The sequence below is a fragment of the Scyliorhinus torazame genome, chromosome 1 (assembly GCF_047496885.1).
Source record: "Scyliorhinus torazame isolate Kashiwa2021f chromosome 1, sScyTor2.1, whole genome shotgun sequence".
In the NCBI taxonomy this organism is placed as follows: Eukaryota; Metazoa; Chordata; class Chondrichthyes; order Carcharhiniformes; family Scyliorhinidae; genus Scyliorhinus; species Scyliorhinus torazame.
In genome coordinates this window covers 8,972,443-9,260,800 of record NC_092707.1, presented here as the reverse complement: position 1 = coordinate 9,260,800, position 288,358 = coordinate 8,972,443, and the positions used below count along the sequence as shown (strand labels likewise).

Below are 288,358 nucleotides of genomic sequence, written 5' to 3'. Positions count from 1 at the left end.
AATGTCGATTTACCCTTAAAGATCTCATCCCAATCCAAATTCCCTAGCTCCTGCCGAATTTTGTTATACTTGGCCTTTCCCCAATTTAGCACTCTTCCTTTAGGACCACACTCGTCTTTGTCCATGAGTATTCCAAAACTTATGGAATTGTGATCGCTATTCCCAAAGTAATCACCGACTGAAACTTTAACCACCTGGCCGGGATCATTCCCCAATACCAGGTCACAGTATGGCCCCTTCCCGAGTTGGACTATTTACATACTGCTCTAAAAAACTCTCCTGGATGCTCCTTACAAATTCTGCTCCATCTACGCCTCCAACACTACATGAGTCCCATTCAATGTAGGGGCAGTTGAAATCTCCCATCACGACCACCCTATTGCTCCTACATTTTTCTATAATCTGTCTACATATTTGTACCTCTACTTCACGCTCGCTTTTGGGAGGCCTGTAGTAAAGTCCCAACAATGTTACTGCACCCTTCCTATTTCTTAGCTCTACCCATATTGCCTCAGTGCTCTAATCCTCCATCGTGCCCTCCTTAATCATAGCTGTGATGTCATCTCTGACCAGTACTGCAACTCCTCCACCCCTTTTACCTCCCTCTCTATCCCTCCTGAAGCATCTATACCCTGGGATATTTAGTTGCCAGTCTTGCCCTTCCCTCAACCAAGTCTCAGTAATACCAATAACATCATATTCCCAGGTACTAATCCAAGCCCTAAGTTAATCTGCTTACCTGCTACACTTCTCGCATTAAAACAAATGCACCTCAGACCACCTGCCCCTTTGCGTTCATCATCTCTTCCCTGTCTACTCGTCCCCTTAGTCACATTGAGTTTATTATCTAGTACCTTATTGGCTTTAGTTGCTGCCTCTTTACTGACCTCTAACTTCCTAATCTGGTTCCCATCCCCCTGCCACATTAGTTTAAAACCTCCCCAACAGTGTTAGCAAAAGCAACCCCTAGGACATTGATTCCAGTCCTGCCCGGGTGTAGACCATCCGATTTGTAATGGTCCCACTGCCCCCAGAACCGGTTCCAATGTCCCAAAAATCTGAACCCCTCCCTCCTGCACCATCTCTCAAGCCACGTATTCATTCTGACTATTCTTGAATTTCTACTCTGACTGTCTCGTGGCACTGGTAGCAATCCTGAGATTACTACCTTTGAGGTCCCACTTGTTAACTTATCTCCTAACTCCCTAAATTCTGATTGTAGGACCTCATCCCATTTTTACCTATATAGTTGGTGCCTATATGCACCACGACAACTGGCTGTTAACCCTCCCCCTTCAGTATGTCCTGCAGCCGATCTGAGACATCCCTGACCCGTGCACCCGGGTAGGCAACATACCATTCGGGAGTCTCGTTTTCGACCACAGAAACGCCTGTCTACACCCCTTACGACTGAATCCCCTATGACTATAGCCCTGCCAGTCTTTTTCCCGCCCTTCTGTGCAGCAGAGCCAGCCACGGTGCCATGAGCCTGGCTACTACTGCCTTCCCCTGGTGAGTCATCTCCCCCAACAGTATCCAAAACGGTATACCTGTTTTGGAGGGAGATGACCGCAGGGGACATCTGCACTGCCTTCCTGCTCTTTCTATGCCTTTTGGTCACCCATTCCCTGTCTCCCTCACCAATCCTAATCTGCGGTGTGACCAACTCACTGAACGTGCTATCCACGACCTCCTCAGCATCGCGGATGCTCCAACGTGAGTCCATCCGCAGCTCCAGAGCCGCCATGCGGTCTAACAGGAGCTGCAGCTGGACACACTTCCCGCACATGAAGGAGTCAAGGGCACTGAACTCCCACATTGAGCACGAGGAGCATTACACGGGTCTGGGATCTCCTGCCATTACTGGTTACAATATATAATTTAAAATAATGAATAAGTGAAAGGAATAAGGATTTTACTTACCAATCACAATACTACCAACCCACAAAGAGTTAAATCTCTCCCAGCTACTTACCTTCCCGACAGACCCCTGGCCACTGCTCCCGCCGGAAATCTGAAGCTATAACTTGCAGATAAAAGAAAAAGAAAAGAGAGCTTACCTGATATTCACGCACCCCCTTAGCTTAGAGGAGGTGGAAGGGTGGGGGACACTACAAGTGTAGTGGCTCGGGTTAAGCAACTGCCCAAATTAAATAGAGGTAAAAATCAAACACTTAAGCACCTACCTGATTTCCAAGCTGCACTCGCTGCGCTCCGGCTCCCTCTCTCTCTCCCGCTCCCGGAAATAAAGGCCGCTGGAACCTGGGGGAAGTTTAAACACCTACCTGAATCCCAAGCTGCACTCCGGCTCCCTCTCCCGCTCCCGGAAATGAAGACCGCTGGAACCTGGGGGTAAGTTTAAGCACCTACCTGTATCCCAAGCTGCACTCCGGCTCCCTCCCGGAAATGAAAGCCGCTGAAACCTGGGGGCAAGTTTAAACACCTACCTGAATCCCAAGCTGCACTCGCTGCGCTCTGGCTCCCTCTCTCCCTCCCGCTCCCGGAAATGAAGGCCGCTAGAACCTGGGGGCAAGTTTAAACACCTACATGAATCCCAAGCTGCACTCGCTGCACTCCGGCTCCCTCTCCCTCTCCCGCTCCCGGAAATGAAGGCCGCTGGAACCCGGGGGCAAGTTTAAACATGTACCTGAATCCCAAGCTGCATTCGATGCGCTCCGGCTCCCTCCCTCTCTCTCCCGCTCCCGGAAATGAAGGCCGCTGGAACCTGGGGGCAAGTTTAAACACCTACCTGATTCCCAAGCTGCACTCCGGCTCCCTCTCTCTCTCCCGCTCCCGGAAATGAAGGCCACTGGAACCCGGGGGCAAGTTTAAACACCTACCTGAATCCCAAGCTGCACTCGCTGCGCTCCGGCTCCCTCTCTCTCTCCCGCTCCTGAAATGAAGGCTGCTGGAACCCGGGGGCAAGTTTAAACACCTACCTGAATCCCAAGCTGCATTCGCTGCGCTCCGGCTCCCTCTCTCTCTCCCGTTCCCGGAAATGAAGGCCGCTTTAACCTGGGGGCAAGTTTAAACATCTATCTGAATCCCAAGCTGCACTCGTTGCGCTCTGGCACCCTCTCTCTCTCCCGCTCACGGAAATGACGGCCGCTGGAACCTGGGGGCAAGTTTAAACATCTACCTGAAACCCAAGTTGCACTCGCTGCACTCCGGCTCCCTCTCTCTCTCCCGCTCCTGGAAATGAAGGCCAATGGAACCTGGGGGCAAGTTTAAACAAGTACCTGAATCCCAAGCTGCACCGCTGTACTCCGGCTCCCTCTCTCTCTCCCGCTCCCGGAAATGAAGGCCGCTGGAACCCGGGGGCAAGTTTAAACACCTACCTGAATCCCAAGCTGCACTCGCTGCGCTCCGGCTCCCTCTCACTCTCCCGCTCCCGGAAATAAAGGCCGCTGGAACCTGGGGGAAGTTTAAACACCTACCTGAATCCCAAGCTGCACTCCGGCTCCCTCTCCCGCTCCCGGAAATGAAGACCGCTGGAACCTGGGGGTAAGTTTAAGCACCTACCTGTATCCCAAGCTGCACTCCGGCTCCCTCTCTCTCTCCCGCTCCCGAAAATGAAAGCCGCTGAAACCTGGGGGCAAGTTTAAACACCTACCTGAATCCCAAGCTGCACTCGCTGCGCTCTGGCTCCCTCTCTCCCTCCCGCTCCCGGAAATGAAGGCCGCTGGAACCCGGGGGCAAGTTTAAACATGTACCTGAATCCCAAGCTGCATTCGCTGCGCTCCGGCTCCCTCTCTCTCTCCCGTTCCCGGAAATGAAGGCCGCTTTAACCTGGGGGCAAGTTTAAACATCTATCTGAATCCCAAGCTGCACTCGTTGCGCTCTGGCACCCTCTCTCTCTCCCGCTCCCGGAAATGACGGCCGCTGGAACCTGGGGGCAAGTTTAAACATCTACCTGAAACCCAAGTTGCACTCGCTGCACTCCGGCTCCCTCTCTCTCTCCCGCTCCTGGAAATGAAGGCCGATGGAACCTGGGGGCAAGTTTAAACAAGTACCTGAATCCCAAGCTGCACCGCTGTACTCCGGCTCCCTCTCTCTCTCCCGCTCCCGGAAATGAAGGCCGCTGGAACCCGGGGGCAAGTTTAAACACCTACCTGAATCCCAAGCTGCACTCGCTGCACTCCAGCTCCCTCTCTCTCTCCCGCTCCCGGAAATGAAGGCCGCTAGAACCTGGGGGCAAGTTTAAACACCTACCTGAATCCCAAGCTGCACTCGCTGCACTCCGGCTCCCTCTCCCTCTCCCGCTCCCGGAAATGAAGGCCGCTGGAACCCGGGGGCAAGTTTAAACATGTACCTGAATCCCAAGCTACATTCGATGCGCTCCGGCTCCCTCCCTCTCTCTCCCGCTCCCGGAAATGAAGGCCGCTGGAACCTGGGGGCAAGTTTAAACACCTACCTGATTCCCAAGCTGCACTCCGGCTCCCTCTCTCTCTCCCGCTCCCGGACATGAAGGCCACTGGAACCCGGGGGCAAGTTTAAACACCTACCTGAATCCCAAGCTGCATTCGCTGTGCTCCGGCTCCCTCTCTCTCTCCCGCTCCGGAAATGAAGGCTGCTGGAACCCGGGGGCAAGTTTAAACAAGTACCTGAATCCCAAGCTACATTCGCTGCGCTCCGGCTCCCTCTCTCTCTCCCGTTCCCGGAAATGAAGGCCGCTTTAACCTGGGGGCAAGTTTAAACACCTACCTGAATCCCAAGCTGCACTCGCTGCGCTCCGGCTCCCTCTCACTCTCCCGCTCCTGGAAAAGCTGGCTCAATGTGGTGGTTTAATAAGTATTTTAGTGGGGCAGGGCAATGAGTGGGCAGGGGGTAAGGGTTCAGAGCGGAAATCCAGAGCTGGTGACCCAGGAAGCTGAAGGTGCGGCTGTCAATGCAAGAGAGTAAAATCAGGCATGCGGAAGGGGCCAGAACTGGAGGATGACTGAGCCCTCAGAGCGGGGGGGGGGGATGTGGAGCTGGAGGAGGCGAGGTGGTGGTGTGACCGCGTGGAGGGGCTTGAATATCAGGATACGAATTCTAAAGTTCCGGTATTGCTGCAGTGAATCCCAGAATTGTTACAGTGCTGAATGAGGCCATTCAGCCCATTCTGTCTGCACCGGCTCTCTGAATGAGCATTATGAATAAGTTTGATTGTTGGTTTGTTTTGTTGTCACGTGTACCGAGGTACAGTGAACAAAGTATTGTTCTGCGTACAGTCCAGACGGATCATTCCGTACATGAAAAAAACAGACATAAATAATAATAATCTTTACTAGTGTCACAAGTATGCTTATATTAACACTGTAATGAAGTTTCTGTGGAAATACACTGTGATGAACGGTTACTGTAACACTGTACCCTTGTCGTCATGTAAGGTGATGTCCCCTTTAAGACCGGGCTTGGAACCCTGGGGGACTCCGCCTCCGGCTCCGCCCACCTGGGAGCCGTATATAAGGGGCCGCCTTGTGGGCGGCACCCAGTAAGCACCCGTCTCGACACCAGGCTAGTTCTTAGCTTATTAAAGCCTTCTTTACCGTGTACTCTCTCAGCGTCGTTATTGAGGGTGCCACAATTTAATCAGCTAAACTACATCAGGATGGACGCAGGCCTAAAACCAGAGAAGCTCAATCTGGAAGCGCGGACACCGGAGGCAAAATAAATTTTTAAATACTGGCTCCGATGTTTCGAGGCCTATCTGGACTCCTCAGAGACCGCCATCCTGGGGCCACGCAAGCTGCGTCTACTCCACGCCCGGGTGAGTCACAGAATCTCCGCCACGCTCGAAAAGGCGACTACTTATGAAGAGGCGGTCGAGTTACTCCGCAAGCGGTTCATCAAACCCATCAACGTGGTACACGCCAGGCATCTGCTCTCTACCTGCCGGCAACGCTCGGGGGAATCGCAAGACAAATTCGTTGAAAAACTCACCGCGCTTGCCAGAGACTGTGACCATCAGGATATGACATGGTAAACCCATATGAACCTGCACATCAGAGACGCGTTCGTGTCCGGCATCTGCTCGACCCACCTGCCGGCAGCGGCTACTCGAAAACGGGGCAAAAGACCTCCAGGACACGCTAACGCTCGCCGCCTCGCTGGAGGTGGCCCGACATAATTTGGGTACGTACCCCGCGGACTCTGTGAGCCCCCCTCGGACTTCCTCAGACTCAGCCATGTTACAGACCTGCGCCACGCGGCGACGCACCCATCACGGGGGCACACCATGCTACTTCTGCGGGCAGGGCCAGCACCCACGCTCACGCTGCCCAGCCCGCTCCGCGATCTGCAGCGACTGCGGGAAGAAGGGGCTTTTTGCGAGGGTCTGCCTGGCCAGACCCAGGGGCCAGAAAAACTAAGAACAGCCGGCCCGAAAATCAGGCTCTCAGGCCCGCAGGCCTCGCGATGCGGCTGCGCACCGACCCGACACACCCTCTTCTGGCGCGTCATCCGCCTCGTGCGAATCATGGGAGCGGCCATCTTGCCGGCAGCCATCTTCTCGACGAGCAACCGACGGCGGTGGCCATTTTACGAGTTTGACTCGGCTGAGGACTCGGACTACCCGCGAGTGGGTACGATCACCCTCGACCAAACTCGGCCAAAACATCTGCAGAACTCAATGATGAAGGTCCAAGTCAGCGGGCAAGACACTGCTTGCCTCTTCGACTCCGGGAGCACGGAGAGCTTTATCCACCCTGAAACGGTAAGGCGCTGCTCCCTATGCACCCATCCTGCATCCCAAACCATAGCCCTCGCTTCCGGGCCCCACTCCGTACAAATCAAGGGGTACTGTATCGCGGATCTCTCAATCCAGGGCGCCAAATACACCCATTTCAAACTTTATATCCTCCCCACCTCTGCGCCCCCCTGCTGCTCGGACTGGATTTCCAGTGCAGCCACCGAAGCCTGACACTGAAGTTCGGAGGACCCTTGCCCCCCCTCACGGTATGCAGCCTTGCGACACTGAAAGTCGCACCCCCCTCGCTATTCGCGAACCTCACTCCCGACTGTAAGCCCGTCGCCACCAGGAGCCGGCGCTACAGTGCCCAAGATATGGCTTTTATCAAGCCAGAGGTCCAGCGTTTACTGGGAGAGGGGGTCATCGAGGGTAGCAACAGCCCTTGGAGAGCACAAGTGGAGGTAGTCCGGTCCGGGGAGAAGAAACGGATGGTCGTGGATTCTAGCCAGATCATAAACCGATTCACGCAGCTTGATGCGTACCCCCTTCCTCGCGTCGCTGAAATGGTAAATCGGATCGCCCAATACCTAGTATTTTCCACGGTCGACCTCAAATCCGCCTACCACCAGCTCCCCATCCGACCAAAAGACCGCCCCTATACGGCCTTCGAAGCAGCCGGCCGGCTTTCCACTTCCTCAGGGTCCCCTTCGGCGTCACAAATAGGGTCTCTGTCTTTCAAAGGGCGATGGACCAAATGGTGGACCAGTACGGTTCGCGGGCTACACACCCGTACTTGGACAATGTCACCATCTGCGGCCATGACCAGCAGGACCATGACGCTAACCTCGAAAAGTTCCTCCAGACCGCCCGAGCCCTTAACCTGACCTATAATGAGGAAAAATGCGTTTTCCACACAACCCGGCTAGCCATCCTCGGCTATGTCGTGGAAAACGGGGTCCGAGGTCCCGACCCCGACCGCATGCGCCCCCTAAAGGAACTCCCCCTTCCCTGCAGCCTCAAGGCCCTCAAACGGTGCTTGGGGCTCTTCTCCTATTACGCCCAATGGGTCCCCAAATATGCGGACAAAGCCCGCCCACTCATAAAGACCACGATATTTCCCCCCTCGGCTGAGGCTCGATTGGCCTTCAACCGCATCAATATCAACCGCTGATATCACCAAGGCCGCTATGCGCGCGGTGGACAAAACTATCCCCTTCCAGGTAGAGAGCAATGCGTCAGACATCGCCCTGGCTGTTACCCTTAACCAGGCAGGCAGGCCAGTAGCGTTCTTCTCCCGAACCCTCACCGCCTCCGAAATTCGACACTCTGTCGTCAAGAAGGAGGCACAAGCCACTGTGGAGGCTGTACGGCACTGGAGGCACTACCTAGCCGGTAGGAGGTTCACCCTCGTCACTGACCAACGGTCGGTCGCCTATATGTTCGATAACACGCAACGGGGCAAAATTTAAAAAACGATAAAATTTTGAGGTGGAGGATCGAACTCTCCACCGACACGTACAATATCAAGTATCGTCCAGGGAAGCTCAACGAGCCCCCAGATGCCAACGCGCAGGAGGACCGCCTGCAAGCCATCCACAATGACCTCTGCCACCCGGGGGTTACCTGGCCCGTCCACTTTATCAAGTCCCGCAACCTACCTTAGAACATAGAACATAGAACGATACAGCGCAGTACAGGCCCTTCGGCCCACGATGTTGCACCGAAACAAAAGCCATCTAACCTACACTATGCCATTATCATCCATATGCTTATCCATTAACTTTTAAATGCCCTCAATGTTGGCGAGTTCACTACTGTTGCAGGTAGGGCATTCCACGGCCTCACTACTCTTTGCGTAAAGAACCTACCTCTGACCTCTGTCCTATATCTATTACCCCTCAGTTTAAAGCTATGTCCCCTCGTGCTAGCCATTTCCATCCGCGGGAGAAGGCTCTCACTGTCCACCCTATCTAACCCCCTGATCATTTTGTATGCCTCTATTAAGTCTCCTCTTAACCTTCTTCTCTCCAACGAAAACAACCTCAAGTCCTTACTCAACCAAGGAGGTCAAGGCCATGGTCAGGGCCTGCCAAGTCTGTGCGGAGTGCAAACTGCACTTCTACCGGCCAGACAAGGCTCGGCTTCTGAAGGCCTCGGGGCCCTTTGAGCGACTGAGCGTGGACTTCAAGGGGCCCCTCCCGTCCACCAACCACAATGCCTATTTCCTCACCGTGATCGATGAGTTCTCCCGCTTCCCATTCGCCATTCCCTGCCCCGACATGACCTCAGCCACACACAATGTAAATATAGACACAGGCATTGGGTGAAGCATACGGAGTTTAGTACTACACAGGAGAGAAAATGTGTGGAGAGATCCGTTTGGTTCATCAGATGTTTGTTCAGGAGTCTGGTGACAGTGGGGAAGAAGCTGATTTTGAGTCTGTTCGTGCGTGTTCTCAGACTTTTGTATCTCCTGCCCGATGGAAGAAGTTGGAAGAGTGAGTAAGCCGGGTGGGAGGGGTCTTTGATTATGCTGCCCGCTTTCCCCAGGCAGCGGGAGGTGTAGATGGAGTCAATGGATGGGAGGAAGGTTCGTGTGATGGACTGGGCGGTGTTCACGACTCTCTGAAGTTTCTTGCGGTCCTGGGCCGAGCAGTTGCCATACCAGGCTGTGATGCAGCCAGATAGGATGCTTTCTATGGTGCGTCTGTAAAAGTTGGTAAGGGTTAATGTGGACATTCCCCCTGCCTTTTCCCCGTAACCCTGCATATTGTTTTTATTCAAATAACCATCTGATGCCCTCTTGAATGCATCAATTGAACCTGCCTCTACCACACTTACAGGCAGCGCGTTCCAGACCCAAACCGCTCGCTGTGTGAAGAAGGCTTTTTCTCACATCACATTCGCTTCTTTCGTGAATCACTTTAAGTCTGCGTCCCCTTTATCCTTTTACGAGCGGGGACAGTTTCACCCTATCTAGTCTCCCTCAACCTCTCACACTTTTGAATGCTTAATGGGAGCCACTGTAGCACAGAGGAGATGGGGGAATGGGATCTTACCGTGCACAAATTATCTACTATGTTTCCTGCACGGCCACAGTGATTACACTTCAGAAGGACTCCGTTAGTTTTGAAGCAGCCAGGGCAGTGTAGGGTTGGGAAAGGTTCTTTAAATACAAGTTTGTTGCTTTACATTAATTTCTGATATAGACTTGAAAGTATTAATAGCCAGAAAGGAGATTTAAAAAGAAATGGGTTGATTGCAATTTGGTGATGGTTAGGATTCAGACAGGATGAGACAGTCAATTTTAGGCGAGTCCGTTACAGACCCATAAGAAGCAGATCTCACCGTACGGCCTGGTTGCAAGAATTATTGCTACAGAACAGCTCAGCAGGCAATCAAAGGCAGAGAGCACATAAATCTCAACGTTTACCCACCCGCTCCCTCCCCAACATTCCCCAACCCTCCCACCATTCCCCAACCCTCCCACCATTCCCCAACCCTCCCACCATTCCCCACCCCCTCCCCACCATTCCCCACCCCCTCCCACCATTTCCCACCCCCTCCCCACCATTCCCCACCCCTTCCCTACCATTCGCAACCCCCTACTACCATTCCCCACCCCCTCCCACCATTCCCCACCCCCTCCCCACCATTCCACACCCCCTCCCACCATTCCCCACCCCCTCCCCACCATTCCCCACCCCTTCCCTACCATTCCGTACCCCCTCCAACCATTCCCCACCCCCTCCCCACCATTCCCCACCCACTCCCCACCATTCTGCACCCCCTCCCCACCATTCCCAACCCTCTCCCACAATTCCCCACCCTCACTCACCATTCCACACACCCTCACACCATTCCCCAACCCCCTCCCCACCATTCCCCACCCCTTCCCGACCATTCCCCCCCTCCCCACCATTTCCCACCCCCTCCCCACCATTCCCCACCCCCACCCACCATTCCCCACCCTCTGCCAACATTCCGCACCCTCTCGCACCATTCCCCACCCCCTCCCACCAGTCCCCACCCCCTCCACACCATTCCCCACCCCTTCCCTACCATTCCATACTCCCTCCTACCATTCCCCGCCCCCACCCAACATTCCACACCCCCTCCCACCATTCCCCACCACCTCCCACCATTCCCCACCCCCTGCCCACCATTCCCCACTCCCTCGCCACTATTCCACAGCCCCTCCCACCATTCCCCACCCCCTCCCACCATTCCCCACCCCCTCCCCACCATTCCCCACCTCCTCCCACCATTCCCCACCCCCTCCCCACCATTCCACCCCCCCCCCCACCATTCCACACCCCCTCCCCACCATTCCCCACCCCCTCCCAACCATTCCCAACATCCACCCACCATTCCCCACCCTCTACAACCATTCCCCACCGCCTCCCACCATTCCCCACCCCTTCCCTACCGTTCCGTACCCCCTCCCACCATTGCCCACCCCCACCCACCATTCCCCACCCTCTCCCACAATTCCCCACCCCCACCCACCATTCCCCACCTTCTTCCACCATTCCACACCCCCTCCCACCATTCCCCACCCCCTCCCCACCATTCCCCACCCCCACCCACCATTCCCCACCCCCTCCCCACCATTCCACACCCCCTCCCACCATTCCACACCCCCTCCCCACCGTTCCCCACCCCCTCCCAACCATTCCCAACACCCACCCACCATTCCCCACCCTCTACCACCATTCCCCACCGCCTCCCACCATTCCCCACCCTCTCCACCATTCCCCACCCCCTCCCACCATTCTCCACCCCCTCCCCACCATTCCACACCCCTTCCCAACCATTCCGTACCCTCTCCCACCATTCCCCACCCCCTCCCCACCACTCCCCACTCCTTCCCTACCATTCCCAACCCCCACCCACCATTCCACACCCCCTCCCACCATTCCCCACCCCCATCCACCATTCCCCACCCTCTCCCACCATTCCACACCCCCTCCCACCATTCCCCACCCCCTCCCCACTATTCCACAGCCCCTCTCCACATTCCCCACCCCTTCCCTACCATTCCGTACCCCCTCCCATCATTCCCCACCCCCACCCACCATTCCCCACCCTCTCCCACCATTCCCCACCCTCTCCCACCATTCCCCACCCCCTCCTACGATTCCCCACCCCCTCCCACCATTCCCCACCCCTGCCCTACCATTCCGTACCCCCTCCCACCATTCCCCACCCCCACCCACCATTCCACACCACCTCCCACCATTCCCCACCCCCTCCCACCATTCCCCACCCCCACCCACCATTCCACACCCCCTCCCACCAGTCCTCACCCTCTCCCACCATTCCCCACCCCCTCCCACCATTCCCCACCCCCTCCCCACCATACCCCACCCCCTCCCACCATTCCCCACCCCCTCCCCACCATATCCCACCCCCTCCCACCATTCCACACCCCCTCCCACCATTCCCCACCCCATCCCCACCATTCCCCATTCCTTCCCTACCATTCCCAACCCCCTCCCACCATTCCACAACCCCTCCCACCATTCCCCTCCCCCTCCCCACCATTCCCCACCCCCTCCCCACCATTCCCCACCCCCTCCCCACCATTCCCAACCCACTCCCACAATTCCCCACCCCCTCCCCACCATTCCCCACCCCTTCCCCACCATTCCCCACTCCCTCCCCACCATTCCCCATCCCTTCCCTACCATTCCGTACCCCCTCCCACCATTCCCCACCCCCTCCCACCATTCCCCATCCCCTCCCACCATTCCCCACCCCCACCCACCATTCCCCACCCTCTACCACCATTCCCCACCGCCTCCCACTATTCCCCACCCCCTCCCCACCATTCCCCACCCCTTCCCTACCGTTCCGTACCCCCTCCCACCATTGCCCACCCCCACCCACCATTCCCCACCCTCTCCCACAATTCCCCACCCCCACCCACCATTCCCCACCTTCTCCCACCATTCCACACCCCCTCCCACCATTCCCCACCCCCTCCCCACCATTCCCCACCCCTTCCCAACCATTCCGTACCCTCTCCCACCATTCCCCACCCCCATCCACCATTCCCCACCCTCACCCACCATTCCACACCCCCTCCCACCATTCCCCACCCCCTCCCCACTATTCCACAGCCCCTCTCCACATTCCCCACCCCTTCCCTACCATTCCGTACCCCCTCCCATCATTCCCCACCCCCACCCACCATTCCCCGCCCTCTCCCACCATTCCCCACCCTCTCCCACCATTCCCCACCCCCTCCCACGATTCCCCACCCCCTCCCACCATTCCCCACCCCTGCCCTACCATTCCGTACCCCCTCCCACCATTCCCCACCCCCACCCACCATTCCACACCACCTCCCACCATTCCCCACCCCCTCCCACCATTCCCCACCCCCACCCACAATTCCACACCCCCTCCCACCAGTCCTCACCCTCTCCCACCATTCCCCACCCCCTCCCACCATTCCCCACCCCCTCCCCACCATTCTCCACCCCCTCCCACCATTCCCCACCCCCTCCCACCATTCCCCACCCCCTCCCCACTATTCCACACCCCGTCCCACCATTCCCCACCCCCTCCCCACCATTCCCCATTCCGTCCCTACCATTCCCAACCCCCTCCCACCATTCCACAACCCCTCCCACCATTCCCCACCCCCTCCCCACCATTCCCCACCCCCTCCCCACCATTCTCCACCCCCTCCCCACCATTCCCAACCCACTCCCACAATTCCCCACCCCCTCCCCACCATTCCCCACCCCTTCCCCACCATTCCCCACTCCCTCCCCACCATTCCCCACCCCCACCCCACCATTCTCCACCCCCTCCCCACCATTCCCAACCCACTCCCACAATTCCCCACCCCCTCCCCACCATTCCCCACCCCTTCCCCACCATTCCCCACTCCCTCCCCACCATTCCCCATCCCTTCCCTACCATTCCGTACCCCCTCCCACCATTCCCCACCCCCTCCCACCATTCCCATCCCCTCCCACCATTCCCCACCCCCTCCCACCATTCCCCCCCCCTCCCACCATTCCCCACACCCTCCCACCATTCCCCACTCCCTCTCACCATTCCCCACCACCTCCCACCATTCCCCACCCCCTCCCCACCATTGCCCACCCCCTCCCACCATTCCCCACTCCCTCCCACCATTCCCCACCCCTTCCCTGCCATTCCCCACACAGAATCACAGAATACTACATTTCTGCAGAGACCCTTTGGCCCATCGAGCCTGCACCGCCACATGAAAGACACCTGACCTGCCCACTTAATCCCATTTGCCAGTCCATAGTCCATGATCCATAGCCTTGAATGTTAAGACGGCCAAGTACTCATCCAGGTACTTTTTAAAGGATGTGAGGCAACCCACCTCTACCCCCCCTCCCAGGCAGTGCATTCCAGACCCTCACCACTCTCCCAGGCAGTGCATTCCAGACCCTCACCACCCTCCCAGGCAGCGCGTTCCAGACCCTCACCCCCCTCCCAGACAGTGCGTTCCAGACCCTCACCACCCTCCCAGGCAGTGAGTTCCAGACCCTCACCACCCTCCTAGGCAGCGCGTTCCAGACCCTCACCACCCTCCCAGACAGTGCGTTCCAGAACCTCACCACCTTCCCAGGCAGCGCGTTCCAGACCCTCAACCCCCTCCCAGGCCGTGCGTTCCAGACCCTCCCCACCCTCCCAGGCCGTGCGTTCCAGACCCTCCCCACCCTCCCAGGCAGCGCGTTCCAGACCCTCACCACCCTCCCAGACAGTGCGTTCCAGACCCTCCCCACCCTCCCAGGCAGCGAGTTCCAGACCCTCACCACCCTCCCAGGCAGCGCGTTCCAGACCGTCACCACCCTCCCAGGCAGCGCGTTCCAGACCGTCACCACCCTCCCAGGCAGTGCGTTCCAGACCCTCACCACCCTCCCAGGCAGCGCGTTCCAGACACTCACCACCCTCCCAGCCAGCGAGTTCCAGACCCTCACCACCCTCCCAGGCAGTGCGTTCCAGACCCTCACCACCCTCTGGGTAAAAGGTTTTCCCCAAATCCCCCCTGAACCTCCCGCCCCTCATCTTGAACTTGTGGCCCCCTCGTAACCGACCCTTCAACTAAGGGGAACAGCTGCTCCCTATCCGCCCTCCCAGGGGGGCTGGTTTAGCACAGTGGGCTCAATAGCTGGCTTGTAAAGCAGACCAAGGCCAGCAGCGCGGGTTCAATTCCCGTACCAGCCTCCCCGAACAGGTGCCGGAATGTGGCGACTAGGGGCTTTTCACAGTAACTTCATTTGAAGCCTACTTGTGACAATAAACGATTTTCATTTTCATTTCATTTCACCCTGACCATGCCCCTCATAATCTTGTCCACCTCGATCAGGCCGCCCCTCAGTCTTCTCTGTTCCAGCGAAAACAACACAAGCCTATCCAACCTCTCTTCATAACTTAAATGTTCCATCCCAGCAACATCCTGGTGAATCTCCTCTGCACCCGCTCCAGCACAATCACATCCTTCCTATAATGTGGTGACCAGAATTGCACACAGTACTCCAGCTGTGGCCTCACCAAAGTTCTATACAACCCCAACATGACCGCCCTGCTTCTGTAATCGATGCCCCGATTGATAATGGCAAGTGTCCCATATGCCTTTTTCACCGCCCGATTAACCTGCCCCTCTGCCGTCAGAGATCTGAGGACAAACACACCAGGGCCCCTTGGAACTTCCCAGTGTCAGACCTTTCACAGTATATTTCCCTGTCAAATTACTCCTTCCAAAGTGTATAACCTCACACTTTTCAGGGTTAAATTCTATCTGCCACTTACCCACCCATTTGACCAACCCGCCTATATCCTCCTGTAACCCAAGACTCTCGACCTCACTGTTAACCACCCCTCCAATCTTTGTGTCATCCGCAAACTTACTGATCCTACCCCCACATAGTCATCTATGTCATTTATATAAATGACAAACAATAGGGGGCCCAGCACAGATCCCTGTGGTACGTCACTGCTCACTGGCTCCCAGATACTAAAGCAGCCGTTTGTCATCACCCTCTGTCTCCTACAGCTAAGCCAATTATGAGTCCACCTTATCAAATCACCCTGTACCCCATGTGCATTTGCCTTCTTAATAAGTCTCCCATGTGGGACCCTGTCTATTAGGCTTTGCTAAAATCCATGTAAACTACATCAACTGCACTACCCTCATCTATGCAATTGGTTACATGCTCAAAACATTCAATCAAATTTGTTAGGCATAACCTCCCTCTGACAAAGCCATGCTGACTATCCCTGATCAAACCTTGCCTCCCCAAGTGGAGATAGATTCTCACCTTCAGAATCTTCTCCAGTAGTTTCCCTACCACTGACGTGAGACTCACTGGTCTATAGTTCCCTGCTTGTCTCTACAACCTTTCTGAAATAGTGGGACCACATTAGCTGTTCTCCAGTCCTCTGGTCAGAGAGGAATTAAAAATTTGGGTCAGAGCCCCTGCAGTCTCCTCCCTCGCCTCCCGCAGCATCCTGGGACAGAGTTCATCCGGACCTGGAGATCTGTCCACTTTTGAGCCTGCCAACACCTCCAATACCTTGTTATTCCCTATGACAATTTGTTCACGAACCTCACAAGCTCACTCGGTCAAATGTTGTCTTGATGTCAAGGGCAGTGGGTCTCACCTCACCTCTGGCATTCAGCACTTTTGGACCACGGCTGTAATGAGGTCAGGAGCTGAGTGACTCTGGATCCAAAACTGGGCAGCAGGGAGCAGGTTATTGCTGAGTAAGTACCGCCAGGGAGCTGGCATGGAAGGATGTAAGTTTTCTTTCTGAGGCAGCCACTTTCCCTGATTGGGCTTGAGTTATTTTCCACGCTCCCTCACTGCGGAGAAAAAGCACACATTCCAGTTGGCACACACTCCCTTTCTGAAATTACGTGACCAAATTGCCGAACTGACCGATAATGAATTGAAAAAACAGTCCAAAATACGCATGAAGATTGAACCATTCCTTTTGGTAAACACAAGCAGCTTGTGCGTTGCAAAAAACAATTATATTCTGGATGTTGCAAACAGGACTTTCATTAACATTTCAAAATCAATAAATTTAAATTTTTTCCTCATTTGGCCGAGGATTAATGCAGAGTTATAGAATCCAATCAATTTTGGAATGTGAAGTGATAAAGTGAAATATTAGTTTTCAATTATTTCAAATGAAGGTAATAAATGTATCTCAATAGAGAGGGTAACTGCCTGGGCCAATACTCAAAACCTTGGTAGATGCTGGTGGCTAATTGTCACTTTCAGGTCTGAGATTGATGGACTTTTGAGAGGATCCATTTCCATTCTATGAGCACTCTGCTTAAAAACAAGTCAGCGGCTCATTGTTTGAAGACCAGAAGGCCTTTGACAAGGTGCTGCATAGGAGACTGTTAAATAAGTTAAAAGCCCATGGTGTTCAGGGTAAGATAGAACATAGAACATAGAAAAATACAGCACAGAACAGGCCCTTCGGCCCACGATGCTGTGCCGAACCTTTGTCCTAGATTAATCATAGATTATCATTGACATGGATAGAGGATTGGCTGACTGGCAGAAGGCAGAGAGTGGGGATAAAGGGGTCTTTTTCAGGATGGCAGCCGGTGACTAGTGGTGTGCCTCAGGGGTCGGCGTTGGGACCACAACTTTTCACAATATACATTAATGATCTGGAAGAAGGAACTGAAGGCACTGTTGCTAAGTTTGCAGATGATACAAAGATCTGTAGAGGGACAGGTAGTATTGAGGAAGCAAGGGGGCTGCAGAAGGGATTTGGACAGGCTAGGAGAGTGGGCAATGAAGTGGCAGATGAAATACAATGTGGAGAAGTGTGAGTTTATGCACTTTGGAAGGAGGAATCTGTCGTGTTATTCACCCTGCGGTAACACAGACTGCAACTGGAAGCAGTTGTACTGTAAAGTAGACTCCAAACTTAGACATTAGTTCAATACATTTTATTGAACTTCTGGAGCAGTGCATACAGCTTGCTATGGGTTGACACTCTACTAATCTAAGTGTATTAACTATAACTAACTAGACCAGACTAGCTCTGAGCCACATGTAGAAGGTGCTAACTGATATATACACCCTGACTGTCACTACAGTTGTCACCAGTGGAAAGAGGCAGAGTGCTGATGCCTCGTGTGTTTTATAGTGGGACACCCCCTCTAGTGTTCTGCCTGGTGATTGGTTGTGTTCTGTCCTGTGTGTTGATTGGCTGTACTGGGGGTCTGTCACTGCCTGTCTGTATCTCATTATGTGCATGAGTGCATATCATGACAGAATCTAGGCATAGACTATTTTCTAAATGGGGAAATGCTTTGGAAAGCAGAAGTACAAAGCGACGTGGGAGTCCTTGTTCACGATTCTCTTAAGGTAAACATGCAGGTTCAGTCGGCAGTTAAGAAGGCAAATGCAATGTTAGCATTCATGTCAAGAGGGTTAGAATACAAGACCAGGGATGTACTTTCTGAGGCTGTATAATGCTCTGGTCAGACCCCATTTGGAGCATTGTGAGCAGTTTTGGGCCCCATATCTAAAGAAGGATGTGCTGGCCTTAGAAAGGGTCCAGAGGAGGTTCACAAGAATGATCCCTGGAATGAAGAACTTGTTGTATGAGGAACGGTTGAGGACTCTGGGCCTGTACTCGTTGGAGTTTACAAGGATGAGAGGGGATCTTATTGAAACGTACAAGATACTGCGAGGCCTGGATAGAGTGGATGTGGAGAGGATGTTTCCACTTGTAGGAAAAACTAGACCCAGAGGACATGATCTCAGGCGAAAGGGACGATCCTTTAAAACAGAGATGAGGAGGAATTTCTTCAGCTAGAGGGTGGTGAATCTGTGGAACTCTTTGCTGCAGAAGGCTGCGGAGGCCAAATCACTGAGTGTCTTTCAGACAGAGATAGATAGGTTCTTGATTAATAAGGGGATCAGGGGTTATGGGGAGAAGACAGGAGAATGGGGATGAGAAAATATCAGTCATGATTGAATGGCGGAGCAGACTCGATGGGCCGAGTGGCTTAATTCTGCTCCTCTCATAGAATTTACAACGCAGAAGGAGGCCATTTGGCCCATCGAGTCTGCATCGGCTCTTTGAAAGAGCACCCTACCCAAGCCCACACCTCCACCCCATCCCCATAACCCAGTAACCCCACCCAACACTAAGGGCAATTTTGGACACGAAGGGCAATTTAGCATGGCCAATCCACCTAACCTGCACATCTTTGGACTGTGGGAGGAAACCGGAGCACCCGGAGGAAACCCACGCAGACACGGGGAGAGCGTGCAAACTCCGCACAGACAGTGACCCAAGCCGGGAATCGAACCTGGGACCCTGGAGCTGTGAAGCAATTGTGAAGCAATTGTGCTAACCACCATGCTACCTTTGTCCTATCTCCTATGTCTTTGCTGATTGATCAATCCTGAGCTATTCTCCTGTCATTTTTTTGTTAGCGATTGTTTACCACTGCCTTCCCCTCTCCAGGGACGTGCCCAGCTCTACTCCAGCTGGAGTGGGAATCAGGCCGAGCTATTGGCATTATTCTGAACCTCGTGCTCGCCATCCGAGCTAAGCGGGCAGCTGGGTCGGGGAGCAATCAAGGGCAGGTTAATGGGGCTGACGTTCAGATTGACCACGGTCAAATTGAATTACAGAACAGTTTCGAGGGGCTGAATGGCCTGATCCTGTCCCCATCTTCTACACCTAAGCTTTACCCCTCCGTCTTCTCCACCAATCCAAAACACCAACTGTCAGTCACACCTGGTTCGGGCTCTAACCGCCACTCCAAATCTGTGCCGGCAAATAGGGCCTCCTCTGGCAACTGATACCCCATACTGCCTGGCTGCCCCAATCTGCCCTCCCCACCCTCTATATTTAAGGCCCCCCCCATTTTGCACCATCCCTCACCCCACCCTCAACCTTGGGGATGACCCGGAAACCCCCCCCCTCACACACACCCCTCTCTCCCTAACTGCTCGGCCCCACCCCAGGCCCAATCCCTGGTAGTGACAACCTGGCACTCAGGAGTGACAGGGGATATTCGCGGCCGCCCTGGCTGATGACACCTGCCTGGCGGCCTCAGAGCGACGCGGAGAACCGCCGCAGTGACGCCCATGCAGCGACCAGGAGTGTCATCGAGTGGTGCACCGGTGTGCTGGAGGCGTGGTTCAGGTACCTGAACCGTTCTGGGGGGCCCTCCAATACAGCCTGAATAACAATAGGAGGGTCTCCTGCATCATGGTGGCCTGCTGCGCCCTCCACCACATCGTGGCAGAGGGGTGCAGTGGGGGAGGAAGGGGATGAACTGCAGGCCACGTCCGACAAGGAGGGTGATTTGATTTGATTTATTATTGTCACATGTATCAGTATACAGTGAAGTATTGTTACTTGCATGCTGTACAAACAATGCGTACCGTACATAGGGAAGGAAGGAGAGACTGCAGAATATAATGTTACAGTTATAGCAAGGTGTAGAGAAAAGGTCAACTTAGTACGAGGTAGGTCCATTCAAAAGTCTGATGGCAGTAGGGAAGAAGCTGTTCTCGAGTCGGTTGGTACGTGACCTCAAACTTTGGTATCTTTTTCCTGACGGAAGAAGGTGGAAGAGAGTATGTCCGGGGTGCGTGGGGTCCTTAATTATGCTGGCAGCCTTTCCGAGGCAGCGGGAATTGTAGACAGAGTCGATGGATGGGAGGCTGGTTTGTGTGATGGACTGGGCTACATTCACGACCTTTTGTAGTTTCCTGCGGTCTTGGGCAGAGCAGGCTCCATACCAAGCTGTGATACAACCAGAAAGAATGCTTTCTATGGTGCATCTGTAGAAGTTGGTGAGGGTGCAGAGGGGGGCCATGGTGGGCAGGGCATCGGGCCCGGCCAGGCACAGGAGGCCAGACCACGTGTCCGCCAGGGCCATCGGGCAGAGGGTAACTTGATCGCCTCCAGGTTCGCCGACTGGGTGCCTGGCCAACAGCAGCTGAACTGTCCAGTCCTAGCCCCACAACCCCGCATCCCCCCTCCCATGGACACCCCCTCCCCACCTCCCTGCACACTATCCCTCCCCCCCCAGGCTAAAGTCTGCCCTCTGTTGGCTCAAATGATTCCAATTCATTCACTAATGGGAGGGTAATAACGACCATTTAGAGGAGAACAGGGACGTGGGGCGAAATTCTCCCGAAACAGCGCGATGTCCGCTGACTGGCGCTCAAAACGGCGCCAATCAGACGGGCATCGCGCCGCCCCAAAGGTGCGGAATGCTCCGCATCTTTGGGGGCCGAGCCCCAACATTGAGGGGCTAGGCTGACGCCGGAGGAATTTCCGCCCCACCAACTGGCGGAAACGGCCTTTGTTGCCCCGCCAGCTGGCGCGGAAATGACATCTCGGGGTGGCGCATGCGCGGGAGCGTCAGCGGCCGCTGACAGTTTCCCACGCATGCGCAGTGGAGGGAGTCTCTTCCGCCTCCGCCATGGTGGAGACCGTGGCGGAGGTGGAAGGGGAAGAGTGCCCCCACGGCACAGGCCCGCCCGCGGATCGGTTGGCCCCGATCGCGGGCCAGGCCACCATGGGGGCACCCCCCGGGGCCAGATCGCCCCGCGCCCCCCCCAGGACCCTGGAGCCCGCCCGCACTGCCTTGTCCCGCCAATAAGGTAGGTGATTTAATTTACGCCGGCGGGACAGGCAATTTATCGGCGGGACTTCGGCCCATCCGGGCCGGAGAATCGAGCGGGGGGGCCAGCCAACCGGCGCGGCGCGATTCCCGCCCCCGCCGAATCTCTGGTGCCGGAGACTTCGGCAACCGGCGGGGGTGGGATTCACGCCAGCCCCCGGCGATTCTCCGACCCGGTGGGGGGTCGGAGAATGTCGCCCATGAACAGTGAAACTGAACGCTCCCAATCACCTACCCATTAAATCATCCTTAATGTACCCCTTGTGAATCAAACAGAGAATAATGAGGAAGGCGTTGTCAGAATGGGAGCCTTGTTACTATAAATTAGACAGCTTTGCTCCCGGCTCTGTGAATTTCTGATATTAGAATCTAAATCATAAGAACTCATTTATTTCAGTGATAAGCTAGTGGCTGAAATTTTGTTCTGTCAGGATCTTCACCCAGATCCACCTGTGTTGATTCATTGTCCTTACTGTCAGATGAATATCGGTGATTAATCCCCTCCTCACTCAGGGTGTTTTGCAGGACCTGTTTCCAGTCAGTTTCGTAGAGAAATTGAGGCTAATGAGTGTTTGGTTCACCCCCCTCGATATCCGATCCTGATGAACTCTCTCACCGGGATGAGGTTGGCGTTACGAATGCCTTGGCTTCGCTCCTCACTGCGTGCTGAGTGAGTGCATCTCCGCCAAGGTGCTGGTGGGAACACTGACTAGTTTTTTTTAAAAAAATAATTTTTATTGAGGTTTTCACAAAATATCAACAACAGAATGAAAAAGGAACCCAATAGAATTAAATACAGAACAAAGTAAAACCACCCCCGTGCCCCCCTCCCCCTATACATAAATAATAAATTAACACCCCGAATTAACACAAAGGTCCCCCAGGGTGAACAAACAAAAGTAAAATAGAACCCCCCCTCTCCCCCCCCCCCCCGGTATGCTGCTGCTGACCATTGTCTACCGTTCTGCCAGGAAGTCCAAGAACGGTTGCCACCGCCTGAAGAACCCTTGCACCGATCCCCTTAAGGCAAATTTCACCTCCTCCAATTTAATAAACCCCGCCATATCATTGATACAGGATTCCACACTTGGGGCCTCACATCCCTCCACTGAAGAAGAATCCTTCGCCGGGCTACCAGGAACGCAAAGGCCAGAATACCGGCCTCTTCCGCCTCCTACACTCCCAGTTGAACACTGACTAGTTAACATAGAATTCCTACAGAAGGAGGCTATTCTGCCCATCGAGTCTGCATCGGTCTTCCGAAAAATCAGCCTTCCTAGACCCACTCCCCTGCTCTAGCCCGTAACCCAACCTAACATGCACATCCCTGGACACCAAGGGCCAATTGATCATGGCCAATCCACCAAACCGGCACATCTTTGGACTGCGGGAGGAAACCGGAGCACCCGGAGGAAACCCACGCAGACACGGGGAGAAAGTGCAGACTCCGCACAGAGAGTGATCCGATGCCCGAATCGAGTCCCTGGTGCCGTGAAGCAGCACTGTGCCTACCCTCCTAGAATTGAGAATTAATGTGCAGGAGAAAAATCATTTAAAAGGTTGCGTTTCTGTAATTTTCTTGAACACTTATTGCTTGTAGTCATAGAAACATGGAAGGTATGGGGGAATACTGACTGGCAGCCTTACTCATGTAGTCAAGTCATAGAGAGCCTGTTGGCTTTCTGATTGGCTGCGGCAATGTGGGGAACTTCAACGATGGACATGTTGGACAGCCAATGGCTGGAATGTATGGAATGTGTGGGTCGGAGGTCATCTAATGCAACCTCCAGGAATGCATTCAACTCAACCTGGCAACTCCACTGGAGACAGATGTTTTCCGGGTGCCCTTGCAGTGAGGAGCCAAGGACAATTGTTCACTTTGTTTTGTTGTCATTGGTTTCCATCCAGACAAGGATCTCCTGAAGGGAAGAACCGGAATTTTGCAGGGCCAATAATTCCGTGCTGCTTTATTATGATAACTGGGAGTTTGACCATCGACGGTAAAGGATTAGAGAATTAGAGACTCCCGGTTGAACACTGAAAGGATTAGAGACTCGCCTGTCCTATTCGTCATCGTTTGGGCCCTGAAGTGGCAGCCATGCTGAAAGGCAGGGGAGAAATAATCAAAAGGCCAAGGCATTTAGAAAACAAATCCCTTCTGTTCATAACTTGTGAAGACCATCTGGCTATTGACCTTTTAATGACTTTGGCCTCTTATTCAATGATTAAAACCTCTTCCTCTTGGCTTGTGGTACTGAAAGTGCAAAGCGGTGATGCTGCTGTTTGACTAAATTCCCTCAGGCTCCTCTCTGGAATTATCCTATCATCTATCGCAGCGAAAAGAAATACTCGCTGGTAAAGGTGGGAACTGGGTGGATTGAGATTCGTTTGTGATGCTTTCACAGAAAGGATTTCAGATTAACTTTCAGCTTGCTAGAACAATCTCGCTGATAAAGAAAGCAACGCTCCCCCCGCCCCCCCCCCCCCCCCCCCGATAAGACAATTCTATAGTTTCATTGTTCAGTCTCAAACTGAACTCTCAGCTTTTGCTTCAATCATGAGACCTTCCTGGCTAACGGATTGGGGATTGCAGTCCAACATCCAAAGTCGTCTCAAATTTCTATCTGAATTGGCTCCCGATCTCCCCCACAATCTGAGGAAATAATGAGGAGGCTGCGTGTTGTTTTGAGTTGGGGGGCTCCACGCTGAGCGATCCAGGTCAACTTACGTCAATGCCCAATGTCTCCGCTTTTAATTGGAAATCTGTTTCTTCCAATCAACTCTAATGAATCCGATCTGTTCCTTCGCTCGAGGGGCCGGAGGGGGATGGGCTGCAGATAAACTTCTTCACGGTTTTTCAATGTCCAGTGGCTGTGTCGCTGCTGCAAGTATAATTCACTTTGAAAGGCAAAAAGCCAGACCATAATATCCCCTAGGTCTCTCGCCCCTGTTACGACTAAGCCCTCAGGTTTTGCTTCACCCGAGCACTACAAGAATCCCCCCCCTTTCCACCCTTTCACATTGCCAATGTTCACAGGATAAAGGCCGCAGAAACAGGAGATTTGACCAGATCAGTCCCATAAGAGAGAGGAGCAGAAGTCGACCATTTGACCCATCGAGGCTGCTCCGCTATTCAGTGAGATTATGACTGATCTGATGTGGTAATCCTCAACACTTTCCCGCCTTATCCCCATAACCCTCGATTCCCTCACAGATTAAAAACCTGTCTCTCTCGCCTTGAACATACTGAACGACCCAGCCTCTACAGCACCCCTGCGGTAAAGAATTCCGCAGATTCACTCCCTCCGAGAGAAGAAATTCCTCCTCATCTCTGTCTGAAATGGGCGACCGCTTACTCTGAGATTGTGCCCTCTGGTCCTAGACTCTCCCACAAGGGAAACAACCTCTCAGCATCGACCCTGAGAATCCGATATGTCTCAATAAGGTCGCCTCTCATTCTTCTAAACTCCAATGAGTACAGACCCAACCTACTCAACCTCTCCCTGATAAGAAAATACCCCAAACCCGGGATCAATCTAGTGAACCTTCTCTGGACAGCCTCCACTGCCAGTCTATCTTTTCTTAGATAAGGGGACCAAAACTGTTCACAGTATTCCAGGTGTAAGTACTGCCTTCGACAGTTTTAGCAAGACTGCCCTATTTTTATACTTCCATTTCTTAGAATGAAAGGTCACCATTCCATTTGCTTCCCTATTACCTGCTGAACTTGCCTTGCGAGCTTTTTGTGTTTTATGCACCAGGACCCCTAAACCCCTCTGAGCTGCAGCTTTCTACAGTCTTTCTCTGTTTGAATAATATTCAGCTTCTTTATTCTTCCTACCAAAGTGCATCATTTCACATCTTCCTACATTATATTCCAGCTGCCAAGTTTTTGTCCACTCACTGAACCGGTCTATAATCCCTCTGTCGACTCTTTGTGACATTCCTCACTGCTATTTTTGGGTCATCTACGAACTTGGCAATAGTGCATTCACTTCTCTCATTCAAGTCATTAATATATATTGTAAATAATTGTGGTCCCAGCACTGATCCCTGTGGCACTCCACTAGCTACAGGTTGCCATCCTGAAAATGCCCCTCTTATCCCAACTCTCTGCCTTCTATTATTTAGCCAATCCCCTATTCACGCTAATATACCACCCCCAACACCATGAGCTGTTATCTCATTAAGTAGCATTTTGTGCGGTACCGTATCGTTTTGGACATTCAATTATATTACATCTACTGGTTCTCCTTTATCTATCCTGTCTTACGACACACTGGGTTAGTGCGTGGTCAATTCCAGCCCCACTCGTCCCAGAGTCACAACTCATGTGAATTAACCAACCATTCTTAGAAAAATACCCAACGCCGTTGGCCCTTGGCTGCCCAATAATTACAGTCACCAGGTTTGCAAATTTAAACATGATTACTATTTTTTTTTAAAAGACATTTTAATAAGGCATTTATAATTTTATAATTATAACAGTAAACAGTACAAATATAAACATTGCGCAAAGACCACCTCCCTCAAAGTCCCACCTCCTCTAAACAATAATCTAACTCCCCCGCCACCTCTGCTGACAGTTAGTTTTCCCCAAAGAAGTTGACAAACGGCTGCCACCTCCGGACGAACCCTAGCATTGACCCTCTTAGGGCGCATTTTATTTTCTCAAGTCTGAGAAACCCGGCCATGTCAGTAAAGCCAGATCTCTGAATTCGGGGGCTTTGAGACTCTCCGCGCTAACAATATCCATCTCCGGGCTACCAAGGAGGTAAAGGCCAAGACGTCAGCCTCTCTCACCCCCTGGGCTCCCGGATCTTCTGACACTCCGAAAATCGCCACCTCCGGACTCGGCACCACCCGTGTTTTTAACACCATGGACATGACATCTGCAAACCCCTGCCAGAATCCCCTAAGCTTCGGACATGCCCAAAACATATGGACATTTTTTGCTGGCCCTCCCGTACATCTCGCATACCTGTCCTCTACCCCCAAAAACTTGCTCATCCGGGCCACCGTCATGTGTGCCCGGTGGGCCACCTTAAACTGAATCAGGCTGAGCCTGGCACATGATGAGGACGTGTTGACTCTGCTTAACGTATCCTCCCAAAGACCTGCCTCAAACTCCGCCCCGCCCTAGCTCATCTTCCCGTTTGCCCTTTAGTTCCTCTGTCAGCATTCCCTCCGACTCCATGAATTCTTTATAAATATCTGCAACCTTCCCCTCTCCCACCCCCGTTCTGGAAACTACCCTGTCCTGTATCCCCCATGGCGGTAGGAGCGGAGAGATCGAAACTGGCCTTCGCAGAAAATCCCTGCAGATATCGGAATCCATTTCCTGCTGGCAGTTCAAATTTCTCCTCTAAATCCTTCAAACAGCGGAAGCTCCCATCTATAAATAGATTCCCCCATCCTCTCAATTCCTGCTCTCTGCCATCTCCGAAACCCCCCATCCAGCCTTCCTGGTACAAACCGATGGTTACTGCAAATCGGAGCCCAAACTGGTGCTCCCTCCACTCCCACATGCTTCCTCCACTGCCCCCAGACTCTGAGGGCCGCCACTACCACCGGGCTGGTGGAGTACCGGGCCGGCGAGAACGGCAGAGGAGCCGTTACCACTGCCCCCAAACCTGTGACATTGCATGATGCCGCCTCTACTCACTCACATACCGACCACCCCCCCCCCCCCCCCCCGCCCACCCCCACTACCCACTTCCTAATCATGGCTATATTTGCCGCCCAGTGATAGTTGCTAAAGTTCGGCAGCGCCAACCCTCCCTCCCCTCGGCCACCTTCCAGCAACACTTTCTTCACTCGCGGGGTTTTACCCCCCCCCCCAAAACCCCAAATCACCTTGTTTACCTGTTAAAAAAAGGCACTCGGGATGAAGATGGGGAGGCACTGAAAAACAAACAGAAACCTCGGGAGGACAGTCAATTTCACGGTCTGCACTCTCCCTGCCAGTGACAGCGGGAGCACGTCCCACCTTCGAAAGTCCTCCTTCATCTGTTCCACTAACCGGGTCAAGTTTAGTTTATGTAACAGCCCCCAGTCCCGTGCCACCTGCATTCCCCGATATCAAAAGCTCCCTCCCACCACTCTGAACGGCAGCTCGCCCAATCTCCTCTCCTGCCCCCTGGCCTGGATCGCAAACATCTCGCTTTTCCCCATATTCAATTTGTACCCCGAAAACCGGCCAAATTCCCCTAAAATCCTCATAATCTCCCCCATCCCCCCATATGGGTGGGAAATATACAGGAGCAGGTCGTCGGCCTTTAGTGAGACCCTGTGTTCTACCCCCCTTCAGACCAGCCCCTTCCAGTCCTTTGAAGCTCTTAACGCCATAGCCAGTAGCTCTATGGCCAAAGAGAACAGCAGTGGGGAGCGGGGGCATCCCTGCCTCGTCCCCCAGTGGGGAGAGGGGGCATCCCTGCCTCGTCCGCAGGTGCAATTTAAAATAGTCCGACCTCAACAATTCGTTCGGACACTCACCACCGGTGCCTAGTACAACAACCGGACCCAACCAATAAAGCCCCGCCTAAACCCCGAACCGCCCCAACACCTCCCATAAATAGTTCCATTACACCCGCTCGAAGGCCTTTTCTGCGTCATCGCGACCACTATTTCAACCTCCCTCCCCTCTGGGGGTATCGTGATCACGTTTAAGAGCCTTCTAACATTGGCCGTTAGCTGTCTGCCCTTAACAAACCCCGTCTGGCCCTCCCCTATCACCTCTGGGACATAATCTTCTATCCTTGAGGCCAAGGTTTTAGCCAACAGTTTGGCATCAACATTCAGTAGGGAGATTGGCCTGTCTGACCCGCATAGCTCGGGGTCCTTCTCCCGCTTCAGGATCAGTGAGATCGAGGCCTGTGACATTGTCGGGGGAAGAACCCCCTGCTCCTTTGCCTCATTAAATGTCCTCACCAGCAGTGGGCCCAGCATCTCAGAGAACCTTTTGTTAAATTCCACTGGGTACCCGTCCGGTCCCGGGGCCTTACCCGACTGCATGGCCTCCAGCCCCTCTGCTATTTCCTCAATCCCGATCGGGGCTCCCAACCCCTCCACCTTCGGAAACTTCAACTCACCCAGGAACTGTCTCATCCCCCTTCCCCAGCTGGGGGTTCCGACTCATACAACCGACTGTAAAACTCCTTAAACGCCCCGTTCACCCCTGCTGGGTCCAAGACCGTGTTCCCAGCTCTGTCTGACACCCAACCTATCTCCCTGGCTGCCTCATTTTTCTTTAGCTGGTGTGCAAGCCTTCTGCTGGCCTTCTCTCATATATCGCCCCCCTCGCCTTCCTCAGCTGCTCCACCGCCTTCCCTGCAGACAACAGACCAAACTCCATCTGTAGCTTCCGCCGCTCCTTCAATGACCCTGCCTCCAGGGCCTCCGCGTATCTCCTGTCTACCTGGATTACTTCCCCAACCAACCTATCTTTGCTCCCTCCACCTTCCTCCTGTGGGCCTGTATCGAAATTAGCTTCCCTCTAACCACTGCCTTCAGTGCTTCCCAAACCATTACTGCTGAAACATCCCCGTGTATGGACTCCCTCACATGGCCGCACCCCCCCTCATCTGCTAACAGTCCAATGTCCAATCTCCATTGCGGCCACTGGCCCCCCTCCTTGCACACCTGTAGATCCACCCAATGTGGGGCATGGTCCGACACAGCAATCTCCGAATACTTGGTATCTACCACCCCCGCCAGGAGAACCCTGCTCAGAATTAAGAAATCGATCCGGGAGTATATGTTATGTACATGTAAGAAGAAGGAGAGCTCCTTTGCTCTTGGCCGACCAAACCTTCATGGGTCTACCCCACCCATCTGCTCCATGAACCCCTTTAGTTCCTTCACCATTGCTGGCACCTTCCCTGTCTTTGAGCTCGACTGAGCCAACCTTGGGTCAATGACTGTATTAAAGTCCCTCCCCCAATGATCACGCACCTGTTCGGGGTGGGGGGGGGGGGGAGTGGGGGGGGGGGGGGAGTGGGGGGGGGCTTGTTTCGGGAAATAATAAAGTCCACCGCCTCATCCGGCGACTCGAAATAGAGTTCCTGATCTTCAAAAGTGACCCATAAACGAGCTGGATAAAGCAGCCCAAACTTCACATTCTTCTTGAAAAGGGCCGGTTTTACTCGGTTCAATCCAGCTCTTCTGGTCCTTGTCCAGGAACCGGTCCATTCGCACCACCATCGCTCTCGGCGGCTCGTTCACACGCAGTCTCCTCACAAGCGTTCTGTGCGCTCTATCCACTTCCAAGGGTCGAGCAAACGCCCCATCATTCATTAACGTCTCGAGCATATTCGCCACATAGGCCCTTGCGTCCGTTCCCTCGCAACCCTCAGGGAGGCCGACGATCCTCAAGTTCTGTCGCTGGGACCTGTTCTCCAGGTCCTCCACCTTCTCCTGCAGCCTTTTCAGCTGATCCCTCATCAGCCCCACCTGTAACTCCAGCGCAGTTAGCTGTTCCTCGTGCTCGACCACCTTCTCCTCAACCTTCTGGATCGCCCTACCTTGGGCTTCCAGCCCCTGCTCCACCCGCTCGGTCGGTGCCTTGATCGGGTCTAGACCATCCTCCTTTTGCTTGGCGAAACCCTCCTGAATACATTTCACCCGCTGCTCCGTTGACCGCTGGGTCGCTGAGCCGGTACCCTGCGCCTCCGCCATGTTTTCTGTGCTGTGGGTTTTGCACATGCCTTCTCGACTCAATTTTTCTTTCTTATATGACCACTTCTGGTCCATGTCGCCATATACTGGTTTGGGATTCCTCCTCACTGTCCCATCCACTCCCGATTTTTCAAATAAAATTCGAAAAAAGTTGAGGGAAAGGGTCCAAAAAGTCCGTCAAGAGCAGGAGCAACCAAATGTGCGGGCCCCCTACTCCATGGCCACCACCGGGAGTCATTCCTGTTTATTTAAATCAAGAACTAGAATGAAATATGCAGCAAATACAACTTGTAAACTATTGACTCATACCTAACTCCCACCCGCTACACAAGGCAAACAAACACAGAGGGGTGGAAAGGGGTAAAAATAATCAGGAGGAAAAAGTGTCGCTGATGGTTTTTAGCTCACCTTCCTTCACAACAAGCTTGCAAATTAAAGTCTCTGTCCGCAGCCTAATGTAATGGTCTCCTCTGTATGCTTATTTATCCAGGTTCTCTGCAACTTCAGAATAATAATCTTTTATTGTCACAAGCAGGCTTATATTAACAGTGCAATGAAGATACTGTGAAAAGCCCCTAGTCGCCACATCCCGGCACCTGTTCGGGTACACAGAGGGAGAATTCAGAATTCTCAGCTGGTGTGGAAATTGAACCTGGGCTGCTGGCCTTGTTCTGCATCACAGACCAGCTGTCTAGCCCACTGAGCTAAACCAGCTCTCTGGTACAGCAAGTACAGCAGTAACAGCACTCACAGCCTTTCCAGGGAGAGAGTATTAAGGTTTGGTCTTTATTTGCGGCCTGTACTGGTACTCCAGGTTCATTCAGATACTCTGCAGGTTCAGAAATACAGCATCCACAAGTGTTGTGGCGGGAAACATGGTGGGAAGAGAGTAGGGTCTTCTCTCTGAGCTGCCTGGAGTCTAAGTGAAACTCCTCGGGACTCTGAAAGGCATCCCACTGGGATAGGATCCAATCACTACTCGTTACCGGGCAGAGTACGGTCTTTTGGGCCCATTCATTGGCCACCATCCGATCAATCAAACTGAGGCCCAGGCCATCTCTTTCTCTGGTGCCGACAAGTCTGAGCCTCCTGGTCAAACCAGCAGGAACTAGTATTCTCTCCTGTAATTTCTGGATTCTGCTGCTTGCCCTAAAGGGACATGTCCATTAATCATCCATGGATCAAAAATCATAACGGCAAGATAAAAGAAAGGGGAAATAACGGAAAAAGCAGGAAGGACACTTACGCCTGCTTGTACCACCTGAAAGAATTCTAATACATGTTTCAGGCACAATTTCCCCTCCATGAAGCCACACTGGCTCTGCCTGATTATATTGTGTATTTCTAAATGCTCTGCTACTACATCCTTTACAATGGACTCTAACATGTTCCCAATGACAAAAGTTAGGTTAACTTGCCGGTAGTTTTTTCTCCCTTTTTGAATAAAGATGTCACCTTGGCAGTTTTCCAATCCTTTGGAACGTTCTCAGGATTCGTGGAAGATTACTACCTGGGCACCCATTATCTCTGTAGCTACCTCCTTTAGTATCCTCGGATGCAAACCATCAGGGGCAGGGGATATATCGTCCTTCAATCCCAGTAGTTTCACTAGTTCTAATTTTTAGTGATAGTTTGTACTTATATTGTTTCCCCCCCCCCCCCCCCGCCCGCCCCTCATTTCATTTTTCCCTGGATTATTTAGTATTTTTGGAATGTTATTTGACCGTGAAGACTGACACAAAGTTTTTATTTAACCTCCTCTGCCATTTCCTGGTTCCCCATTATTATTTCCCCAGTCTCATTCTCTGAAGGGCCTATGATCAGTTTGACCTCTCTCTTCCATTTGTTATTTAATGTGCCTGGTGTTTATATTTCATGCGAAGCTCCTCACCTTATTTCTCATGAAACTCAATCAGTCACGCCATCTATTTCCTTCACATTCATAGATTTCATAGAATTTACAGTGTAGAAGGAGGCCATTCGGCCCATCGAGTCTTCACCAGCCCTTGGAAAGAGCGCCCTACTTAAGCCCACACATCCACCCTGTCCCCATAACCCAGTAACCCCACCTAACCTTTCGGACACTGAGGGGAAATTTGGCGTGGCCAATCCACCTAAACCTGCACACCTTTGGACTGTGGGAGGAAACCGGGGCACCCGGAGGAAACCCACGCACACACACGGGGAGGATGTGCAAACTCCACATAGACAGTCACCCGAGGCCAGAATTGAACTGCTGGAGCTGTGAGGCAGCAGTGCTAACCACTGTGCTACCATGCCACCTCATCTGTTTATCCAACTTGCCCAAAAATTCATCAAGGCTATTTGCAGATTCCCAGACTTTCGGAGGCTCACCAGGTTGAACAGTGTGAAAGGGCCAAGGTAATAGTCAGGGTTGCGCAATGGACAGGCAAGAGAGGCTTTAATGCTGAGACCTGACAGTGGCTTCCTCGCCCAAGTACAAGATGTTTGCTGACGGGACTTTTTCAGAGAGAGCTTTCATGACTCGGCACGTCATTTCCAATACTTCAGAGGACTTTTCAGATCCAGGGGCAGATCTGGGAGCAGTTCCAGGAGTAGATACATGAGCAGATCCAGGAACAGATCCAGGAGCAGATCCAGGGACAGATCCAGGAACAGATCCAGGAGCAGATCCAGGAACAGATCCAGGAACAGATCCAGGATCAGATCCAGCAGCAGATCCAGGAACAGATCCAGGAACAGATCCAGGAATATATCCAGCAACTGATCCAGGAGCAGATCCAGGAACAGATCCTGGAGCAGATCCAGGAACAGATCCAGGAACAGACCCAGAAACAGATCCAGGAGCAGATCCAGGAACAGATCCAGCAGCAGATCCAGGAACAGATCCAGGAACAGGTCCAGGAGCAGATCCAGGAGCAGATCGAGGAACTGATCCAGGAACAGATCCAGGAGCAGATCCAGGAGCAGGTCCAGGAACAGATCCAGGAACAGATCCAGGAACAGATCCAGGAACAGGTCCAGGAGCAGATCCAGGAACAGATCCAGGAACAGATCCAGGAGCATATCCAGGAATAGATCCAGGAACAGATCCAGGAGCAGATCCAGGAGCAAATCCATGAACAGATCCAGGAACAGATGCAGGAAAAGATCCAGGAACAGATCCAGGAGAAGATCCAGGAGCCGATACAGGAACAGACCCAGGAACAGATCCAGGAACAGAGACAGGAACAGATCCAGGAGCAGATCCAGGAACAGATCCAGGAACAGAGACAGGAACAGATCCAGGAGCAGACCCAGGAACCGATCCAGCAGCAGAAACATTAACTGATCCAGGGGCAGATACAAGAGCAGATCCAGGAGCAGATCCAGGAAAGATCCACGAACAAATCCTGGAGAAGATCTATGAACAGATCCAGGAACAGATCCAGGAGCAGATCCAGGAGAAGATCCAGGAGCAGATCCAGGAACAGATCCAGGAACAGATCCAGGAACAGATCCAGGAGCAGATCCCGGAATAGATCCAGGAACAGATCCAGGAACAGATCCAGGAGCAGATCCAGGAATAGATCCAGGAACAGATCCAGGAACTGGTCCATGAACAGATCCAGGAACAGATCCAGGAACAGATCCAGGAGCAGATCCAGGAATAGATCCAGGAACAGATCCAGGAACAGATCCAGGAGCAGATCCAGGAATAGATCCAGGAACAGATCCAGGAACAGATCCAGGAGCAGATCCAGGAATAGATCTATGAACCGATCCAGGAACAGATCCAGGAGCAGATCCAGGTAGAGATCCAGGAACATATCTATGAACAGATCCAGGAGCAGATGCATGAACAGATCCAGGGCAGATCCAGGAGTAGATCCAGGAGCAGATCCAGGAACAGATCCAGGGCAGATCCAGGAGTAGGTCCAGAAACATATCCAGGAGCAGATCCAGGAACTGATCCATGAGCTGATCCAGGAGCAGATCCAGGAACAGATCCAGGAACAGATCCAGGATCAGATCCAGGTACAGATCCAGGAGCCGATCCAGGAACAGATCCAGGAACAGATCCAGGAACAGATCCAGGAACAGATCCAGGAGCAGATCCAGGAGCAGATCCAAGAACAGATCCAGGAGCAAATCCAGGATCAGATCCAGGAACAGATCTATGAACAGATCCAGGAGCAGATCCATGAACAGATCCAGGGCAGATCCAGGTGTAGATCCAGGAGCAGATCCAGGAACAGATCCAGTGCAGATCCAGGAGTAGGTCCAGGAACATATCCAGGAGCAGGTCCATGAACAGATCCAGGAACAGATCCAGGAGCAGATCCAGGAATAGATCCAGGAACAGATCCAGGAACAGATCCAGGAACAGATCCAGGAGCAGATCCAGGAATAGATCTATGAACCGATCCAGGAACAGATCCAGGAGCAGATCCAGGTAGAGATCCAGGAACATATCTATGAACAGATCCAAGAGCAGATCCATGAACAGATCCAGGGCAGATCCAGGAGTAGATCCAGGAGCAGATCCAGGAACAGATCCAGGGCAGATCCAGGAGTAGGTCCAGAAACATATCCAGGAGCAGATCCAGGAACTGATCCATGAGCAGATCCAGGAGCAGATCCAGGAACAGATCCAGGAACAGATCCAGGATCAGATCCAGGTACAGATCCAGGAGCCGATCCAGGAACAGATCCAGGAACAGATCCAGGAACAGATCCAGGAACAGATCCAGGAGCAGATCCAGGAACAGATCCAGGAGCAAATCCAGTATCAGATCCAGGAACAGATCTATGAACAGATCCAGGAGCAGATCCATGAACAGATCCAGGGCAGATCCAGGAGTAGATCCAGGAGCAGATCCAGGAACAGATCCAGGGCAGATCCAGGAGTAGGTCCAGGAACATATCCAGGAGCAGATCCAGGAACTGATCCATGAGCAGATCCAGGAGCAGATCCAGGAACAGATCCAGGAACAGATCCAGGATCAGATCCAGGTGCAGATCCAGGAGCCGATCCAGGAACAGATCCAGGAACAGATCCAGGAACAGATCCAGGAACAGATCCAGGAGCAGATCCAGGAGCAAATCCAGGATCAGATCCAGGAACAGATCTATGAACAGATCCAGGAGCAGATCCAGGAACAGATCCAGGGCAGATCCAGGAGTAGATCCAGGAGCAGATCCAGGAACAGATCCAGGCCAGATCCAGGAGTAGGTCCAGGAACATATCCAGGAGCAGATCCAGGAACTGATCCTTGAGCAGATCCAGGAGCAGATCCAGGAACAGATCCAGGAGCAGATCCAGGGACAGATCCAGGAACAGATCCAGGAGCAGATCCAGGACCAGATCCAGGAACAGATCCAGGAACAGATCCAGGATCAGATCCAGCAGCAGATCCAGGAACAGATCCAGGAACAGATCCAGGAATATATCCAGCAACTGATCCAGGAGCAGATCCAGGAACAGATCTAAAAGCAGATCAAGGAACAGACCCGGGAACAGATCCAGGAGCAGATCCAGGAACAGATCCAGCAACAGATCCAGGAGCAGATCAAGGAACAGACCCGGGAACAGATACAGGAACAGATCCAGCAAAAGATCCAGGAGCAGATCCAGGAACAGATCCAGCAACTGATCCAGGAGCAGATCCAGGAAAAGATCTAAAAGTAGATCAAGGAACAGACCTGGGAACAGATCCAGGAGCAGATCCAGGAACAGATCCAGGAACAGATCCAAGAGAAGATCCAGGAGCAGATCCAGGAACAGATCCAGAAACTGATCCAGGAGCAGATCCAGGAACAGATCTAAAAGCAGATCAACGAACAGACCCGGGAATAGATCCAGGAACAGATCCAGGAACAGATCCATGAGTAGATCCAGGAGCAGATCCAGGAACAGATCCAACAATAGATCCAGGAGGAGATGCAGGAGCAGATCCAGGAACAGATCCAACAATAGATCCAGGAGGAGATGCAGGAGCAGATCCACAAACAGATCCACGAGTAGATCCAGGAACAGATCCAGGAACAGATCCAGGAACAGATCCAGGAGCAGATCCAGGAACAGATCCAGGAACAGACCCAGAAACAGATCCAGGAGCAGATCCAGGAACAGATCCAGCAGCAGATCCAGGAACAGATCGAGGAACAGGTCCAGGAGCAGATCCAGGAGCAGATCCACAAACAGATCCACGAGTAGATCCAGGAACAGATCCAGGAACAGATCCAGGAACAGATCCAGGAACAGACCCAGAAACAGATCCAGGAGCAGATCCAGGAACAGATCCAGCAGCAGATCCAGGAACAGATCCAGGAACAGGTCCAGGAGCAGATCCAGGAGCAGATCGAGGAACAGATCCAGGAACAGATCCAGGAGCAGATCCAGGAGCAGGTCCCGGAACAGGTCCAGGAACAGATCCAGGAACAGATCCAGGAACAGGTCCAGGAGCAGATCCAGGAACAGATCCAGGAACAGATCCAGGAGCATATCCAGGAATAGATCCAGGAACAGATCCAGGAGCAGATCCAGGAGCAAATCCATGAACAGATCCAGGAACAGATGCAGCTAAAGATCCAGGAACAGATCCAGGAGAAGATCCAGGAGCCGATACAGGAACAGACCCAGGAACAGATCCAGGAACAGAGACAGGAACAGATCCAGGAGCAGATCCAGGAACAGATCCAGGAACAGAGACAGGAACAGATCCAGGAGCAGACCCAGGAACCGATCCAGCAGCAGAAACATTAACTGATCCAGGGGCAGATACAAGAGCAGATCAAGGAGGAGATCCAGGAAAGATCCACGAACAAATCCTGGAGAAGATCTATGAACAGATCCAGGAACAGATCCAGGAGCAGATCCAGGAGAAGATCCAGGAGCAGATCCAGGAACAGATCCAGGAACAGATCCAGGAACAGATCCAGGAGCAGATCCAGGAATAGATCCAGGAACAGATCCAGGAACAGATCCAGGAGCAGATCCAGGAATAGATCCAGGAACAGATCCAGGAACAGGTCTATGAACAGATCCAGGAACAGATCCAGGAACAGATCCAGGAGCAGATCCAGGAATAGATCCAGGAACAGATCCAGGAACAGATCCAGGAGCAGATCCAGGAATAGATCCAGGAACAGATCCAGGAACAGATCCAGGAGCAGATCCAGGAGCAGATCCAGGAATAGATCTATGAACCGATCCAGGAACAGATCCAGGAGCAGATCCAGGTAGAGATCCAGGAACATATCTATGAACAGATCCAGGAGCAGATCCATGAACAGATCCAGGGCAGATCCAGGAGTAGATCCAGGAGCAGATCCAGGAACAGATCCAGGGCAGATCCAGGAGTAGGTCCAGAAACATATCCAGGAGCAGATCCAGGAATTGATCCATGAGCAGATCCAGGAGCAGATCCAGGAACAGATCCAGGAACAGATCCTGGATCAGATCCAGGTACAGATCCAGGAGCCGATCCAGGAACAGATCCAGGAACAGATCCAGGAACAGATCCAGGAATAGATCCAGGAGCAGATCCAGGAGCAGATCCAGGAACAGATCCAGGAGCAAATCCAGGATCAGATCCAGGAACAGATCTATGAACTGATCCAGGAGCAGATCCATGAACAGATCCAGGGCAGATCCAGGAGTAGATCCAGGAGCAGATCCAGGAACAGATCCAGGGCAGATCCAGGAGTAGGTCCAGGAACATATCCAGGAGCAGATCCAGGAACTGATCCATGAGCAGATCCAGGAGCAGATCCAGGAACAGATCCAGGTGCAGATCCAGGAGCCGATCCAGGAACAGACGCAGGAACAGATCCAGGAACAGAACCAGGAACAGATCCAGGAGCAGATCCAGGAGCAGATCCAGGAACAGATCCAGGAGCAAATCCAGGAGTAGATCCAGGAGCAGATCCAGGAACAGATCCAGGCCAGATCCAGGAGTAGGTCCAGTAACATATCCAGGAGCAGATCCAGGAACAGATCCAGGGCAGATCCAGGAGTAGATCCAGGAGCAGATCCAGGAACAGATCCAGGCCAGATCCAGGAGTAGGTCCAGGAACATATCCAGGAGCAGATCCAGGAACTGATCCTTGAGCAGATCCAGGAGCAGATGAAGGAACAGATCCAAGAACAGATCCAGGATCAGATCCAGGTACAGATCCAGGAGCCGATCCAGGAACAGATCCAGGAACAGATCCAGGAACAGATCCAGGAGCAGATCCAGGAGCAGATCCAGGAACAGATCCAGGTACAGATCCAGGTGCAGATCCAGGAACAGATCCAGGAACATATCCAGGATCAGATCCAGCAGCAGATCCAGGAACAGATCCAGTAACAGATCCAGGAACAGAACCAGGAAGTGATCCAGGAACAGATCCAGGATCAGATCCAGGTACAGATCCAGGAGCCGATCCAGGAACAGATCCAGGAACAGATCCAGGAACAGATCCAGGAACAGATCCAGGATCAGATCCAGGTGCAGATCCAGGAGCCGATCCAGGAACAGACCCAGGAACAGATCCAGGAACAGATCCAGGAACAGATCCAGGAGCAGATCCAGGAGCAGATCCAGGAACAGATCCAGGAGCAGATCCAGGAGCAGATCCAGGAACAGATCCAGGAACAGATCCAGGATCAGATCCAGGTGCAGATCCAGGAGCCGATCCAGGAACAGACCCAGGAACAGATCCAGGAACAGATCCATTAACAGATCCAGGAGCAGATCCAGGAGCAGATCCAGGAACAGATCCAGGAGCAAATCCAGGATCAGATCCAGGAACAGATCTATGAACAGATCCAGGAGCAGATCCAGGAACAGACCCAGGGCAGATCCAGGAGTAGATCCAGGAGCAGATCCAGGAACAGATCCAGGCCAGATCCAGGAGTAGGTCCAGGAACATATCCAGGAGCAGATCCAGGAACTGATCCTTGAGCAGATCCAGGAACAGATGAAGGAACAGTTCCAAGAACAGATCCAGGATCAGATCCAGGTACAGATCCAGGAGCCGATCCAGGAACAGATCCAGGAGCAGATCCAGGAGCAGATCCAGGAACAGATCCAGGTACAGATCCAGGTGCAGATCCAGGAACAGATCCAGGAACATATCCAGGATCAGATCCAGCAGCAGATCCAGGAACAGATCCAGGAACAGATCCAGGAACAGATCCAGGAACAGATCCAGGATCAGATCCAGGTGCAGATCCAGGAGCCGATCCAGGAACAGACCCAGGAACAGATCCAGGAACAGATCCAGGAACAGATCCAGGAGCAGATCCAGGAGCAGATCCAGGAACAGATCCAGGAGCAGATCCAGGAGCAGATCCAGGAACAGATCCAGGAGCAGATCCAGGATCAGATCCAGGTGCAGATCCAGGAGCCGATCCAGGAACAGACCCAGGAACAGATCCAGGAACAGATCCATTAACAGATCCAGGAGCAGATCCAGGAACAGATCCAGGAGCAAATCCAGGATCAGATCCAGGAACAGATCTATGAACAGATCCAGGAGCAGATCCAGGAACAGATCCAGGGCAGATCCAGGAGTAGATCCAGGAGCAGATCCAGGAACAGATCCAGGCCAGATCCAGGAGTAGGCCAGGAACATATCCAGGAGTAGGTCCAGGAACATATCCAGGAGCAGATCCAGGAACTGATCCTTGAGCAGATCCAGGAGCAGATGAAGGAACAGTTCCAAGAACAGATCCAGGATCAGATCCAGGTACAGATCCAGGAGCCGATCCAGGAACAGATCCAGGAGCAGATCCAGGAGCATATCCAGGAACAGATCCAGGTACAGATCCAGGTGCAGATCCAGGAACAGATCCAGGAACATATCCAGGATCAGATCCATCAGCAGATCCAGGAACAGATCCAGTAACAGATCCAGGAACAGAACCAGGAAGTGATCCAGGAACAGATCCAGGATCAGATCCAGGTACAGATCCAGGAGCCGATCCAGGAACAGATCCAGGAACAGATCCAGGAACAGATCCAGGAACAGATCCAGGAGCAGATCCAGGAGCAGATCCAGGAACAGATCCAGGAGCAGATCCAGGTACAGATCCAGGTGCAGATCCAGGAACAGATCCAGGAACATATTCAGGATCAGATACAGCAGCAGATCCAGGAACAGATCCAGTAACAGATCCAGGAACAGATGCAGGAACAGATCCAGTAACAGATCCAGGATCAGATCCAGCAGCAGATCCAGGAACAGATCCAGGATCAGATCCAGCAGCAGATCCACGAACAGATCCAGGATCAGATCCAGCAGCAGATCCAGGAACAGATCCAGGAACAGATCCAGGAGCAGATCCAGCAGCAGATCCATGAACAGATCCAGGAACAGATCCAGGAACAGATCCAGGAGAAGATCCAGGAACAGATCCAGCAGCAGATCCAGGAACAGATCCAGGAGCAGATCCAGGAGCAGATCCAGGATCAGATCCAGCAGCAGATCCAGGAGCAGATCCAGGAACAGATCCAGGAATAGATCCAAGAACAGATCCAGGATCAGATCCAGCAGCAGGTCTCGGAACAGATCCAGGAGCAGATCCAGGAGCAGAAACAGGAAAAGATTCAGATACAGATCCAGGAGCAGATCCAGGAACAGATCCAGGAGCAGATCCAGGAACAGATTCAGGAGCAGATCCAGAAACAGATCCAGGAGCAGATCCATCAACAGATCCAGGAGCAGATCCAGGAACAGATCCTGGAATAGATCCTGGAGCAGATCCAGGAGCAGATACAGGAACAGGCCCAGGAGTAGATCCAGGAGCAGATCCAGGAATAGATCCAGGAACAGATGCAGGATCAGATCCAGCAGCAGATCTAGGATCAGATCCAGGTGCAGATCCAGGAGCCGATCCAGGAACAGACCCAGGAACAGATCCAGGAACAGATCCAGGAACAGATCCAGGAGCAGATCCAGGAGCAGATCCAGGAAGAGATCCAGGAGCAGATCCAGGAGCAGATCCAGGAACAGATCCAGGAACAGATCCAGGATCAGATCCAGGTGCAGATCCAGGAGCCGATCCAGGAACAGACCCAGGAACAGATCCAGGAACAGATCCAGGAACAGATCCAGGAGCAGATCCAGGAGCAGATCCAGGAACAGATCCAGGAGCAAATCCAGGATCAGATCCAGGAACAGATCTATGAACAGATCCAGGAGAAGATCCAGGAACAGATCCAGGGCAGATCCAGGAGTAGATCCAGGAGCAGATCCAGGAACAGATCCAGGCCAGATCCAGGAGTAGGTCCAGGAACATATCCAGGGGCAGATCCAGGAACTGATCCTTGAGCAGATCCAGGAGCAGATGAAGGAACAGATCCAAGAACAGATCCAGGATCAGATCCAGGTACAGATCCAGGAGCCGATCCAGGAACAGATCCAGGAACAGATCCAGGAACAGATCCAGGAGCAGATCCAGGAGCAGATCCAGGAACAGATCCAGGTACAGATCCAGGTGCAGACCCAGGAACAGATCCAGGAACATATCCAGGATCAGATCCAGCAGCAGATCCAGGAACAGATCCAGTAACAGATCCAGGAACAGAACCAGGAAGTGATCCAGGAACAGATCCAGGATCAGATCCAGGTACAGATCCAGGAGCCGATCCAGGAACAGATCCAGGAACAGATCCAGGAACAGATCCAGGAACAGATCCAGGAGCAGATCCAGGAGCAGATCCAGGAACAGATCCAGGAGCAGATCCAGGTACAGATCCAGGTGCAGATCCAGGAACAGATCCAGGAACATATTCAGGATCAGATACAGCAGCAGATCCAGGAACAGATCCAGTAACAGATCCAGAAACAGATGCAGGAACAGATCCAGTAACAGATCCAGGATCAGATCCAGCAGCAGATCCAGGAACAGATCCAGGATCAGATCCAGCAGCAGATCCACGAACAGATCCAGGATCAGATCCAGCAGCAGATCCAGGAACAGATCCAGGAACAGATCCAGGAGCAGATCCAGCAGCAGATCCATGAACAGATCCAGGAACAGATCCAGGAACAGATCCAGGAGAAGATCCAGGAACAGATCCAGCAGCAGATCCAGGAACAGATCCAGGAGCAGATCCAGGAGCAGATCCAGGATCAGATCCAGCAGCAGATCCAGGAGCAGATCCAGGAACAGATCCAGGAATAGATCCAAGAACAGATCCAGGATCAGATCCAGCAGCAGGTCTCGGAACAGATCCAGGAGCAGATCCAGGAGCAGAACCAGGAAAAGATTCAGATACAGATCCAGGAGCAGATCCAGGAACAGATCCAGGAGCAGATCCAGGAACAGATTCAGGAGCAGATCCAGAAACAGATCCAGGAGCAGATCCATCAACAGATCCAGGAGCAGATCCAGGAACAGATCCTGGAATAGATCCTGGAGCAGATCCAGGAGCAGATACAGGAACAGGCCCAGGAGTAGATCCAGGAGCAGATCCAGGAATAGATCCAGGTGCAGATCCAGGAGTAGAACCAGGAGCAGATCAAGGAGCAGATCCAGGAACAGATCCAGGAATAGATCCTGGAGCAGATACAGGAGCAGATACAGGAACAGGCCCAGGAGTAGATCCAGGAGCAGATCCAGGAATAGATCCAGGAGCAGATACAGCAGCAGATCCAGGAACTGATCCAGGATCAGATCCAGGTACAGATCCAGGAGCCGATCCAGGAACAGATCCAGGAACAGATCCAGGAACAGATCCAGGAACAGATCCAGGAGCAGATCCAGGAGCAGATCCAGGAACAGATCCAGGAGCAAATCCAGGATCAGATCCAGGAACAGATCTATGAACAGATCCAGGAGCAGATCCATGAACAGATCCAGGGCAGATCCAGGAGTAGATCCAGGAGCAGATCCAGGAACAGATCCAGGGCAGATCCAGGAGTAGGTCCAGGAACATATCCAGGAGCAGATCCAGGAACTGATCCATGAGCAGATCCAGGAGCAGATCCAGGAACAGATCCAGGAACAGATCCAGGATCAGATCCAGGTGCAGATCCAGGAGCCGATCCAGGAACAGATCCAGGAACAGATCCAGGAACAGATCCAGGAACAGATCCAGGAGCAGATCCAGGAGCAGATCCAGGAACAGATCCAGGAGCAAATCCAGGATCAGATCCAGGAACAGATCTATGAACAGATCCAGGAGCAGATCCAGGAACAGATCCAGGGCAGATCCAGGAGTAGATCCAGGAGCAGATCCAGGAACAGATCCAGGAACAGATCCAGGATCAGATCCAGGTACAGATCCAGGAGCCGATCCAGGAACAGATCCAGGAACAGATCCAGGAACAGATCCAGGAGCAGATCCAGGAGCAGATCCAGGAACAGATCCAGGTACAGATCCAGGTGCAGATCCAGGAGCAGATCCAGGAACAGATCCAGGAGCAGATCCAGGAACAGATCCAGGAACAGACCCAGAAACAGATCCAGGAGCAGATCCAGGAACAGATCCAGGAGCAGATCCAGGAGCAGATCCAGGAACAGATCCAGGAACAGATCCAGGATCAGATCCAGGTACAGATCCAGGAGCCGATCCAGGAACAGATCCAGGAACAGATCCAGGAACAGATCCAGGAGCAGATCCAGGAGCAGATCCAGGATCAGATCCAGCAGCAGATCCAGGAGCAGATCCAGGAACAGATCCAGGAATAGATCCAAGAACAGATCCAGGATCAGATCCAGCAGCAGGTCTCGGAACAGATCCAGGAGCAGAACCAGGAAAAGATTCAGACACAGATCCAGGAGCAGATCCAGGAACAGATCCAGGAGCAGATCCAGGAACAGATCCAGGAACAGACCCAGAAACAGATCCAGGAGCAGATCCAGGAACAGATCCAGGAGCAGATCCAGGAGCAGATCCAGGATCAGATCCAGCAGCAGATCCAGGAGCAGATCCAGGAACAGATCCAGGAACAGATCCAGGAACAGATCCAGGAACAGATCCAGGATCAGATCCAGCAGCAGATCCAGGAACAGATCCAGGATCAGATCCAGGATCAGATCCAGCAGCAGATCCACGAACAGATCCAGCAGCAGATCCAGGAACAGATCCAGGAGCAGATCCAGGAGCAGATCCAGGATCAGATCCAGCAGCAGATCCAGGAGCAGATCCAGGAACAGATCCAGGAATAGATCCAAGAACAGATCCAGGATCAGATCCAGCAGCAGGTCTCGGAACAGATCCAGGAGCAGATCCAGGAGCAGAACCAGGAAAAGATTCAGATACAGATCCAGGAGCAGATCCAGGAACAGATCCAGGAGCAGATCCAGGAACAGATTCAGGAGCAGATCCAGAAACAGATCCAGGAGCAGATCCATCAACAGATCCAGGAGCAGATCCAGGAACAGATCCTGGAATAGATCCTGGAGCAGATCCAGGAGCAGATACAGGAACAGGCCCAGGAGTAGATCCAGGAGCAGATCCAGGAATAGATCCAGGTGCAGATCCAGGAGTAGAACCAGGAGCAGATCAAGGAGCAGATCCAGGAGCAGATCCAGGAATAGATCCTGGAGCAGATACAGGAGCAGATACAGGAACAGGCCCAGGAGTAGATCCAGGAGCAGATCCAGGAATAGATCCAGGAGCAGATACAGCAGCACATCCAGGAACTGATCCAGGAGCAGATCCAGGAAAAGATCCAACAAGAGATCCAGGAGCAGATCCAGGAGCAGATCCAGGAGTAGATCCAGGAACAGATCCAGGAACTGATCCAGGAACAGATCCAGGAGCAGATCCAGGGACTGATCCAGGAACAGACCCAGAAACAGATCCAGGAGCAGATCCAGGAACAGATCCAGTAGCAGATCCAGGAACAGGTCCAGGAGCAGATCCAGGAGCAGATCGAGGAACAGATCCAGGAACAGATCCAGGAGCTGATCCAGGAACAGATCCAGGAGCATTTCCAGGAATAGATCCAGGAACAGATCCAGGAGCAGATCCAGGAGCAAATCCATGTACAGATCCAGGAACAGATGCAGGAAAAGATCCAGGAACAGATCCAGGAGAAGATCCAGGAACAGATCCAGGAGCTGATCCAGGAACAGATCCAGGAGCATATCCAGGAATAGATCCAGGAACAGATCCAGGAGCAGATCCAGGAGCAAATCCATGTACAGATCCAGGAACAGATGCAGGAAAAGATCCAGGAACAGATGCAGGAAAAGATCCAGGAACAGATTCAGGAACAGATCCAGGAACAGAGACAGGAACAGATCCCGGAGCAGACCCAGGAACAGATCCAGCAGCAGAAACATTAACTGATCCAGGGGCAGATCCAAGAGCAGATCAAGGAAAGATCCAGGAAAGATCCACGAACAAATCCTGGAGTAGATCTTTGAATAGATCCAGGAACAGATCGAGGAGCAGATCCAGGAGAAGATCCAGGAGCAGATCCAGGAACAGATGCATGAACAGATCCAGGAACAGATCCAGGAGCAGATCCAGGAATAGATCCAGGAACAGATCCAGGAACAGATCCAGGAGCAGATACAGGGATAAATCCAGGAACAGATCTATGAACTGATCCAGGAACAGATCCAGGAGCAGATCCAGGTATAGATCCAGGAACATAACTATGAACAGATCAAGGAGCAGATCCAGGAATAGATCCAGGGCAGATCCAGGAGTAGGTCCAAGAGCAGATCCAGGAAAATTTCTAGGTGCAGATCTAGGAACAGATCCAGGAGCAGATCCAGGAGCAGATCCAGGAACATATCCAGGAGCAGATCCAGGAACTGATCCTTGAGCAGATCCAGGAGCAGATCCAGGAACAGATCCAGGAACAGATCCAGGATCAGATCCAGGTACAGATCCAGGAGCCGATCCAGGAACAGATCCAGGAACAGATCCAGGAACAGATCCAGGAGCAGATCCAGGAGCAGATCCAGGAAGTGATCCAGGATCAGATCCAGGTACAGATCCAGGAGCCGATCCAGGAACAGATCCAGGAACAGATCCAGGAACAGATCCAGGAACAGGTCCAGGAGCAGATCCAGGAGCAGATCCAGGAACAGATCCAGGAGCAGATCCAGGTACAGATCCAGGTGCAGATCCAGGAACAGATCCAGGAACATATTCAGGATCAGATCCAGCAGCAGATCCAGGAACAGATCCAGTAACAGATCCAGGAACAGATCCAGGAACAGATCCAGGAACAGATCCAGCAGCAGATCCAGCAGCAGATCCAGGAACAGATCCAGGATCAGATCCAGGATCAGATCCAGCAGCAGATCCACGAACAGATCCAGCAGCAGATCCAGGAACAGATCCAGGAGCAGATCCAGGAGCAGATCCAGGATCAGATCCAGCAGCAGATCCAGGAGCAGATCCAGGAACAGATCCAGGAATAGATCCAAGAACAGATCCAGGATCAGATCCAGCAGCAGGTCTCGGAACAGATCCAGGAGCAGATCCAGGAGCAGAACCAGGAAAAGATTCAGATACAGATCCAGGAGCAGATCCAGGAACAGATTCAGGAGCAGATCCAGGAACAGATTCAGGAGCAGATCCAGAAACAGATACAGGAGCAGATCCATCAACAGATCCAGGAGCAGATCCAGGAACAGATCCTGGAATAGATCCTGGAGCAGATCCAGGAGCAGATACAGGAACAGGCCCAGGAGTAGATCCAGGAGCAGATCCAGGAATAGATCCAGGTGCAGATCCAGGAGTAGAACCAGGAGCAGATCAAGGAGCAGATCCAGGAGCAGATCGAGGAATAGATCCTGGAGCAGATACAGGAGCAGATACAGGAACAGGCCCAGGAGTAGATCCAGGAGCAGATCCAGGAATAGATCCAGGAGCAGATACAGCAGCACATCCAGGAACTGATCCAGGAGCAGATCCAGGAAAAGATCCAACAAGAGATCCAGGAGCAGATCCAGGAGCAGATCCAGGAGTAGATCCAGGAACAGATCCAGGAACTGATCCAGGAACAGATCCAGGAGCAGATCCAGGGACTGATCCAGGAACAGACCCAGAAACAGATCCAGGAGCAGATCCAGGAACAGATCCAGTAGCAGATCCAGGAACAGGTCCAGGAGCAGATCCAGGAGCAGATCGAGGAACAGATCCAGGAACAGATCCAGGAGCTGATCCAGGAACAGATCCAGGAGCATATCCAGGAATAGATCCAGGAACAGATCCAGGAGCAGATCCAGGAGCAAATCCATGTACAGATCCAGGAACAGATGCAGGAAAAGATCCAGGAACAGATCCAGGAGAAGATCCAGGAACAGATCCAGGAGCTGATCCAGGAACAGATCCAGGAGCATATCCAGGAATAGATCCAGGAACAGATCCAGGAGCAGATCCAGGAGCAAATCCATGTACAGATCCAGGAACAGATGCAGGAAAAGATCCAGGAACAGATGCAGGAAAAGATCCAGGAACAGATTCAGGAACAGATCCAGGAACAGAGACAGGAACAGATCCCGGAGCATACCCAGGAACAGATCCAGCAGCAGAAACATTAACTGATCCAGGGGCAGATCCAAGAGCAGATCCAGGAAAGATCCAGGAAAGATCCACGAACAAATCCTGGAGAAGATCTTTGAATAGATCCAGGAACAGATCGAGGAGCAGATCCAGGAGAAGATCCAGGAGCAGTTCCAGGAACAGATGCATGAACAGATCCAGGAACAGATCCAGGAGCAGATCCAGGAATAGATCCAGGAACAGATCCAGGAACAGATACAGGAATAAATCCAGGAACAGATCTATGAACTGATCCAGGAACAGATCCAGGAGCAGATCCAGGTATAGATCCAGGAACATAACTATGAACAGATCAAGGAGCAGATCCAGGAATAGATCCAGGACAGATCCAGGAGTAGGTCCAAGAGCAGATCCAGGAAAATTTCTAGGTGCAGATCTAGGAACAGATCCAGGAGCAGATCCAGGAACTGATCCATGAGCAGATCCAGGAGCAGATCCAGGAACAGATCCAGGAGCAGATCCAGGTGCAGATCCAGGAGCCGATCCAGGAAAAGATCCAGGAATAGATCCAGGAACAGATCCACGAACAGATCCACGAACAGATCCAGGATCAGATCCAGGAGCAGATCCAGGAACAGATCTAGAAGCAGATCCAGGTACAGATCCAGGTGCAGATCCAGGAACAGATCCAGGAACAGATCCAGGAGCAAATCCAGGATCAGATCCAGGAACAGATCTATGAACAGATCCAGGAGCAGATCCATGAACAGATCCAGGGCAGATCCAGGAGTAGATCCAGGAGCAGATCCAGGAACAGATCCAGGGCAGATCCAGGATTAGGTCCAGGAACATATCCAGGAGCAGATCCAGGAACTGATCCATGAGCAGATCCAGGAGCAGATCCAGGAACAGATCCAGGAACAGATCCAGGATCAGATCCAGGTGCAGATCCAGGAGCCGATCCAGGAACAGATCCAGGAACAGATCCAGGAACAGATCCAGGAACAGATCCAGGAGCAGATCCAGGAGCAGATCCAGGAACAGATCCAGGAGCAAATCCAGGATCAGATCCAGGAACAGATCTATGAACAGATCCAGGAGCAGATCCAGGAACAGATCCAGGGCAGATCCAGGAGTAGATCCAGGAGCAGATCCAGGAACAGATCCAGGCCAGATCCAGGAGTAGGTCCAGGAACATATCCAGGAGCAGATCCAGGAACTGATCCTTGAGCAGATCCAGGAGCCGATCCAGGAACAGATCCAGGAACAGATCCAGGAACAGATCCAGGAGCAGATCCAGGAGCAGATCCAGGAACAGATCCAGGTACAGATCCAGGTGCAGATCCAGGAACAGATCCAGGAACATATCCAGGATCAGATCCAGCAGCAGATCCAGGAACAGATCCAGTAACAGATCCAGGAACAGAACCAGGAAGTGATCCAGGAACAGATCCAGGATCAGATCCAGGTACAGATCCAGGAGCCGATCCAGGAACAGATCCAGGAACAGATCCAGGAACAGATCCAGGAACAGATCCAGGAACAGATCCAGGAGCAGATCCAGGAGCAGATCCAGGAACAGATCCAGGAGCAGATCCAGGTACAGATCCAGGTGCAGATCCAGGAACAGATCCAGGAACATATTCAGGATCAGATCCAGCAGCAGATCCAGGAACAGATCCAGTAACAGATCCAGGAACAGATCCAGTAACAGATCCAGGAACAGATCCAGGAACAGATCCAGGAACAGATCCAGGATCAGATCCAGCAGCAGATCCAGGAACAGATCCAGAATCAGATCCAGGATCAGATCCAGCAGCAAATCCACGAACAGTTCCAGCAGCAGATCCAGGAACAGATCCAGGAGCAGATCCAGGAGCAGATCCAGGATCAGATCCAGGAGCAGATCCAGGAACAGATTCAGGAGCAGATCCAGGAATAGATCCAAGAACAGATCCAGGATCAGATCCAGCAGCAGGTCTCGGAACAGATCCAGGAGCAGATCCAGGAGCAGAACCAGGAAAAGATTCAGATACAGATCCAGGAGCAGATCCAGGAACAGATCCAGGAGCAGATCCAGGAACAGATTCAGGAGCAGATCCAGAAACAGATCCAGGAGCAGATCCATCAACAGATCCAGGAGCAGATCCAGGAACAGATCCTGGAATAGATCCTGGAGCAGATCCAGGAGCAGATACAGGAACAGGCCCAGGAGTAGATCCAGGAGCAAATCCAGGAATAGATCCAGGTGCAGATCCAGGAGTAGAACCAGGAGCAGATCAAGGAACAGATCCAGGAGCAGATCCAGGAATAGATCCTGGAGCAGATACAGGAGCAGATACAGGAACAGGCCCAGGAGTAGATCCAGGAGCAGATCCAGGAATAGATCCAGGAGCAGATACAGCAGCAGATCCAGGAACTGATCCAGGAGCAGATCCAGGAAAAGATCCAACAAGAGATCCAGGAGCAGATCCAGGAGCAGATCCAGGAGTAGATCCAGGAACAGATCCAGGAACTGATCCAGGAACAGATCCAGGAGCAGATCCAGGGACTGATCCAGGAACAGACCCAGAAACAGATCCAGGAGCAGATCCAGGAACAGATCCAGTAGCAGATCCAGGAACAGGTCCAGGAGCAGATCCAGGAGCAGATCGAGGAACAGATCCAGGAACAGATCCAGGAGCTGATCCAGGAACAGATCCAGGAGCATATCCAGGAATAGATCCAGGAACAGATCCAGGAGCAGATCCAGGAGCAAATCCATGTACAGATCCAGGAACAGATGCAGGAAAAGATCCAGGAACTGATCCAGGAGAAGATCCAGGAACAGATCCAGGAGCTGATCCAGGAACAGATCCAGGAGCATATCCAGGAATAGATCCAGGAACAGATCCAGGAGCAGATCCAGGAGCAAATCCATGTACAGATCCAGGAACAGGTGCAGGAAAAGATCCAGGAACAGATGCAGGAAAAGATCCAGGAACAGATTCAGGAACAGATCCAGGCCAGATCCAGGAGTAGGTCCAGGAACATATCCAGGAGCAGATCCAGGAACTGATCCTTGAGCAGATCCAGGAGCAGATCCAGGAACAGATCCAGGAACAGATCCAGGATCAGATCCAGGTACAGATCCAGGAGCCGATCCAGGAACAGATCCAGGAACAGATCCAGGAACAGATCCAGGAGCAGATCCAGGAGCAGATCCAGGAACAGATCCAGGTACAGATCCAGGTGCAGATCCAGGAACAGATCCAGGAACATATCCAGGATCAGATCCAGCAGCAGATCCAGGAACAGATCCAGTAACAGATCCAGGAACAGAACCAGGAAGTGATCCAGGAACAGATCCAGGATCAGATCCAGGTACAGATCCAGGAGCCGATCCAGGAACAGATCCAGGAACAGATCCAGGAACAGATCCAGGAACAGATCCAGGAGCAGATCCAGGAGCAGATCCAGGAACAGATCCAGGAGCAGATCCAGGTACAGATCCAGGTGCAGATCCAGGAACAGATCCAGGAACATATTCAGGATCAGATCCAGCAGCAGATCCAGGAACAGATCCAGTAACAGATCCAGGAACAGATCCAGGAACAGATCCAGGAACAGATCCAGGATCAGATCCAGCAGCAGATCCAGGAACAGATCCAGGATCAGATCCAGGATCAGATCCAGCAGCAGATCCACGAACAGATCCAGCAGCAGATCCAGGAACAGATCCAGGAGCAGATCCAGGAGCAGATCCAGGATCAGATCCAGCAGCAGATCCAGGAGCAGATCCAGGAACAGATCCAGGAATAGATCCAAGAACAGATCCAGGATCAGATCCAGCAGCAGGTCTCGGAACAGATCCAGGAGCAGATCCAGGAGCAGAACCAGGAAAAGATTCAGATACAGATCCAGGAGCAGATCCAGGAACAGATCCAGGAGCAGATCCAGGAACAGATTCAGGAGCAGATCCAGAAACAGATCCAGGAGCAGATCCATCAACAGATCCAGGAGCAGATCCAGGAACAGATCCTGGAATAGATCCTGGAGCAGATCCAGGAGCAGATACAGGAACAGATCCAGTAACAGATCCAGGAACAGATCCAGGAACAGATCCAGGAACAGATCCAGGATCAGATCCAGCAGCAGATCCAGGAACAGATCCAGGATCAGATCCAGGATCAGATCCAGCAGCAAATCCACGAACAGATCCAGCAGCAGATCCAGGAACAGATCCAGGAGCAGATCCAGGAGCAGATCCAGGATCAGATCCAGCAGCAGATCCAGGAGCAGATCCAGGAACAGATCCAGGAATAGATCCAAGAACAGATCCAGGATCAGATCCAGCAGCAGGTCTCGGAACAGATCCAGGAGCAGATCCAGGAGCAGAACCAGGAAAAGATTCAGATACAGATCCAGGAGCAGATCCAGGAACAGATCCAGGAGCAGATCCAGGAACAGATTCAGGAGCAGATCCAGAAACAGATCCAGGAGCAGATCCATCAACAGATCCAGGAGCAGATCCAGGAACAGATCCTGGAATAGATCCTGGAGCAGATCCAGGAGCAGATACAGGAACAGGCCCAGGAGTAGATCCAGGAGCAAATCCAGGAATAGATCCAGGTGCAGATCCAGGAGTAGAACCAGGAGCAGATCAAGGAACAGATCCAGGAGCAGATCCAGGAATAGATCCTGGAGCAGATACAGGAGCAGATACAGGAACAGGCCCAAGAGTAGATCCAGGAGCAGATCCAGGAATAGATCCAGGAGCAGATACAGCAGCAGATCCAGGAACTGATCCAGGAGCAGATCCAGGAAAAGATCCAACAAGAGATCCAGGAGCAGATCCAGGAGCAGATCCAGGAGTAGATCCAGGAACAGATCCAGGAACTGATCCAGGAACAGATCCAGGAGCAGATCCAGGGACTGATCCAGGAACAGACCCAGAAACAGATCCAGGAGCAGATCCAGGAACAGATCCAGTAGCAGATCCAGGAACAGGTCCAGGAGCAGATCCAGGAGCAGATCGAGGAACAGATCCAGGAACAGATCCAGGAGCTGATCCAGGAACAGATCCAGGAGCATATCCAGGAATAGATCCAGGAACAGATCCAGGAGCAGATCCAGGAGCAAATCCATGTACAGATCCAGGAACAGATGCAGGAAAAGATCCAGGAACTGATCCAGGAGAAGATCCAGGAACAGATCCAGGAGCTGATCCAGGAACAGATCCAGGAGCATATCCAGGAATAGATCCAGGAACAGATCCAGGAGCAGATCCAGGAGCAAATCCATGTACAGATCCAGGAACAGGTGCAGGAAAAGATCCAGGAACAGATGCAGGAAAAGATCCAGGAACAGATTCAGGAACAGATCCAGGCCAGATCCAGGAGTAGGTCCAGGAACATATCCAGGAGCAGATCCAGGAACTGATCCTTGAGCAGATCCAGGAGCAGATCCAGGAACAGATCCAGGAACAGATCCAGGATCAGATCCAGGTACAGATCCAGGAGCCGATCCAGGAACAGATCCAGGAACAGATCCAGGAACAGATCCAGGAGCAGATCCAGGAGCAGATCCAGGAACAGATCCAGGTACAGATCCAGGTGCAGATCCAGGAACAGATCCAGGAACATATCCAGGATCAGATCCAGCAGCAGATCCAGGAACAGATCCAGTAACAGATCCAGGAACAGAACCAGGAAGTGATCCAGGAACAGATCCAGGATCAGATCCAGGTACAGATCCAGGAGCCGATCCAGGAACAGATCCAGGAACAGATCCAGGAACAGATCCAGGAACAGATCCAGGAGCAGATCCAGGAGCAGATCCAGGAACAGATCCAGGAGCAGATCCAGGTACAGATCCAGGTGCAGATCCAGGAACAGATCCAGGAACATATTCAGGATCAGATCCAGCAGCAGATCCAGGAACAGATCCAGTAACAGATCCAGGAACAGATCCAGGAACAGATCCAGGAACAGATCCAGGATCAGATCCAGCAGCAGATCCAGGAACAGATCCAGGATCAGATCCAGGATCAGATCCAGCAGCAGATCCACGAACAGATCCAGCAGCAGATCCAGGAACAGATCCAGGAGCAGATCCAGGAGCAGATCCAGGATCAGATCCAGCAGCAGATCCAGGAGCAGATCCAGGAACAGATCCAGGAATAGATCCAGGAACTGATCCAGGAACAGATCCAGGAGCAGATCCAGGGACTGATCCAGGAACAGACCCAGAAACAGATCCAGGAGCAGATCCAGGAACAGATCCAGTAGCAGATCCAGGAACAGGTCCAGGAGCAGATCCAGGAGCAGATCGAGGAACAGATCCAGGAACAGATCCAGGAGCTGATCCAGGAACAGATCCAGGAGCATATCCAGGAATAGATCCAGGAACAGATCCAGGAGCAGATCCAGGAGCAAATCCATGTACAGATCCAGGAACAGATGCAGGAAAAGATCCAGGAACAGATCCAGGAGAAGATCCAGGAACAGATCCAGGAGCTGATCCAGGAACAGATCCAGGAGCATATCCAGGAATAGATCCAGGAACAGATCCAGGAGCAGATCCAGGAGCAAATCCATGTACAGATCCAGGAACAGATGCAGGAAAAGATCCAGGAACAGATGCAGGAAAAGATCCAGGAACAGATTCAGGAACAGATCCAGGAACAGAGACAGGAACAGATCCCGGAGCATACCCAGGAACAGATCCAGCAGCAGAAACATTAACTGATCCAGGGGCAGATCCAAGAGCAGATCCAGGAAAGATCCAGGAAAGATCCACGAACAAATCCTGGAGAAGATCTTTGAATAGATCCAGGAACAGATCGAGGAGCAGATCCAGGAGAAGATCCAGGAGCAGTTCCAGGAACAGATGCATGAACAGATCCAGGAACAGATCCAGGAGCAGATCCAGGAATAGATCCAGGAACAGATCCAGGAACAGATCCAGGAACAGATACAGGAATAAATCCAGGAACAGATCTATGAACTGATCCAGGAACAGATCCAGGAGCAGATCCAGGTATAGATCCAGGAACATAACTATGAACAGATCAAGGAGCAGATCCAGGAATAGATCCAGGACAGATCCAGGAGTAGGTCCAAGAGCAGATCCAGGAAAATTTCTAGGTGCAGATCTAGGAACAGATCCAGGAGCAGATCCAGGAACTGATCCATGAGCAGATCCAGGAGCAGATCCAGGAACAGATCCAGGAGCAGATCCAGGTGCAGATCCAGGAGCCGATCCAGGAAAAGATCCAGGAACAGATCCAGGAACAGATCCACGAACAGATCCACGAACAGATCCAGGATCAGATCCAGGAGCAGATCCAGGAACAGATCTAGAAGCAGATCCAGGTACAGATCCAGGTGCAGATCCAGGAACAGATCCAGGAACAGATCCAGGAGCAAATCCAGGATCAGATCCAGGAACAGATCTATGAACAGATCCAGGAGCAGATCCATGAACAGATCCAGGGCAGATCCAGGAGTAGATCCAGGAGCAGATCCAGGAACAGATCCAGGGCAGATCCAGGATTAGGTCCAGGAACATATCCAGGAGCAGATCCAGGAACTGATCCATGAGCAGATCCAGGAGCAGATCCAGGAACAGATCCAGGAACAGATCCAGGATCAGATCCAGGTGCAGATCCAGGAGCCGATCCAGGAACAGATCCAGGAACAGATCCAGGAACAGATCCAGGAACAGATCCAGGAGCAGATCCAGGAGCAGATCCAGGAACAGATCCAGGAGCAAATCCAGGATCAGATCCAGGAACAGATCTATGAACAGATCCAGGAGCAGATCCAGGAACAGATCCAGGGCAGATCCAGGAGTAGATCCAGGAGCAGATCCAGGAACAGATCCAGGCCAGATCCAGGAGTAGGTCCAGGAACATATCCAGGAGCAGATCCAGGAACTGATCCTTGAGCAGATCCAGGAGCAGATCCAGGAACAGATCCAGGAACAGATCCAGGATCAGATCCAGGTACAGATCCAGGAGCCGATCCAGGAACAGATCCAGGAACAGATCCAGGAACAGATCCAGGAGCAGATCCAGGAGCAGATCCAGGAACAGATCCAGGTACAGATCCAGGTGCAGATCCAGGAACAGATCCAGGAACATATCCAGGATCAGATCCAGCAGCAGATCCAGGAACAGATCCAGTAACAGATCCAGGAACAGAACCAGGAAGTGATCCAGGAACAGATCCAGGATCAGATCCAGGTACAGATCCAGGAGCCGATCCAGGAACAGATCCAGGAACAGATCCAGGAACAGATCCAGGAACAGATCCAGGAGCAGATCCAGGAGCAGATCCAGGAACAGATCCAGGAGCAGATCCAGGTACAGATCCAGGTGCAGATCCAGGAACAGATCCAGGAACATATTCAGGATCAGATCCAGCAGCAGATCCAGGAACAGATCCAGTAACAGATCCAGGAACAGATCCAGTAACAGATCCAGGAACAGATCCAGGAACAGATCCAGGAACAGATCCAGGATCAGATCCAGCAGCAGATCCAGGAACAGATCCAGGATCAGATCCAGGATCAGATCCAGCAGCAAATCCACGAACAGATCCAGCAGCAGATCCAGGAACAGATCCAGGAGCAGATCCAGGAGCAGATCCAGGATCAGATCCAGCAGCAGATCCAGGAGCAGATCCAGGAACAGATCCAGGAATAGATCCAAGAACAGATCCAGGATCAGATCCAGCAGCAGGTCTCGGAACAGATCCAGGAGCAGATCCAGGAGCAGAACCAGGAAAAGATTCAGATACAGATCCAGGAGCAGATCCAGGAACAGATCCAGGAGCAGATCCAGGAACAGATTCAGGAGCAGATCCAGAAACAGATCCAGGAGCAGATCCATCAACAGATCCAGGAGCAGATCCAGGAACAGATCCTGGAATAGATCCTGGAGCAGATCCAGGAGCAGATACAGGAACAGGCCCAGGAGTAGATCCAGGAGCAAATCCAGGAATAGATCCAGGTGCAGATCCAGGAGTAGAACCAGGAGCAGATCAAGGAACAGATCCAGGAGCAGATCCAGGAATAGATCCTGGAGCAGATACAGGAGCAGATACAGGAACAGGCCCAGGAGTAGATCCAGGAGCAGATCCAGGAATAGATCCAGGAGCAGATACAGCAGCAGATCCAGGAACTGATCCAGGAGCAGATCCAGGAAAAGATCCAACAAGAGATCCAGGAGCAGATCCAGGAGCAGATCCAGGAGTAGATCCAGGAACAGATCCAGGAACTGATCCAGGAACAGATCCAGGAGCAGATCCAGGGACTGATCCAGGAACAGACCCAGAAACAGATCCAGGAGCAGATCCAGGAACAGATCCAGTAGCAGATCCAGGAACAGGTCCAGGAGCAGATCCAGGAGCAGATCGAGGAACAGATCCAGGAACAGATCCAGGAGCTGATCCAGGAACAGATCCAGGAGCATATCCAGGAATAGATCCAGGAACAGATCCAGGAGCAGATCCAGGAGCAAATCCATGTACAGATCCAGGAACAGATGCAGGAAAAGATCCAGGAACTGATCCAGGAGAAGATCCAGGAACAGATCCAGGAGCTGATCCAGGAACAGATCCAGGAGCATATCCAGGAATAGATCCAGGAACAGATCCAGGAGCAGATCCAGGAGCAAATCCATGTACAGATCCAGGAACAGGTGCAGGAAAAGATCCAGGAACAGATGCAGGAAAAGATCCAGGAACAGATTCAGGAACAGATCCAGGCCAGATCCAGGAGTAGGTCCAGGAACATATCCAGGAGCAGATCCAGGAACTGATCCTTGAGCAGATCCAGGAGCAGATCCAGGAACAGATCCAGGAACAGATCCAGGATCAGATCCAGGTACAGATCCAGGAGCCGATCCAGGAACAGATCCAGGAACAGATCCAGGAACAGATCCAGGAGCAGATCCAGGAGCAGATCCAGGAACAGATCCAGGTACAGATCCAGGTGCAGATCCAGGAACAGATCCAGGAACATATCCAGGATCAGATCCAGCAGCAGATCCAGGAACAGATCCAGTAACAGATCCAGGAACAGAACCAGGAAGTGATCCAGGAACAGATCCAGGATCAGATCCAGGTACAGATCCAGGAGCCGATCCAGGAACAGATCCAGGAACAGATCCAGGAACAGATCCAGGAACAGATCCAGGAGCAGATCCAGGAGCAGATCCAGGAACAGATCCAGGAGCAGATCCAGGTACAGATCCAGGTGCAGATCCAGGAACAGATCCAGGAACATATTCAGGATCAGATCCAGCAGCAGATCCAGGAACAGATCCAGTAACAGATCCAGGAACAGATCCAGGAACAGATCCAGGAACAGATCCAGGATCAGATCCAGCAGCAGATCCAGGAACAGATCCAGGATCAGATCCAGGATCAGATCCAGCAGCAGATCCACGAACAGATCCAGCAGCAGATCCAGGAACAGATCCAGGAGCAGATCCAGGAGCAGATCCAGGATCAGATCCAGCAGCAGATCCAGGAGCAGATCCAGGAACAGATCCAGGAATAGATCCAAGAACAGATCCAGGATCAGATCCAGCAGCAGGTCTCGGAACAGATCCAGGAGCAGATCCAGGAGCAGAACCAGGAAAAGATTCAGATACAGATCCAGGAGCAGATCCAGGAACAGATCCAGGAGCAGATCCAGGAACAGATTCAGGAGCAGATCCAGAAACAGATCCAGGAGCAGATCCATCAACAGATCCAGGAGCAGATCCAGGAACAGATCCTGGAATAGATCCTGGAGCAGATCCAGGAGCAGATACAGGAACAGGCCCAGGAATAGATCCAGGAGCAGATCCAGGAATAGATCCAGGAGTAGAACCAGGAGCAGATCAAGGAGTAGATCCAGGAGCAGATCCAGGAATAGATCCTGGAGCAGATACAGGAGCAGATACAGGAACAGGCCCAGGAGTAGATCCAGGAGCAGATCCAGGAATAGATCCAGGAGAAGATACAGCAGCAGATCCAGGAACTGATCCAGGAGCAGATCCAGGAAAAGATCCAACAAGAGATCCAGGAGCAGATCCAGGAGCAGATCCAGGAGTAGATCCAGGAACAGATCCAGGAACTGATCCAGGAACAGATCCAGGAGCAGATCCAGGGACTGATCCGGGAACAGACCCAGAAACAGATCCAGGAGCAGATCCAGGAACAGATCCAGTAGCAGATCCAGGAACAGGTCCAGGAGCAGATCCAGGAGCAGATCGAGGAACAGATCCAGGAACAGATCCAGGAGCTGATCCAGGAACAGATCCAGGAGCATATCCAGGAATAGATCCAGGAACAGATCCAGGAGCAGATCCAGGAGCAAATCCATGTACAGATCCAGGAACAGATGCAGGAAAAGATCCAGGAACAGATCCAGGAGAAGATCCAGGAACAGATCCTGGAGCTGATCCAGGAACAGATCCAGGAGCATATCCAGGAATAGATCCAGGAACAGATCCAGGAGCAGATCCAGGAGCAAATCCATGTACAGATCCAGGAACAGGTGCAGGAAAAGATCCAGGACCAGATGCAGGAAAAGATCCAGGAACAGATTCAGGAACAGATCCAGGAACAGAGACAGGAACAGATCCCGGAGCAGACCCAGGAACAGATCCAGCAGCAGAAACATTAACTGATCCAGGGGCAGATCCAAGAGCAGATCCAGGAAAGATCCAGGAAAGATCCACGAACAAATCCTGGAGAAGATCTTTGAATAGATCCAGGAACAGGTCGAGGAGCAGATCCAGGAGAAGATCCAGGAGCAGATCCAGGAACAGATGCATGAACAGATCCAGGAACAGATCCAGGAGCAGATCCAGGAATAGATCCAGGAACAGATCCAGGAACAGATCCAGGAGCAGATACAGGAATAAATCCAGGAACAGATCTATGAACTGATCCAGGAACAGATCCAGGAGCAGATCCAGGTATAGATCCAGGAACATAACTATGAACAGATCAAGGAGCAGATCCAGGAATAGATCCAGGGCAGATCCAGGAGTAGGTCCAAGAGCAGATCCAGGAAAATTTCTAGGTGCAGATCTAGGAACAGATCCAGGAGCAGATCCAGGAACTGATCCATGAGCAGATCCAGGAGCAGATCCAGGAACAGATCCAGGAGCAGATCCAGGTACAGATCCAGGAGCCGATCCAGGAAAAGATCCAGGAACAGATCCAGGAACAGATCCACGAACAGATCCACGAACAGATCCAGGATCAGATCCAGGAGCAGACCCAGGAACAGATCTAGAAGCAGATCCAGGTACAGATCCAGGTGCAGATCCAGGAACAGATCCAGGAACAGATCCAGGATCAGATCCAGGAACAGATCCAGTAACAGATCCAGGAACAGATCCAGGAACAGATCCAGGGACAGATCCAGGAACAGATCCAGGAGCAGATCCAGGGACAGAGCCAGGAACAGATCCAACAATAGATCCAGGAGGAGATCCAGGAAAAGGTCCAGAAAATGATCCCAGAGTAGATCCCGGAACAGATCCAGGAGCAGATCCAGGAAAATATCCAGGAACAGATCCAAGAAAAGAACCAGGAACAGATACAGGAGCAGATCCAGGAGCGGATCCAGGAGCAGATCCACGAACAGATCCAGGTGTAGATCCAGGAACAGATCCAGGAACAGATCCAGGAATAGATCCAGGAGCAGATCCAGGAACTGATCCAGGAGCAGATTAGGAAAAGATCCAACAATAGATCCAGGAGCAGATCCAGGAGCAGATCCAGGAGTAGATCCAGGAGTAGATCCAGGAACAGATACAGGAACAGATCCAGGAGCAGACCCAGGAGCAGATCCATGATCAGATACAGGAACAGATCCAGGAGCAGATTCAGGAGTAGATCCAGGAGCAAATCCAGGAATAGATCCAGGAACAGATCCAGGAGTAGATCCAGGAGTAGATCCTGGAGCAGATCCAGGAACATATCCAACAATAGATCCAGGGGGAGATCCAGGAACAGGTCCAGGAAATGATCCCAGAGTAGATCCTGGAACAGATCCAGGAGCAGATCCAGGAAAATATCCAGGAACAGATCCAAGAAAAGAACCAGGAACAGACCCAGGAGCAGATCCAGCAGCAGATCCAGGAGCAGATCCAGGAGCAGATCCACGAACAGATCCAGGAGTAGATCCAGGAACAGATCCAGGAACAGACCCAGGAACAGATCCAGGAGCAGATCCAGGAACTGATCCAAGAACAGACCCAGAGAAAGATCCAGGAGCAGATCCAGGAACAGATCCAGCAGCAGATCCAAGAACAGGTCCAGGAGCAGATCCAGGAGCAGATCGAGGAACAGATCCAGGAACAGATCCAGGAGCTGTTCCAGGAGCAGATCCAGGAAAAGATCCAGGAACAGATCCATGAACAGATCCAGGAACAGGTCCAGGAACAGATCCAGGAGCATATCCAGGAATAGATCCAGGAACAGATCCAGGAGCAGATCCAGGATCAAATCCATGAACAGATCCAGGAACAGATGCAGGAAAAGATCCAGGAACAGATCCAGGAGAAGATCCAGGAACAGATCCAGGAACAGATCCAGGTGGAGATCGAGGAACAGATCCAGGAATAGACGCAGGAACAGATCCAGGAACAGATCCAGGAGCAGATCCAGGAACAGATCCAGGAGCAGATACAGGAACAGATCCAGGAACAGATCCAGGAGCAGATCCAGGAACAGATCCAGGAATAGACGCAGGAACAGATCCAGGAACAGATCCAGGAGCAGATCCAGGAAAAGATCCAGGAGCAGATCCATGAACAGATCCATGAACAGATCCATGAGCAGATCCAGGAGCAGGTCCAGGAGCAGGTCCGGGAGGAGATCCTGGAGCAGATCCAGCAGCAGATCCAGGAACTGATCCAGGAGCAGATCCAGGAACAGATCCAGGAGCAGGTTGAGGAACAGATGCAGGAGCAGATCCAGGAACAGATCCAGGAGCAGACCGAGGAACAGATCAAGGAGTAGATCCAGGAAGTGATCCAGGAGCAGATCGAGGAACAGATCCAGGAGCAGATCCAGGAAGTGATCCAGGAGCAGATCCAGGAACAGATCCAGGAGCAGATGTAGGAGCAGATCCAGGAACAGGTCCAGGTGCAGATCCAGGAACAGATCCAGGAGCAGATCGAGGAGCAGATCCAGGAGCAGATCCAGGAGCAGATTCTGGAACAGATCCAGGAGCAGATCGAAGAGCAGATCAAGGAGCAGATCGAAGAGCAGATCGAGGAGCAGATCCAGGAAAAGATCCAGGAGCAGATCGAGGAGCAGATCCAGGAGCAGATCAAGGAGCAGATCCGGGAACAGATCCAGGAGTAGATCGAAGGGCAGACCGAGGAGCCGATCCAGGAGGTAATCCAGGAATAGATCCAGAAACAAATCCAGGAGCAGATCAAGGAACAGATCCAGAAACAGATACAGGAGCAGATCCAGGAACTAATCCAGAAACAGATCCAGGTCCAGATCCAGGTACAGATCCAGAAACAGATCCTGAAACAAACCCAGGAGCAGATCCAGGAACAGATCTAGAAACAAACCCAGGAGCAGATCCAGGAGCAGATTCAGGAGCAGATCCAGGAACAGATCCAGGAATAGATCCAGGAACAGATCCAGGAACAGATACAGAAACAAACCCAGGAGCAGATCCAGGAGCAGATCCAGGAACAGATCCATGAGCAGATCCAGGAACATATCGAGCAGCAGATCCAGGAGCAGATCCAAGAACCGATTCAGGAGCAGATCCAGGAACATATCCAGAAACAGATACAGGAGCAGATCCAGGAACAGATCCAGGAACAGATCCAGGAGCAGATCCAGGATCAGATCCAGCAGCAGATCCAGGACCAGATCCAGGAACAGATCCAGGAGCACATCCAACAGCAAATCCAGGAACAGATCCAGGTGCAGGTCCAGGAACAGATCCAGGAGCAGATCCAGGAACAGATCCAGGAGCAGGTCCAGGAGCAGATCCAGGATCAAATCCAGCAGCAGATCCAGGAGCAGATCCAGGAACAGATCCAGGAATAGATCCAGGAACAGATCCAGGATCAGATCCAGGATCAGATCCAGCAGCAGATCTAGGAACAGATCCAGTAGCAGATCCAGGAGCAGATCCAGGATCAGATCCAGCAGAAGATCCAGGAACAGATCCAGGAACAGATCCAGGAGCAGATCCAGGAACAGATCCAGGAGCAGATCCAGCAGCAGATCCAGGAGCAGATCCAGGAGCAGATCCAGCATCACATCCAGGAGCAGATCCAGCAGCAGATCCAGGAACAGATCCAGGAGCAGATCCAGGAACAGATCCAGGAGCAGATCCAGGAACAGATCCAGCAGCAGATCCAGGAGCAGATCCAGCAGCAGATCCAGGAACAGATCCAGGAGCAGATCCAGCAGCAGATCCAGGATCAGATCCAGCAGAAGATCCAGGAATAGATCCAGGAACAGATCCAGGAGCAGATCCAGGAACAGATCCAGGAGCAGATCCAGCAGCAGATCCAGGAGCAGATCCAGGAGCAGATCCAGCATCACATCCAGGATCAGATCCAGCAGCAGACCCAGGAGCAGATCCAGGAACAGATCCAGGAACAGATCCAGGAGCAGATCCAGGAACATATACAGGAACAGATCCAGGAACAGATCCAGGAACAGATCCAGGAGCAGATCCAGCAGCAGATCCAGGAGCAGATCCAGGAGCAGATCCAGCATCACATCCAGGAGCAGATCCAGCAGCAGATCCAGGAACAGATCCAGGAGCAGATCCAGGAACAGATCCAGGAGCAGATCCAGGAACAGATCCAGCAGCAGATCCAGGAGCAGATCCAGCAGCAGATCCAGGAACAGATCCAGGAGCAGATCCAGCAGCAGATCCAGGATCAGATCCAGCAGAAGATCCAGGAATAGATCCAGGAACAGATCCAGGAGCAGATCCAGGAACAGATCCAGGAGCAGATCCAGCAGCAGATCCAGGAGCAGATCCAGGAGCAGATCCAGCATCACATCCAGGATCAGATCCAGCAGCAGACCCAGGAGCAGATCCAGGAACAGATCCAGGAACAGATCCAGGAGCAGATCCAGGAACATATCCAGGAACAGATCCAGGAACAGATCCAGGAACAGATCCAGGTACAGATCCAGGAGCAGATCCAGGAACAGATCCAGGAGCAGATCCAGGAACAGATCCAGCAGCAGATCCAGGAACAGATCCAGGAACAGATCCAGGAGCAGATCCAGTAGCAGATCCAGGAACAGATCCAGGAGAAGATGCAGGAACAGACCCTGGAGCAGATCCAGGAACAGATCCAGGAGCAGGTCCAGGAGCAGATCCATGAACAGATCCATGAACAGATCCAGGAGCAGGTCCAGGAGCAGGTCCGGGAGGAGATCCTGGAGCAGATCCAGCAGCAGACCCAGGAACTGATCCAGGAGCAGATCCAGGAACAGATCCAGGAGCAGAGCGAGGAACAGATCAAGGAGTAGATCCAGGAAGTGATCCAGGAGCAGATCGAGGAACATATCCAGGAGCAGATCCAGGAAGTGATCCAGGAGCAGATCCAGGAACAGATCCAGGAGCAGATGTAGGAGCAGATCCAGGAACAGGTCCAGGTGCAGATCCAGGAACAGATCCAGGAGCAGATCGAGGAGCAGATCCAGGAGCAGATACAGGAGCAGATTCTGGAACAGATCCAGGAGCAGATCGAAGAGCAGATCAAGGAGCAGATCGAAGAGCAGATCGAGGAGCAGATCCAGGAACAGATCCAGGAGCAGATCGAGGCGCAGATCGAGGCGCAGATCCAGGAGCAGATCCGGGAACAGATCCAGGAGTAGATCGAAGGGCAGACCGAGGAGCCGATCCAGGAGGTAATCCAGGAACAGATCCAGAAACAGATCCAGGAGCAGATCCAGGAACAGATCCAGAAACAGATACAGGAGCAGATCCAGGAACTGATCCAGAAACAGATCCAGGTCCAGATCCAGGTACAGATCCAGAAACAGATCCTGAAACAAACCCAGGAGCAGATCCAGGAACAGATCTAGAAACAAACCCAGGAGCAGATCCAGGAGCAGATTCAGGAGCAGATCCAGGAACAGATCCAGGAATAGATCCAGGAACAGATCCAGGAACAGATACAGAAACAAACCCAGGAGCAGATCCAGGAGCAGATCCAGGAACAGATCCATGAGCAGATCCAGGAAAATATCGAGCAGCAGATCCAGGAGTAGATCCAAGAACCGATCCAGGAACAGATCCAGAAACAGATTCAGGAGCAGATCCAGGAACAGGTCCAGAAACAGATACAGGAGCAGATCCAGGAACAGATCCAGGAACAGATCCAGGAGCAGATCCAGGATCAGATCCAGCAGCAGATCCAGGACCAGATCCAGGAACAGATCCAGGAGCAGATCCAGCAGCAGATCCAGGAACAGATCCAGGTGCAGGTCCAGGAACAGATCCAGGAGCAGATCCAGGAACAGATCCAGGAGCAGGTCCAGGAGCAGATCCAACAGCAGATCCAGGAACAGATCCAGGAGCAGATCCAGAAGTAGATCCAGGAGCAGATCCAGCAGCAGATCCAGGAACAGATCCAGGAGCAGATCCAGGAACAGATCCAGGAGCAGATCCAGGAACAGATCCAGGAGCAGATCCAGGAACAGATCCAGCAGCAGATCCAGCAGCAGATCCAGCAGCAGATCCAGGAACAGATCCAGGAGCAGATCCAGGAGCAGATCCAGCAGCAGATCCAGGAACAGATCCAGCAGCAGATCCAGCAGCAGATCCAGGATCAGATCCAGCAGAAGATCCAGGAACAGATCACTGAACAGACCCAGGAGCAGATCCAGGAACAGATCCAGGAGCAGATCCAGCAGCAGATCCAGGAGCAGATCCAGGAGCAGATCCAGCATCACATCCAGGATCAGATCCAGCAGCAGACCCAGGAGCAGATCCAGGAACAGATCCAGGAACAGATCCGGGAGCAGATCCAGGAACATATCCAGGAACAGATCCAGGAACAGATCCAGGAACAGATCCAGGTACAGATCCAGGAGCAGATCCAGGAACAGATCCAGGAGCAGATCCAGGAACAGATCCAGCAGCAGATCCAGGAACAGATCCAGGAACAGATCCAGGAACAGATCCAGGAGCAGATGCAGGAACAGACCCTGGAGCAGATCCAGGAACAGATCCAGGAGCAGGTCCAGGAGCAGATCAAGGATCAGATACAGCTACAGATCCAGGAACAGATTCAGGAGCAGATCCAGCAGTAGATCCAGGAGCAGATCCAGCAGCCAGATCCAGGAACAGATCCAGGAGCAGATCCAGGAACAGTTCCAGGAGCAGATCCAGCAGCAGATCCAGGAGCAGATCCAGCAGCAGATCCAGGAACAGATCCAGGAGCAGATCCAGCAGCAGATCCAGGATCAGATCCAGCAGAAAATCCAGGAACAGATCCAGGAATAGATCCAGGAGCAGATCCAGGAGCAGATCCAGGAACAGATCCAGGAGCAGATCCAGCAGCAGATCCAGGAGCAGATCCAGCATCACATCCAGGATCAGATCCAGCAGCAGACCCAGGAGCAGATCCAGGAACAGATCCAGGAACAGATCCAGGAGCAGATCCAGGAACATATCCAGGAACAGATCCAGGAACAGATCCAGGAACAGATCCAGGTACAGATCAAGGAGCAGATCCAGGAACAGATCCAGGAGCAGATCCAGGAACAGATCCAGCAGCAGATCCAGGAACAGATCCAGGAACAGATCCAGGAGCAGATCCAGTAGCAGATCCAGGAACAGATCCAGGAGCAGATGCAGGAACAGACCCTGGAGCAGATCCAGGAACAGATCCAGGAGCAGGTCCAGGAGCAGATCCAGGATCAGATCCAGCAGCAGATCCAGGAGCAGATCCAGGAACAGAACCAGGAATAGATCCAGGAACTGATCCAGGATCAGATCCAGCAGCAGATCTAGGAACAGATCCAGTAGCAGATCCAGGAGCAGATCCAGTAGCAGATCCAGGAACAGATCCAGGAGCAGCTCCAGCAGCAGATCCAGGATCTGATCCAGCAGAAGATCCAGGAACAGATCCAGGAACAGATGCAGGAACAGATCCAGGAACAGATCCAGGAGCAGATCCAGGAACAGATCCAGCAGCAGATCCAGGAGCAGATCCAGCAGCAGATCCAGGAACAGATCCCGGAGCAGATCCAGCAGCAGATCCTGGATCAGATCCAGCAGAAGATCCAGGAACAGATCCAGGAACTGATCCAGGAGCAGATCCAGGAACAGATCCAGGAGCAGATCCAGCAGCAGATCCAGGAGCAGATCGAGGAGCAGATCCAGCAGCAGATCCTGGATCAGATCCAGCAGCATATCCAGGAGCAGATCCAGGAACAGATCCAGGAACAGATCCAGGAGAAGATCCAGGAACATATCCAGGAACAGATCCAGGAACAGATCCAGGAACAGATCCAGGAGCAGATCCAGGAGCAGATCCAGGAACAGATCCAGGAACAGATCCAGGAACAGATCCAGGAACAGATCCAGGAACAGGTCCAGGAGCAGATCCAGGAACAGATCCAGGAACAGATCCAGGAACAGATCCAGGAGCAGATCCAGGAACAGGTCCAGGAACAGATCCAGGAACAGATCCAGGAACAGATCCAGGAACAGATCCAGGAACAGAACCAGGAACAGATCCAGGAACAGATCCAGGAACAGATCCAGGAGCAGATCCAGGAACAGATCCAGGAACAGATCCAGGAGCAGATCCACGATTAAAACTATGAACAGATCCAGAAACAGATCCAGGAACAGATCCAGGATCAGATCCAGGAATAGATCCAGGAACAGATCCAGGAGCAGGTCCAGAAGCAGATCCAGAAGCAGATCCTGGAACAGATCCAGGAGCAGATCCAGGAACAGATCCAGGAGCAGATCCAGGAACAGACCCAGGAGCAGATCCAGGATTAGATCCTGTAGCAGATCCAGGAGCAAATTCAGGAAAAGATCCAGTAGCAGATCCAGGAACAGAGCCAGGAGCAAATCCAGGCGCAGATCCAGGAAATGATCCCAGAGCAGATCTAGAAGCAGGTCCAGGAACAAATCCAGGAACAGATCCAGGAACAGATCGCGGAACAGGTCCAGGAGCAGATCCAGGAGCAGATCCAGGATCAGGTGCAGGAACTGATCCAGGAACAGATCCATGAACAGATCAAGAGCCGAACAAGGAGCAGAACAAGGAACAGATCCAGGAGCAGATCCAGGTACTGATCCAGGGGCAGATCCAGGAGTAGGTCCAGGAGCAGACCCAGGAACAGATCCAGGAGCAGACCCAGGAACAGATCCAGGAGCAGATCCAGGAGGAGATCGAGGAACAGATCCAGGAACAGATCCAGGAGCAGATACAGCAACAGATCCAGGAACAGATCCAGGAGCAGATCCAGGAGCAGATCCAGGAACAGATCCAGGAATAGACGCAGCAACAGATCCAGGAACAGATCCAGGAGCAGATCCAGGAACAGATCCAGGAGCAGATCCAGGAACAGATCCAGGAGCAGGTCCAGGAACAGATCCAGGAGCAGACCGAGGAACAGATCAAGGAGTAGATCCAGGAAGTGATCCAGGAGCAGATCGAGGAACAGATCCAGGAGCAGATCCAGGAAGTGATCCAGGAGCAGATCCAGGAACAGACCCAGGAGCAGATGTAGGAGCAGATCCAGGAACAGGTCCTGATGCAGATCCAGGAACAGATCCAGGAGCAGATCGAGGAGCAGATCCAGGAGCAGATCCAGGAGCAGATTCTGGAACAGATCCAGGAGCAGATCGAAGAGCAGATCAAGGAGCAGATCGAAGAGCAGATCGAGGTGCAGATCCAGGAACAGATCCAGGAGCAGATCGAGGAGCAGATCCAGGAGCAGATCCAGGCGCAGATCCGGGAACAGATCCAGGAGTAGATCGAAGGGCAGATCGAGGAGCCGATCCAGGAGGTAATCCAGGAACAGATCCAGGAGCGGATCCAGGAGCAGATCCAGGAGGAAATCCAGGAGCAGATCCAGGAACAGATCAAGGAACAGATCCAGGATCAAATCCATGAAAAGATTCAGGAGTACATCCAGAAACCAATCCAGGAACAGGTCCATGAGCAGATCTAGATACAGGTCCAGGATCAGATCCAGGAACAGATCCAAGAACAGATCCAGGAACAGATCCAGGAACAGATCCAGGAGTAGATCCAGGAACAGATCCAGGAGCAGATCCAGGAGCAGATCCAGGAACAGATCCAGGAACAGATCTATGAACAGATCCATGAACAGATCCAGGTGCAGATCCAGGAAAGATTCACGAACAGATCTATGAACAGATCCTGGAACAGATCCAGGTGCAGATCCAGGCTCAGGTGCAGGAACTGATCCAGGAATAGATCCATGAACAGATCAAGAGCAGAACAAGGAGCAGAACCAGGAACAGATCCAGGAGCAGATCCAGGTACTGATCCAGGGGCAGATCCAGGAGTAGGTCCAGGAGCAGACCCAGGAACAGATCCAGGAGCAGACCCAGGAGCAGACCCAGGAACAGATCCAGGAGCAGATCCTGGAAGAGATCGAGGAACAGATCCAGGAATAGACGCAGGAACAGATCCAGGAACAGATCCAGGAGCAGATCCAGGAACAGATCCAGGAGCAGATACAGGAACAGATCCAGGAACAGATCCAGGAGCAGATCCAGGAGCAGATCCAGGAACAGATCCAGGAATAGACGCAGGAACAGATCCAGGAACAGATCCAGGAGCAGATCCAGGAAAAGATCCAGGAGAAGATCCATGAACAGTTCCATGAACAGATCCAGGAGCAGGTCCAGGAGCAGGTCCGGGAGGAGATCCTGGAGCAGATCCAGCAGCAGATCCAGGAACTGATCCAGGAGCAGATCCAGGAACAGATCCAGGAGCAGATCGAGGAACAGATGCAGGAGCAGATCCAGGAACAGATCCAGGAGAAGACCGAGAAACAGATCAAGGAGTAGATCCAGGAAGTGATCCAGGATCAGATCGAGGAACAGATCCAGGAGCAGATCCAGGAAGTGATCCAGGAGCAGATCCAGGAACAGATCCAGGAGCAGATGTAGGAGCAGATCCAGGAACAGGTCCAGGAGCAGATCCAGGAACAGATCAAGGAACAGATCCAGGATCAAATCCATGAACAGATCCAGGAGTACATCCAGAAACCAATCCAGGAACAGATTCACGAGCAGATCTAGATACAGGTCCAGGATCAGATCCAGGAACAGATCCAAGAACAGATCCAGGAACAGATCCAGGAACAGATCCAGGAGTAGATCCAGGAACAGATCCAGGAGCAGATCCAGGAGCAGATCCAGGAGCAGATCCAGGAACAGATCCAGGAACAGATCTATGAACAGATCTATGAACAGATCCATGAACAGATCCAGGTGCAGATCCAGGAAAGATTCACGAACAGATCTATGAACAGATCCTGGAAAAGATCCAGGTGCAGATCCAGGATCAGGTGCAGGAACTGATCCAGGAACAGATCCATGAACAGATCAAGAGCAGAACAAGGAGCAGAACCAGGAACAGATCCAGGAGCAGATCCAGGTACTGATCCAGGGGCAGATCCAGGAGCAGATCCAGGAGGAGATCGAGGAACAGATCCAGGAATAGACGCAGGAACAGATCCAGGAACAGATCCAGGAGCAGATCGAGGAACAGATCCAGGAGCAGATACAGGAACAGATCCAGGAACAGATCCAGGAGCAGATCCAGGAGCAGATCAAGGAACAGATCCAGGAATAGACGCAGGAACAGATCCAGGAACAGATCCAGGAGCAGATCCAGGAAAAGATCCAGGAGCAGATCCATGAACAGATCCATGAACAGATCCATGAACAGATCCAGGAGCAGGTCCAGGAGCAGGTCCGGGAGCAGATCCTGGAGCAGATCCAGCAGCAGATCCAGGAACTGATCCAGGAGCAGATCCAGGAACAGATCCAGGAGCAGATCGAGGAACAGGTGCAGGAGTAGATCCAGGAACAGATCCAGGAGCAGACCGAGGAACAGATCAAGGAGTAGATCCAGGAAGTGATCCAGGAGCAGATCGAGGAACAGATCCAGGAGCAGATCCATGAAGTGATCCAGGAGCAGATCCAGGAACAGATCCAGGAGCAGATGTAGGAGCAGATCCAGGAACAGGTCCAGGTGCAGATCCAGGAACAGATCCAGGAGCAGATCGAGGAGCAGATCCAGGAGCAGATCCAGGAGCAGATTCTGGAACAGATCCAGGAGCAGATCGAAGAGCAGATCAAGGAGCAGATCGAGGAGCAGATCCAGGAACAGATCCAGGAGCAGATCGAGGAGCAGATCCAGGAGCAGATCCGGGAACAGATCCAGGAGTAGATCGAAGGGCAGATCGATGAGCAGATCCAGGAGTTAATCCAGGAACAGATCCAGAAACAGATCCAGGAGCAGATCCAGGAACAGATCCAGACACAGATACAGGAGCAGATCCAGGAACTGATCCAGAAACAGATCTAGGTCCAGATCCAGGTACAGATCCAGAAACAGATCCTGAAACAAACCCAGGAGCAGATCCAGGAACAGATCTAGAAACAAACCCAGGAGCAGATCCAGGAGCAGATTCAGGAGCAGATCCAGGAGCAGATCCAGGAATAGATCCAGGAACAGATCCAGGAACAGATACAGAAACAAACCCAGGAGCAGATCAAGGAGCAGATCCAGGAACAGATCCATGAGCAGATCCAGGAACATATCGAGCAGCAGATCCAGGAGCAGATCCAAGAACAGATCCAGGAGCAGATCCAGGAACAGATCCAGAAACAGATTCAGGAGCAGATCCAGGAACAGGTCCAGAAACAGATACAGGAGCAGATCCAGGAACAGATCCAGGAACAGATCCAGGAGCAGATCCAGGAACAGATCCTGGAGCAGATCCAGCAGCAGATCCAGGAGCAGATCCAGGAGCAGATCCAGCATCACATCCAGGATCAGATCCAGCAGCAGACCCAGGAGCAGATCCAGGAACAGATCCAGGAACAGATCCAGGAGCAGATCCATGAACATATCCAGGAACAGATCCAGGAACAGATCCAGGATCAGATCCAGAAACAGATCCAGGAGCAGATTCAGGAGCAGATCCAGGAGCAGATCCAGGAATAGATCCAGGAACAGATCCAGGAACAGATACAGAAACAAACCCAGGAGCAGATCAAGGAGCAGATCCAGGAACAGATCCATGAGCAGATCCAGGAACATATCGAGCAGCAGATCCAGGAGCAGATCCAAGAACAGATCCAGGAGCAGATCCAGGAACAGATCCAGAAACAGATTCAGGAGCAGATCCAGGAACAGGTCCAGAAACAGATACAGGAGCAGATCCAGGAACAGATCCAGGAACAGATCCAGGAGCAGATCCAGGAACAGATCCAGGAGCAGATCCAGCAGCAGATCCAGGAGCAGATCCAGGAGCAGATCCAGCATCACATCCAGGATCAGATCCAGCAGCAGACCCAGGAGCAGATCCAGGAACAGATCCAGGAACAGATCCAGGAGCAGATCCAGGAACATATCCAGGAACCGATCCAGGAACAGATCCAGGATCAGATCCAGAAACAGATCCAGGAGCAGATCCAGGAACAGATCCAGAAACAGATACAGAAGCAGATCCAGGAACTGATCCAGAAACAGATCCAGGTCCAGATCCACGTACAGATCCAGAAACAGATCCTGAAACAAACCCAGGAGCAGATCCAGGAACAGATCTAGAAACAAACCCAGGAGCAGATCCATGAGCTGATTCAGGAGCAGATACAGGAACAGATCCAGGAATAGATCCAGGAACATATCGAGCAGCAGATCCAGGAGCAGATCCAAGAACAGATCCAGGAGCAGATCCAGGAACAGATCCAGAAACAGATTGAGGAGCAGATCCAGGAACAGGTCCAGAAACAGATACAGGAGCAGATCCAGGAACAGATCCAGGAACAGATCCAGGAGCAGATCCAGGATCAGATCCAGCAGCAGATCCAGGACCAGATCCAGGAACAGATCCAGGAGCAGATCCAGCAGCAGATCCAGGAACAGATCAAGGTGCAGGTCCAGGAACAGATCCAGGAGCAGATCCAGGAACAGATCCAGGAGCAGGTCCAGGAGCAGATCCAGGATCAGATCCAGCAGCAAATCCAGGAGCAGATCCAGGAACAGATCCAGGAATAGATCCAGCAGCAGATCCAGTAACAGATCAAGGTGCAGGTCCAGGAACAGATCCAGGAGCAGATCCAGGAACAGATCCAGAAGCAGGTCCAGGAGCAGATCCAGGATCAGATCCAGCAGCAGATCCAGGAGCAGATCCAGGAACAGATCCAGGAATAGATCCAGGAACAGATCCAGGATCAGATCCAGCAGCAGATCTAGGAACAGATCCAGTAGCAGATCCAGGAGCAGATCCTGGAGCAGACCCAGGAACAGATCCAGGAACAGATCCAAGAACAGATCCAGAAACAGATCCAGGAGCAGATCCAGTAGCAGATCCAACAGCAGATCCAGGAATAGATCCAGGAGCAGATCCAGCAGTAGATCCAGGAGCAGATCCAGCAGCAGATCCGGGAACAGATCCAGGAGCAGATCCAGGATCAGGTGCAGGAACAGATCCAGGAACAGATCCATGAACAGATCAAGAGCCGAACAAGGAGCAGATCCAGGAACAGATCCAGGAGCAGATCCAGGTACTGATCCAGGGGCAGATCCAGTAGTAGGTCCAGGGACAGACCGAGGAACAAATCCAGGAGCAGACCCAGGAGCAGACCCAGGAACAGATCCAGGAACAGATCCAGGAGCAGATCCAGGAACAGATCCAGGAAAAGATCCAGGAGCAGATCCAGGAGCAGATACAGGAACAGATCCAGGAGCAGATCCATGAACAGATCCACGAACAGATCCATGAACAGATCCATGAACAGATCCAGGAGCAGATCCAGGAGCAGATCCAGGAACAGGACCAGGAGCAGGTCCAGGAGCAGACCCAGGAACAGATCCAGGAACAGATCCAAGAACAGATCCAGAAACAGATCCAGGAGCAGATCCAGTAGCAGATCCAACAGCAGATCCAGGAATAGATCCAGGAGCAGATCCAGCAGTAGATCCAGGAGCAGATCCAGCAGCAGATCCGGGAACAGATCCAGGAGCAGATCCAGGATCAGGTGCAGGAACAGATCCAGGAACAGATCCATGAACAGATCAAGAGCCGAACAAGGAGCAGATCCAGGAACAGATCCAGGAGCAGATCCAGGTACTGATCCAGGGGCAGATCCAGTAGTAGGTCCAGGGACAGACCGAGGAACAAATCCAGGAGCAGACCCAGGAGCAGACCCAGCAACAGACCCAGGAACAGATCCAGGAGCAGATCCAGGAACAGATCCAGGAAAAGATCCAGGAGCAGATCCAGGAGCAGATACAGGAACAGATCCAGGAGCAGATCCATGAACAGATCCAGGAGCAGATTCATGAACAGATCCATGAACAGATCCATGAACAGATCCATGAACAGATCCAGGAGCAGATCCAGGAGCAGATCCAGGAACAGATCCAGGAGCAGATCCAGGAACAGATCCAGGAGCAGGTCCAGGAGCAGGTCCAGGAGGAGATCCTGGAGCAGATCCAGCAGCAGATCCAGGAACTGATCCAGGAGCAGATCCAGGAACAGATCCAGGAGCAGACCGAGGAACAGATCAAGGAGTAGATCCAGGAAGTGATCCAGGAGCAGATCGAGGAACAGATCCAGGAGCAGATCCAGGAAGTGATCCAGGAGCAGATCCAGGAACAGACCCAGGAGCAGATGTAGGAGCAGATCCAGGAACAGGTCCTGATGCAGATCCAGGAACAGATCCAGGAGCAGATCGAGGAGCAGATCCAGGAGCAGATCCAGGAGCAGATTCTGGAACAGATCCAGGAGCAGATCGAAGAGCAGATCAAGGAGCAGATCGAAGAGCAGATCGAGGTGCAGATCCAGGAACAGATCCAGGAGCAGATCGAGGAGCAGATCCAGGAGCAGATCCAGGCGCAGATCCGGGAACAGATCCAGGAGTAGATCGAAGGGCAGATCGAGGAGCCGATCCAGGAGGTAATCCAGGAACAGATCCAGGAGCGGATCCAGGAGCAGATCCAGGAGGAAATCCAGGAGCAGATCCAGGAACAGATCAAGGAACAGATCCAGGATCAAATCCATGAAAAGATCCAGGAGTACATCCAGAAACCAATCCAGGAACAGGTCCATGAGCAGATCTAGATACAGGTCCAGGATCAGATCCAGGAACAGATCCAAGAACAGATCCAGGAACAGATCCAGGAACAGATCCAGGAGTAGATCCAGGAACAGATCCAGGAGCAGATCCAGGAGCAGATCCAGGAACAGATCCAGGAACAGATCTATGAACAGATCCATGAACAGATCCAGGTGCAGATCCAGGAAAGATTCACGAACAGATCTATGAACAGATCCTGGAACAGATCCAGGTGCAGATCCAGGCTCAGGTGCAGGAACTGATCCAGGAATAGATCCATGAACAGATCAAGAGCAGAACAAGGAGCAGAACCAGGAACAGATCCAGGAGCAGATCCAGGTACTGATCCAGGGGCAGATCCAGGAGTAGGTCCAGGAGCAGACCCAGGAACAGATCCAGGAGCAGACCCAGGAGCAGACCCAGGAACAGATCCAGGAGCAGATCCTGGAAGAGATCGAGGAACAGATCCAGGAATAGACGCAGGAACAGATCCAGGAACAGATCCAGGAGCAGATCCAGGAACAGATACAGGAGCAGATACAGGAACAGATCCAGGAACAGATCCAGGAGCAGATCCAGGAGCAGATCCAGGAACAGATCCAGGAATAGACGCAGGAACAGATCCAGGAACAGATCCAGGAGCAGATCCAGGAAAAGATCCAGGAGAAGATCCATGAACAGATCCATGAACAGATCCAGGAGCAGGTCCAGGAGCAGGTCCGGGAGGAGATCCTGGAGCAGATCCAGCAGCAGATCCAGGAACTGATCCAGGAGCAGATCCAGGAACAGATCCAGGAGCAGATCGAGGAACAGATGCAGGAGCAGATCCAGGAACAGATCCAGGAGAAGACCGAGAAACAGATCAAGGAGTAGATCCAGGAAGTGATCCAGGATCAGATCGAGGAACAGATCCAGGAGCAGATCCAGGAAGTGATCCAGGAGCAGATCCAGGAACAGATCCAGGAGCAGATGTAGGAGCAGATCCAGGAACAGGTCCAGGAGCAGATCCAGGAACAGATCAAGGAACAGATCCAGGATCAAATCCATGAACAGATCCAGGAGTACATCCAGAAACCAATCCAGGAACAGATTCACGAGCAGATCTAGATACAGGTCCAGGATCAGATCCAGGAACAGATCCAAGAACAGATCCAGGAACAGATCCAGGAACAGATCCAGGAGTAGATCCAGGAACAGATCCAGGAGCAGATCCAGGAGCAGATCCAGGAGCAGATCCAGGAACAGATCCAGGAACAGATCTATGAACAGATCTATGAACAGATCCATGAACAGATCCAGGTGCAGATCCAGGAAAGATTCACGAACAGATCTATGAACAGATCCTGGAAAAGATCCAGGTGCAGATCCAGGATCAGGTGCAGGAACTGATCCAGGAACAGATCCATGAACAGATCAAGAGCAGAACAAGGAGCAGAACCAGGAACAGATCCAGGAGCAGATCCAGGTACTGATCCAGGGGCAGATCCAGGAGCAGATCCAGGAGGAGATCGAGGAACAGATCCAGGAATAGACGCAGGAACAGATCCAGGAACAGATCCAGGAGCAGATCGAGGAACAGATCCAGGAGCAGATACAGGAACAGATCCAGGAACAGATCCAGGAGCAGATCCAGGAGCAGATCAAGGAACAGATCCAGGAATAGACGCAGGAACAGATCCAGGAACAGATCCAGGAGCAGATCCAGGAAAAGATCCAGGAGCAGATCCATGAACAGATCCATGAACAGATCCATGAACAGATCCAGGAGCAGGTCCAGGAGCAGGTCCGGGAGCAGATCCTGGAGCAGATCCAGCAGCAGATCCAGGAACTGATCCAGGAGCAGATCCAGGAACAGATCCAGGAGCAGATCGAGGAACAGGTGCAGGAGTAGATCCAGGAACAGATCCAGGAGCAGACCGAGGAACAGATCAAGGAGTAGATCCAGGAAGTGATCCAGGAGCAGATCGAGGAACAGATCCAGGAGCAGATCCATGAAGTGATCCAGGAGCAGATCCAGGAACAGATCCAGGAGCAGATGTAGGAGCAGATCCAGGAACAGGTCCAGGTGCAGATCCAGGAACAGATCCAGGAGCAGATCCAGGAGCAGATCCAGGAGCAGATCCAGGAGCAGATTCTGGAACAGATCCAGGAGCAGATCGAAGAGCAGATCAAGGAGCAGATCGAGGAGCAGATCCAGGAACAGATCCAGGAGCAGATCGAGGAGCAGATCCAGGAGCAGATCCAGGAGCAGATCCGGGAACAGATCCAGGAGTAGATCGAAGGGCAGATCGATGAGCAGATCCAGGAGTTAATCCAGGAACAGATCCAGAAACAGATCCAGGAGCAGATTCAGGAACAGATCCAGACACAGATACAGGAGCAGATCCAGGAACTGATCCAGAAACAGATCTAGGTCCAGATCCAGGTACAGATCCAGAAACAGATCCTGAAACAAACCCAGGAGCAGATCCAGGAACAGATCTAGAAACAAACCCAGGAGCAGATCCAGGAGCAGATTCAGGAGCAGATCCAGGAGCAGATCCAGGAATAGATCCAGGAACAGATCCAGGAACAGATACAGAAACAAACCCAGGAGCAGATCAAGGAGCAGATCCAGGAACAGATCCATGAGCAGATCCAGGAACATATCGAGCAGCAGATCCAGGAGCAGATCCAAGAACAGATCCAGGAGCAGATCCAGGAACAGATCCAGAAACAGATTCAGGAGCAGATCCAGGAACAGGTCCAGAAACAGATACAGGAGCAGATCCAGGAACAGATCCAGGAACAGATCCAGGAGCAGATCCAGGAACAGATCCAGGAGCAGATCCAGCAGCAGATCCAGGAGCAGATCCAGGAGCAGATCCAGCATCACATCCAGGATCAGATCCAGCAGCAGACCCAGGAGCAGATCCAGGAACAGATCCAGGAGCAGATCCAGGAGCAGATCCATGAACATATCCAGGAACAGATCCAGGAACAGATCCAGGATCAGATCCAGAAACAGATCCAGGAGCAGATTCAGGAGCAGATCCAGGAGCAGATCCAGGAATAGATCCAGGAACAGATCCAGGAACAGATACAGAAACAAACCCAGGAGCAGATCAAGGAGCAGATCCAGGAACAGATCCATGAGCAGATCCAGGAACATATCGAGCAGCAGATCCAGGAGCAGATCCAAGAACAGATCCAGGAGCAGATCCAGGAACAGATCCAGAAACAGATTCAGGAGCAGATCCAGGAACAGGTCCAGAAACAGATACAGGAGCAGATCCAGGAACAGATCCAGGAACAGATCCAGGAGCAGATCCAGGAACAGATCCAGGAGCAGATCCAGCAGCAGATCCAGGAGCAGATCCAGGAGCAGATCCAGCATCACATCCAGGATCAGATCCAGCAGCAGATCCAGGAACAGATCCAGGATCAGATCCAGAAACAGATCCAGGAGCAGATCCAGGAACAGATCCAGAAACAGATACAGGAGCAGATCCAGGAACTGATCCAGAAACAGATCCAGGTCCAGATCCACGTACAGATCCAGAAACAGATCCTGAAACAAACCCAGGAGCAGATCCAGGAACAGATCTAGAAACAAACCCAGGAGCAGATCCATGAGCTGATTCAGGAGCAGATACAGGAACAGATCCAGGAATAGATCCAGGAACATATCGAGCAGCAGATCCAGGAGCAGATCCAAGAACAGATCCAGGAGCAGATCCAGGAACAGATCCAGAAACAGATTGAGGAGCAGATCCAGGAACAGGTCCAGAAACAGATACAGGAGCAGATCCAGGAACAGATCCAGGAACAGATCCAGGAGCAGATCCAGGATCAGATCCAGCAGCAGATCCAGGACCAGATCCAGGAACAGATCCAGGAGCAGATCCAGCAGCAGATCCAGGAACAGATCAAGGTGCAGGTCCAGGAACAGATCCAGGAGCAGATCCAGGAACAGATCCAGGAGCAGGTCCAGGAGCAGATCCAGGATCAGATCCAGCAGCAAATCCAGGAGCAGATCCAGGAACAGATCCAGGAATAGATCCAGCAGCAGATCCAGTAACAGATCAAGGTGCAGGTCCAGGAACAGATCCAGGAGCAGATCCAGGAACAGATCCAGAAGCAGGTCCAGGAGCAGATCCAGGATCAGATCCAGCAGCAGATCCAGGAGCAGATCCAGGAACAGATCCAGGAATAGATCCAGGAACAGATCCAGGATCAGATCCAGCAGCAGATCTAGGAACAGATCCAGTAGCAGATCCAGGAGCAGATCCTGGAGCAGACCCAGGAACAGATCCAGGAACAGATCCAAGAACAGATCCAGAAACAGATCCAGGAGCAGATCCAGTAGCAGATCCAACAGCAGATCCAGGAATAGAACCAGGAGCAGATCCAGCAGTAGATCCAGGAGCAGATCCAGCAGCAGATCCGGGAACAGATCCAGGAGCAAATCCAGGATCAGGTGCAGGAACAGATCCAGGAACAGATCCATGAACAGATCAAGAGCCGAACAAGGAGCAGATCCAGGAACAGATCCAGGAGCAGATCCAGGTACTGATCCAGGGGCAGATCCAGTAGTAGGTCCAGGGACAGACCGAGGAACAAATCCAGGAGCAGACCCAGGAGCAGACCCAGGAACAGATCCAGGAACAGATCCAGGAACAGGTCCAGAAACAGATACAGGAGCAGATCCAGGAACAGATCCAGGAACAGATCCAGGAGCAGATCCAGGATCAGATCCAGCAGCAGATCCAGGACCAGATCCAGGAACAGATCCAGGAGCAGATCCAGCAGCAGATCCAGGAACAGATCAAGGTGCAGGTCCAGGAACAGATCCAGGAGCAGATCCAGGAACAGATCCAGGAGCAGGTCCAGGAGCAGATCCAGGATCAGATCCAGCAGCAGATCCAGGAGCAGATCCAGGAACAGATCCAGGAATAGATCCAGGAACAGATCCAGGATCAGATCCAGCAGCAGATCTAGGAACAGATCCAGTAGCAGATCCAGGAGCAGATCCTGGAGCAGACCCAGGAACAGATCCAGGAACAGATCCAAGAACAGATCCAGAAACAGATCCAGGAGCAGATCCAGTAGCAGATCCAACAGCAGATCCAGGAATAGATCCAGGAGCAGATCCAGCAGTAGATCCAGGAGCAGATCCAGCAGCAGATCCGGGAACAGATCCAGGGGCAAATCCAGGATCAGGTGCAGGAACAGATCCAGGAACAGATCCATGAACAGATCAAGAGCCGAACAAGGAGCAGATCCAGGAACAGATCCAGGAGCAGATCCAGGTACTGATCCAGGGGCAGATCCAGTAGTAGGTCCAGGGACAGACCGAGGAACAAATCCAGGAGCAGACCCAGGAGCAGACCCAGGAACAGATCCAGGAACAGATCCAGGAGCAGATCCAGGAACAGATCCAGGAAAAGATCCAGGAGCAGATCCAGGAGCAGATACAGGAACAGATCCAGGAGCAGATCCATGAACAGATCCACGAACAGATCCATGAACAGATCCATGAACAGATCCAGGAGCAGATCCAGGAGCAGATCCAGGAACAGGACCAGGAGCAGGTCCAGGAGGAGATCCTGGTGCAGATCCAGCAGCAGATCCAGGAACTGATCCAGGAGCAGATCCAGGAACAGATCCAGGAGCAGACCGAGGAACAGATCCAGGAGCAGATCCAAGAACAGATCCAGGAACAGATCCAGGAGCAGATCCAGGAACAGATCCAGGAACAGATCCAGGAGCAGGTCCAGGAGCAGATCCAGGATCAGATCCAGCAGCAAATCCAGGAGCAGATCCAGGAACAGATCCAGGAATAGATCCAGCAGCAGATCCAGTAACAGATCAAGGTGCAGGTCCAGGAACAGATCCAGGAGCAGATCCAGGAACAGATCCAGAAGCAGGTCCAGGAGCAGATCCAGGATCAGATCCAGCAGCAGATCCAGGAGCAGATCCAGGAACAGATCCAGGAATAGATCCAGGAACAGATCCAGGATCAGATCCAGCAGCAGATCTAGGAACAGATCCAGTAGCAGATCCAGGAGCAGATCCTGGAGCAGACCCAGGAACAGATCCAGGAACAGATCCAAGAACAGATCCAGAAACAGATCCAGGAGCAGATCCAGTAGCAGATCCAACAGCAGATCCAGGAATAGATCCAGGGGCAGATCCAGCAGTAGATCCAGGAGCAGATCCAGCAGCAGATCCGGGAACAGATCCAGGAGCAGATCCAGGATCAGGTGCAGGAACAGATCCAGGAACAGATCCATGAACAGATCAAGAGCCGAACAAGGAGCAGATCCAGGAACAGATCCAGGAGCAGATCCAGGTACTGATCCAGGGGCAGATCCAGTAGTAGGTCCAGGGACAGACCGAGGAACAAATCCAGGAGCAGACCCAGGAGCAGACCCAGGAACAGATCCAGGAACAGATCCAGGAGCAGATCCAGGAACAGATCCAGGAAAAGATCCAGGAGCAGATCCAGGAGCAGATACAGGAACAGATCCAGGAGCAGATCCATGAACAGATCCACGAACAGATCCATGAACAGATCCATGAACAGATCCAGGAGCAGATCCAGGAGCAGATCCAGGAACAGGACCAGGAGCAGGTCCAGGAGGAGATCCTGGTGCAGATCCAGCAGCAGATCCAGGAACAGATCCAGGAACAGATCCAGGAGCTGATCCAGGAGCAGATCCAGGGACAGGTCCAGGAGCAGATCCAGGAACAGATCCAGGAACAGATCCAGGAACAGATCCAGGAGCAGAGCCAGGAACAGAGCCAGGAACAGATCCAGGCACAGATCTAGGAACAGATCCAGGAGCTGATCCAGGAGCAGATCCAATAACAGATCCAGGAACAGATCCAGGAGCAGATACATGAGCAGGTCCAGGAGCAGATCCAGGAGTAGATCCTGGAGATGATCCAGGAGCAAATTCAGGAAAAGATCCAGGAGCAGATCCAGGAACAGAGCCAGGAGCAGGTCCAGGAACAAATCTAGGAACAAATCCAGGAGCAGATCCAGGAACAGATCGCGGAACAGGTCCAGGAGCAGATCCAGGAGCAGATCCAGGATCAGGTGCAGGAACAGATCCAGGAACAGATCCATGAACAGATCAAGAGCCGAACAAGGAGCAGATCCAGGAACAGATCCAGGAGCAGATCCAGGTACTGATCCAGGGGCAGATCCAGTAGTAGGTCCAGGAGCAGACCGAGGAACAGATCCAGGAGCAGACCCAGGAGCAGACCCAGGAACAGATCCAGGAACAGATCCAGGAGCAGATCCAGGAACAGATCCAGGAGCAGATCCAGGAACAGATCCAGGAACAGATCCAGGAGCAGATCCAGGAGCAGATCCAGGAACAGATCCAGGAGCAGATCCATGAACAGATCGATGAACAGATCCATGAACAGATCCATGAATAGATCCAGGAGCAGATCCAGGAGCAGATCCAGGAACAGGTCCAGGAGCAGGTCCAGGAGGAGATCCTGGAGCAGATCCAGCAGCAGATCCCGGAACTGATCCAGGAGCAGATCCAGGAACAGATCCAGGAGCAGACCGAGGAACAGATCCAGGAGCAGATCCAAGAACAGATCCAGGAGCAGATCCAGGAACAGATCCAGGAGCAGATCCAGGAACATATCCAGGAACAGATCCAGGAGCTGATCCAGGAGCAGATCCAGGGACAGATCCAGGAGCAGATCCAGGAACAGATCCAGGAACAGATCCAGGAACAGATCCAGGAGCAGATCCAGGAACAGGTCCAGGAGCAGATCCAGGAGCAGATCCAGGAACAGATCCAGGAACAGATCCAGGAACAGATCCAGGAGCAGATCCAGGAACAGAGCCAGGAACAGATCCAGGAACAGATCTAGGAACAGATCTATGAACAGATCCAGGAACAGATCCAGGAACAGATCCAGGAACAGATCCAGGAACAGATCCAGGAGCAGATCCAGGAACAGATCCAGGAACAGATCCAGGAGCAGATCCAGGAACAGATCCAGGAGCAGACTGAGGAAAAGATCCAGGAACAGATCCAGGAACAGATCCAGGAACAGATCCAGGAACAGATCCAGGAGCAGATCCACGATCAAATCTATGAGCAGATCCAGAAACAGATCCAGGAACAAATCCATGATCAGATCTAGGTCCAGTTCCAGGATCAGATCCAGGAACAGATCCAGGAACAGATCCAGGAGCAGATCCAGAAGCAGATCCAGGAGCTGATCCAGGAGCAGATCCAATAACAGATCCAGGAACAGATCCAGGAGCAGATACATGAGCAGGTCCAGGAGCAGATCCAGGAGTAGATCCTGGAGATGATCCAGGAGCAAATTCAGGAAAAGATCCAGGAGCAGATCCAGGAACAGAGCCAGGAGCAAATCCAGGAGCAGATCCAGGAAATGATCCCAGAGCAGATCAAGGAGCAGGTCCAGGAACAACTCTAGGAACAAATCCAGGAGCAGATCCCGGAACAGAGCGCGGAACAGGTCCAGGAGCAGATCCAGGAGCAGATCCAGGATCAGGTGCAGGAACAGATCCAGGAACAGATCCATGAACAGATCAAGAGCCGAACAAGGAGCAGATCCAGGAACAGATCCAGGAGCAGATCCAGGTACTGATCCAGGGGCAGATCCAGTAGTAGGTCCAGGAGCAGATCGAGGAACAGATCCAGGAGCAAACCCAGGAGCAGACCCAGGAAGAGAGCCAGGAACAGATCCAGGAGCAGATCCAGGAACAGATCCAGGAACAGATCCAGGAGCAGATCCAGGAGCAGATCCAGGAACAGATCCAGGAGCAGATCCATGAACAGATCCATGAACAGATCCATGAACAGATCCATGAACAGATCCAGGAGCAGATCCAGGAACAGATCCAGGAGCAGATCCAGGAGCAGGTCCAGGAGGAGATCCTGGAGCAGATCCAGCAGCAGACCCAGGAACTGATCCAGGAGCAGATCCAGGAACAGATCCAGGAGCAGACCGAGGAACAGATCCACGAGCAGATCCAAGAACAGATCCAGGAGCAGATCCAGGAACAGATCCAGGAACAGATCCAGGAGCAGATCCAGGAACAGAACCAGGAGCAGATCCAGGAACAGATCCAGTACAGATCCAGGAACAGATCCAGGAGCAGATCCAGGAACAGGTCCAGGAGCTGATCCAGGAGCAGATCCAGGAACAGATCCAGGAACAGATCCAGGAACAGATCCAGGAGCAGATCCAGGAACAGATCCAGGAACAGATGCAGGAACAGATCCAGGAACAGATCCAGAAACAGATCCAGGAGCAGATCCAGGAACAGATCCAGGAGCAGACCCAGGAACAGATCCAGGAACAGATCCAGGAGCAGATAAAGGAACAGATCCAGGAGCAGATCCAGGAACAGATCCAGGAACAGATCCAGGAACAGATCCAGGAGCAGATCCAGGAACAGATCCAGGAACAGATCCAGGAACAGATCCAGGAACAGATCCAGGAGCAGATCCACGATCAAATCTATGAACAGATCCAGAAACAGATCCAGGAACATATCCATGATCAGATCTAGGTGCAGGTCCAGGATCAGATCCAGGAATAGATCCAGGAACAGATCCAGGAGCAGATCCAGAAGCAGATCCAGGAGCTGATCCAGGATCAGATCCAGGAACAGATCCAGGAACAGATCCAGGAGCAGATACATGAGCAGGTCCAGGAGCAGATCCAGGAGTAGATCCTGGAGCAGATTCAGGAGCAAATTCAGGAAAAGATCCAGGAGCAGATCCAGGAACAGAGCCAGGAGCAAATCCAGGAGCAGATCCAGGAAATGATCCCAGTGCAGTTCCAGGAACAGATCAATGAAATGGTCCCAGAGCAGATCTAGGAGCAGGTCCAGGAACAAATCCAGGAACAAATCCAGGAGCAGATCCAGGACCAGATCGCGGAACAGGCCCAGGAGCAGATCCAGGAGCAGATCCAGGATCAGGTGCAGGAACTGATCCAGGAACAGATCCATGAACAGATCAAGAGCCGAACAAGGAGCAGATCCAGGAACAGATCCAGGAGCAGATCCAGGTACTGATCCAGGGGCAGATCCAGGAGTAGGTCCAGGAGCAGACCCAGGAACAGATCCAAGAGCAGACCCATGAGCAGACCCAGGAACAGATCCAGGAACAGATCCAGGAGCAGATCCCGGAACAGATCCAGGAGCAGATCCATGAAAAGATCCATGAACAGATCCATGAACAGATCCATGAACAGATCCAGGAGCAGATCCAGGAGCAGAACGAGGAACAGATCCAGGAGCAGATCCAGGAAGTGATCCAGGAGCAGATCCAGGAACTGATCCAGGAGCAGATGTAGGAGCAGATCCAGGATCAGGTCCAGGTGCAGATCCAAGAACAGATCCAGGAGCAGATCGAGGAGCAGATCCAGGAGCAGATCCAGGAGCAGATTCTGGAACAGATCAAGGAGCAGATCGAAGAGCAGATAGAGGGGCAGATCCAGGAACAGATCCAGGAGCAGATCCAGGAAGTGATCCAGGAGCAGATCCAGGAACAGATCCAGGAGCAGATGTAGGAGCAGATCCAGGAACAGGTCCAGGTGCAGATCCAAGAACAGATCCAGGAGCAGATCGAGGAGCAGATCCAGGAGCAGATCCAGGAGCAGATTCTGGAACAGATCAAGGAGCAGATCGAAGAGCAGATCAAGGAGCAGATCGAAGAGCAGATAGAGGGGCAGATCCAGGAACAGATCCAGGAGCAGATCCAGGAGCAGATCCAGGAGCAGATCCGGGAACAGATCCAGGAGTAGATCGAAGAGCAGATCGAGGAGCCGATTCAGGAGGCAATCCAGGAACAGAGCCAGTAGCGGATCCAGGAGCAGATCCAGGAGCAGATCCAGGAACAGATCAAGGAACAGATCCAGGATCAAATCCATGAACAGATCCTGGAGTACATCCAGAAACCAATCCAGGAACAGATCCATGAGCAGATCTACATACAGGTCCAGGATCAGATCCAGGAACAGATCCAAGAACAGATCCAGGAACATATCCAGAAACAGATCCAGGAGTAGATCCAGGAACAGATCCAGGAGCAGATCCAGGAGCAGATCCAGGAGCAGATCCAGGAACAGATCCAGGAACAGATCTATGAACAGATCCATGAACAGATCCAGGTGCAGATCCAGGAAAGATCCACGAACAGATCTATGAACAGATCCAGGAACAGATCCATGTGCATATCCAGGAAAGAGCCACAAACAGATCGTGGAGCAGATCCAGGAACTGATCCAGGAGCAGAAACAGAAACAGATTCAGGAGCAGATCCAGGAACAGATCCAGAAACAGATCCAGGAGCAGATCCCGGAACAGATCCAGAAACAAATACAGGAGCAGATCCAGGAACTGATCCAGAAACAGATCCTGAAACAAACCCAGGAGCAGATCCAGGAACAGATCGAGAAACAGATCCAGGAACAGATCAAGGAAGTGATCCAGGAGCAGATCCAGGAACAGATCCAGGAGCAGATGTAGGAGCAGATCCAGGAACAGGTCCAGGTGCAGATCCAAGAACAGATCCAGGAGCAGATCGAGGAGCAGATCCAGGAGCAGATCCAGGAGCAGATTCTGGAACAGATCAAGGAGCAGATCGAAGAGCAGATCAAGGAGCAGATCGAAGAGCAGATAGAGGGGCAGATCCAGGAACAGATCCAGGAGCAGATCGTGGAGCAGATCCAGGAGCAGATCCAGGAGCAGATCCGGGAACAGATCCAGGAGTAGATCGAAGAGCATATCGAGGAGCCGATTCAGGAGGTAATCCAGGAACAGAGCCAGGAGCGGATCCAGGAGCAGATCCAGGAGGAAATCCAGGAGCAGATCCAGGAGCAGATCCAGGAACAGATCAAGGAACAGATCCAGGATCAAATCCATGAACAGATCCAGGAGTACATCCAGAAACCAATCCAGGAACAGATCCATGAGCAGATCTAGATACAGGTCCAGGATCAGATCCAGGAACAGATCCAAGAACAGATCCAGGAACAGATCCAGAAACAGATCCAGGAGTAGATCCAGGAACAGATCCAGGAGCAGATCCAGGAGCAGATCCAGGAGCAGATCCAGGAACAGATCCAGGAACAGATCTATGAACAGATCCATGAACAGATCCAGGTGCAGATCCAGGAAAGATCCACGAACAGATCTATGAACAGATCCAGGAACAGATCCATGTGCATATCCAGGAAAGAGCCACAAACAGATCGTGGAGCAGATCCAGGAACTGATCCAGGAGCAGAACCAGAAACAGATTCAGGAGCAGATCCAGGAACAGATCCAGAAACAGATCCAGGAGCAGATCCAGGAACAGATCCAGGAACAGATCCAGGAGCAGATACATGAGCAGGTCCAGGAGCAGATCCAGGAGTAGATCCTGGAGATGATCCAGGAGCAAATTCAGGAAAAGATCCAGGAGCAAATCCAGGAGCAGATCCAGGAAATGATCCCAGAGCAGATCAAGGAGCAGGTCCAGGAACAAATCTAGGAACAAATCCAGGAGCAGATCCAGGAACAGAGCGCGGAACAGGTCCAGGAGCAGATCCAGGAGCAGATCCAGGATCAGATCCATGAACAGATCCAGGAGCAGATCCAGGAGCAGAACGAGGAACAGATCCAGGAGCAGATCCAGGAAGTGATCCAGGAGCAGATCCAGGAACTGATCCAGGAGCAGATGTAGGAGCAGATCCAGGATCAGGTCCAGGTGCAGATCCAAGAACAGATCCAGGAGCAGATCGAGGAGCAGATCCAGGAGCAGATCCAGGAGCAGATTCTGGAACAGATCAAGGAGCAGATCGAAGAGCAGATAGAGGGGCAGATCCAGGAACAGATCCAGGAGCAGATCCAGGAAGTGATCCAGGAGCAGATCCAGGAACAGATCCAGGAGCAGATGTAGGAGCAGATCCAGGAACAGGTCCAGGTGCAGATCCAAGAACAGATCCAGGAGCAGATCGAGGAGCAGATCCAGGAGCAGATCCAGGAGCAGATTCTGGAACAGATCAAGGAGCAGATCGAAGAGCAGATCAAGGAGCAGATCGAAGAGCAGATAGAGGGGCAGATCCAGGAACAGATCCAGGAGCAGATCCAGGAGCAGATCCAGGAGCAGATCCGGGAACAGATCCAGGAGTAGATCGAAGAGCAGATCGAGGAGCCGATTCAGGAGGCAATCCAGGAACAGAGCCAGTAGCGGATCCAGGAGCAGATCCAGGAGCAGATCCAGGAACAGATCAAGGAACAGATCCAGGATCAAATCCATGAACAGATCCTGGAGTACATCCAGAAACCAATCCAGGAACAGATCCATGAGCAGATCTGCATACAGGTCCAGGATCAGATCCAGGAACAGATCCAAGAACAGATCCAGGAACATATCCAGAAACAGATCCAGGAGTAGATCCAGGAACAGATCCAGGAGCAGATCCAGGAGCAGATCCAGGAGCAGATCCAGGAACAGATCCAGGAACAGATCTATGAACAGATCCATGAACAGATCCAGGTGCAGATCCAGGAAAGATCCACGAACAGATCTATGAACAGATCCAGGAACAGATCCATGTGCATATCCAGGAAAGAGCCACAAACAGATCGTGGAGCAGATCCAGGAACTGATCCAGGAGCAGAAACAGAAACAGATTCAGGAGCAGATCCAGGAACAGATCCAGAAACAGATCCAGGAGCAGATCCCGGAACAGATCCAGAAACAAATACAGGAGCAGATCCAGGAACTGATCCAGAAACAGATCCTGAAACAAACCCAGGAGCAGATCCAGGAACAGATCGAGAAACAGATCCAGGAACAGATCAAGGAAGTGATCCAGGAGCAGATCCAGGAACAGATCCAGGAGCAGATGTAGGAGCAGATCCAGGAACAGGTCCAGGTGCAGATCCAAGAACAGATCCAGGAGCAGATCGAGGAGCAGATCCAGGAGCAGATCCAGGAGCAGAAACAGAAACAGATTCAGGAGCAGATCCAGGAACAGATCCAGAAACAGATCCAGGAGCAGATCCCGGAACAGATCCAGAAACAAATACAGGAGCAGATCCAGGAACTGATCCAGAAACAGATCCTGAAACAAACCCAGGAGCAGATCCAGGAACAGATCGAGAAACAGATCCAGGAACAGATCAAGGAAGTGATCCAGGAGCAGATCCCGGAACAGATCCAGGAGCAGATGTAGGAGCAGATCCAGGAACAGGTCCAGGTGCAGATCCAAGAACAGATCCAGGAGCAGATCGAGGAGCAGATCCAGGAGCAGATCCAGGAGCAGATTCTGGAACAGATCAAGGAGCAGATCGAAGAGCAGATCAAGGAGCAGATCGAAGAGCAGATAGAGGGGCAGATCCAGGAACAGATCCAGGAGCAGATCGTGGAGCAGATCCAGGAGCAGATCCAGGAGCAGATCCGGGAACAGATCCAGGAGTAGATCGAAGAGCATATCGAGGAGCCGATTCAGGAGGTAATCCAGGAACAGAGCCAGGAGCGGATCCAGGAGCAGATCCAGGAGGAAATCCAGGAGCAGATCCAGGAGCAGATCCAGGAACAGATCAAGGAACAGATCCAGGATCAAATCCATGAACAGATCCAGGAGTACATCCAGAAACCAATCCAGGAACAGATCCATGAGCAGATCTAGATACAGGTCCAGGATCAGATCCAGGAACAGATCCAAGAACAGATCCAGGAACAGATCCAGAAACAGATCCAGGAGTAGATCCAGGAACAGATCCAGGAGCAGATCCAGGAGCAGATCCAGGAGCAGATCCAGGAACAGATCCAGGAACAGATCTATGAACAGATCCATGAACAGATCCAGGTGCAGATCCAGGAAAGATCCACGAACAGATCTATGAACAGATCCAGGAACAGATCCATGTGCATATCCAGGAAAGAGCCACAAACAGATCGTGGAGCAGATCCAGGAACTGATCCAGGAGCAGAACCAGAAACAGATTCAGGAGCAGATCCAGGAACAGATCCAGAAACAGATCCAGGAGCAGATCCAGGAACAGATCCAGGAACAGATCCAGGAGCAGGTCCAGGTGCAGATCCAAGAACAGATCCAGGAGCAGATCGAGGAGCAGATCCAGGAGCAGATCCAGGAGCAGATTCTGGAACAGATCAAGGAGCAGATCGAAGAGCAGATCAAGGAGCAGATCGAAGAGCAGATAGAGGGGCAGATCCAGGAACAGATCCAGGAGCAGATCGTGGAGCAGATCCAGGAGCAGATCCAGGAGCAGATCCGGGAACAGATCCAGGAGTAGATCGAAGAGCATATCGAGGAGCCGATTCAGGAGGTAATCCAGGAACAGAGCCAGGAGCGGATCCAGGAGCAGATCCAGGAGGAAATCCAGGAGCAGATCCAGGAGCAGATCCAGGAACAGATCAAGGAACAGATCCAGGATCAAATCCATGAACAGATCCAGGAGTACATCCAGAAACCAATCCAGGAACAGATCCATGAGCAGATCTAGATACAGGTCCAGGATCAGATCCAGGAACAGATCCAAGAACAGATCCAGGAACAGATCCAGAAACAGATCCAGGAGTAGATCCAGGAACAGATCCAGGAGCAGATCCAGGAGCAGATCCAGGAGCAGATCCAGGAACAGATCCAGGAACAGATCTATGAACAGATCCATGAACAGATCCAGGTGCAGATCCAGGAAAGATCCACGAACAGATCTATGAACAGATCCAGGAACAGATCCATGTGCATATCCAGGAAAGAGCCACAAACAGATCGTGGAGCAGATCCAGGAACTGATCCAGGAGCAGAACCAGAAACAGATTCAGGAGCAGATCCAGGAACAGATCCAGAAACAGATCCAGGAGCAGATCCAGGAACAGATCCAGGAACAGATCCAGGAGCAGATACATGAGCAGGTCCAGGAGCAGATCCAGGAGTAGATCCTGGAGATGATCCAGGAGCAAATTCAGGAAAAGATCCAGGAGCAGATCCAGGAACAGAGCCAGGAGCAAATCCAGGAGCAGATCCAGGAAATGATCCCAGAGCAGATCAAGGAGCAGGTCCAGGAACAAATCTAGGAACAAATCCAGGAGCAGATCCAGGAACAGAGCGCGGAACAGGTCCAGGAGCAGATCCAGGAGCAGATCCAGGATCAGGTGCAGGAACAGATCCAGGAACAGATCCATGAACAGATCAAGAGCCGAACAAGGAGCAGATCCAGGTACTGATCCAGGGGCAGATCCAGTAGTAGGTCCAGGAGCAGATCGAGGAACAGATCCAGGAGCAGACCCAGGAGCAGACCCAGGAAGAGAGCCAGGAACAGATCCAGGAGCAGATCCAGGAACAGATCCAGGAACAGATCCAGGAGCAGATCCAGGAGCAGATCCAGGAACAGATCCAGGAGCAGATCCATGAACAGATCCATGAACAGATCCATGAACAGATCCATGAACAGATCCAGGAGCAGATCCAGGAACAGATCCAGGAGCAGATCCAGGAGCAGGTCCAGGAGGAGATCCTGGAGCAGATCCAGCAGCAGACCCAGGAACTGATCCAGGAGCAGATCCAGGAACAGATCCAGGAGCAGACCGAGGAACAGATCCACGAGCAGATCCAAGAACAGATCCAGGAGCAGATCCAGGAACAGATCCAGGAACAGATCCAGGAGCAGATCCAGGAACAGAACCAGGAGCAGATCCAGGAACAGATCCAGTACAGACCCAGGAACAGATCCAGGAGCAGATCCAGGAACAGGACCAGGAGCTGATCCAGGAGCAGATCCAGGAACAGATCCAGGAACAGATCCAGGAACAGATCCAGGAGCAGATCCAGGAACAGATCCAGGAACAGATGCAGGAACAGATCCAGGAACAGATCCAGAAACAGATCCAGGAGCAGATCCAGGAACAGATCCAGGAGCAGGCCCAGGAACAGATCCAGGAACAGATCCAGGAGCAGATCAAGGAACAGATCCAGGAGCAGATCCAGGAACAGATCCAGGAACAGATCCAGGAACAGATCCAGGAGCAGATCCAGGAACAGATCCAGGAACAGATCCAGGAACAGATCCAGGAGCAGATCCAGGAGCAGATCCACGATCAAATCTATGAACGGATCCAGAAACAGATCCAGGAACATATCCATGATCAGATCTAGGTGCAGGTCCAGGATCAGATCCAGGAATAGATCCAGGAACAGATCCAGGAGCAGATCCAGAAGCAGATCCAGGAGCTGATCCAGGATCAGATCCAGGAACAGATCCAGGAACAGATCCAGGGGCAGATACATGAGCCGGTCCAGGAGCAGATCCAGGAGTAGATCCTGGAGCAGATCCAGGAGCAAATTCAGGAAAAGATCCAGGAGCAGATCCAGGAACAGAGCCAGGAGCAAATCCAGGAGCAGATCCAGGAAATGATCCCAGAGCAGTTCCAGGAACAGATCAATGAAATGGTCCCAGAGCAGATCTAGGAGCAGGTCCAGGAACAAATCCAGGAACAAATCCAGGAGCAGATCCAGGACCAGATCGCGGAACAGGCCCAGGAGCAGATCCAGGAGCAGATCCAGGATCAGGTGCAGGAACTGATCCAGGAACAGATCCATGAACAGATCAAGAGCCTAACAAGGAGCAGATCCAGGAACAGATCCAGGAGCAGATCCAGGTACTGATCCAGGGGCAGATCCAGGAGTAGGTCCAGGAGCAGACCCAGGAACAGATCCAAGAGCAGACCCATGAGCAGACCCAGGAACAGATCCAGGAACAGATCCAGGAGCAGATCCCGGAACAGATCCAGGAGCAGATCCATGAACAGATCCATGAACAGATCCATGAACAGATTCATGAACAGATCCAGGAGCAGATCCAGGAGCAGATCGAGGAACAGATCCAGGAGCAGATCCAGGAAGTGATCCAGGAGCAGATCCAGGAACAGATCCAGGAGCAGATGTAGGAGCAGATCCAGGAACAGGTCCAGGTGCAGATCCAAGAACAGATCCAGGAGCAGATCGAGGAGCAGATCCAGGAGCAGATCCAGGAGCAGATTCTGGAACAGATCAAGGAGCAGATCGAAGAGCAGATCAAGGAGCAGATCGAAGAGCAGATAGAGGGGCAGATCCAGGAACAGATCCAGGAGCAGATCCAGGAAGTGATCCAGGAGCAGATCCAGGAACAGATCCAGGAGCAGATGTAGGAGCAGATCCAGGAACAGGTCCAGGTGCAGATCCAAGAACAGATCCAGGAGCAGATCGAGGAGCAGATCCAGGAGCAGATCCAGGAGCAGATTCTGGAACAGATCAAGGAGCAGATCGAAGAGCAGATCAAGGAGCAGATCGAAGAGCAGATAGAGGGGCAGATCCAGGAACAGATCCAGGAGCAGATCGTGGAGCAGATCCAGGAGCAGATCCAGGAGCAGATCCGGGAACAGATCCAGGAGTAGATCGAAGAGCAGATCGAGGAGCCGATTCAGGAGGTAATCCAGGAACAGAGCCAGGAGCGGATCCAGGAGCAGATCCAGGAGGAAATCCAGGAGCAGATCCAGGAGCAGATCCAGGAACAGATCAAGGAACAGATCCAGGATCAAATCCATGAACAGATCCAGGAGTACATCCAGAAACCAATCCAGGAACAGATCCATGAGCAGATCTAGATACAGGTCCAGGATCAGATCCAGGAACAGATCCAAGAACAGATCCAGGAACAGATCCAGAAACAGATCCAGGAGTAGATCCAGGAACAGATCCAGGAGCAGATCCAGGAGCAGATCCAGGAGCAGATCCAGGAACAGATCCAGGAACAGATCTATGAACAGATCCATGAACAGATCCAGGTGCAGATCCAGGAAAGATCCACGAACAGATCTATGAACAGATCCAGGAACAGATCCATGTGCATATCCAGGAAAGAGCCACAAACAGATCGTGGAGCAGATCCAGGAACTGATCCAGGAGCAGAACCAGAAACAGATTCAGGAGCAGATCCAGGAAAAGATCCAGAAACAGATCCAGGAGCAGATCCAGGAACAGATCCAGAAACAAATACAGGAGCAGATCCAGGAACCTGATCCAGAAACAGATCCAGGCCCAGATCCAGGTACAGATCCAGAAACAGATCCTGAAACAAACCCAGGAGCAGATCCAGGAACAGATCGAGAAACAGATCCAGGAACAGATCAAGGAACAGATCCAGGAACAGATCCAGAAACAGATCCTGAAACAAACCCAGGAGCAGATCCAGGAACAGATCCAGGAGCAGATCGAGGAGCAGATCCAGGAACAGATCCAGGAACAGATCCAGGTGCAGATCCAGGAAAGATCCAGGAACAGATCCAGGAACAGATCCAGGAGCAGATCCAAGAACAGTTCCAGAAACAGATCCAGGAACAGATCAAGGAACAGATCCAGGAACAGATCCAGAAACAAACCCAGGAGCAGATCCAGGAACAGATCCAGCAACTGATCCAGGAACAGATCCAGGAACAGATCCAGAAACAAACCCAGGAGCAGATCCAGGAGCAGATCCAGGAGCAGATTCTGGAACAGATCAAGGAGCAGATCGAAGAGCAGATCAAGGAGCAGATCGAAGAGCAGATAGACGGGCAGATCCAGGAACAGATCCAGGAGCAGATCCAGGAAGTGATCCAGGAGCAGATCCAGGAACAGATCCAGGAGCAGATGTAGGAGCAGATCCAGGAACAGGTCCAGGTGCAGATCCAAGAACAGATCCAGGAGCAGATCGAGGAGCAGATCCAGGAGCAGATCCAGGAGCAGATTCTGGAACAGATCAAGGAGCAGATCGAAGAGCAGATCAAGGAGCAGATCGAAGAGCAGATAGAGGGGCAGATCCAGGAACAGATCCAGGAGCAGATCGTGGAGCAGATCCAGGAGCAGATCCAGGAGCAGATCCGGGAACAGATCCAGGAGTAGATCGAAGAGCAGATCGAGGAGCCGATTCAGGAGGTAATCCAGGAACAGAGCCAGGAGCGGATCCAGGAGCAGATCCAGGAGGAAATCCAGGAGCAGATCCAGGAGCAGATCCAGGAACAGATCAAGGAACAGATCCAGGATCAAATCCATGAACAGATCCAGGAGTACATCCAGAAACCAATCCAGGAACAGATCCATGAGCAGATCTAGATACAGGTCCAGGATCAGATCCAGGAACAGATCCAAGAACAGATCCAGGAACAGATCCAGAAACAGATCCAGGAGTAGATCCAGGACCAGATCCAGGAGCAGATCCAGGAGCAGATCCAGGAGCAGATCCAGGAACAGATCCAGGAACAGATCTATGAACAGATCCATGAACAGATCCAGGTGCAGATCCAGGAAAGATCCACGAACAGATCTATGAACAGATCCAGGAACAGATCCATGTACATATCCAGGAAAGAGCCACAAACAGATCGTGGAGCAGATCCAGGAACTGATCCAGGAGCAGAACCAGAAACAGATTCAGGAGCAGATCCAGGAAAAGATCCAGAAACAGATCCAGGAGCAGATCCAGGAACAGATCCAGAATCAAATACAGGAGCAGATCCAGGAACTGATCCAGAAACAGATCCAGGCCCAGATCCAGGTACAGATCCAGAAACAGATCCTGAAACAAACCCAGGAGCAGATCCAGGAACAGATCGAGAAACAGATCCAGGAACAGATCAAGGAACAGATCCAGGAACAGATCCAGAAACAGATCCTGAAACAAACCCAGGAGCAGATCCAGGAACAGATCCAGGAGCAGATCGAGGAGCAGATCCAGGAACAGATCCAGGAACAGATCCAGGTGCAGATCCAGGAAAGATCCAGGAACAGATCCAGGAACAGATCCAGGAGCAGATCCAAGAACAGATCCAGAAACAGATCCAGGAACAGATCAAGGAACAGATCCAGGAACAGATCCAGAAACAAACCCAGGAGCAGATCCAGGAACAGATCCAGCAACTGATCCAGGAACAGATCCAGGAACAGATCCAGAAACAAACCCAGGAGCAGATCCAGGAGCAGATTCAGGAGCAGATCCAGGAGCAGATCCAGGAACCGATCCAGGAACAGATCCAGGAACAGATACAGAAACAAACCCAGGAACAGATCCAGGAGCAGATCCAGGAACAGATCCAGGAACAGATCCAGGAACAGATCCAGGAGCAGATCCACGATCAAATCGATGAACAGATCCAGAAACAGATCCAGGAACAAATCCATGATCAGATCTAGGTCCAGTTCCAGGATCAGATCCAGGAATAGATCCAGGAACAGATCCAGGAGCAGATCCAGGAGTAGATCCTGGAGATGATCCAGGAGCAAATTCAGGAAAAGATCCAGGAGCAGATCCAGGAACAGAGCCAGGAGCAAATCCAGGAGCAGATCCAGGAAATGATCCCAGAGCAGTTCCAGTAACAGATACATGAAATGATCCCAGAACAGATCAAGGAGCAGGTCCAGGAACAAATCTAGGAACAAATCCAGGAGAAATCCATGAACTGATCGCGGAACATGTCCAGGAGCAGATCCAGGAGCAGATCCATGAACAGATCAAGAGACGAACAAGGAGCAGGTCCAGGAACAGATCCAGGAGCAGATCCAGGTACTGATCCAGGGGCAGATCCAGTAGTAGGTCCAGGAGCAGATCGAGGAACAGATCCAGGAGCAGACCCAGGAGCAGACCCAGGAACAGATCCAGGAACAGATCCAGGAGCAGATCCATGAACAGATCCATGAACAGATCCGTGAACAGATCCAGGAGCAGATCCAGGAACAGATCCAGCAGCAGGTCCAGGAGCAGGTCCAGGAGGAGATCCTGGAGCAGATCCAGCAGCAGATCCAGGAACTGATCCAGGAGCAGATCCAGGAACAGATCCAGGAGCAGACCGAGGAACAGATCCAGGAGCAGATCCAAGAACAGATCCAGGAGCAGATCCAGGAGCAGATCCAGGAACAGATCCATGAGCAGATCCAGGAACAGGTCCAGGAGCTGATCCAGGAGCAGATCCAGGAACAGATCCAGGAACAGATCCAGGAACAGATCCAGGAGCAGATCCAGGCACAGATCCAGGAACAGATGCAGGAACAGATCCAGGAACAGCTCAAGGAACAGATCCAGGAGCAGATCCAGGAACAGATCCAGGAGCAGACCCAGGAACAGATCCAGGAACAGATCCAGGAACAGATCCAGGAGCAGATCCAGGAACAGATCCAGGAACAGATCCAGGAACAGATCCAGGAGCAGATCCAGGAGCAGATCCACGATCAAATCTGTGCACAGATCCAGAAACAGATCCAGGAGCAGACCCAGGAACAGATCCAGGAACAGATCCAGGAACAGATCCAGGAGCAGATCCAGGAACAGATCCAGGAACAGATCCAGGAGCAGATCCAGGAGCAGATCCAGGAATAGATCCAGGAGCAGGTCCAGGAGCAGGTCCAGGAGGAGATCCTGGAGCAGATCCAGCAGCAGATCCAGGAACTGATCCAGGAGCAGATCGAGGAACAGATGCAGGAGTAGATCCAGGAAGTGATCCAGGAGCAGATCGAGGAACAGATCCAGGAGCAGATCCAGGAAGTGATCCAGGAGCAGATCCAGGAACAGATGTAGGAACAGATCCAGGAAAAGGTCCAGGTGCAGATCCAAGAACAGATCCAGGAGCAGATCGAGGAGCAGATCCAAGAGCAGATCCAGGAGCAGATTCTGGAATAGATCAAGGAGCAGATCGAAGAGCAGATCAAGGAGCAGATCGAAGAGCAGATAGAGGAGCAGATCCAGGAACAGATCCAGGAGCAGATCGTGGAGCAGATCCAGGAGCAGATCCAGGAGTAGATCGAAGAGCAGATCGAGGAGCCGATTCAGGAGGTAATCCAGGAACAGATCCAGGAGCGGATCCAGGAGCAGATCCAGGAGGAAATCCAGGAGCAGATCCAGGAGCAGATCCAGGAACAGATCAAGGAACAGATCCAGGATCAAATCCATGAACAGATCCAGGAGTACATCCAGAAACCAATCCAGGATCAGATCCATGAGCAGATCTAGATACAGGTCCAGGATCAGATCCAGGAACAGATCCAAGAACAGATCCAGGAACAGATCCAGAAACAGATCCAGGAGTAGATTCAGGAACAGATCCAGGAGCAGATACAGGAGCAGATCCAGAAGCAGATCCAGGAGCAGATCCAGGATCAGATCTATGAACAGATACATGAACAGATCCAGGTGCAGATCCAGGAAAGATCCACAAACAGATCGTGGAGCAGATCCAGGAACTGATCCAGGAGCAGATCCAGAAACAGATTCAGGAGCAGATCCAGGAACAGATCCAGAAACAGATCCAGGAGCAGATCCAGGAACAGATTAGGAAACAGATCCAGGAGCAGATCCAGGAACTGATCCAGAAACAGATCCAGGCCCAGATCCAGGTACAGACCCAGAAACAGATCCTGAAACAAACCCAGGAGCAGATCCAGGAACAGATCCAGAAACAGATCCAGGAACAGATCAAGGAACAGATCCAAGAACAGATCCAGAAACAGATCCTGAAATAAACCCAGGAGCAGATCCAGGAACAGATCCAGGAGAAGATCGAGGAGCACATCCAGGAACAGATCCAGGGACAGATCCAGGTGCAGATCCAGGAAAGATCCAGGAACAGATCCAGGAGCAGATCCAAGAACAGATCCAGAAACAGATCCAGGAACAGATCAAGGAACAGATCCAGGAACAGATCCAGAAACACACCCAGGAGCAGATCCAAGAACAGATCCAGCAACTGATCCAGGAACAGATCCAGGAACAGATCCAGAAACAAACCCAGGAGCAGATCCAGGAGCAGATTCAGGAGCAGATCCAGGAGCAGATCCAGGAACAGATCCAGGAACAGATCCAGAAACAAACCCAGGAGCAGATCCAGGAGCAGATCCAGGAACAGATCCAGGAACAGATCCAGAAACAAACCCAGCACCAGATCCAGGAACAGATCCAGCAACTGATCCAGGAACAGATCCAGGAACAGATCCAGAAACAAATCCAGGAGCAGATCAAGGAGCAGATACAGGAGCAGATCCAGGTACTGATCCAGGGGCAGATCCAGTAGTAGGTCCAGGAGCAGATCGAGGAACAGATCCAGGAGCAGACCCAGGAGCAGACCCAGGAACAGATCCAGGAACAGATCCAGGAGCAGATCCATGAACAGATCCATGAACAGATCCATGAACAGATCCAGGAGCAGATCCAGGAACAGATCCAGCAGCAGGTCCAGGAGCAGGTCCAGGAGGAGATCCTGGACCAGATCCAGCAGCAGATCCAGGAACTGATCCAGGAGCAGATCCAGGAACAGATCCAGGAGCAGACCGAGGAACAGATCCAGGAGCAGATCCAAGAACAGATCCAGGAGCAGATCCAGGAGCAGATCCAGGAACAGATCCATGAGCAGATCCAGGAACAGGTCCAGGAGCTGATCCAGGAGCAGATCCAGGAACAGATCCAGGAACAGATCCAGGAACAGATCCAGGAGCAGATCCAGGAACAGATCCAGGAACAGATGCAGGAACAGATCCAGGAACAGCTCAAGGAACAGATCCAGGAGCAGATCCAGGAACAGATCCAGGAGCAGACCCAGGAACAGATCCAGGAACAGATCCAGGAACAGATCCAGGAGCAGATCCAGGAACAGATCCAGGAACAGATCCAGGAACAGATCCAGGAGCAGATCCAGGAGCAGATCCACGATCAAATCTATGCACAGATCCAGAAACAGATCCAGGAGCAGACCCAGGAACAGATCCAGGAACAGATCCAGGAACAGATCCAGGAGCAGATCCAGGAACAGATCCAGGAACAGATCCAGGAGCAGATCCAGGAGCAGATCCAGGAATAGATCCAGGAGCAGGTCCAGGAGCAGGTCCAGGAGGAGATCCTGGAGCAGATCCAGCAGCAGATCCAGGAACTGATCCAGGAGCAGATCCAGGAACAGATCCAGGAGCAGATCGAGGAACAGATGCAGGAGTAGATCCAGGAAGTGATCCAGGAGCAGATCCAGGAACAGATGTAGGAACAGATCCAGGAAAAGGTCCAGGTGCAGATCCAAGAACAGATCCAGGAGCAGATCGAGGAGCAGATCCAAGAGCAGATCCAGGAGCAGATTCTGGAATAGATCAAGGAGCAGATCGAAGAGCAGATCAAGGAGCAGATCGAAGAGCAGATAGAGGAGCAGATCCAGGAACAGATCCAGGAGCAGATCGTGGAGCAGATCCAGGAGCAGATCCAGGAGTAGATCGAAGAGCAGATCGAGGAGCCGATTCAGGAGGTAATCCAGGAACAGATCCAGGAGCGGATCCAGGAGCAGATCCAGGAGGAAATCCAGGAGCAGATCCAGGAGCAGATCCAGGAACAGATCAAGGAACAGATCCAGGATCAAATCCATGAACAGATCCAGGAGTACATCCAGAAACCAATCCAGGATCAGATCCATGAGCAGATCTAGATACAGGTCCAGGATCAGATCCAGGAACAGATCCAAGAACAGATCCAGGAACAGATCCAGAAACAGATCCAGGAGTAGATTCAGGAACAGATCCAGGAGCAGATACAGGAGCAGATCCAGAAGCAGATCCAGGAGCAGATCCAGGATCAGATCTATGAACAGATACATGAACAGATCCAGGTGCAGATCCAGGAAAGATCCACAAACAGATCGTGGAGCAGATCCAGGAACTGATCCAGGAGCAGATCCAGAAACAGATTCAGGAGCAGATCCAGGAACAGATCCAGAAACAGATCCAGGAGCAGATCCAGGAACAGATTAGGAAACAGATCCAGGAGCAGATCCAGGAACTGATCCAGAAACAGATCCAGGCCCAGATCCAGGTACAGACCCAGAAACAGATCCTGAAACAAACCCAGGAGCAGATCCAGGAACAGATCCAGAAACAGATCCAGGAACAGATCAAGGAACAGATCCAAGAACAGATCCAGAAACAGATCCTGAAATAAACCCAGGAGCAGATCCAGGAACAGATCCAGGAGAAGATCGAGGAGCACATCCAGGAACAGATCCAGGGACAGATCCAGGTGCAGATCCAGGAAAGATCCAGGAACAGATCCAGGAGCAGATCCAAGAACAGATCCAGAAACAGATCCAGGAACAGATCAAGGAACAGATCCAGGAACAGATCCAGAAACACACCCAGGAGCAGTTCCAAGAACAGATCCAGCAACTGATCCAGGAACAGATCCAGGAACAGATCCAGAAACAAACCCAGGAGCAGATCCAGGAGCAGATTCAGGAGCAGATCCAGGAGCAGATCCAGGAACAGATCCAGGAACAGATCCAGAAACAAACCCAGGAGCAGATCCAGGAGCAGATCCAGGAACAGATCCAGGAACAGATCCAGAAACAAACCCAGCACCAGATCCAGGAACAGATCCAGCAACTGATCCAGGAACAGATCCAGGAACAGATCCAGAAACAAATCCAGGAGCAGATCAAGGAGCAGATACAGGAGCAGATCCAGGTACTGATCCAGGGGCAGATCCAGTAGTAGGTCCAGGAGCAGATCGAGGAACAGATCCAGGAGCAGACCCAGGAGCAGACCCAGGAACAGATCCAGGAACAGATCCAGGAGCAGATCCATGAACAGATCCATGAACAGATCCATGAACAGATCCAGGAGCAGATCCAGGAACAGATCCAGCAGCAGGTCCAGGAGCAGGTCCAGGAGGAGATCCTGGACCAGATCCAGCAGCAGATCCAGGAACTGATCCAGGAGCAGATCCAGGAACAGATCCAGGAGCAGACCGAGGAACAGATCCAGGAGCAGATCCAAGAACAGATCCAGGAGCAGATCCAGGAGCAGATCCAGGAACAGATCCATGAGCAGATCCAGGAACAGGTCCAGGAGCTGATCCAGGAGCAGATCCAGGAACAGATCCAGGAACAGATCCAGGAACAGATCCAGGAGCAGATCCAGGAACAGATCCAGGAACAGATGCAGGAACAGATCCAGGAACAGCTCAAGGAACAGATCCAGGAGCAGATCCAGGAACAGATCCAGGAGCAGACCCAGGAACAGATCCAGGAACAGATCCAGGAACAGATCCAGGAGCAGATCCAGGAACAGATCCAGGAACAGATCCAGGAACAGATCCAGGAGCAGATCCAGGAGCAGATCCACGATCAAATCTATGCACAGATCCAGAAACAGATCCAGGAGCAGACCCAGGAACAGATCCAGGAACAGATCCAGGAACAGATCCAGGAGCAGATCCAGGAACAGATCCAGGAACAGATCCAGGAGCAGATCCAGGAGCAGATCCAGGAATAGATCCAGGAGCAGGTCCAGGAGCAGGTCCAGGAGGAGATCCTGGAGCAGATCCAGCAGCAGATCCAGGAACTGATCCAGGAGCAGATCCAGGAACAGATCCAGGAGCAGATCGAGGAACAGATGCAGGAGTAGATCCAGGAAGTGATCCAGGAGCAGATCGAGGAACAGATCCAGGAGCAGATCCAGGAAGTGATCCAGGAGCAGATCCAGGAACAGATGTAGGAGCAGATCCAGGAATAGGTCCAGGTGCAGATCCAAGAACAGATCCAGGAGCAGATCGAGGAGCAGATCCAAGAGCAGATCCAGGAGCAGATTCTGGAATAGATCAAGGAGCAGATCGAAGAGCAGATCAAGGAGCAGATCGAAGAGCAGATAGAGGAGCAGATCCAGGAACAGATCCAGGAGCAGATCGTGGAGCAGATCCAGGAGCAGATCCAGGAGTAGATCGAAGAGCAGATCGAGGAGCCGATTCAGGAGGTAATCCAGGAACAGATCCAGGAGCGGATCCAGGAGCAGATCCAGGAGGAAATCCAGGAGCAGATCCAGGAGCAGATCCAGGAACAGATCAAGGAACAGATCCAGGATCAAATCCATGAACAGATCCAGGAGTACATCCAGAAACCAATCCAGGATCAGATCCATGAGCAGATCTAGATACAGGTCCAGGATCAGATCCAGGAACAGATCCAAGAACAGATCCAGGAACAGATCCAGAAACAGATCCAGGAGTAGATTCAGGAACAGATCCAGGAGCAGATACAGGAGCAGATCCAGAAGCAGATCCAGGAGCAGATCCAGGATCAGATCTATGAACAGATACATGAACAGATCCAGGTGCAGATCCAGGAAAGATCCACAAACAGATCGTGGAGCAGATCCAGGAACTGATCCAGGAGCAGATCCAGAAACAGATTCAGGAGCAGATCCAGGAACAGATCCAGAAACAGATCCAGGAGCAGATCCAGGAACAGATTAGGAAACAGATCCAGGAGCAGATCCAGGAACTGATCCAGAAACAGATCCAGGCCCAGATCCAGGTACAGACCCAGAAACAGATCCTGAAACAAACCCAGGAGCAGATCCAGGAACAGATCCAGAAACAGATCCAGGAACAGATCAAGGAACAGATCGAGGAACAGATCCAGAAACAGATCCTGAAACAAACCCAGGAGCAGATCCAGGAACAGATCCAGGAGAAGATCGAGGAGCACATCCAGGAACAGATCCAGGGACAGATCCAGGTGCAGATCCAGGAAAGATCCAGGAACAGATCCAGGAGCAGACCCAAGAACAGATCCAGAAACAGATCCAGGAACAGATCAAGGAACAGATCCAGGAACAGATCCAGGAACAGATCCAGAAACAAACCCAGGAGCAGATCCAGGAGCAGATTCAGGAGCAGATCCAGGAGCAGATCCAGGAACAGATCCAGGAACAGATCCAGGAACAGATCCAGAAACAAACCCAGGAGCAGATCCAGGAGCAGATCCAGGAACAGATCCAGGAACAGATCCAGAAACAAACCCAGCACCAGATCCAGGAACAGATCCAGCAACTGATCCAGGAACAGATCCAGGAACAGATCCAGAAACAAATCCAGGAGCAGATCAAGGAGCAGATACAGGAGCAGATCCAGGTGCAGAACCAGGAGCAGATCCAGGAACAGATCCAGGAACAGATCTATGAACAGATCCATGAACAGATCCAGGTGCAGATCCAGGAAAGATCCACGAACAGATCTATGAACAGATCCAGGGACAGATCCATGTGCATATCCAGGAAAGATCCACAAACAGATCGTGGAACAGATCCAGGAACTGATCCAGGAGCAGATCCAGAAACAGATCCAAGAGCAGATCCAGGAACAGATCCAGAAACAGATCCAGGAGCAGATCCAGGAACAGTTCCAGAAACAGATCAAGGAGCAGATCCAGGAACTGATCCAGAAACAGATCCAGGTCCAGATCCAGGTACAGATCCAGAAACAGATCCTGAAACAAGCCCAGGAGCAGATCCAGGAACAGATCTAGAAACAAACCCAGGAGCAGATCCAGGAGCAGATTCAGGAGCAGATGCAGGAGCAGATCCAGGAACAGATCCAGGAATAGATCCAGGAACAGATCCAGGAACAGATACAGAAACAAACCCAGGAGCAGATCCAGGAGCAGATCCAGGAACAGATCCAGGAGCAGATCCAGGAACATATCGAGCATCAGATCCAGGAGCTGATCCAAGAACAGATCCAGGAGCAGATCCAGGAACAGATCCAGAAACAGATCCAGGAACAGGTCCAGAAACAGATACAGGAGCAGATCCAGGACCAGATACAGGAACAGATCCAGGAGCAGATCCAGGGTCAGATCCAGCAGCAGATCCAGGACCAGATCCAGAAACAGATCCAGGAGCAGATCCAGGAACATATCGAGCATCAGATCCAGGAGCTGATCCAAGAACAGATCCAGGAGCAGATCCAGGAACAGATCCAGAAACAGATCCAGGAACAGGTCCAGGAACAGATCCAGGAACAGATCCAGGAGTAGATCCAGGAACAGATCCAGGAGCAGATCCAGGTGCAGAACCAGGAGCAGATCCAGGAACAGATCCAGGAACAGATCTATGAACAGATCCATGAACAGATCCAGGTGCAGATCCAGGAAAGATCCACGAACAGATCTATGAACAGATCCAGGGACAGATCCATGTGCATATCCAGGAAAGATCCACAAACAGATCGTGGAGCAGATCCAGGAACAGATCCAGGAACTGATCCAGGAGCAGATCCAGAAACAGATCCAAGAGCAGATCCAGGAACAGATCCAGAAACAGATCCAGGAGCAGATCCAGGAACAGTTCCAGAAACAGATCAAGGAGCAGATCCAGGAACTGATCCAGAAACAGATCCAGGTCCAGATCCAGGTACAGATCCAGAAACAGATCCTGAAACAAGCCCAGGAGCAGATCCAGGAACAGATCTAGAAACAAACCCAGGAGCAGATCCAGGAGCAGATTCAGGAGCAGATCCAGGAGCAGATCCAGGAACAGATCCAGGAATAGATCCAGGAACAGATCCAGGAACAGATACAGAAACCAACCCAGGAGCAGATCCAGGAGCAGATCCAGGAACAGATCCAGGAGCAGATCCAGGAACATATCGAGCATCAGATCCAGGAGCTGATCCAAGAACAGATCCAGGAGCAGATCCAGGAACAGATCCAGAAACAGATCCAGGAACAGGTCCAGAAACAGATACAGGAGCAGATCCAGGACCAGATCCAGGAACAGATCCAGGAGCAGATCCAGGGTCAGATCCAGCAGCAGATCCAGGACCAGATCCAGAAACAGATCCAGGAGCAGATCCAGCAGCAGATCCAGGAACAGATCCAGGTGCAGGTCCAGGAACAGATCAAGGAGCAGGTCCAGGAACAGATCCAGGAGCAGGTCCAGGAGCAGATCCAGGATCAGATCCAGCAGCAGATCCAGGAGCAGATCCAGGAACAGATCCAGGAATAGATCCAGGAACAGATCCTTGAGCAGATCCAGCAGCAGATCCAGTAGCAGATCCAACAGCAGATCCAGGAACAGATCCAGGAGCAGATCCAGCAGCAGATCCAGGAGCAGATCCAGCAGCAGATCCAGGAACAGACCCAGGAGCAGATCCAGGAACAGATCCAGGAGCAGATCCAGGAACAGATCCAGCAGCAGATACAGGAGCAGATCCAGCAGCAGATCCAGGAACAGATCCAGGAGCAGATCCGGCAGCAGATCCAGGATCAGATCCAGCAGAAGATCCAGGAACAGATCCAGGAACAGATCCAGGAGCAGATCCAGGAACAGATCCAGGAGCAGATCCAGCAGCAGATCCAGGAGCAGATCCAGCATCAGATCCAGCATCAGATCCAGGATCAGATCCAGCAGTAGACCCAGGAGCAGATCCAGGAACAGATCCAGGAACAGATCCAGGAGCAGATCCAGGAACATATCCAGGAACAGATCCAGGAACAGATCCAGGAACAGATCCAGGTACAGATCCAGGAGCAGATCCAGGAACAGATCCAGGAGCAGATCCAGGAACAGATCCAGCAGCAGATCCAGGAACAGATCCAGGAGCAGATCCAGCAGCATATCCAGGAGCAGATCCAGGAGCAGATGCAGGAACAGACCATGGAGCAGATCCAGGAACAGATCCAGGAGCAGGTCCAGGAGCAGATCCAGGAACAGTTCCAGGAACAGGTCTAGGAGCATATCAAGGAATAGATCCAGGAGCAGATCCAGCAGCAGATTCATTAGCAGATCCAACAGCAGATCCAGGAACAGATCCAGGAGCAGATCCAGCAGCAGATCCAGGAGCAGATCCAGCAGCAGATCCAGGAACAGATCCAGGAGCAGATCCAGGAACAGATCCAGGAGCAGATCCAGGAGCAGATCCCGCAGCAGATCCAGCAGCAGATCCAGCAGCAGATACAGGAACAGATCCAGGAGCAGATCCAGCAGCAGATCCAGGATCAGATCCAGCAGGAGATCCAGGAACAGATCCAGTAGCAGATCCAGGAGCAGATCCAGCAGCAGATCCAGGAGCAGATCCATCATCAGATCCAGGATCAGATCCAGCAGCAGACCCAGGAGCAGATCCAGGAGCAGATCCAGGAACAGATCCAGGAGCAGATCCAGGAACATATCGAGCATCAGATCCAGGAGCTGATCCAAGAACAGATCCAGGAGCAGATCCAGGAACAGATCCAGAAACAGATCCAGGAACAGGTCCAGAAACAGATACAGGAGCAGATCCAGGACCAGATCCAGGAACAGATCCAGGAGCAGATCCAGGGTCAGATCCAGCAGCAGATACAGGACCAGATCCAGAAACAGATCCAGGAGCAGATCCAGGAACAGATCCAGGAACAGATCCAGGAGCAGATCCAGGAACATATCCAGGAACAGATCCAGGAACAGATCCAGGAACAGATCCAGGTACAGATCCAGGAGCAGATCCAGGAACAGATCCAGGAGCAGATCCAGGAACAGATCCAGCAGCAGATCCAGGAACAGATCCAGGAGCAGATCCAGCAGCATATCCAGGAGCAGATCCAGGAGCAGATGCAGGAACAGACCATGGAGCAGATCCAGGAACAGATCCAGGAGCAGGTCCAGGAGTAGATCCAGGAACAGTTCCAGGAACAGGTCTAGGAGCATATCAAGGAATAGATCCAGGAGCAGATCCAGCAGCAGATTCATTAGCAGATCCAACAGCAGATCCAGGAACAGATCCAGGAGCAGATCCAGCAGCAGATCCAGGAGCAGATCCAGCAGCAGATCCAGGAACAGATCCAGGAGCAGATCCAGGAACAGATCCAGGAGCAGATCCAGGAGCAGATCCCGCAGCAGATCCAGCAGCAGATCCAGCAGCAGATACAGGAACAGATCCAGGAGCAGATCCAGCAGCAGATCCAGGATCAGATCCAGCAGGAGATCCAGGAACAGATCCATTAGCAGATCCAGGAGCAGATCCAGCAGCAGATCCAGGAGCAGATCCAGGAGCAGATCCATCATCAGATCCAGGATCAGATCCAGCAGCAGACCCAGGAGCAGATCCAGGAGCAGATCCAGGAACAGATCCAGGAGCAGATCCAGGAATATATCGAGCATCAGATCCAGGAGCTGATCCAAGAACAGATCCAGGAGCAGATCCAGGAACAGATCCAGAAACAGATCCAGGAACAGGTCCAGAAACAGATACAGGAGCAGATCCAGGACCAGATCCAGGAACAGATCCAGGAGCAGATCCAGGGTCAGATCCAGCAGCAGATACAGGACCAGATCCAGAAACAGATCCAGGAGCAGATCCAGGAACATATCGAGCATCAGATCCAGGAGCTGATCCAAGAACAGATCCAGGAGCAGATCCAGGAACAGATCCAGAAACAGATCCAGGAACAGGTCCAGGAACAGATCCAGGAACAGATCCAGGAGTAGATCCAGGAACAGATCCAGGAGCAGATCCAGGTGCAGAACCAGGAGCAGATCCAGGAACAGATCCAGGAACAGATCTATGAACAGATCCATGAACAGATCCAGGTGCAGATCCAGGAAAGATCCACGAACAGATCTATGAACAGATCCAGGGACAGATCCATGTGCATATCCAGGAAAGATCCACAAACAGATCGTGGAGCAGATCCAGGAACAGATCCAGGAACTGATCCAGGAGCAGATCCAGAAACAGATCCAAGAGCAGATCCAGGAACAGATCCAGAAACAGATCCAGGAGCAGATCCAGGAACAGTTCCAGAAACAGATCAAGGAGCAGATCCAGGAACTGATCCAGAAACAGATCCAGGTCCAGATCCAGGTACAGATCCAGAAACAGATCCTGAAACATGCCCAGGAGCAGATCCAGGAACAGATCTAGAAACAAACCCAGGAGCAGATCCAGGAGCAGATCCAGGAGCAGATCCAGGAACAGATCCAGGAATAGATCCAGGAACAGATCCAGGAACAGATACAGAAACCAACCCAGGAGCAGATCCAGGAGCAGATCCAGGAACAGATCCAGGAGCAGATCCAGGAACATATCGAGCATCAGATCCAGGAGCTGATCCAAGAACAGATCCAGGAGCAGATCCAGGAACAGATCCAGAAACAGATCCAGGAACAGGTCCAGAAACAGATACAGGAGCAGATCCAGGACCAGATCCAGGAACAGATCCAGGAGCAGATCCAGGGTCAGATCCAGCAGCAGATCCAGGATCAGATCCAGAAACAGATCCAGGAGCAGATCCAGCAGCAGATCCAGGAACAGATCCAGGTGCAGGTCCAGGAACAGATCAAGGAGCAGATCCAGGAACAGATCCAGGAGCAGGTACAGGAGCTGATCCAGGATCAGATCCAGCAGCAGATCCAGGAGCAGATCCAGGAACAGATCCAGGAATAGATCCAGGAACAGATCCAGGATCAGATCCAGCAGCAGATCTAGGAACAGATCCAGTAGCAGATCCAGGAGCAGATCCTGGAGCAGACCCAGGAACAGATCCAGGAACAGATCCAGGAACAGATCCAGAAACAGATCCATGAGCAGATCCAGGAACAGTTCCAGGAACAGGTCTAGGAGCAGATCAAGGAACAGATCCTTGAGCAGATCCAGCAGCAGATCCAGTAGCAGATCCAACAGCAGATCCAGGAACAGATCCAGGAGCAGATCCAGCAGCAGATCCAGGAGCAGATCCAGCAGCAGATCCAGGAACAGACCCAGGAGCAGATCCAGGAACAGATCCAGGAGCAGATCCAGGAACAGATCCAGCAGCAGATACAGGAGCAGATCCAGCAGCAGATCCAGGAACAGATCCAGGAGCAGATCCGGCAGCAGATCCAGGATCAGATCCAGCAGAAGATCCAGGAACAGATCCAGGAACAGATCCAGGAGCAGATCCAGGAACAGATCCCGGAGCAGATCCAGCAGCAGATCCAGGAGCAGATCCAGGAGCAGATCCAGCATCAGATCCAGCATCAGATCCAGGATCAGATCCAGCAGTAGACCCAGGAGCAGATCCAGGAACAGATCCAGGAACAGATCCAGGAGCAGTTCCAGGAACATATCCAGGAACAGATCCAGGAACAGATCCAGGAACAGATCCAGGTACAGATCCAGGAGCAGATCCAGGAACAGATCCAGGAGCAGATCCAGGAACAGATCCAGCAGCAGATCCATGAACGGATCCAGGAGCAGATCCAGCAGCATATCCAGGAGCAGATCCAGGAGCAGATGCAGGAACAGACCATGGAGCAGATCCAGGAACAGATCCAGGAGCAGGTCCAGGAGCAGATCCAGGAACAGATCCCGGAGCAGATCCAGCAGCAGATCCAGGAGCAGATCCAGGAGCAGATCCAGCATCAGATCCAGCATCAGATCCAGGATCAGATCCAGCAGTAGACCCAGGAGCAGATCCAGGAACAGATCCAGGAACAGATCCAGGAGCAGATCCAGGAACATATCCAGGAACAGATCCAGGAACAGATCCAGGAACAGATCCAGGTACAGATCCAGGAGCAGATCCAGGAACAGATCCAGGAGCAGATCCAGGAACAGATCCAGCAGCAGATCCATGAACGGATCCAGGAGCAGATCCAGCAGCATATCCAGGAGCAGATCCAGGAGCAGATGCAGGAACAGACCATGGAGCAGATCCAGGAACAGATCCAGGAGCAGGTCCAGGAGCAGATCCAGGAACAGTTCCAGGAACAGGTCTAGGAGCAGATCAAGGAATAGATCCAGGAGCAGATCCAGCAGCAGATTCATTAGCAGATCCAACAGCAGATCCAGGAACAGATCCAGGAGCAGATCCAGCAGCAGATCCAGGAGCAGATCCAGCAGCAGATCCAGGAACAGATCCAGGAGCAGATCCGGAACAGATCCAGGAGCAGATCCAGGAGCAGATCCCGCAGCAGATCCAGCAGCAGATCCAGCAGCAGATACAGGAACAGATCCAGGAGCAGATCCAGCAGCAGATCCAGGATCAGATCCAGCAGAAGATCCAGGAACAAATCCAGTAGCAGATCCAGGAACAGATCCAGGAGCAGATCCAGCAGCAGATCCAGGAGCAGATCCAGGAGCAGATCCATCATCAGATCCAGGATCAGATCCAGCAGCAGACCCAGGAGCAGATCCAGGAACAGATCCAGGAACAGATCCAGGAGCAGATCCAGGAACAGATCCAGGAACAGATCCAGGAGAAGATCCAGGAACATATCCAGGAACATATCCAGGAACAGATCCAGGAACAGATCCAGGAACAGATCCAGGAGCAGATCCAGGAACAGATCCAGGAGCAGATCCAGGAACAGATCCAGGAACAGATCCAGGAGCTGATCCAGGAACAGATCCAGGAACAGGTCCAGGAGCAGATCCAGGAACAGGTCCAGGAGCAGATCCAGGAGCAGATCCAGGAACAGATCCAGGAACAGATCCAGGAACAGATCCAGGAGCAGATCCAGGAACAGAGCCAGGAACAGATCCAGGAACAGATCTAGGAACAGATCTATGAACAGATCCAGGAACAGATCCAGGAACAGATCCAGGAACAGATCCAGGAGCAGATCCAGGAACAGATCCAGGAACAGATCCAGGAACAGATCCAGGAACAGATCCAGGAGCAGATCCAGGAACAGATCCAGGAATAGATCCAGGAACAGATCCAGGAGCAGATCCAGAAGCAGATCCAGGAGCTGATCCAGGAGCAGATCCAATAACAGATCCAGGAGCAGATACATGAGCAGTTCCTGGAGCAGACCCAGGAGTAGATCCTGGAGATGATCCAGGAGCAAATTCAGGAAAAGATCCAGGAGCAGATCCAGGAACAGAGCCTGGAGCAAATCCAGGAGCAGATCCAGGAAATGATCCCAGAGCAGTTCCAGTAACAGATACATGAAATGATCCCAGAGCAGATCTAGGAGCAGGTCCAGGAACAAATCTAGGAACAAATCCAGGAGCAGATCCAGGAACAGATCGCGGAACAGGTCCAGGAGCAGATCCAGGAGCAGATCCAGGATCAGGTGCAGGAACTGATCCAGGAACAGATCCATGAACAGATCAAGAGCCGAACAAGGAGCAGATCCAGGAACAGATCCAGGAGCAGATCCAGGTACTGATCCAGGGGCAGATCCAGTAGAAGGTCCAGGAGCAGACCCAGGAACAGATCCAGGAGCAGACCCAGGAGCAGACCCAGGAACAGATCCAGGAACAGATCCAGGAGCAGATCCAGGAACAGATCCAGGAACAGATCCAGGAGCAGATCCAGGAGCAGATCCAGGAACAGATCAAGGAGCAGATCCAGGAACTGATCCAGAAACAGATCCAGGTCCAGATCCAGGTACAGATCCAGAAACAGATCCTGAAACAAGCCCAGGAGCAGATCCAGGAACAGATCTAGAAACAAACCCAGGAGCAGATCCAGGAGCAGATTCAGGAGCAGATCCAGGAGCAGATCCAGGAACAGATCCAGGAATAGATCCAGGAACAGATCCAGGAAGAGATACAGAAACCAACCCAGGAGCAGATCCAGGAGCAGATCCAGGAACAGATCCAGGAGCAGATCCAGGAACATATCGAGCATCAGATCCAGGAGCTGATCCAAGAACAGATCCAGGAGCAGATCCAGGAACAGATCCAGAAACAGATCCAGGAACAGGTCCAGAAACAGATACAGGAGCAGATCCAGGACCAGATCCAGGAACAGATCCAGGAGCAGATCCAGGGTCAGATCCAGCAGCAGATCCAGGACCAGATCCAGAAACAGATCCAGGAGCAGATCCAGGAACATATCGAGCATCAGATCCAGGAGCTGATCCAAGAACAGATCCAGGAGCAGATCCAGGAACAGATCCAGAAACAGATCCAGGAACAGGTCCAGGAACAGATCCAGGAACAGATCCAGGAGTAGATCCAGGAACAGATCCAGGAGCAGATCCAGGTGCAGAACCAGGAGCAGATCCAGGAACAGATCCAGGAACAGATCTATGAACAGATCCATGAACAGATCCAGGTGCAGATCCAGGAAAGATCCACGAACAGATCTATGAACAGATCCAGGGACAGATCCATGTGCATATCCAGGAAAGATCCACAAACAGATCGTGGAGCAGATCCAGGAACAGATCCAGGAACTGATCCAGGAGCAGATCCAGAAACAGATCCAAGAGCAGATCCAGGAACAGATCCAGAAACAGATCCAGGAGCAGATCCAGGAACAGTTCCAGAAACAGATCAAGGAGCAGATCCAGGAACTGATCCAGAAACAGATCCAGGTCCAGATCCAGGTACAGATCCAGAAACAGATCCTGAAACAAGCCCAGGAGCAGATCCAGGAACAGATCTAGAAACAAACCCAGGAGCAGATCCAGGAGCAGATTCAGGAGCAGATCCAGGAGCAGATCCAGGAACAGATCCAGGAATAGATCCAGGAACAGATCCAGGAACAGATACAGAAACCAACCCAGGAGCAGATCCAGGAGCAGATCCAGGAACAGATCCAGGAGCAGATCCAGGAACATATCGAGCATCAGATCCAGGAGCTGATCCAAGAACAGATCCAGGAGCAGATCCAGGAACAGATCCAGAAACAGATCCAGGAACAGGTCCAGAAACAGATACAGGAGCAGATCCAGGACCAGATCCAGGAACAGATCCAGGAGCAGATCCAGGGTCAGATCCAGCAGCAGATCCAGGACCAGATCCAGAAACAGATCCAGGAGCAGATCCAGCAGCAGATATAGGAACAGATCCAGGTGCAGGTCCAGGAACAGATCAAGGAGCAGATCCAGGAACAGATCCAGGAGCAGGTCCAGGAGCAGATCCAGGATCAGATCCAGCAGCAGATCCAGGAGCAGATCCAGGAACAGATCCAGGAATAGATCCAGGAACAGATCCAGGATCTGATCCAGCAGCAGATCTAGGAACAGATCCAGGAGCAGATCCAGGAGCAGATCCTGGAGCAGACCCAGGAACAGATCCAGGAACAGATCCAGAAACAGATCCATGAGCAGATCCAGGAACAGTTCCAGGAACAGGTCTAGGAGCAGATCAAGGAACAGATCCTTGAGCAGATCCAGCAGCAGATCCAGTAGCAGATCCAACAGCAGATCCAGGAACAGATCCAGGAGCAGATCCAGCAGCAGATCCAGGAGCAGATCCAGCAGCAGATCCAGGAACAGACCCACGAGCAGATCCAGGAACAGATCCAGGAGCAGATCCAGGAACAGATCCAGCAGCAGATACAGGAGCAGATCCAGCAGCAGATCCAGGAACAGATCCAGGAGCAGATCCGGCAGCAGATCCAGGATCAGATCCAGCAGAAGATCCAGGAACAGATCCAGGAACAGATCCAGGAGCAGATCCAGGAACAGATCCAGGAGCAGATCCAGCAGCAGATCCAGGAGCAGATCCAGGAGCAGATCCAGCATCAGATCCAGCATCAGATCCAGGATCAGATCCAGCAGTAGACCCAGGAGCAGATCCAGGAACAGATCCAGGAACAGATCCAGGAGCAGATCCAGGAACATATCCAGGAACAGATCCAGGAACAGATCCAGGAACAGATCCAGGTACAGATCCAGGAGCAGATCCAGGAACAGATCCAGGAGCAGATCCAGGAACAGATCCAGCAGCAGATCCAGGAACAGATCCAGGAGCAGATCCAGCAGCATATCCAGGAGCAGATCCAGGAGCAGATGCAGGAACAGACCATGGAGCAGATCCAGGAACAGATCCAGGAGCAGGTCCAGGAGCAGATCCAGGAACAGTTCCAGGAACAGGTCTAGGAGCAGATCAAGGAATAGATCCAGGAGCAGATCCAGCAGCAGATTCAGTAGCAGATCCAACAGCAGATCCAGGAACAGATCCAGGAGCAGATCCAGCAGCAGATCCAGGAGCAGATCCAGCAGCAGATCCAGGAACAGATCCAGGAGCAGATCCAGGAACAGATCCAGGAGCAGATCCAGGAGCAGATCCCGCAGCAGATCCAGCAGCAGATCCAGCAGCAGATACAGGAACAGATCCAGCAGCAGATCCAGCAGCAGATCCAGGATCAGATCCAGCAGAAGATCCAGGAACAGATCCAGTAGCAGATCCAGGAACAGATCCAGGAGCAGATCCAGGAACAGATCCAGGAGCAGATCCATCATCAGATCCAGGATCAGATCCAGCAGCAGACACAGGAGCAGATCCAGGAACAGATCCAGGAACAGATCCAGGAGCAGATCCAGGAACATATCCAGGAACAGATCCAGGAACAGATCCAGGAACAGATCCAGGTACAGATCCAGCAGCAGATCCAGGAACAGATCCAGGAGCAGATCCAGGAACAGATCCAGCAGCCGATCCAGGAACAGATCCAGGATCAGATGCAGGAGCAGATCCAGCAGCAGATCCAGGAACAGACCCAGGAGCAGATGCAGGAACAGACCCTGGAGCAGATCCAGGAACAGATCCTGGAGCAGGTCCAGGAGCAGATCCAGTATCAGATCCAGCAGCAGATCCAGGAGCAGATCCAGGAGCAGATCCAGGAACAGAACCAGGAATAGATCCAGGAACAGATCCAGGATCAGATCCAGCAGCAGATCTAGGAACAGATCCAGTAGCAGATCCAGGAACAGATCCTGGAGCAGACCTAGGAACAGATCCAGGAACAGATCCAGGAACAGATCCAGAAACAGATCCAGGAGCAGATCCAGGAACAGATCCAGGAACAGGTCCAGGAGCAGATCAAGGAACAGATCCAGGAGCAGATCCAGCAGAAGATCCAGTAGCAGATCCAACTGCAGATCCAGGAACAGATCCAGGAGCAGATCCAGCAGCAGATCCAGGAACAGATCCAGGAGCAGATCCAGCAGCAGATCCAGGATCAGATCCAGCAGAAGATACAGGAACAGATCCAGGAACTGATCCAGGAGCAGATCCAGCTGCAGATCCAGGATCAGATCCAGCAGAAGATCCAGAACAGATCCAGGAACAGATCCAGGAACAGATCCAGGAACAGATTCAGCAGCAGATCCAGGAGCAGATCCAGCAGCAGATCCAGGAACAGATCCAGGAGCAGATCCAGCAGCAGATCCAGGATCAGATCCAGCAGAAGATCCAGGAACAGATCCAGGAACAGATCCAGGAACAGATCCAGGAGCAGATCCAGGATCAGATCCAGGAGCAGATCCAGGAGCAGATCCAGCAGCAGATACAGGATCTGTTCAAGCAGCAGATCCAGGAGCAGATCCAGGAACAGATCCAGGAACAGATCCAGGAGAAGATCCAGGAACATATCCAGGAACATATCCAGGAACAGATCCAGGAACAGATCCAGGAACAGATCCAGGAGCAGATCCAGGAACAGATCCAGGAGCAGATCCAGGAACAGATCCAGGAACAGATCCAGGAGCTGATCCAGGAACAGATCCAGGAACAGATCCAGGAGCAGATCCAGGAACAGGTCCAGGAGCAGATCCAGGAGCAGATCCAGGAACAGATCCAGGAACAGATCCAGGAACAGATCCAGGAGCAGATCCAGGAACAGAGCCAGGAACAGATCCAGGAACAGATCTAGGAACAGATCTATGAACAGATCCAGGAACAGATCCAGGAACAGATCCAGGAGCAGATCCAGGAACAGATCCAGGAACAGATCCAGGAACAGATCCAGGAACAGATCCAGGAGCAGATCCAGGAACAGATCCAGGAACAGATCCAGGAGCAGATCCAGGAACAGATCCAGGAACAGATCCAGGAGCAGATCCAGGAACAGATCCAGGAACAGATCCAGGAGCAGATCCAGGAGCAGATCCAGGAACAGATCAAGGAGCAGATCCAGGAACTGATCCAGAAACAGATCCAGGTCCAGATCCAGGTACAGATCCAGAAACAGATCCTGAAACAAGCCCAGGAGCAGATCCAGGAACAGATCTAGAAACAAACCCAGGAGCAGATCCAGGAGCAGATTCAGGAGCAGATCCAGGAGCAGATCCAGGAACAGATCCAGGAATAGATCCAGGAACAGATCCAGGAACAGATACAGAAACCAACCCAGGAGCAGATCCAGGAGCAGATCCAGGAACAGATCCAGGAGCAGATCCAGGAACATATCGAGCATCAGATCCAGGAGCTGATCCAAGAACAGATCCAGGAGCAGATCCAGGAACAGATCCAGAAACAGATCCAGGAACAGGTCCAGAAACAGATACAGGAGCAGATCCAGGACCAGATCCAGGAACAGATCCAGGAGCAGATCCAGGGTCAGATCCAGCAGCAGATCCAGGACCAGATCCAGAAACAGATCCAGGAGCAGATCCAGGAACATATCGAGCATCAGATCCAGGAGCTGATCCAAGAACAGATCCAGGAGCAGATCCAGGAACAGATCCAGAAACAGATCCAGGAACAGGTCCAGGAACAGATCCAGGAACAGATCCAGGAGTAGATCCAGGAACAGATCCAGGAGCAGATCCATGTGCAGAACCAGGAGCAGATCCAGGAACAGATCCAGGAACAGATCTATGAACAGATCCATGAACAGATCCAGGTGCAGATCCAGGAAAGATCCACGAACAGATCTATGAACAGATCCAGGGACAGATCCATGTGCATATCCAGGAAAGATCCACAAACAGATCGTGGAGCAGATCCAGGAACAGATCCAGGAACTGATCCAGGAGCAGATCCAGAAACAGATCCAAGAGCAGATCCAGGAACAGATCCAGAAACAGATCCAGGAGCAGATCCAGGAACAGTTCCAGAAACAGATCAAGGAGCAGATCCAGGAACTGATCCAGAAACAGATCCAGGTCCAGATCCAGGTACAGATCCAGAAACAGATCCTGAAACAAGCCCAGGAGCAGATCCAGGAACAGATCTAGAAACAAACCCAGGAGCAGATCCAGGAGCAGATTCAGGAGCAGATCCAGGAGCAGATCCAGGAACAGATCCAGGAATAGATCCAGGAACAGATCCAGGAACAGATACAGAAACCAACCCAGGAGCAGATCCAGGAGCAGATCAAGGAACAGATCCAGGAGCAGATCCAGGAACATATCGAGCATTAGATCCAGGAGCTGATCCAAGAACAGATCCAGGAGCAGATCCAGGAACAGATCCAGAAACAGATCCAGGAACAGGTCCAGAAACAGATACAGGAGCAGATCCAGGACCAGATCCAGGAACAGGTCCAGGAGCAGATCCAGGGTCAGATCCAGCAGCAGATCCAGGACCAGATCCAGAAACAGATCCAGGAGCAGATCCAGCAGCAGATCCAGGAACAGATCCAGGTGCAGGTCCAGGAACAGATCAAGGAGCAGATCCAGGAACAGATCCAGGAGCAGGTCCAGGAGCAGATCCAGGATCAGATCCAGCAGCAGATCCAGGAGCAGATCCAGGAACAGATCCAGGAATAGATCCAGGAACAGATCCAGGATCAGATCCAGCAGCAGATCTAGGAACAGATCCAGGAGCAGATCCAGGAGCAGATCCTGGAGCAGACCCAGGAACAGATCCAGGAACAGATCCAGGAACAGATCCAGAAACAGATCCATGAGCAGATCCAGGAACAGTTCCAGGAACAGGTCTAGGAGCAGATCAAGGAACAGATCCTTGAGCAGATCCAGCAGCAGATCCAGTAGCAGATCCAACAGCAGATCCAGGAACAGATCCAGGAGCAGATCCAGCAGCAGATCCAGGAGCAGATCCAGCAGCAGATCCAGGAACAGACCCAGGAGCAGATCCAGGAACAGATCCAGGAGCAGATCCAGGAACAGATCCAGCAGCAGATACAGGAGCAGATCCAGCAGCAGATCCAGGAACAGATCCAGGAGCAGATCCGGCAGCAGATCCAGGATCAGATCCAGCAGAAGATCCAGGAACAGATCCAGGAAAAGATCCAGGAGCAGATCCAGGAACAGATCCAGGAGCAGATCCAGCAGCAGATCCAGGAGCAGATCCAGGAGCAGATCCAGCATCAGATCCAGCATCAGATCCAGGATCAGATCCAGCAGTAGACCCAGGAGCAGATCCAGGAACAGATCCAGGAACAGATCCAGGAGCAGATCCAGGAACATATCCAGGAACAGATCCAGGAACAGATCCAGGAACAGATCCAGGTACAGATCCAGGAGCAGATCCAGGAACAGATCCAGGAGCAGATCCAGGAACAGATCCAGCAGCAGATCCAGGAACAGATCCAGGAGCAGATCCAGCAGCATATCCAGGAGCAGATCCAGGAGCAGATGCAGGAACAGACCATGGAGCAGATCCAGGAGCAGATCCAGGAGCAGGTCCAGAAGCAGATGCAGGAACAGTTCCAGGAACAGGTCTAGGAGCAGATCAAGGAATAGATCCAGGAGCAGATCCAGCAGCAGATTCAGTAGCAGATCCAACAGCAGATCCAGGAACAGATCCAGGAGCAGATCCAGCAGCAGATCCAGGAGCAGATCCAGCAGCAGATCCAGGAACAGATCCAGGAGCAGATCCAGGAACAGATCCAGGAGCAGATCCAGGAGCAGATCCCGCAGCAGATCCAGCAGCAGATCCAGCAGCAGATACAGGAACAGATCCAGGAGCAGATCCAGCAGCAGATCCAGGATCAGATCCAGCAGAAGATCCAGGAACAGATCCAGTAGCAGATCCAGGAACAGATCCAGGAGCAGATCCATCATCAGATCCAGGATCAGATCCAGCAGCAGACACAGGAGCAGATCCAGGAACAGATCCAGGAACAGATCCAGGAGCAGATCCAGGAACATATCCAGGAACAGATCCAGGAACAGATCCAGGAACAGATCCAGGTACAGATCCAGCAGCAGATCCAGGAACAGATCCAGGAGCAGATCCAGGAACAGATCCAGCAGCCGATCCAGGAACAGATCCAGGATCAGATGCAGGAGCAGATCCAGCAGCAGATCCAGGAACAGACCCAGGAGCAGATGCAGGAACAGACCCTGGAGCAGATCCAGGAACAGATCCTGGAGCAGGTCCAGGAGCAGATCCAGTATCAGATCCAGCAGCAGATCCAGGAGCAGATCCAGGAACAGAACCAGGAATAGATCCAGGAACAGATCCAGGATCAGATCCAGCAGCAGATCTAGGAACAGATCCAGTAGCAGATCCAGGAGCAGATCCTGGAGCAGACCCAGGAACAGATCCAGGAACAGATCCAGGAACAGATCCAGAAACAGATCCAGGAGCAGATCCAGGAACAGATCCAGGAACAGTTCCAGGAGCAGATCAAGGAACAGATCCAGGAGCAGATCCAGCAGAAGATCCAGTAGCAGATCCAACTGCAGATCCAGGAACAGATCCAGGAGCAGATCCAGCAGCAGATCCAGGAACAGATCCAGGAGCAGATCCAGCAGCAGATCCAGGATCAGATCCAGCAGAAGATACAGGAACAGATCCAGGAACTGATCCAGGAGCAGATCCAGCTGCAGATCCAGGATCAGATCCAGGAGCAGATCCTGGAGCAGATCCAGCAGCAGATACAGGATCTGTTCAAACAGCAGATCCAGGAGCAGATCCAGGAACAGATCCAGGAACAGATCCAGGAGAAGATCCAGGAACATATCCAGGAACATATCCAGGAACAGATCCAGGAACAGATCCAGGAACAGATCCAGGAGCAGATCCAGGAACAGATCCAGGAGCAGATCCAGGAACAGATCCAGGAACAGATCCAGGAGCTGATCCAGGAACAGATCCAGGAACAGATCCAGGAGCAGATCCAGGAACAGGTCCAGGAGCAGATCCAGGAGCAGATCCAGGAACAGATCCAGGAACAGATCCAGGAACAGATCCAGGAGCAGATCCAGGAACAGAGCCAGGAACAGATCCAGGAACAGATCTAGGAACAGATCTATGAACAGATCCAGGAACAGATCCAGGTACAGATCCAGGAGCAGATCCAGGAACAGATCCAGGAACAGATCCAGGAACAGATCCAGGAACAGACCCAGGAGCAGATCCAGGAACAGATCCAGGAATAGATCCAGGAACAGATCCAGGAGCAGATCCAGAAGCAGATCCAGGAGCAGATCCAGGAGCAGATCCAATAACAGATCCAGGAGCAGATACATGAGCAGGTCCTGGAGCAGACCCAGGAGTAGATCCTGGAGATGATCCAGGAGCAAATTCAGGAAAAGATCCAGGAGCAGATCCAGGAACAGAGCCTGGAGCAAATCCAGGAGCAGATCCAGGAAATGATCCCAAAGCAGTTCCAGTAACAGATACATGAAATGATCCCAGAGCAGATCTAGGAGCAGGTCCAGGAACAAATCTCGGAACAAATCCAGGAGCAGATCCAGGAACAGATCGCGGAACAGGTCCAGGAGCAGATCCAGGAGCAGATCCAGGATCAGGTGCAGGAACTGATCCAGGAACAGATCCATGAACAGATCAAGAGCCGAACAAGGATCAGATCCAGGAACAGATCCAGGAGCAGATCCAGGTACTGATCCAGGGGCAGATCCAGTAGAAGGTCCAGGAGCAGACCCAGGAACAGATCCAGGAGCAGACCCAGGAGCAGACCCAGGAACAGATCCAGGAACAGATCCAGGAGCAGATCCAGGAACAGATCCAGGAACAGATCCAGGAGCAGATCCAGGAGCAGATCCAGGAACAGATCCAGGAGCAGATCCATGAACAGATCCATGAACAGATCCATGAACAGATCCATGAACAGATCCAGGAGCAGATCCAGGAACAGATCCAGGAGCAGGTCCAGGAGCAGGTCCAGGAGGAGCTCCTGGAGCAGATCCAGCAGCAGATCCAGGAACTGATCCAGGAGCAGATCCAGGAACAGATCCAGGAGCAGACCGAGGAACAGATCCAGGAGCAGATCCAAGAACAGATCCAGGAGCAGATCCCGGAACAGATCCAGGAACAGATCCAGTAGCAGATCCAGGAACAGATCCAGGAACAGATCCAGGAACAGATCCAGGAACAAATCCAGGAACAGATCCAGGAATTGATCCAGGAGCAGATCCAGGAACAGATCGAGGAACAGATCCAGGAACAGATCCAGGAACAGATCCAGGAGCAGATCCAGGTACAGATCCAGGAGCAGACCCAGGAACAGATCCAGGAACAGATCCAGGAGCAGATCCAGGAACAGATCCAGGAGCAGATCCAGGAACAGATCCAGGAACAGATCCAGGAACAAATCCAGGAGCAGATCCAGGAACAGATCCAGGAACAGATCCAGGAACAGATCCAGGAACAGATCCAGGAGCAGATCCAGGAACAGATCCAGGAACAGATCCAGGAACGGATCCAGGAGCAGATCCAGGAACAGATCCACGATCAAATCTATGAACAGATCCAGAAACAGATCCAGGAACAAATCCATGATCAGATCTAGGTACAGGTCCAGGATCAGATCCAGGAATAGATCCAGGAACAGATCCAGGAGCAGATCCAGGAGATGATCCAGGATCAGATCCAGGAGCCGATCCAGGAACAGATCCAGGAGCAGATACATGAGCAGGTCGAGGAGCAGATCCAGGAGTTGATCCTGGAGCAGATCCAGGAGCAAATTCAGGAATAGATCCAGGAGCAGATCCATGAACAGAGCCAGGAGCAAATCCAGGAGCAGATCCAGGAAATGATCCCAGAGCAGTTCCAGGAACAGATCAATGAAATGATCCCAGAGCAGATCTAGGAGCAGGTCCTGGAACAAATCCAGGAACAAATCCAGGAGCAGATCCAGAACCAGATCGCGGAACAGGTCCAGGAGCAGATCCAGGAGCAGATCCAGGATCAGGTGGAGGAACTGATCCAGGAACAGATCCATGAACAGATCAAGAGCCGAACAAGGAGCAGATCCAGGAGCAGATCCAGGTACTGATCCAGGGGCAGATCCAGGAGTAGGTCCAGGAGCAGACCCAGGAACAGATCCAAGAGCAGACCCATGAGCAGACCCAGGAACAGATCCAGGAGCAGATCCAGGAGGAGATCGAGGAACAGATCCAGGAACAGATCCAGGAGCAGATACAGGAACAGATCCAGGAACAGATCCAGGAGCAGATCCAGGAGCAGATCCAGGAACAGATCCAGGAATAGACGCAGGAACAGATCCAGGAACAGATCCAGGAGCAGATCCCGGAACAGATCCAGGAGCTGATCCATGAACAGATCCATGAACAGATCCATGAACAGATCCATGAACAGATCCAGGAGCAGATCCAGGAGCAATTCCAGGAACAGATCCAGGAGCAGCTCCAGGAACAGATCCAGGAGCAGATCGAGGAACAGATGCAGGAGCAGATCCAGGAACAGATCCAGGAGCAGACCGAGGAACAGATCCAGGAGTAGATCCAGGAAGTGATCCAGGAGCAGATCGAGGAACAGATCCAGGAGCAGATCCAGGAAGTGATCCAGGAGCAGATCCAGGAACAGATCCAGGAGCAGATGTAGGAGCAGATCCAGGAACAGGTCCAGGTGCAGATCCAAGAACAGATCCAGGAGCAGATCGAGGAGCAGATCCAGGAGCAGATCCAGGAGCAGATTCTGGAACAGATCAAGGAGCAGGTCGAAGAGCAGATCAAGGAGCAGATCGAAGAGCAGATAGAGGAGCAGATCCAGGAACAGATCGAGGAGCAGATCCAGGAGCAGATCCGGGAACAGATCCAGGAGTAGATCGAAGAGCAGATCGAGGAGCCGATTCAGGAGGTAATCCAGGAACAGATCCAGGAGCGGATCCAGGAACAGATCAAGAAACAGATCTAGGATCAAATCCATGAACAGATCCTGGTGCAGATCCAGGAACAGATCCAGGAGCAGATCCAGAAGCAGATCCAGCAGCAGATCCTGGAACAGATCCAGGAACAGATCCAGAAACAGATCCAGGAGTAGATCCAGGAACAGTTCCAGGAGCAGATCCAGGAGCAGATCCAGGAGCAGATCCAGGAACAGATCCAGGAACAGATCTATGAACAGATCCATGAACAGATCCAGGTGCAGATCCAGGAAAGATCCACGAACAGATCTATGAACAGATCTAGGAACAGATCCATGAGCATATCCTGGAAAGATCCACAAACAGATCGTGGAGCAGATCCAGGAACTGATCCAGGAGCAGATCCAGAAACAGATCCAGGAGCAGATCCAGGAACAGATCCAGAAACAGATCCAGGAGCAGATCCAGGAACAGATCCAGAAACAGATCCTGAAACAAACCCAGGAGCAGATCCAGGAACAGATCGAGAAACAGATCCAGGAACAGATCAAGGAACAGATCCAGGAACTGATCCAGAAACAGATCCTGAAACAAACCCAGGAGCAGATCCACGAACTGATCCAGAAACAGATCCAGGCCCAGATCCAGGTACAGATACAGAAACAGATCCTGAAACTAACCCAGGAGTAGATCCAGGAACAGATCGAGAAACAGATCCAGGAACAGATCAAGGAACTGATCCAGGAACTGATCCAGAAACAGATCCTGAAACAAACCCAGGAGCAGATCCAGGAACATATCCAGGAGCAGATCGAGGAGCAGATCCAGGAACAGATCCAGGAACAGATCCAGATGCAGATCCAGGAAAGATCCAGGAACAGATCCAGGAGCAGATCCAAGAACAGATCCAGAAACAGATCCAGGAACAGATCAAGGAACAGATCCAGGAACAGATCCAGAAACAAACCCAGGAGCAGATCCAGGAACAGATCCAGCAACTGATTCAGGAACAGATCCAGGAACAGATCCAGAAACAAACCCAGGAGCAGATCCAGGAGCAGATTCAGGAGCAGATCCAGGAGCAGGTCCAGGAGCAGATCCAGGAACAGATCCAGGAACAGATCCAGGAACAGATACAGAAACAAACCCAGGAGCAGATCCAGGAGCAGATCCAGGAGCAGATCCAGGAAAAGATCCAGGAACAGATCCAGAAACAAACCCAGCATCAGATCCAGGAACAGATCCAGCAACTGATCCAGGAACAGATCCAGGAACAGATCCAGAAACAAATCCAGGAGCAGATCAAGGAGCAGATACAGGAGCAGATACAGGAACAGAACCAGGAACAGATCCAGGAACAGATCCAGGAACAGATCCAGGAACAGATCCAGAAACAAACCCAGGAGCAGATCCAGGAGCAGATCGAGGAGCAGATCCAGGAGCAGATCCAGGAGCAGATCCGAGAACAGATCCAGGAGTAGATCGAAGAGCAGATCGAGGAGCCGATCCAGGAGGTAATCCAGGAACAGATCCAGGAGCGGATCCAGGAGCAGATCCAGGAGGAAATCCAGGAACATATCAAGGAACAGATCCAGGATCAAATCCATGAACAGATCCAGGAGCAGATCCAGGAACAGATCCAGGAGCAGATCCAGGAACAGATCCAGGAGCAGATCCAGGAGCAGATCCAGGAGCAGGTCCAGGAACAGATCCAGGAACAGATCTATGAACAGATCCAGGAACAGATCCAGGTCCAGATCCAGGTACAGATCCAGAAACAAACCCAGGAGCAGATACAGGAACAGATCCAGAAACTGATCCAGGAGCAGACCCAGGAACAGATCCAGAAACAGATCCAGGAACAGAAACAGGAACAGATCCAGAAACAAACCCAGGAGCAGATCCAGGAACAGATCCAGCAACTGATCCAGGAACAGATCCAGGAACAGATCCAGAAACAAACCGAGGAACAGATCCAGGAGCAGATTCAGGAGCAGATCCAGGAGCAGATCCAGGAACAGATCCAGGAATAGATCCAGGAACAGATCCAGGAACAGATACAGAAACAAACCCAGGAGCAGATCCAGGAGCAGATCCAGGAGCAGATCCAGGAACAGATCCAGGAGCAGATCCAGAAACAAATCCAGGAGCAGATCTAGGAACAGATCCAGGAACAGATCCAGGAGCAGATCGAGGAGCAGATCCAGGAGCAGATCCAGGAGCAGACCCTGGAACAGATCCAGGAGCAGACCGAAGAGCAGATCAAGGAGCAGATCGAAGAGCAAATCGAGGAGCAGATGCAGGAACAGATCCAGGAGCAGATCCAGGAGCAGATCCGGGAACAGATCCAGGAGTAGATCGAAGAACAGATCGAGGAGCAGATCCAGGAGTAAATCCAGGAACAGATCCAGGAGCGGATCCAGGAGCAGATGCAGGAGTTAATCCAGGAGCAGGTCCAGGAACAGATCAAGGAAGAGATCCAGGATCAAATCCATGAACAGATCCAGGAGCACATCCAGAAACCGATCCAGGAACAGATCTATGAGCAGATCTAGATACAGGTCCAGGATCAGATCCAGAAACAGATCCAGGTCCAGATCCAGGTATAGATACAGAAACAGATCCAGGAACAGATCCAGGAACAGATCCAGGAACAGATCCAGAAACAAACCCAGGAGCAGATCCAGGAACAGATCCAGGAACTGATCCAGGAGCAGATCCAGGAGCAGATTCAGGAGCAGATCCAGGAACAAACCCAGGAGCAGATCCAGGAACAGATCCAGGAACTGATCCAGGAGAAGATCCAGGAGCAGATCCAGGAGCAGATCCAGGAACAGATCCAGGAGCATATTCAAGAGCAGATCAGGAACAGATCCAGGAACAGATCCAGGAACAGATCCAGGAACAGATCCAGAAACAATCGCAGGAGCAGATCCAGGAGCAGATCCAGGAGCAGATCCAGGAACAGATCCAGGAGCAGATCCAGGAACAGATCCAGGAGCAGATCCAGGAACAGATCCAGAAACAGATCCAGGAGCAGATCCAGGAACAGATCCAGAAACTGATCCAGGAGCAGATCCAGGATCAGATCCAGAAACTTATCCAGAAACAAACCCAGGAGCAGATCCAGGAACAGATCCAGAAGCAGATCCAGGAGCAGATCCAGGAACAGATCCAGAAACAGATCCAGGAACAGATCCAGAAACAAACCCAGGAGCAGATCCAGGAACAGATCCAGCAACTGATCCAGGAACAAATCCAGGAACAGATCCAGAAATAAACCCAGGAGCAGATCCAGGAGCAGATCCAGGAGCAGATCCAGGAACAGATCCAGGAACAGATCCAGAAACAAACCCAGGAGTAGATCCAGGAGCAGATCCAGTAACAGATCCAGGAGCAGATCCAGGAACAGATCCAGGAGCAGATCCAGGAGCAGATCCAAGAACAGATCCAGGAACAGATCCAGGAACAGATCCAGAAACAGATCCAGGAGCAGATCCAGGAACAGATCCAGAAACAGATCCTGGAGCAGATCCAGGAACAGATCCAGAAACAGATCCAGGAGCAGGTCCAGGAACAGATCCAGAAACAGTTCCAGGAACCGATCCAGGATCTGATCCAGAAACAGATCCAGGTCCAAATCCAGGTACAGATCCAGGAACAGATCCAGAAACAAACCCAGGGGCAGATCCAGGAACAGATCCAGGAACTGATCCAGGGGCAGATCCAGGAGCAGATCCAGGAGCAGATCCAGGAACAAACCCAGGAGCAGATCTAGTAACAGATCCAGGAACTGATCCAGGAGCAGATCCAGGAGCAGATACAGGAGCAGATCCAGTAACAGATCCAGGAGCAGATCCAGCAGCAGATCAGGAACAGATCCAGGATCAGATCCAGGAAGAGATCCAGGAACAGATCCTAAAAACAATCGCAGGAGCAGATCCAGGAGCAGATCCAGGAGCAGATCCAGGAGCAGATCCAGGAACAGATCTAGGAGCAGATCCAGGAACAGATCCAGGAGCAGATCTAGGAGCAGATCCAAGAACAGATCCAGGAGCAGATCCAGGAACAGATCCAGGAGCAGATCCAGGAACAGATCCAGAAACAGATCCAGGAGTAGATCCAGGAACAGATCCAGAAACAGAACCAGGAGCAGATCCATGAACAGATCCAGAAACAGTTCGTGGAACAGATCCAGGAACTCATCCAGAAACAGATCCAGGTTCAAATCCAGGTACAGATCCAGAAACAGATCCAGGAAAAGATCCAGGAACAGATCCAGAAACAAACCCAGGGGCAGATCCAGGAACAGATCCAGGAACTGAACCAGGGGCAGATCCAGGAGCAGATCCAGGAGCAGATCCAGGAACAAACCCAGGAGCAGATCCAGGAACAGATCCAGGAACTGATCCAGGAGCAGATCCAGGAGCAGATCCAGGAGCAGATCCAGTAACAGATCCAGGAGCAGATCCAGCAGCAGATCAGGAACAGATCCAGGAAGAGATCCAGGAACAGATCCAGAAACAATCGCACGAGCCGATCCAGGAGCAGATCCAGGAGCAGATCCAGGAGCAGATCCAGGAACAGATCCAGGAGCAGATCTAGGAGCAGATCCAAGAACAGATCCAGGAGCAGACCCAGGAACAGATCCAGAAACAAATCCAGGAGCAGATCCAGGAACAGATCCAGAAACAGATCCAGGAGCAGATCAAGGAACAGATCCAGAAACAGATCCAGGAGCAGATCCAGGAACAGATCAGGTACAGATCCAGAAACAGATCCAGGAACAGATCCAGGATCAGATCCAGAAACAAACCCAATAGCAGATCCAGGAACAGATCCAGGAACTGATCCAGGAGCGGATCCAGGAACAAACCCAGGAGCAGATCCAGGAACAGATCCAGGAACAGATCCAGGAGCAGATCCAGGTGCAGATCCAGGAGCAGATCCAGGAACAGATCCAGGAGCAGATCCAGGAGCAGATCCAGGAACTGATCCAGGAGCAGATCCAGGAGCATATCCAGGTGCAGATTCAGGAGCAGATCCAGGAACAGATCCAGGAGCAGATCCAGGAGCAGATCCAGGAACAGATCCAGGAGCAGATCCAGGAGCAGATCCAGGAGCAGATCCAGGAACAGATCCAGGAGCAGATCCAGGAACAGATCCAGGAGCAGATCCAGGAGTAGATCCAGGAGCAGATCCAAGAGCAGATCCAGGAGCAGATCCAGGAACAGATCCAGGAGCAGATCCAGGAGCAGATCCAGGAACAGATCCAGGAGCAGATCCAGGAGTAGATCCAGGAGCAGATCCAGGAGCAGATCCAGGAAAAGATCCAGAAACAGATCCAGGAGCAGATCCAGGAACAGATCCAGAAACTGATCCAGGAGCAGATCCAGGATCAGATCCAGAAACATATCCAGAAACAAACCCAGGAGCAGATCCAGGAACAGATCCAGAAGCAGATCCAGGAGCAGATCCAGGAACAGATCCAGAAACAGATCCAGGAACAGATCCAGAAACAAACCCAGGAGCAGATCCAGGGACAGATCCAGCAACTGATCCAGGAACAGATCCAGGAACAGATCCAGAAATAAACCCAGGAGCAGATCCAGGAGCAGATCCAGGAGGAGATCCAGGAACAGATCCAGGAACAGATCCAGGAACAGATCCAGAAACAAACCCAGGAGTAGATCCAGGAGCAGATCCAGTAACAGATCCAGGAGCAGATCCAGGAACAGATCCAGGAGCAGATCCAGGAGCAGATCCAGGAGCAGATCCAAGAACAGATCCAGGAGCAGATCCAGGAACAGATCCAGAAACAGATCCAGGAGCAGATCCAGGAACAGATCCAGAAACAGATCCTGGAGCAGATCCAGGAACAGATCCAGAAACAGATCCAGGAGCAGATCCAGGAACAGATCCAGAAACAGTTCCAGGAACCGATCCAGGATCTGATCCAGAAACAGACCCAGGTCCAAATCCAGGTACAGATCCAGAAACAGATCCAGGAACAGATCCAGAAACAAACCCAGGGGCAGATCCAGGAACAGATCCAGGTACTGATCCAGGGGCAGATCCAGGAGCAGATCCAGGAACAAACCCAGGAGCAGATCCAGTAACAGATCCAGGAACTGATCCAGGAGCAGATCCAGGAGCAGATCCAGGAGCAGATCCAGTAACAGATCCAGGAGCAGATCCAGCAGCAGATCAGGAACAGATCCAGGATCAGATCCAGGAAGAGATCCAGGAACAGATCCTGAAACAATCGCAGGAGCAGATCCAGGAGCAGATCCAGGAGCAGATCCAGGAGCAGATCCAGGAACAGATCCAGGAGCAGATCTAGGAGCAGATCCAAGAACAGATCCAGGAGCAGATCTAGGAACAGATCCAGGAGCAGATCCAGGAACAGATCCAGAAACAGATCCAGGAGCAGATCCAGGAACAGATCCAGAAACAGATCCAGGAGCAGATCCATGAACAGATCCAGAAACAGTTCGTGGAACAGATCCAGGAACTGATCCAGAAACAGATCCAGGTCCACATCCAGGTACAGATCCAGGTCCACATCCAGGTACAGATCCAGAAACAGATCCAGGAACAGATCCAGGAACAGATCCAGAAACAAACCCAGGGGCAGATCCAGGAACAGATCCAGGAACTGAACCAGGGGCAGATCCAGGAGCAGATCCAGGTGCAGATCCAGGAACAAACCCAGGAGCAGATCTAGGAACAGATCCAGGAACTGATCCAGGAGCAGATCCAGGAGCAGATCCAGGAGCAGATCCAGTAACAGATCCAGGAGCAGATCCAGCAGCAGATCAGGAACAGATCCAGGAACAGATCCAGGAACAGATCCAGAAACAATCGCAGGAGTCGATCCAGGAGCAGATCCAGGAGCAGATCCAGGAGCAGATCCAGGAACAGATCCAGGAGCAGATCTAGGAGCAGATCCAAGAACAGGTCCAGGAGCAGACCAGGAACAGATCCAGAAACAAATCCAGGAGCAGATCCAGGAACAGATCCAGAAACAGATCCAGGAGCAGATCCAGGAACAGATCCAGAAACAGATCCAGGAGCAGATCCAGGAACAGATCCAGGAACAGATCCAGGATCAGATCCAGAAACAAACCCAATAGCAGATCCAGGAACAGATCCAGGAACTGATCCAGGAGCAGATCCAGGAACAAACCCAGAAGCAGATCCAGGAACAGATCCAGGAACAGATCCAGGAGCAGATCCAGGAGCAGATCCAGGAGCAGATCCAGGAACAGATCCAGGAGCAGATCCAGGAGCACATCCAGGAACAGATCCAGGAGCAGATCCAGGTGCAGATCCAGGAGCAGATCCAGGATCAGATCCAGGAGCAGATCCAGGAGCAGATCCAGGAACTGATCCAGGAGCAGATCCAGGAGCAGATCCAGGTGCAGATCCAGGAGCAGATCCAGGAACAGATCCAGGAGCAGATCCAGGAGCAGATCCAGGAACAGATCCAGGAGCAGATCCAGGAGCAGATCCAGGAGCAGATCCAGGAACAGATCCAGGAGCAGATCCAGGAACAGATCCAGGAGCAGATCCAGGAGTAGATCCAGGAGCAGATCCAGGAGCAGATCCAGGAGCAGATCCAGGAACAGATCCAGGAGCAGATCCAGCAGCAGATCCAGGAACAGATCCAGGAGCAGCGTTCCTCAGCTTGTCTTTACCACGATCGATATACTTTATTATTGCCTCTGCTTTTATGTTTGTATTTGTAAAGCCTCCTTCACCCGAACGTACCTCCCCTTCTGTGCACTTCAACCCATTGTTCCTGTCTCTGGCCATTTTTGCTGTTGGACTTTCCGCGTGCTTTGTCCAGGTTCACTGTGGCTACTCTTCCCTGTATTACTCTCATGTTCCTTTTTTCTTCACACATTCCATACCTTCCCCGCATGTGTACCCTCCTTCCCGCAGCTTGAGAAATACAATTCACTGGGACATTGACCCGTCCAATGAAAAGCGTCCTTGGGTGCAGCTCCCCCTTTCCTCATTACTGATGCAATTACTGAGCCTGACATTCAACCCTGATCTTCTTTATTGCTCTTGGCTCGGGTAGAATCGTGCAATTATTACCTTTGTGGTTCTGCTTTTTAATTTAGTTCCAAGCTGCCCCTAGTCGCTCAGCAGGAATATTTCTTGATCTTACCCAGTTTTACCATGTGCACCACATTCGCTCAGTCTTTCCCCTCCCTCTCCGGACAGCAACCCCAATACTTTATTTAATTTTAAAGATAGTGAGGGAAGGATACTTTGTCCCAGGAGTGATACCACGCACAAATCAGGATGCGGTATATTAAAACAAATGTTATTAATAACATAGCATTAAATTAACTGTAACACCACACAAGGAATAGCTTGCAATTACCAGTTTAAAATCCTTAAACAACAAAATGAAAGTTTAATATAATAATAATCGCTTTTTGTCACAAGTAGGCTTCAATGAAGTGACTGTGAAAAGCCCCTAGTCACCACATTCTGGCACCTGTTCGGGGAGGCCGGTACAGGAATTGAACCTGCGCTGCTGGCATTGTTCTGCATTACAAGCCAGCTGTTTAGCAGACTGTGCTAAACCACTGTGCTTTATCGCCTAACTGTTAGTTTTTTTTATATCCACTCAAGCAAAACCTATCTCAGGTCAGAATTCCTTTTTAAATACAGTTAGCAAACAAAGGAATACCTACTGTATACAGTTGTCTTGGTGAAACTGCCTTGACAGGGAAAGATCATTCAGGAAACAGCCTGCAGATTCTTGCCTGTGACAACTTCAGCTCACCCAGAAAAGTGCTGCAAAAATCCCTCTGCAAAGACAGTCTCCCATCTCACCCATTATCTCTGTGCTCACTGACCTACACCAACCCATTCTCTAACACCGCAGCCTCATGTTCAAATCCATTCACATCGCTGCCCCTTCCCTCTCTCTGTAAACTTCACCAACCATCAAACCATCCTGAAACTCTGAGTTCCTCCAACACTGGCGTCTATTTTTGAATTGTTCCTGCGATGTTGGCATCACGAGCAAAGACAGCGTTTATTGCCCATCCCTAATCGCCCTTCAGAAGATGGTGGTGAGCTGCCTTCTTAAACCGGCAAGTTCACGTGCTGTGGGCACACCCACAGTGCTGTCCGGGTGGCAATTCCAGCATTTTGACCCAGCGGTAGTGAAGGAACGGCGACATATCCCCAAGTCAGGGTGGCGAGTGACTTGGAGTGGAACGTGCCGATGACGATGGTGCCGTGAATCTGTGGTCCTTATCATTCCCTATGGTAGAGGTTGTGGGTTTTGGAAGGTGCTTTCTCAGGAGCCTGAGCAAGACGCAGGCGTGCATCTTGTAGATGGTACCATCATTTAGCCCTACCATTGATAGCAATATACTTTATTATTGTCACAAGTAGGCTTACATTAACACTGCAATGAAGTTACTGTGAAAAGCCCCTAGTCGCCACAGTCCGGCGCCTGTTCGGGTACACAGAGGGAGAATTCAGAATGTCCAATTCACCTAACAGCACGTCTTTCGGGACTTGTGGGAGGAAACCGGAGCACCCGGAGGAAACCCACGCAGACACGGGGACAACGTGCAGACTCCACACAGACAGTGACCCAAGCCGGGAATCGAACCTGGGACCCTGGAGCTGTGGAGCAACAGTGCTAACCATTGTGCACCATGGCTGTGTCTTCAGCCATGTTGGCCCTAAGATCGTGAATTCCCTCCGCAAATCTCCACCACTCTCTCCGTTCTCCTTTAACAGGCTATTTAAAACCTACCTCTGACCAAAGCATTCGTCACCTATCCTAATATCTCCTCCTTTGGTATGGTGTCACATCCTGTTTGATAATTTACTCGCTGTGAAATGCCTCGGGATGCTTTACTACATTATGGATACAATATTAAAATAAATCGTTATTGATTTGGTTTCATATTCTAGAAATTAATTCTGATTTATTTTCAAATTACCAAGCTATTCCTCAGCAACCAGCAATATGCAGAGCTTTATACAATTTGCTAAACAGACAGAGCCACAGCAAATCTGACATAAAAACCTTGACATTGTGTTAATACAATCACTGCTAAACGCAATAGTCAAAATTATTTTCCTTACAGTACAGTTCCATCATTTATAGAAAAGATTGGGCAATTGCTGCGCAAAATTAATATTTGGAATTGATTTTCTATCTGTGTGGGTAATACTAAGATGAAAGGCAGTGTATTTTTCATCAATCAATTTCTACTTTCATTTAATTTCCTTGGGCAGCAGTTTCAGATATGATGGAAATAGTTGATACATCAGAGAACAGATTTATAAATGTTAAGATAATGTATTATCACTTTAAAATCTTTCCTGACCAATTGGTTTCTCTTCAGAAATTTCTGTTCAAGTAACGAAATAAACAGGAACTTGAGGAGGCCATTCTGCCCCCCAACCCTGTTCCTTCGTTCCATTTGATCGCAGCTGCTCTGTATCTTTAGTCTTCTTGACTGTCCTAACATGGCTCCAGAGGGCAGAGTACCAAAAGCAGGGTCAAAGAATTTTGCTCAGTGCTTTAAAGGAGAAGGGGTGATAACGAGGTTGAGGATGACATGTACGGCTTCAGTACCACATTTAACCATCAGAGATAGGAGCATCCAGCCTATCGAGTGTGCTCTGCTGCTCAATGAGATCACGGCTGATCTGATCTGATAATCCTCAACTCCACTGTCCCACCGCATCCCCATCACTCCCTTACTGATTAAAAAATCTGTCTCTCTCGGCCTCGAACATACTTAACGACCCAGCCTCTACAGCTCTCTGCGGTAAAGAATCCCACAGATTCACTCCCCTCCGAGAGAAGAAATCCCTCCTCATCTGAAATGAAAATCGCTTATTGTCACAAGTAGGTTTCAATGAAGTTACTGTGAAAAGCCTCTAGTCGCCACATTCCGGCACCTGTTCGGGGAGGCTGGTACAGGAATTGAACCGTGCTGCTGGCCTGCCTTGGCCTGCTTTCAAAGCCAGCGATTTAGCCCAGTGTGCTAAACCAGCCGGTTTATTGATAATATGGAAAGATGTGTCATTTGAAACATGGAAGTCTGGCAATATATGTTCTGAGAGAAACGTGAGAGAATACAGGGCACGATCCCACAAAGGGTTAACAGCAGCTACAAAGAGCAGGATTGTAAAACGCAGATATCCTTGGTCAAGCAGGCTTAGCAAACAAGACAAACAGGATTTTGAATGAAGCCCAAAACAATGGCTCACACCTTCATTGAAAGTAACTATCTTAGTAAGCATCTGGAAAAGCATGGATGATAGTTTCAGTTGAGCTAGGTGATAAATGTACACCTTTGAAGTTATAACCAAATGGATTTTTAGCATACAGCTAAAAGCAATGTTTCACACCTTCGTTGAAATTAACTATCTTAGTCAGCTGCTGGAAAGGAAAGGATAAGGTTCAGTTGAATTTGGTGACAATTCTAGGTGCGAAATTTTGCTAATACCAGGTAAATTAAAGAAAACTGGAGACTATCAGTCTCCGAGAAACAGAATTCAAAGCCAAAATCAATGTCAAAATTATGAGCTAAGACCACAATTGGAAAATAAAACTATAGAAATGACAGGAACCAAACCAAAATTCACAGCTCTTGAAACCAAAGCATTTTTGAATATCACAAAGGAAACAATGTAATCAGAGACCTGAGAGGTGAGGTTATGTCAAAATGAATATTTAGTTGTATTAGAATCTTTAGATCAAAGATACTTTTTACAATCAAAGTTAAACAAGAGTTACTTTGCAATAAAGTAATAAAAACTAGATAGCTGTTGGAAAAATATATAAATCCAGAGACCAGAGAAGGAACTACCAGAACCCAGAACTCAGAGAGAGGCGGAGAAGCAGAGAAGGAACAAGCAGCTCAGAGTCAGGTTACAGCTCGGTCATGGGAAAGGGACAGGGCAAAGCAGCCGAGCTAAAATAGCTAATACATCTAAGGAAGACTAGAATTTAAAGAGGAGGCAGAGTCAGCTCAGAGACAGTCAGCAGAGTCAGCTCTCACAGCTCGGTACATGGGAAAGATAGGACACAGCAACCGAGCTCATCAGCAAATACATCTAAAGAAGACCAGACTTTAAAGAAGATTGATTGTCAAGTTGGGCCTGAAGGTCCCTTCAACCAACCAGAAGGATCCAGAAGCAAGATCCTTTTCCTTTGTGTAAAGTAATTGCAGCTTTTAAAAGAAAAATATAATAATAAAATAACTTAATTTAACCTGAAATAGTGGTTATTCCAAAGTCTACTTTATTTACTTAGCAATGCGGGACCCAGGATTGATGCTACTAAGTGGCAAGTAGGTGAAATCTTCGGTGAAGGTATGGGTTATACCGGGGAATAACTTGAAAACATAGTTTGACCTGAATAGCACCCACTGAAGCCTGCATCGGAGTCAGGGAGTGAAAATCCCTGTTCACCATTTAGAATGTCGGCCCTTTCTGGTATAGGGGGACTTCTAAGAATAGTGGTGAGTTTTTAACTTCACGTCTTAAATGGGCGACCCCTTACTCTGAGATTCTGCCCTCTGGTCCTAGACTCTCCCACAAGGGAAACAACTTCTCCGCATCGACCCTGTCAAACCCCCTGAGAATCCATTATGTCTCAATAAGGTCGCCTCTCATTCTTCTAAACTCCAATGAGCACAGGCCCAACCTACTCAACCTCTCCTCATAAAAAAATCCCTCCACACCCAGGATCACCCCAATAAACCTTCTCTGGACAGCCTCCAATGCCAGTCTATCTTTCCTTAGATAAGGTCGACCAAATCTCTTCGCAGTACTCCAGGTGTAGTCCAACTCGTGCCTTGTATAGTTTTAGCAAGGCTTCCATTAGCCTTCCTGATTACCTGTTGAACTTGCATGCTAGCTTTTTGTGATTTATGCACCAGGACCCCCAAATCTGTCTGAGCTGCGGCTTTCTGCAGTCTTTCCCCATTGTGCCCTGGCACGCTGCCCTGTGAGTTAATGCAGTGGGAGTGCTCCCAGGCTCACTTCCCTCCCAATCTCTGATGGATCTGTCCTGAGGGTGGGACAAGACTGACCCCTCGGGTAGTAATGGCAGAGTCTGGAGTGTTAACTGTTTTGAACGTGAATTGATATCAATTAGTCTGTGGGACAACTCTCCCCACTTTGTCACAATCCCCCGATGTTAGTGAGGCGGAGTCTGCAGGACGCCCAGGAAGAGTGTCCCTTTGTTGTTTATGATCCATTACCTAGGTTGATGCCGGGCGGTAAGTCCAGATTTATTCTCTTTGTGGCCTTTTGTCGAGGTTTGACACAAATAAGAAACTTGCTCGTCTACTCCGGGGAGGAGTAAGAATAAACCAAGTTGCCTTGGGTCTGGAGTCACATGTAACCCGGAGCGGGTAAGGATTAATCAGGGGGTTGGTTTAGCACACTGGGCTAAATCGCTGGCTTTGAAACCAGACCAAGGCAGGCCAGCAGCACGGTTCAATTCCCGTACCAGCCTCCCCGAACAGGTGCCGGAATGTGGCGACTAGGGGCTTTTCACAGTAACTTGATTGAAGGCTACTTGTGACAATAAGCGATTTTCATTTCATTTTTCATTTTCATTTCCTTCCATAGCGGGTGAACCCCACTTGCGTTTTCACAACAATTCGGCAACTTCTGAGTGACCTTCACTGACCCATGCTTTTTATTCTATTTTTATTAAATTAACTGAACTAAATTTCACAATCTGTGGTGGTGGGAGCTGTTGCCCTTTCGAAACCACAGTGTGTCTAAACTCGTATACGGTGGACAAATGACTACGAGACTCAGTTTATAATGCGCACACAATGGTTATGGTTATTCAATCACACGCTCCCAATCACACTATACACCAATAGTTCCAAGATCGTAACTTAACTTGGCAGTGACGGGAAGTATTAGCCAGATTGAGGCACGATCAATTTGACTAAAGACGAAAGTTGAATCCAAACTGAGGCTTTATTGGTATCAGATGTGTGGCCTCCCACAGCAGCTGGCTAAATGGCTGCGAGCTGGAGGACACGCATATTTATACCCCACCTCCTGGGCGGAGCCAGCAGGCAGGGGCCACAGACGAACCTGTAGTGCTGGTTCTACCGTACATCCTCTAATATAAGTACAACAGTGGTTTACCACATTCACCCCCTGTTAAAATTGAGTCCAGCGGGGGTGGTGGATAAGTATATACAATCATGATTTTAATATTTACAGAGCAAAACAAATGTCTCTTGGCGTCCGGTGGACCGGTCAGAGGTTCAGCCGGTCCGGCACCTTGATCGTCCTCTGGGATCGGCGAAGTGGAGCCGGCGATGTTGGTGCTGATCGATGGTGACTCCGGGAGCGTGCCGAAATCCTCTTCATCGACAGGCGTGGGCAGGGGGAGGACGGACGGCCCTGGGGGGGGGTGGTGGTGTCGTGAGCAACGGGGGGGGGGGGGGAGGGTGGCGTCGGGGGCGATGGGGGTGGCTGTGGGGGTGGAACCTGCTGGTGCCGGGGCCCTGAGGGAGACGGTATCCTGGCGGCCGTCGGGGAATGCCACGTAGGCGTACTGGGGGTTTGCGTGGAGCAAGTGTACCCTCTCCACCAACGGATCCGCCTTGTGGAGCCACACATGTTTACGGAGAAGCACGGTTCCCGGAGCTGTGAGCCAAGTCGGGAGTGATACCCCGGATGTGGACTTCCTGGGGAAGGCAAAAAGACGTTCATGCGGTGTACTGTTAGTGCAGTGCAGAGTAATGAGCGAATGGAATGTAGTGCATCAGGGTGGACCTCTTGCCAGCGGGAGGCCAGGAGATTTCTGGACCGCAGGGCCAGCTGGACGGCCCTCCATACCGTCCCATTCTCCCTTTCTACCTGTCCGTTTCCCCGGGGGTTGTAGCTCGTCGTTCTGCTGGAGGCGATACCCCTGCTGAGCAGGAACTGACGCAGCTCATCACTCATGAATGAGGAGCCCCTGTCACTGTGGATGTAGGCGGGGAAGCCGAACAGAGTGAAGATCGAATTGAGGGCTTTAATGACGGTGGCAGATGTCATGTCGGGGTATGGGATGGCAAAGGGGAACCGGGAGTATTCGTCGATCACACTGAGAAAGTATGTGTGACGGTCAGTGGAGGGGAGGGGGCCTTTGAAGTCCACGCTGAGGCGTTCAAAGGGGCAGGAGGCCTTCACCAGGCATGCACGGTCCGGCCGGTAGAAGTGCGGTTTGCACTCCGCACAGACCTGGCAGTCCTTGGTGATCGTCCTTACTTCCTCGACGGAGTAGGGCAAATTTCATGCCTTAATGAAGTGGTACAACCGAGTTACCCTTGGGTGACAAAGGCTGTCGTGCAGGGTCCGGAGTCGGTCTACCTGTGCGCTGGCACATGTACCTCGGGATAGGGCATCTGGGGCTCGTTGAGTTTGCCAGGGCGATACCTAATCTCGTAATTGTAGGTGGAGAGCTCGATCCTCCACCGCAAGATTTTAACATTTTTGATCTTGCCCCGCTGTGTGTTGTTGAACATGAAGGCTACCGACCATTGGTCAGTGAGGAGAGTGAATCTCCTGCCGGCCAGGTAATGCCTCCAATGCCACACAGCTTCTACGATAGCTTGGGCCTCTTTTTCGACGGATGAGTGCCGAATTTCGGAGGCATGGAGGGTGCGGGAAAAGAGTGCCACGGGCCTGCCTGCCTGGTTGAGGGTGGCGGCAAGGGCGACGTCTGATGTGTCGCTTTCTACTTGGAAAGGAAGTGTTTCGTCTACAGCGTGCATTGCGGCCTTGGCAATATCGGCTCTGATCCGGGCGAAGGCCTGTTGGGCCTCTGCCGTCAGGGGGAAGTGAGTGGCCTTGTCCGCATAGTTTGGGACCCACTGAGCGTAAATGAAAAGAACCCCAGGCAGCGTTTGAGGGCCTTGAGGCAGTGGGGGAGGGGGAGCTCCATGAGGGGGCACATGCGGTCAGGATCGGGCCCCAGAACTCCGTTCTGGACCACATAGCCGAGGATGGCTAAGCGGTTTGTGCTGAACACGCACTTCTCCTTGTTGTACGTGAGGTTTAGGAGAGTGGCGGTGTGGAGAAATTTAGCGAGGTTGGCGTCGTGGTCCTGCTGATCATGGCCGCAGATGGTGACATTGTCTAGGTACGGAAACGTGGCCCGCAAACCATACCGGTCGACCATTCGGTCCATCTCCCTTTGGAAGGCCGGGACCCCGTTAGTGACGCCTAAGGGGACCCTAAGGAAGTGGTATAGCCGGCCGTCTGCCTCGAAGGCGGTGTATGGACGGTCCGATTTACGGATGGGGAGCTGGTGGTAGGTGGATTTCAGGTCCACCGTTGAGAAGAGCCGGTACTGCGCAATCTGATTGACCATGTCAGATATGCGTGGGAGGGGGTACGTGTCGAGCTGCGTGTACCGATTGATGGTCTGGCTGTAGTCCACAACCATTCGGTGTTTCTCCCCAGATTCAACCACTACCACTTGAGCTCTCCAGCGGCTGTTGCTGGCCTCGATGATGCCTTCCCGAAGCAACCGCTGGACTTCGGACCTGATGAAGGTCTTATCCTGGGTGCTGTACCGTCTGCACCTGGTGGCAACGGGTTTGCAATCTGGAATTAGAGGCGGGATTCTCCGACCCCCCCACCGGGTCGGAGAATCGCCGGCGGCTGGCGTGAATCCCGCCCCCGCCGGTTGCCGAATTCTCCGACACCGGATATTCGGCGGGGGTGGGAATCGCGCCGCGCCAGTTGGCGGGCCCCCCCCCGGCGATTCTCCGGCACGCAATGGGCCAAAGTCCCGCTGCTGGAATGCTTGTCCTGCCGGCGTGAATCCAACCACCTCTCTTACCAGCGGGACAAGGCGGCGCGGGCGGGCTCCGGGGTCACCTTCTGGCACGCTCCCAGAGTCACCTTCGACCACGACAGCACCAACGACAGGTGAATTGGCCTCACCAATGACAGGTGAACTGGCCTCACCAACGACAGGTGAACTGGCCTCACCAACGACAGGTGAACTGGCCTCACCAACGACAGGTGAACTGGCCTCACCAACGACAGGTGAACTGGCCTCACCAACGACAGGTGAACTGGCCTCACCAACGACAGGTGAACTGGCCTCACCGGTCTCGACAGGTGAACTGGCCTCACCAAAGACAGGTGAACTGGCCTCACCAACGACAGGTGAACTGGCCTCACCGGTCTCGACAGGTGAACTGGCCTCACCAATGACAGGTGAACTGGCCTCACCGGTCTTGACAGGTGAACTGGCCTCACCGGTCTTGACAGGTGAACTGGCCTCACCGGTCTTGACAGGTGAACTGGCCTCACCAACGACAGGTGAACTGGCCTCACCGGTCTCGACAGGTGAACTGGCCTCACCGGTCTTGACAGGTGAACTGGCCTCACCAACGACAGGTGAACTGGCCTCACCAACGACAGGTGAACTGGCCTCACCGGTCTTGACAGGTGAACTGGCCTCACCAGTGACAGGTGAACTGACCTCACCAACGACAGGTGAACTGGCCTCACCAACGACAGGTGAACTGACCTCTCCAACGACAGGTGAACTGACCTCACCAACGACAGGTGAACTGGCCTCACCAACGACAGGTGAACTGGCCTCACCGGTCTCGACAGGTGAACTGGCCTCACCAACGACAGGTGAACTGGCCTCACCAACGACAGGTGAACTGACCTCACCAACGACAGGTGAATTGACCTCACCAACGACAGGTGAACTGGCCTCACCAACGACAGGTGAACTGGCCTCACCGGTCTTGACAGGTGAACTGGCCTCACCAACGACAGGTGAACTGGCCTCACCAACGACAGGTGAACTGACCTCACCAACGACAGGTGAACTGACCTCACCAACGACAGGTGAACTGACCTCACCAACGACAGGTGAAGTGGCCTCACCAACGACAGGTGAACTGGCCTCACCGGCCTCGACAGGTGAACTGGCCTCACCAACGACAGGTGAACTGGCCTCACCAACGACAGGTGAACTGGCCTCACCAATGACAGGTGAACTGGCCTCACCAACGACAGGTGAACTGGCCTCACCAACGACAGGTGAACTGGCCTCACCGGCCTCGACAGGTGAACTGGCCTCACCAACGACAGGTGAACTGGCCTCACCGGTCTTGACAGGTGAACTGGCGTCACCAACGACAGGTGAACTGGCCTCACCAACGACAGGTGAACTGACCTCACCAACGACAGGTGAACTGACCTCACCAACGACAGGTGAACTGGCCTCACCAACGACAGGTGAACTGGCCTCACCAACGACAGGTGAACTGGCCTCACCAACGACAGGTGAACTGGCCTCACCAACGACAGGTGAACTGGCCTCTCCAACGACAGGTGAACTGACCTCACCAACGACAGGTGAACTGGCCTCACCAACGACAGGTGAACTGGCCTCACCGGTCTCGACAGGTGAACTGGCCTCACCAACGACAGGTGAACTGGCCTCACCAACGACAGGTGAACTGACCTCACCAACGACAGGTGAACTGACCTCACCAACGACAGGTGAACTGACCTCACCAACGACAGGTGAACTGGCCTCACCAACGACAGGTGAACTGGCCTCACCGGTCTTGACAGGTGAACTGGCCTCACCAACGACAGGTGAACTGGCCTCACCAACGACAGGTGAACTGACCTCACCAACGACAGGTGAACTGACCTCACCAACGACAGGTGAACTGACCTCACCAACGACAGGTGAACTGGCCTCACCAACGACAGGTGAACTGGCCTCACCGGCCTCGACAGGTGAACTGGCCTCACCAACGACAGGTGAACTGGCCTCACCAACGACAGGTGAACTGGCCTCACCAATGACAGGTGAACTGGCCTCACCAACGACAGGTGAACTGGCCTCACCAACGACAGGTGAACTGGCCTCACCAGTGACAGGTGAACTGGCCTCACCGGCCTCGACAGGTGAACTGGCCTCATCAACGACAGGTGAACTGGCCTCACCGGTCTTGACAGGTGAACTGGCCTCACCAACGACAGGTGAACTGGCCTCACCAACGACAGGTGAACTGACCTCACCAACGACAGGTGAACTGACCTCACCAACGACAGGTGAACTGGCCTCACCAACGACAGGTGAACTGGCCTCACCAACGACAGGTGAACTGACCTCACCAACGACAGGTGAACTGACCTCACCAACGACAGGTGAACTGGCCTCACCAACGACAGGTGAACTGGCCTCACCAACGACAGGTGAACTGACCTCACCAACAACAGGTGAACTGACCTCACCGGCCTCGACAGGTGAACTGGCCTCTCCAACGACAGGTGAACTGGCATCACCAATGACAGGTGAACTGGCCTCACCAACAACAGGTGAACTGGCCTCACCAACGACAGGTGAACTGGCCTCACCAACGACATGTGAACTGACCTCACCGGCCTCGACAGGTGAACTGGACTCACCAACGACAGGTGAACTGGCCTCACCAACGACAGGTGAACTGACCTCACCGGTCTCGACAGGTGAACTGGCCTCACCAACGACAGGTGAACTGACCTCACCGGTCTCGACAGGTGAACTGGCCTCACCAGTGACAGGTGAACTGGCCTCACCAACGACAGGTGAACTGGCCTCACCGGTCTCGACAGGTGAACTGGCCTCACCAACGACAGGTGAACTGGCCTCACCAACGACAGGTGAACTGGCCTCACCAACGACAGGTGAACTGGCCTCACCAACGACAGGTGAACTGGCCTCACCAACGACAGGTGAACTGGCCTCACCAACGACAGGTGAACTGGGCTCACCGGCCTCGACAGGTGAACTGGCCTCACCAACGACAGGTGAACTGGGCTCACCGGTCTCGACAGGTGAACTGGGCTCACCAACGACAGGTGAACTGGCCTCACCAGTGACAGGTGAACTGACCTCACCGGTCTCGACAGGTGAACTGGCCTCACCAACGACAGGTGAACTGGCCTCACCAACGACAGGTGAACTGGCCTCACCAACGACAGGTGAACTGGCCTCACCAACGACAGGAGAACTGGCCTCACCGGTCTCGACAGGTGAACTGGCCTCACCAATGACAGGTGAACTGGCCTCACCGGTCTTGACAGGTGAACTGGCCTCACCAACGACAGGTGAACTGGCCTCACCGGTCTCGACAGGTGAACTGGCCTCACCGGTCTTGACAGGTGAACTGGCCTCACCAACGACAGGTGAACTGGCCTCACCAACGACAGGTGAACTGGCCTCACCAACGACAGGTGAACTGGCCTCACCGGTCTTGACAGGTGAACTGGCCTCACCAGTGACAGGTGAACTGGCCTCACCAACGACAGGTGAACTGGCCTCACCAACGACAGGTGAACTGGCCTCACCAACGACAGGTGAACTGGCCTCACCAACGACAGGTGAACTGGCCTCACCAACGACAGGTGAACTGACCTCACCAACGACAGGTGAACTGACCTCATCAACGACAGGTGAACTGGCCTCACCAACGACAGGTGAACTGACCTCACCAACGACAGGTGAACTGGCCTCACCAACGACAGGTGAACTGGCCTCACCGGCCTCGACAGGTGAACTGGCCTCACCAACGACAGGTGAACTGGCCTCCCCAACGACAGGTGAACTGACCTCACCGGCCTCGACAGGTGAACTGGCCTCTCCAACGACAGGTGAACTGGCCTCGCCAACGCCAGGTGAACTGACCTCACCAACGACAGGTGAACTGACCTCACCAACGACAGGTGAACTGGCCTCACCAACGACAGGTGAACTGACCTCACCAACGACAGGTGAACTGACCTCACCAACGACAGGTGAACTGACCTCACCAACGACAGGTGAACTGACCTCACCAACGACAGGTGAACTGGCCTTACCAACGACAGGTGAACTGGCCTCACCAACGACAGGTGAACTGGCCTCACCGGCCTCGACAGGTGAACTGGCCTCACCAACGACAGGTGAACTGGCCTCACCAACGACAGGTGAACTGACCTCACCGGCCTCGACAGGTGAACTGGCCTCTCCAACGACAGGTGAACTGGCCTCACCAACGACAGGTGAACTGGCCTCACCAACGCCAGGTGAACTGACCTCACCAACGACAGGTGAACTGGCCTCACCAACAACAGGTGAACTGGCCTCACCAACGCCAGGTGAACTGGCCTCACCAACGACAGGTGAACTGGGCTCACCGGCCTCGACAGGTGAACTGGCCTCGCCAATGCCAGGTGAACTGACCTCACCAACGACAGGTGAACTGACCTCACCAACGACAGGTGAACTGGCCTCTCCAACGACAGGTGAACTGACCTCACCAACGACAGGTGAACTGGCCTCACCAACGACAGGTGAACTGACCTCACCAACGACAGGTGAACTGGCATCACCAATGACAGGTGAACTGGCCTCACCAACAACAGGTGAACTGGCCTCACCAACGACAGGTGAACTGGCCTCACCAACAACAGGTGAACTGGCCTCACCAACGACAGGTGAACTGGCATCACCAACGACAGGTGAACTGGCCTCACCAACGACAGGTGAACTGGCCTCACCGGCCTCGACAGGTGAACTGGCCTCACCAGTGACAGGTGAACTGGCCTCACCAACGACAGGTGAACTGGCCTCACCGGTCTCGACAGGTGAACTGGCCTCACCAACGACAGGTGAACTGGCCTCACCGGTCTCGACAGGTGAACTGGCCTCACCAACGACAGGTGAACTGGGCTCACCAACGACAGGTGAACTGGGCTCACCAACGACAGGTGAACTGACCTCACCGGCCTCGACAGGTGAACTGGCCTCACCAACGACAGGTGAACTGGGCTCACCGGTCTCGACAGGTGAACTGGGCTCACCAACGACAGGTGAACTGGCCTCACCAGTGACAGGTGAACTGACCTCACCGGTCTCGACAGGTGAACTGGCCTCACCAACGACAGGTGAACTGGGCTCACCAACGACAGGTGAACTGGCCTCACCAACGACAGGTGAACTGGCCTCTCCAACGACAGGTGAACTGACCTCACCGGTCTCGACAGGTGAACTGGCCTCACCAGTGACAGGTGAACTGGCATCCCTTCAGATTTTGTTTGCATTTCAAGCCGGCCTTTCTACATTTCAGGACTTCATCTTCCCTGGAAGGTTCCCTAAGGATTGCAGCTTGGTGCTCCCTCATTTGCAGGGGACTGGTGGAATGGGCACAGTGTACTCTGCTATTGGGACCTCCTCTGAAGAAGAAGAGAGAGGAAGGAGGTGGAAGGAGGGTGAGGTGATTGCGGGTAGTGTTCGAGGGAGAGATCGTCAGGAGGAGAGACATTGGCTCAGTTGGTGCATGGGCAGCAGGGATGTCGAGGTGGGAGGGTGCGTTGAAGCCGCCATTACCCAGTGGTGAGAGTGTCCAGGCGGCGCTCCAGCTACCTCCAGATGTCTGCGGTCCCGTGCTGTAGGAGGCTCTGTCTCTCCAGGGACACAATATACCACAAACTGGCCTGGAAAGCGCCTCCAACGGTGAGGGCGGACACCCCATCCCGATGGCTTTGAAAGTTACAGTGATCCTCAGGTTGTACTCATCCTTTTCAGGGCTCAGTGGGGGATCAGTGCAGCGCGTCTCAATCAGCTGCACACAGTTGGTTCAAGCTGGTGACTGACGCTATCGTCAGGTAGACAAGCAAGGCCAGCCAGGGGGAGGGCCAGGTCAGAGGCTTCACAGTGATGGCTGGGTTCCCCCGCATCCAGGGCTATTATAGGTTGAACTCACGTGGCCATCAAGGTGCTAGCAGGCGAGCCGGGAGTTTTCGTTAACTGTAAATGGATCCACTCAGTGAACGTGCGGGGGGGGGAGGGGGGGGGGGGTACAACAGGAGTCACGCCTCCACGAGCGCCGTGGATCACCTGAAGCTTCCTGTGGTAGCCCAGCCACATTGAGGGGCTAATTGGGAAAGAGTGTATGTGCCCGGGCCAATGGGAGTTCGCGGAGGGCCTTGAGAGCAAGGACCCAGGGGACGCCCTCCTTCTCAACCTGGGCATTGTTTCGTTCTGTCGGGTGGGGGGGGGGGTGATGAGTGGTGGGCAGCAGGCGTGGGGTTGAGGTGCTGATGTGTGAGGGGATGGAGGTGAGGGGTTGAGGTGCTGATGTGTGAGGGGATGGAGGTGAGGGGTTGAGGGGCTGATCTGTGAGGGGATGGAGGTGAGGGGTTGAGGGGCTGATGTGTGAGGGGATGGAGGTGAGGGGTCGAGGGGCTGATGTGTGAGGGGATGGAGGTGAGGGGTTGAGGGGCTGATCTGTGAGGGGATGGAGGTGAGGGGTTGAGGGGCTGATCTGTGAGGGGATGGAGGTGAGGGGTTGAGGTGCTGATGTGTGAGGGGATGGAGGTGAGGGGTCGAGGGACTGATGTGTGAGGGGATGGAGGTGAGGGGTTGAGGGGCTGATCTGTGAGGGGATGGAGGTGAGGGGTTGAGGGGCTGATGTGTGAGGGGATGGAGGTGAGGGGTTGAGGGGCTGATCTGTGAGGGGATGGAGGTGAGGGGTTGAGGGGCTGATCTGTGAGGGGATGGAGGTGAGGGGTTGAGGTGCTGATGTGTGAGGGGATGGAGGTGAGGGGTCGAGGGACTGATGTGTGAGGGGATGGAGGTGAGGGGTCGAGGGGCTGATGTGTGAGGGGATGGAGGTGAGGGGTCGAGGGGCTGATGTGTGAGGGGATGGAGGTGAGAGGTCGAGGGGCTGATGTGTGAGGGGATGGAGGTGAAGGGTTGAGGGGCTGATGTGTGAGGGGATGGAGGTGAGGGGTCGAGGGGCTGATGTGTGAGGGGATGGAGGTGAGGGGGTGAGGGACTGATGTGTGAGGGGATGGAGGTGAGGGGGTGAGGGGCTGATGTGTGAGGGGATGGAGGTGAGGGGGTGATGAATGATCGGGTAATGAGCAGGAAGGTGCGGTGGACAGTGCGTGTATAACGGGAGGAGGGTGGGAATGGTGGAGGGGTGACGGGTGAGAGGTTATGCCAGTTTGGGTGGCTGGGTAAAGAGGGAGTGTGTAGCAGGTGGCTGATTAAGCAGTGTTCGTCCAAAATTAAAATCAGCCCTCGCGAATGAGTGAGCTATTCCACCATGGCGGAATAGTATTGCAGCAGGGTCTGGGCAGTGTGATATTGGAAAGTGCTACCATTCCCAACAGAGAGGTTTAGATAGTGACAGACGCTCCCATCCTGCCCACCAACCTTTTAACCTCATATCCGTGGCACGGTGCCACAGTGGTTAGCACTGCTGCCTCACAGCGCCAGGGTCCCAGGATCGATTCCCCGCTGGGTCACTGTCTGTGCGGAGTCTGTACGTTCTCCCCGTGTGTGCGTGGGTTTCCTCCCACAGTCCAAAGATGTGCAGGTTAGGTGGATTGGCCATGATAAATTGCTCTTAGTGTCCAGGGATGTGCAGATTAGGTGGGGTTACGAGGTTAGAGCAGGGGAGTGGGCCTAGGTAGGCTGCTCTTTCGGAAGGTCGGTGCAGACTCAATGGGCAGAATGACCTCCTTCTGTAGGAATTCTATGTTAACTAGTCAGTGTTCCCACCAGCTCCTTGGCGGAGATGCACTCACTCAGCACGCAGTGACGAGCGAAGCCAAGACATTCGTAACGCCAACCTCATTCCGGTGAGAGAGTTCATCAGGATCGGATATCGGGGGGGGGGGGGTGAACCAAACACTCATTAGCCTCAATTTCTCTACGAAACTGACTGGAAACAGGTCCTGCAAAACACCCTGAGTGAGGAGGGGATTAATCACCGATATTCATCTGACAGTAAGGGCAATGAATCAACACAGGTGGATCTGGGTGAAGATCCTGACAGAACAAAATTTCAGCCACTGGCTTATCACTGAAATAAATGAGTTCTTATGATTTAGATTCTAATATCAGAAATTCACAGAGCCGGGAGGAAAGCTGTCTAATTTATAGTAACAAGGCTCCCATTCTGACAACGCCTTCCTCATTATTCTCTGTTTGATTCACAAGGGGTACATTAAGAATGATTTAAAGGCCAGGTGATTGGGAGAGTTCAGTTTCACTGTTCATGTCCCTGTTCTCCTCTAAATGATCGTTACGTCAGGCAAATAGGGTGGGCGGGACCTCCGTTTAGTAATTCATCAAAGAACAAAACAAAGAACAGAGAACAATACAGCACAGGAACAGGCCCTTCGGCCCTCCCAGCCTGTACCGGTCATGATACCAACCTTGGCCAAAACCCTCAGCACTTCCTAGTAACATATCCCTCTATACCCATCCTACCCTTGTGTTTGTCAAGATGCCTTTTGAACACCGTTAATGTATCTGTTTCCACAACCTCCCCTGGCAACGCGTTCCAGGCACTCCCCACCCTCTGTGTAAAACACCTGCCTCGCACATCTCCTCTAAACTTTGCCCCACGGACCTTAAACCTATCCCCCTGGTGACTGACCCCTCCACCCTGGGAAAGAGTGCCTGCCCATCCACTCTGTCCATGCCCCTCATAATCTTGTAGACCTCTATCAGGTCGCCCCTCAACCTCCGGCTTTCTAATGAAAACAGACCGAGTCTATTTAGCCCCACCGCATAGCTAACACCCTCCATACCAGGCAACATCCTGGTAAACCTCCTCTGCACCCTCTCCAAAGCCTCCACATCCTTCTGGTAATGTGGTGACCTGGGGCGAGATTCTCCGACCCCCCGCCGGGTCGGAGAATCGCCGGGGGCTGGCGTGAATCCCGCCCCCGCCGGTTGCCGAATTCTCCGGCACCGGAGATTCGGCGGGGGCGGGAATCGCGATGCGCCGGTTGGCGGGCACCCCCCCCCCGCGATTCTCCGGCCCGGATGGGCCAAAGTCCCGCTGCTAGAATGCCTGTCCTGCCGGCGTGGATTAAACCACCTACCTTACCGGCGGGACAAGGCGGCGCGGGTGGGCTCCGGGGTCCTGAGGGGGGCGCAGGGCGATCTGGCTCCGGGGGGTGCCCCCACGGTGGCCTGGCCCGCGATCGGGGCCCACCGATCCGTGGGCGGGCCTGTGCTGTGGGGACACTCTTTTCCTTCCGCCTTCACCACGGTCTCTACCATGGCGGAGGCAGAAGAGACCCCCTCCACTGCGCATGCGCGGGGGTGCCGTGAGCGGCCGCTGACGATCCCGCGCATGCGCCGCCCGGCAATGTCATTTCCGCCCCAGCTGGCGGGGCACCAAAGGCCTTTCCCGCCAGCTGGCGGGGCGGAAATCAGTCCGGCGCGGGCCTAGCCCCTCAAGGTGAGGGCTCGGCCCCCCAAGACGCGGAGGATTCCGCACCTTTGGGGCGGCGTGATGCCAGACTGATTTGCGCCGTTTTTGGCGCCGGTTGGCGGACATCGCGCCGATTACGGAGAATTCCGCCCCAGAATTGTGCGCAATATTCCAAGTGCGGCCTTACCAAGATTCCATACAACTGACAATGAAATACTTTTCCCCAAAATGCATAATTGGTAGCTTTGCAGGATTTGGCTGCCTGAATCATGTGTCCCGCGTGGCAGTGACATGGGTAAAAGGCAAGAGGGTATCAGGATGACGAGCAGCAAAACCCTTTCAAATCTCATCAGTAGGTTTTGAGTTGACATGCCTTTAATCCAAAATGTTCTTGCTAATTTAGTTATTATTTTATTGATAGAAAAGCAAAATACTGCGGATGCTTGAAATCGGGATTAAAAACAGAAAATGCTGTAAAAACTCACATTATTTTATTGATGTTGTCTGAAATCTCAACAAACGCAGCACAATCTAATCCGTTTTTCCCGGTTTTGTCTGTATGATATTAGTCTTTAGAATTAGCTAAAAATAGGAAATAAAGTGAGCGAATTTAAATAGTTACAGATTCAGATATTCAATGCAGACTCCCACTTAAGCATTGTCGAGCACTGTGTGTATTGTAATAATATTGTTTGAACATGATAAATTATTTATGAAATGACATTAAGCATTGTTCCCAGAGCTTTTGCCCTGCAAATTATTCTACGTGGAGTTTGTGTCTCTTGACTGTGTCATTAATAAAACTGTCGGTTGTGATTTCAGGCCAATTATGTAGAACTCAGTGTTCCTGCTGCATCAGAAATATTCCATGTTCTGAAGTTGGAACTCAGGATTACAGGAACAGGAGACCATTATGTCCCTCAGGCCTGCTCCATCATTCAAAAGGATCCTGGCCGATTGACAATTCAACTCTATTCACCCACCATTGATTCTTGTCCCTGGATATCCTAGCCCAACAGCCATCTATCCGTCTCAATCTTGGGCATTTCAATTGCCCCCCAGCATCAGAAGCCTCTGAGGGGACGGAACGCCTTTGGCCATTTCAGACCCAAATGTCCCGGTCGAGTTTCAAGACAGTTGTCTCCTTCCGCTCCCACCGCAGGAAGTAATGCCTCAATCATTTTAAATCCCTCACACCCTCTGACTTTACAATTAATCTTCTCAAGTGAGGTATTGGGTGCTCTGAGGTACAGACGAACCAACACGGTTGCGATTGGTACAACGCAGTTTTATTCCAACTAACTATTTATACATCTGACTTGGTACTCAGCACGTTGTGACGGTGTGAGTGTCTTGCTAATGAGGTCCTAGCCCTGTGCTGTCTCCAGATGGACTGGCCAGGAGGTGTCGTGTTTCTTGTCTTATACTGTGTCTGCTCTTGTCTGTGATTGGCTGTCGTGTTATGTGTGCTAATTGGTCTGTTGGTCTGTCTATCATTAAGTATGTGTTATGATGTATGTTTGAATATCATGACATCAAGCACTGGTAGAAATCTGGAGAGCTGGGGGCACTGAGACAGGGAGAAGCCAGGAATCTCAGGAGGTACAATTCCCTGACGGAGAAACACCTGTTTGGGTCACAGAGGGAGAATTCAGAATGTCCAGGTTCACCCAACAAGCACGTCTTTCGGGACTTGTGGGAGGAAACGGGAGCGCCCGGAGGAAACCCACGCAGACACGGGGAGAACGTGCAGACTCCGCACAGACAGTGGCCCAAGCCGGGAATCGAACCCGGGTCCCTGGTACAGTGAAGCAACAGTGCTGACCACTGTGCTACTGTGCCGCCCAGGGGTTAAGTCCCAAGGAGCGATTACAAAAGTTAGGCCTGATTTTACTGGAATTTAGAAGGTTAAAGGGTGATCTGATTGAGGTATTCAAGATATCAACAAGAAAAGACAGGGCTGACAAAGATAACGTACCGACGCCCCGGGATTCTCCAGTGACCGGCGGGGCGGGCCGTACCGACGCCCCGGGATTCCCCGGTGACCGGCGGGGCGGGCCGCACCGACGCCCCGGGATTCTCCGGTAACCGGCGGGGCGGGCCGTACCGACGCCCCGGGATTCTCCGGTAACCGGTGGGGCGAGCCGTACCGACGCCCCGGGATTCTCCGGTAACCGGCGGGGCGGGCCGTGCCGACGCCCTGGGATTCTCCGGTGACCGGCGGGGCGGGCCGTACCGACGCCCCGGGATTCTCCGGTGACCGGCGGGGCGGGCCGTACCGACGCCCCGGGATTCTCCGGTAACTGGCGGGGCGGGCCGTACCGACGCCCAGGGATTCTCCGGTAACCGGCGGGGCAGGCCGTACCGACGCCCCGGGATTCTCCGGTAACCGGCGGGGCAGGCCGTACCGACGCCCCGGGATTCTCCGGTAACCGGCGGGGCGGGCCGTACCGACACCCCGGGATTCTCCGGTAACCGGCGGGGCAGGCCGTACCGACGCCCCGGGATTCTCCGGTAACCGGCGGGGCGGGCCGTACCGACGCCCCGGGATTCTCCGGTAACCGGCGGGGCGGGCCGTACCGACGCCCCAGGATTCTCCGGTGACCGGCGGGGCGGGCCGTACCGACGCCCCGTGATTCTCCGGTGACCGGCGGGGTGAGCCGTACCGACGCCCCGGGATTCTCCGGTAACCGGCGGGGCGGGCCGTACCGACGCCCCGGGATTCTCCGGTAACCGGCGGGGCGGGCCGTACCGACGCCCCGTGATTCTCCGGTGACCGGCGGGGTGAGCCGTACCGACGCCCCGGGATTCTCCGGTAACCGGCGGGGCGGGCCGTACCGACGCCCCGGGATTCTCCGGTAACCGGCGGGGCGGGCCGTACCGACGCCCCGGGATTCTCCGGTAACCGGCGGGGAGGGCCGTACCGACGCCCCGGGATTCTCCGGTAACCGGCGGGGCGGGCCGTGCCGACGCCCCGGGATTCTCCGGTAACCGGCGGGGAGGGCCGTACCGACGCCCCGGGATTCTCCGGTAACCGGCGGGGCGAGCCGTGCCGACGCCCTGGGATTCTCCGGTAACCGGCGGGGCGGGCCGTACCGACGCCCCGGGATTCTCCGGTAACCGGCGGGGCGTGCCGTACCGACGCCCCGGGATTCTCCGCTAACCGGCGGGGCGTGCCGTGCCGACGCCCCGGGATTCTCCGGTAACCGGCGGGGCGAGCCGTGCCGACGCCCTGGGATTCTCCGGTACCGGCGGGGCGGGCCGTACCGACGCCCCGGGATTCTCCGGTAACCGGCGGGGCGTGCCGTACCGACGCCCCGGGATTCTCCGGTAACCGGCGGGGCGGGCCGTGCCGACGCCCTGGGATTCTCCGGTGAACGGCGGTTCGGGCCGGACCGACGCCCCGGGATTCTCCGGTAACCGGCGGGGCGGGCCGTGCCGACGCCCCGGGATTATCCGGTAACCGGCGGGGTGAGCCGTGCCGACGCCCTGGGATTCTCCGGTAACCGGCGGGGCGGGCCGTACCGACGCCCCGGGATTCTCCGGTAACCGGCGGGGCGTGCCGTACCGACGCCCCGGGATTCTCCGGTAACCGGCGGGGCGGGCCGTGCCGACGCCCTGGGATTCTCCGGTGACCGGCGGGGCGGGCCGGACCGACGCCCCGGGATTCTCCGGTAACCGGCGGGGCGGGCCGTGCCGACGCCCCGGGATTCTCCGGTAACCGGCGGGGTGAGCCGTGCCGACGCCCTGGGATTCTCCGGTAACCGGCGGGGCGGGCCGTACCGACGCCCCGGGATTCTCCGGTAACCGGCGAGGCGGGCCGTACCGACGCCCCGGGATTCTCCGGTAACCGGCGGGGCGGGCCGTGCCGACGCCCTGGGATTCTCCGGTGACCGGCGGGGCGAGCCGTGCCGACGCCCTGGGATTCTCCGGTGACTGGCGGGGTGAGCCGTGCCGACGCCCTGGGATTCTCCGGTAACCGGCGGGGCGGGCCGTACCGACGCCCCGGGATTCTCCGGTAACCGGCGGGGCGGGCCGTACCGACGCCCCGGGATTCTCCGGTAACCGGCGGGGAGGGCCGTACCGACACCCCGGGATTCTCCGCTAACCGGCGGGGCGTGCCGTACCGATGCCCCGGGATTCTCCGGTAACCGGCGGGGCGGGCCGTACCGACGCCCCGGGATTCTCCGGTGACCGGCGGGGTGAGCCGTACCGACGCCCCGGGATTCTCCGGTAACCGGCGAGGCGGGCCGTACCGACGCCCCGGGATTCTCCGGTAACCGGCGGGGCGTACCGACGCCCCGGGATTCTCCGGTAACTGGCGGGGCGGGCCGTGCCGACGCCCCGGGATTCTCCGGTAACCGGCGAGGCGGGCCGTACCGACGCCCCGGGATTCTCCGGTAACCGGCGGGGCGGGCCGTGCCGACGCCCTGGGATTCTCCGGTGACCGGCGGGGTGAGCCGTGCCGACGCCCTGGGATTCTCCGGTAACCGGCGAGGCGGGCCGTACCGACGCCCCGGGATTCTCCGGTAACCGGCGGGGAGGGCCGTACCGATGCCCCGGGATTCTCCGGTAACCGGCGGGGCGGGCCGTACCGACGCCCCGGGATTCTCCGGTGACCGGCGGGGTGAGCCGTACCGACGCCCCGGGATTCTCCGGTAACCGGCGAGGCGGGCCGTACCGACGCCCCGGGATTCTCCGGTAACCGGCGGGGCGTACCGACGCCCCGGGATTCTCCGGTAACCGGCGGGGCGGGCCGTACCGACGCCCCGGGATTCTCCGGTAACCGGCGAGGCGGGCCGTACCGACGCCCCGGGATTCTCCGGTAACCGGCGGGGCGTACCGACGCCCCGGGATTCTCCGGTGACCGGCGGGGCGGGCCGTACCGACGCCCCGGGATTCTCCGGTAACCGGCGGGGCGGGCCGTACCGACGCCCCGGGATTCTCCGGTGACCGGCGGGGTGAGCCTCACCGACGCCCCGGGTTTCTCCGGTAACCGGCGAGGCGGGCCGTACCGACGCCCCGGGATTCTCCGGTAACCGGCGGGGCGGGCCGTGCCGACGCCCTGGGATTCTCCGGTGACCGGCGGGGTGAGCCGTGCCGACGCCCTGGGATTCTCCGGTAACCGGCGAGGCGGGCCGTACCGACGCCCCGGGATTCTCCGGTAACCGGCGGGGAGGGCCGTACCGACACCCCGGGATTCTCCGCTAACCGGTGGGGCGTGCCGTACCGATGCCCCGGGATTCTCCGGTAACCGGCGGGGCGGGCCGTACCGACGCCCCGGGATTCTCCAGTGACCGGCGGGGCGGGCCGTACCGACGCCCCGGGATTCTCCGGTAACCGGCGGGGCAGGCCGTACCGACGCCCCGGGATTCTCCGGTGACCGGCGGGGTGAGCCGTACCGACGCCCCGGGATTCTCCGGTAACCGGCGGGGCGGGCCGTGCCGACGCCCCGGGATTCTCCGGTGACCGGCGGGGTGAGCCGTACCGACGCCCCGGGATTCTCCGGTAACCGGTGGGGCGGGCCGTGCCGACGCCCCGGGATTCTCCGGTAACCGGCGGGGCGGGCCGTGCCGACGCCCTGGGATTCTCCGGTGACCGGCGGGGCGGGCCGTACCGACGCCCCGGGATTCTCCGTTGACCGGCGGGGCGGGCCGTACCGACGCCCCGGGATTCTCCGGTAACCGGCGGGACGGGCCGTACCGATGCCCCGGGATTCTCCGGTGACCGGCGGGGCGGGCCGTACCGACGCCCCGTGATTCTCCGGTGACCGGCGGGGTGAGCCGTACCGACGCCCCGGGATTCTCCGGTAACCGGCGGGGCGGGCCGTGCCGACGCCCCGGGATTCTCCGGTAACCGGCGGGGCGGGCCGTACCGACGCCCCGTGATTCTCCGGTGACCGGCGGGGTGAGCCGTACCGACGCCCCGGGTTTCTCCGGTAACCGGCGGGGCGGGCCGTGCCGACGCCCCGGGATTCTCCGGTAACTGGCGAGGCGTGCCGTACCGATGCCCCGGGATTCTCCGGTAACCGGCGGGGCGGGCCGTACCGACGCCCCGGGATTCTCCGTTAACCGGTGGAGCGGGCCGTGCCGACGCCCCGGGATTCTCCGGTAACCGGCGGGGCGGGCCGTACCGACGCCCCGGGATTCTCCGGTAACCGGCGAGGCGGGCCGTACCGACGCCCCGGGATTCTCCGGTAACCGGCGAGGCGTGCCGTACCGATGCCCCGGGATTCTCCGGTAACCGGCGAGGCGGGCCGTACCGACACCCCGGGATTCTCCGCTAACCGGCGGGGCGTGCCGTACCGATGCCCCGGGATTCTCCGGTAATCGGCGGGGCGGGCCGTACCGACGCCCCGGGATTCTCCGGTAACCGGCGGGGCGTGCCGTACCGATGCCCCGGGATTCTCCGGTAATCGGCGGGGCGGGCCGTACCGACGCCCCGGGATTCTCCGGTAACCGGCGGGGCGGGCCGTACCGACGCCCCGGGATTCTCCGGTAACCGGCGGGGCGGGCCGTACCGACGCCCCGGGATTCTCCGGTGACCGGCGGGGTGAGCCGTACCGACGCCCCGGGATTCTCCGGTAACCGGCGGGGCGGGCCGTGCCGACGCCCCGGGATTCTCCGGTAACCGGCGGGGCGGGCCGTGCCGACGCCCTGGGATTCTCCGGTGACCGGCGGGGCGGGCCGTACCGACGCCCCGGGATTCTCCGTTAACCGGCGGGGCAGGCCGTACCGACGCCCCGGGATTCTCCGGTAACCGGCGGGGCGGGCCGTACCGACGCCCCGGGATTCTCCGGTGACCGGCGGGGCGGGCCGTACCGACGCCCCGGGATTCTCCGGTGACCGGCGGGGCGGGCCGTACCGCGCCCCGTGATTCTCCGGTGACCGGCGGGGTGAGCCGTACCGACGCCCCGGGATTCTCCAGTGACCGGCGGGGCGGGCCGTACCGACGCCCCGGGATTCTCCGGTGACAGGCGGGGCGGGCCGTACCGACGCCCCGGGATTCTCCGGTAACCGGCGGGGCGGGCCGTACCGACGCCCCGGGATTCTCCGGTAACCGGCGGGGCGGGCCGTACCGACACCCCGGGATTCTCCGGTAACCGGCGGGGCAGGCCGTACCGACGCCCCGGGATTCTCCGGTAACCGGCGGGGCGGGCCGTACCGACGCCCCGGGATTCTCCGGTAACCGGCGGGGCGGGCCGTACCGACGCCCCAGGATTCTCCGGTGACCGGCGGGGCGGGCCGTACCGACGCCCCGTGATTCTCCGGTGACCGGCGGGGTGAGCCGTACCGACGCCCCGGGATTCTCCGGTAACCAGCGGGGCGGGCCGTACCGACGCCCCGGGATTCTCCGGTAACCGGCGGGGCGGGCCGTACCGACGCCCCGGGATTCTCCGGTAACCGGCGGGGCGGGCCGTACCGACGCCCCGGGATTCTCCGGTAACCGGCGGGGCGTGCCGTACCGACGCCCCGGGATTCTCCGGTAACTGGCGGGGCGGGCCGTGCCGACGCCCTGGGATTCTCCGGTGACCGGCGGGGCGGGCCGGACCGACGCCCCGGGATTCTCCGGTAACCGGCGGGGCGGGCCGTACCGACGCCCCGGGATTCTCCGGTAACCGGCAGGGAGGGCCGTACCGACGCCCCGGGATTCTCCGGTGACAGGCGGGACGGGCCGTACCGACGCCCCGGGATTCTCCGGTGACCGGCGGGGTGAGCCGTGCCGACGCCCCGGGATTCTCCGGTGACCGGCGGGGTGAGCCGTGCCGACGCCCCGGGATTCTCCGGTAACCGGCGGGGTGAGCCGTGCCGACGCCCTGGGATTCTCCGCTAACCGGCGGGGCGTGCCGTACCGATGCCCCGGGATTCTCCGGTAAACGGCGGGGCGGGCCGTGCCGACGCCCCGGGATTCTCCAGTGACCGGCGGGGCGGGCCGTACCGACGCCCTGGGATTCTCCGCTAACCGGCGGGGCGTGCCGTACCGATGCCCCGGGATTCTCCGCTAACCGGCGGGGCGTGCCGTACCGACGCCCCGGGATTCTCCGGTAACCGGCGGGGCGGGCCGTACCGACGCCCCGGGATTCTCCGGTAACCGGCGGGGCGGGCCGTACCGACGCCCCGGGATTCTCCGGTAACCGGCGGGGCGGGCCGTACCGATGCCCCGGGATTCTCCGCTAACCGGCGGGGCGGGCCGTACCGACGCCCCGGGATTCTCCGGTGACCGGCGGGGTGAGCCGTACCGACGCCCCGGGATTCTCCGGTAACCGGCGGGGCGGGCCATGCCGACGCCCCGGGATTCTCCGGTGACCGGCGGGGTGAGCCGTACCGACGCCCCGGGATTCTCCGGTAACCGGTGGGGCGGGCCGTGCCGACGCCCCGGGATTCTCCGGTAACCGGCGGGGCGGGCCGTGCCGACGCCCTGGGATTCTCCGGTGACCGGCGGGGCGGGCCGTGCCGACGCCCTGGGATTCTCCGGTGACCGGCGGGGTGAGCCGTGCCGACGCCCTGGGATTCTCCGGTAACCGGCGAGGCGGGCCGTACCGACGCCCCGGGATTCTCCGGTAACCGGCGGGGAGGGCCGTACCGACACCCCGGGATTCTCCGCTAACCGGCGGGGCGGGCCGTACCGATGCCCCGGGATTCTCCGGTAACCGGCGGGGCGGGCCGTACCGACGCCCCGGGATTCTCCAGTGACCGGCGGGGCGGGCCATACCGACGCCCCGGGATTCTCCGGTAACCGGCGGGGCGGGCCGTGCCGACGCCCCGGGATTCTCCGGTAACCGGCGGGGCGCGCCGTGCCGACGCCCCGGGATTCTCCGGTAACCGGCGGGGTGAGCCGTACCGACGCCCCGGGATTCTCCGGTAACCGGTGGGGCGGGCCGTGCCGACACCCCGGGATTCTCCGGTAACCGGCGGGGCGGGCCGTGCCGACGCCCTGGGATTCTCCGGTGACCGGCGGGGCGGGCCGTACCGACGCCCCGGGATTCTCCGGTAACCGGCGGGGCGGGCCGTACCGACGCCCCGGGATTCTCCGTTGACCGGCGGGGCGGGCCGTACCGACGCCCCGGGATTCTCCGGTAACCGGCGGGGCGGGCCGTACCGACGCCCCGGGATTCTCCGGTAACCGGCGGGGCGGGCCGTACCGATGCCCCGGGGTTCTCCGGTGACCGGCGGGGCGGGCCGTACCGACGCCCCGTGATTCTCCGGTGACCGGCGGGGTGAGCCGTACCGACGCCCCGGGATTCTCCGGTAACCGGCGGGGCGGGCCGTACCGACGCCCCGGGATTCTCCGGTAACCGGCGGGGCGGGCCGTACCGACGCCCCGGGATTCTCCGGTAACCGGCGGGCCGGGCCGTACCGACGCCCCGGGATTCTCTGGTAACCGGCGGGGAGGGCCGTACCGACGCCCCGGGATTCTCCGGTAACCGGCGAGGCGGGCCGTACCGACGCCCCGGGATTCTCCGGTAACCGGCGAGGCGGGCCGTACCGACGCCCCGGGATTCTCCGGTAACCGGCGGGGAGGGCCGTACCGACGACCCGGGATTCTCCGGTAACCGGCGAGGCGGGCCGTACCGACGCCCCGGGATTCTCCGGTAACCGGCGGGGCGGGCCGCACCGACGCCCCGGGATTCTCCGGTAACCGGCGAGGCGGGCCGTACCGACACCCCGGGATTCTCCGGTAACCGGCGGGGCGGGCCGTACCGACGTCCCGGGATTCTCCGGTAACCGGCGGGGCGGGCCGTACCGACGCCCCGGGATTCTCCGGTAACCGGCGGGGCGGGCCGTACCGACGTCCCGGGATTCTCCGGTAACCGGCGGGGCGGGCCGTACCGACGCCCCGGGATTCTCCGGTAACCGGCGGGGCGGGCCGTACCGACGCCCCGGGATTCTCCGGTAACCGGCGGGGCGGGCCGCACCGACGCCCCGGGATTCTCCGGTAACCGGCGGGGCGGGCCGCACTGACGCCCCGGGATTCTCCGGTAACCGGCGGGGCGGGCCGTACCGACGCCCCGGGATTCTCCGGTAACCGGCGGGGCGGGCCGTACCGACGCCCCGGGATTCTCCGGTAACCGGCGGGGCGGGCCGTACCGACGCCCCGGGATTCTCCGGTAACCGGCGGGGCGGGCCGTACCGACGCCCCGGGATTCTCCGGTAACCGGCGGGGCGGGCCGTACCGACGCCCCGGGATTCTCCGGTAACCGGCGGGGCGGGCCGTACCGACGCCCCGGGATTCTCCGGTAACCGGCGGGGCCGTACCGACGCCCCGACACTGTGAGGGCAGAATGTTGGCACTGCCATAGTGCCAGCTTGGCATTGCTCTAGTGCTGGTGCAGTGCCCTGTCCGAATCACCCAATTTGCAGAGACCATTACTAATCCTCACCGGTATCAGGTCTCGCGCGGGCGGACGGTGAGGGCCGGGAGCCGGGAGAATGTGGCTTCAGGTGGATTGTGCACATTTTTAATGGATTTTTAAAATGTGATTAGCTGGTGCACACCCAGTGAGGGCGTGACCCAGACCGCACCAGTGAGGGCGTGACCCAGAATGCACCAGTGAGGGTGAGATCCAGACTGCACCAGTGAGGGCATGACCCAGACCGCACCAGTGAGGGCGTGACCCAGACCGCACCAGTGAGGGTGTGACCCAGACTGTACCAGTGAGGACGTGACCCAGACTGCACCAGTGAGGGCGTGACCCAGACCGCACCAGTGAGGACGTGACCCAGACTTTACCAGTGAGGGCGTGACCCAGACTGCACCAGTGAGGGCGTGACCCAGACCGCACCAGTGAGGGTGTGACCCAGACCGCACCAGTGAGTGAGTGACCCAGACCGCACCAGTGAGGGCGTGACCCAGACTGTACCAGTGAGGGCGTGACCCAGACTGCACCAGTGAGGGCGTGACCCAGACCGCACCAGTGAGGGTGTGATCCATGCGCCAGTGAGGGCGTGACCCAGACTGTACCAGTGAGGGCGTGACCCAGACCGCACCAGTGAGGGCGTGACACAGACTGTAGCAGTGAGGGCGTGACCCAGACTGTACCAGTGAGAGCGTGACCCAGACTGCACCAGTGAGGGTGTGACTCAGACCGCACCAGTGAGTGTGTGATCCATGCGCCAGTGAGGGCGTGACCCAGACCGTACCAGTGAGGGCGTGACCCAGACCGTACCAGTGAGGGTGTGATCCATGCGCCAGTGAGGGCGTGACCCAGACCGTACCAGTGAGGGTGTGATCCATGCGCCAGTGAGGGCGTGACCCAGACCGTACCAGTGAGGGCGTGACCCAGACCGTACCAGTGAGGGCGTGACCCAGACCGCACCAGTGAGGGCGTGACCCAGACTGCACCAGTGAGGGCGTGACCCAGACCGCACCAGTGAGGGTGTGATCCATGCGCCAGTGAGGGCGTGACCCAGACCGTACCAGTGAGGGCGTGACCCAGACTGCACCAGTGAGGGCGTAACCCAGACCGCACCAGTGAGGGCGTGACCCAGACCGCACCAGTGAGGGTGTGACCCAGACTGTACCAGTGAGGGCGTGACCCAGACCGCACCAGTGAGGGTGTGACCCAGACCGTACCAGTGAGGGTGTGACCCAGACCGCACCAGTGAGGGCGTGACCCAGACTGTACCAGTGAGGGCGTGACCCAGACCGTACCAGTGAGGGCGTGACCCAGACTGTACCAGTGAGGGTGTGACCCAGACCGCACCAGTGAGGGTGTGACCCAGAATGCACCAGTGAGGGCGTGACCCAGACCGTACCAGTGAGGGCGTGACCCAGACCGCACCAGTGAGGGCGTGACCCAGACTGTACCAGTGAGGGCGTGACCCAGACTGCACCAGTGAGGGCGTGACCCAGACCGCACCAGTGAGGGTGTGATCCATGCGCCAGTGAGGGCGTGACCCAGACTGTACCAGTGAGGGCGTGACCCAGACCGCACCAGTGAGGGCGTGACACAGACTGTAGCAGTGAGGGCGTGACCCAGACTGTACCAGTGAGAGCGTGACCCAGACTGCACCAGTGAGGGTGTGACTCAGACCGCACCAGTGAGTGTGTGATCCATGCGCCAGTGAGGGCGTGACCCAGACCGTACCAGTGAGGGCGTGACCCAGACCGTACCAGTGAGGGTGTGATCCATGCGCCAGTGAGGGCGTGACCCAGACCGTACCAGTGAGGGTGTGATCCATGCGCCAGTGAGGGCGTGACCCAGACCGTACCAGTGAGGGCGTGACCCAGACCGTACCAGTGAGGGCGTGACCCAGACCGCACCAGTGAGGGCGTGACCCAGACTGCACCAGTGAGGGCGTGACCCAGACCGCACCAGTGAGGGTGTGATCCATGCGCCAGTGAGGGCGTGACCCAGACCGTACCAGTGAGGGCGTGACCCAGACTGCACCAGTGAGGGCGTGACCCAGACCGCACCAGTGAGGGCGTGACCCAGACCGCACCAGTGAGGGTGTGACCCAGACTGTACCAGTGAGGGCGTGACCCAGACCGCACCAGTGAGGGTGTGACCCAGACCGTACCAGTGAGGGTGTGACCCAGACCGCACCAGTGAGGGCGTGACCCAGACCGCACCAGTGAGGGTGTGACCCAGACCGCACCAGTGAGGGTGTGACCCAGACCGCACCAGTGAGGGTGTGACCCAGACCGCACCAGTGAGGGTGTGACCCAGACCGCACCAGTGAGGGCGTGACCCAGACCGCACCAGTGAGGGCGTGACCCAGACCGTACCAGTGAGGGCGTGACCCAGAATGCACCAGTGAGGGTGTGATCCATGCGCCAGTGAGGGCGTGACCCAGACCGTACCAGTGAGGGCGTGACCCAGACCGTACCAGTGAGGGCGTGACCCAGACCGCACCAGTGAGGGTGTGACCCAGACTGCACCAGTGAGGGCGTGACCCAGACTGCACCAGTGAGGGTGTGACCCAGACCGCACCAGTGAGGGTGTGACCCAGACTGCACCAGTGAGGGCGTGACCCAGACTGCACCAGTGAGGGCGTGACCCAGACCGCACCAGTGAGGGTGTTACCCAGACCGTACCAGTGAGGGTGTGACCCAGACTGCACCAGTGAGGGCGTGACCCAGACTGCACCAGTGAGGGCGTGACCCAGACCGCACCAGTGAGGGTGTGACCCAGACCGCACCAGTGAGGGCGTGACCCAGACCGCACCAGTGAGGGCGTCACCCAGACCGCACCAGTGAGGGCGTGACCCAGACCGCACCAGTGAGTGCGTGACCCTGACTGCACCAGTGAGGGTGTGACCCAGACTGTACCAGTGAGGGCGTGACCCAGACCGTACCAGTGAGGGCGTGACCCAGACTGCATCAGTGAGGGTGTGACCCAGACTGTACCAGTGAGGGCGTGACCCAGACCGCACCAGTGAGGGCGTGACCCAGACCGCACCAGTGAGGGCGTGACCCAGACCGCACCAGTGAGGGTGTTACCCAGACCGTACCAGTGAGGGTGTGGCCCAGACTGCACCAGTGAGGGTGTGATCCAAGCGCCAGTGAGGGTGTGACCCAGACTGCACCAGTGAGGGCGTGAACCAGACCGCACCAGTGAGGGTGTGACCCAGACTGTACCAGTGAGGGCGTGACCCAGACCGCACCAGTGAGGGTGTTACCCAGACCGTACCAGTGAGGGTGTGGCCCAGACTGCACCAGTGAGGGTGTGATCCATGCGCCAGTGAGGGTGTGACCCAGACTGCACCAGTGAGGGCGTGACCCAGACCGCACCAGTGAGGGTGTTACCCAGACTGTACCAGTGAGGGTGTGACCCAGACTGTACCAGTGAGGGCGTGACCCAGACCGCACCAGTGAGGGTGTTACCCAGACCGTACCAGTGAGGGTGTGGCCCAGACTGCACCAGTGAGGGTGTGATCCATGCGCCAGTGAGGGTGTGACCCAGACTGCACCAGTGAGGGCGTGACCCAGACCGCACCAGTGAGGGTGTTACCCAGACTGTACCAGTGAGGGTGTGACCCAGACTGCACCAGTGAGGGTGTGACCCAGACTGCACCAGTGAGGGCGTGAACCAGACCGCACCAGTGAGGGTGTGACCCAGACTGTACCAGTGAGGGCGTGACCCAGACCGCACCAGTGAGGGTGTTACCCAGACCGTACCAGTGAGGGTGTGGCCCAGACTGCACCAGTGAGGGTGTGATCCATGCGCCAGTGAGGGTGTGACCCAGACTGCACCAGTGAGGGCGTGACCCAGACCGCACCAGTGAGGGCGTGACCCAGACCGCGCCAGTGAGGGCGTGACCCAGACCGCGCCAGTGCGGGCGTGACCCAGACCGCGCCAGTGAGGGTGTGACCCAGACCGCACCAGTGAGGGTGTGATCCATGCGCCAGTGAGGGCGTGACCCAGACCGCGCCAGTGAGGGCGTGACCCAGACCGCACCAGTGAGTGCGTGACCCAGACCGCACCAGTGAGGTCGTGACCCAGACCGCACCAGTGAGGGTGTGACCCAGACCGCACCAGTGAGGGTGTGATCCATGCGCCAGTGAGGGCGTGACCCAGACCGCACCAGTGAGGGTGTGACCCAGACCGCACCAGTGAGTGTGTGATCCATGCGCCAGTGAGGGTGTGACCCAGACCGCACCAGTGAGGGTGTGACCCAGACCGCACCAGTGAGGACACCAAGTTGGAAGGGAGGGAGAGCTGTGAGGAGGATGCAAATTCACATTGGATGAGTTGAGCGAGTGGGCAAACGAATGGCAGATGCAGTATAATTTGGAGAAATGTGAGGTTATCCGGTCGCTGAAGGTAAGCATGCAGGTACAGCAGGCGGTAAAGAAGCCTAATGGTATGTTGGCCTTCATTGCGAGAGGTTTCGAGTACAGGAGCAGGGATGTGTTGCTGCAATTGTACAGGGCCTTGGTGAGGCCACACCTGGAGTATTGTGGGCAGTTTTGGTCTCCTTCTCTGAGGAAGGATGTTCTTGCTCTCGAGGGAGTGCAGCGAAGGTTTACCAGACTGATTCCAGGGATGGCAGGACTGTCATATGAGGAGAGATTGACTGGGTTGGGATTGTTCTCGCTGGAGTTCAGAAGCATGAAGGGGAATCTCATAGAAATCTATAAAATTTTACCACAACCAGACGTAGTACATAAAAAGCAAGAGGGTAGCCAGGGAAAAGGTTGGCCCACTGAAGGATAGGCAAGGGAATCTATGTGTGGAGCCAGAGGAAATGGGCGAGGTACTAAATGAATACTTTGCATCAGTATTCACCAAAGAGAAGGAATTGGTAGATGTTGAGTCTGGAGAAGGGGGTGTAGATAGCCTGGGTCACATTGTCATCCAAAAAGACGAGGTGTTGGGTGTCTTAAAAAATATTAAGGTAGATAAGTCCCCAGGGCCTGATGGGATCTACCCCAGAATACTGAAGGAGGCTGGAGAGGAAATTGCTGAGGCCTTGACAGAAATCTTTGGATCCTCGCTGTCTTCAGGGGATGTCCCGGAGGACTGGAGAATAGCCAATGTTGTTCCTCTGTTTAAGAAGGGTAGCAAGGATAATCCCGGGAACTACAGGCCGGTGAGCCTTACTTCAGTGGTAGGGAAATTACTGGAGAGAATTCTTCGAGACAGGATCTACTCCCATTTGGAAGCAAATGGACGTATTAGTGAGAGGCAGCACGGTTTTGTGAAGGGGAGGTCGTGTCTCACTAACTTGATAGAGTTTTTCGAGGAGGTCACTAAGATGATTGATGCAGGTAGGGCAGTAGATGTTGTCTATATGGACTTCAGTAAGGCCTTTGACAAGGTCCCTCATGGTAGACTAGTACAAAAGGTGAAGTCACACGGGATCAGGGGTGAACTGGCAAGGTGGATACAGAACTGGCTAGGCCATAGAAGGCAGAGGGTAGCAATGGAGGGATGCTTTTCTCATTGGAGGGCTGTGACCAGTGTTGTTCCACAGGGATCAGTGCTGGGACCTTTGCTCTTTGTAGTATATATAAATGATTTGGAGGAAAATGTAACTCGTCTGATTAGTAAGTTTGCAGACGACACAAAGGTTGGTGGAATTGCGGATAGCGATGAGGACTGTCTGAGGATACAGCAGGATTTAGATTGTCTGGAGACTTGGGCGGAGATATGGCAGATGGAGTTTAATCCGGACAAATGTGAGGTAATGCATTTTGGAAGGGCTAATGCAGGTAGGGAATATACAGTGAATGGTAGAACCCTCAAGAGTATTGAAAGTCAAAGAGATCTAGGAGTACAGGTCCACAGGTCATTGAAAGGGGCAACACAGGTGGAGAAGGTAGTCAAGAAGGCATACGGCATGCTTGCCTTCATTGGCCGGGGCATTGAGTATAATAATTGGCAAGTCATGTTGCAGCTGTATAGAACCTTAGTTAGGCCACACTTGGAGTATAGTGTTCAATTCTGGTCGCCACACTACCAGAAGGATGTGGAGGCTTTAGAGAGGGTGCAGAAGAGATTTACCAGAATGTTGCCTGGTATGGAGGGCATAAGCTATGAGGAGCGATTGAATAAACTCGGTTTGTTCTCACTGGAACGAAGGAGGTTGAGGGGCGACCTGATAGAGGTATACAAAATTATGAGGGGCATAGACAGAGTGGATAGTCAGAGGCTTTTCCCCAGGGTAGAGGGGTCAATTACTAGGGGGCATAGGTTTAAGGTGAGAGGGGCAAGGTTTAGAGTAGATGTACGAGGCAAGTTTTTTACGCAGAGGGTAGTGGGTGCCTGGAACTCACTACCGGAGGAGGTAGTGGAAGCAGGGACGATAGGGACATTTAAGGGGCATCTTGACAAATATATGAATAGGATGGGAATAGAAGGATACGGACCCAGGAAGTGTAGAAGTTTGTAGTTTAGTCGGGCAGTATGGTCGGCACGGGCTTGGAGGGCCGAAGGGCCTGTTCCTGTGCTGTACATTTCTTTGTTCTTTGTTCTTTGTAGTAGATATAAGAATGTTTTTCCCAATGGTGGGGGGTGTCCAGAACCGGGGGTCACGGTCTGGGGATACGGAGGACAGAGATTAGGAGGAATTCTTCGCCCAGAGCGGTGAGCCTGTGGAATTCGCGACCACAGGAAGTAGTTGAGGCCAAAACATTGTGGGCGGGAGTCTCTGTTGGCTGATCGCAAAACCGTGAAACGCGATTGGGCGGAGAATCGGTTCCGAAGTCAAAATCTCGGTGGGCGAAGATTTGGCGCCAAACCACGATTCTCGTCAACGCGACTGCGGCATCAGTGAGCTGCGGAACGCATGTATAGTAAACATCGTTTGCCTGTCATTAGCAGGCCTGATCCGGTATTCTCCGCCTCCGATCGGCCGAGTTCCCGACAGCGCTGTTTACTTGTGCTTTTAATAATCGTGAGACTGGCATCGTGACTGATGAGAACAAAGAACAAAGAACAAAGAAATGTACAGCACAGGAACAGGCCCTTCGGCCCTCCAAGCCCGTGCCGACCATACTGCCCGACTAAACTACAATCTTCTACACTTCCTGGGACCGTATCCCTCTATTCCCATCCTATTCATGTATTTGTCAAGATGCCCCTTAAATGTCACTATCGTTCCATCTTCCACCACCTCCTCCGGTAGTGAGTTCCAGGCACCCACTACCCTCTGCGTAAAAAACTTGCCTCGTACATCTACTCTAAACCTTGCCCCTCGCACCTTAAACCTATGCCCCCTAGTAATTGACCCCTCTACCCTGGGGAAAAGCCTCTGACTATCCACTCTGTCTATGTCCCTCATACTTTTGTAGAACTCTATCAGGTCTTCCCTCAGCCTCCGTCGTTCCAGTGAGAACAAACTGAGTTTGTTCAACCTCTCCTCATAGCTAATGCCCTCTATACCAGGCAACATTCTGGTAAATCTCTTCTGCACCCTCTCTAAAGCCTCCACATCCTTCTGGTAGTGTGGCGACCAGAATTGAACACTATACTCCAAGTGTGGCAAAACTAAGGTTCTATACAGCTGCAACATGACTTGCCAATTATTATACTCAATGCCCCGGCCAATGAAGGCAAGCATGCCGTATGCCTTCTTGACTACATTCTCCACCTGTGTTGCCCCTTTCAGTGACCTGTGGACCTGTACACCTAGATCTCTCTGACTGTCAATACTCTTGAGGGTTCTACCATTCACTGTATATTCCCTACCTGTATTAGATCTCCCAAAATGCATTACCTCACATTTGTCCGGATTAAACTCCATCTGCCATCTCTCCGCCCAAGTCTCCAAACAATCTAAATCCTGTTGTATCCTCTGACTGTTCTCATCGCTATCCGCAATTCCACCAACCTTTGTGTCGTTCACAAACTTGCTAATCAGACCAGTTACATTTTCCTTCAAATTATTTATATATACTACAAACAGCAAAGGTCCCAGCATTGATCCCTGTGGAACACCACTGGTCACAGCCCTCCAATCCATCCCATTGCTACTCTCTGCCTTCTATGGCCTAGCCAGTTCTGTATCCACCTTGCCAGCTCACCCCTGATCCCGTGTGACTTCACCTTTTGTACTAGTCTACCATGAGGGACCTTGTCAAAGGCCTTACTGAAGTCCATATAGACAACATCCACTGCCCTACCTGCATCAATCATCTTAGTGACCTCCTCGAAAAACTCTATCAAATTAGTGAGACACGACCTCCCCTTCACAAAACCGTGCTGCCTCTCACTAATACGTCCATTTGCTTCCAAATGGGAGTAGATCCTGTCTCGAAGAATTCTCTCCAGTAATTTCCCTACCACTGAAGTAAGGCTCACCGGCCTGTAGTTCCCGGGATTATCCTTGCGGTGAAGGAGAGAGAGGAGGTAGGACACAGACAGGTGCGGCTGTGGGCTGCTGCACTGGTCACTGGCCGATCTGGCAGAGGGGGTCGGTCCCTGCCAGAGCCGAGGGGAAGGAGGGGGTGATGGGGGAACGGGCCGTGTGGTCAGGGCGACCACCTATGGGACAGGGGCATTCTCCAGGCACGGCCCGCCATTGCCACAGCCTGTTAGGCAGCCATCCTACTGCGCCCCCCACTGGCCACCCACCTTTGCCTTGGTTCTGCAGAGTGGCACCGGCTGTTTGGCGGCCCCCACCCCCACACACCACCCTTCCCCACACCCCCTACCCACCCGGCTGCCAGCTGCCAGCTGGGCACCAGGTGGTCCACCCAACGGTAACGCTCACTGTAGCCCCGACGAGATCGCCAGGTGGAGGCCATGGAACGTACCACTGGCAAGGGCAGCGGCAGCCGACATCACCACTGGCCGCCGGGATGGGCGCCAGGGCCAGGGGCCCCATTCTGCCGGGCACCGACAGGGCCCTGGGTGCAGAGATTGGGGGGGTGGGGGACATGCGGGCACAATCCGTTGTGCCAACTTGGGCCACTGTGTAGCCCGGTCCCGAGACCAGGTTGGGCATGGGAGTACGCACCATGCTAACATGTCGATCTTTCATCCCCTGCAGACAATGGATATTGGATATTGGCTTTCCTGCTGGTCGCTGCAGCCCTGGGGGACGCCCTGCGGATGTGCGAACTGCTGCAGCAGAGAGGGCAGCAGGGGAGCAGGCAGCAGTAGAGTGGGCAGCAGCAGAGCGGGCAGCAGTGGAGCGGGCAGCAGGGGAGCGGGCAGCAGCGAGGCAGGCAGCAGTGGAGCGGGCAGCAGTGGAGCGGGCAGCAGTGGAGAAGGCAGTAGCGGAGCGGACAGCAGGGGAGCGGGCAGCAGCAGAGCGGGCAGCAGTGGAGCAGGCAGCAGTGGAGTGGGCAGCAGTGGAGCCGGGCAGCAGTGGAGCGGGCAGCAGGTGAGCGGGCAGCAGCGGAGCAGGCAGCAGCGGAGCGGGCAGCAGTGGAGCGGGCAGCAGTGGAGCAGGCAGCAGTGGAGTGGGCAGCAGTGGAGCGGGCAGCAGTGGAGCAGGCAGCAGTGGAGCGGGCAGCAGGTGAGCGGGCAGCAGCGGAGCGGGCAGCAGCGGAGCGGGCAGCAGCGGAGTGGGCAGCAGCGGAGCGGGCAGCAGGGGAGCAGGCAGCAGTGGAGCGGGCAGCAGGGGAGCGGGCAGCAGTGGAGCAGGCAGCAGTGGAGCGGGCAGCAGCGGAGTGGGCAGCAGCGAGGCAGGCAGCAGCGGAGCGGGCAGCAGTGGAGCAGGCAGCAGCGGAGCGGGCAGCAGGGGAGCGGGCAGCAGCGAGGCAGGCAGCAGCGGAGCGGGCAGCAGTGGAGCAGGCAGCAGTGGAGCGGGCAGCAGGGGAGCGGGCAGCGGCGGAGCGGGCAGCAGTGGAGCGGGCAGCAGTGGAGCAGACAGCAGTGGAGTGGGCAGCAGTGGAGCGGGCAGCAGGTGAGCGGGCAGCAGCGGAGCGGGCAGCTTGGGATCGGGCAGCAGGGGAGCGGGCAGCAGCGAGGCAGGCAGCAGTGGAGCGGGCAGCAGCGGAGCGGGCAGCAGGGGAGCGGGCAGCAGCGAGGCAGGCAGCAGTGGAGCGGGCAGCAGTGGAGCGGGCAGCAGGGGAGCGGGCAGCAGCGGAGCGGGCAACAGTGGAGCAGGCAGCAGCGGAGCGGGCAGCAGTGGAGTGGGCAGCAGTGGAGCGGGCAGCAGGTGAGCGGGCAGCAGCGGAGCAGGCAGCAGCGGAGCGGGCAGCAGTGGAGCGGGCAGCAGTGGAGCAGGCAGCAGTGGAGTGGGCAGCAGTGGAGCGGGCAGCAGTGGAGTGGGCAGCAGTGGAGCGGGCAGCAGTGGAGCGGGCAGCAGTGGAGTGGGCAGCAGTGGAGCGGGCAGCAGCGGAGCGGGCAGCAGGGGAGCGCACAGCAGCGGAGCGGGCAGCAGTGGAGCAGGCAGCAGCGGAGCGGGCAGCAGGTGAGCGGGCAGCAGGGGAGCGGGCAGCAGCGGAGCGGGCAGCAGGGGAGCGCACAGCAGCGGAGCGGGCAGCAGGGGAGCGGGCAGCAGGGGAGCGGGCAGCAGCGGAGCGGGCAGCAGGGGAGCGCACAGCAGCGGAGCGGGCAGCAGTGGAGCAGGCAGCAGTGGAGCGGGCCGCAGGGGAGCGGGCAGCAGCGGAGCGGGCAGCAGTGGAGCAGGCAGCAGCGGAGCGGGCAGCAGGGGAGCGGGCAGCAGTGAGGCAGGCAGCAGGGGAGCAGGCAGCAGCGGAGCGGGCAGAAGCGGAGAGTGCAGCAGCGGAGCGGGCAGCAGGGGAGCGGGCAGCAGTTGAGCAGGCAGCAGCGGAGCGGGCAGCAGCGGAGCGGGCAGCAGTTGAGCGGGCAGCAGGGGAGCGGGCAGCAGTTGAGCGGGCAGCAGGGGAGCGGGCAGCAGCGGAGCGGGCAGCAGGGGAGTGGGCAGCAGGGGAGCGGGCAGCAGGGGAGCGGGCAGCAGCGGAGCGGGCAGCAGTGGAGCAGGCAGCAGCGGAGCGGGCAGCAGGGGAGCGGGCAGCAGGGGAGCAGGCAGCAGCGGAGCGGGCAGCAGTGGAGCAGGCAGCAGCGGAGCGGGCTGCAGGGGAGCGGGCAGCAGCGAGGCAGGCAGCAGAGGAGCAGGCAGCAGCAGAGCGGGCAGCAGGGGAGCGGGCAGCAGCGGAGCGGGCAGCAGTGGAGCAGGCAGCAGCGGAGCGGGCAGCAGGGGAGCAGGCAGCAGCGGAGCAGGCAGCAGGGGAGCGGGCAGCAGTTGAGCGGGCAGCAGCAGAGCGAGCAGCAGCGGAGTGGGCAGCAGTGGAGCGGGCAGCAGCGGAGCGGGCAGCAGGGGAGCGGGCAGCAGGGGAGCGGGCAGCAGCGGAGCGGGCAGCAGCGGAGCGGGCAGCAGTGGAGCGGGCAGCAGCGGAGTGGGCAGCAGGGGAGCGGGAGCAGCGGAGCGGGCAGCAGGGGAGCGCACAGCAGCAGTGTTTGCAGCAGCGGAGCGGGCAGCAGGTGAGCGGGCAGCAGCGGAGCGGGCAGCAGTGGAGCGGGCAGCAGCGGAGCGGGCTGCAGGGGAGCGGGCAGCAGCGAGGCAGGCAGCAGAGGAGCAGGCAGCAGCAGAGCGGGCAGCAGGGGAGCGGGCAGCAGCGGAGCGGGCAGCAGGGGAGTGGGCAGCAGGGGAGCGGGCAGCAGGGGAGCGGGCAGCAGCGGAGCGGGCAGCAGTGGAGCAGGCAGCAGCGGAGCGGGCAGCAGGGGAGCGGGCAGCAGGGGAGCAGGCAGCAGCGGAGCGGGCAGCAGTGGAGCAGGCAGCAGCGGAGCGGGCTGCAGGGGAGCGGGCAGCAGCGAGGCAGGCAGCAGAGGAGCAGGCAGCAGCAGAGCGGGCAGCAGGGGAGCGGGCAGCAGCGGAGCGGGCAGCAGTGGAGCAGGCAGCAGCGGAGCGGGCAGCAGGGGAGCAGGCAGCAGCGGAGCAGGCAGCAGCGGAGCGTGCAGCAGGGGAGCAGGCAGCAGTGGAGCAGGCAGCAGCGGAGCGGGCAGCAGTGGAGCGGGCAGCAGCAGAGCGGGCAGCAGCGGAGTGTGCAGCAGCAGAGCGGGCAGCAGCGGAGTGTGCAGCAGCAGGTGAGCGGGCAGAAGCAGAGCGGGCAGCAGCGGAGCGGGCAGCAGCAGAGCGGGCAGCAGCAGAGCGGGGCAGCAGCGGAGCGGGCAGCAGCAGAGCGGGCAGCAGCAGAGCGGGCAGCAGCGGAGCGGGCAGCAGCAGAGTGGGCAGCAGCAGAGCGGGAAGCAGCGGAGCGGGCAGCAGCGGAGCGGGCAGCAGGTGAGCGGGCAGCAGCGGAGCCGGCAGCAGCGGAGCGGGCAGAAGGTGAGCGGGCAGCAGCGGAGCGGGCAGCAGTGGAGCGGGCAGCAGCAGAGCGGGAAGCAGCGGAGCGGGCAGCAGCGGAGCGGGCAGCAGGTGAGCGGGCAGCAGCGGAGCGGGCAGCAGCGGAGCGGGCAGCAGGTGAGCGGGCAGCAGCAGAGCGGGAAGCAGCGGAGCGGGCAGCAGCGGATCGGGCAGCAGGTGAGCGGCAGCAGCGGAGCGGGCAGCAGCGGAGCGGGCAGCAGGTGAGCGGGCAGCAGCGGAGCGGGCAGCAGCGGAGCGGGCAGCAGGTGAGCGGGCAGCAGCGGAGCGGGCAGCAGTGGAGCGGGCAGCAGTGGAGCAGGCAGCAGTGGAGTGGGCAGCAGTGGAGCGGGCAGCAGGTGAACGGGCAGCAGCGGAGCGGGGCAGCAGTGCAGTGGGCAGCAGTGGAGCGGTCAGCAGGTGAGCGGGCAGCAGGTGAGCGGGCAGCAGCGGAGCGGGCAGCAGTGGAGCGGGCAGCAGTGGAGCAGGCAGCAGTGGAGCGGGCAGCAGGTGAGCTGGCAGCAGCGGAGCGGGCAGCAGCGGAGCGGGCAGCAGGGGAGCGGGCAGCAGCGGAGTGGGCAGCAGTGGAGCAGGCAGCAGCGGAGCGGGCAGCAGGGGAGCGGGCAGCAGCGAGGCCGGCAGCAGCGGAGCGGGCAGCAGTGGAGCAGGCAGCAGTGGAGCGGGTAGCAGGGGAGCGGGCAGCGGCGGAGCGGGCAGCAGTGGAGCGGGCAGCAGGGGAGCGGGCAGCGGTGGAGCGGGCAGCAGGGGAGCGGGCAGCAGCGAGGCAGGCAGCAGTGGAGCGGGCAGCAGTGGAGCAGGCAGCAGTGGAGCGGGCAGCAGTGGAGCAGACAGCAGTGGCGTGGGCAGCAGTGGAGCGGGCAGCAGGTGAGCGGGCAGCAGCGGAGCGGGCAGCAGGGGAGCGGGCAGCAGGGGAGCGGGCAGCAGCGAGGCAGGCAGCAGTGGAGCGGGCAGCAGCGGAGCGGGCAGCAGGGGAGCGGGCAGCAGCGAGGCAGGCAGCAGTGGAGCGGGCAGCAGGGGAGCGGGCAGCAGCGGAGCGGGCAGCAGCGGAGCGGGCAGCAGGTGAGCGGGCAGCAGCAGAGCGGGAAGCAGCGGAGCGGGCAGCAGCGGATCGGGCAGCAGGTGAGCGGCAGCAGCGGAGCGGGCAGCAGCGGAGCGGGCAGCAGGTGAGCGGGCAGCAGGGGAGCGGGCAGCAGCGGAGCGGGCAGCAGGTGAGCGGGCAGCAGCGGAGCGGGCAGCAGTGGAGCGGGCAGCAGTGGAGCAGGCAGCAGTGGAGTGGGCAGCAGTGGAGCGGGCAGCAGGTGAACGGGCAGCAGCGGAGCGGGGCAGCAGTGCAGTGGGCAGCAGTGGAGCGGTCAGCAGGTGAGCGGGCAGCAGGTGAGCGGGCAGCAGCGGAGCGGGCAGCAGTGGAGCGGGCAGCAGTGGAGCAGGCAGCAGTGGAGCGGGCAGCAGGTGAGCTGGCAGCAGCGGAGCGGGCAGCAGCGGAGCGGGCAGCAGGGGAGCGGGCAGCAGCGGAGTGGGCAGCAGTGGAGCAGGCAGCAGCGGAGCGGGCAGCAGGGGAGCGGGCAGCAGCGAGGCCGGCAGCAGCGGAGCGGGCAGCAGTGGAGCAGGCAGCAGTGGAGCGGGTAGCAGTGGAGCGGGCAGCGGCGGAGCGGGCAGCAGTGGAGCGGGCAGCAGGGGAGCGGGCAGCGGTGGAGCGGGCAGCAGGGGAGCGGGCAGCAGCGAGGCAGGCAGCAGTGGAGCGGGCAGCAGTGGAGCAGGCAGCAGTGGAGCGGGCAGCAGTGGAGCAGACAGCAGTGGCGTGGGCAGCAGTGGAGCGGGCAGCAGGTGAGCGGGCAGCAGCGGAGCGGGCAGCAGGGGAGCGGGCAGCAGGGGAGCGGGCAGCAGCGAGGCAGGCAGCAGTGGAGCGGGCAGCAGCGGAGCGGGCAGCAGGGGAGCGGGCAGCAGCGAGGCAGGCAGTAGTGGAGCGGGCAGCAGGGGAGCGGGCAGCAGCGGAGCGGGCAGCAGTGTAGCAGGCAGCAGCGGAGCGGGCAGCAGTGGAGTGGGCAGCAGTGGAGCGGGCAGCAGGTGAGCGGGCAGCAGCGGAGCAGGCAGCAGCGGAACAGGCAGCAGTGGAGCGGGCAGCAGTGGAGCAGGCAGCAGTGGAGTGGGCAGCAGTGGAGCGCACAGCAGCGGAGCGGGCAGCAGTGGAGCAGGCAGCAGCGGAGCGGGCAGCAGGTGAGCGGGCAGCAGCGGAGCGGGCAGCAGGGGAGCGGGCAGCCGGGGAGCGGGCAGCAGGGGAGCGGGCAGCAGCGGAGCGGGCAGCAGTGGAGCAGGCAGCAGCGGAGCGGGCAGCAGGGGAGCGCACAGCAGCGGAGCGGGCTGCAGGGGAGCGGGCAGCAGCGAGGCAGGCAGCAGTGGAGCGGGCAGCAGGGGAGCGGGCAGCAGCGGAGCGGGCAGCAGTGGAGCAGGCAGCAGTGGAGCGGGCAGCAGCGGAGCGGGCTGCAGGGGAGCGGGCAGCAGCGAGGCAGGCAGCAGTGGAGCGGGCAGCAGGGGAGCGGGCAGCAGCGGAGCGGGCAGCAGTGGAGCAGGCAGCAGCGGAGCGGGCAGCAGGGGAGCGGGCAGCAGCGAGGCAGGCATCAGGGGAGCGGGCAGCAGCAGTGCGGGCAGCAGCGGAGCGGGCAGCAGCGGAGCGGGCAGCAGCGGAGCGGGCAGCAGCAGAGCGGGCAGCAGGGGAGCGGGCAGCAGCGGAGCGGGCAGCAGTTGAGCGGGCAGCAGGGGAACGGGCAGCAGTGGAGCAGGCAGCAGCGGAGCGGACAGCAGCAGAGTGGGCAGCACCTGAGCGGGCAGCAGGAGAGCGGGCAACAGTGGAGCGGGCAGCAGTGGAGCAGGCAGCAGCGGAGCGGGCAGCTGGGGAGCGGGCAGCAGCAGAGAGGTCAGCAGCGGAGAGGGCAGCAGCGGAGCGGGCAGCAGGAGAGCAGGCAGCAGCGGAGTGGGCAGCAGGGGAGCGGGCAACAGCGGAGTGGGCAGCAGTGGAGCAGGCAGCAGCGGAGCGGGCAGCTGGGGAGCGGGCAGCAGCAGAGAGGTCAGCAGCGGAGAGGGCAGCAGCAGAGCGGGTAGCAGCGGAGCGGGTAGCAGAGGAGCGGGCAGCAGCAGAGTGGGCAGCAGCGGTGCGGGTAGCAGCGGAGCGGGCAGCAGCAGAGCGGGCAGCAGCAGAGCGGGCAGCAGCGGAGCGGGCAGCAGTGGAGTGGGCAGCAGCGGAGCGGGCAGCAGCAGAGCGGGCAGCAGCAGAGCGGGCAGCAGCGGAGCGAGCAGCAGCGGTGCGGGCAGCAGTGGAGTGGGCAGCAGCGGAGCGGGCAGCAGGGGAGCGGGCAGCAGCAGAGCGGGCAGCAGCGGTGCGGGCAGCAGCGATGCGGGCAGCAGCGGAGCGGGCAGCAGCGGAGCGGGCAGCAGCAGAGCGGGCAGCAGCAGAGCAGGCAGCAGCAGAGCGGGCAGCAGCGGTGCGGGCAGCAGTGGAGTGGGCAGCAGCGGAGCGGGCAGCAGAGGAGCGGGCAGCAGCGGAGCGGGCAGCAGCAGAGCGGGCAGCAGCAGAGCGGGCAGCAGCGGAGCGGGCAGCAGCAGAGCGGGCAGCAGCAGAGCAGGCAGCAGCAGAGCGGGCAGCAGCGGTGCGGGCAGCAGTGGAGTAGGCAGCAGGAAAGCGGGCAGCACCTGAGCGGGCAGCAGGAGAGCGGGCAACAGTGGAGCGGGCAGCAGTGGAGCAGGCAGCAGCGGAGCGGGCAGCAGCGAAGCGGGCAGCAGAGGAGCGGGTAGCAGTGGAGCAGGCAGCAGTGGAGCAGGCAGCAGTGGAGTGGGCAGCAGTGGAGCGGGCAGCAGGTGAACGGGCAGCAGCGGAGCGGGGCAGCAGTGGAGTGGGCAGCAGTGGAGCGGTCAGCAGGTGAGCGGGCAGCAGGTGAGCGGGCAGCAGCGGAGCGGGCAGCAGTGGAGCGGGCAGCAGTGGAGCAGGCAGCAGTGGAGCGGGCAGCAGGTGAGCGGGCAGCAGCGGAGCGGGCAGCAGCGGAGCGGGCAGCAGGGGAGCGGGCAGCAGCGGAGTGGGCAGCAGTGGAGCAGGCAGCAGCGGAGCGGGCAGCAGGGGAGCGGGCAGCAGCGAGGCAGGCAGCAGCGGAGCGGGCAGCAGTGGAGCAGGCAGCAGTGGAGCGGGCAGCAGGGGAGCGGGCAGCGGCGGAGCGGGCAGCAGTGGAGCGGGCAGCAGGGGAGCGGGCAGCGGTGGAGCGGGCAGCAGGGGAGCGGGCAGCAGCGAGGCAGGCAGCAGTGGAGCGGGCAGCAGTGGAGCAGGCAGCAGTGGAGCGGGCAGCAGTGGAGCAGACAGCAGTGGCGTGGGCAGCAGTGGAGCGGGCAGCAGGTGAGCGGGCAGCAGCGGAGCGGGCAGCAGGGGAGCGGGCAGCAGGGGAGCGGGCAGCAGCGAGGCAGGCAGCAGTGGAGCGGGCAGCAGCGGAGCGGGCAGCAGGGGAGCGGGCAGCAGCGAGGCAGGCAGCAGTGGAGCGGGCAGCAGGGGAGCGGGCAGCAGCGGAGCGGGCAGCAGTGTAGCAGGCAGCAGCGGAGCGGGCAGCAGTGGAGTGGGCAGCAGTGGAGCGGGCAGCAGGTGAGCGGGCAGCAGCGGAGCAGGCAGCAGCGGAACAGGCAGCAGTGGAGCGGGCAGCAGTGGAGCAGGCAGCAGTGGAGTGGGCAGCAGTGGAGCGCACAGCAGCGGAGCGGGCAGCAGGGGAGCGGGCAGCAGCGGAGCGGGCAGCAGTGGAGCAGGCAGCAGCGGAGCGGGCAGCAGGGGAGCGCACAGCAGCGGAGCGGGCTGCAGGGGAGCGGGCAGCAGCGAGGCAGGCAGCAGTGGAGCGGGCAGCAGGGGAGCGGGCAGCAGCGGAGCGGGCAGCAGTGGAGCAGGCAGCAGTGGAGCGGGCAGCAGCGGAGCGGGCTGCAGGGGAGCGGGCAGCAGCGAGGCAGGCAGCAGTGGAGCGGGCAGCAGGGGAGCAGGCAGCAATGGAGCGGGCAGCAGTGGAGTGGGCAGCAGGGGAGCGGGCAGCAGCGGAGCGGGCAGCAGTGGAGCAGGCAGCAGCGGAGCGGGCAGCAGGGGAGCGGGCAGCAGCGAGGCAGGCAGCAGGGGAGCGGGCAGCAGCAGTGCGGGCCGCAGCGGAGCGGGCAGCAGCGGAGCGGGCAGAAGCGGAGAGTGCAGCAGCGGAGCGGGCAGCAGTTGAGCGGGCAGCAGCAGAGCGAGCAGCAGTGGAGCGGGCAGCAGGGGAACGGGCAGCAGTGGAGCAGGCAGCAGCGGAGCGGGCAGCTGGGGAGCGGGCAGCAGCAGAGAGGTCAGCAGCGGAGAGGGCAGCAGCAGAGCGGGTAGCAGCGGAGCGGGTAGCAGAGGAGCGGGCAGCACCTGAGCGGGCAGCAGGAGAGCGGGCAACAGTGGCGCGGGCAGCAGTGGAGCAGGCAGCAGCGGAGCGGGCAGCAGCGGAGCGGGCAGCAGGAGAGCAGGCAGCAGGGGAGTGGGCAGCAGTGGAGCAGGCAGCAGCGGAGCGGGCAGCTGGGGAGCGGGCAGCAGCAGAGAGGTCAGCAGCGGAGAGGGCAGCAGCAGAGCGGGTAGCAGCGGAGCGGGTAGCAGAGGAGCGGGCAGCAGCAGAGTGGGCAGCAGCGGTGCGGGTAGCAGCGGAGCGGGCAGCAGTGGAGTGGGCAGCAGCGGAGCGGGCAGCAGCAGAGCGGGCAGCAGCAGAGCGGGCAGCAGCAGAGTGGGCAGCAGCAGAGCGGGCAGCAGCGGTGCGGGCAGAGGTGGAGTGGGCAGCAGCGGAGCGGGCAGCAGCAGAGCGGGCAGCAGCAGAGCGGGCAGCAGCAGAGCGGGCAGCAGCGGAGCAGGAAGCAGGGAAGCGGGCAGCAGCAGAGCGGGCAGCAGCAGAGCAGGCAGCAGCAGAGCGGGCAGCAGCGGTGCGGGCAGCAGTGGAGTAGGCAGCAGGGAAGCGGGCAGCACCTGAGCGGGCAGCAGGAGAGCGGGCAACAGTGGAGCGGGCAGCAGTGGAGCAGGCAGCAGCGGAGCGGGCAGCAGCGAAGCGGGCAGCAGAGGAGCGGGCAGCAGCGGAGCGGGCAGCAGAGGAGCGGGCAGCAGCGGAGCGGGTAGCAGCGGAGCGGGCAGCAGAGGAGCGGGTAGCAGTGGAGCGGGCAGCAGCGGAGCGGGCAGCAGCGGAGCGGGCAGCAGAGGAGCGGGCAGCAGCGGAGCGGGTAGCAGCGGAGCGGGTAGCAGCGGAGCGGGCAGCAGCGGAGCGGGCAGCAGCGGAGCGGGCAGCAGGGGAGCGGGCAGCAGTGAGGCAGGCAGCAGGGGAGCAGGCAGCAGCGGAGCGGGCAGCAGCGGAGTGGGCAGCAGCAGAGCGGGCAGCAGTGGAGCGGGCAGCAGCGGAGCGGGCAGAAGCGGAGAGTGCAGCAGCGGAGCGGGCAGCAGGGGAGCGGGCAGCAGTTGAGCGGGCAGCAGCAGAGCGAGCAGCAGCAGAGCGGGCAGCAGTGGAGCAGGCAGCAGCGGAGCGGGCAGCAGCGGAGCGGGCAGCAGGGGAGCGGGCAGCAGTGGAGCAGGCAGCAGCGGAGCGGGCTGCAGGGGAGCGGGCAGCAGCGAGGCAGGCAGCAGTGGAGCGGGCAGCAGCGGAGCGGGCAGCAGGGGAGCGGGCAGCAGCAGAGCGGGCAGCAGGGGAGCGGGCAGCAGCGGAGCGGGCAGCAGGGGAGTGGGCAGCAGGGGAGCGGGCAGCAGGGGAGCGGGCAGCAGCGGAGCGGGCAGCAGTGGAGCAGGCAGCAGCGGAGCGGGCAGCAGGGGAGCGGGCAGCAGGGGAGCAGGCAGCAGCGGAGCGGGCAGCAGCGGAGCGGGCAGCAGGGGAGCGGGCAGCAGCGAGGCAGGCAGCAGAGGAGCAGGCAGCAGCAGAGCGGGCAGCAGGGGAGCGGGCAGCAGCGGAGCGGGCAGCAGTGGAGCAGGCAGCAGCGGAGCGGGCAGCAGGGGAGCAGGCAGCAGCGGAGCAGGCAGCAGCGGAGCGTGCAGCAGGGGAGCAGGCAGCAGGTGAGCGGGCAGCAGCGGAGTGGGCAGCAGCAGAGCGGGCAGCAGCAGAGCGGGCAGCAGCAGAGCGGGCAGCAGCAGAGCGGGCAGCAGCGGAGCGGGCAGCAGCAGAGTGGGCAGCAGAGCGGGCAGCAGCGGAGCGGGCAGCAGCGGAGCGGGCAGCAGGTGAGCGGGCAGCAGCGGAGCGGGCAGCAGTGGAGCGGGCAGCAGTGGAGCAGGCAGCAGTGGAGTGGGCAGCAGTGGAGCGGGCAGCAGGTGAGCGGGCAGCAGCGGAGCGGGGCAGCAGTGGAGTGGGCAGCAGTGGAGCGGTCAGCAGGTGAGCGGGCAGCAGGTGAGCGGGCAGCAGCGGAGCGGGCAGCAGTGGAGCGGGCAGCAGTGGAGCAGGCAGCAGTGGAGCGGGCAGCAGGTGAGCGGGCAGCAGCGGAGCGGGCAGCAGCGGAGCGGGCAGCAGGGGAGCGGGCAGCAGCGGAGTGGGCAGCAGTGGAGCAGGCAGCAGCGGAGCGGGCAGCAGGGGAGCGGGCAGCAGCGAGGCAGGCAGCAGCAGAGCGGGCAGCAGCGGAGCGGGCAGCAGTGGAGCGGGCAGCAGGGGAGCGGGCAGCGGCGGAGCGGGCAGCAGTGGAGCGGGCAGCAGGGGAGCGGGCAGCGGTGGAGCGGGCAGCAGGGGAGCGGGCAGCAGCGAGGCAGGCAGCAGTGGAGCGGGCAGCAGTGGAGCAGGCAGCAGTGGAGCGGGCAGCAGTGGAGCAGACAGCAGTGGCGTGGGCAGCAGTGGAGCGGGCAGCAGGTGAGCGGGCAGCAGCGGAGCGGGCAGCAGGGGAGCGGGCAGCAGGGGAGCGGGCAGCAGCGAGGCAGGCAGCAGTGGAGCGGGCAGCAGCGGAGCGGGCAGCAGGGGAGCGGGCAGCAGCGAGGCAGGCAGCAGTGGAGCGGGCAGCAGGGGAGCGGGCAGCAGCGGAGCGGGCAGCAGTGTAGCAGGCAGCAGCGGAGCGGGCAGCAGTGGAGTGGGCAGCAGTGGAGCGGGCAGCAGGTGAGCGGGCAGCAGCGGAGCAGGCAGCAGCGGAACGGGCAGCAGTGGAGCGGGCAGCAGTGGAGCAGGCAGCAGTGGAGTGGGCAGCAGTGGAGCGCACAGCAGCGGAGCGGGCAGCAGTGGAGCAGGCAGCAGCGGAGCGGGCAGCAGGTGAGCGGGCAGCAGCGGAGCGGGCAGCAGGGGAGCGGGCAGCCGGGGAGCGGGCAGCAGGGGAGCGGGCAGCAGCGGAGCGGGCAGCAGTGGAGCAGGCAGCAGCGGAGCGGGCAGCAGGGGAGCGCACAGCAGCGGAGCGGGCTGCAGGGGAGCGGGCAGCAGCGAGGCAGGCAGCAGTGGAGCGGGCAGCAGGGGAGCGGGCAGCAGCGGAGCGGGCAGCAGTGGAGCAGGCAGCAGTGGAGCGGGCAGCAGCGGAGCGGGCTGCAGGGGAGCGGGCAGCAGCGAGGCAGGCAGCAGTGGAGCGGGCAGCAGGGGAGCGGGCAGCAGTGGAGCGGGCAGCAGTGGAGCAGGCAGCAGCGGAGCGGGCAGCAGGGGAGCGGGCAGCAGCGAGGCAGGCAGCAGGGGAGCGGGCAGCAGCAGTGCGGGCCGCAGCGGAGCGGGCAGCAGCGGAGCGGGCAGAAGCGGAGAGTGCAGCAGCGGAGCGGGCAGCAGCGGAGCGGGTAGCAGCGGAGCAGGCAGCAGTGGAGCGGGCAGCAGCGGAGCGGGCAGCAGAGGAGCGGGTAGCAGCGGAGCGGGCAGCAGAGGAGCGGGTAGCAGCGGAGCGGGCAGCAGCGGAGCGGGTAGCAGCGGAGCGGGTAGCAGCGGAGCGGGCAGCAGAGGAGCGGGCAGCAGCGGAGCGGGTAGCAGCGGAGCGGGTAGCAGCGGAGCAGGCAGCAGTGGAGCGGGCAGCAGCGGAGCGGGCAGCAGAGGAGTGGGCAGCAGCGGAGCGGGTAGCAGCGGAGCGGGTAGCAGCGGAGCGGGCAGCAGCGGAGCGGGCAGCAGAGGAGCGGGTAGCAGCGGAGCGGGCAGCAGCGGAGCGGGCAGCAGCGGAGCAGGCAGCAGAGGAGCGGGCAGCAGAGGAGCGGGCAGCAGCGGAGCATGTCCCAGAGGAACAGGAGGCAGCCGCCCAGGATGCAGAGCCAGCCGTCCAACAGGCCGAGGAGGAGGAGGTGCGACGGAGGCCTTGTGTGTATCGGCAGAACATGACATTCGAGGTCCTGCTGGACCGGGCATACCATCGGGGACTCTGGCTGAGCAGTGAGACAGTGCGACATATCTGACCCATTATGGCGCACCTGGCTCCGTGGAGGTATGGGGGGGGGGGGTCACCTGCTCCCAGTGGCCGTCAAGGTGACGGTCGCCCTGAACATTTTCACCACGGGGTCCTTCCAGGTGCCAAGTGGGGACCTGTCCGTAATCTCACAGAGCTCGGTGCACAGGTGCATCTGTGCTGTCCCGGAGGCCCTATATGCCCAGGGGGCTCAATACATCCACTTCAATGTGGACCGAGCCCACCAGGATGCCCGGGCAGAGGGGTTCACTGCCATCTCCGGGATGCCCCATGTGATGAACGGTTACTGCCTTATCATCATGGAAGGTGATGTCCCCTTTAAGACCGGGCTTGGAATCCTGGGGACTCCGCCTCTGGCTCCGCCCATCTGTGAGCCGTACATAAGGGGCTGCCTCATGGGCTCTGTAGCAGTCAGCACACGTCTCAGCTCTAACATAGTTCTTGGTCTATTAAAGCCTTCTTTACCGTTTAATCTCTAAGCTTCGTTATTGAGGGTACCTCACCCCAGGAGCAGGGGGTGATCGACGGGATGCATGTTGCCTTTTGACAGGTCGTTCTACACAAACCAAAAGGGGCATCCGCCGGGGCTAGATCGCCCCGCGCCCCCCCCCCCCACCAGGACCCCGGAGCCTGCCTGCCTTGTCCCGCCTTTCAAAGGAGGTTTAATCCACGTCGGTGGGCGAGGGTAGACAGCGGCGGGACTTCGGCCCATCGCGGGCCGGAGAATCGCCGGGGGTGGGTTTGCCGACCGGCGCGATTCCTGCCGACCGGCGCGGCGCGATTCCCGCCCCCCGCCAAATCTCTGGTGGCGGAGAATTCGGGACACGGCAGGGGCGGGATTCACGGCAGCCCCCGGCGATTCTCCAACCCGGCGGGGGGTCGGAGAATCTCGCCCCCTATAACTAAACCGTGCCCTGGACCCGTGCCAACTTTACTAGTGTCCAACTTTCTGGCCTTATGGACTCTAACACTACGCCTCGTGGTTCGCCAGATGGTACAGTAGGAGTGGAGGCAGCCAGCTGTCATTCCGGCCCTGCGACCTGGGTCCACGTTGGAGCGTCTCCTGGGGCGACCTGGCCTAGATGGGCCCAGCCACTAGGGTGCTCCAGGGTGCCCGAGCTCCGGGGCGATGGTGCCGGACTCCGGGGGGCTGCTGCCCGAGCTCCGGGGGGCTGGTACCGAGCACCGGGGGGTCCGAACTCCAGGGGACTGGTGTCCGGGCTCCGGGGGGTCCGAGCTCCGGGGTGTCCGAGCTCCGGGGGGCTGGTGTCCGGGCTCCGGGGGGTCCGAGCTCCGGGGTGTCCGAGCTCCGGGGGGCTGGTGTCGGAGCTCCGAGGGGCTGGTACCGAGCTCCGGGAGGTTCGAGCTCCAGGGGACTGGTGTCCGAGCTCCGGGGGGTCCGAACTCCGGGGGGCTGCTGCCCGAGCTCCGGGGGGCTGGTGTCGGAGCTCCGGGGGGCTGGTACCGAACTCTGGGGGGCTGGTGCCTGAGCTCCGGGGCGATGGTGTCGGAGCACCGGGGGGTCCGAGCTCCGGGGTGTCCGAGCTCCGGGGGGCTGGTGTCCGGGCTCCAGGGGGGATGATGCCCGAGCTGCGGGGGGCTGGTGTCGGAGCTCCGGGGGGCTGGTGTCGGAGCTCCGGGGGGCTGGTACCGAACTCCGGGGGGCTGGTACCGAACTCCGGGGGGGCTGGTGCCTGAGCTCCGGGGGGCTGGTGTCAGAGCTCCGAGGGGCTGGTACCGAACTCCGGGGGGCTGGTGCCAGAGCTCCGGGGGGCTGGTGTCGGAGCACTGGGGGGTCCGAGCTCTGGGGTGTCCGAGCTCCGGGGGGGCTGGTGCCCGAACTCCGGAGGGCTGGTGCCCGTGCTCCGGGGGGGATGATGCCCGAGCTCCGGGGGGCTGGTGTTTGAGCTCCGGGGGGCTGGTACCGAACTCCGGGGGGCTGGTACCGAACTCCGGGGGGGCTGGTGCCTGAGCTCCGGGGGGGCTGGTACCGAACTCCGGGGGGCTGGTACCGAACTCCGGGGGGCTGGTACCGAACTCCGGGGGGGCTGGTGCCTGAGCTCCGGGGGGGCTGGTGTCGGAGCTCCGGGGGGGCTGGTGTCGGAGCTCCGGGGGGCTGGTGTCGGAGCTCCGGGGGGCTGGTACCGAACTCGGGGGGGCTGGTGTCGGAGCACCGGGGGGTCCGAGCTCCGGGGTGTCCGAGCTCCGGGGGGTTGGTGGACGAGCTCCGGGGGGCTGGTGCCCGAGCTCCGGGGGGTCCGAGCTCCGGGGCGATGGTGGCCGAGCTCTGGGAGGGATGTTGCCCGAGCTCCGGGGCAATGGTGTCGGAGCTCCGGGGGCTCCGAGCTCCGGGGAGTCCGAGCTCCGGGAGGCTGGTGCTCGGGCTCTGGGGGGATGGTGGCCGAGCTCTGGGGGGCTGGTACATGTGTGGAGAGTGCGTGTGTGGAGAGTGCGTGTGGGGAGAGTGTGTGTGGGGAGAGTGCGTGTGGGGAGAGTGCGTGTTTGGAGAGTGCGTGTAGGGAGAGTGCGTGTGGGGAGAGTGCACGTGGGGAGAGTGCGTGTGGGGAGAGTGCGTGTGGGGAGAGTGCGTGCGGAGAGTGCGTGTGGGGAGAGAGCGTGGGGAGAGTGCGTGTGGGGAGAGTGCGTGTGGGGAGAGTGCGTGTTTGGGGAGTGCTTGTGGGGAGAGTGCGTGTGGGGAGAGTGCGTGTGGGGAGAGTGCGTGTTTGGAGAGTGCGGGTGGGGAGAATGCGTGTGGGGAGTATGCCTGTGGGGAGAGTGTGTGTGGGGAGTATGCGTGTGGGGAGAGTGCGTGTGGGGAGTATGCGTGTGGGGAGAGTGTGTGTGGGGAGTATGCGTGTGGGGAGTGTGTGTGTGGGGAGTATGCGTGTGGGGAGAGTGCGTGTGGGGAGAGTGCATGTGGGGAGAGTGTGTGGGGAGAGTGCGTGTGGGGAGAGTGTGTGTGGGGAGTATGCGTGTGGGGAGAGTGTGTGTGGGGAGTATGCATGTGGGGAGAGTGCATGTGGGGAGAGTGCGTGTTCGGAGAGTGCGTGTGGGGTGAGTGCGTGTGGGGAGAGTGCATGTGGGGAGAGTGCGTGTGGGGAGAGTGGGTGTTGGGAGAGTGCGTGGGGAGAGTGCGTGTGGGGAGAGTGCGTGTGGGGCGAGGGCGTGGGGAGACTGCGTGTGGGGAGAGTGCGTGTGGGGAGAGTGCGTGTGGGGAGAGTGCATGTGGGGAGAGTGCGTGTGGGGAGAGTGCATGTGGGGAGAGTGCGTGTGGGGAGAGTGCGTGTGGGGAGAGTGCGTGTGGGGAGAGAGCGTGTGGGGAGAGTGCATGTGGGGAAAGTGCGTGTTGCGAGAGTGCGTGTTTGGGGAGTGCATGTGGGGAGAGTGCATGTGGGGAGAGTGCGTGTGGGGTGAGTGCGTGTGGGGAGTACGCGTGTAGGGAGAGTGTGTGTGGGGAGTATGCGTGTGGGAAGAGTGCGTGGGGAGAGTGCGTGTGGGGAGAGTGCGTGTGGGGAGAGAGCGTGTGGGGAGAGTGCGTGTGGGGAGAGTGCGTGTGGGGAGAGTGCGTGTGTGGAGAGTGCGTGTTTGGAGAGTGCGTGTGGGGAGAGTGCATGTGGGGAGAGTGCGTGTGGGGAGAGTGCGTGTGGGGAGAGTGCGTGTGGGGAGTATGCCTGTGGGGAGAGTGTGTGTGGGTAGTATGCGTGTGGGGAGAGTGCGTGTGGGGAGTATGCGTTTGGGGAGAGTGTGTGTGGGGAGTATGCGTGTGGGGAGTGTGTGTGTGGGGAGTATGCGTGTGGGGAGAGTGCGTGTGGGGAGAGTGCATGTGGGGAGAGTGTGTGGGGAGAGTGCGTGTGGGGAGACTGTGTGTGGGGAGTATGCGTGTGGGGAGTGTGTGTGTGGGGAGCATGCGTGTGGGGAGAGTGCGTGTGGGGAGAGTGCATGTGGGGAGAGTGTGTGGGGAGAGTGCGTGTGGGGAGACTGTGTGTGGGGAGTATGCGTGTGGGGAGTGTGTGTATGGGGAGCATGCGTGTGGGGAGAGTGCATGTGGGGAGAGTGTGTGTTTGGAGAGTGCGTGTGGGGAGAGTGCATGTGGGGAGAGTGCGTGTGGGGAGAGTGTGTGTGGGGAGTATGCGTGTGGGGAGAGTGCGTGTGGGGAGTATGCGTGTGGGGAGAGTGTGTGTGGGGAGTATGCACGTGGGGAGAGTGCGTGGGGGAGTGCCTGTGGGGAGAGTGTGTGTGGGGAGTATGCGTGTGGGGAGAGTGAGTGTGGGGAGAGTGCGTGGGGGGAGTATGCGTGTGGGGAGAGTGTGTGTGGGGAGTATGCGTGTGGGGAGAGTGTGTGTGGGGAGAGAGCGTGTGGGAGAGTGCGTGTGGGGAGAGTGCGTGTGGGGAGAGTGCGTGTGGGGAGAGTGCGTGTGGGGAGAGTGCGTGGGGAGAGTCCGTGTGGGGAGAGTGTGTGTGGGGAGAGTGCGTGTGGGGAAAGTGCGTGTGGGGAGAGTGCGTGTGGGGAGAGTGCGTGTGGGGAGAGTGCGTGTGGGGAGAGTGCGTGGGGAGAGTGCGTCTGGGGAGAGTGTGTGTGGGGAGAGTGTGTGTGGGGAGTATGCGTGTGGGGAGTATGCGTGTGGGGAGAGTGTGTGTGGGGAGAGTGCGTGTGGGGAGAGTGCGTGGGGAGAGTGCGTGTGGGGAGAGTGTGTGTGGGGAGTATGCGTGTGGGGACAGTGCGTGTGGGGAGTATGCGTGTGGGGAGTGTGTGTGTGGGGAGAGAGCGTGTGGGGAGAGTGCGTGTGGGGCGAGTGCGTGTGGGGAGAGTGCGTGTGATGAGAGTGCGTGGGGAGAGTGCGTGTGGGGAGAGTGTGTGTGGGGAGAGTGTGTGTGGGGAGAGTACGTGTACGGAGAGTGCGTGGGGAGAGTTAGTGTGGGGAGAGTGCGTGTGGGGAGAGTGCGTGTGTGGAGAGTGCGTGTGGGGAGAGTGCGTGTGGTGAGAGTGCGTGGGGAGAGTGTGTGTGGGGAGAATGGGTGTGGGGAGAGTGCTTGTGGGGAGAGTGCGTGTGGGGAGACTGCGTGTGGGGAGAGTGTGTGGGGAGAGTGCGTGTGGGGAGAGTGTGTGGGGAGAGTGTGTGTGGGGAGTATGCGTGTGGGGAGTATGCGTGTGGGGAGAGTGTGTGTGTGGAGAGCGCGTGTGGGGAGAGTGCGTGTGGGGAGAGTGCGTGTGGGGAGAGTGCGTGGGGAGAGTGCGTGTGGGGAGAGGGTGTGTGGGGAGAGTGCGTGTGGGGAGAGTGCGTGGGGAGAGTGCGTGTGGGGAGAATGCGTGTGGGGAGAGTGCGTGGGGAGAGTGCGTGTGGGGAGAGTGTGTGGGGAGAGTGTGTGTGGGGAGTATGCGTGTGGGGAGTATGCGTGTGGGGAGAGTGTGTGTGTGGAGAGCGCGTGTGTGGAGAGTGCGTGTGGGGCGAGTGTGTGTGGGGAGAGTGCGTGTGGGGAGAGTGCGTGAGGAGAGTGCGTGTGGGGAGAGTGTGTGTGGGGAGAGTGTGTGTGGGGAGAGTGCGTGTGGGGAGAGTGCGTGGGGAGAGTTAGTGTGGGGAGAGTGCGTGTGGGGAGAGTGCGTGTGTGGAGAGTGCGTGTGGGGAGAGTGCGTGTGGTGAGAGTGCGTGGGGAGAGTGTGTGTGGGGAGAATGTGTGTGGGGAGAGTGCGTGTGGGGAGAGTGCGTGTGGGGAGAGTGCGTGTGGGGAGAGTGCGTGTGGGGAGAGTGCGTGGGGAGAGTGCGTGTGGGGAGAGTGTGGGGAGAGTGTGTGTGGGGAGTATGCGTGTGGGGAGTATGCGTGTGGGGAGAGTGTGTGTGTGGAGAGCGCGTGTGGGGAGAGTGCGTGTGGGGAGAGTGCGTGTGGGGAGAGTGCGTGGGGAGAGTGCGTGTGGGGAGAGTGTGTGTGGGGAGAGTGCGTGTGGGGAGAGTGCGTGGGGAGAGTGCGTGTGGGGAGAGTGCGTGTGGGGAGAGTGCGTGTGGGGAGAGTGTGTGTGGGGAGAGTGCGTGTGGGGAGAGTGCGTGTGGGGAGAGTGCGTGTGGGGAGAGTGCGTGTGGGGAGAGTGCGTGGGGAGAGTGCGTGTGGGGAGAGTGTGTGTGGGGAGAGTGTGTGTGGGGAGAGTGCGTGTGGGGAGAGTGCGTGTGGGGAGAGTGTGTGTGGGGAGTATGCGTGTGGGGAGAGTGTGTGTGGGGAGTATGCGTGTGGGGAGAGTGCGTGTGGGGAGAGTGTGTGTGGGGAGTATGCGTGTGGGGAGAGTGCATGTGGGGAGAGTGCGTGTGGGGAGAGTGTGTGTGGGGAGAGTGCGTGTGGGGAGAGTGCGTGGGGAGAGTGCGTGTGGGGAGAGTGCGTGTGGGGAGAGTGCGTGTGGGGAGAGTGCGTGTGGGGAGAGTGTGTGTGGGGAGTATGCGTGTGGGGAGAGTGTGTGTGGGGAGTATGCGTGTGGGGAGAGTGCGTGTGGGGAGAGTGCGTGTGGGGAGTGTGCGTGTGGGGAGAGTGCGTGTGGGGAGCGTGCGTGTGGGGAGAGTGTGTGTGGGGAGAGTGCGTGTGGGGAGAGTGCGTGGGGAGAGTGCGTGTGGGGAGAGTGCGTGTGGGGAGAGTGCGTGTGGGGAGAGTGCGTGTGGGGAGAGTGCGTGTGGGGAGAGTGCGTGGGGAGAGTGCGTGTGGGGAGAGTGTGTGTGGGGAGAGTGCGTGTGGGGAGAGTGCGTGTGGGGAGAGTGCGTGTGGGGAGAGTGTGTGTGGGGAGTATGCGTGTGGGGAGAGTGTGTGTGGGGAGTATGCGTGTGGGGAGAGTGCGTGTGGGGAGAGTGTGTGTGGGGAGTATGCGTGTGGGGAGAGTGCGTGTGGGGAGAGTGCGTGTGGGGAGAGTGTGTGTGGGGAGTATGCGTGTGGGGAGAGTGTGTGTGGGGAGTATGCGTGTGGGGAGAGTGCGTGTGGGGAGAGTGTGTGTGGGGAGTATGCGTGTGGGGAGAGTGCGTGGGGGGAGAGTGTGTGTGGGGAGTATGCGTGTGGGGAGAGTGTGTGTGGGGAGAGTGCGTGTGGGGAGAGTGTGTGTGGGGAGTATGCGTGTGGGGAGAGTGTGTGTGGGGAGTATGCGTGTGGGGAGAGTGCGTGTGGGGAGAGTGCGTGTGGGGAGTGTGCGTGTGGGGAGAGTGCGTGTGGGGAGAGTGCGTGTGGGGAGAGTGTGTGTGGGGAGAGTGCGTGTGGGGAGAGTGCGTGGGGAGAGTGCGTGTGGGGAGAGTGCGTGTGGGGAGAGTGCGTGTGGGGAGAGTGCGTGTGGGGAGAGTGCGTGTGGGGAGAGTGCGTGGGGAGAGTGCGTGTGGGGAGAGTGTGTGTGGGGAGAGTGCGTGTGGGGAGAGTGCGTGTGGGGAGAGTGCGTGTGGGGAGAGTGTGTGTGGGGAGTATGTGTGTGGGGAGAGTGTGTGTGGGGAGTATGCGTGTGGGGAGAGTGCGTGTGGGGAGAGTGTGTGTGGGGAGTATGCGTGTGGGGAGAGTGCGTGTGGGGAGAGTGCGTGTGGGGAGAGTGTGTGTGGGGAGTATGCGTGTGGGGAGAGTGTGTGTGGGGAGTATGCGTGTGGGGAGAGTGCGTGTGGGGAGAGTGTGTGTGGGGAGTATGCGTGTGGGGAGAGTGCGTGGGGGGAGAGTGTGTGTGGGGAGTATGCGTGTGGGGAGAGTGTGTGTGGGGAGTATGCGTGTGGGGAGAGTGCGTGTGGGGAGGGTGTGTGTGGGGAGTATGCGTGTGGGGAGAGAGCGAGCCCCTCAATGGCCGCTGAATCGGTCCAGATGCGGCGGCAGTTTTACTGTTGTGAAAGTCCACGAATTCTGCGCTGGCGTCAACACTTGGGGCTGGTCTCCCCGTTTCCCGACGGCGATTACGACCGAATCGGGGGCGGGGCCCGTTTTTCAGATGCTTCCCCCTCCAGAACAGCAACATCGGGGAGTACGGCGCACGCCGTTGGAATGTCCTCAGGGCGTTACTGAAGGCCCTCCCCGATGCTCCGCCCCCACAGTCGGGGCTGGTAGCCATGCTGCTGGTCGGGGTGGCTACGGCGAGGACTGGGGGGTCCAGAGGGGCACTATCTGGCAGGTCGGTTCCGCGCACGGCCTGTGCCATGTTGTACGGCCCGACCGCTGCAGGTTGTCGTCGTGTGGCAGCATGGGCAGCCACAGACCCGCCAATTCTCCGACCGTTTATTTTGTGTAAAGGCCGTGTGTTTTACGCTGCTAGCCCCTCACCGGTTGGAGGGTTGGTGCTGGGGCCTCGCGGATTTGCTCATCATAGAGCTAGACACTTCCTCCGGACATAGCCTCCAAATAGGAGAATCCAGCCCTTAGTCTGAGAAACGGAGAATCCTGTCGTTTTCAAGAATCAGTTCGATATAGCATTTGGGGTGAAGAGGATCACAGGCCAAGGGGGGAAAGCGGGATTAGGCTATTAAATTGGATGATCAGCCATGATCATAATGAATGGCGGAGCGGGCTCGAAGGGCCGAACGGCCTCCTCCTGCTCCTATTTTCTCTGTTTCTATCACCACCAATGCTTTCACATTCTCCTCAGCAATCCTCGGCAGAGTCCTGGAGTCCATCTGGTCCAGGTGATTGATCCACCACCAGAATCGTATTATTTGATACACTGTTGTCACATTTTGTGTTTGGAAAATCTCTCCATTCTGGGCAACATAAAGAGACACTTTTGAACAATCTTCCAACAATAACTGAGCGCTTTTGCATGACCACCCAGTTATTCAATCGCCCCACAATTGCACTCTCAATGACCATTACATCATGTTTGAGTTTGTCTTCCGATCCTGAGGAGTAGTTAGCACTCACAATGGAACGGCCAATCAGCTTTCAGCCCAGGCATTGGGCGTCATTCTCCGACCCCCCAGAGGGTCGGAGAATGGCCGTTGGCCGCCATGAATCCCGCCCCCGCCGGTTGCCGAAGTCTCCGAAGGGAGAAAAGTCGGCAGGGCGTTAATGTCGCCGCTGCCGCGAAGAATGTCACGGGTCTGCGCAAGGCAGCCGATTTTCGGCCTGCTGATATTCTCCCTTCCGGATGGGCCGAAGTCCCGTCGACGTGATGACCGTTCACGTCGATGTAAATTAAACCTGCTTTTCATCGGCGTGACCCTGTGCTCCAGGATCACGCCGACCAGCGAGGAGGTGAGTGACGGCCTGGGGGGTTGGCTCAGGGCAGGCGATGGCGTGGCCACAGTCTGAGGAGAGGTGTGTCTCGGGTTGTGTGTGTGTGTGTGTGCGGCGGGGGTGGTGGTTAGAGTAGGCTGGGCTCCGGGGGAGTGCCGGGAGGGGGTCCGTGCCGGGGAGGGGGATGGGGGGGGGGTCCATGCCAGGGTGGAGGTTGGGGGGGTTCCGTGCCGGGGTGGAGGTTGGGGGGGGGGTCCGTGCCGGGGAGGGGGATGGGGGGTCCGTGCCGGGGTGGAGGTTGGGGGGGGGTCCGTGCTGGGGTGGAGGTTGGGGGGGGGGTCCGTGCTGGGGTGGAGGTTGGGGGGGGTTCGTGCCGGGGTGGAGGTTGGGGGGGGGGGTCCGTGCCGTGCCGGGGTAGAGGTTGGGGGGGGGTCCGTGCCGTGCCTGGGTGGAGGTTGGGGGTTGGGTAGGGGTCCGTGCTGGGGTGGAGGTTGGGGGGGGTCCGTGCTGGGGTGGAGGTTGGGGGGGGGTCCGTGCCGGGGTGGAGGTTGGGGGGGGTCCGTGCTGGGGCGGAGGTTAGGGGGGGGTCCGTGCCGGAGTGGAGGTTGGGGGGGGGGTCCGTGCCGTGCCGGGGTGGAGGTTGGGGGGGGCCTGTGCCGTGCCGGGGTGGAGATTGGGGGGGGTCCGTGCCGGGGTGGAGGTTGGGGGGGGGGGGTCCGTGCCGAGGAGGGGGATGGGAGGGCAAGTGAGTTGGTCCACCTGGCCAGGTGCCAGCCTCCAACAGTTGGACCCATGCGGTCCATGCCACCTGGCTGGGGGGAGGAGGGGATATGGGCAATGATGACATGTCGTCGTTCCCCTCCCCCCCCCACCAGGCCGTCATGTTTTCAGACCATCCAGCGATGTTGGCCGCCGTGGCGGCAGCCGCTCATGTCTATGTTGCTCTGGATGAGGAGGAGGAGGAGGAGGAGGAGGAGCGTGCCAGAGAGGCGGCGCAGGCTGCCGCAGAGGGGCAGGCGGCAGCCGCCCAGGCTGGAGGGACACCTGACCGACAGGACGAGGAGGGGGAGGAGGACGTCGCGGCCCCACGGCAACGGAGGCACCCGAGGGCGCCCCGTGTGTACCGGCCCCGGCAGTCATACCAGGACCTCACGGACCTGGAATGCAGGAGGAGACTCCGGATGAGCCGGGAAACCGTGGCACACATCTGCCACCTGCTGGCACACCTGTCACTGCGTGGCACTGGCGGGGGCACCCTCGCCCCGTGTCCGTCAAGGTTACGGTGGCCCTGAACTTTTATGCAACGGGGTCATTCCAGGCACCGAGTGGGGACCTGTCCGGCATATCGCAGACATCGGTGCACCGGTGCATCCGGGCAGTGACAGATGCCCTATATGCCATGGCGCACCGCTACATCCGCTTCCCCGTGGACCGGGCCAGCCAAGATGCCCGGGCCGTGGGCTTCTCTGCCGTGGCCGGGTTCCCCATGGTCCAGGGCGCGATCGATGGGATGCACGTCGCCGTGCGGCCACCTGCAGAGAACAGGGCCGTGTTCACTAATAGGAAGGGGACCTATTCAATGAACGTACAGGTGGTCTGCGACCACCGCATGATGATCCTGCACGTCTGCGCCCGTCACCCAGGCAGTGTACACGACTCATTCGTGTTGTTGCGGTCATCCATCCCCGGCATGTACGAGGGACGCCATCCCCGGCTGAGGGGCTGGTTGCTGGGCGACAGGGGCTACCCATTGCGATCGTGGCTGATGACGCCGATACGGAGGCCACGCAATGAGGCGGAGAACCGCTACAATGATGCCCATGTAGCGACAAGGGGAGTGATTGAGAGGTGCTTTGGCGTGCTGAAGATGCGTTTCAGGTGCCTGGACCTCTCTGGGGGCGCCCTCCAGTATCGGTCAGATAGGGTCGGCCGCATCATTGTGGTGTGCTGCGTCCTGCACAACATAGCCCAACAGAGGGGCGATGTGCCGCAGGCAGAGGAGGGCGGAGTGGAGGAGCAGCAGGAAGAGGCCCAGTCCTCCCTAGATGAGGGGGATGGGGGCAATGGTCAGGGCAGACGGGGTAGACACAGGCGGGTGGCTGTCCACCGTTACCGGCTGGCCCAGCGGGCACGGGACAGACAGATAGCCGCCCGCTTCACTGACTAGATGGGCGTGGGAATCGGGTAGTATGGCCACAGACCGCACACCATGGCAACAGCCGACCACCCACACCCCCCACCCATCCACCCACCCAGCACCCTCACCCCCCTCCCCAACCCCACCCACCCCACCCGCATGCACACCACCGCCCCCCCCCCCCCCCATTGCCGATCCACCTGCGGCACAACGGGCCGGGCTCACACAGTTGCGGGTGGACGCGTGTCTATTGCAGGCCATGGAGGATGATGACAACCCGCCTTGCGATGAGCTCCTGGCTCTACATCGTTGGACTATGTCTGACCCATGGCCACAGTACCACCATCCACCCGGACCATCCCTGCAAGCGGCTGTGACACTGCAGCGCACGGTCCCGTCCTCTGCCCGGGGGATGTTGATGGCGGCCCAGGGGGAAGGGGGCAGACTCACCTGGGGCTGAGGTAAGACCACCCCTCACACACACACTTGCGCTCAATGTACATGACACCCCCGCACGCTTTGGATAGAGCACAAAGGCAGCTTCGGTAGGTGTAACATTGACTTTAATAACCAAAGGAGTTCATGCACGTGCCCTAGCCCCTAAAACTCATCTGTGCCCTGCACCCATGCCAACTTACTCAGTGTCTAATTGTTTGGCCTTATGGGCCCTTTGACTACGTCTACGTGGTTCCCCAGACGGTACAGCAGAACTGGAGGTGGACTCCTGTGATTCCTGCCCTCTGACACTGGATCCCTTTGGCGGCCGTTTCCTGGGGCATCCTGGCCTAGATGGGCCAGGCTGCGGCCCGGGCGACTGGGATGGCGAGCTGCCAGCCTGTCCTGCCCGTTGCCCACCCGATGCACCTGGGACGGAAGGGGGGGGAGTCCGAGGTGTCGCGGTGTACCGGGACCTCCCCTACAGAGGGAGCCGGGACGGACCACACCACCTCCTCCTCCCTCGGGGTGCCCGATGGCCCCCAGGCCTCTACATGGGTGGGGGATGCGAACGGACTGGCCATCCGACGCCCCCCCGACATCTGGCGCTGCCAGTCCTGGTGGCCCGTGCTGGTATCGACAGGGGTCTGCAGGTTTGTAGCCATGGAGCCCAGTGGGTTGGCCAACCCTGTCTGTGACAGTGTGGCGCCGGCTCGCACATGGCCACTGGCGCCGATGCCCTCAGCGATGGCCTGCTGAGACTGGGCCATGGCTTGCAGAGACTGGGCCATGGCCTGCTGAGACTGGGCCATGGCCTGCTGAGACTGGGCCATGGCCTGCAGAGACTGGGCCATGGCCTGCTGAGACTGGGCCACGGCCTGCAGAGACTGGGCCATGGCCTGCTGAGACTGGACTATGGCGTTGAGCGCCTCTGCCATCTGGCGCTGGCACTGGCTCATGGCCTCCTGTGAGAGGGCAGCCATTTCCTGGGCCACAGACGCCGCCTGCACGGAAGGCCCCAGGCCTCGCAAACCGTTCCCCATGTCTGACACCGTCGCAACTATTGCCTCCACCGCGGACGCCACCCGTGCGGTGTCAGCCTGGGTGGCACGCAAGACCGGCACCACTCCCAGCTCCTGGACGCGGGTGGACTCCTCCACCTGCGACCGCAGCCGCTGCAAGCCGCCCTCACCCTCTTCGCTCGTCTCCAGGTCGGTGGTTGCATCGGATCTATGTGTGGGTGTGGTAACTGCAGGAACCCGGGATCCATCTGGGCGGCAGATGTTCGCTTGGGCTGGGCTGCCCTCCGACCGCCCGGCCCCTCTGCTGCTCCTACCTCCACCTGCTGTACCGGGACGGCTGTGTTGTGCGCACCAGTGAGTGTACCAGACGCCTCATCACTAAAGTGCCCAACCGTGGTGAGTGTTTCTGCGATGGTGGAGGGTGTTGGTGACAGCAGTGGCGTTGTGTCGTGCTCTTCGTCCCACTCTGACTCCATGGCACTTTGGGGTGGGGGTTCGTCTCCACCCATCCACTCTGAGTCACTGTCCGGTATTTTGTCTTCCTGGGTAGTGCTGTCCCGGGTAGGGGTGTCCTGGGTAGTGGTGTCCTGGGTAGTGGCGACCTGGGTAGTGGTGTCCTGGGTAGTGGTGTCCTGGGTAGTGGTGTCCTGGGTAGTGGTGTCCTGGCTCGGATGTGACGGGGGCCTGTGGCTGCCCCCCTCATCGCTGGGTGGTCGCTCCCGCACGTGACGGGGGTGTCGTCTCCCTGTTGCTCCAGGTCTCTCCGTCTCCCGTGGTGTGCGAGGGGCATCCTGCGGGCGTCGCATGCTGGAGGTTCCGGGTCTCTCCGTCTCCCGTGGTCTCCGAGGGGCATCCTGCGGGCGTCGCATGCTGGAGGGTGCGGGTCTCTCCGTCTCCCGTGGTCTCCGAGGGGCATCCTGCGGGCGTCGCATGCTGGAGGGTGCGGGTCTCTCCGTCTCCTGTGGTCTCCGAGGGGCATCCTGCGGGCGTCGCATGCTGGAGGGTGCGGGTCTCTCCGTCTCCTGTGGTCTCCGAGGGGCATCCTGCGGGCGTCGCATGCTGGAGGGTGCGGGTCTCTCCGTCTCCTGTGGTCTCCGAGGGGCATCCTGCGGGCGTCGCATGCTGGAGGGTCCGGGTCTCTCCGTCTCCTGTGGTCTCCGAGGGGCATCCTGCGGGCGTCGCATGCTGGAGGGTGCGGGTCTCTCCGTCTCCTGTGGTCTCCGAGGGGCATCCTGCGGGCGTCGCATGCTGGAGGGTGCGGGTCTCTCCGTCTCCTGTGGTCTCCGAGGGGCATCCTGCGGGCGTCGCATGCTGGAGGTTCCGGGTCTCTCCGTCTCCCGTGGTCTCCGAGGGGCATCCTGCGGGCGTCGCATGCTGGAGGGTCCGGGTCTCTCCGTCTCCCGTGGTCTCCGAGGGGCATCCTGCGGGCGTCGCATGCTGGAGGGTGCGGGTCTCTCCGTCTCCTGTGGTCTCCGAGGGGCATCCTGCGGGTGTCGCATGCTGGAGGGTGCGGGTCTCTCCGTCTCCTGTGGTCTCCGAGGGGCATCCTGCGGGCGTCGCATGCTGGAGGGTGCGGGTCTCTCCGTCTCCTGTGGTCTCCGAGGGGCATCCTGCGGGCGTCGCATGCTGGAGGGTGCGGGTCTCTCCGTCTCCTGTGGTCTCCGAGGGGCATCCTGCGGGCGTCGCATGCTGGAGGGTGCGGGTCTCTCCGTCTCCTGTGGTCTCCGAGGGGCATCCTGCGGGCGTCGCATGCTGGAGGGTCCGGGTCTCTCCGTCTCCTGTGGTCTCCGAGGGGCATCCTGCGGGCGGTCTGCATCTGCGGGGATGGGTGCCTGGACGTTTGGTCCTGCGATACACAATGAAGCATGCATGGTTCGACATCAGGCAGTGATCAGGTGATACGGGGGAGGGGGATATAGGGGAGGGGGGATATGGGGACGGGCTGTCGGTGGCTCACTCGCTAGTACGCCCCCGACCTCTGCATCAGCAACCTCCCGGTCCTCAGGTCCGCCAGCCAGTTCCAGGGCCCTTTCCTCGTGTACGGTCAGTGGCCTCTCATCAGCGGGCCCTCCTCCAGTCCTCACATGCTCCCTATTGTTGTGTGCGTTTCTCCTGTGGGGGGGGGGCGGCAGGGGTAAAAGGCAACAGTGTTAGGCAGGTATATGAATGCACGCCATCGGTTGCGCGTGCATTGCAGAGGTTAAGGTTAGGGCTGGATTCACTTGGGGATATGGGGGATATGGGGGAGGGGGGGATATGGGGGAGGGGGGATATGGGGAGGGGGGATATGGGGGAGGGGGGATATGGGGGAGGGGGGATATGGGGGAGGGGGGATATGGGGGAGGGGGGATATGGGGGAGGGTGGATATGGGGGAGGGGGGATATGGGGGAGGGGGGATATGGGGGAGGGGGGATATGGGGGAGGGGGGTATGGGGGATATGGCGGAGGGGGGATATGGGGGAGGGGGGATATGGGGTATATGGGGGAGGGGGATATGGGGGAGGGGGATATGGGGGAGGGGGGATATGGGGGATATGGGGGAGAGGGGATATGGGGAGGGGGCATATGGGGGAGGGGGGATATGGGGGAGGGGGGATATGGGCGATATGGGGGAGGGGGGATATGGGGAGGGGGGATATGGGGGGGATATGGGGAGGGGGGATATGGGGGAGGGGGATATGGGGGAGGGGGGATATGGGGGAGGGGGGATATGGGGGAGGGGGAGTTATGGGGAGGCTCACCCTGCCTGCTCTGACGAGGTCGTTCACCTTCTTGTGGCACTGGGTGCCTGTCCGTGGTGTCAGGGCCACAGCGGTGACGGCCTCTGCCACCTCCCTCCACAGACGCCGGCTGTGGCGTGGGGCAACTCTGCGGCCGTGCCCGGGATACAGGGCATCCCTCCTCTGCTCCACCGCGTCCAGGAGCGCCTCCACATCGCGTGACTCGAACCTCGGGGCTGAGCGACGGCCAGCCATCCAGTCGGGTGTTGCGGTCGGGTGTTCCGGTCGGGTGGGGGGGAGCTGCGCGGCCTTATGAGCCGTCACGCCGTGCGTCGCGTATGACGCTGCACGGCGTGAACCACTGCGCAAGCGCGGATCCCGTTACGTCGCTGCTAGCCCATTTCAGGCCGCAGACTTTCGACCCATTTTTCCGACGTGACGCAAGTCGGATTTGCGCCGTTTTTTGCGCCGATCGGCGGACTTTCCGCCGATAACGGAGAATTTCGCCCCATGAAAGGGGTAAATGGAGAACAGGGGCGGAATTCTCCAACCCCGCGCCGGGTCGGAGAATCGCCGTGGGGGTGCGCGAATCACGCGACGCAGCTCTGATGCCAGTCCGCCGAATCGGCGGCAATGGCGCCTGCGCGACCCCCCTGGTGATTCCCCGCTCCCGACGGGCCGAATGCCCGCCAGGTTCGGCCGAGTCTTGTGTGCATGTGGTCCTACCCAGTGAGACCTCGGCATTCATGCTGTGGGAGTCATCCTGGTGTGGGGGAGGGGCGATCCGACTCCGGGGGAGGCCTCCACGGTGGCCTGGCTCCCGATCGGGGCACACCGAACGGCGGGAGGGCTGATCCCGGTGGTGGGGGGCCTATGTTCCTCCGCGCCAGGCCCCTGTAGGGCCCCGCCATGTTGCCCGGGGGCCAGCGCGGAGAAGGCAACCTACAGGCATGCGCGAATTAGCGCCGGCCATTGCGCACATGCGCAAACTCTCGTCGGCCGTGGGGCCCAGGCGCAGACCCGCGGCACCCACCCTGCTGCCTGTATCGGCAGCTGGAGCAGCGTGAGGCTCTCCACTGCTGTGCTCGCCCCGTGCGGCCAGGCGACGCCGTTGTAAAACGCTCCAGCGTTTACGATGCCGTCAACACCGAGCCCCAGGATCGCAGATGCCCGCCCCTGGGAGTTGATTTGAAATGGTAACAACTCAATGCCGATCAACAATTTCACAATGTGCGAACAGCAGGGATCAGAGTTTCATAGCTCTGTGTCACCCGCTTCAGGGAAATGAATGAAACATAAGCAGCTCATTAGGAGCAGACTTGCAAAGTTTTACTAATTGCTCAAATTCTTCAGATAAGTGGAGCTGCATCACATGTAAAAACTGACAGTGAATTAAATTCCCAACGCACATTACCATGAGATTCCACTTCTCATTCTGACTCACACATGCACTTAACCACACTCAGATTGATCATCACACACACACTCAGACTGATCATCACACACACTCAGACTGATAATCACACACACTCAGACTGATAATCACACACACACTCAGACTGATCATCACACACACACTCAGACTGATCATCACACACACACTCAGATTGATCATCACACACACACTCAGACTGATAATCACACACACTCAGACTGATAATCACACACACACTCAGACTGATCATCACACACACACTCAGACTGATCATCACACACACACTCAGACTGATCATCACACACACACTCAGATTGATCATCACACACACACTCAGACTGATAATCACTCACACACTCAGACTGATAATCACACACACACTCAGACTGATCATCACACACACACTCAGACTGATCATCACACACACACTCAGATTGATCATCACACACACACTCAGACTGATAATCACACACACTCAGACTGATAATCACACACACACTCAGACTGATCATCACACACACACTCAGACTGATCATCACACACACACTCAGACTGATCATCACACACACACTCAGATTGATAATCACACACACATTCAGATTGATAATCACTCACACACTCAGATTGATAATCACTCACGCACTCAGATTGATAATCACACACACACTCAGATTGATAATCACACACACACTCAGATTGATAATCACACACGCACTCAGATTGATAATCACACACACACATTCAGATTGATAATCACACACACTCAGACTGATAATCACACACACTCAGATTGATAATCACACACACACTCAGATTGATCATCACACACACACTCAGACTGATAATCACACACACACTCAGATTGATCATCACACACACACTCAGATTGATAATCACACACACACTCAGATTGATCATCACACACACACTCAGACTGATAATCACACACACATTCAGATTGATAATCACTCACACACTCAGATTGATAATCACACACACACTCAGATTGATAATCACTCACACACTCAGATTGATAATCACACACACACTCAGATTGATAATCACACACACATTCAGATTGATAATCACACACACTCAGACTGATAATCACACACACTCAGATTGATAATCACACACACACTCAGATTGATAATCACACACACTCAGATTGATAATCACACACACTCAGACTGATAATCACACACACACTCAGATTGATCATCACACACACTCAGATTGATAATTACACACACACTCAGACTGATCATCACACACACACTCAGATTGATCATCACACACACACTCAGACTGATAATCACACACACATTCAGATTGATAATCACTCACACACTCATATTGATAATCACACACACACTCAGATTGATCATCACACACACACACAGACTGATCATCACACACACACTCAGATTGATAATCACACACACACTCAGATTGATAATCACACACACACTCAGATTGATGATCACGCACACACTCAGATTGATAATCACACACACACTCAGATTGATCATCACACACACACTCAGATTGATAATCACACACACTCAGACTGATAATCACACACACACTCAGATTGATCATCACACACACACTCAGATTGATAATCACACACACTCAGATTGATAATCACACACACACTCAGACTGATAATCACACACACACACTCAGATTGATAATCACACACACACTCAGACTGATCATCACACACACACTCAGATTGATAATCACACACACTCAGATTGATAATCACACACACTCAGACTGATAATCACACACACACTCAGACTGATCATCACTCACACACACAGATTGATCATCACACACATACTCAGATTGATAATCACACACACACACACAGATTGATAATCACACACACACTCAGATTGATCACCACACACACACTCAGATTGATAATCACACACACACTCAGATAATCACGCACACACTCAGATTGATAATCACACACACACTCAGATTGATAATCACACACACATTCAGATAGATAATCACACACACATTCAGATTGATAATCACACACACACTCAGATTGATAATCACACACACACCCAGATTGATAATCACACACACACTCAGATTGATAATCACACACACTCAGATTGATAATCACACACACACTCAGATGGATAATCACACACACACTCAGATTGATAATACACACACACTCAGATTGATAATCACACACACACTCAGATTGATAATCACACACACATTCAGATTGATAATCACACACACACCCAGATTGATAATCACACACACACTCAGATTGATAATCACACACACACAGATTGATATTCACACACACACTCAGACTGATAATCACACACACATTCAGATTGATAATCACACACACACTGAGATTGATCATCACACACACTCAGATTGATAATCACACACACACACAGATTGATAATCACACACACACTCAGATTGATCATCACACACACACTCAGATTGATAATCACACACACACACTGATTGATAATCACACACACATTCAGATTGATAATCACACACACACTCAGATTGATATTCACACACACACTCAGATTGATATTCACACACACACACAGATTGATATTCACACACACACACAGACTGATCATCCCACACACACTGAGATTGATAATCACACACACACTCAGATTGATGACCTCACACACACTCAGATTGATAATCACACACACACTCAGATTGATAATCACACACACACTCAGATTGATCATCACACGCACACACAGACTGATCATCACACACACACTCAGATTGATCATCACACACACACTCAGACTGATCATCACACACACACTCAGATTGATAATCACACACACACTCAGATTGATAATCACACACACACACAGACTGATCATCACACACACACTCAGATTGATCATCACACACACACTCAGATTGATCATCACACACACACTCAGATTGATAATCACACACACACACAGACTGATCATCACACACACACTCAGACTGATCATCACACACACACTCAGATTGATAATCACACACACACTCAGATTGATAATCACACACACTCAGATTGATAATCACACACATAATCAGATTGATCATCACACACACACTCAGACTGATAATCACACACACACTCAGTTTGCTAATCACACACACACACAGATTAATAATCACACACACACACAGACTGATCATCACACACACACTCAGATTGATCATCACACACACACTCAGATTGATAATCACACACACACTCAGATTGCTAATCACACACACACTCAGATTGATATTCACACACACACTCAGATTGATAATCACACACACATTCAGATTGATAATCACACACACACTCAGATTGATAATCACACACACACTCAGATTGATAATCACACACACACTCAGATTGATAATCACACACACACTCAGATTGATAATCACACACACACTCAGATTGATAATCAAACACACATTCAGATTGATAATCACACACACACTCAGATTGATAATCACACACACACTCAGATTGATAATCACACACACACTCAGATTGATAATCACACACACACTCAGATTGATAATCACACACACACTCAGATTGATAATCACACACACACTCAGATTGATAATCACACACACACTCAGATTGCTAATCACACACACACTCAGATTGATATTCACACACACACTCAGATTGATAATCACACACACACTCAGATTGATAATCACAGACACATTCAGATTGATAATCACACACACACTCTGATTGATAATCACACACACACTCAGATTGATCATCACACACACACTCAGATTGATAATCAAACACACATTCAGATTGATAATCACACACACACTCAGATTGATAATCACACACACACTCAGATTGATCATCACACACACACTCAGATTGATGATCACGCACACACTCAGATTGATAATCACAGACACATTCAGATTGATAATCACAGACACATTCAGATTGATAATCACACACACACTCAGATTGATAATCACACACACACTCAGATTGATCATCACACACACACTCAGATTGATAATCAAACACACATTCAGATTGATAATCACACACACACTCAGATTGATAATCACACACACACTGAGATTGATAATCACACACACACTCAGATTGATAATCACACACACACTCAGGTTGATAATCACACACACACTCAGATTGATAATCACACACACACTCAGATTGATAATCACACACACACTCAGATTGATAATCACACACACACTCAGATTGATAATCACACACACTCAGACTGATAATCACACACAAACTCAGATTGATCATCACACACACTCAGATTGATAATCACACACACACACAGACTGATCATCACACACACACTCAGATTGATCATCACACACACACTCAGACTGATCATCACACACACACTCAGATTGATCATCACACACACACTCAGATTGATCATCACACACACACTCAGACTGATCATCACACACACACTCAGATTGATCATCACACACACACTCAGATTGATCATCACACACTCACTCAGATTGATCATCACACACACACTCAGACTGATAATCACACACACATTCAGATTGATAATCACACACACACTGAGATTGATAATCACACACACATTCAGATTGATAATCACTCACACACTCAGATTGATAATCACACACACACTCAGATTGATCATCACACACACTCAGATTGATAATCACACACACACACAGACTGATCATCACACACACACTCAGATTGATCATCACACACACACTCAGATTGATCATCACACACACACTCAGACTGATCATCCCACACACACTCAGATTGATCATCACACACACACTCAGACTGATCATCACACACACACTCAGATTGATCATCACACACACACTCAGACTGATAATCACACACACATTCAGATTGATAATCACTCACACACTCAGATTGATAATCACACACACACTCAGATTGATCATCACACACACTCAGATTGATAATCACACACACACACAGACTGATCATCACACACACACTCAGATTGATCATCACACACACACTCAGATTGATAATCACACACACACTCAGATTGATAATCACACACACACTCAGATTGATCATCACACACACACTCAGATTGATAATCACACAGACACTCAGACTGATCATCACACACACACTCAGATTGATAATCACACACACACTCAGATTGATCATCACACACACACTCAGACTGATAATCACACACACACTCAGTTTGATAATCACACACACACACAGATTGATAATCACACACACACTCAGACTGATAATCACACACACACTCAGATTGATAAACACACTCACACTCAGATTGATAATCACACACACTCAGACTGATAGTCACACACACTCAGATCGATAATCACACACACACTCAGATTGATAATCACTCACACACTCAGATTGATAATCACACACACACTCAGATTGATAATCACACACACTCAGACTGATAGTCACACACACTCAGATTGATAATCACACACACACTCAGATTGATAATCACACACACACTCAGATTGATCATCACACACACACTCAGATTGATAATCACACACACACTCAGATTGATAATCACACACACACTCAGACTGATAATCACACACACACTCAGTTTGATAATCACACACACACTCAGATTGATCACCACACACACACTCAGATTGATAATCACACACACACTCAGTTTGATAATCACACACACACTCAGACTGATAATCACACACACACTCAGATTGATAATCACACACACACTCAGATTGATCACCACACACACTCAGATTGATAATCACACACACACTCAGATTGATAATCACACACACACTCAGACTGATAATCACACACACACTCAGTTTGATAATCACACACACACTCAGATTGATCACCACACACACACTCAGATTGATAATCACACACACACTCAGTTTGATAATCACACACACACTCAGACTGATAATCATACACACACTCAGATTGATAATCACACACACACTCAGACTGATAATCACACACACACACAGATTGATGATCTCACACACACTCAGACTGATAATCACACACACACTCAGTTTGATAATCACACACACACTCAGATTGATGATCTCACACACACTCAGATTGATAATCACACACACACTCAGATTGATAATCACACACACACTCAGATTGATAATCACACACACACTCAGATTGATGATCTCACACACACTCAGATTGATAATCACACACACATTCAGACTGATAATCGCACACACACTCAGTTTGATAATCACACACACACACAGATTGATAATCACACACACACTCAGATTGATAATCACACACACACTCAGATTGATAATACACACACACTCAGATTGATAATCACACACACATTCAGATTGATCATCACACACACTCAGATTGATAATCACACACACTCAGATTGATAATCACGCACACACTCAGATTGATCATCACACACACACTCAGACTGATCATCACACACACACTCAGATTGATATTCACACACACACTCAGATTGATAATCACACACACACTCAGATTGATAATCACACACACACTCAGACTGATAATCACACACACATTCAGATTGATAATCACACACACACTGAGATTGATAATCACACACACATTCAGATTGATAATCACTCACACACTCAGATTGATAATCACACACACACTCAGATTGATCATCACACACACTCAGATTGATAATCACACACACACACAGACTGATCATCACACACACACTCAGATTGATCATCACAAACACACTCAGACTGATCATCACACACACACTCAGATTGATCATCACACACACACTCAGATTGATCATCACACACTCACTCAGATTGATCATCACACACACACTCAGACTGATAATCACACACACATTCAGATTGATAATCACTCACACACTCAGATTGATAATCACACACACACTCAGACTGATAATCACACACACATTCAGATTGATAATCACGCACACACTCAGATTGATAATCACACACACACTCAGATTGATAATCACACACACACTCAGATTGATAATCACACACACACTCAGATTGATAATCACACACACACTCAGATTGATCATCACACACACACTCAGACTGATAATCACACACACATTCAGATTGATAATCACGCACACACTCAGATTGATCATCACACACAGACACTCAGATTGATCATCACACACACACTCAGACTGATAATCACACACACATTCAGATTGATAATCACGCACACACTCAGATTGATCATCACACACAGACACTCAGATTGATAATCACACACACTCAGATTGATAATCACGCACACACTCAGATTGATCATCACACACACACTCAGACTGATCATCACACACACACTCAGATTGATATTCACACACACACTCAGATTGATAATCACACACACACTCAGATTGATAATCACACACACACTCAGACTGATAATCACACACACATTCAGATTGATAATCACACACACACTGAGATTGATAATCACACACACATTCAGATTGATAATCACTCACACACTCAGATTGATAATCACACACACACTCAGATTGATCATCACACACACTCAGATTGATAATCACACACACACACAGACTGATCATCACACACACACTCAGATTGATCATCACAAACACACTCAGACTGATCATCACACACACACTCAGATTGATCATCACACACACACTCAGATTGATCATCACACACTCACTCAGATTGATCATCACACACACACTCAGACTGATAATCACACACACATTCAGATTGATAATCACTCACACACTCAGATTGATAATCACACACACACTCAGATTGATCATCACACACACTCAGATTGATAATCACACACACACTCAGACTGATCATCACACACACACTCAGATTGATCATCACACACACACTCAGACTGATAATCACACACACATTCAGATTGATAATCACGCACACACTCAGATTGATAATCACACACACACTCAGACTGATCATCACACACACACTCAGATTGATCATCACACACAGACACTCAGATTGATAATCACACACACACACAGACTGATCATCACACACACACTCAGATTGATCATCACACACACACTCAGACTGATCATCACACACTCACTCAGATTGATAATCACACACACACTGATTGATAATCACACAAACACTCAGATTGATCATCACACACACTCAGATTGATAATCACACACACACTGATTGATAATCACACAAACACTCAGATTGATCATCACACACACTCAGATTGATAATCACACACACACTCAGATTGATAATCACTCACACACTCAGATTGATAATCACACACACACTCAGATTGATAATCACACACACACTCAGATTGATAATCACACACACACTCAGATTGATAATCACACACACACTGAGATTGATAATCACTCACACACTCAGATTGATAATCACACACACACTCAGATTGATAATCACACAAACACTCAGATTGATCATCACACACACTCAGATTGATAATCACACACACACTCAGATTGATAATCACACACACACTCAGATTGATAATCACACACACACTCAGATTGATCATCACACACACACTCAGATTGATAATCACACAGACACTCAGACTGATCATCACACACACACTCAGATTGATAATCACACACACACTCAGATTGATCATCACACACACACTCAGACTGATAATCACACACACACTCAGATTGATAATCACACTCACACTCAGATTGATAATCACACACACACTCAGACTGATAGTCACACACACTCAGATCGATAATCACACACACACTCAGATTGATAATCACTCACACACTCAGATTGATAATCACTCACACACTCAGATTGATAATCACACACACACTCAGATTGATAATCACACACACTCAGACTGATAGTCACACACACTCAGATTGATAATCACACACACACTCAGATTGATAATCACACACACACTCAGATTGATCATCACACACACACTCAGATTGATAATCACACACACACTCAGATTGATAATCACACACACACACAGATTGATAATCACACACACTCAGACTGATAGTCACACACACTCAGATTGATAATCACACACACACTCAGATTGATAATCACACACACACTCAGATTGATCATCACACACACACTCAGTTTGATAATCACACACACACACAGATTGATAATCACACACACACTCAGACTGATAATCACACACACACTCAGATTGATAATCACACTCACACTCAGATTGATAATCACACACACACTCAGACTGATAGTCACACACACTCAGATCGATAATCACACACACACTCAGATTGATAATCACTCACACACTCAGATTGATAATCACTCACACACTCAGATTGATAATCACACACACACTCAGATTGATAATCACACACACTCAGACTGATAGTCACACACACTCAGATTGATAATCACACACACACTCAGATTGATAATCACACACACACTCAGATTGATCATCACACACACACTCAGATTGATAATCACACACACACTCAGATTGATAATCACACACACACTCAGACTGATAATCACACACACACTCAGTTTGATAATCACACACACACTCAGATTGATCACCACACACACACTCAGATTGATAATCACACACACACACAGACTGATCATCACACACACACTCAGATTGATCACCACACACACACTCAGATTGATAATCACACACACACACAGACTGATCATCACACACACACTCAGATTGATCATCACACACACACTCAGACTGATCATCACACACACACACTGATTGATAATCACTCACACACTCAGATTGATAATCACACACACTCAGATTGATAATCACACACACACTCAGATTGATAATCACACACACACTGAGATTGATAATCACTCACACACTCAGATTGATAATCACACACACACTCAGATTGATCATCACACACACTCAGATTGATAATCACACACACACTCAGATTGATAATCACACACACACTCAGATTGATCATCACACACACACTCAGATTGATAATCACACAGACACTCAGACTGATCATCACACACACACTCAGATTGATAATCACACACACACTCAGATTGATCATCACACACACACTCAGACTGATAATCACACACACACTCAGATTGATAATCACACACACACTCAGATTGATAATCACACACACACTCAGTTTGATAATCACACACACACACAGATTGATAATCACACACACACTCAGACTGATAATCACACACACACTCAGATTGATAATCACACTCACACTCAGATTGATAATCACACACACTCAGACTGATAGTCACACACACTCAGATCGATAATCACACACACACTCAGATTGATAATCACTCACACACTCAGATTGATAATCACTCACACACTCAGATTGATAATCACACACACACTCAGATTGATAATCACACACACTCAGACTGATAGTCACACACACTCAGATTGATAATCACACACACACTCAGATTGATAATCACACACACACTCAGATTGATCATCACACACACACTCAGATTGATAATCACACACACACTCAGATTGATAATCACACACACACTCAGACTGATAATCACACACACACTCAGTTTGATAATCACACACACACTCAGATTGATCACCACACACACACTCAGATTGATAATCACACACACACTCAGTTTGATAATCACACACACACTCAGACTGATAATCACACACACACTCAGATTGATAATCACACACACACTCAGATTGATCACCACACACACTCAGATTGATAATCACACACACACTCAGATTGATAATCACACACACACTCAGACTGATAATCACACACACACTCAGATTGATAATCACACACACACTCAGATTGATCACCACACACACACTCAGATTGATAATCACACACACACTCAGTTTGATAATCACACACACACTCAGACTGATAATCACACACACACTCAGATTGATAATCACACACACACTCAGACTGATAATCACACACACACTCAGTTTGATAATCACACACACACTCAGATTGATGATCTCACACACACTCAGATTGATAATCACACACACACTCAGATTGATAATCACACACACACTCAGATTGATAATCACACACACACTCAGATTGATGATCTCACACACACTCAGATTGATAATCACACACACATTCAGACTGATAATCGCACACACACTCAGTTTGATAATCACACACACACACAGATTGATAATCACACACACACTCAGATTGATGATCACACACACACTCAGATTGATAATACACACACACTCAGATTGATAATCACACACACATTCAGATTGATCATCACACACACTCAGATTGATAATCACACACACTCAGATTGATAATCACGCACACACTCAGATTGATCATCACACACACACTCAGACTGATCATCACACACACACTCAGATTGATATTCACACACACACTCAGATTGATAATCACACACACACTCAGATTGATAATCACACACACACTCAGACTGATAATCACACACACATTCAGATTGATAATCACACACACACTGAGATTGATAATCACACACACATTCAGATTGATAATCACTCACACACTCAGATTGATAATCACACACACACTCAGATTGATCATCACACACACTCAGATTGATAATCACACACACACACAGACTGATCATCACACACACACTCAGATTGATCATCACAAACACACTCAGACTGATCATCACACACACACTCAGATTGATCATCACACACACACTCAGATTGATCATCACACACTCACTCAGATTGATCATCACACACACACTCAGACTGATAATCACACACACATTCAGATTGATAATCACTCACACACTCAGATTGATAATCACACACACACTCAGATTGATCATCACACACACTCAGATTGATAATCACACACACACTCAGACTGATCATCACACACACACTCAGATTGATCATCACACACACACTCAGACTGATAAACACACACACATTCAGATTGATAATCACTCACACACTCAGATTGATCATCACACACAGACACTCAGATTGATAATCACACACACACACAGACTGATCATCACACACACACTCAGATTGATCATCACACACACACTCAGACTGATCATCACACACTCACTCAGATTGATAATCACACACACACTGATTGATAATCACACAAACACTCAGATTGATCATCACACACACTCAGATTGATAATCACACACACACTGATTGATAATCACACAAACACTCAGATTGATCATCACACACACTCAGATTGATAATCACACACACACTCAGATTGATAATCACACACACACTCAGATTGATAATCACACACACACTCAGATTGATAATCACACACACACTGAGATTGATAATCACTCACACACTCAGATTGATAATCACACACACACTCAGATTGATAATCACACAAACACTCAGATTGATCATCACACACACTCAGATTGATAATCACACACACACTCAGATTGATAATCACACACACACTCAGATTGATAATCACACACACACTCAGATTGATCATCACACACACACTCAGATTGATAATCACACAGACACTCAGACTGATCATCACACACACACTCAGATTGATAATCACACACACACTCAGATTGATCATCACACACACACTCAGACTGATAATCACACACACACTCAGTTTGATAATCACACACACACACAGATTGATAATCACACACACACTCAGACTGATAATCACACACACACTCAGATTGATAATCACACTCACACTCAGATTGATAATCACACACACTCAGACTGATAGTCACACACACTCAGATCGATAATCACACACACACTCAGATTGATAATCACTCACACACTCAGATTGATAATCACTCACACACTCAGATTGATAATCACACACACACTCAGATTGATAATCACACACACTCAGACTGATAGTCACACACACTCAGATTGATAATCACACACACACTCAGATTGATAATCACACACACACTCAGATTGATCATCACACACACACTCAGATTGATAATCACACACACACTCAGATTGATAATCACACACACACTCAGACTGATAATCACACACACACTCAGTTTGATAATCACACACACACTCAGATTGATCACCACACACACACTCAGATTGATAATCACACACACACTCAGTTTGATAATCACACACACACTCAGACTGATAATCACACACACACTCAGATTGATAATCACACACACACTCAGATTGATCACCACACACACTCAGATTGATAATCACACACACACTCAGATTGATAATCACACACACACTCAGACTGATAATCACACACACACTCAGTTTGATAATCACACACACACTCAGATTGATCACCACACACACACTCAGATTGATAATCACACACACACTCAGTTTGATAATCACACACACACTCAGACTGATAATCACACACACACTCAGATTGATAATCACACACACACTCAGACTGATAATCACACACACACACAGATTGATGATCTCACACACACTCAGACTGATAATCACACACACACTCAGTTTGATAATCACACACACACTCAGATTGATGATCTCACACACACTCAGTTTGATAATCACACACACACACAGATTGATAATCACACACACACTCAGACTGATAATCACACACACACTCAGATTGATAATCACACTCACACTCAGATTGATAATCACACACACTCAGACTGATAGTCACACACACTCAGATCGATAATCACACACACACTCAGATTGATAATCACTCACACACTCAGATTGATAATCACTCACACACTCAGATTGATAATCACACACACACTCAGATTGATAATCACACACACTCAGACTGATAGTCACACACACTCAGATTGATAATCACACACACACTCAGATTGATAATCACACACACACTCAGATTGATCATCACACACACACTCAGATTGATAATCACACACACACTCAGATTGATAATCACACACACACTCAGACTGATAATCACACACACACTCAGTTTGATAATCACACACACACTCAGATTGATCACCACACACACACTCAGATTGATAATCACACACACACTCAGTTTGATAATCACACACACACTCAGACTGATAATCACACACACACTCAGATTGATAATCACACACACACTCAGATTGATCACCACACACACTCAGATTGATAATCACACACACACTCAGATTGATAATCACACACACACTCAGACTGATAATCACACACACACTCAGATTGATAATCACACACACACTCAGATTGATCACCACACACACACTCAGATTGATAATCACACACACACTCAGTTTGATAATCACACACACACTCAGACTGATAATCACACACACACTCAGATTGATAATCACACACACACTCAGACTGATAATCACACACACACTCAGTTTGATAATCACACACACACTCAGATTGATGATCTCACACACACTCAGATTGATAATCACACACACACTCAGATTGATAATCACACACACACTCAGATTGATAATCACACACACACTCAGATTGATGATCTCACACACACTCAGATTGATAATCACACACACATTCAGACTGATAATCGCACACACACTCAGTTTGATAATCACACACACACACAGATTGATAATCACACACACACTCAGATTGATGATCACACACACACTCAGATTGATAATACACACACACTCAGATTGATAATCACACACACATTCAGATTGATCATCACACACACTCAGATTGATAATCACACACACTCAGATTGATAATCACGCACACACTCAGATTGATCATCACACACACACTCAGACTGATCATCACACACACACTCAGATTGATATTCACACACACACTCAGATTGATAATCACACACACACTCAGATTGATAATCACACACACACTCAGACTGATAATCACACACACATTCAGATTGATAATCACACACACACTGAGATTGATAATCACACACACATTCAGATTGATAATCACTCACACACTCAGATTGATAATCACACACACACTCAGATTGATCATCACACACACTCAGATTGATAATCACACACACACACAGACTGATCATCACACACACACTCAGATTGATCATCACAAACACACTCAGACTGATCATCACACACACACTCAGATTGATCATCACACACACACTCAGATTGATCATCACACACTCACTCAGATTGATCATCACACACACACTCAGACTGATAATCACACACACATTCAGATTGATAATCACTCACACACTCAGATTGATAATCACACACACACTCAGATTGATCATCACACACACTCAGATTGATAATCACACACACACTCAGACTGATCATCACACACACACTCAGATTGATCATCACACACACACTCAGACTGATAAACACACACACATTCAGATTGATAATCACTCACACACTCAGATTGATCATCACACACAGACACTCAGATTGATAATCACACACACACACAGACTGATCATCACACACACACTCAGATTGATCATCACACACACACTCAGACTGATCATCACACACTCACTCAGATTGATAATCACACACACACTGATTGATAATCACACAAACACTCAGATTGATCATCACACACACTCAGATTGATAATCACACACACACTGATTGATAATCACACAAACACTCAGATTGATCATCACACACACTCAGATTGATAATCACACACACACTCAGATTGATAATCACACACACACTCAGATTGATAATCACACACACACTCAGATTGATAATCACACACACACTGAGATTGATAATCACTCACACACTCAGATTGATAATCACACACACACTCAGATTGATAATCACACAAACACTCAGATTGATCATCACACACACTCAGATTGATAATCACACACACACTCAGATTGATAATCACACACACACTCAGATTGATAATCACACACACACTCAGATTGATCATCACACACACACTCAGATTGATAATCACACAGACACTCAGACTGATCATCACACACACACTCAGATTGATAATCACACACACACTCAGATTGATCATCACACACACACTCAGACTGATAATCACACACACACTCAGTTTGATAATCACACACACACACAGATTGATAATCACACACACACTCAGACTGATAATCACACACACACTCAGATTGATAATCACACTCACACTCAGATTGATAATCACACACACTCAGACTGATAGTCACACACACTCAGATCGATAATCACACACACACTCAGATTGATAATCACTCACACACTCAGATTGATAATCACTCACACACTCAGATTGATAATCACACACACACTCAGATTGATAATCACACACACTCAGACTGATAGTCACACACACTCAGATTGATAATCACACACACACTCAGATTGATAATCACACACACACTCAGATTGATCATCACACACACACTCAGATTGATAATCACACACACACTCAGATTGATAATCACACACACACTCAGACTGATAATCACACACACACTCAGTTTGATAATCACACACACACTCAGATTGATCACCACACACACACTCAGATTGATAATCACACACACACTCAGTTTGATAATCACACACACACTCAGACTGATAATCACACACACACTCAGATTGATAATCACACACACACTCAGATTGATCACCACACACACTCAGATTGATAATCACACACACACTCAGATTGATAATCACACACACACTCAGACTGATAATCACACACACACTCAGTTTGATAATCACACACACACTCAGATTGATCACCACACACACACTCAGATTGATAATCACACACACACTCAGTTTGATAATCACACACACACTCAGACTGATAATCACACACACACTCAGATTGATAATCACACACACACTCAGACTGATAATCACACACACACACAGATTGATGATCTCACACACACTCAGACTGATAATCACACACACACTCAGTTTGATAATCACACACACACTCAGATTGATGATCTCACACACACTCAGATTGATAATCACACACACACTCAGATTGATAATCACACACACACTCAGATTGATAATCACACACACACTCAGATTGATGATCTCACACACACTCAGATTGATAATCACACACACACTCAGACTGATAATCGCACACACACTCAGTTTGATAATCACACACACACACAGATTGATAATCACACACACACTCAGATTGATAATCACACACACACTCAGATTGATAATACACACACACTCAGTTTGATAATCACACACACACACAGATTGATAATCACACACACACTCAGATTGATAATCACACACACACTCAGATTGATAATACACACACACTCAGATTGATGATCTCACACACACTCAGATTGATAATCACACACACACTCAGATTGATAATCACACACACACTCAGATTGATAATACACACACACTCAGATTGATGATCTCACACACACTCAGATTGATAATCACACACACACTCAGATTGATCATCACACACACTCAGATTGATAATCACACACACTCAGATTGATAATCACGCACACACTCAGATTGATCATCACACACACACTCAGACTGATCATCACACACACACTCAGATTGATATTCACACACACACTCAGATTGATAATCACACACACACTCAGATTGATAATCACACACACACTCAGATTGATAATCACTCACACACTCAGATTGATAATCACACACACACTCAGATTGATCATCACACACACACTCAGATTGATAATCACACACACTCAGACTGATAATCACACACACACTCAGATTGATCATCACACACACACTCAGATTGATAATCACACACACACTCAGACTGATCATCACACACACACTCAGATTGATAATCACACACACACTCAGATTGATCATCACACACACACTCAGATTGATAATCACACACACTCAGACTGATAATCACACACACACTCAGATTGATCATCACACACACACTCAGATTGATAATCACACACACACTCAGACTGATCATCACACACACACTCAGATTGATAATCACACACACTCAGACTGATAATAACACACACATTCAGATTGATAATCACACACACACTGAGATTGATAATAACACACACACTCAGACTGATCATCACTCACACACACAGATTGATCATCACACACACACTCAGATTGATAATCACACACACACACACAGATTGATAATCACACACACACTCAGATTGATCACCACACACACACTCAGATTGATAATCACACACACACTCAGACTGATAATCACACACACACTCAGACTGATAATCACACACACATTCAGATTGATAATCACACACACACTGAGATTGATAATCACACACACATTCAGATTGATAATCACTCACACACTCAGATTGATAATCACACACACACTCAGATTGATCATCACACACACTCAGATTGATAATCACACACACACACAGACTGATCATCACACACACACTCAGATTGATCATCACACACACCCTCAGACTGATCATCACACACACACTCAGATTGATCATCACACACACACTCAGATTGATCATCACACACACACTCAGACTGATCATCACACACACACTCAGATTGATCATCACACACACACTCAGATTGATCATCACACACTCACTCAGATTGATCATCACACACACACTCAGACTGATAATCACACACACATTCAGATTGATAATCACACACACACACTGAGATTGATAATCACACACACATTCAGATTGATAATCACTCACACACTCAGATTGATAATCACACACACACTCAGATTGATCATCACACACACTCAGATTGATAATCACACACACACACAGACTGATCATCACACACACACTCAGATTGATCATCACACACACACTCAGACTGATCATCACACACACATTCAGATTGATAATCACTCACACACTCAGATTGATAATCACACACACACTCAGATTGATCATCACACACACTCAGATTGATAATCACACACACACTCAGACTGATCATCACACACACACTCAGATTGATCATCACACACACACTCAGACTGATAATCACACACACATTCAGATTGATAATCACTCACACACTCAGATTGATAATCACACACACACCCAGATTGATCATCACACACACTCAGATTGATAATCACACACACACACAGACTGATCATCACACACACACTCAGATTGATCATCACACACACACTCAGACTGATCATCACACACACACACTGATTGATAATCACACAAACACTCAGATTGGTCATCACACACACTCAGATTGATAATCACACACACACTCAGATTGATAATCACACACACACTCAGATTGATAATCACACACACACTCAGATTGATAATCACACACACACTCAGATTGATAATCACACAAACACTCAGATTGATCATCACACACACTCAGATTGATAATCACACACACACTCAGATTGATAATCACACACACACTCAGATTGATAATCACACACACACTCAGATTGATCATCACACACACACTCAGATTGATAATCACACAGACACTCAGACTGATCATCACACACACACTCAGATTGATAATCACACACACACTCAGATTGATCATCACACACACACTCAGACTGATAATCACACACACACTCAGTTTGATAATCACACACACACACAGATTGATAATCACACACACACTCAGACTGATAATCACACACACACTCAGATTGATAATCACACTCACACTCAGATTGATAATCACACACACTCAGACTGATAGTCACACACACTCAGATCGATAATCACACACACACTCAGATTGATAATCACTCACACACTCAGATTGATAATCACTCACACACTCAGATTGATAATCACACACACACTCAGATTGATAATCACACACACTCAGACTGATAGTCACACACACTCAGATTGATAATCACACACACACTCAGATTGATAATCACACACACACTCAGATTGATCATCACACACACACTCAGATTGATAATCACACACACACTCAGATTGATAATCACACACACACTCAGACTGATAATCACACACACACTCAGTTTGATAATCACACACACACTCAGATTGATAATCACACACACACTCAGTTTGATAATCACACACACACTCAGACTGATAATCACACACACACTCAGATTGATAATCACACACACACTCAGATTGATCACCACACACACTCAGATTGATAATCACACACACACTCAGACTGATAATCACACACACACTCAGTTTGATAATCACACACACACTCAGATTGATCATCACACACACACTCAGATTGATAATCACACACACACTCAGACTGATAATCACACACACACTCAGTTTGATAATCACACACACACTCAGATTGATCACCACACACACACTCAGATTGATAATCACACACACACTCAGTTTGATAATCACACACACACTCAGACTGATAATCACACACACACTCAGATTGATAATCACACACACACTCAGACTGATAATCACACACACACACAGATTGATGATCTCACACACACTCAGACTGATAATCACACACACACTCAGTTTGATAATCACACACACACTCAGATTGATGATCTCACACACACTCAGATTGATAATCACACACACACTCAGATTGATAATCACACACACACTCAGATTGATAATCACACACACACTCAGATTGATGATCTCACACACACTCAGATTGATAATCACACACACACTCAGACTGATAATCGCACACACACTCAGTTTGATAATCACACACACACACAGATTGATAATCACACACACACTCAGATTGATAATCACACACACACTCAGATTGATAATACACACACACTCAGATTGATAATCACACACACATTCAGATTGATCATCACACAGACACTCAGATTGATAATCACACAGACACTCAGATTGATAATCACACACACATTCAGATTGATCATCACACACACTCAGATTGATAATCACACACACTCAGATTGATAATCACGCACACACTCAGATTGATCATCACACACACACTCAGACTGATCATCACACACACACTCAGATTGATATTCACACACACACTCAGATTGATAATCACACACAAACTCAGATTGATAATCACACACACACTCAGATTGATAATCACACACACACTCAGATTGATAATCACACACACACTCAGATTGATAATCACACACACACTCAGATTGATCATCACACACACACTCAGATTGATAATCACACACACTCAGACTGATAATCACACACACACTCAGATTGATCATCACACACACACTCAGATTGATAATCACACACACACTCAGACTGATCATCACACACACACTCAGATTGATAATCACACGCACTCAGATTGATAATCACACACACTCAGACTGATAATAACACACACACTCAGACTGATCATCACTCACACACACAGATTGATCATCACACACACACTCAGATTGATAATCACACACACACACACACAGATTGATAATAACACACACACTCAGACTGATCATCACTCACACACACAGATTGATCATCACACACACACTCAGATTGATAATCACACACACACACACACAGATTGATAATCACACACACACTCAGATTGATCACCACACACACACTCAGATTGATAATCACACACACACTCAGACTGATAATCACACACACACTCAGACTGATAATCACACACACATTCAGATTGATAATCACACACACACTGAGATTGATAATCACACACACATTCAGATTGATAATCACTCACACACTCAGATTGATAATCACACACACACTCAGATTGATCATCACACACACTCAGATTGATAATCACACACACACACAGACTGATCATCACACACACACTCAGATTGATCATCACACACACACTCAGACTGATCATCACACACACACTCAGATTGATCATCACACACACACTCAGATTGATCATCACACACACACTCAGATTGATCATCACACACACACTCAGACTGATAATCACACACACATTCAGATTGATAATCACTCACACACTCAGATTGATAATCACACACACACTCAGATTGATCATCACACACACTCAGATTGATAATCACACACACACTCAGATTGATCATCACACACACACTCAGATTGATAATCACACACACACTCAGACTGATAATCACACACACACTCAGATTGATAATCACTCACACACTCAGACTGATCATCACACACACACTCAGACTGATAATCACACACACACTCAGACTGATAATCACACACACACTCAGATTGATAATCACACACACACTCAGACTGATCATCACACACACACTCAGACTGATAATCACACACACACTCAGACTGATCATCACACACACACTCAGACTGATAATCACACACACACTCAGATTGATAATCACACACACACTCAGATTGATCATCACACACACACTCAGATTGATCATCACACACACACTCAGACTGATCATCACACACACACTCAGATTGATCATCACACACACACTCAGACTGATAATCACACACACACTCAGATTGATCATCACACACACACTCAGACTGTTAATCACACACACATTCAGATTGATAATCACTCACACACTCGGATTGATAATCACACACACAATCAGATTGATCATCACACACACTCAGATTGATAATCACACACACACACAGACTGATCATCACACACACACTCAGATTGATCATCACACACACACTCAGACTGATCATCACACACACACTCAGATTGATAATCACACACACACTCAGATTGATAATCACACACACTCAGAATGATAATCACACACACACTCAGATTGATCATCACACACACACTCAGACTGATAATCACACACACACTCAGTTTGATAATCACACACGCACACAGATTGATAATCACACACACACACAGACTGATCATCACACACACACTCAGATTGATCATCACACACACACTCAGATTGATAATCACACACACACTCAGATTGATAATCACACACACACTCAGATTGATATTCACACACACACTCAGATTGATAATCACACACACATTCAGATTGATAATCACACACACACTCAGATTGATAATCACACACACACTCAGATTGATAATCACACACACACTCAGATTGATAATCACACACACACTCAGATTGATAATCACAGACACATTCAAATTGATAATCACACACACACTCAGATTGATAATCACACACACACTCAGATTGATAATCACACACACACTCAGATTGATAATCACACACACACTCAGATTGATAATCACACACACATTCAGATTGATAATCACACACACACTCAGATTGATAATCACACACACACTCAGATTGATAATCACACACACACTCAGATTGATAATCACACACACACTCAGATTGATAATCACACACACATTCAGATTGATAATCACACACACTCAGATTGATAATCACACACACACTCAGATTGATCATCACACACACACTCAGATTGATAATCACACACACACTCAGATTGATAATCACACACACTCAGATTGATAATCACACACACACTCAGATTGATAATCACACACACACTCAGACTGATAATCACACACACACTCAGATTGATAATACACACACACTCAGATTGATAATCACACACACACTCAGATTCATCATCACACACACTCAGATTGATAATCACACCAAGACTGATCATCACACACACACTCAGATTGATCATCACACACACACTCAGACTGATCATCACACACACACTCAGATTAATAATCACACACACACTCAGATTGATAATCACGCACACACTCAGATTGATAATCACACACACACTCAGATTGATAATCACACACACACTCAGACTGATCATCACACACACACTCAGATTGATAATCACACACACACTCAGACTGATAATCACACACACTCAGATTGATAATCACACACACTCAGATTGATAATCACACACACACCCAGATTGATAATCACACACACACTCAGACTGATAATCACACACACACTCAGATTGATAATCACACACACACTCAGACTGATAATCACACACACACTCAGATTGATGATCTCACACACACTCAGATTGATAATCACACACACACTCAGATTGATAATCACACACACACTCAGACTGATAATCACACACACACTCAGATTGATAATCACACACACACCCAGATTGATAATCACACACACACTCAGACTGATAATCACACACACACTCAGTTTGATAATCACACACACACTCAGATTGATCACCACACACACACTCAGATTGATAATCACACACACACTCAGTTTGATAATCACACACACACTCAGACTGATAATCACACACACACTCAGATTGATAATCACACACACACTCAGACTGATAATCACACACACACACAGATTGATGATCTCACACACACTCAGACTGATAATCACACACACACTCAGTTTGATAATCACACACACACTCAGATTGATGATCTCACACACACACAGATTGATAATCACACACACACTCAGATTGATGATCTCACACACACTCAGACTGATAATCACACACACACACAGATTGATGATCTCACACACACTCAGACTGATAATCACACACACATTCAGATTGATAATCACACACACACTCGGACTGATAATCACACACCCACTCAGACTGATAATCACACACACACTCAGATTGATAATCACACACACACTCAGACTGATCATCACACACACACTCAGATTGATAATCACACACACACTCAGATTGATAATCACACACACACTCAGACTGATAATCACACACACACAGATTGATGATCTCACACACACTCAGACTGATAATCACACACACACTCAGATTGATGATCTCACACACACTCAGATTGATAATCACACACACACTCAGATTGATAATCACACACACACTCAGATTGATGATCTCACACACACTCAGATTGATAATCACAAACACACTCAGACTGATAATCGCACACACACTCAGTTTGATAATCACACACACACACAGATTGATAATCACACACACACTCAGATTGATAATCACACACACACTCAGATTGATAATACACACACACTCAGATTGATAATCACACACACACTCAGATTGATAATCACACACACACTCAGATTGATAATCACACACACACTCAGATTGATAATCACACACACACAGATTGATGATCTCACACACACTCAGACTGATAATCACACACACACTCAGATTGATGATCTCACACACACTCAGATTGATAATCACACACACACTCAGATTGATAATCACACACACACTCAGATTGATGATCTCACACACACTCAGATTGATAATCACACACACACTCAGACTGATAATCGCACACACACTCAGTTTGATAATCACACACACACACAGATTGATAATCACACACACACTCAGATTGATAATCACACACACACTCAGATTGATAATACACACACACTCAGATTGATATTCACACGCACACTCAGATTGATAATCACACACACACTCAGATTGATAATCACACACACACTCAGATTGATAATACACACACACACAGATTGATAATCACACACACACTCAGATTGATAATACACACACACACAGATTGATAATCACACACACATTCAGATTGATCATCACACACACTCAGATTGATAATCACACACACACTCAGATTGATAATACACACACACACAGATTGATAATCACACACACATTCAGATTGATCATCACACACACTCAGATTGATAATCACACACACTCAGATTGATAATCACGCACACACTCAGATTGATCATCACACACACTCAGATTGATAATCACACACACACAGATTGATAATCACACACACACTCAGATTGATAATCACACACACACAGATTGATAATCACACACACACTCAGATTGATAATACACACACACACAGATTGATAATCACACACACATTCAGATTGATAATCACACACACTCAGATTGATAATCACGCACACACTCAGATTGATAATCACACACACACTCAGATTGATCATCACACACACACACAGATTGATAATCACACACACACTCAGATTGATAATACACACACACACAGATTGATAATCACACACACATTCAGATTGATCATCACACACACTCAGATTGATAATCACACACACTCAGATTGATAATCACTCACACACTCAGATTGATAATCACACACACACTCAGATTGATAATACACACACACACAGATTGATAATCACTCACACACTCAGATTGATAATCACACACACTCAGATTGATAATACACACACACACAGATTGATAATCACACACACATTCAGATTGATCATCACACACACTCAGATTGATCATCACACACACACACAGATTGATAATCACACACACACTCAGACTGATCATCACACACACACTCAGATTGATATTCACACACACTCACACTGATAATCACACACACACTCAGATTGATCATCACACACACACACAGATTGATAATCACACACACACTCAGATTGATAATCACACACACACTCAGATTGATAATCACACACACACTCAGATTGATAATCACACACACACTCAGATTGATAATCACGCACACACTCAGATTGATCATCACACACACACTCAGATTGATCATCACACACACACTCAGATTGATAATCACACACACTCAGACTGATAATCACACACACACTCAGATTGATCATCACACACACACTCAGATTGATAATCACACACACACTCAGACTGATCATCACACACACATTCAGATTGATAATCACACACACACTCAGATTGATAATCACACGCACTCAGATTGATAATCACACACACTCAGACTGATAATAACACACACACTCAGACTGATCATCACTCACACACACAGATTGATCATCACACACACACTCAGATTGATAATCACACACACACACACACAGATTGATAATAACACACACACTCAGACTGATCATCACTCACACACACAGATTGATCATCACACACACACTCAGATTGATAATCACACACACACACACACACAGATTGATAATCACACACACACTCAGATTGATCACCACACACACACTCAGATTGATAATCACACACACACTCAGACTGATAATCACACACACACTCAGACTGATAATCACACACACATTCAGATTGATAATCACACACACACTGAGATTGATAATCACACACACATTCAGATTGATAATCACTCACACACTCAGATTGATAATCACACACACACTCAGATTGATCATCACACACACTCAGATTGATAATCACACACACACACAGACTGATCATCACACACACACTCAGATTGATCATCACACACACACTCAGACTGATCATCACACACACACTCAGATTGATCATCACACACACACTCAGATTGATCATCACACACACACTCAGATTGATCATCACACACACACTCAGACTGATAATCACACACACATTCAGATTGATAATCACTCACACACTCAGATTGATAATCACACACACACTCAGATTGATCATCACACACACTCAGATTGATAATCACACACACACTCAGACTGATCATCACACACACACTCAGATTGATCATCACACACACACTCAGACTGATAATCACACACACACTCAGATTGATCATCACACACACACTCAGACTGTTAATCACACACACATTCAGATTGATAATCACTCACACACTCGGATTGATAATCACACACACAATCAGATTGATCATCACACACACTCAGATTGATAATCACACACACACACAGACTGATCATCACACACACACTCAGATTGATCATCACACACACACTCAGATTGATATTCACACACACACTCAGATTGATAATCACACACACATTCAGATTGATAATCACACACACACTCAGATTGATAATCACACACACACTCAGATTGATAATCACACACACACTCAGATTGATAATCACACACACACTCAGATTGATAATCACAGACACATTCAAATTGATAATCACACACACACTCAGACTGATAATCACACACACACTCAGATTGATAATCACACACACACTCAGATTGATAATCACACACACACTGAGATTGATAATCACACACACACTCAGATTGATAATCACACACACACTCAGATTGATAATCACACACACACTCAGATTGATAATCACACACACACTCAGATTGATAATCACACACACATTCAGATTGATAATCACACACACACTCAGATTGATAATCACACACACACTCAGATTGATAATCACACACACACTCAGATTGATAATCACACACACACTCAGATTGATAATCACACACACATTCAGATTGATAATCACACACACATTCAGATTGATAATCACACACACACTCAGATTGATAATCACACACACACACAGATTGATAATCACACACACACTCAGATTGATAATCACACACACACTCAGATTGATAATCACACACACTCAGATTGATAATCACACACACACTCAGATTGATAATCACACACACACTCAGACTGATAATCACACACACACTCAGATTGATAATACACACACACTCAGATTGATAATCACACACACACTCAGATTGATCATCACACACACTCAGATTGATAATCACACCAAGACTGATCATCACACACACACTCAGATTGATCATCACACACACACTCAGACTGATCATCACACACACACTCAGATTAATAATCACACACACACTCAGATTGATAATCACGCACACACTCAGATTGATAATCACACACACACTCAGATTGATAATCACACACACACTCAGACTGATCATCACACACACACTCAGATTGATAATCACACACACACTCAGACTGATAATCACACACACTCAGATTGATAATCACACACACTCAGATTGATAATCACACACACACCCAGATTGATAATCACACACACACTCAGACTGATAATCACACACACACTCAGATTGATAATCACACACACACTCAGACTGATAATCACACACACACTCAGATTGATGATCTCACACACACTCAGATTGATAATCACACACACACTCAGATTGATAATCACACACACACTCAGACTGATAATCACACACACACTCAGATTGATAATCACACACACACCCAGATTGATAATCACACACACACTCAGACTGATAATCACACACACACTCAGATTGATAATCACACACACACTCAGACTGATAATCACACACACACTCAGATTGATAATCACACACACACTCAGACTGATAATCACACACACACTCAGATTGATAATACACACACACTCAGATTGATAATCACACACACACTCAGACTGATAATCACACACACTCAGATTGATAATACACACACACTCAGATTGATAATCACACACACACTCAGACTGATAATCACACACACTCAGATTGATAATACACACACACTCAGATTGATAGTCACACACACACTCAGACTGATAATCACACACACACTCAGACTGATCATCACACACACACTCAGATTGATAATCACACACACACTCAGATTGATAATCACACACACACTCAGACTGATAATCACACACACTCAGATTGATAATCACACACACTCAGATTGATAATCACACACACACCCAGATTGATAATCACACACACACTCAGGCTGATAATCACACACACACTCAGATTGATAATCACACACACACTCAGACTGATAATCACACACACACTCGGATTGATAATCACACACACAATCAGATTGATCATCACACACACTCAGATTGATAATCACACACACACACAGACTGATCATCACACACACACTCAGATTGATCATCACACACACACTCAGATTGATATTCACACACACACTCAGATTGATAATCACACACACATTCAGATTGATAATCACACACACACTCAGATTGATAATCACACACACACTCAGATTGATAATCACACACACACTCAGATTGATAATCACACACACACTCAGATTGATAATCACAGACACATTCAAATTGATAATCACACACACACTCAGACTGATAATCACACACACACTCAGATTGATAATCACACACACACTCAGATTGATAATCACACACACACTGAGATTGATAATCACACACACACTCAGATTGATAATCACACACACACTCAGATTGATAATCACACACACACTCAGATTGATAATCACACACACACTCAGATTGATAATCACACACACATTCAGATTGATAATCACACACACACTCAGATTGATAATCACACACACACTCAGATTGATAATCACACACACACTCAGATTGATAATCACACACACACTCAGATTGATAATCACACACACATTCAGATTGATAATCACACACACACTCAGATTGATAATCACAGACACATTCAAATTGATAATCACACACACACTCAGACTGATAATCACACACACACTCAGATTGATAATCACACACACACTCAGATTGATAATCACACACACACTGAGATTGATAATCACACACACACTCAGATTGATAATCACACACACACTCAGATTGATAATCACACACACACTCAGATTGATAATCACACACACACTCAGATTGATAATCACACACACATTCAGATTGATAATCACACACACACTCAGATTGATAATCACACACACACTCAGATTGATAATCACACACACACTCAGATTGATAATCACACACACACTCAGATTGATAATCACACACACATTCAGATTGATAATCACACACACATTCAGATTGATAATCACACACACACTCAGATTGATAATCACACACACACACAGATTGATAATCACACACACACTCAGATTGATAATCACACACACACTCAGATTGATAATCACACACACTCAGATTGATAATCACACACACACTCAGATTGATAATCACACACACACTCAGACTGATAATCACACACACACTCAGATTGATAATACACACACACTCAGATTGATAATCACACACACACTCAGATTGATCATCACACACACTCAGATTGATAATCACACCAAGACTGATCATCACACACACACTCAGATTGATCATCACACACACACTCAGACTGATCATCACACACACACTCAGATTAATAATCACACACACACTCAGATTGATAATCACGCACACACTCAGATTGATAATCACACACACACTCAGATTGATAATCACACACACACTCAGACTGATCATCACACACACACTCAGATTGATAATCACACACACACTCAGACTGATAATCACACACACTCAGATTGATAATCACACACACTCAGATTGATAATCACACACACACCCAGATTGATAATCACACACACACTCAGACTGATAATCACACACACACTCAGATTGATAATCACACACACACTCAGACTGATAATCACACACACACTCAGATTGATGATCTCACACACACTCAGATTGATAATCACACACACACTCAGATTGATAATCACACACACACTCAGACTGATAATCACACACACACTCAGATTGATAATCACACACACACCCAGATTGATAATCACACACACACTCAGACTGATAATCACACACACACTCAGATTGATAATCACACACACACTCAGACTGATAATCACACACACACTCAGATTGATAATCACACACACACTCAGACTGATAATCACACACACACTCAGATTGATAATACACACACACTCAGATTGATAATCACACACACACTCAGACTGATAATCACACACACTCAGATTGATAATACACACACACTCAGATTGATAATCACACACACACTCAGACTGATAATCACACACACTCAGATTGATAATACACACACACTCAGATTGATAGTCACACACACACTCAGACTGATAATCACACACACACTCAGACTGATCATCACACACACACTCAGATTGATAATCACACACACACTCAGATTGATAATCACACACACACTCAGACTGATAATCACACACACTCAGATTGATAATCACACACACTCAGATTGATAATCACACACACACCCAGATTGATAATCACACACACACTCAGGCTGATAATCACACACACACTCAGATTGATAATCACACACACACTCAGACTGATAATCACACACACACTCAGATTGATAATCACTCACACACTCAGATTGATAATCACACACACACTCAGATTGATAATCACACACACTCAGATTGATAATCACACACACACTCAGATTGATAATCACACACACACTCAGATTGATAATCACACACACACTCAGATTGATGATCTCACACACACTCAGATTGATAATCACACACACACTCAGACTGATAATCGCACACACACTCAGTTTGATAATCACACACACACACAGATTGATCATCACACACACACTCAGGCTGATAATCACACACACACTCAGATTGATAATCACACACACACTCAGACTGATAATCACACACACACTCAGATTGATGATCTCACACACACTCAGATTGATAATCACACACACACTCAGATTGATCATCACACACACACTCAGATTGATAATCACACACACACTCAGATTGATCATCACACACACTCAGATTGATAATCACACACACACTCAGATTGATCATCACACACACACTCAGATTGATAATCACACACACACTCAGATTGATCATCACACACATTCAGATTGATCATCACACACACTCAGATTGATAATCACACACACTCAGATTGATAATCACGCACACACTCAGACTGATCATCACACACACACTCAGTTTGATATTCACACACACACTCAGATTGATAATCACACACACACTCAGATTGATAATCACACACACACTCAGACTGATCATCACACACACACTCAGTTTGATATTCACACACACACTCAGATTGATAATCACGCACACACTCAGACTGATCATCACACACACACTCAGTTTGATATTCACACACACACTCAGATTGATAATCACACACACACTCAGATTGATAATCACACACACACTCAGATTGATAATCACACACACACTCAGATTGATAATCACGCACACACTCAGATTGATAATCACACACACACTCAGATTGATAATCACACACACACACAGACTGATAATCACGCACACACTCAGATTGATAATCACACACACACACAGACTGATAATCACGCACACACTCAGATTGATAATCACACACACACTCAGATTGATAATCACACACACACACAGACTGATAATCACGCACACACTCAGATTGATAATCACACACACACACAGACTGATAATCACGCACACACTCAGATTGATAATCACTCACACACTCAGATTGATAATCACGCACACACTCAGATTGATAATCACACACACACTCAGATTGATAATCACGCACACACTCAGACTGATCATCACACACACACTCAGTTTGATATTCACACACACACTCAGATTGATAATCACACACACACTCAGATTGATCATCACACACACACTCAGATTGATAATCACACACACACACAGACTGATAATCACACACACTCAGATTGATAATCACGCACACACTCAGACTGATAATCACACACACACTCAGATTGATAATCACGCACACACTCAGATTGATAATCACACACACACTCAGATTGATAATCACACACACATTCAGATTGATAATCACACACACACACAGATTGATAATCACACACACACTCAGATTGATAATCACACACACACTCAGATTGATAATCTCACACACACTCAGATTGATAATCAAACACACACTCAGATTGATCATCACACACACACTCAGACTGATCATCACACACACACTCAGATTGATAATCACTCACACTCAGATTGATAATCACACACACACTCAGATTGATAATCACACACACACTCAGATTGATAATCACGCACACACACAGACTGATAATCACACACACACTCAGATTGATAATCACACACACACTCAGATTGATAATCACACACACACTCAGATTGATAATCACACACACACTCAGATTGATAATCACGCACACACACAGACTGATAATCACACACACACTCAGATTGATAATCACACACACACTCAGATTGATAATCACACACACACTCAGATTGATAATCACGCACACACACAGACTGATAATCACACACACACTCAGATTGATAATCACACACACACTCAGATTGATAATCACACACACACTCAGATTGATAATCACACACACACTCAGATTGATAATCACGCACACACACAGACTGATAATCACACACACACTCAGATTGATAATCACACACACACTCAGATTGATAATCACACACACACTCAGATTGATAATCACGCACACACACAGACTGATAATCACACACACACTCAGATTGATAATCACACACACACTCAGATTGATAATCACACACACACTCAGATTGATAATCACGCACACACTCAGATTGATAATCACACACACAATCAGATTGATAATCACGCACACATTCAGATTGATAATCACAGACACATTCAGATTGATAATCACACACACACCCAGATTGATAATCACGCACACACTCAGATTGATAATCACGCACACACTCAGATTGATAATCACACACACACTCAGATTGATAATCACACACACACTCAGATTGATAATCACACACACATTCAGATTGATAATCACACACACACACAGATTGATAATCACACACACACTCAGATTGATAATCACACACACACTCAGATTGATAATCACACACACACTCAGATTGATAATCACACACACACTCAGATTGATAATCACACACACATTCAGATTGATAATCACACACACACACAGATTGATAATCACACACACACTCAGATTGATAATCACACACACACTCAGATTGATAATCACACACACACTCAGATTGATAATCACGCACACACTCAGATTGATAATCACACACACACTCAGATTGATAATCACGCACACATTCAGATTGATAATCACAGACACATTCAGATTGATAATCACACACACACCCAGATTGATAATCACGCACACACTCAGATTGATAATCACGCACACACTCAGATTGATAATCACACACACACTCAGATTGATAATCACACACACACTCAGATTGATAATCACACACACATTCAGATTGATAATCACACACACACACAGATTGATAATCACACACACACTCAGATTGATCATCACACACACACTCAGATTGATAATCACACACACACTCAGATTGATAATCACACACACACTCAGATTGATAATCACGCACACACACAGACTGATAATCACACACACACTCAGATTGATAATCACACACACACTCAGATTGATAATCACACACACACTCAGATTGATAATCACACACACTCAGATTGATAATCACGCACACATTCAGATTGATAATCACACACACACTCAGATTGATAATCACACACACTCAGATTGATAATCACGCACACACTCAGATTGATAATCACAGACACATTCAGATTGATAATCACACACACACCCAGATTGATAATCACGCACACACTCAGATTGATAATCACGCACACACTCAGATTGATAATCACACACACACTCAGATTGATAATCACACACACACTCAGATTGATAATCACACACACATTCAGATTGATAATCACACACACACACAGATTGATAATCACACACACACTCAGATTGATAATCACACACACACTCAGATTGATAATCACACACACACTCAGATTGATAATCACGCACACACACAGACTGATAATCACACACACACTCAGATTGATAATCACACACACTCAGATTGATAATCACACACACTCAGATTGATAATCACACACACACTCAGATTGATAATCACACACACACTCAGATTGATAATCACACACACTCAGATTGATAATCACACACACTCAGATTGATAATCACACACACTCAGATTGATAATCACACACACACTCAGATTGATAATCACACACACACTCAGATTGATAATCACAGACACATTCAAATTGATAATCACACACACACTCAGACTGATAATCACACACACACTCAGATTGATAATCACACACACACTCAGATTGATAATCACACACACACTGAGATTGATAATCACACACACACTCAGATTGATAATCACACACACACTCAGATTGATAATCACACACACACTCAGATTGATAATCACACACACACTCAGATTGATAATCACACACACATTCAGATTGATAATCACACACACACTCAGATTGATAATCACACACACACTCAGATTGATAATCACACACACACTCAGATTGATAATCACACACACACTCAGATTGATAATCACACACACATTCAGATTGATAATCACACACACACTCAGATTGATAATCACAGACACATTCAAATTGATAATCACACACACACTCAGACTGATAATCACACACACACTCAGATTGATAATCACACACACACTCAGATTGATAATCACACACACACTGAGATTGATAATCACACACACACTCAGATTGATAATCACACACACACTCAGATTGATAATCACACACACACTCAGATTGATAATCACACACACACTCAGATTGATAATCACACACACATTCAGATTGATAATCACACACACACTCAGATTGATAATCACACACACACTCAGATTGATAATCACACACACACTCAGATTGATAATCACACACACACTCAGATTGATAATCACACACACATTCAGATTGATAATCACACACACATTCAGATTGATAATCACACACACACTCAGATTGATAATCACACACACACACAGATTGATAATCACACACACACTCAGATTGATAATCACACACACACTCAGATTGATAATCACACACACTCAGATTGATAATCACACAAACACTCAGATTGATAATCACACACACACTCAGACTGATAATCACACACACACTCAGATTGATAATACACACACACTCAGATTGATAATCACACACACACTCAGATTGATCATCACACACACTCAGATTGATAATCACACCAAGACTGATCATCACACACACACTCAGATTGATCATCACACACACACTCAGACTGATCATCACACACACACTCAGATTAATAATCACACACACACTCAGATTGATAATCACGCACACACTCAGATTGATAATCACACACACACTCAGATTGATAATCACACACACACTCAGACTGATCATCACACACACACTCAGATTGATAATCACACACACACTCAGACTGATAATCACACACACTCAGATTGATAATCACACACACTCAGATTGATAATCACACACACACCCAGATTGATAATCACACACACACTCAGACTGATAATCACACACACACTCAGATTGATAATCACACACACACTCAGACTGATAATCACACACACACTCAGATTGATGATCTCACACACACTCAGATTGATAATCACACACACACTCAGATTGATAATCACACACACACTCAGACTGATAATCACACACACACTCAGATTGATAATCACACACACACCCAGATTGATAATCACACACACACTCAGACTGATAATCACACACACACTCAGATTGATAATCACACACACACTCAGACTGATAATCACACACACACTCAGATTGATAATCACACACACACTCAGACTGATAATCACACACACACTCAGATTGATAATACACACACACTCAGATTGATAATCACACACACACTCAGACTGATAATCACACACACTCAGATTGATAATACACACACACTCAGATTGATAATCACACACACACTCAGACTGATAATCACACACACTCAGATTGATAATACACACACACTCAGATTGATAGTCACACACACACTCAGACTGATAATCACACACACACTCAGACTGATCATCACACACACACTCAGATTGATAATCACACACACACTCAGATTGATAATCACACACACACTCAGACTGATAATCACACACACTCAGATTGATAATCACACACACTCAGATTGATAATCACACACACACCCAGATTGATAATCACACACACACTCAGGCTGATAATCACACACACACTCAGATTGATAATCACACACACACTCAGACTGATAATCACACACACACTCAGATTGATAATCACTCACACACTCAGATTGATAATCACACACACACTCAGATTGATAATCACACACACTCAGATTGATAATCACACACACACTCAGATTGATAATCACACACACACTCAGATTGATAATCACACACACACTCAGATTGATGATCTCACACACACTCAGATTGATAATCACACACACACTCAGACTGATAATCGCACACACACTCAGTTTGATAATCACACACACACACAGATTGATCATCACACACACACTCAGGCTGATAATCACACACACACTCAGATTGATAATCACACACACACTCAGACTGATAATCACACACACACTCAGATTGATGATCTCACACACACTCAGATTGATAATCACACACACACTCAGATTGATCATCACACACACACTCAGATTGATAATCACACACACACTCAGATTGATCATCACACACACTCAGATTGATAATCACACACACACTCAGATTGATCATCACACACACACTCAGATTGATAATCACACACACACTCAGATTGATCATCACACACATTCAGATTGATCATCACACACACTCAGATTGATAATCACACACACTCAGATTGATAATCACGCACACACTCAGACTGATCATCACACACACACTCAGTTTGATATTCACACACACACTCAGATTGATAATCACACACACACTCAGATTGATAATCACACACACACTCAGACTGATCATCACACACACACTCAGTTTGATATTCACACACACACTCAGATTGATAATCACGCACACACTCAGACTGATCATCACACACACACTCAGTTTGATATTCACACACACACTCAGATTGATAATCACACACACACTCAGATTGATAATCACACACACACTCAGATTGATAATCACACACACACTCAGATTGATAATCACGCACACACTCAGATTGATAATCACACACACACTCAGATTGATAATCACACACACACACAGACTGATAATCACGCACACACTCAGATTGATAATCACACACACACACAGACTGATAATCACGCACACACTCAGATTGATAATCACACACACACTCAGATTGATAATCACACACACACACAGACTGATAATCACGCACACACTCAGATTGATAATCACACACACACACAGACTGATAATCACGCACACACTCAGATTGATAATCACTCACACACTCAGATTGATAATCACGCACACACTCAGATTGATAATCACACACACACTCAGATTGATAATCACGCACACACTCAGACTGATCATCACACACACACTCAGTTTGATATTCACACACACACTCAGATTGATAATCACACACACACTCAGATTGATCATCACACACACACTCAGATTGATAATCACACACACACACAGACTGATAATCACACACACTCAGATTGATAATCACGCACACACTCAGACTGATAATCACACACACACTCAGATTGATAATCACGCACACACTCAGATTGATAATCACACACACACTCAGATTGATAATCACACACACATTCAGATTGATAATCACACACACACACAGATTGATAATCACACACACACTCAGATTGATAATCACACACACACTCAGATTGATAATCTCACACACACTCAGATTGATAATCAAACACACACTCAGATTGATCATCACACACACACTCAGACTGATCATCACACACACACTCAGATTGATAATCACTCACACTCAGATTGATAATCACACACACACTCAGATTGATAATCACACACACACTCAGATTGATAATCACGCACACACACAGACTGATAATCACACACACACTCAGATTGATAATCACACACACACTCAGATTGATAATCACACACACACTCAGATTGATAATCACACACACACTCAGATTGATAATCACGCACACACACAGACTGATAATCACACACACACTCAGATTGATAATCACACACACACTCAGATTGATAATCACACACACACTCAGATTGATAATCACGCACACACACAGACTGATAATCACACACACACTCAGATTGATAATCACACACACACTCAGATTGATAATCACACACACACTCAGATTGATAATCACACACACACTCAGATTGATAATCACGCACACACACAGACTGATAATCACACACACACTCAGATTGATAATCACACACACACTCAGATTGATAATCACACACACACTCAGATTGATAATCACGCACACACACAGACTGATAATCACACACACACTCAGATTGATAATCACACACACACTCAGATTGATAATCACACACACACTCAGATTGATAATCACGCACACACTCAGATTGATAATCACACACACAATCAGATTGATAATCACGCACACATTCAGATTGATAATCACAGACACATTCAGATTGATAATCACACACACACCCAGATTGATAATCACGCACACACTCAGATTGATAATCACGCACACACTCAGATTGATAATCACACACACACTCAGATTGATAATCACACACACACTCAGATTGATAATCACACACACATTCAGATTGATAATCACACACACACACAGATTGATAATCACACACACACTCAGATTGATAATCACACACACACTCAGATTGATAATCACACACACACTCAGATTGATAATCACACACACACTCAGATTGATAATCACACACACATTCAGATTGATAATCACACACACACACAGATTGATAATCACACACACACTCAGATTGATAATCACACACACACTCAGATTGATAATCACACACACACTCAGATTGATAATCACGCACACACTCAGATTGATAATCACACACACACTCAGATTGATAATCACGCACACATTCAGATTGATAATCACAGACACATTCAGATTGATAATCACACACACACCCAGATTGATAATCACGCACACACTCAGATTGATAATCACGCACACACTCAGATTGATAATCACACACACACTCAGATTGATAATCACACACACACTCAGATTGATAATCACACACACATTCAGATTGATAATCACACACACACACAGATTGATAATCACACACACACTCAGATTGATCATCACACACACACTCAGATTGATAATCACACACACACTCAGATTGATAATCACACACACACTCAGATTGATAATCACGCACACACACAGACTGATAATCACACACACACTCAGATTGATAATCACACACACACTCAGATTGATAATCACACACACACTCAGATTGATAATCACACACACTCAGATTGATAATCACGCACACATTCAGATTGATAATCACACACACACTCAGATTGATAATCACACACACTCAGATTGATAATCACGCACACACTCAGATTGATAATCACAGACACATTCAGATTGATAATCACACACACACCCAGATTGATAATCACGCACACACTCAGATTGATAATCACGCACACACTCAGATTGATAATCACACACACACTCAGATTGATAATCACACACACACTCAGATTGATAATCACACACACATTCAGATTGATAATCACACACACACACAGATTGATAATCACACACACACTCAGATTGATAATCACACACACACTCAGATTGATAATCACACACACACTCAGATTGATAATCACGCACACACACAGACTGATAATCACACACACACTCAGATTGATAATCACACACACTCAGATTGATAATCACACACACTCAGATTGATAATCACACACACACTCAGATTGATAATCACACACACACTCAGATTGATAATCACACACACTCAGATTGATAATCACACACACTCAGATTGATAATCACACACACTCAGATTGATAATCACACACACTCAGATTGATAATCACACACACACTCAGATTGATAATCACACACACTCAGATTGATAATCACACACACTCAGATTGATAATCACACACACTCAGATTGATAATCACACACACTCAGATTGATAATCACACACACACTCAGATTGATAATCACTCACACACTCAGATTGATAATCACACACACTCAGATTGATAATCACACACACTCAGATTGATAATCACACACACACTCAGATTGATAATCACACTCACACTCAGATTGATAATCACACACACTCAGATTGATAATCACACACACTCAGATTGATAATCACACACACTCAGATTGATAATCACACACACTCAGATTGATAATCACACACACTCAGATTGATAATCACACACACACTCAGATTGATAATCACACACACACTCAGACTGATAATCACACACACACTCAGATTGATAATCACACACACACTCAGACTGATAATCACACACACACTCAGACTGATAATCACACACACACTCAGATTGATAATCACGCACACATTCAGATTGATAATCACACACACATTCAGATTGATAATCACTCACACACTCAGATTGATAATCACACACACACTCAGATTGATAATCACACACACACTCAGATTGATAATCACTCACACACTCAGATTGATAATCACACACACACTCAGATTGATAATCACACACACTCAGATTGATAATCACACACACTCAGATTGATAATCACGCACACACTCAGATTGATAATCACGCACACATTCAGATTGATAATCACACACACATTCAGATTGATAATCACACACACTCAGATTGATAATCACTCACACACTCAGATTGATAATCACACACACACTCAGATTGATAATCACACACACACTCAGACTGATAATCACACACACACTCAGATTGATCATCACACACACACACAGATTGATAATCACACACACACTCAGATTGATAATCACGCACACACACAGACTGATCATCACACACACACTCAGATTGATAATCACACACACACTCAGACTGATAATCACACACACACTCAGATTGATCATCACACACACACACAGATTGATAATCACACACACACTCAGATTGATAATCACACACACACTCAGATTGATCATCACACACACACTCAGATTGATAATCACACACACACTCAGATTGATCATCACACACACACTCAGATTGATAATCACACACACTCAGACTGATAATCACACACACACTCAGATTGATCATCACACACACACTCAGATTGATCATCACACACACACTCAGATTGATAATCACACACACACTCAGACTGATCATCACACACACACTCAGATTGATAATCACACGCACTCAGATTGATAATCACACACACACACACACAGATTGATAATCACACACACACTCAGATTGATCACCACACACACACTCAGATTGATAATCACACACACACTCAGATTGATAATCACACACACACTCAGATTGATAATCACACACACATTCAGATTGATAATCACACACACACTGAGATTGATAATCACACACACACTCAGACTGATAATCACACACACACTCAGATTGATCATCACACACACACTCAGATTGATCATCACACACACACTCAGATTGATAATCACACACACACTCAGATTGATAATCACACACACACTGAGATTGATAATCACACACACATTCAGATTGATCATCACACACACACTCAGATTGATAATCACACACACACTCAGACTGATAATCACACACACACTCAGATTGATCATCACACACACACTCAGATTGATAATCACACACACACTCAGACTGATCATCACACACACACTCAGATTGATAATCACACGCACTCAGATTGATAATCACACACACACTCAGACTGATCATCACACACACACTCAGATTGATAATCACACGCACTCAGATTGATAATCACACACACACACACACAGATTGATAATCACACACACACTCAGATTGATCACCACACACACACTCAGATTGATAATCACACACACACTCAGATTGATAATCACACACACACTCAGATTGATAATCACACACACATTCAGATTGATAATCACACACACACTGAGATTGATAATCACACACACACTCAGACTGATAATCACACACACACTCAGACTGATAATCACACACACATTCAGATTGATAATCACACACACACTGAGATTGATAATCACACACACATTCAGATTGATAATCACTCACACACTCAGATTGATAATCACACACACACTCAGATTGATCATCACACACACTCAGATTGATAATCACACACACACACAGACTGATCATCACACACACACTCAGATTGATCATCACACACACACTCAGACTGATCATCACACACACACTCAGATTGATCATCACACACACACTCAGACTGATAATCACACACACATTCAGATTGATAATCACTCACACACTCAGACTGATCATCACACACACACTCAGACTGATAATCACACACACATTCAGATTGATAATCACTCACACACTCAGATTGATAATCACACACACACTCAGTTTGATAATCACACACACACTCAGATTGATAATCACACACACACTCAGATTGATCATCACACACACACTCAGATTGATCATCACACACACACTCAGATTGATCATCACACACACACTCAGACTGATAATCACACACACACTCAGATTGATCATCACACACACACTCAGACTGATAATCACACACACATTCAGATTGATAATCACTCACACACTCAGATTGATAATCACACACACACTCAGATTGATCATCACACACACTCAGATTGATAATCACACACACACTCAGACTGATCATCACACACACACTCAGATTGATCATCACACACACACTCAGACTGATAATCACACACACACTCAGATTAATCATCACACACACACTCAGACTGTTAATCACACACACATTCAGATTGATAATCACTCACACACTCGGATTGATAATCACACACACAATCAGATTGATCATCACACACACTCAGATTGATAATCTCACACACACACAGACTGATCATCACACACACACTCAGATTGATCATCACACACACACTCAGACTGATCATCACACACACACTCAGATTGATAATCACACACACACTCAGATTGATAATCACACACACTCAGAATGATAATCACACACACACTCAGATTGATCATCACACACACACTCAGACTGATAATCACACACACACTCAGTTTGATAATCACACACGCACACAGATTGATAATCACACACACACACAGACTGATCATCACACACACACTCAGTTTGATAATCACACACACTCAGACTGATAATCACACACACACTCAGAATGATAATCACACACACACTCAGATTGATCATCACACACACACTCAGACTGATAATCACACACACACTCAGTTTGATAATCACACACGCACACAGATTGATAATCACACACACACACAGACTGATAATCACACACACACTCAGTTTGATAATCACACACGCACACAGATTGATAATCACACACACACTCAGATTGATCATCACACACACACTCAGATTGATAATCACACACACACTCAGATTGATAATCACACACACACTCAGATTGATAATCACACACACACTCAGATTGATATTCACACACACACTCAGATTGATAATCACACACACACTCAGATTGATAATCACACACACACTCAGATTGATAATCACACACACACTCAGATTGATATTCACACACACACTCAGATTGATAATCACACACACACTCAGATTGATAATCACACACACACTCAGATTGATAATCACACACACACTCAGATTGATATTCACACACACACTCAGATTGATAATCACACACACACTCAGATTGATAATCACACACACACTCAGACTGATAATCACACACACACTCAGATTGATAATCACAGACACATTCAAATTGATAATCACACACACACTCAGATTGATAATCACACACACACACAGACTGATCATCACACACACACTCAGATTGATCATCACACACACACTCAGATTGATAATCACACACACACTCAGTTTGATAATCACACACACACTCAGATTGATAATCACACACACACTCAGATTGATCATCACACACACACTCAGATTGATCATCACACACACACTCAGATTGATCATCACACACACACTCAGACTGATAATCACACACACACTCAGATTGATCATCACACACACACTCAGATTGATCATCACACACACACTCAGATTGATCATCACACACACACTCAGACTGATAATCACACACACATTCAGATTGATAATCACTCACACACTCAGATTGATAATCACACACACACTCAGATTGATCATCACACACACTCAGATTGATAATCACACACACACTCAGACTGATCATCACACACACACTCAGATTGATCATCACACACACACTCAGACTGATAATCACACACACACTCAGATTAATCATCACACACACACTCAGACTGTTAATCACACACACATTCAGATTGATAATCACTCACACACTCGGATTGATAATCACACACACACTCAGATTGATCATCACACACACACTCAGACTGATCATCACACACACACTCAGATTGATAATCACACACACACTCAGATTGATAATCACACACACTCAGAATGATAATCACACACACACTCAGATTGATCATCACACACACACTCAGACTGATAATCACACACACACTCAGTTTGATAATCACACACGCACACAGATTGATAATCACACACACACACAGACTGATCATCACACACACACTCAGTTTGATAATCACACACACTCAGACTGATAATCACACACACACTCAGAATGATAATCACACACACACTCAGATTGATCATCACACACACACTCAGACTGATAATCACACACACACTCAGTTTGATAATCACACACGCACACAGATTGATAATCACACACACACACAGACTGATAATCACACACACACTCAGTTTGATAATCACACACGCACACAGATTGATAATCACACACACACTCAGATTGATCATCACACACACACTCAGATTGATAATCACACACACACTCAGATTGATAATCACACACACACTCAGATTGATAATCACACACACACTCAGATTGATATTCACACACACACTCAGATTGATAATCACACACACACTCAGATTGATAATCACACACACACTCAGATTGATAATCACACACACACTCAGATTGATATTCACACACACACTCAGATTGATAATCACACACACACTCAGATTGATAATCACACACACACTCAGATTGATAATCACACACACATTCAGATTGATAATCACACACACACTGAGATTGATAATCACACACACACTCAGACTGATAATCACACACACACTCAGACTGATAATCACACACACATTCAGATTGATAATCACACACACACTGAGATTGATAATCACACACACATTCAGATTGATAATCACTCACACACTCAGATTGATAATCACACACACACTCAGATTGATCATCACACACACTCAGATTGATAATCACACACACACACAGACTGATCATCACACACACACTCAGATTGATCATCACACACACACTCAGACTGATCATCACACACACACTCAGATTGATCATCACACACACACTCAGACTGATAATCACACACACATTCAGATTGATAATCACTCACACACTCAGACTGATCATCACACACACACTCAGACTGATAATCACACACACATTCAGATTGATAATCACTCACACACTCAGATTGATAATCACACACACACTCAGTTTGATAATCACACACACACTCAGATTGATAATCACACACACACTCAGATTGATCATCACACACACACTCAGATTGATCATCACACACACACTCAGATTGATCATCACACACACACTCAGACTGATAATCACACACACACTCAGATTGATCATCACACACACACTCAGACTGATAATCACACACACATTCAGATTGATAATCACTCACACACTCAGATTGATAATCACACACACACTCAGATTGATCATCACACACACTCAGATTGATAATCACACACACACTCAGACTGATCATCACACACACACTCAGATTGATCATCACACACACACTCAGACTGATAATCACACACACACTCAGATTAATCATCACACACACACTCAGACTGTTAATCACACACACATTCAGATTGATAATCACTCACACACTCGGATTGATAATCACACACACAATCAGATTGATCATCACACACACTCAGATTGATAATCACACACACACACAGACTGATCATCACACACACACTCAGATTGATCATCACACACACACTCAGACTGATCATCACACACACACTCAGATTGATAATCACACACACACTCAGATTGATAATCACACACACTCAGAATGATAATCACACACACACTCAGATTGATCATCACACACACACTCAGACTGATAATCACACACACACTCAGTTTGATAATCACACACGCACACAGATTGATAATCACACACACACACAGACTGATCATCACACACACACTCAGTTTGATAATCACACACACTCAGACTGATAATCACACACACACTCAGAATGATAATCACACACACACTCAGATTGATCATCACACACACACTCAGACTGATAATCACACACACACTCAGTTTGATAATCACACACGCACACAGATTGATAATCACACACACACACAGACTGATAATCACACACACACTCAGTTTGATAATCACACACGCACACAGATTGATAATCACACACACACTCAGATTGATCATCACACACACACTCAGATTGATAATCACACACACACTCAGATTGATAATCACACACACACTCAGATTGATAATCACACACACACTCAGATTGATATTCACACACACACTCAGATTGATAATCACACACACACTCAGATTGATAATCACACACACACTCAGATTGATAATCACACACACACTCAGATTGATATTCACACACACACTCAGATTGATAATCACACACACACTCAGATTGATAATCACACACACACTCAGATTGATAATCACACACACACTCAGATTGATATTCACACACACACTCAGATTGATAATCACACACACACTCAGATTGATAATCACACACACACTCAGATTGATAATCACACACACACTCAGATTGATAATCACAGACACAGTCAAATTGATAATCACACACACACTCAGATTGATAATCACACACACACACAGACTGATCATCACACACACACTCAGATTGATCATCACACACACACTCAGATTGATAATCACACACACACTCAGTTTGATAATCACACACACACTCAGATTGATAATCACACACACACTCAGATTGATCATCACACACACACTCAGATTGATCATCACACACACACTCAGATTGATCATCACACACACACTCAGACTGATAATCACACACACACTCAGATTGATCATCACACACACACTCAGATTGATCATCACACACACACTCAGATTGATCATCACACACACACTCAGACTGATAATCACACACACATTCAGATTGATAATCACTCACACACTCAGATTGATAATCACACACACACTCAGATTGATCATCACACACACTCAGATTGATAATCACACACACACTCAGACTGATCATCACACACACACTCAGATTGATCATCACACACACACTCAGACTGATAATCACACACACACTCAGATTAATCATCACACACACACTCAGACTGTTAATCACACACACATTCAGATTGATAATCACTCACACACTCGGATTGATAATCACACACACACTCAGATTGATCATCACACACACACTCAGACTGATCATCACACACACACTCAGATTGATAATCACACACACACTCAGATTGATAATCACACACACTCAGAATGATAATCACACACACACTCAGATTGATCATCACACACACACTCAGACTGATAATCACACACACACTCAGTTTGATAATCACACACGCACACAGATTGATAATCACACACACACACAGACTGATCATCACACACACACTCAGTTTGATAATCACACACACTCAGACTGATAATCACACACACACTCAGAATGATAATCACACACACACTCAGATTGATCATCACACACACACTCAGACTGATAATCACACACACACTCAGTTTGATAATCACACACGCACACAGATTGATAATCACACACACACACAGACTGATAATCACACACACACTCAGTTTGATAATCACACACGCACACAGATTGATAATCACACACACACTCAGATTGATCATCACACACACACTCAGATTGATAATCACACACACACTCAGATTGATAATCACACACACACTCAGATTGATAATCACACACACACTCAGATTGATATTCACACACACACTCAGATTGATAATCACACACACACTCAGATTGATAATCACACACACACTCAGATTGATAATCACACACACACTCAGATTGATATTCACACACACACTCAGATTGATAATCACACACACACTCAGATTGATAATCACACACACACTCAGATTGATAATCACACACACACTCAGATTGATATTCACACACACACTCAGATTGATAATCACACACACACTCAGATTGATAATCACACACACACTCAGATTGATAATCACACACACACTCAGATTGATAATCACAGACACATTCAAATTGATAATCACACACACACTCAGATTGATAATCACACACACACACAGACTGATCATCACACACACACTCAGATTGATCATCACACACACACTCAGATTGATAATCACACACACACTCAGATTGATAATCACACACACACTCAGATTGATAATCACACACACACTCAGATTGATAATCACACACACATTCAGATTGATAATCACACACACACTCAGATTGATAATCACACACACACTCAGATTGATAATCACACACACACTCAGATTGATAATCACACACACATTCAGATTGATAATCACACACACATTCAGATTGATAATCACACACACACTCAGATTGATAATCACACACACACCCAGATTGATAATCACACACACACTCAGATTGATAATCACACACACACTCAGATTGATAATCACACACACTCAGATTGATAATCACACACACACTCAGATTGATAATCACACACACACTCAGACTGATAATCACACACACACTCAGATTGATAATACACACACACTCAGATTGATAATCACACACACACTCAGATTGATCATCACACACACTCAGATTGATAATCACACCAAGACTGATCATCACACACACACTCAGATTGATCATCACACACACACTCAGACTGATCATCACACACACACTCAGATTAATAATCACACACACACTCAGATTGATAATCACGCACACACTCAGATTGATAATCACACACACACTCAGATTGATAATCACACACACACTCAGACTGATCATCACACACACACTCAGATTGATAATCACACACACACTCAGACTGATAATCACACACACTCAGATTGATAATCACACACACTCAGATTGATAATCACACACACACCCAGATTGATAATCACACACACACTCAGACTGATAATCACACACACACTCAGATTGATAATCACACACACACTCAGACTGATAATCACACACACACTCAGATTGATGATCTCACACACACTCAGATTGATAATCACACACACACTCAGATTGATAATCACACACACACTCAGACTGATAATCACACACACACTCAGATTGATCATCACACACACACTCAGATTGATAATCACACACACACCCAGATTGATAATCACACACACACTCAGACTGATAATCACACACACACTCAGATTGATAATCACACACACACTCAGACTGATAATCACACACACACTCAGATTGATAATCACACACACACTCAGACTGATAATCACACACACACTCAGATTGATAATACACACACACTCAGATTGATAATCACACACACACTCAGACTGATAATCACACACACTCAGATTGATAATACACACACACTCAGATTGATAATCACACACACACTCAGACTGATAATCACACACACTCAGATTGATAATACACACACACACAGATTGATAGTCACACACACACTCAGACTGATAATCACACACACACTCAGACTGATCATCACACACACACTCAGATTGATAATCACACACACACTCAGATTGATAATCACACACACACTCAGACTGATAATCACACACACTCAGATTGATAATCACACACACTCAGATTGATAATCACACACACACCCAGATTGATAATCACACACACACTCAGGCTGATAATCACACACACACTCAGATTGATAATCACACACACACTCAGACTGATAATCACACACACACTCAGATTGATGATCTCACACACACTCAGATTGATAATCACACACACACTCAGATTGATAATCACACACACACTCAGACTGATAATCACACACACACTCAGATTGATAATCACACACACACCCAGATTGATAATCACACACACACTCAGACTGATAATCACACACACACTCAGATTGATAATCACACACACACTCAGACTGATAATCACACACACACTCAGATTGATAATCACACACACACTCAGACTGATAATCACACACACACTCAGATTGATAATACACACACACTCAGATTGATAATCACACACACACTCAGACTGATAATCACACACACTCAGATTGATAATCACACACACTCAGATTGATAATCACACACACACCCAGATTGATAATCACACACACACTCAGACTGATAATCACACACACACTCAGACTGATAATCACACACACACTCAGATTGATAATCACACACACACTCAGACTGATAATCACACACACACTCAGATTGATAATCACACACACTCAGATTGATAATCACACACACACTCAGACTGATAATCACACACCCGACCCACTTAAGCCCTCACTTCCACTCTATCCCCGTAACCCAATAACCCTTCCTAACCTTTCTTTTGGTCACTAAGGGCAAATTATCATGGTCAATCCACCTAAGTGGTCCACCAGGGGCTTGTTTAGCACAGTGGGCTAAACAGTTGGCTTGTAATGCAGAACAAGGCCAGCAGCGCGGGGTCAATTCCCGTACCAGCCTCCGCGAACAGGCGCCGGAATGTGACGACTAGGTGATTTCCACATTCATTGAAGCCTACTTGTGACAATGAGCGAATATTACCTAACCTGTACATCTTTGGACTCTGGGAGGAAACCGGAACACCCGGAAGACACCCACGCAGACACGGTGGAGAACGTGCAGACTCCGCACAGACAGTGACCCAGCGAGGTATCGAACCCGGGACCCTGGAGGCGTGAAGCCACAGTCCTAACCACTGTGCTTCTGTGCCACCCATGGTCTCTGCGGGCTGCTGAGGGGGCTTGCATGCACGGGACTGCCGGCATTCTGAATGCCTGCCGCGGCTGGCTTTTTTAAAAGCCGATCGCGCCGTTGCGCACTGCTACCCGCGATTGGGAACGCCGCCGCATGGCCCCGTGACCCTCCCGACACCCGCGCATGACCCTCTCAGGGGTCGCGACCCGGGGTTTGAAAATGGCTGCCATAAGACCATTGAGGACTAATTTGCAGGTTAAAGGGGGAAAATGTGGACAGCTCTTTCAAAGTGCTGGCACAGACGTGAAAAACTGAATGGGCTACTTTGCCATCGATTCTACAACTCAATTATCTGATTGCTTCTCCCATCCAACAGGGTGGATTGAGAAAAACATATCAATTAATTGCTCAGTTTGACCAATAAACTACACACTCGACCTTGGCCAATTGATCAATTTGTCGGCCTTAAATCTGAACTGATTCGCTCCGCACTGATCACACAGCACAGTTAATCGGCTTGGCCACGGATCTGCTCATCCACATCCAGTCGAAGGCCACTTCCACGTTTCAGTCAGGTGTCCAGCCCACCCACTTGTGCAAGTTCAGCAATAGAGAGAGAGAGAGAGAGAGAGACAGAGGTCACATTAATGTGGAGAGCAGCTCATTATTCAACAAGAAAGAAACCTTTCACTTCCTAGTTATTTAATTGGCCTCTTAGAATTCAGAGAGCGCATTTCTAGTTTGAGTATTCATTATCTCACTTTGAATTTAATTACAAATAAAACTGATATCTCTGAAGGTATTTTGCACCAAGGTTAGGAAGGATGGGAAGTTTTATGTGTGCCCTGGTAATTATCATTTCAAGGTCCCGGATTTAGTCTTGTAGGAGCTGGATTCATTTCTGGAGGAAAGGCAAGTTAATTATTGATGTTTTTCTTGGAGAGAAAACAGTAAAATCTTTAATAGCAGGTGATTATTAAGAATTAGAGTCGTTACGGGCACAATATAATCTGTGGGATGAATTCTATTAGCTCTGGAAGCTATTACAGGCAAGATAATTATATCCAAAACTTATCCAATTATACATGTTCCTGGTGAATATTACAGAGATTTCCACTTGGGTGGGGAGAGGGGGGGCTCTCATTATAAAGAGTGGGATTTTCCGTTTCTGAGACTTAAGTGTTAACGCCAGGATAGGATTCACAACAGCATAATCGGCGCCAAAACCTGGACCCATTCAGTGACCGAGGAGGGGCTACGGCACCACGGGAACACCATCCATTCCAATGGGAAACGGGGCCGGATTCGCCGGGTTCGTGACTGACACTCGGGAGGCTGACAAGCTGCAGCCGCCACACACATTACACTCCCCACACACACTCATCCCAGCCGCACACACACATTACACTCCCCACACACACACACCCCAGCCGCACACACACATTACACTCCCCACACACACTCATCCCAGCCGCACACACACATTACACTCCCCACACACACACACCCCAGCCGCACACACACATTACACTCCCCACACACACTCATCCCAGCCGCACACACACATTACACTCCCCACACACACTCATCCCAGCCGCACACACACATTACACTCCCCACACACACTCATCCCAGCCGCACACACACATTACACTCCCCACACACACTCATCCCAGCTGCACACACACATTACACTCCCCACACACACACACCCCAGCCGCACACACACATTACACTCCCCACACACACTCATCCCAGCCGCACACACACATTACACTCCCCACACACACTCATCCCAGCCGCACACACACATTACACTCCCCACACACACTCATCCCAGCCGCACACACACATTACACTCCCCACACACACTCATCCCAGCCGCACACACACATTACACTCCCCACACACACTCTTCCCAGCCGCACACACACATTACACTCCCCACACACACTCATCCCAGCCGCACACACATTACACTCCCCACACACACTCATCCCAGCCGCACACACACATTACACTCCCCACACACACACACCCCAGCCGCACACACACATTACACTCCCCACACACACTCATCCCAGCCGCACACACACATTACACTCCCCACACACACTCTTCCCAGCCGCACACACACATTACACTCCCCACACACACTCATCCCAGCCGCACACACATTACACTCCCCACACACACTCATCCCAGCTGCACACACACATTACACTCCCCACACACATTCATCCCAGCCGCACACACACATTACACTCCCCACACACACTCATCCCAGCCGCACACACACATTACACTCCCCACACACACTCATCCCAGCCGCACACACACATTACACTCCCCACACACACTTATCCCAGCCGCACACACACATTACACTCCCCACACACACTCATCCCAGCCGCAAACACACATTACACTCCCCACACACACTCATCCCAGCCGCACACACACATTACACTCCCCACACACACTCACCCCAGCCGCACACACACATTACACTCCCCACACACACTCATCCCAGCCGCGCGCACACATTACACTCCCCACACACACTCATCCCAGCCGCACACACACAATACACTCCCCACACACACTCATCCCAGCTGCACACACACATTACACTCCCCACACACACTCATCCCAGCCGCACACACACATTACACTCCCCACACACACTCATTACACTCCCCACACACTCATCCCAGCCGCACACACACATTACACTCCCCACACACACTCATCCCAGCCACACACACACATTACACTCCCCACACACACTCACCCCAGCCGCACACACACATTACACTCCCCACACACACTTATTACACTCCCCACACACACTCATCCCAGCTGCACACACACATTACACTCCCCACACACACTCATCCCAGCCGCACACAACACATTACACTCCCCACACACACTCATCCCAGCCGCACACCCACATTACACTCCCCACACACACTCATCCCAGCCGCACACACACATTACACTCCCCGCGCACACTCATCCCAGCCACACACACACATTACACTCCCCACACACACTCACCCCAGCCGCACACACACATTACACTCCCCACACACACTCATTACACTCCCCACACACACTCATCCCAGCCGCACACACACATTACACTCCCCACACACACTCATCCCAGCCACACACACACATTACACTCCCCACACACACTCACCCCAGCCGCACACACACATTACACTCCCCACACACACTCATTACACTCCCCACACACACTCATCCCAGCTGCACACACACATTACACTCCCCACACACATTCATCCCAGCCGCACACAACACATTACACTCCCCACACACACTCATCCCAGCCGCACACACACATTACACTCCCCACACACACTCATCCCAGCCGCACACACACATTACACTCCCCACACACACTCATCCCAGCCACACACACACATTACACTCCCCACACACACTCATCACAGCCTCACACACACATTACACTCCCCACACACACTCATCCCAGCTGCACACACACATTACACTCCCCACACACACTCATCCCAGCCGCACACACACATTACACTCCCCGCGCACACTCATCCCAGCCACACACACACATTACACTCCCCACACACACTCACCCCAGCCGCACACACACATTACACTCCCCACACACACTCATTACACTCCCCACACACACTCATCCCAGCCGCACACACACATTACACTCCCCACACACACTCATCCCAGCCGCACACACATTACACTCCCCACACACACTCATCCCAGCTGCACACACACATTACACTCCCCACACACACTCATCCCAGCCGCACACACACATTACACTCCCCACACACACTCATCCCAGCCGCACACACACATTACACTCCCCACACACACTCATCCCAGCCGCACACACACATTACACTCCCCACACACACACACCCCAGCCGCACACACACATTACATTCCCCACACACACACACCCCAGCCGCACACACACATTACACTCCCCACACAGACTCATCCCAGCTGCACATACACATTACACTCCCCACACACACTCATCCCAGCCACACATACACATTACACTCCCCACAAACACTCACCCCAGCCGCACACACACATTACACTCCCCACACACACTCATCCCAGCCGCACACACACATTACACTCCCCACACACACTCATCCCAGCCGCACACACACATTACACTCCCCACACACACTCACCCCAGCCGCACACACACATTACACTCCCCACACACACTCATCCCAGCCGCGCGCACACATTACACTCCCCACACACACTCATCCCAGCTGCACACACACATTACACTCCCCACACACACTCATCCCAGCCGCACACACACATTACACTCCCCACACACACTCATTACACTCCCCACACACACTCATCCCAGCCGCACACACACATTACACTCCCCACACACACTCATCCCAGCCACACACACACATTACACTCCCCACACACACTCACCCCAGCCGCACACACACATTACACTCCCCACACACACTTATTACACTCCCCACACACACTCATCCCAGCTGCACACACACATTACACTCCCCACACACACTCATCCCAGCCGCACACAACACATTACACTCCCCACACACACTCATCCCAGCCGCACACCCACATTACACTCCCCACACACACTCATCCCAGCCGCACACACACATTACACTCCCCGCGCACACTCATCCCAGCCACACACACACATTACACTCCCCACACACACTCACCCCAGCCGCACACACACATTACACTCCCCACACACACTCATTACACTCCCCACACACACTCATCCCAGCCGCACACACACAATACACTCCCCACACACACTCATCCCAGCCACACACACACATTACACTCCCCACACACACTCACCCCAGCCGCACACATACATTACACTCCCCACACACACTCATTACACTCCCCACACACACTCATCCCAGCTGCACACAAACATTACACTCCCCACACACACTCATCCCAGCCGCACACAACACATTACACTCCCCACACACACTCATCCCAGCCGCACACACACATTACACTCCCCACACACACTCATCCCAGCCGCACACACACATTACACTCCCCACACACACTCATCCCAGCTACACACACACATTACACTCCCCACACACACTCATCACAGCCTCACACACACATTACACTCCCCACACACACTCATCCCAGCTGCACACACACATTACACTCCCCACACACACTCATCCCAGCCGCACACACACATTACACTCCCCACACACACTCACCCCAGCCGCACACACACATTACACTCCCCACACACACTCATTACACTCCCCACACACACTCATCCCAGCCGCACACACACATTACACTCCCCACACACACTCATCCCAGCCGCACACACATTACACTCCCCACACACACTCATCCCAGCTGCACACACACATTACATTCCCCACACACACTCATCCCAGCCGCACACACACATTACACTACCCACACACACTCATCCCAGCCGCACACACACATTACACTCCCCACACACACTCATCCCAGCCGCACACACACATTACACTCCCCACACACACTCATCCCAGCCGCACACACACATTACACTCCCCACACACACTCACCCCAGCCGCACACACACATTACACTTCCCACACACACTCATCCCAGCCGCACACACACATTACACTCCCCACACACACTCACCCCAGCCGCACACACACATTACACTCCCCACACACACTCATTACACTCATCCCACCAATGATAGTGTGGAAGGAAGTAGCAGGTTACAGAGGGCTATAGATAAGCTGCAGTGCTGGGCTGAGAGGTGGCAAATGGAGTTTAATGTAGAGAAGTGTGAGGTGATTCACTTTGGAAGGAAAAACAGGAATGTGGAATATTTGGCTAATGGAAAAGTTCTTGAAAGTGTGGATGAGCAGAGGGATCTAGGTGTCCATGTACATAGATCCCTGAAAGTTGCCACCCAGGTTGATAGGGTGGTGAAGAAGGCCTATGGAGTGTTGGCCTTTATTGGTAGAGGGATTGAGTTCCGGAGTCAGGAGGTCATGTTGCAGCTGTACAGAACTCTGGTACGGCCGCATTTGGAGTATTGCGTACAGTTCTGGTCACCGCATTATAGGAAGGACGTGGAGGCTTTGGAACGGGTGCAGAGGAGATTTACCAGGATGTTGCCTGGTATGGAGGGAAAATCTTATGAGGAAAGGCTGATGGACTTGAGGTTGTTTTCGTTAGAGAGAAGAAGGTTAAGAGGAGACTTAATAGAGGCATACAAAATGATCAGAGGGTTAGATAGGGTGGACAGTGAGAGCCTTCTTCCGCGGATGGAAATGGCTAGCACGAGGGGACATAGCCTTAAACTGAGGGGTAATAGATATAGGACAGAGGTCAGGGGTAGGTTCTTTACGCAAAGAGTAGTGAGGCCGTGGAATGCCCTACCTGCTACAGTGGTGAACTCGCCAACATTGAGGGCATTTAAAAGTTTATTGGATAAACATATGGATGATAATGGCACAGTGTAGGTTAGATGGCTTTTGTTTCGGTGCAACATCGTGGGCCGAAGGGCCTGTACTGCGCTGTATTGTTCTATGTTCTATGTTCTATGTTCTATTACACTCCCCACACACACTCATCCCAGCCGCACACACACATTACACTCCCCACACACACTCATCCCAGCCGCGCACACACATTACACTCCCCACACACACTCATCCCAGCCGCACACACACATTACACTCCCCACACACACTCATCCCAGCCGCACACACATTACACTCCCCACACACACTCATCCCAGCCGCACACACACATTACACTCCCCACACACACTCATCCCAGCCGCGCACACACATTACACTCCCCACACACACTCATCCCAGCCGCACACACACATTACACTCCCCACACACACTCATCCCAGCCGCACACACACATTACACTCCCCACACGCACTCATCCCAGCCGCACACACACATTACACTCCCCACACGCACTCATCCCAGCCGCACACACACATTACACTCCCCACACACACTCACCCCAGCCGCACACACACATTACACTCCCCACACACACTCACCCCAGCCGCACACACACATTACACTCCCCACACACACTCATCCCAGCCGCACACACACATTACACTCCCCACACACACTCATCCCAGCCGCACACACACATTACACTCCCCACACACACTCATCCCAGCCGCACACACACATTACACTCCCCACACACACTCATCCCAGCCGCACACACACATTACACTCCCCACACACACTCATCCCAGCCGCGCACACACATTACACTCCCCACACACACTCATCCCAGCCGCACACACACATTACACTCCCCACACACACTCATCCCAGCCGCACACACACATTACACTCCCCACACACACTCACCCCAGCCGCACACACACATTACACTCCCCACACACACTCATTACACTCCCCACACACACTCATCCCAGCCGCACACACACATTACACTCCCACACACACTCATCCCAGCCGCACACACATTACACTCCCCACACACACTCATCCCAGCCGCACACACACATTACACTCCCCACACACACTCATCCCAGCCGCACACACACATTACACTCCCCACACACACTCATCCCAGCCGCACACACACATTACACTCCCCACACACACTCATCTCAGCCGCACACACACATTACACTCCCCACACACACTCATCCCAGCCGCACACACACATTACACTCCCCACACACACTCATCCCAGCCGCACACACACATTACACTCCCCACACACACTCACCCCAGCCGCACACACACATTACACTCCCCACACACACTCATCCCAGCCACACACATACATTACACTCCCCACACACACTCATCCCAGCCGCACACACACATTACACTCCCCACACACACTCAGCCCAGCCGCACACACACATTACACTCCCCACACACACTCATCCCAGCCGCACACCCACATTACACTCCCCACACACACTCATCCCAGCCGCACACACACATTACACTCCCCACACACACTCATCCCAGCCGCACACACACATTACACTCCCCACACACACTCATCCCAGCCACACACACACATTACACTCCCCACACACACTCATCCCAGCCGCACACACACATTACACTCCCCACACACACTCATCCCAGCCTCACACACACATTACACTCCCCACACACACTCACCCCAGCCGCACACACACATTACACTCCCCACACACACTCATCCCAGCCGCACACACACATTACACCCCCCACACACACTCATCCCAGCCGCACACACACATTACACTCCCCACACACACTCATCCCAGCCGCACACACACATTACACTCCCCACACACACTCATCCCAGCTGCACACACACATTACACTCCCCACACACACTCATTCCAGCCTCACACACACATTACACTCCCCACACACACTCATCCCAGCTGCACACACACATTACACTCCCCACACACACTCATCCCAGCCGCACACACACATTACACCCCCCACACACACTCATCCCAGCCGCACACACACATTACACTCCCCACACACACTCATCCCAGCCGCACACACACATTACACTCCCCACACACACTCATCCCAGCCGCACACACACATTACACTCCCCACACACACTCATCCCAGCCGCACACACACATTACACTCCCCACACACACTCACCCCAGCCAACAGGATGGCTGGAAGGAGAACAGTCCCAAGTCCTATTTGGTGAACCTGGAGGCGATCAGAATGTCAGTGCGTTGTGCCCGCTTTGGCCCTGGCGCACACGTCGTCCAGCGTGCCGTGTCTGCCTGGGCCACATGCCCTGCCAATTCTCGCCCTCACCCGCTTCCTCCACGTCGGACGAGGCCTGCTCCTCCTCCAGCGCGTCACCACCCTGCTGGGCGATATTCTGAACGACGCAGCAGGCCGCCACCGTGTCGGGAACCCTCCCAGCATCGTACGGGAGGGCCGCTCCCAGAGACAGGGTGCCCTGGGTCCAGAGGGTGATCGATGGGATGCATGTCACCCTACGGACACCTATGGAGAACAGGCCGCTCTACACAAACAGAAAGGAGTTCCAATCGATGAACTTGCAGCTGATATGTTACCATCACGCACACCCGCGCCCGATGCCCAGGCAGTGTGCACGGCGCCTTCATTTTGGCATGCTTGACATTCCTGGCATGTTTGTGATGCCCCCCGGTTGGGGGTTGACTGCTGGCTGGCAGGGACTATCCGCTGCTGACGCCTATCCAGAGACCACCGAACGACGCTGAGACCCGCTTGCACAGTGGTTAGCACTGTTGCTTCACAGCGCCAAGGTCCCAGGTTCGATTCCTGGCTCGGGTCACTGTCTGTGCGGAGTCTGCACGTTCTCCCCGTGTGTGCGTGGGTTTGCTCCGGGTGCTCCGGTTTCCTCCCACAAGTCCCGAAAGACGTGCTGTTGGGCGAATTGGACATTCTGAATTCTCCCTCTGTGTACCCGAACAGGCGCCGGAATGTGGCGACGAGGGGATTTTCACAGTAACTTCATTGCAGTGTTAATGACTCCTGCTTGTGACAATAATAAAGATTATTATAGATTATTATTACAACGACACCCACGCAGCAACCAGCAGTGAGATCGAGCAGTGCTTCAGCATCCTGAAGATGAGATTTACGGTGCCTGGACCGCTCTGGCGGGGCCCTCCAGTATGACGCTTAGAGGGTCGACGGCTTTGTGGCGGCCTGCTGCATCCTCCAGAACATCACGCAGCAGAGGGCCAATGTGCTGGAGGAGAAGGAACACCAGGCCTTGTCTGACGAGGAGGATGCAGGGGAGGGCGAGAATAGACAGGACATGGGGCCCAGGCCGGCATGGGAAGCCTCACGATGTGTGCGCCAAGGCCAACGTGCAAGGGACACTTCAATCGCCTCCAGTTTCACCGACTTTGGGAGGGGTAGTAAGGCCACACTTGGAATACTGTGTACAGCTCTGTTCGCCCTATTATAGGAAGGATATTGTTAATCTAGAAAGAGTGCAGAAAAGATTTACTAGGACGCTACTGGGACTTGGTGGATTGAGTTTGTGGTGATCCACTGTAATAGGTTTTTTGCACTGAGTGCTGAATTTGGTGCATTTGCGTGCTATAGTGAGAGTTTGGTGACTGAGGGAGTGTAAGGCTTCATTTTTATCTAAAGTCTAGTCTTTCTTTTATTTAGTTAATTAACTTAAAAGTTGCTGTTTGGTTTAGAAGGTAAATTTTCAATCAGCTTTAAACAAAGCTTCTACTTGTAGGCACTTGCAGCTGGAGCTTGTTAATTAGTTAATTGGATTAGGTCAGTTTTCAGAGGCTAGATTCACAGTATGAAAGTGATCCCCTATAGTGCAGACTCTGTTTGCATTTGGTGCATTTGAGTGCTACAGTGAGAGTTTGGTGACTGATAGAGTGCTGAATTTGGTGCATTTGAGTGCTATAGTGAGAGTTGGGTGACTGAGGGAGTTAGGTGAGGAGGGAGTAAGGTGCTCCTTTCATTTTGTTTCCGACATTTCCACAAAGAGTGAGAAGGGAGCCAGGAGTTTACAGAGAGTGCAGCTGACTGGGAGCAGAGTCGGAGGGCGGAGGTCCAGTTGGTCCACAGGGCAGCTATATTCGGTAAGGTAAGAGGGGATGGAGGCTAGGGCAGTTGCATGCTCCTCCTGTAGGATGTGGGTGGTGAGGGATTCCACCGGTGTCCCCGCTGACTATACCAGCGGGAAGTGCACCCAACTTCAGCTCCTCAAAGACCGTGTTAGGGAACTGGAGCTGAAGCTGGATGAACTTCGGATCATCCGGGAGGCAGAGGGGGTGATAGAGAAGAGTTACAGGGAGGTAACCACACCCAAGGTACAGGACAAGAATAGCTGGGTTACAGTCAGGGGAAAAAGAAAACCAGGCAGACAGTGCAGGGATCCCTCGTGGCCGTTCCCCTTCAAAACAAGTATACCGTTTTGGATGCTGTTGGGGGGGATGACCTACCGGGGGAAGGCCCTAGCGGCCAGGTCTCTGGCACTGAGTCTGGCTCTGGGGCTCAGAAGGGAAGGGGGGAGAATAGAAAAGCAATAATTGTAGGAGATTCAATGGTTAGGGGAATAGATAGGAGATTCTGTGGTCGCGAGTGAGACTCCCAGAAGGTAGGTTGCCTCCCGGGTGCCAGGGCCAGGGATGTCTCGGATCGTGTCTTCAGGATCCTTAAGGGGGAGGGGGAGCAGCCAGAAGTCGTGGTGCACATTGGTACCAACGACATAGGTAGGAAAAGGGGTGTGGAGGTAATAAGCAAGTTTAGGGAGTTAGGCTGGAAGTTAAAAGCCAGGACAGACAGAGTTGTCATCTCTGGTTTGTTGCCGGTGCCACGTGATAGCAAGGCTAGGAATAGGGAGAGAGTGCAGTTGAACACGTGGCTGCAGGAATGGTGTAGGAGGGAGGGCTTCAGTTATTTGGATAATTGGAGTGCATTCTGGGGAAGGTGGGACCTGTACAAGCAGGACGGGTTGCATCTGAACCAGAGGGGCACCAATATCCTGGGAGGGAGGTTTTCTAGTACTCTTCGGGAGGGTTTAAACTAATTTGGCAGGGGAATGGGAACCGGATTTGTAGTCCAGCAACTAAGGTAGCCGATATTCAGGACGCCAAAGCGTGTAATGAGGCAGTGGGGAAGGGAACACTGACAAAGGAGAGAACTTGCAGGCACGGAGATGGGTTGAAGTGTGTATACTTCAACGCAAGAAGCATCAGGAATAAGGCGGGTGAACGTAAGGCATGGATCGGGACTTGGGTCTCCGATGTTGTGGCCATCACGGAAACCTGGATAGAAGAGGGGCAGAAATGGTTGTTGGAGGTCCCTGGTTATAGATGTTTCAATAAGATTAGGGAGGGTGGTAAAAGAGGTGGGGGGGTGGCATTGTTAATTAGAGATAGTATAACAGCTGCAGAAAGGCAGTTCGAGGAGTATCTGCCTCCTGAGGTAGTATGGGTTGAAGTCAGAAATAGGAAAGGAGCAGTCACCTTGTTGGGAGTTTTCTATAGGCCCCCCAATAGCAGCAGAGATGTGAAGGAACAGATTGGGAAACAGATTTTGGAAAGGTGCAGAAGTCACAGGGTAGTAGTCATGGATGACTTTAACTTCCCAAACATTGAGTGGAAACTTTTTAGATCAAATAGTTTGGATGGGGTGGTGTTTGTGCAGTGTGTCCAGGAAGCTTTTCTAACACAGTATGTAGATTGTCCGACCAGAGGAGGGGCAATATTGGATTTAGTACTTGGTAATGAACCAGGGCAAGTGATAGATTTGTTAGTGGGGGAGCATTTTGGAGATAGTGACCACAATTCTGTGACTTTCACTTTAGTAATGGAGAGGGATAGGTGCGTGCAACAGGGCAAGGTTTACAATTGGGGGAAGGGTAAATACGATGTTGTCAGACAAGAATTGAAGTGCATAATTTGGGAACATAGGCTGTCAGGGAAGGACACAAGTGAAATGTGGAACTTGTTCAAGGAACAGGTACTACGTGTCCTTGATATGTATGTCCCTGTCAGGCCGGGAAGAGATGGTCGAGTGAGGGAACCATGGTTGACAAGAGAGGTTGAATGTCTTGTTAAGAGGAAGAAGGAGACTTATATAAGGCTGAGGAAACAAGGTTCAGACAGGGCATTGGAGGGATACAAGATAGCCAGGAGGGAACTGAAGAAAGGGATTAGGAGAGCTAAGAGAGGGCATGAACAATCTTTGGCGGGTAGGATCAAGGAAAACCCCAAGGCCTTTTACACATATGTGAGAAATATGAGAATGACTAGAGCGAGGGTAGGTCCGATCAAGAACAGTAGCGGGAGACTGTGTATTGAGTCTGAAGAGATAGGAGAGGTCTTGAACGAGTACTTTTCTTCTGTATTTACAAATGAGAGGGGCCATATTGTTGGAGAGGACAGTGTGAAACAGACTGGTAAGCTCGAGGAAATACTTGTTAGGAAGGAAGGTGTGTTGGGCATTTTGAAAAACTTGAGGATAGACAAGTCCCCCGGGCCTGACGGGATATATCCAAGGATTCTATGGGAAGCAAGAGATTAAATTGCAGAGCCGTTGGCAATGATCTTTTCGTCCTCACTGTCAACAGGGGTGGTACCAGATATTGGAGAGTGGCGAATGTCGTGCCCCTGTTCAAAAAAGGGACTAGGGATAACCCTGGGGATTACAGGCCAGTTAGTCTTACTTCGGTGGTAGGCAAAGTCATGGAAAGGGTACTGACGGATAGGATTTCTGAGCATCTGGAAAGACACTGCTTGATTAGGGATAGTCAGCACGGATTTGTGAGGGGTAGGTCTTGCCTTACAAGTCTTATTCAATTCTTTGAGGAGGTGACCAAGCATGTGGATGATGGTAAAGCAGTGAATGTAGTGTACATGGATTTTAGTAAGGCATTTGATAAGGTTCTCCATGGTAGGCTTCTGCAGAAAGTAAGGCGGCATGGGATAGTGGGAAATTTGGCCAGTTGGATAACGAACTGGCTAACTGATAGAAGTCAGAGAGTGGTGGTGGATGGCAAATATTCAGCCTGGATCCCAGTTACCAGTGGCGTACCGCAGGGATCAGTTCTGGGTCCTCTCCTGTTTGTCATTTTCATTATTGACTTGGATGAGGGAGTTGAAGGGTGGGTCAGTAAATTTGCAGGCGATACGAAGATTGGTGGAGTTGTGGATAGTGAGGAGGGCTGTTGTCGGCTGCAAAGAGACATAGATAGGATGCAGAGCTGGGCTGAGAAGTGGCAGATGGAGTTTAATCCTGAAAAGTGTGAGGTTGTCCATTTTGGAAGGACAAATATGAATGCGGGATACAGGGTTAACGGTAGAGTTCTTGGCAATGTGGAGGAGCAGAGAGATCTCGGGGTCTATGTTCATACATCTTTGAAAGTTGCCACTCAAGTGGATAGAGCTGTGAAGAAGGCCTATGGTGTGCTAGCGTTCATTAACAGAGGGATTGAATTTAAGAGCCGTGAGGTGATGATGCAGCTGTACAAAACTTTGGTAAGGCCACATTTGGAGTACTGTGTACAGTTCTGGTCGCCTCATTTTAGGAAGGATGTGGAAGCTTTGGAAAAGGTGCAAAGGAGATTTACCAGGATGTTGCCTGGAATGGAGAGTAGGTCTTACGAGGAAAGGTTGAGGGTGCTAGGCCTTTTCTCATTAGAACGGAGAAGGATGAGGGGCGACTTGATAGAGGTTTATAAGATGATCAGGGGAATAGATAGAGTAGACAGTCAGAGACTTTTTCCCCGGGTGGAACAAACGATTACAAGGGGACATAAATTTAAGGTGAATGGTGGAAGATATAGGGGGGATGTCAGAGGTAGGTTCTTTACCCAGAGAGTAGTGGGGGCATGAAATGCACTGCCTGTGGAAGTAGTTGAGTCGGAAACATTAGGGACCTTCAAGCAGCTATTGGATAGGTGCATGGATTACGGTAAAATGATATAGTGTAGATGTATTTGTTCTTAAGGGCAGCACGGTAGCATTGTGGATCGCACAATTGCTTCACAGCTCCAGGGTCCCAGGTTCGATTCCGGCTTGGGTCACTGTCTGTGCGGAGTCTGCACGTTCTCCCCGTGTGTGCGTGGGTTTCCTCCGGGTGTTCCGGTTTCCTCCCACAGTCCAAAGATGTGCAGGTTAGGTGGATTGGCCAATGATAAATTGCCCTTAGTGTCAGAAAATTGCCCTTAGTGTTGGGTGGAGGTGTTGACTTTGGGTGGGGTGCTCTTTCCAAGAGCCGGTGCAGACTCAATGGGCCGAATGGCCTCCTTCTGCACTGTAAATTCTATGATAATCTATGATTAATCTCGGACAAAGGTTCGGCACAACATCGTGGGCCGAAGGGCCTGTTCTGTGCTGTATTTTTCTATTTTCTATGTAAGGTAGGACCTGCACTACAGATTCACCTGTAGCTCCTGCCGGCTGGCTCCGTCCACGGAGAACTGTATAAATATGCATGACCTCCAGTGCCCTGCCATTTCGCCAGCTGCAGCAGGAGGCCACGCATCTGACTGTAATAAAGCCACAGTTATACCCAATCTGCGTCTTTGTGCAATTGACCGTGCATCAATTTATTACAGTCAGATTTTCCACAGAATGGATATCAGAATTAACCCCGATCGCCTGCAGCTGGATCCGCACTCGCCCGATGCCAGGAAAGACTTTACTCACTGACTAGCCTGTTTTGAGGCCTTCAGCATCGCGGCAGACCCCGCGCCAACGGAGGCTCAGAAGATAAACGTCCTGTACTCCAGACTGAGCTCCAGCGTGTTCCCGTTGATCCAAGACGCCATGACTCACACAAAAGCAATGGAACTCCTTGAGGAACACTACGCGCAGAAGGCGAACACGCTCTTCGCCAGGCATGTACTCGCCACCCGCTCGCAACTACCTGGTGAGTCCATCGAAGACTTCTGGCGGGCCCTAATTCCACTCGTCCGGGACTGTGACTGTCAGGCCGTTACGGCCGCCGAACACGCAAATCTCCTCATGCGCGATGCCTTCGTGACGGGGATTGCGTCGGACCGCATCCGAGAACCATTGCTGGAAGGGGCCACGCTCGAACTGGCGGAGACGAAAACCTTGGCGCTCTCCATGACGGTCGCACCCGTAACGTGCAATCGTACCCCTCCTGCCACGCTGCCCAATCTTCTACTCTTCTACTCCTTCCTACCCCCCCTGGACCCCGCCGACGACCTCCTCAGCCGGGGCCCTGCCTTCTCAATACGCCTGCACCGCACGCTGATCCGTGCACCCTGGGGGTCGCCGCTGCTACTTCTGCGGTCAGCAGAAGCATTCCCGCCAACACTGCCCGGCCCGCACTGCAGCTTGTAAAGCCTGCAGTAAAAAGGGCCACTTCGCGGCGGTGTGCCAGGCCGGCGCAGTCGCTGCGATCGCGCCCGCTATCGCCCCCTGCCCCACGCCAGACGCACAATGGGAGCCGCCATCTTCTCCTCCCGGGTCCACGTGCGACCAATGGGCGCCACCATCTTGTTCCGACCCCACAATGTGTGCACCATGGGCGCCGCCATCTTGTTCCCCACAGGGTCCCCGGACATCCCGACATCGGAACCGCACACGCTCGCCACCCGAAGCATCCGATGGCTACCCGCAGCTCGCTTCGATGACGCTGGACCAATCTCGCCCGCACAACCTGGCCACCGCGTCGACGACAGTTAAAATCAACGGCCACACGACCTCGTGCCTGCTGGACTCCGGGAGCACCGAAAGCTTCGTTCACCCAGATACGGTAAGGCGCTGCTCCCTCGCGGTCCACCCTGCCGATCAAAGGATCTCCCTAGCCTCCGGATCCCACTCCGTCCCGATCCGAGGCTTTTGTACAGTCACACTCACGGTCCAGGGCATAGAATTTAGTAACGTCCGCCTCTGTGTCCTTCCTAATCTCTGCGCTGCACTCCTGTTGGGCCTGGACTTCCAGTGCAACCTCCAGAGCCTCACCCTCAAATTCGGCGGGCCCTTACCCCCCCTTACCGTTTGCGGCCTCGCGACCCTCAAGGTCGATCCCCCCTCCCTTTTTGCCAATCTAACTGCGGATTGCAAGGGTACAGCACCTAGGACAAGACCTTCATCAGGTCCGAAGTCCAGCGGCTGCTTAAGGAGGGTATTATCGAGGCCAGAAACAGCCCCTGGAGAGCCCAAGTTGTAGTGGTTAAAACTGGGGAGAAACACAGGATGGTCGTGGACTACAGCCAGACCATCAATCGGTACACGCAGCTCGACGCGCACCCCCTCCCACGCATATCTGATATGGTCAATCAGATTGCGCAGTACCGGGTCTTCTCAACAATTGACCTGAAATCCGCCTACCACCAGCTCCCCATCCGGACGTCGGACCGGCCATACACTGCCTTCGAGGCGGACGGTCGCCTCTACCACTTCCTTAGGGTCCCTTTCGGTGTCACAAATGGGGTCTCGGTCTTCCAAAGAGAGATGGACCGAATGGTCAACCAGTACGGTTTGCGGGCCACCTTTCCGTACTTAGATAATGTCACCATCTGCGGCCATGACCAGCAGGACCACGATGCCAACCTCGATAAATTCCTCCTCACTGCCACTCTTCTCAACCTGACCTACAACAAAGAGAAGTGTGTGTTCAGCACGACCCGGTTAGCCATTCTCGGCTATATAGTCCAAAACGGACATCTCGGGCCCGACCCCGACCGCATGCGCCCCCTCATGGAACTTCCCCTCCCCCACTGCCCCAAGGCCCTCAAACGCTGCCTGGGTTACACTCAGTGGGTCACAAACTATGCGGACAAGGCCCGCCCACTCATCCAGTCCATCCAATTCCCCCTTGCGGCCGAGGGACAACATGCTTTCGCCCGCATCAGAGCAGATATCGCCAAGGCCGGGATGCGCGCAGTGGAGAGTCACTGCCTTTCCAAGTAGAAAGCGACGCTTCAGACGTCGCCCTTGCCGCCACTCTAAACCAGGCAGGCAGACCGGTGGCATTCTTTTCCCGCACCCTTCATGCCTCTGAAATTCGACACTCATCCATCGAAAAGGAGGCCCAAGCCATCATTGAAGCTGTGCGGCATTGGAGGCATTACCTGGCCGGTAAGAGATTCACTCTCCTTACGGACCAACGGTCGGTAGCCTTCATGTTCAACAACACGCAGCGGGACAAGATCAAAAATGATAAAATCTTGCGGTGGAGGATCGAGCTCTCCACCTATAATTACGAGATATTGTATCGCCCCGGTAAACTCAACAAACCCCCAGACGCCCTCTCCCGAGGTACATGTGCCAGCGCACAAGTGGACCAACTCCGGGCCCTACACGACAGCCTTTGTCACCCAGGGGTCACTCGATTGTACCATCTGGTCAAAGCTCGCAATCTGCCCTACTCCATCGAGGAAGTAAGGACAGTCACCAGGGACTGCCAGGTCTGTGCGGAGTGCAAGCTGCACTTCTACCGGCCGGACCGTGCGCGCCTGGTGAAGGCTTCCCACCCCTTTGAACGCCTCAGTGTGATTTCAAAGGGCCCCTCTCCTCCACCGACCGTAACACGTACATTCTCAGTGTGGTCGACGAGTACTCCAGATTCCCCTTCGCCATCCCATGCCCCGATATGACGTTTGCCACCGTCAACAAGGCCCTCAGCACCATCTTCGCTCAGTTCGGCTTCCCCGCCCACATCCACAGTGACAGGGGATCCTCATTCATGAGCGGTGAACCGCGTCAGTTCCTGCTCAGCAGGGGTATCGCCTCCAGCAGGACGACCAGCTACAAGCCCCGGGGAAACGGGCAAGTAGAACGGGAGAATGGGACGGTTTGGAGGGCAGTCCAGCTGGCCCTATGGTCCAGGAGCCTCCCAGCCTCACGCTGGCAGGAGGTCCTCCCTGACGCTCTGCACTCCATCCGGTCACTATTGTGCACCGCCACTAATACCACACCCCATGAACGTGTTTTTACCTTCCCCAGGAAGTCCACATCCGGGGTGTCGCTCCCGACTTGGCTCGCTGCTCCAGGACCCGTCCTGCTCCGTAAGCACGTCCGACTAAACAAGGCGGACCCCTTGGTGGACAGGGTTCACCTGCTCCACGCCAACCCTCAATATGCCTACGTTGAGTTCCCCGACGGCCGCCAAGATACTGTCTCTCTCAGGGACCTGGCACCGTCAGGTTCCACCCCAACACACCCCCCCCACCTATGCGCCCCCCCACCTCCCACCGCGCCGCCAATATTGACCCCACCAGACCACCCCCCTCCTCTTTTCCGCACAAGAGGATGAAGAGGACTTTGGCACGCTCCCAGAGTTCCCCGATGACTGGCCAGCATCAGCACCGCCATCACTGCCATCGGTGCCACCTCCACCACCGCCAGCACCGACTTCGCCACCACCGTTACCCCGCTCCCAACGAGGCACCAAAGCACCGGACCGGCTGAACCTTTGACGGACTCCGGACCGTCAACATGGACTTTTCTATCCCTACCACTGTACATAATTGCACTAATTGTATATAGTTTCACGTCACCCCCGCCGGACTCATTTTTAACAGGGGGTGAATGTGGTGATCCACTGTAATAGGAGATGTAAGGTAGGACCTGCACTACAGGTTCACCTGTAGCTCCTGCCGGCTGGCTCCGCCCACGGAGAACTCTACAAATACGCATGACCTCCAGTGCCCTGCCATTTCGCCAGCTGCAGCAGGAGGCCTCGCATCTGACTGTAATAAAGCCACAGCTGTACCAACTTTAGTCTTTGTGCAATTGATCATGCATCAGAGTTATAAGGAGAGGCCGGATAGGCTGGGACTTTTTTCCCTGGAGCGTAGGAGGCTTTGGGGGATCTTATAGAGGTCTATAAAATAATGAGGGGCATCGATAAGGAAGATAGTCGACATCTTTTCCCAAAGGTAGAGGAGTCTAAAACCAGAGAGTATAGGTTAAAGGTGAGCGGGGAGAGATACAAGAGAGACCAGAGGGGAAATTTCTCACACAGAGGGTGGTGAGCGTCTGGAACGGGCTGCCAGAGGCAGTGGTAGAGGCGGGTACAATTCGGTCCTTTAAAAAGCATTTAGACAGTTATATGGGTAAGCTGGGTATAGAGGGATATGCACCTAATCCGGGTGATTGGGACTAGCTTAGTGATAGAAACTGGGCGGCATGGACAGGTTGGGCCGAAGGGCCTGTTTCCGTGCTGTAAACCTCTATGACTCTATGACTTGATGCATACCGCACTGCGGGGTGCTTCCGCATCGCTCTTCAAACACTGACTCCTGCCCATGGTAGCACTTCCCACCATCCACCTGGGTGACCCCTGCATGCGGGCTGGTCATTCCGTCGCACGGTCCCTCTGAGTCCCTGGGGTGGCGGAAGTGGGACTATGCTCAGAAGCTCCGCTGCAAGGTCCAGGTGGCTCGGGCACATGGCTGCCAGTGAGAGGGCAGCCCTGTCCCGGGCCTCGGCCAGTGACTGCACAGAATGCCCCCGGCTTCGGACACGCTGACCCATAGCCAAAACCGCCCCCCCCCCCAATGCGTCCACCACGGACTCCACCAGTGCGGTGTTGGCCTGGGTGGCACACATGGTTGGCACCACCCCCTGCTCCTGCACACACAGATTGATCCTCAAACTGCGCCTGCAGGTACTGGATGCTCGACGTCATCCCCTCATGTCGTCCCTCGCTCTGTGACTGCATCTCCACAATCGATGGGACTGTCCCTTCCAGAAGCCCGAAACCCGTCTGGACGGCAGCTAATTCCTGGGGTCGGCCCGCCCTCTGGCTGTCCACCCCCTGAGGTGTTTCTACCTCCGCCTGCTGCTCCGGACTGACTGTGTGGCGAGCACCAGAGAGTGTCCCAGAAGCCCCTTCACTAAAGTGCCCGACCGATGTGAGTGTCTCTGGGAAGGTGGAGAGTGTTGGAAAAGCTGTGATGGGAAGTCAGTGTCATCCCCGGACTCGAGCTCCAGGGTGTCTCGGTCACAGGAATATGGCTCCCACAGGAATGTGGGGCAGGGTGGGGGCTCGGCCACTCTCCTGGTGGGGGTTGTGGGGGTGCAGGTGTGTGGGACGGGTGTTGGTATCAGGGCCACAGTGCTGCCTACTCACCCTGGCCGCCCTGAGGAGGTGGCGCAGTTTCGTCCGGCACTGCTGGCCGGTCCACACGGCGTTGCCCACAGCGCTGACCATCTCTGCCACCTGGCCCGGGCACGGCGAACAGCAGCGGCTGGCAGCCTCCTTCTCCGGCCAGGCTACAGGGTGGCTGCCTCTCCTCCACGCCGTCCAGGAGGCTCTCCAGCTCGGTGTCCGGGACTCGTGGGGCTGCTCTCCCCACGGCACAGCTCCCGGCCGAGCGGGGCGATGTTGGGCACAGGCCACAGCTGCCCCGCCGGGTTCCCGGCCACTCAGGCCACACGTCAGCTGCCCAGTTGGCAATTCGGGAGCGGGGCATTGCGGTCCTGCTTCCCAATGACGCGCCAATGCTCTTTCAACGCTATTTTGGAGAGGGCGGAGACTCGAACACTGGCGCCGCCTCCGATTTGGGCACCGGAAGGGATTCTCTACCCGATCGCCAAGGACTTTATCAGTGCTGGACAATGGAAAATCCTATCCGTTGTTCTCCCATTTCTACCATTGCTCTGCGTTCTGCTTATCCCGAATTCCCAAAGGTAGGGGGGGGGATTTTGAGCCTCTCCGCGGGTATTTTTCAGTGGCAGGATGGGGCTCACTGTTTGCCGCCGGTGGAATCTACTTGTCCCACCGCTGTCAATGGCATTTCCCATTGAATCCATCTCCCCTGAGGCCTTATAACCCTCCCATATCTGGTTCTGATTCTGGTCCGAGCAGTGGGAGGCTCTGTTACTGCAGGTAAATGTTGTTAAATCTGAGGGTGTTTGGGAATCTGGATGTATTTTCATCCTCTTTTTCTAAACTATGCATTGAATCGCTCTGGGGGCAGCACTGTGGGCGGCACGGTAGCACAGTGGTTAGCACTGTTGCTTCACAGCGCCAGGGTCCCGGGTTCGATTCCCCGCTGGGTCACTGTCTGTGCGGAGTCTGCACATTCTCCCCGTGTCTGCATGGGTTTCCTCCGGGCACTCCGGTTTCCTCCCACAAGTCCCAAAAGACGTGCTGTTAGATGAATTGGACATTCTGAATTCTCCCTCTGTGTACCCGAACAGGCGCCGGAATGTGGCGACTAGGGGATTTTCACAGTAACTTCATTGCCGGGTTAATGTAAGCCTACTTGTGACAATAATAAAGATTATTATTATCTTTGCTGATTCCCAAATTGCAGGGCTAGACGGTGGTTGGTTTTCCCAATCTTTATGGGGGGACCATGCTCTGGGCTTGTCTCTGTCGTGTCTTTTTCTCCTCTTCATTCAGACCGGCACGCCAAGACGTAAACTGGGATGGAAGGTAGCTCTGCCTGGTGTGAGGGTGTGATTTGTTCCTGAGCTCACTTTTATTTTTGGGCGTGCGGTGTTCTGTCGTCAATGAATGGCTACGACTCAGTTCCAGCATCCTCTGTGGCACGTTCCTACTGACTGGAGATCACAGCGTCTGCTTTGTGGTCTGAGTTTGTCTCTCCAACAGGCATCGGAGCCGGAGGTTGAGGTTCTCCCTGTTGCTCGTTCCTCTCGTGACTGTCATCTCCTTGAGGTGTCGTGGTGACCATCACAGTGGTTGGCTAGCCTGACCAATGAGTGGCTTCCAGCCCCTGTAATGAAAGTGGACAAGCCCCACTCTGCAAAGAGAGGAGACGGTACAGAGCGTTTGTGTTGGTGCTCTTGGGAGCTTGCAGTTTGGAATAATTTAGACACTGGTTGTCTTGCCATCTTCTGCCATTTTGAGGAGCTTCAAGGCTAGACAGGCATCTCTGCTCATGAAGGAAAAGTACTGGTTACGGTATATCAGCTGGAAGATTTGTTTGCTGCCATTCCTTAACATAGAACATAGAACATAGAGCTGTACAGCACAGTGCAGGCCCTTCGGCCCACAATGTTGTGCCGAACTAGTCTGAAACTAAGGTCAAATTAATCTACTCCCAATCATTCTAGTGCGCTCCATGTGCCTATCCAATAACCGCTTGAAAGTTCCTAAAGTGTCCGACTCCACTACCATAGCTGGGAGTGCGTTCCACGCCCCAACCATTCTCTGAGTAAAGAACCTGGGCGGGATTCTCCGCAATCGGCGCGATGTCCGCCGACCGGCGCCAAAAACGGCGCGAATGAGTCCAGCATCGCGCCACCCCAAAGGTGCAGTATTCTCCGCATCTTGAGGGGCCGAGCCCTCACCTTGAGGGGCTAGGCCCGAGCCGGACTGAGTTCCGCCCCGCCAGCTGGCGGGAAAGGCCTTTGGTGCCCCGCCAGCTGGTGCGGAAATGACTTCGCCGGGCGACGCATGCGCGGGAGGGTCAGCGGCCGCTCACGGTATCCCCGCGCATGCGCAGTGGAGGGGGTCTCTTCCGCCTCCGCCATGGTGGAGACCATGGCGAAGGCGGAAGGAAAAGAGTGCCCCCACGGCACAGGCCCGCCCGCGGATCGGTGGGCCCCGATCGCCGGCCAGGCCACCGTGGGGGCACCCCCCCGGGGCCAGATCGCCCCGCGCCCCCCCCCCAGGACCCCGGTGCCCGCCCGCGCCGCCTTGTCCCGCCGGTATGAAAGGTGGTTCAATCCACGCCGGCTGGTGTGGGTTTGACAGCGGCGGGACTTCGGCCCATCGCGGACCGGAGAATCGCCGGGGGTGGATTGGCACGATTCCCGCCCCTGCCGAATCTCCGGTGCCGGAGAATTCGGGACACGGCGGGGGCAGGATTCACGCCAGCCCCCGGCGATTCTCCGACCCGGTGGGGGGTCGGATAATCGCGCCCCCTACCTCTGCCATCCCTCCTATATCTTCCACCATGAACCTTATAGTTATGCCCCCTTGTAACAGCTACATCCACCCGAGGAAAAAGTCGCTGAATGTCCACTCTATCTGTCCCTCTCATCATCTTTACACCTCAATTAAGTCACCTCTCATCCTCCTTCACTCCAATGAGAAAAGGCCTAGCTCCCTCAACCTTTCCCCATAAGACCCACCCTCCAATCCAGGCAGCATCCTGGTAAATCTCCTTTGCACCCTTTCCAATGCTTCCACATCCTTCCCATAATGAGGTGACCAGAACTGCACACAATACTCCAAATGTGGTCTCACCAAGGTCTTGTACAGTTGCAGCATAACCTCACGGCTCTTAAGCTCAATCCCCCTGTTAATAAATGCTAACACACTATAGGCTTTCTTCACGGCTCTATCCACTTGGGTGGCAACTTTCAGAGATCTATGGACATGAACTCCGAGATCTCTCTGCTCCTCCACATTCTTCAGAACCCTGCCGTTAACCATGTAATCCACATTCAAATTTGTCCCACCAAAATGAATCACCTCGCACTTATCAGGGTTAAACTCCATCTGCCACTTTTCAGCCCAACTCTGCATCCTATCAATGTCTCTTTGCAGCCTACAACAGCCCTCCACCTCATCCAGTACTCCACCAATCTTGGAGTCATCAGCAAATTTACTAACCCAACCTTCAACTCCATAATCCAAGTCACTGATAAAAATCACAAATAGCAGAGGACCCAGCACTGATCCCTGTGGTACACCGCTGGTGACTGGGCTCCAGGATGAAAATTTACCATCTACCACCCTCTGTCTTCTGTGTGATAGCCAGTTACTGATCCAATTGGCCAAATTTCCCTCTATGCCATGCCTCCTTACTTTTGGGGACCATGGGGCACCTTATCAAACGCCTTACTAAAATCCATGTATACGACATCAACTGCTCTACCTTCATCTATGTACTTAGTTACTGAGGCACAATCAATTTGACTGAAGACGAAAGTTGAATCCAAACTGAGGCTTTATTGGTATCAGATGTGTGGCCTCCGACAGCAGCTGGCAAAATGGCTGCGAGTTGCAGGACACACATATTTATACCCCACCTCCTGGGCGGAGCCAGCAGGCAGGGGCCACAGACGAACCTGTAGTGCTGGTTCTACCATACATCCTCTAATATAAGTACAACAGTGGTTCACCACATTCACCCCCTGTTAAAATTGAGTCCGGCAGGGGTGGTGGATAAGTATATACAATCATGATTTTAATATTTACAGAGCAAAACAAATGTCTCTTGCCGTCCGGTGGACCGGTCAGAGGTTCAGCCGTTCCGAGGCCTTGATAGTCCTTTGAGAGCGACAAAGTGGTGACGGCTATGTTGGTGCTGTCGTGGTCGAAGGTGATTCCGGGATCGTGCCAAAAACCTCTTCATCAACGGGCGTGGGCAGGGGAAGGACGGACGGCCATGGGGGGGGGTGGGGTGTCGTGAGCGACGGGGGAGGGGAGGGTGGCGCCGGCGGCGACAGGGTGGTGTGGGGGTGGAACCTGCTGGTGCCGGGGCCCTGAGGGAGACGGTATCCTGGCGGCCGTCGGGGAACGCCACGTAGGCGTACTGTGGGTTTGCGTGGAGCAGGTGCACCCTTTCCACCAACGGGTCCGCCTTGTGGAGCCGCACATGTTTACGGAGAAGCAGGGTTCCCGGAGCTGTGAGCCAAGTTGGGAGCGACACCCCGGATGTGGACTTCCTGGGGAAGGCAAAAAGACGTTCATGCGATGTACTGTTAGTGGCAGTGCAGAGTAACGAGCGAATGGAATGTAGTTCATCAGGGAGGACCTCTTGCCAGCGGGAGGCCGGGAGATTTCTGGACCATAGGGCCAGTTGGACGGCCCTCCATACCGTCCCATTCTCCCTTTCTACCTGCCCGTTGCCCCGGGGGTTGTAGCTCGTCGTTCTGCTGGAGGCGATACCCCTGCTGAGCAGGAACTGATGTAGCTCATCGCTCATGAATGTGGATCCCCTGTCACTGTGGATGTAGGCGGGGAAACCGAACAGAGTGAAGATCGAATTGAGGGCTTTAATGACGGTGGCAGACGTCATGTCGGGGCAAGGGATGATCAGCTCTGATCCGGGCGAAAGCCTGTTGGGCCTCGGCCATCAGGGGAACTGGGTGGACTGTATGAGTGGGCGGGCCTTGTCCGCATAGTTTGGGACCCACTGGGCGTAGTATGAAAAGAACCCCAGGCAGCGTTTGAGGGCCTTGGGGCAGTGGGGGAGGGGGAGCTCCATGAGGGGGCGCATGCGGTCGGGATCGGTCCCCAGAACTCCGTTCTGGACCATATAGCCGAGGATGGCTAAGCGGTTTGTACGGAACACACACTTCTCCTTGTTGTACGTGAGGTTTAGGAGAGTGGCGGTGTGGAGAAATTTAGCAAGGTTGGCGTCGTGGTCCTGCTGATCATGGCCGCAGATGGTGACATTGTCTAGGTACGGAAACGTGACCCGCAAACCATACCGGTCGACCATTCGGTCCATCTCCCTTTGGAAGACCGAGATCCCCTTAGTGACGCCGAAGGGGACCCTAAGGAAATGATATAGGCGGTCGAAGGCAGGGTATGGCCGGTCCGATTTACGGATGGGGAGCTGGTGATAGGTGGATTTCAGGTCCACCGTTGAGAAGAGCCGGTACTGCGCAATCTGGTTAACCATATCAGATATGCGTGGGAGGGGGTACGCGTCGAGCTGCGTGTACCGATTGATGGTCTGGCTGTAGTCCACAACCATTCGGTGTTTCTCCCCAGATTTAACCACTACCACTTGAGCTCTCCAGGGGCTGTTGCTGGCCTCGATGATGCCTTCCCGAAGCAACCGCTGGACTTCGGACCTGATGAAGGTCTTATCCTGGGTGCTGTACCGTCTGCTCCTGGTGGCAACGGGTTTGCAATCTGGAGTTAGATTAGCAAAGAGGGAAGGTGGGTCGACCTTTAGGGTCGCGAGACCGCACACAGTAAGGGGTGGTAAGGGCTCGCCGAATTTAAGGGTTAGGCCCTGAGGTTGCTCTGGAAATCCAGGCCGAGGATAAGTGCAGCGCAGAGGTTAGGGAGAACATAGAGGCGGAAGCCGTGAAATTCTACGCCCTGGACCGTGAGTGTGACCGGAGAGTGCCCACGGATCGCTACGCAATGGGATCCGGAAGCCAGGGAGATTTTTTGGTTGGTGGGGTGTATCGTGAGGGAGCAACACCTTACCGTATCTGGGTATATAAAGCTCTCAGGGCTCCCGGAGTCCAGCAGGCAGGAGGTTACATGTCCGTCGACTTTCACGCTGGTGGATGCGTTGGTCAGGTTATGCGGGCGAGACTGGTCGATTGACACGGAGGCGAGTCTTGGTTGGTCGTCGGGCAATGGGGCGGCCATTGAGTTCAGATCCTGGAACGCTGGTGGTGGCCATGTGCCGAAGGGAGACAAGATGGCGGCGCCCGGAGATCTTGGGGGTTACAAAATGGCAGCACCCATGGAACGCATGTTGCGGGGGTGGAGCAAGATGGTGGCGCCCATGGAACGAACGTGTTGCACGGAGGGGAAGATGGCGGCGCCCACTGATCGCACGTGGTCTGGGGGGAGGAGAAGAGATGGCGGGGCCCATTGTCCGTGACTGGGGGGGGGGGGGCGATCGCGGCCACTGAGTGGGCCTGGCACACCACTGCGAAGTGGCCTTTCTTCCCGCAGGCTTTACAAAAGGCAGCGCGGGCCGGGCAGCGTTGGCGGGGGTGGTTTTGCCGACTGCAAAAGTAGCATCGGGGGCCCCCCGGGGTTTGCTGGCTGGCGAGTAGCGCAAGCGTATTGGGTGGGCAGCGCCCCTGCTGGGGCAGCTGCCTGTGAGGTCCACGAAGCGTAGGAGGGGTGGGCCGCGTAGAACTGGACGTTGCGCAGGGCGACAGTCATGGAGAGCGCTAGCGTTTTAGTCTCTGCGAGGTCGCGCGTGGCCCCTTCTAGGGAGCCGCTGACGTATGATATCAGACCCAATCCCAGTTACAGAAGCGTCCCTCATAAGGAGATCGGAGTGCTCCTTAGCTGTAACGTCCTGGCAGTCACAGTCCCGAACTAATGGGATCAGGGCCCTCCAGAAGTCTACAATGGACTACCAGGTAGTTGAGAACGAGTTGCGAGCGCGTGCCTGGCGAAGAGCGTGTTTGTCTTTTGCTCGTAATTGTCCCTGAGTCGAGTCATGGCTTCAGTGTAGTTCGGCGCGTCCTGGATCAGCGGGAAGACTTTGGAGCTCGACCTGGAATATAAGGTCTGGATCTCCTGAGTCTCTGGAACAGAGGTCGGCGCCGCGTTGATATACACGTCAAAGCAAGCTAGCCAGTGCTGGAAGTCCTTCCTGGCGTCGCTTGAGTGCGGATCCAGCTGCAGGCGATCTGGTTTAATACGGAGGTCCATCCTTCGAAACTGATAACCAATAAATTGAGGCACGATCAATTTGACTAAAGACGAAAGTTGAATCCAAACTGAGGCTTTATTGGTATCAGATGTGTGGCCTCCCACAGCAGCTGGCGAAATGGATCCGAGCTGGAGGCCACGCATATTTATACCCCACCTCCTGGGCGGAGCCAGCAGGCAGGGGCCACAGGCGAACCTGTAGTGCAGGTTCTACCGTACATCCTCTAATATATGTACAACAGTGGTTTACCACAGTTACCTCCTCAAAGAGTACAATCAAACTTGTGAGGCAAGACTTACCCCTCACAAATCCGTGCTGACTATCCTGGATTAAGCTGGATCTTTCCAAATGATCATAGATCCTATCCCTCAGGACTCTTTCCAATAATTTACCTATGACTGAAGTGAGACTAACCGGCCTATAATTCCCAGGGTTACACCTATTCCCTTTCTTGAACTGCAGAGAACTGCAGTCTCAATTGGAAATGAAATACTTCAGGTACCGACAGTGTTTATTTGTACGAGAAGGAAAAGTCGGACAACTCGTTGAGCTCCCAGGATGACAAAAGATCAGGGGCGGGATTCTCCCCTACCCGGCGGGGCGGGGGCCCCCGGCAGGATGGAGTGGCGGGAACCACTCCGGCGTCGGGCCGCCCCAGAGGTGCGGATTTCTCCGCACCGTTAGGGGCCAAGCCCTCGCCGTGAGGGGCTAGACCGGCGCCGGAGTGGTTTCCGCTCCATCAGCTGGCGTGGAAGGCCTTTGGCGCCACGCCAGCCGGGGCCGAAAGGACTTTGCGGAGCCGATCCGCAACAAACAGGGGACCAACGCACGGGAAAGGACATGGTCCAGGCACCAAACGGGCACCCGCATCGGTCCCGAACAAGGAAGAAGGCGCTGCCGAAGCCAGACTGAAAGAGGAGGCCCCCAAGACACCTGACGAGCCCAAAACCGTCGGAGGAGACACCCGACGGGCTGGCGGCACAAAATCAACAAACCACCAGGATGCACGAGCCACGACCCTCCAAAGCCCCCCAGACCCGGGAACCGTCCCACCAGACCGGAAGTCCGCAATTGGCAGACCGCCACCCAGGAGGAGCAAACAGCGCTCCAGGAGGCCAGACAGCCCAACACCACACAGACACGTGGACATACGAACCAGGCCACCGAAGCCCCCCCCCACCCAGCCCGCTCCGCCATCCAACGGTTCCAGAATCATACCTATGACCGAAAGCCAGATTCCTCCGGTCCCATAAAGTGGTTTGTCTGTTGTTCGTAGCCAGAGGCCTCGCACCCTCGGATGTTTATCCATTCGGACCGGAACACTGGCTGCCCCGTCCCACTTAAAGTTTATGAGATGGCCGTTAACTCAACTTCCCACATTCCGGAATGAGAATACAGGATTTTGGCCTCACCCAAGAAGCATTGTTGTGTCCTCTTGGTGAGGAGTCTCGACCCCATGAATCGTCTTTGGGTCTTCATGCCCCTGTCTACATCAATGGGAATGAAGTAGAAAGGGTCGAGAGCTTCAAGCTTTTAGGTGTCCAGATCACCAACAATCTGTCCTGGTCCCCCCATGCCGACACCATAGTTAAGAAAGCCCACCAACGACTCTACAGAAGACTAAGGAAATTTGGCATGTCAGCTACGACCCTCAACAACTTCTACAGATGCACCATAGAAAGCATTCTTTCTGGTTGTATCACAGCTTGGTATGGAGCCTGCTCTGCCCAAAACCGCAGGAAATGATAAAAGGTCGTGAATGTAGCCCAGTCCATCATGCAAACCAGCCTCCCATCCATTGACTCTATCTATAATTCCCGCTGCCTCGGAAAGGCCGCCAGCATAATTAAGGACCCCACGCACCCCGGACACTCTCTCTTCCACCTTCTTCCGTCAGGAAACAGATACCAAAGTTTGAGGTCACGTACCAACCGACTCAAGAACAGCTTCTTCCCTACTGCCATCAGACTTTTGAATGGACCTACCTCGTATTAAGTTGATCTTTTCTCCACACCTTGCTAGACGGTAGCATTGTGGATAGCACAATTGCTTCACAGCTCCAGGGTCCCAGGTTCGATTCCCGGCTTGGGTCACTGTCCGTGCGGAGTCTGCACGTCCTCCCCGTGTCTGCGTGGGTTTCCTCCGGGTGCTCCGGTTTCCTCCCACAGTCCAAAGATGTGCAGGTCAGGTGGATTGGCCATGCTAAATTGCCCTTAGTGTTGGGTGGGGCTACTGGGTTATGGGGATAGGATGGAGGTATGGACCTTGGGTAGGGTGCTCTTTCCAAGAGCCGGTCCAGACTCGACGGGCCGAATGGCCTCCTTCTGCACTGTAAATTCTATGATAACTGTAATGTTATATTCTGCAGTCTCCCCTTCCTTCTCTATGTACGGTATGCATTGTTTGTACAGCAGGCAAGAAACAACACTTTTCACTGTACACTAATACATGTGACTATAATAAATCAAATCAAATCAAATTAAATCAAATTCTGTACCTTGCACAACTTCCCGAAGGGTCCGATTCGGTTACATTGAAAACATAGGACTGAGATTGCTGGACATTGATCTTACCTGTGGGGGTGCTTTGCACCACAGCGTTGGCAAGGCCACTCTGCCAGTCAGTTAGGGTATTGTTGCCCTTGGCCTGGAGTCTTCCTGTTTCTCTGCTGATCACTGGCTGAATTGTGGGGTTTACTTTCTTCCATTATTCTGGATCTGCGCTGCAAATGGATTTCAGCTTGCAAAGAACAAAGAAATGTACAGCACAGGAACAGGCCCTTTGGCCCTCCAAGCCCATGCTGACCATGCTGCCCGACTAAACTACAATCTTCTACACTTCCTGGGTCCGTATCCCTCTATTCCCATCCTATTCATATATTTGTCAAGATGCCCCTTAAATGTCACTATCGTCCCTGCTTCCACCACCTCCTCCGGTAGCGAGTTCCAGGCACCCACTACCCTCTGTGTAAAAAACTTGCCTCGTACATCTCCTCTAAACCTTACCCCTCGCACCTTAAACCTATGCCCCCTAGTAATTGACCCCTCTACCCTGGGGAAAAGCCTCTGACTATCCACTCTGTCTATGCCCCTCATAATTTTGTAGACCTCTATCAGGTCACCCCTCAACCTCCTTCGTTCCAGTGAGAACAAACCGAGTTTATTCAATCGCTCCTCATAGCTAATGCCCTCCATACCAGGCAACATCCTGGTAAATCTCTCCTGCACCCTCTCTAAAGCCTCCACATCCTTCTGGTAGTGTGGCGACCAGAATTGAACACTATACTCCAAGTGTGGCCTAACTAAGGTTCTATACAGCTGCAACATGACTTGCCAATTCTTATACTCAATGCCTCGGCCAATGAAGGCAAGCATGCCGTATGCCTTCTTGACTACCTTCTCCACCTGTGTTGCCCCTTTCAGTGACCTGTGGACCTGTACTCCTAGATCTCTCTGACTTTCAATACTCTTGAGGGTTCTACCATTCACTGTATATTCTCTACCTGCATTCGACCTTCCAAAATGCATTACCTCACATTTGTCCGGATTAAACTCCATCTGCCATCTCTCCGCCTATCCAAACGATCAAAATCCTGCTGTATCCTCTGACTGTCCTCATCGCTATCCGCAATTCCACTAACCTTTGTGTCGTCTGCAAACTTACTAATCAGACCAGTTCCATTTTCCTCCAAATCATTTATATATACTACGAACAGCAAAGGTTCCAGCACTGATCCCTGCGGAACACCACTAGTCACAGCCCTCCAATCAGAAAAGCACCCGTCCATTGCTGCTCTCTGCCTTCTATGACCTAGCCAGTTCTGTATCCACCTTGCCAGCTCACCCCTAATCCCGTGTGACTTCACCTTTTGTACCAGTCTACCATGAGGGCCTTGTCAAAGGCCTTACTGAAGTCCATATAGACACCATCCAGTGCCCTACCTGCATCAATCATCTTTGTGACCTCTTCGAAAAACTTCTATCAAGTTAGTGAGACACGACCTCCCCTTCACAAAACCGTGCTGCCTCTCACTAATACGTCCATTTGCTTCCAAATGGGAGTAGATCCTGTCTCGAAGAATTCTCTCCAGAAATTTCCCTCCCACTGACGTAGGGCTCACCAGCCTGTAGTTCCCTGGATTATCCTTGCTACCCTTCTTAAACAGAGGAACAACATTGGCTATTCTCCAGTCCTCCGGGACATCACCTGAAGACAGCGAGGATCCAAAGGTTGACAGTGAGGTTGCCTGGCAACCTGTGTGGTTTCTCAAGTGTTGGATCAAGTCTGAGAGTGTGTCGCCCACCACTCCTACAACTATTCTATCCCTGATTAGCTCAGATTTCAGGTCACATTAATCCCACCTTGAAATGAAATGAAATGAAAATCGCTTATTGTGACAAGTTGGCTTCAAATGAAGTTACTGTGAAAAGCCCCTAGTCGCCACATTCCGGCACCTGTTCGGGGAGGCTGGTACCGGAATTGAACCGTGCTGCTGGCCTGCCTTGGTCTGCTTTCAAAGCCAGCGATTTAGCCCTGTGCTAAACAGCCCCTTCAACCATTCTGCATAGCTCATTTAAGAAGGAATTGGCAGGTTCCCGTGGCTGCTGGGCCCATTATTAAGTTTCGCCTTTTCAAAGACTTTGTTACTTTTGAGCTTAAAGTAAGGATCAAATTATTTTATAATTTCATCAAATTTTGCCGATGATTAGTTGATTTCTTGTCCAGCTGCTCGATCATTGGATATTGGGCCTACTGAATAAAGCAGTGTGTTAACCTGTTCAGCTTCTGTCTTTTTATCCAGACATCAAGCAATCATCACTCCGAGGAACCTTTTTCTCCAAAGCCCACAATTTTATCTAGAGTATCATAGAATTTACAGTGCAGAAGGAGGCCATTCGGCCCATCGAGTCTGCACCGGCCCTTGGAAAGAGCATCACACCTCCACCCCATCGCCTTTATCCCCGTAACCCCACCTACTCTTTTCGAACACTAAGGGCAATTTAGAATGGCCAATCCACCTAGCCTGCATATCTTTGGACTGTGGGAGGAAACCGGAGGAAACCCACACACGGGGAGAATGTGCAAACTCCGCACAGACAGTGGCCCAAGCTGGGAATTGAACCTGGGACCCTGGAGCTGTGAAGCAACTGTGCGAACCACTGTGCTACTGTCCTGCCCACGTTATGATTGACCTGGGCCTTGGGTATGTCCAACTTGATCAGGAAGAGTGGATTTCTGGGCATCTTTGATTAAAAACTTCAAAACGAAGGTTCAATTTTAAGAGGTTTCAGGAAATCCAAGATGGCGCCGCTGAGCGCGTCTTCACAAAGGGGTCCGAGTTGAACCTCTGAACTAAGAGCGGGTCCCCCACCCGGAATGATCTGTCGCTCCTCTGCAGAGCCCGTTGACTTCTCCGGAGGCCTAACGTGTCTCCACCCTCCCCGCCAAGTTAGGAAACATTAAATAAAAGCGGGTTCTGAGATGACGACCCATCAGCATCTCGGCAGGCGTGACCCCTGGGGTGGTGTTGGGGGGGTTATATTATCTGATGACAGAAAGCTAGCGAACCGATGGTGCAGCGGTCAGCCTGATTGCTTCCTCATGGTGTTTTTAAATGTCTGTACTGTCCTCTAGGTCAGCCCGTTGGACACTGGGTGGACACTGGGTCCTGGTGTGGTGGATGCCGTCCACTCAAACAAAAGTCTGCAAGGCGACTGCTGTGTCGGATACAATGGGTTCGGGCAGTCCGGGTATGGCGAACACTCGGTGTAAGGTATCCACCGTGGCCGCCGAGGACGTGGTCCCCATCTCCTGTAGAGACAGCCACGTGGAGTGGGCACCCACCAAGACAAAGAACTTCCTGCCAAGAAAGAACAAAGAAAATTACAGCACAGGAACAGGCCCTTCGGCCCTCCCAGCCTGCGCTGATCCAGATCCTTTATCGAAACCTGTCGCCTATTTTCCAAGGATCTACTTCCCTCTGTTCCCCGCCCGTTCATATATCTGTCTAGATGCATCTTAAATTATGCTATCGTGTCCGCCTCTACTACCTCTCTGCCCAACTCTCCAATCTATCTATACTTTGCTGTATTCTCTGACAGTCCTCCTCGCTATCTGCAACTCCACCAACCTTAGTATCATCTGCAAACTTGCTAATCAGACCACCTATACCTTCGTCCAGATCATTTATGTACATCACAAACAACAGTGGCCCGAGCACGGATCCCTGTGGAACACCACTAGTCACCTTCCTCCATTTTGAGACACTCCCTTCCACCACTACTCTCTGTCTCCTGTTGCCCAGCCAGTTCTTTATCCATCTAGCTAGTACACCCTGAACCCCATACGACTTCACTTTTTCCATCAACCTGCCATGGGAAACTTTATCAAACGCCTTACTGAAGTCCATGTATATGACATCTACAGCCCTTCCCTCATCAATTAACTTTGTCACTTCGTCAAAGAATTCTATTAGGTTTGTACGACATGACCTTCCCTGCATAAAACCATGCTGCCTATCACTGATAAGTCTATTTTCTTCCAAATGTGAATAGATCCTATCCCTCAGTATCTTCTCCAACAGTTTGCCTACCACTGACGTCAAGCTCACAGGTCTATAATTCCCTGGATTATCCCTGCTACCCTTCTTAAACAAAGGGACAACATTAACAATTGTCCAGTCCTCCGGGACCTGACCCATACTCAAGAATGCTGCAAAGATATCTGTTCAGGCCCCAGCTATTTTGTCCCTCGCTTCCCTCAGTAACCTGGGATAGATCCCATCCGGACCTGGGGACTTGTCCACCTTAATGCCTTTTAGAATACCCAAAACCTCCCCCTTCCTTATGACGACTTGACCTAGAGTATTTAAACATCCATCCCTAGCCTCAACATCCATCATGTCCCTCTCCTTGGTGAATACCGATGCAAAGTACTAATCAAGAATCTCACCCATTTCCTCTGACTCCATGCATAAATTCCCACTTTTGTCTTTGAGTGGGCCAATCCTTTCTCTAGTTACCCTCTTGCTCCTTATATACGAATAAAAGGCTTTGGGATTTTCCTTAATCCTGTTAGCCAAAGATATTTCATGACCCCTTTTAGTCCTCTTTATTGCGCGTTTGAGATTTGACCTACTTTCCCGATATTCCTCCAAAGCTTCATCAGTTTTAAGTCGCCAAGATCTTGTGTATGCTTCCTTTTTCATCTTAGCTAGTCTCACAATTCCACCCGTCATCCATGGTTCCCTAATCTTGCCATTTGTATCCCTCATTTTCACAGGGACATGTCTGTCCTGCACTCTAATCAACCTTTCCTTAAAAGACTCCCACATTTCAAATGTGGATTTACCCTTAAAGAGTTGCTCCCAATCCACATTCCCTAGCTCCTGCCGAATTTTGTTATACTTGGCCTTTCCCCAATTTAGCACTCTTTCTTGAGGACCACTCTCGTCTTTGTCCATGAGTATTCTAAAACTTACGGAATTGTGGTCGCTATTCCCAAAGTAATCACCGACTGAAACTTCAACCACCTGGCCAGGATCATTCCCCAATACCAGGTCCCAGTATGGCCCCTTCCCGAGTTGGACTATTTACATACTGCTCTAAAAAACTCTCCTGGATGCTCCGTACAAATTCTGCTCCATCTACGCCTCCAACACTACATGAGTCCCATTCAATGTTGGGGAAGTTAAAATCTCCCATCACGACCACCCTATTGCTCCTAACTTTTTCTGTAATCTGTCTACATATTTGTACCTCTACTTCATGCTCGCTTTTGGGAGGCCTGTAGTAAAGTCCCAACAATGTTACTGCACCCTTCCTATTTCTTAGCTCTACCCATATTGCCTCAGTGCTCGAATCCTCCATCGTACCCTCCTTAATCACAGCTGTGATATCATCTCTGACCAGTAATGCAACTCCTCCACCCCTTTTACCTCCCTCTCTATCCCTCCTGAAGCATCTATACCCTGGGATATTTAGTTGCCAGTGTTGCCCTTCCCTCAACCAAGTCTCAGTAATACCAATAACATCATATTCCCAGGTACTAATCCAAGCCCTAAATTCATCTGCCTTACCTGCTACACTTCTCGCATTGAAACAAATGCACCTCAGACCACCTGTCCCTTTGCATTCATCATCTCTTCCCTGTCTACTCTTCCCCTTAGTCACATTGAGTTTATTATCTAGTACCTTACTGGCTTTAGTTGCTGCCTCTTTACTGACCTCTAACTTCCTAATCTGGTTCTCATCCCCCTGCCACGTTAGTTTAAAGT

At 52.4% G+C, this 288,358-nt stretch overlaps 1 protein-coding gene across 1 annotated transcript; it reads left to right on the top strand.

Annotated features, from left to right (window-relative positions):
• The first annotated feature begins 113,651 nt into the window (after window positions 1-113,651).
• LOC140429282 (uncharacterized) lies at window positions 113,652-280,645 on the top strand. The gene is made up of 2 exons (XM_072516082.1): window positions 113,652-114,427; window positions 280,546-280,645. The coding sequence occupies exons 1-2, from the start codon at window positions 113,652-113,654 to the stop codon at window positions 280,643-280,645; spliced, it is 876 nt and encodes a 291-aa protein (XP_072372183.1).
• Window positions 280,646-288,358: the final 7,713 nt, after the last annotated feature.

Bases quoted from the DNA above. Each gene is read 5' to 3' on its own strand.
- LOC140429282 (XM_072516082.1), top strand. From the start codon at position 113,652: ATGAGCAGATCCAGGAACAGTTCCAGGAACAGGTCTAGGAGCAGATCA. The intron at 114,428-280,545 runs GTCTAGGAGCAG...CTTGAACTGCAG, and splicing joins AGGAACAGTTCCAGGAACAG to AGAACTGCAGTCTCAATTGG.